Source organism: Liolophura sinensis, chromosome 3 (assembly GCF_032854445.1).
Source record: "Liolophura sinensis isolate JHLJ2023 chromosome 3, CUHK_Ljap_v2, whole genome shotgun sequence".
Taxonomy (NCBI): Eukaryota; Metazoa; Mollusca; class Polyplacophora; order Chitonida; family Chitonidae; genus Liolophura; species Liolophura sinensis.
Genome location: NC_088297.1, coordinates 3,052,916 through 3,282,363, shown reverse-complemented (window position 1 = coordinate 3,282,363; position 229,448 = coordinate 3,052,916). Strand labels below are relative to the sequence as shown.

The 229,448-nt window shown below is 40.1% G+C and overlaps 9 protein-coding genes and 2 long non-coding RNA genes across 18 annotated transcripts; 7 read left to right on the top strand and 4 right to left on the bottom strand.

Moving 5' to 3' along the window:
* Positions 1 to 11,408: 11,408 nt before the first annotated feature.
* LOC135463940 (protein quick-to-court-like) lies at positions 11,409 to 19,295 on the top strand. Its single transcript, XM_064741404.1, has 3 exons — positions 11,409 to 12,203; positions 15,003 to 15,098; positions 17,401 to 19,295. The coding sequence occupies exons 1-3, from the start codon at positions 11,451 to 11,453 to the stop codon at positions 17,719 to 17,721; spliced, it is 1,170 nt and encodes a 389-aa protein (XP_064597474.1). The 5' UTR covers positions 11,409 to 11,450; the 3' UTR covers positions 17,722 to 19,295.
* Positions 19,296 to 38,703: 19,408 nt separating this feature from the next.
* Positions 38,704 to 53,151, top strand: LOC135464184 (uncharacterized). Of its 2 annotated transcripts, none has more exons than XM_064741688.1 (6): positions 38,704 to 38,841; positions 44,239 to 44,311; positions 45,262 to 45,325; positions 46,262 to 46,386; positions 47,838 to 47,862; positions 52,949 to 53,151. In XM_064741688.1, exons 1-6 carry the CDS (start codon positions 38,739 to 38,741, stop codon positions 53,039 to 53,041), a joined length of 483 nt encoding a protein of 160 aa, XP_064597758.1. In that variant the 5' UTR covers positions 38,704 to 38,738; the 3' UTR covers positions 53,042 to 53,151. The 2 variants fall into 2 exon arrangements, with proteins under 2 accessions (XP_064597758.1, XP_064597760.1); XM_064741690.1 differs by lacking the exon at positions 52,949 to 53,151 and adding an exon at positions 48,231 to 48,504.
* A 1,017-nt stretch (positions 53,152 to 54,168) lies between these two features.
* LOC135464212 (uncharacterized) lies at positions 54,169 to 62,680 on the top strand. Its single transcript, XM_064741717.1, has 6 exons — positions 54,169 to 54,379; positions 58,289 to 58,361; positions 60,032 to 60,095; positions 61,612 to 61,733; positions 61,982 to 62,009; positions 62,529 to 62,680. The coding sequence occupies exons 1-6, from the start codon at positions 54,274 to 54,276 to the stop codon at positions 62,628 to 62,630; spliced, it is 495 nt and encodes a 164-aa protein (XP_064597787.1). The 5' UTR covers positions 54,169 to 54,273; the 3' UTR covers positions 62,631 to 62,680.
* A 1,377-nt stretch (positions 62,681 to 64,057) lies between these two features.
* On the bottom strand, positions 64,058 to 82,339 carry LOC135463981 (MRN complex-interacting protein-like). Its single transcript, XM_064741452.1, has 5 exons — positions 82,208 to 82,339; positions 77,379 to 77,514; positions 75,961 to 76,107; positions 72,862 to 73,025; positions 64,058 to 64,910 (listed from the first exon to the last, which is right to left on the bottom strand). Exons 2-5 carry the CDS (start codon positions 77,496 to 77,498, stop codon positions 64,058 to 64,060), a joined length of 1,284 nt encoding a protein of 427 aa, XP_064597522.1. The 5' UTR covers positions 77,499 to 77,514; positions 82,208 to 82,339.
* Positions 82,340 to 82,619: 280 nt separating this feature from the next.
* On the top strand, positions 82,620 to 94,187 carry LOC135463645 (uncharacterized). Of its 4 annotated transcripts, XR_010443569.1 has the most exons (10): positions 82,620 to 82,902; positions 83,563 to 83,800; positions 84,203 to 84,310; positions 84,788 to 84,910; positions 86,144 to 86,224; positions 87,493 to 87,706; positions 91,250 to 91,321; positions 91,690 to 91,752; positions 92,411 to 92,494; positions 93,510 to 94,187. It is a non-coding gene; the product is annotated as an uncharacterized LOC135463645 (long non-coding RNA). The 4 variants fall into 4 exon arrangements; XR_010443571.1 differs by lacking the exon at positions 86,144 to 86,224 and having other exon boundaries at positions 87,493 to 87,649; XR_010443568.1 differs by lacking the exon at positions 86,144 to 86,224.
* A 10,056-nt stretch (positions 94,188 to 104,243) lies between these two features.
* On the bottom strand, positions 104,244 to 111,832 carry LOC135463964 (uncharacterized). Of its 4 annotated transcripts, XR_010443618.1 has the most exons (5): positions 111,747 to 111,773; positions 110,831 to 111,089; positions 107,361 to 107,428; positions 105,685 to 105,770; positions 104,244 to 104,461 (listed from the first exon to the last, which is right to left on the bottom strand). It is a non-coding gene; the product is annotated as an uncharacterized LOC135463964 (long non-coding RNA). The 4 variants fall into 4 exon arrangements; XR_010443616.1 differs by lacking the exon at positions 110,831 to 111,089 and having other exon boundaries at positions 111,747 to 111,832; XR_010443617.1 differs by lacking the exon at positions 110,831 to 111,089 and having other exon boundaries at positions 111,717 to 111,773.
* A 176-nt stretch (positions 111,833 to 112,008) lies between these two features.
* LOC135463980 (uncharacterized) lies at positions 112,009 to 133,901 on the top strand. Its single transcript, XM_064741451.1, has 12 exons — positions 112,009 to 112,103; positions 113,706 to 113,861; positions 116,366 to 116,492; positions 117,779 to 117,886; positions 119,349 to 119,424; positions 120,067 to 120,126; positions 122,151 to 122,329; positions 124,209 to 124,271; positions 124,598 to 124,683; positions 127,159 to 127,269; positions 128,844 to 128,896; positions 130,985 to 133,901. The coding sequence occupies exons 2-12, from the start codon at positions 113,745 to 113,747 to the stop codon at positions 130,995 to 130,997; spliced, it is 993 nt and encodes a 330-aa protein (XP_064597521.1). The 5' UTR covers positions 112,009 to 112,103; positions 113,706 to 113,744; the 3' UTR covers positions 130,998 to 133,901.
* A 2,380-nt stretch (positions 133,902 to 136,281) lies between these two features.
* Positions 136,282 to 148,942, bottom strand: LOC135463978 (sialin-like). Its single transcript, XM_064741450.1, has 11 exons — positions 148,592 to 148,942; positions 147,083 to 147,282; positions 145,737 to 145,970; positions 143,712 to 143,799; positions 143,022 to 143,117; positions 140,563 to 140,690; positions 139,600 to 139,749; positions 138,994 to 139,126; positions 137,962 to 138,117; positions 136,745 to 136,830; positions 136,282 to 136,485 (listed from the first exon to the last, which is right to left on the bottom strand). Exons 1-11 carry the CDS (start codon positions 148,662 to 148,664, stop codon positions 136,282 to 136,284), a joined length of 1,548 nt encoding a protein of 515 aa, XP_064597520.1. The 5' UTR covers positions 148,665 to 148,942.
* Positions 148,943 to 153,987: 5,045 nt separating this feature from the next.
* Positions 153,988 to 172,464, top strand: LOC135463644 (kelch-like protein 17). Its single transcript, XM_064741006.1, is given in 8 exon segments — positions 153,988 to 154,118; positions 157,190 to 157,617; positions 157,619 to 157,856; positions 162,073 to 162,581; positions 164,657 to 164,885; positions 165,963 to 166,103; positions 166,825 to 167,017; positions 168,528 to 172,464. Coding segments are annotated over 7 exon segments (1,695 nt in total). The 5' UTR covers positions 153,988 to 154,118; positions 157,190 to 157,455; the 3' UTR covers positions 168,751 to 172,464.
* A 34,804-nt stretch (positions 172,465 to 207,268) lies between these two features.
* LOC135464096 (uncharacterized) lies at positions 207,269 to 213,212 on the bottom strand. The gene is made up of 3 exons (XM_064741586.1): positions 212,967 to 213,212; positions 210,439 to 210,615; positions 207,269 to 208,880 (listed from the first exon to the last, which is right to left on the bottom strand). Exons 1-3 carry the CDS (start codon positions 213,151 to 213,153, stop codon positions 208,732 to 208,734), a joined length of 513 nt encoding a protein of 170 aa, XP_064597656.1. The 5' UTR covers positions 213,154 to 213,212; the 3' UTR covers positions 207,269 to 208,731.
* Positions 213,213 to 218,884: 5,672 nt separating this feature from the next.
* LOC135463977 (protein suppressor of hairy wing-like) lies at positions 218,885 to 221,284 on the top strand. The gene has a single exon (XM_064741449.1). It carries the CDS (start codon positions 218,973 to 218,975, stop codon positions 220,770 to 220,772), a length of 1,800 nt encoding a protein of 599 aa, XP_064597519.1. The 5' UTR covers positions 218,885 to 218,972; the 3' UTR covers positions 220,773 to 221,284.
* The last annotated feature ends 8,164 nt before the right edge of the window (positions 221,285 to 229,448 follow it).

Here is a 229,448-nt window from a genome sequence, read left to right as displayed (position 1 = left end):
TAACCAAGTGGAATGTTATCTCTTTTAATGTAATTGGACAAGGGCCTCCGTGGTTAGCTTGCCAGCTCGGCGTAATGATCCAGGAGCCTCTCACCAATGTGGTCGCTGTGAGTCTAACTCATCTTTGCTTCCTCTCTGGTCTTACGTGGGAAGGTCTGCGAGTAACGTGTGGATGTAAAACATGACTCCTCTTTGTCATGAACTGAAAAAATTAAGTAGGACATGAAAGGATAAACACACGCTTTTTATACAGGCGATAATGATTAAACAAATACCCTATAGCTACACTCCATTTCCGAAAAAGATGGCTCTCACCAGACTTTTGATTAATAATTTGCATTGTAATTAGTGATATAATTTTTTTTGTAATTCATTTTTGTTCCGATTTGTCTGGGACAAATCGTATGAAGTAGATCTTGTTATATTTCGACGATATTTACACGATAAATGTGACCGTTGAACAATCGTTGAGTTTTAGTTGAAATGTACAAGTCCTACCAAGTTTGGTGCTATTTTTAAGTTCGAATACTGCAAACGCGGCTTTTGCCGTCCATTTCTTTGTCAGTACAGAACGGACAGTATATATGTTTGTGTGTGTATGTATGTATATATATTCTCAGAGGGAATATAACCATTTGTATCTAAACCCATGTTCTCATTCGGTCATGTCCCACAATTTTCAAAATGTATATTGTGTGAAAGAAATGTCCATTCCGAACCAGCTCTCAACAAGGGTTCAACTAACAGCAAACACCACAATTCAGTATTGAAAAAAGAAAAAAAAAAAAAGATCTAAGCTTAGAAAGATAGCTTCCGGAGGATCATCCGTCTTCTCCAGTTTGGTTTCACAAGGCTTGGAAGAGCTTCTGGATGCAAAAAGAGCTGAAATTGAGTGGACAGCATACATTCTAGAAAAGGTAGAGCACAAATCGAGTGGACAGCAGATATATTCTAGAAGAGGTAGAGCACAAATCGATTGGGACAGCAGATATATTCTAGAAAATGAAGAGCTCAGATTGAGTGGACAGCTGGTATATTCTAGAAAGGTAGAGTACAAATCTAATGGACATCAGATCTATTCTAGAAAATTTAGACAGCATTCACATATATTCTAGGAAAGGTAGAGAACAAATCCTGCAGACACTATGCCATTCAACGTATATGTGTGCAAATACTATATGTGAACGATATTAATTTTAATGTATTTAAAGAAAAAATCATCACCGAAACAACGTTTCTTATTTTTGCTCTCGGGATTGACTTGTATTCAAAGAGGGATCATTGGAGTAGATTTTACTTCCAAACTAATACGAGAAAATCCAGTATATAGGGAGCGGGTACATATACTAGGTTAGGTTTGATGGTGAGATAGTGTTCCGTACTATAGTGCTAATGTTTATGTTTGCTGATGTTTCTTTATGTATAATTTTTACAGATGTGTTCCTATATGGTAATAAATGAAACATGGTTTTACGTTTAGTTCATTCGATATGGCTGTCCATTTGATATGGCTGTCCATTTGATATGGCTGTCCATTTTCATTGTATATAGAACATTGCAACTATACATACGTGTATATGTTTATATACATACAAAACAAGATTTTTTTTGGGCTGGAAACCATGGGGTTGTTGTTAGTTTGTTGCCTTCTTTTTTATCACAGTGGTTTTTTTATGTCATACCTAAGAGTCTTCCACTGATGAGCTTTCAGGCAGGTGTGTGTGAAGTAAACCACCAACCTTCGGCAGGTGCGAGAGAAACAGGTTCACCTAAATCCGGGCGTAGGTCGTCTTGCGATCCAAAACAATTGGATCCACCTTTACAGTCAACGTAAGGAAATGTTACTGCATGGGCGTAGAACGCGTAAATTGACGGGAAAAGATACTACTGCATGCTTCGAATCGCAGAGAGGCAGAACATGATTAACTAGGAACAAACCCACGTAGAGGGATTAAAACCAGGGTCCGATCTATGCTTCCTATCGCCAAAATCCCAGCTGCTCGCAGTCGCGCGAGGTGAGTCTGCGCCTGGCTTGAAACCGTCGAAAACGCCACGGGAATTCTAGAACACAATATAATTGGGTCATTTAGGCTAAGGCTACCTGGGTCCGATTTCTGGAATGGACACTGGCCATGACCACCTGGTTAAAGCGCCTGTTTTCAACGGTTTGGTCATACGAGACGTATTGTTCAAGCAACCTTTTTCTCCAGCAAGGAATTCATCAAGCCTTCGTTGTTTCCGGCTCTTTGTGACAATATGGAGTGGACCGCTTCGGTGTTCTTGTAGTTAAAGCAAGGAAAGAAGACTGGTAGGTACGGTGTCAGTATAATGTGACTGACCCGCTGTCATGCCTGGTGTCTCCTGCATTATACTTCAATGGCGGCACCACTTTGGTGACATGGATTTGCCTACTGCAAGAGGACTCAGTATATGTACACATACCTAATGGCGGTCCTTGCCGTCATATGACTGAGAAATTCCTCAGTTCATGCACCACGTAAAAGCTCTTGGATATGAACACACAAGTATAGTGGATGGCCTGTTAGTGCCATTCGAAATTTTCAACATTTTCTATTGATTTACAATGATTTATAGGTTTTTTGTTTTGTTTTGTTTTTTTTCGAAAATTTTAACATTTTCCACAGCTTTACAATAAAAAAAAAACAAGAAAACGTGGATGCTTGGGATATAGAAAATGCATGCATATGAAGTATTATTAGAAACAAATATTGATTTTATTTTTTTTTTTTACATGACTTCCTGCCTCATCAATGCGACCCCAGTGACCTTGACGTTGTGTAATATTTCTGTATAAATTTTCCTGAGCGAACGTTTTGAGAGTGGCGCATGTGCTGTTCCACCGTCTACCGGAAACGGAGTTTTGGAAGACGGCTGGTGTAGGCTTATAAATATGTCTGTTTCGACGCATAGGTCAAACGTTATTTTGGTCATATCACGATGGCGTGTCGGCGAAGGTCCCATCTGCAACGTTGATATATAAATAGTGCTACCTCACTGAAATGCCATGCTGGAAACACCAGGCATGATACCCTATATCAAGTCACAGTGTACAGTATTAGGCTCTACGGGACTTGGGTTTGAACCCGGGATTCTTAATAAAATAACCTGTTATAAAGAATGAGATATGATACTGTCAAAGGCTTGAATTTATACAATTTATACACGCATCAACAATTTTTACACAGTCCGTTTGCTACCTACACAACTATGTACAGGTACCTGTAAGTTGGAGAACTGATGTGCAACGGCGCAAAAAGTCAACCAGTATTCTTCACTCACCAGCCGCACGTTAAACCATATGTCACTACAGGCTCGTGGGTTATTCGTTCATCCAAGCGTCCCGTCAATCTTAAATCCATTCATCCATGACAGAAAAAAAAAACGAAAATTTACCGAATAAAAAAAAATAAAATAAAATGACAATCAGCCCCGGCAGGCAATTACCTGTCTTAAATAACTGAGCCAAACAACGAGCAAATTTATGAATAACCTATTTTTAACTTACTGATCGATACTATGTCAGGATATGCGAAAAGCATAGTACAGGAATTCAGGTTTAGTTTGCTCAGCGAAATTTTTACAGCTTGCCTGAAGACGTAATCACGCATACAATACAAGTTTGTGGATCTGTATAACAGCAGTATGATACAATGGGAACTGTACACCGTACAAAATATTTACTTATTCGTATTTATTGCCAGACTCAACAGTTTATCGTTTATAGATATGACAATCTTCCGACAGCTGGAATCGAACACGCGACCTCGATCACTGGACAAGGGCGTGATGGTCAGAGATAGCCAGCGCCGTAACTATCTGAGCCAGCGAGGGTCCCACTAAACTGTACTGTACGGCTCAAAAATAGCACTGTAACTTTACAGTATACAGTGCTGTTTCTACATAGTATACCGTGTACCTGTACGGTGCAGTATGGCAATGTAGTGCATGTGGAGTTAAGTATGTTGTGCTAAGGATCCACTGGCAGGTACTCCGGTACAGTAGGCCTATTGAACAGCCGTTACACATAACGAACTTCAGTAATTTTTTTTTTTTTTGATCTTAGTGGACAGCATCACGCGATCGTTAAAACTATTACGAATGTAGAGACATACGGTTCATGTCGACCACGGTCCTGCTATGTAATACCATTGTACGACACTCTGGTTAATTTATCAGTAGGTCACACGAACAACACAAATACAGGCTCTAGCCCCAAGCTTGGCGGCATCTGGTGTTTTAAAACCAATGAAATTGTGATCAATATTTAACATACATACACTGCAGCTGCTGCATGTGATATAATTAAGACTCGGCGCATGCGCTTTGCCCTTTGCTCCATCCGTGCATGGCCAGTCACCAGTAACACATGCCTGTAGCGGCCTACCTACCGGGGCTTATCGCCACCGGCCCGCGGCAAGCTGTGGAGAAACTGACAGATAACGTAAAAAACGGTCGCACTACATGTACTGAGAGCATAGACAAAAGCCTGACAGCGATGGTAAGTAAGAAATAACGGTTTTATAGATAAACTATAGAGAACTACCGGTATTATTACTCCAAATGGGTTGTGCTTTTCACTGTGCGATCGATAGACTGTCAGTACATTGTGTTTCAGTCGGTATAGCCCCATTGTGCATGATAAAATCTCGACGTAAAGCCACTGTTTCTCTGGGTAACGTTCTAGGAGTTGATTTGTTAACATGTTTTATACAGTACGTAGGGTCCAAAACTTCAGGGAACAGGTATTCCAATGGTTAGAGATGAATACAATGGAATTAAATATGTTTATTTATTTAAGCCTATTTAAACGTGTTGAATGCTCTCATGTCATCATGTGACAATATCTCATGGTAAACGTGTTGAATGCTCTCATGTCGTCATGAGACAATACTTCATGGTAAACATGTTGAATGCCCTCATGCCATCATGCCATCATATGACAGTACATCATGGTAAACGTGATGAATGCTCTCATGTCGTCGCATGACAATAACTCATGGTAGACATGTTGAATGTCCTCATGCCATCATATGACAATACCTCATGGTAAACGTGTTGAATGCTCTCATGTTGCCACGTGACAATACCTCATGGTAAACGTGATGAATGCTCTCATGTCGTCGTATGACAATAACTCATGGTAAACATTTTGAATGCCCTCATGCCCTCATATGACAATACCTTATGGTAAACGTGTTGAATGCTCTCATGTTGTCATGAAACAATACCTCATGGTAAACGTGTTGAATGCTCTCATGTTGCCACGTGACAATACCTCATGGTAAACGTGTTGAATGCCCTCATGCCCTCCGATGACAATACCTCATGGTAAACGTGTTGAATGCTCTCATGTTGCCACGTGACAATACCTCATGGTAAACGTGATGAATGCTCTCATGTCGTCGTATGACAATAACTCATGGTAAACATGTTGAATGCCCTCATGCCCTCATATGACAATACCTTATGGTAAACGTGATGAATGCTCTCATGTCATCATGTGACAATAACTCATGGTAAACGTGTTGAATGCTCTCATGTTGCCACGTGACAATACCTCATGGTAAACGTGTTGAATGCCCTCATGCCCTCCGATGACAATACCTCATGGTAAACATGTTGAATGCTCTCATGTCGTCATGTGACAGTACTATAATGTGTTAAATGTCCTCATGCCACCATATGACAATACCCATGGTAAACGTGATGAATGCTCTCATGTCGTCGTATGACAATAACTCATGGTAAACATGTTGAATGCCCTCATGCCCTCATATGACAATACCTTATGGTAAACGTGTTGAATGCTCTCATGTTGTCATGAAACAATACCTCATGATAAACGTGTTGAATGCTCTCATGTCGTCGTATGACAATACCTCATGATGAGCATGTTGAATGCCCTCATGCCATCATGTGACAATACCTCATGATGAGCATGTTGAATGCCCTCATGAAATCATATGACAATACCTTATGGTAAACGTGTTGAATGCCCTCATGTCGTCGTATGACAATACTATAACGTGTTGAAGGTTTTTTTTACCGTGTAAACACTAAATTAACATGCATGTGTTTTTTTAAAAGTGTATGTCCATGATAGTTACAATCAGCTTAAACTACAAACACTTTGTGAAGCAACTGGCTCCATCCATGCAGATCATGCTTGCTTCCGTGGAAAACATCCCGTAGGTAAAGGGAAGGGTCACATGGGTGAGTGTGCCGTCATCTGCGACATTCACTATTGATACGGGCCCGTTTCACAAAGTACACGTAAGGTTACGTGCCTCTAACTTCTATGGCGACCAGTACTGCATGTATTATATGTACCTCCCCATGGTAGTTACTTCAACGTAACGCCACGTACTCCCGTAATGCCTACCTTACATTAAAAACTTTTGATTGCGTTTAATTCAGTGAAAGGAAAAAAAGTAAGTAAAGATATTTTCCGACATTTTTCCGTGGTATTTCTACAGGCGTTTATTTCATTCCTTTCCCCTCATTTAATTGAGGCGTTTATTTACCTACACTCGGTAAAGCATCACCAGTGCGTGAAAACTGCATGTATAGCTTACACCGCTGTCACCGATGTGGAAAGTCTTTACACCTACTGTGGGACAGCCTGTACATGTGTGCATCTCGTTGTATACAGGTACATGTGTAAAGGCCTACATGTACCACAAGGGAGCTGGTCTCTTAAGCAGCAAACGGACCTTTTTACACATGTACGTACGTAGATAAAACCATTCTAATCGTACATGTCTTATTGAGCATACTTATGGTAGGAAAAATGAACTTTTGTGGGCAAAATATTTTGGTCATTCAGGGTAAGTACTAACAAAACAACCCAAACTCCATATTCCTAACACTAGCAAAATGTATACGAAAGACCTTTTCGTCCGTTCGTTCATACAGCCATGCAGTTAGGTTTTCCGCTATCCATTTCACCTATTCGATGCGTTCCAATAAGTCAGACTCACATACAGCATGCGTCCCACACACTATGACGTAAGCATAAGGCTTCATAAGACAACCGACAGGATGGTGACGTTACCATGGTGATACTTCAGCAATAAACTGTTATATTTACCTTAGGCACGGAAAAAAACAGAACATAAATCTCGCATATGACAAATCTTAATTTATTCATTATTTCCACAAGGGGCCTCCGTGGCTCAGTCAGTTAGCGCGCTAGCGCGGCTTGATGACGCAGAATCCTCCCACCAGTGTGGTTGCTGTGAGTTCAAGTCCAGCTAATGCTGGTTTCTTTTCCGTGCGTAAGTGTGAAGGTCTACCAGCAACCTGCTGATGGTCGTGGGTTTCCGCCGGTTTCCGCCCACCTTAATACTGGCCGTCGTATAAGTGAAATATTCTTGAGTACAGCGTAAATCACCAATCAAATGAATAAATAAATTATATCCACAAAGGAGGTAACGTTTTTTGCTGTGTGCCGGTTGTCTGTCTGTTCGGGGGCAAATTTAGAACGGAAAAGGTTATGTGCTGATCTTGGACTATGAGCTCAGTTTTGGTGCTAATCCGATTCGGATCCGGGAGTATTGTTCCGTTGTCTGTAGTATGGTATTGCAGGTTTGGGAGTTCGGTGTGTTTCTATATACATGGAACCTGATTTATGTTTAACGTTGTACTGAAGAATTTTTCAGTAATACGCGAAGGCGATAAGGTTTACGTATACAAGAAACCCCGAGTGCCTGGAATAAATCCGCGGACGTCGCCAGGAACCAGGCCAAACCACCTGACTTGAAACTGCGGCGGAACCAGTAGGATATGGGTTAGAACGTGTGATCTCATCGGTCAAAGGTCAAACAGCCACAAAGAGAAGAAAGTTAGCTGACTGACTGACTGAATGAATGAATAAATACTTGGGGTTTAATGTCGTGCTGAAAGATTTTTCAGCCACATGACGACGAGGGGTCACTAGGTGTGTTTAGATATATTGTGTCTCCTTTGGCAGGGCGAATCCATGCCCTCAAAGTGCTGCCTCCACCGAAGTGTCACGCCAAAGACACTACACATGACACCCCACCCAGTCACATGATACTGATAACGGGCCAACCTGTTTCCCAGCTCATGTGATAAATGCATCGCCTATTGTAAGTTAATATATATATATATATATATATATATATATATATATATATATATATATATATATATATATATATGAATAAATATATATATATATATATATATATATATATATATATATATATATATATATATATATATATATAAATATATATATATATATATATATATATATATATATATATATATATATATATATATATATATATATATATATATATATATTATTATTATACACATATAAAACAGAGAATTCATACATAGAGTGAGTTAAACATACAAACAATATCGGTGCGAAATGTCAGTAACATACATCTATACCTACGTCTCTATCCAATCAGTGACCAGCTGTTGCACAGGTATGGTCAGTTAATTTGTTTGGTTAACATCCGTCGAAGTTGAACTACAGACAGCTAACGCTCGACAGACCCACATATTTACAGGAATGTATAGTGCACACACTTTGGCCGACATGGGCTTCGCATGGCTTTTATGACCTGGAAATATTTTGAATAATTTAGTTGACGTTTACCACATTTTGGATATTGGAATGCACTGTAAGTATATCATGAGTAAATCTGCCCTTTGTTTCTCCCCTCTTCTCGTCTCTTATGTGGGTGAAGAACTGCTTTATTTATTTATTTATTTATTTATTGCAAATCACTGTCCATGCAAAATACCCTAAATGCCCATAAATTTCGTCCATGACTAACTTGCCCATTTTTCCTGATTCTGCAAGTTCTAATGTTTTTAGAAAATTGGTTTTGAGGTTTGCTTGGAACATGGGATGATATTCTGGAGGAAATTTGAAAGAGTCAGCGCCAAAAATAATATTTTGTGATATCTATTTGCATCTAAATATGCACTTTGGTAGACAAAATTTTAGATCATTTAGGGTCTTCATTACCATGTAGTGATAGATTACTTGGTTTCACGACAAACCCATTAGAAAACAATACAAACCCGTGGTTTGGTAAGGTTTATATTCCTTTTAAAGGGAAGCACTGTGTGTCTCGAATCCTGGAATTTGGATCGTGGAGCTGCACACATCTGTCGACATCTTGGCAGTCGTTGGAACTTTAACTGTGAGAAGTACGGAAATGTGTCCGAAAATTCCAGTCGTTGACATCTGAACTGGAAATAAAGAGAGAAGAAAATGGGGAACAAGGAGAAAGAAAACATATACTCTTTTAGTTTCAACTTGTATTTATTTAGTTTTTTGACTGTAGTTTTACGCCATACTCAAGAATAGTTCACTCATATCACGGCGGTCATCATCAGGGTGGAAGGAAAGCGGGTAGAGGCCGGGGAGAAGCCCACGGCCATCTGAAGGTCGCTGTCGGACTTCCCCATGCGCGACTAGCGAGGAAGCCTTTACGGGCCAACGTGGTCGAGGGGGGGGGGGGGGGGGGGGAAATAATATACTACATGAAGCAAACTGGTATTTGTATGAAATACTGAGGAAATAAAAAAAAGAGAGATGTATGTGTGTGCTTGGGTGAGTGAAGGGGGTGTGGGTGGGTGGTTAAAGGGTGGGTGGGTTGTGTGGGTGGGTGGTTAAAGGGGGTGTGAGGAGGGGGTTAAATAACAACGTAAATCAAATCAAGAAGATGTATATGTAGGTGAAAGCAACAAGACATAGGTTATTTACTATTCTGTACGTCTTATTTAATTTATTTTATGTAAAACTGATCTGTGAACCAGTGGATTCAGGCTGTTTTTGTCTCTTCAGCAAGACATGTATTGTTACGGAAAAGAAAGCTCTCAAACGATGTTGACTTTTTCTATTGAAGTTTCTGTTGATCGCATCCCTGAATTTTGTTACAAATAACACGGGTGTCACGGTGTTCGACCGAAACACTGCTAATGTAGTCGGACCCTGGTCTCTTTAGTGCCTAGAGTGGATCATCGAACATTCTCTTGCAATGCTTGAGAAATACTTCACTAGTTGATCCACAAAACGTAATCGCAAAGGTAGAAATGAACATTCAACTATTCAGCTTGGACCGAAATTACTTTAGGCGGGAAAGCTTCAACATTCAAATAAATGAATAAATGTTGCATGCCAGAGACATTTTTTTAGATGCCACGGTAATGCATCACTGTAATGACGTCAGCGTCCTGTCAGTTCTGATGACATAGAACAGACTTACGTAGGCTTCAGACCTTTTGAGGTACATTGTGCGTCGGGTTTTTCATGTCTAGTAAGATCATTTCAGAGATGTATATGTGATTATTTATTTCATTGGTGTTTTACGCCGTACTTAAGAATATTTCATCTATATGCCGGCGGCCAGCATTATGGTGGGAGGAAATCGGGCAGAGCCCGGGGGCAACCCACGACCATCCGCGGATTGATGGCAGACCTTAGGACGTACGGCCGGAGAGGGAGCCTCCATGAGATGGACTTGAACTCACAGCGACCGCATTGTTGAGAGGCTCCTGGGTCATTGGGTCGTACTGGCGTGGTTACCCCCCACCCCCTCCCGATATATATGTGAATCACACGAAGAAATGACACACTGAACAGTGACTGTCTGTCTGCATGCACTACATGTCAAATGAATGAACGATAAGATTGTTTAACACTAGTCGTTGTAATAGACATCGTCAACCATAATAGACGTTACGGGTCCATAACCGCAAGATCATTTTCCGAAAGAACGTTCACCACAAACCACCAAAGTACTAAGAAAGAATACAAAGTCAAAAAACTAGGACAGATTCATGCAGAGAAAACAGACAACAGTTTTCACTGCCCTGTCATGCACTATGCAAGTTCATAATCCTTTAATTTATTTATTTATTTGATTGGTGTTTTACACCGTACTCAAGAATATTTCCCTTACACGACGGCGGTCAGCATTACAGGGAGAGGAAACCGGGCAGAGCCCTGGGGGAACCCACGACCATCAGCAGATTTCTGACAGAGTTTCCCCACTTACAGCCGCAGAGGAAGCCAGCATAAACTAGACTTGAACTCACAGTGACCTCATTGGTGAGAGTCTCCTGGATCATTACGCTGCGCTAACGCGCTAACCTACTGAGCCACGGAGACCCCAGTTGGCTTTAATCAAAAATGTATATGTATCCCAGATCTGCCCGGTTTCCTCCCACCATAATGTTAGCCGCCGTCGTATAAGTGAAATATTCTTGAGTATGGCGTAAAACACCAATCAAATAAATGAATAAATAAATAAGTAAATAAATACATAACTGTGCTCATTTTAATCTATCTTACATACAAACAATTCATTTGTTTCGAATTACAGGTATAAGCAAAATCGTTGAAAAACCGGACGGGCAAGTAAAACAACATCAAGATGAGCGCGTGCTGTTCTTCAGATGAAATGGCTTCTTCACATACATCATCAAACAGGGAGTTCATGACAACCGGAAGTGACGTAGAAACACGCAGCCATTGCAGTTTGGCGGACAGTTTGGAATCCGAGGCCCTCGAAGTAAATGGCGAGAAGTCCACTGAGGCTAGTTTGCAACGGAGTTCGTCATCCCGTCTTCCCAGGTTACAGCGGTCTCACACGTTCAACACAAAGAGTCCGGTCAATAAATCCGGCATTTACGTGGACGCGAGAAAAGACGAGAGGAATGCACGTGGCAGATTTTCAATACCACGTGACGATATTTCATGTTTGCCGCACGCAGATTGCGGAGGTACCAACTCCCTGTGTCACTGGAACTCGGACGGCAAGGCGCAAGTCCGGGAAAACACAACGAGTAAACGCCGATTTGAGCTGCAGCATTCTCTGCACGAGCGAGAGGCGGAAACTCCCGAGTACATCACTCCGAGTCAGCGGAAAGACCATCTGATCAAAGACCTGAAAGCACAGGTGCGAGAGCTGAAACAGACCTTGCAACATCGAGACATGGAGGCGGAACAGATGAAACTCGAACTGAAAGAAGAAGCCGCCGGGGAGGTGGAAAAACGAAACGAGGAATTGGAAAATGTTCGAAAAGAGCTGGAAGACATGAAATGCAAATACGAAGACCTGACGAAATCGTACGAAGAGTCAGTAAAGGCGGTGACAACCATGGAACAGACAATGGATGAGCTGAAGGTAAACGTATTGTACTATCTTACTATTCTATTGATTTCACACACTGGGTGTCACACGCTGGTATGGATCATGCAGCCAACGTATTGTACAGTGCGGCCTGTGTGTGTGTGTATATACAGCGGCTGTATAAGGGTGTCATGGGATAAAGCCATATGTATTGTGATATGCGGGTCACTCAGCCTTTACGTAATTTGATTGCTCCATGTGCTACATATATAATAAATAAATGTTGTATATACAATAATGCAATGAAACGCCGCCAGGCTGGGACTCACAGTCGTTTTAGCGCATAGGACAGTTTGCTTTCTGCGTTTATAACTGGGCGCTATAAAGATTCAGACCGCGGATTGCGATCTTATAACAGTTGTCATAATCTATCATTCAAGACGCCCTTTTTACATAAATCACAATCCAGGTTAATCTCTTAACTACTTTATCTAGTCGATAAACTTGTGAGCGCTGGTTCTATGCTGTGGTAGTCCATGTCCATGTTTTGAATATCTTTTTTGTATTGAAGATTGTGGTATTTGAACTCTAGACGGAAATGGCTTTGTGAAAAAGGTCTATGAGTTTAAATTACGTACCTAAGTCATGGACCAGTTTGAGTGAAATATTTCATGAGCGTTTACTAAACATTTAAGGCTAGTGATTGATTATTCCGTACTGGACAAGGTGCGCTAAAGCACTTTCAGCGCTTTTTAACAGTGTCAAACAATGCCAACCATGCCCAATATCCAAACATATGCTCGCAAGCAGATACCGTATTAATGACCCAACAATGTTAACCTTCGTGCACATATTCCCGTGACAGTTACAGTAACGAACCAAAACCGTGTCAGTTTTCATGACAAATATTTGTATATGGTAGATAAAGTATAACGAACAAAATACTGTCCATATCAAAGGGTATATATTCAAGACGGTAATGAACTCACTACCAATTTTTGTACATGCTTATACATGTATTTCCATTGCAGCTAAGGTAAAATAAACCCAACGGGTGTTAATCTTAAAGATAGATTTCCATGGTAGATGCCGTAGCGCACAGAAAATGTGTCAGTGTTTTGAACAGCCTCTGTCACTTCAGCACTGCTCGTATAATTGTTTGTGTAGTTTAACATGAAGTTCAACGCAGATCGGTTGACACTCAGAATATGACAAGTGTGATATTGAGGTGATTCTGCGGGCAAAAATGTGCGCGTAAGTTCTCAAGTTTTTTGCCAAAAGGCGGTTAGTTTACTCCGAGCACTCAGGTTGTATTCACTTATAACGCTTTACCGCACGCCGCGTTGTATTTGTAGAACGGTTTTGTGCGCAGTTTTAGATTGATAAGTCAAAAGACTAATTACGTCACTGTCAACTTACTAATCAACTTATGTCGACAAGACAAATAGTCCCCCAACCTTTTGGAGTATGTAATAAGCCTGATATTAGCCTGATTATAATGATAATATGGCAGCGTATAGTATTTATATATGAAAACTGTAAACTTAACTTATAAACTTGGAAACTGTATAAGTCATAAGCCATAAAACGTTACATGAATTATTTATTTCATTGTTGTTGAACCACATACTTAAAAAAACTTAGCACGTATACCATAGTGGTCCGTGCCTTGAATGCTCAGGGAAAACCACCAACCTTTGGCAAGTCACTGGAGAACTTTCTTACATGTGACTTACAGATGGGCACACCATAGTGGTGGTCGTGAACGAACATAAGATTGCGCAAATAGTCACTGGAGAGCGGGATATTTTACATACATATCAAAAGCACTACAATTGTTGGCCCAGTTGGTACACATACGTGTGTCTTCTACATTTAAGTACATGCGGGTGGCTGTCTATACAAGTAGTCGTTTGTGACAGGCTACCTTTAAGTCCGACATCTAGCTGTCTAAAATCAATATTACAATGCAAACTAAGGCCGAGGACACATCTAAACTTCGATCCGACTGATCTAGGGTACTGTGTTAGCACTCCCTTGATGTCAAATCTGTTTACCTGCAAAGTTAATATTGCACGTACCACTAACACCAGATGACTGAGTCTTTTTAAAGGGCGAAGAGACTTCTGGTGGAGGTTAGGGTTTAATTCTGATTAGAAAGACAAAGGTCCCCAAAGTGTAGAAAAAAGTCTTTGGTAATATAATAACTCCTTGTTTTTTTTTTCTTTCAAAGTAATATTTATTTATTTATAAGATTGGTGTTTTACGTCGTATTTCACTTATGGTGGGAGCAAACTGGGTAGAGGCCGGGGTAAACCCACGATCGTCCGCAGGTTGCTGACGGACCTTCCCGCAGAGAGGAAGCCAGTTCAAATTAATAAAAGTACACTATACCCTCACCTTCACACAGTCTAACTGATGGATTTTTTGAATCGGTAGCCTTATAGGTAGTCGTCGAAATGTACGTGTGGATGTAGTCTCCCGAAATCTGTGTGTGCCGAGTGTCACACTACTGCGGAACGCCGGGCAATGAGGGACAGACGTATGCACCTTACAGCGTATGCATCGCTCCTTTCGCCCACTCCTTACGTGTCTACAAGTTGTCTGTCCAAGATCAGGTTTGAACCCACAGTCCGTGTGTCGTGGTTAGAAATCACGTACCTTAATCTCCGAGCTACATCCCGTTCCCCATTGTAATATTACTGGTTTTACGCTGACTTACTGTGCGCATGACAATTTATCATTCAGCTCTTAGAATACTCCCTTAATATCGCGAATAGTCCTAATAATGCACGTTAACCCAAATATCTATCGGACGTATGGTTGACTTATCCGCCCTCTTATTTTTTACAGACGGCCATGGAGTGTAAGGAGAAGGAACAGGAAAAACTTTATCTGCAGATGTACCGGAAAGGCCGCCAGGTGGCGCAGATTGAGCGCGAGGAAGAGGTGAACATGCGCAAAGTTTTATTGGAACTGTCATAGAAATAGAACCCGATGTTAGTGTACCGATCTGGAGATAGTGCGTGTCCTTTCGCATTTTCAATTTACATTGTTACTATTTCACCCACAACGTTTTACTGCCAAGTTGAGGTTGCCTTATCTGACAGGAAGTGGGAAATGTTCCACTGGAAACAAGTTGGTTCCATGGAACACGATTTGAATTGTGGTTTCACTCAGCCGCCTAGAACATGCCTTGCGTCTTTCCAGCATCAATGAAAGCCTCAGATATCTTCTCTTTGTATCATTCCGCCTTAATTTCGTACTTATATAAACTTTCTTTGTTCTTTGGTGGTTTATGTTAAACGTCGTTTTGGGAATTGTCCTTGCCATTCATGATCTGGAGCGTCCATATTGGTTAACTGCTGGTATACGAATGTCTTTTTCGACGCACAGATTCAATCTGTGTAAGTATTTAAGACTTACAACATAGAGAGTAAAACCAGAGTAGCGATGACGGTGTGACAGTTGGCAAATTGCTACACGCAACCGATAGAATACGACCTCTTGTCAAATTACTTCACATGGGGTTGTATCCCCACTGTTCATGTAAATGCTTAAATTGTAACAAATTGCACGCTCCCTAGCACCATCCCTTAGGAAGAATTAGGTAAAAAAATTGCACCGATGGTCCCTGGTTTAGCATTTCTCAAAATGCATCAGATTTGATATAAAATCACACGAAAACAATGCAAAGGGACGAGTCCTCGTGTATGCTAAAGTTCACCATAAGGATTCAGGTCTAGTCTACTTGCCGAATTGTGTTTTATGCAGGAATACAAAACACGTCATTCGCTGCTGTTGCACTGTAGTGCTTGTGAACTACATTTACGTCATTGGTTTATCAACACAACTACACAGAAACTGTGACGTATTACACGGTCTTGGAAGGGCCTGTTCGCGATGGATGGGTATTTAGGTTTAAACGCTGTAACCAGTCAAATTACTTCATACGTTTTATTTTAAAACTTTCAGAATCTCTAGTACCGTGCTTCACAACTGTGTCTAATTATTTTTCTTTATCCAGGAGACTGTATATTCATCGTGTTATATTAGCTTTATTTCATTGATTTGATCGATGATTTACGCTGTACTCAAGAATATTTCACTTATATCATGGCGGCCTGCATTATGGTGGGTGGAAAGCGGACAGAATCAGGGGGAAATCCACGACCATCCGCAGGTTGCTGGCAGACCATCCCATGGATGGCCAGAGAGGTAGCCAGCATGAGCTGGACTTGAACTCACAGCGACCGCGTTGGTTAACGTCTGATATACGAATGTTTGTTTACAGACATAGATTTTGAATCTCTCTCTGAGGACCTCCATGGCCGCTGTAGTAGTAGTAGCTGTCAATTCATGTCTACCTCATTCTGGCACCCACTCCGGCCGTACGTGGGAAGATCTACTAGCAACCTACCCTCCCACGATTATCCTGACCGCCGTCGTACAAGTGAAATATTCTTAAGTACAGCGTAAAAAAACTCCAATCAAATAAATAAATCTCTCACTCTAGACTCCAAATCCTTAACCATCACGTTCTGAAATTGGAACGTTATCACACTGGTCTACAATCTGTTAACTAACTTCACGTGATAAAATCCATACAAGCCGGTTCAACGTTGTTTAAACAACATGTACCTCTTTGCTTTTCAATATAACTATACATGCAGAAACGATGACATCTTACAAAAATGAACAAAATAGTACATGCCTTGGGCCGGCGTGGTTTATTCAGATATTGCCCACTCTGTATAGACATGTTTCATTGAAAACATATTATTGTGTCTTGAAAGTCACTGTTTCATTGGATATTTGCTTGAAGAAACCAGGTGTATTGTATATTTTCCCTTTGATTCAAAGCTTAAATGCACCTACTAAAGATCCCGGAAGCAATATAAAAATGTTTTATGTAAATAAATAAATAAATAAATAACGGGGAACCACGTGGTTTGGTGGTTAAGGTGCTAGTGTAGCAAAATGAAACAATACTCACCAGTGCTTTCACTGTGAGTTCAAGTCGAACTATTGTTGATTTTCTCTCAGGTCGCCTTTCAGCAACCCGCGAATGGTCGTGGGTTTCCTCGGGCTCTGCCCAATTTCCTCACACAATAGTGCTATCCGCCGTGGTATAAGTGAAATATTGTTGGTAACGGCGTAAAACACCAATCAAGTAAATAAATAAAATAAATGCTAATCTACTCAGCAGTCTACAGCCACGTAATCAAATTCATTTTTCTCTTGTTTTCAGCTTGAGGACATGGTGGGTAAAGGCATAAGGAGTCCCAGCTTCACCATTCGGGAGTTAGTCCGAAAGTTAGCGGTCACCGAGACAGAATTGGCCAAGTGGCAATCTCTGCGGCGGAAAGAGTCCTACGAAGAGGGTGAAAAGCCGGAAAGCGAATCGGAGGCAACCCTCCGCTTTCTTAGGGACTCTTTTTTCCATTATTTGACTGACGCCAAATCTTCGGACGATCACCTTCGAGCGATTATTCGGATTTTTAATTTCGACGAAGAACATCGGAAAAAGATCGCCAAGGCCCTGCTGGACGGGAAGCACTTGAAGAAATAAACTGATTTCACAAGTGAATATGATTTGAAGGACAGGATTCTTGTTTTCAATTTGCAAACCTATACTTGCGGGTCGCAATATTGACGCTTTATGAAAAGGTACCGTGATTTAGAAAGGTTGCCTTTAGGGAAGGAAATAAATCCGAAAAATGTGTCAATCTAACCAGCAAACCAGCATCCCCTGAATTTTCTGAAACATCCAAATATCACAGGATCTGTTTCAAAATTTCGGTTTCATTGCGGATTGATTTGCCGTCGACTTGTTATTTCTGGTGACTCTTAATCTATACAACAGGCAACTATCTTGATTTTCTCAAGATACCACAACATGTTCAACAACAACCAAGCAGACTAACAAAGGAGGAACAATATACCAATATTTTATGCTCATTAGGTCTTCCGAATTTATCTTTCAGATATACAGATTTGTGCTCTTCCACTCACTAATCCGGAATGTGCTGTCCTCAACATATCAAATTTTTACGCCACAAGAACATGTTCCTTTTAACCCTACACTTAGTCTGTCTTAATTTCACCCAATTATTCGTGAATAAGCATAACGTCACAATGGGATACCGGCGGGTTATCTTCTCACAACAGGTGTCGCTAGTGTGAATTAGGACTTGCGCGTCACAAGTCTTTTGTTGCGCGACACGAAACATGTTGCGCCTTGCGGTTCCATCTGTAACGTATTTGGTCTACCCACTGTGACGTATTTGGTCTACCCGCTGTGACGTCATGCTGTTGACGCTGCAGTGGAATGTCCAGCGTGACTGAAATGACATAAAACATCCCACTTCGGACTTTTGCCGGTATCCCATTTGCACAAACGTGTGTTCGCTTACCGCTACCATTTTCAATATTAGTCAGTCCCACCGTACTGGGCATCGTCCGAAAATAAAATCTTGGAACGTTGAGATTGAAAGCAGAAAATTTTTGTTTCAGTAATAAATGGTATTTACTATAAATAACTATTGTCAAAAAAGATGATTTTAATTTTAGAAAGAGCAGCGTAGCAAAGGAGACACGTGATTTGAAAATGGCGGTTTGTGACGTTCAGATGCTGTCCAAGTGGATACATCGATTATATGTGTGTCGTTATAGCCTTCATTATTTCTGTATAATCAGGTGAAATCCATTCAAGATTGCTTTAAGATCACAGGCAACCTGTTTTCGCTTCGCACAGCTTTGGCACTTTGAGCACAGCACAGGCGTAATGACCGAACTTCGGTTTTGGGAATGTACGATGACTCGATTGGCGGTCAGTGTTGACGCTGAGCTGGGTACACGGCCAACCGACCTATGCTACACTCAAAAAAAATAATAATAAATCTGTTAATTTTAAAACAAAGTCTGTTGTCTGAGTGATGCTAGAATGTATTCTGTTATTCCAGCGGATTGTTCTATTAAATATAACACACATATTTTATTAATTCAATTAAGTTAAAAAATGTATGAAATAATTGTTCTATTGTTCTGATTGTTCTATTAAATATAACACACATATTTTATTAATTCAATTAAATTACAAATGTATGAAATAAAGATTCTATTAGACGAACAGAATATATGACACAATATATGACACATCATAAATGGCCATCAAATGTTTCTTATTTCAACATGTGTAGGCCTACAGTGTATATACGGTTGACAGAAGGAATTGGGGTTAAATGAGATGAACTGAGTGCTTATGCCCTTTTCTATGTACATACACAAGTCCTCTTGTACATGGTCAAATTTTCTGAAATTCTGGCAACGCTTATATTTTAGAATAAAATCAAAAATATCCCTTAAATTTTATTATTTGGCACAGTGTCGACACGGAAACGTTTCACTATGATTGTCGGTAGTTGACGAGGTACGAAACCAGGTTCTTTGGTATGGGGTTACATAATAAACACCAAGACGAAGGCGTTAAAGTCTATTCTACTCCCAAACTGAAGTGGAAAAAACGACATATTTTCTTCTGCCGTTCTCTTCTACCCTCTCTGCAGAGGTCATGAATCTCAGACCAATCAACGACAAGCTGAGCAGTTGACCTAGATATTTCAAAGCTATATATGTGTAAATAAAATCGTGTCCTATTATTGCGTGATGTACAAGTGGGAATGAGGGAATGTAAAAGTTTTGAGAAAAGCGTTATCTATTAACTATGTGAAACAACACCATTCTCTTTTAAAAAGAAACAGAATTGAGCCTGATTGGTTTTTGTGAGAGATAGACAAGTCCAGACTATGCCTTGCCTAAATTGAATTTTAAGTATGGTACATTTAATCAAGCGTAAAGGCTGCAGGGTTAACCCAGGAAACCCTTTCTCCACTGTTAGCCAATCAGAGTTGATTCTGTATCCCTTTAAGGAAATCCACATATAAATCATAAAAACATATGTAACACGTAAACAAACTTACATCCACTTATTTCCAAACAGTGTATTATTCGAGGAGGTAAACGTGCCAGCCAGTATGTTACACGACACAGTTCATATTGTTGGACAAGTCTTGTAGATTTAATTATTTTCTTTAGAATGAATGGGACAGAATACAGCTATGTATCTATACGTGTCAAAAGAATGACATAGTTGGAAATGTAAAAAATGTATCTCAGGAGTGAACATAGCCCCAAACAAATATTTCTTGTATAAAATGTTCGTGGCAAATTCGTCCGAATATAATGGTCATCATTTGACCATACAAAAATTTATGCAACTTTTCTTATATTACCCCAACACAAGTCGGCTCCATTTTCAGCGATATATTACACCCCCACACAACTCGTGGTAAATTCAGTATTTTATTGGCACGGCGGTGAGAGTGTCGGTTCTTAAAACAGATTAAGCGTTGGAGGACCTGTACACTATTAGCAATTTGACATTTTGACGAGATTAATTTGATTTGTGTTTTACGAAACACAAGGAAACCGGACTGAGCCTAGTGGAAACCCACAGCCATCCACAGGTTGCCGGAAATCCTTCCCACTTACAGCCGGAGAGGAACCCACCATGAGCTGGACTTGAACTCCCAGCGAACGCATTGGTTCCGCACGGCACCTCAAATCCTATACCTTGCTGGGTAGTGTCTTGATCGCTGTATTTTTGTAAAAGGTGGAATGTAGGGGCCGGTCAAATGAGACTTGTAGCAGACATATAGGCCATTGTAGATTCGACATTCTCCATTTGCAAAACAGTATTTGGTTCGTTTTTAACCTGACCCAACATGGCGCGACAATCTAGCAACTCTCAGACAACAAACTTCCTGTTAAAATTAACATATTTATTTTTTGAGTGTGTAGACCCAATCTTTTCTCAGCCTGAACTCCAGGTTTCACCGCTCACTGGCATAACGAGTGCATGCATTCGATGGTCATATTATATATTGAAAGAAAATTTTAAAAAAGCATTTAGCCCATACCGGCAATACTTTCTTATGGGGAAGTGGCGAGCGAGATTTAGATAGCCTACCGCATACACTACTACAACTATAGTAAAAAACATTAGATTTGATTTAAAAAAAAAGTTAAAGACATAAAGGTGATGTTTTCAGATTACCAAGTAACTCTCTTAGATTTCACAATGACTGCACCTTATAACATGTTTTTGTTTGTTGTCTTCTGATCATATCCGTAGAACGAAAGGTTGATAAATCCATGCATATGTTTTATTTACGAAAACCTTTTCTTCAATCCTTGCACCAGGTTTCCCCCGACGCCAGGAAAAAAGGACAAAAAACAAAATCCAACCCCGGCAATATATTGTTTTATGAAGAAAATCAGATAACAGTACTTTTTCATCTATTCACCTAGTAATCATAGTCAGCAAACATAAAAGACACTTTACTAGTAAATGTAAGGAAATGTGAAACTAGTGAAGGTAGGTCAGTTTATACCAGGAGAACAAGCATACTCTTCACAGCGCATGCGTCGATCATAACTTTCGCTCAAATCACTGTCACCTCTAGTAAATTTTGTACAGAAATATTGAACAACGCCGAGGTCACTGGGGTCAAGGTGATGAGGCAGGGAGTGATGTCAGAAAACACAATAAGTCTCAACCTTTGTTTCTAACAAATTTTATACACATGCATTCTCTTTATCTAGTTTATGTACAACACAATTCTAACCAAAACCTAAAACAGTTTTATTAATGAAGACTGATTTTAAATAGTCCCGCTGAAGAACACACTTGATGAGACAAAGCCTAAACAAGCCTAGATGTATCTCACAGACTCCAAAGGTCAAGCTTGTCTAGAGGTGGCAGTGATGTAAAACGAAAAGTAGAGAGCGATGCATGCGATGTAACAAGACGGTTTATTCATTATTCGAGTGTAAATCACACAGGTGTGAGAAGCTAGCTTCGTCTGTTTAATCAAAATGTAATCTAGATCCAGTTGACTAAATGCGCTGAATTACCAAAAAGGTACTTACATAATGGTGAAAATAAATCATTGCTTTGTAAAACTTGACAATTGTTGGGAACACTTTATATATATGTGATTGAAGTTGATTGTCAGGTCAAACCAGGGTCGGGTCACACCAAATATTTTAAAAATGGTACATCTTGCTTCCTCGCTTGGAGCTCAACACCGAGAGATTAGAGCAGGGAAACAGGGCTGCTTGACCCAGTGTCAGTACAAGAAGATATATGACAGTATATGTGTCTATGCGTTGAAACAGACATTTGTACACCAGCCGCCAACCTGTACACACACCTATAAATGACTCCTCGTTGTCATATGACTGAAGAATTGTTAAGTACGACGTTAAACCCCAAGCAATCATTGTAACTTTTAAATACCATTACATTACATGTGAAAAAATATAAAGCAAAAAAAAAAAAAAAAATCACACAAATCGGGAAAAAAACTTAAACGACCATCTTTACGCATGCATCGATAAAATATCTTTTTTTTTTCAAGTTTTATTTCTCAAAGTCAGCTTAATGGTTCAACGAACTAGTTTTGACAATGGCCATGTTACAAATTCTCAATTCATTCAAATAATGTACACAGATATTCTTATCACAAACAAAAAAAATAAACAAATAATATCGATGTAATGTCAATGTACGTACAAGGTGCACGGTAACAAAAGTAACCATTTGTTTTGCATAAACCGTTCAGACTCTTTAGGAAATGAACAACATGAATTGGAAATATCAGTATGTGTTTTGACGTCAAGATTACTATCCCCAAACAATGAAAGTGTGGCTATTACATCTGTCGCGTGTCTACACGCAAATATTCCACCGAAAAGGCGCTGTTCCTGCTAAAAAAATGAAAACAATATTCACATGTTTCATTACTTTTACCGCATGTGTATTTTGCACCACATGTGTATTTTGCACCACGTATGTATTTTGCACCACATATGTATTTTGCACCACATAGGTATTTTGCACCACATATGTACTTTGCACCACATATGTACTTTGCACCACATGTGTACTTTGCACCACATATGTACTTTGCACCACATATGTATTTTGCACCACATGTGTATTTTCACCACATGTGTATTTTGTACCACATGTGAACTTTGCACCACATGTGTACTTTGCGATGTGTACTTTGTATTTTGGATTGTCTGTTAAACGGTTGTTAAGAAGATCGTAAGTCGAGTTCATTATTTCCAGGTCTCGTATTACAGGAGAAACAGGGAGGTGGTTAGGATACTGTATAATAGGTGTATATCTTCCAGTGGAATGGCTGCGTTCTACATAATTTTTATACTCAGCGGCAAGAAATTCCAGTCACAAGCAGTCGCACGAAAAAAACGTTTCTGAAAGAATTCATTTCTACGTAGAAAAGGTAGAGTGAACTGTTAGTGCCATTCGAAATTTTAAACATTTTCTAATTTTCTACCGTGGTACAAGGTTTTTCGAATGAAGGGTTCTCATTAGGAACAAAGAATTTAAAGTATGTGAAAAAGGGAATTAACTCAAACACAAAAATGTTATTATACTGCAAACTTCGAAACACCGTTGAAAACGTTTTCTCCGCGGTGTAAACGTTTTCTCCGCGGTGAAAATGTTTTCTCAGCCTCGATCCGAGATATTAGACACAGCATATTTCCTTCAGGTCAAATATGGCGAATATCTCAGATCGAGGCTAAATGTCACCTTTCTACGACTGAAAACAATTTACACCGCGCAGAAAACGTTTACACTGCGGAGGAAATGTTCACGCAATGTTTTTAGCTGAAATTATCAATTTTGTGTAAAATGTATTTTGTTCCCTGTTAATTTCATTTTGCATCTGCTTAAATTCTTTGCTCATAATAATAAGTGAAATTGGAAAGTTCCCTGAATTATTGCAAATCAATAGAAAGTATCAAAAATCTGTGAATGGCACCAACGGACCACGGTAATACGTTGTTGATTTGATATCGTAAGTGTTAACGTATACAATGGAGACGTGAGAGCAGGTTGGCTGCGAGCCTAGGTTCGACTCCACCTGGGCAGATCTTTAACGAGAATATACAAATGAGACAAAACGTATGGACATGAACACTCGACATATTGTCACACGGTATGTTAACGGATGATTATATATACAAAGCGACTTTAACGAACCACTCTAAATAAGATACCCGGATACACAGTCGGGAGAGTTGGGTTATTAAGGTTTACTAACATTTTATCATCATTTACCAGGGCGTCTTAATTAGAGCTTGTTATGCGTATAACTTGTAAGAGTCTAAACTACCCATGTATGTCCGTTGTTTGTTACTGACCCTCTTCTCAGATACTCAGTGTCAAAAACATATTCTTCGCGAAAGTGATGCCATATTCTTTATACTTTATATTCTTTATATTCTTTATTTTAACATTTTGCAAACTTAGAGGTGCTAAGCAACGACTCGTCGACCCTGGAGCGGTAGATCCAGGGTCAGTCCTGGGTCAGGTCACACCTTGGACTTTAAAAGAGGAAGTTGTAGCTTCCTTGCTTGGTGTTCGACAGTAAGAGGAATAGTGCAACGACTGGTTGACACGTATCAGTATAATGGCTCGGGCGGTGCCGCTTACCTGCCTTCGGTAAGTCGTCTCAGTGAAGCAGCACTAGATAAAAGAGCTGTGTAAATCCGTCCTACAATAAGGAGGCGCATTACACGCACTCTAAGGATTCCTTCATCGTGGAGTACAGAGCTGTTATCAGACAAACCCAAGTGAGGTCAATAAGAACGACCAGGGGCACGTGACACTGCTTCTGAGCAGAATTTACGCCAAACGAAGCTGTTACCTCATCAACCGCAGTGTTGTTGTCGTTGCACGTCATTTCGGGACAAGAGGAATCTGTTTTCATTTCATCGAACCCTGAAATCGCTTTTGTTTTTACGTTGACAACATGGGCATTTTGACAACAGCTGACATGTATAGTGTTACTCACGTTCGACTCGAAATTAATGGAAAGGACTCGCTGATTAATGACGGAGATGTTACCCACGGGTATGTCGTCGTTTATCAGAAGAGTGATTAAGATTTCTTTTTTGTCTTCTAATGAGTAGGCTTTCGGCATATAAAACTCTACTTCATGTTTGTATTGCTTCAGTTTTTCTTTGATAAACATGGAGACTGGGGGAAATACTAGCCTTGAATTCAAATCAATTATAGCCCGTCTGTCCAGCGAAGAGATATTGGCGACAGTGGTAAATGTAACTCCAACGGAAAACATTCGGTAATACCCACGTACCCGGGTGACTTCTGGAACACATCCTGTTTCAGGACAAGCCATACGCTTCTGTTAAAATAAAAAGGTATAAAGACCATAGCACAGAATCAAAGTCAAATCAGAGCAGCCACGACTGTTTCTTTCATTGTGACAAATGGCCACATGTAACCGGTGAAATCCGACCTCACTTTGGGATTTATTCTAAAACTGCTTATGTAAACGCTTAATAGTAGAAATTTACACCCCAACTAGCACCACGGCTTAAACAGAATTTGGTAAAAAGAAAGCATAAATGTTAATTGCAGTTTATTAGACAACACCGATCTAGGGTTCCCCAAATACCCGACTAGTAGCTCTAGACTTACGGATGTAATGGAACAATAAAGAAAAATATATTATAAAAGATTATCATTAAAAAATAAGCAACCAAATTAAAATCAAATCCTACTATTTGGCATCGATTGAGGATGTCTAAATTGTTCAAAAACTCCAAGAGGATGCAAAAGTCATCAACGTTGCTTGCGGTGTAGAAACCGTTGCACGCAGTGTAATGAATGGCAGAAAAGACAATGCAGATGTGTTCGCGAACACACCAGCATTTGAAGGATAAGTTTACTTACTTGGTCAAATCTCATGTTTAACAGAAGTGACATTGGGTTTTGACGTTGACGAGCTATTTTTGCTGGACGCACATCCTCGATGGACATTTCCGTGGCACACTGAAAGCAGTGGGCATTCCTATACGTGATACCCTGGATCAGAACCGGGTTATAGTAGGCGCGACACATCTTGGAAATGGTCTCTGCAGCAAAGTTAGGATTACATTGGTCAACAACAGCCAAGGAGCATTGGGAAGGCTCAAATCCCGCCCGCGGGGACAGGAAAAACTGTTTACTACGAAGAAATGGACGGCCTGCCCTGTTGTTCATTTTAGCGAAACTATTTGCTAAGGAAAAAGAATATGGGTGAGATGACTGAAAAGTGACTTCCCACAAGGAACTTTCCGAAAGACCGTTGCAATGCAGACAATAGAGGTTTTTATAGGAAAGACGTGTACCTGGTGAGTAGCAGGGGACATAACTCCTTAGATCATTCTCATCTGGATTTTCACACAGTCCTCGGACAATGTCATCTGTCCAGTTAAAGGAACATCGGTTGATAAGGCGACTTGGCGAAGACAGAGTCCACTTTTTGTTTATATCCGAATAACACGAGTATCTCTGAGAATTCTGGGCAGTAGATTCTATGGCAGCTTGAACGTATTCACTGTCATAGCAGCAATTCTCAACGGCCGTACAGGAAGCTGAACAGCCGCAAAGCCTCTCGCCGGTTCCCGAACAGCTTGTGACGAATTGTTCGTAAGAACTGGTCGCCCCAATAGACCTTATGGCCTCCATAACTGAGCCTGCAATGGAGTTGCTTTGAAATAAACTCTGGTCTTGCTCTGCTACCATGTCGGAGGGAGAAGTTGAAGCTGGAATTTGAGCAGATAAAGCATTGTGCTTTATGCTCTGAGCCGAAGTTGACAGCTCCCAAGTTTTTTTTCCTCGTCTTGTCAGCGTTGGGTTGGGATCTTCACCGGCACCGGTTTTGCTCATGTCCTCTGAGTGTTTCGCATCCTCTTGTAAACTTACGGATGAGGTTGTCGTGTTGAATATCTGTATGGTCTGTAGTGCAGGAAAAGACAGGTGTGGCGCAGAAGTCGTAAAGCTTTCGTTTGCTCGAGACACAGGTGCAACTGTTGTCTCTGCAGCCACGTTATCGTCTTCATGGCGTACCTGTGAAACCTTGCCAGCAGTCGGCGTTCCTCTTGTTTCGCTTTTTTGTGAGACAGACAAGGTTATAGCGAAGACCACACAGAGCCGAAAGAGACAAGCAGGTAAACACATCCTGACACAGTTGTAAAATGCCTGTGGTTAGAGGGACGAACGTCAGTTCATATAGAAGTTACCTTGAAGACACCTGTTGGGAGCTAACGCATAAAGCAAGAGTGTGCTTTGAGTCCGAGCGTCAAAGGAGTAACTCTGAAACGTTGATTAACGCGCACCACGGGCAAGACAATGGACAAACCACTGTAAGCCCTGCACGCGCGTCTCGTGCAGTCACTATAAGTGCTCTTGGTTTTCAACCACGGAGGGCTTCCGACATCTGAAATAATTAAGTTGATGAACTGTTGTTAAAGAGTTCCAGGCGATGACACACGTAATGAGGTAACGCCTAAACAAGCCAATGTGCTTTGCACAAGCTCCAAAGGTAAAATCAATAACTTGTGACTTGTCATTCAATACTTCTTTTATACTCTACAGGCTTTGGTAATGAGGCTAGCACGAGCCTCACCTTTCATATTTCATACGTATTGTTCATTGAGATTGGGTCACAATAACAACTGGATGATGGACGAACATAATAATAATAATAATAATCTTTAATATTATTAAAATAAGTACAGCACAGAGACTTAAAAACAGAGCAGCGACGACAGTGTGATAGCTGGCAAATGGTCACATGTAACCGGTGTAAATACGGTCTCTTGTCAATTTACTTCAGTCAGGGTTTTATTCTAACTGTTCGTGTAAATGCACAAAAAGTAGCAATTTACACTCCCCCTAGCACCATGGCTTACGCAGAATTAGGTAAAAAAATTGCAGAGATGTCAATCACAATTTATTAGACTCGCTGGTCTAGAAATACTCAAATTGCTGTCTTGTCATATGTAAGCCGTTTGAACGGGCTACCACTGGTTAAAGACCAATCTGTATGTCACGCGTGACAAAGTTGATCACGTATTGATAATTTACACCGTGTGATTCGTTTTCCTTCGCCCATAAAACTGTGTGATTGGAAAACTGTTGAGATTGGCGTTATGTAATAAACAAGGACAAAATATGGCTTTTCCCTTTCGAACGAATAGAACATATATATTTGCTGCAAAAATTAACGACGAGTATAATTCAAAGAAAAGAAATCCGTCACGTAATACAAGCCTACACATTTGAAGACCCATAGTCCTTGGCTGTGGAAAAATTTGTGCAAATTTGTGAAAAAAAAATGGTTATGAGGTTGAAGAAGTGCATGTCACATAAATAAATTAACCCCATAAATGTTCATTTTTCCGGGCATGACATATCGTTTCCATATGCATCAAGTGTAATATAAATTCCGACATTTTGATTGGTGCCTGTATCTTTTCATTCATCAAATCGACCAATCAAAAGTTATAACTCGGCTGTACAGGCACTACTTTTTTTTTAACAACTTTTTCTTGTAGTCTGCAAATGTAAGGACATGGCCAACTTTCGAAAAGGGGATATTGTAAAAATTGACATAATCGAATCAATGTGGAAATCCTCGGCATTGATTAGGACATAGAGCTATTGCCACGAAGGCTAAGTAAAATCCCCAGAACGGAAAAATCGAGTAGGCCATTATTTTTCTTAACATTATTCTATAGTCCTAAAGCTTGGTGGAGCTCAAATTTTGATATTATCCAGATGAAACCAATTATATCTGCTTTACTTAAATTCTGTTAGAAATCAATACTCTGTAGACTGTTTCGCTTATTCAGCCTTCGTTGAGTTGAAAAATGCATGGCGTGTGCTCCGCGCACGTGAAACTTGTCTATTTTTAGACAGTAACTCTTTCTGTTGTAAAATGTAATATTCTTGTTATAAATATTAACGTATTGAACGATATATTGTATAAAGCAAACTTTTGAATTGTCTGGTGTAAAAAAAAGTCGTTATGTAAATAAATTTTGTCTGTACTATATTATACTCCGCCATGTCCTTGCCACTTACTGATGACGCTTGACTTGACCTGCATATGTGATATCCCTACGCGGTCAGATGTCGGCGCTGTTTCCGAAAAGTTTAAATCATAATGATTTTGTACGCTATAAATTTACAATAATTCATTTATGGGACATATAGGGGAGGGTCGGAACAAAGGAAAACTGCTACTCTCGTTTAATAAATTTGATGTAGAGGGTCAATTATTACATAATCCTGTATAAATATGACACTTCAGCGATATTTGATACGATATTTGTGATAGGTCATCTCGAGGTTATTTTAGAAAGACTTTCAATGTTTAAAATCTTTATACTCAGTTTGTAGGCCTAACTGGCTGACAGCCGATTACAGGTTCTTATTTCATAGCACCACATAGGAAATGTGGATAATTCATTCTTTGTATACAGCGTAAAACACTAATCAAAAAATGACCTAAACACAATATAAATTCTAAACAATTTTTGAGAACCGGTGCATCGGTAGGTCTTATGTTGAGTGTACGAAACTTTCCAAAGGTGAGTGTTTCGCGTGGGCACGTTTTCATTATTCTGCTAGGAATAAGTGTTCAGTCACGATGAAAGATATTTGTGCACTTATGGTACGTTTTGGTAATTTCACTGGAGCGCAGCGGGCCGCTGGAGGCTGTGTGACAGAGTAACGTGTGATAAGTCAAACGACTTGAACGAATGTTCTAGGAAATAACTGATTATTGTACTATTTTTCACTGAGTATGAGAAATGATAGTTTCAAATGACCTCTGTCTGTAGTAAAAACTACATCAAGTCGTAAATATTGTAGAAATGTTGTGCAGATACTTCCTCAGTGAAGTACGACTGTTGTCATGGTAACGGGCATGTAGAGGTCAAATCAGCGTGTACGTCAGGGAATATTAGCTGATGTGGAAAGCTGGAATATCCAAACACAAACTAAATTTGTACACCGGATTAATACCATGTAGTGTAGAAGTAAATGGTGCGTTTGTAAAAACCAAATTACATGTAACTGTATTTCTGTATGTGAACATTGACAATGTTACTTACAATGAATACGCTGTTGTAGCGAGTATTACAAACTAAAAGTGTGTGTGTGTTTGTTTGTTGATAATTATCGTTTATTTACCGTCGATCCTGAAATCGTTTTTATGAACAGGTGGTTCATTGGGCTTGAGAAATAATGTCAGAATTTGGAGAAATAAAGTCCAGTTTTCAGAAATAAAGTATATAATCTGGTAAAAGTGTCGAGGAAAGACAGAGGGAAGTCGAAATTTCGACTTTTTCCCCGAACATTTTTTCACCCTGACTGTCAGACACCTATAGGCATCCATAGGGCGTCTTAATTGAATCGCGCTTAACAAAAATATCTTCTAGGGTGAGCTCGTGACTTCGTTGCATTGGCCAATGCAACATGACTACAAAATGCAGTTCTAAAATAATGGGCTAAGCCACAGATCACATGAACCAGGATTTGCCGATTATAAAAGGCTGATTCTTAAAATCTTTAATTCTTTGCAACCTGGGTTTGCCTTGGCTCTGCCTTTGGTCGTGGCTCTGTCCGGTTTCTTCCCACCATAGTGATGGCCGCCGTCGTTTAAGTGAAATATTGAGTACGGCGTAAAACAACTATCAAATAAATAAATAAATTAATTAATTTTTTCTACTGATTGACAATCAACATATCAATAAAAACATACATGGTTGCATACTGATGTACATAAATTGACGTACACGTAAACTTATGTACACAAACATGACGTGTTGCTTTGTCGTAAGATATGGCTCATTTGGTGATGAATCAATATGGCTTAAGCTTTGTACGTGCGCATTTTAAGCACATTTAACACTGAAAGAAAATAAGGCTTCTCATTTTTCCTGCACCACATAGTCCATTAAGGCGACTTATTCTAGCATTGTACACGATTTGCAAGCTAATTTCACTGTGTCGCCTAGAACATACCATGCGTCTTTCCAACATTAATGAAAACTGTTAACTGCTTCTCTCTGCTTGATTCCGTCCTATTTTCGTATTTCATACACTTTCTTAGTTCTTTGATGGTTTGTGTTATTCATCTTTTTAGGATTTGGCCATGCGATTATCGACCTGGGACGTACTTATTGGTTGACGACTGGTATACGAATGTCTGTTTCGACATATAGATTGCAATGATGTACCCCAATAGATTGCAGAGAAACACTTGATTTATTCCTCTAGGGAAAATCTCTTTAGTCAGCCGTACGTGAGAAGGTCTGTCAGCAACCTGCGGATGGTCGTGGGTTTCCCCCGGGCTCTGCCCGGTTTCCACCCACCATAATGATGGCCGCCGTCGTATAAGTGAAATATTCTTGAGTACGGCGTAAAACACCAATCAAATAAATTAGTCAGTTGTTTTACATGTGATCCGTTCTTAAGCTAATCGGAACAAAGAATGAAAAACGTTGAGAATTAAAATGTTCTAATGAGCATATCGTGGTGAAGCCTGTTGCAAACTCTCATCACTAACAAATGTCACAGTGTTAATTAGGTCGTTCTTAAGTGTCTAATACTCATTAGCACTAAGCTATGGAACCGCGTTTTGATTCAGTTATGGCAACCGTAAAAACTTTGTTTGGTCCTACAGTAAGCAACGAAACTGTCAAATCTTGTCGAAATTGTATATATTTAGAGGTTCGTCAATTCATTGGAAACTGATAAATATAACAGAAATCGAACATTTCTTGTTACCCATATTACGGTACTGTGATCAACGCAACTTTTGCACTCCGGTACTATTTTGAAGACCCCCTCACGGGTTTGGTGACGCAAATTGAAGTCAGCATGCATGAAGGTTCATTGAAACTGGCCTAAATATATATAACATATGGAATCAATTATTAATCTTGACCCGGAGATAATGTGTGTCTTAAGCTACATTTTCTATTGGCTAATACCTGCATTAGCTCATATTTTATATTCAAAAGTTTAGCCAAACTCAGCGGCTAATACAGTTGCCCAAGTCAAGCATATGAGCAGCAGACTTACTTTATAATGTTATGAAACTGTTTTTGTGCTAAACACAAAATTAAACATTTTGTTTCAAGTTAAATCTTGAATTTAGATATTAAGAACTCCAAATCTTCATCAATAAAACTCATGATGGGTATTGATTCCTATATATCTGTATTACGAGCATAACTATATCATCACAAATTGCCTTTGACCAGTGTCAAAAAGAGCAAAATCGTACAACGCCTTGGACGGACTTGTTCTCGATCAGTTTAAAAGTAAACATGTTGTAACCAGTGAAACTGCTTCAAACGTCGTCGATTAAGTCTTAGCTCTACGACATTTATTGCTCTCGCTCTGGTGTGATGGCTGAAAAGCTTTAACCTTCATGCATAAATTGACAATTACATATGTGGCTAGCTATACTTTAAAGAATCAAATGGTTTTCATCTGAGTGAGTAAGTCAGTGAGTGCTTGGGGTTTAACGTCGTACTTAACAACTTTCAGTCATATGACGACGAAGGATTAATCAGAGCGCATGTAATGTGCCTCCTTGTTGTAGGACGGATATCCACGGCTCTTTTATCTAGTGCTGCTTTAATGAAACGCCTTACCGCAGGTAAGTAAACGGCCCCGCCATATATATCATTATACTGATACCGGTCAACCAGTCTTTGCACTATACTCTTCATGCTGAACGCCAAGCGAGGAAGCTGTAACTTCCTCTTTTAAAGTCTCAGGTGTGACTCGACCCAGGAGCTGCCGCTCCCAAACCGGAAGCTCTACCAACTTAGCTATCTGGGCCGGTGTATTGTATGGAGGATGCCTAACAAAATGATATTCATCTCCAATAGAATTATCTCGTGTATGATAGTACTGACAAAGGCGGATAGCTCTCTTGGTATGGCAGGTCTAAGATACGACCTCACGCCCGATTTCTAGTGAAAGGTTACTTATTCTCAGCTTTGTTAAAATGATCCGATGAGGTTGTTAGTACGTTATGCGTCAAACATGTTCTATATATATATATATATATATATATATATATATATATATATATATATATATGTGTGTGTGTGTGTGTGTGTGTGTGTGTTATAAATATATTTTATAAATATATTTTTTTAAACTTGCCTTTTAAGCTTTCTGCGTATATAATTTACGATTAGAAGAGAACGTTTAGTGTGTGGCCAGTCTGGTATAAATTCCTCAACGAGTCAATGATGAAATGTGATATATGTTATAGAACTAATACTGAGATAAAAACCACTGAATTTGTCTGTGTACCTGGAAGAGAGAAGGACATACTGGGCGCCTGAATATGTATTGTTCACTGTCACTATAGACTCTTTCATCTCTACAGAAGCCAGCATTAGATGTATAGAGCCCATTGGACGGACACTATCCCATATCCATGTTGGTTTCATCTAAACATAATCATAATGTAGACTGTTATGAATGCTTCTGAGCAGCTAGGGATTTATTTATTCATTTGATTGTCCTCCAACGCTTAAACAACGCCATATTGGTGAAAGACAATCGGTATTCAACGCAAACGATCAAAGGAGCGTTTACAAGAGTGAGAGTGGAGAAACATACATATTTTCTGCCCAACGAAAGATTGGAACCCACGCTAGGCTTAAGATCGAATCCTCAGTTAGACACACAGCTAGCTTGAAGAAACTTTACATACATGTATTTTCCAATTCAAACAATTGAATAGGGACAGTCCTCCCTGCAGAACAAAAACGAATACAATGGAACGATTGACATGGCATGGATAAAGTTGCGAGTGATGCCTCCTTGGTGTTGCTTGGGACCCATCCCAGCTGCTAGCACAGAAAGGTCCAGATTTTGGCGGCCAACCTACGTCAAGATTTTTATGGTTTCTTTCTCACAGGCTAGTTCAGGTATGCACCAAAGCTTAATGGCCACGAATCTAAGGCCAGCTCGTGGATGAGGGGAAAGGGCTGTAACTCCCACGCAAAATAATCTTATATGGTCGTGTTCTGATTAGACCAACAGAGTTACTCCCCATTCATTCACCCACCCTCATGAGTCGTTTAGTAGGCCTATTATCGTTTAGGCTACAGGTAAGTGCATTGTACGCTTTATCATCACTACTGTTCTACTGTGCCAAGTGGCATACAAAGAAGTTTTCATACACGTTTGATATATTAAGAGAAAGACTTCGTCATGCTTTAGCAGGATTTATCTGTAGTTATATGTGCATAGGTCTGCATAGGTGCATCGTTACATAGGGTGCATCTTTACATGGGGAGCAACGTTACATAGGCGCATCGTTGCATGTGCGCCTCGTTACATAGGCGCCTCGTTACATGGAGCGCATCGTTACATAGGCGCATCGTTATATGGGGCACATAATTACATAGGCGCATCGTTACATGGGCACATGCATAACTATAAACACATTTACGTGTATAGGAACATTATTGACCATTGTATAATCAGTTATAGTGTGTAACTATACACACCTATATATATGACTGAACGTTTCACTGCAGCCTGTATGTTAGAAAACACCATTTATATAACCTGTGTAAGTCGTATATTTAATACCGCTACCAATGCATCGTCTATTCAGTCTATAATCCTCGAGGACGGTCTTATACAAGTGTGTTTACCAGGCATGTTATCTGGGTCACTGTCAGTGGTGCGTATCTCTCAGGTATACAGGGCCTATAGCGCTCAACGTGTCCTAGGGGTTTGTTGACAAAATCAATCAGGGGCCTCTTTGACCTCATATTTGACGAACTCTCTCACCAATGCGGTCACTATGAGCTCCATACCGCGTCGCTCTCCACCTTTCGCTTTATATCACTGTCACCAATAGCAAATTTTGTACAGAAATCTTGAACAATGCCGAGATCACTGGGGTCACGCTGATGAGACGGGAAGTGATGTCAGAAAACAAAAACAATCCGTCTCATCCTTTTTCTGTAATAATATTTTTTTTACACATGCATTCTCTTTATCTAGAGGATGTAAAACATGATTCTAGCCAAAACCTGAAACAATTTCATTGATGAATGCTGATTAAATAGTTCCACAGGGGGAGATAAATGATTAGGATACACCTAAATAAACCCGTGTGTATCTCACAGACTCAAGCTTGTGTATTGGTGGCAGTGATGTAAATCAAAAGGTGGAGAGCGACGCATGCGCTGTAAGGAGTATGTATGAGATTACGTTCAGCTCATGCCGACTTCCTCCGTCCACAGACATTGTTGTGGGTTTTCCCCGCTTTCTCCCCGGTTTCCTCCCACCATAATGCTGGCCACCGTCGTTTAAGTAAAATATTCTTGAGTACGGCGTAAAACATCAATAAATAAATAAATAAATAAATTTTGCCTTTACTAATAAGGGAAGTACATTGGAGTACATTGAAAATTACCGGCCTTTTGATCACTTTCTAGTACTCTCTTATAGCATTATTCCTTACATTTCTGTGATTTTTGTTAATATTTTACCAACGATGTTATGGCGATGTTATTGACGATAAACTATGATGTGACCGACTACGGTTCTCACTGATTTTCTTATGGCCTTCCATCAGGAGATTTGATAAATGTTCTGCGAGGTGATGTATACTTTTCTCTGGGCTCGGCTCGATTTCTTTCGATCAAAAACATGTCTGCCACGCAATCAAAGCTTTCATAATATATTTATTTGACTGTTCTGTAACGCCGTATTCAAGATCTTTTCGCTTAATTACGATTTTAGTCAGTTGTATAGGCGTATAGAAAACCAAAGAGCCCGTGGGGTGAACCAACGAGCTCCTAGAGAGCTTTTTCACGTGTGACCCAAGTTACAAATATGCATCTACACACAGAGGACAACAACTTATCTTCACTGAACATCAGACTGTGCAAACAGCCACACGAGCGTCATTCAACGCAATTAACCGTGGCCGGAATTGAACTCTCGTTTCTTGTACCTGGCGTGGATAGGCCTCGCGCATCAGATCTACCAAACCACGTGACGCTGAAGAAACCTCTCTTGAAAAAAGGTTTTTATTTATTTACTTAAAAAGATTTTTATTTATTTACTGATTTGATTGATGTTTCACGCCGTGTTCAAGAATATTTCTCTTATTAGACGGCGGCCAGTATTATGATGGGAGGAAACCGGGCATAGCCCGGAGGAAACCCATGATCATCCGAAGTTTGCTGGAAGACCTTCCTATGTACGGCCGGAGAGAAAGCCAATAAAAAAGAAGAGCAGAAAGGTTTTGATTTTTTACAAAACCAAATGATATATAGTACAGAGTGCTAGTTCACGTTTTCGGCCTTGTTAATCCCAAAATATCCCTGTCCATGTTTACAGCGATGTTTTGTGTCAATTTCACGTGTCTCCGACAGTTTTCTGTGTCAGAGGTCACAGCTACATGTAGTACTTCATGCAGAAATCTGATCTTCGACATTGATGTGCGAACATGCCACGTGCAGAATTTGATATCTATGTTAACCCCTTCACACTGAAAATTTAGCATAAATTATAAATCTGATGTCGAGGTTCAAAATAAAATGACCCTTTCAATGGCCAAAGCAAATATTTATCGATCACAAATGTTTATAACTAGTCATTTCTCTGAGAATACAGTCCTGTTAGTTTGATTTCATAGGTCGGCTTACTATGGGCACCCGGTTTCCTCCACCAATAAAGTTAATCATGGTAAGCGTATAATCATTATTGATTGTATCGTATAAACAGTGATGGGTGAAGTGTATAAACATTAATGAGGGTAGCGTATAACACTATTGTGTGTAGCGTATAAACATTATTGAGTGTAGCGTATAAACATTATTGAGTGTAGTGTATAACATTATTGAGTGTAGCATAAACACATTATTAAGTGTTGAGTATAAACACTACTGAGTGTAGCGAATAAACATTATTAGGTGTAGCGTATATACATAATGAGTGTAGCGTAAAAAGTATTGAGTGTAACGTATAAACATTATTGAGTATAGCGTATAACAGTATTGAGTGCAGCGTATAAACATTATTGAGCGTAGCGTATAAACATTATTAAGTATAGCTTATAAACATTATTGGGTGTAGCGTAAAAACGTTATTGTGTGTAGCGTATATACATTTTTGGGTGTAGCATATAAACATTATTAAGGGTAGCGTATATACATTATTGAGTGTAGCGTATATACATTATTGAGTGTAGCATATAACATTACTGAGTGTGGCGTATAAACATTATTAAGTGTAGTGTATAAACGTTATTGTGTGGAGCGTAAAAATTGAGGATCGCTTATGAACAGTATTGAGTGTAGCGTATAAACATTATTAAGTATAGCCTTAGCAACAATGGAATAAATAAAAAAAATAAATAAATAAATAAATAAATTGGCTGCATAGAATCTGGTTCACTTTTTCCGCTAAATGCAATCAAAGTGAGCTTTTATAAGAAGACTAGTTCAAGAACTGTACGTGCATTTTATGTCCTGCATATTATGCGATATACACACTGAACTGAGCCACGGCATATGTACTTTTCCCGCTATTGTCTGATTAAAACATGACGAACTCGACTGACTTGATTTAGCTACTGGATGCCAACGTATCTCGACGGTTTTCAACCATGTTTTTTATAATATAATATAATAATAATTTTTTATAACATATAATTTTAATAATATCCATATGTAGATTACGATGAAAGAAAACAAAACTTAAGTTTCTTCGTGAATGATGCGTGCAGTTGCAACTCGTTCATAATTCTCATATCAGAACCCAAGTATGACAATCTCTCCTAGGATCCGTGCACAGATCATGCATTCTTTACAAAGACATCAATTTTTTGGCTAAATTACAAGGCCTTAATCTTCTGCATAAAACAAGCAATTAGAGGCTGAATGCTCTAACTGGGCTGCAATTTTACAACTACAACACATAATCAGTCAAACAGTCAAAATTTATTTGATAAATATATTTAAGAATTTGATTGACTTGGAATAAGTTTAGGCTTAGGTAAGCAGTCGACGATGTATGGCCTTTAGCTGAGTCTAACATTCGTTAATTAAAGACGTCTTCCACCAGTATGGTGTCTATATCTGTACGTCACACGTGAGAAAGTTCGTCGGTAACTTGCAAAAGGTCGGTGGTTTATACCGGGTACTCCGGTATCTTTCATCCATTAATTTAAAATACCCCGTAATCGTATATTTATTTATTTATTTATTTATTTATTTACTTATTTATTTTATTGGTGTTTTACGCCGTATTCAAGAACGTTTCACTTATACGACAGCGGCCAGCATTATGGCGAGAAGAAACAAGGCAGAGCCCGGGGGGAACCCACGATCATCCGGTTGCTGTCAGACCTTTCACGTACGGCTTGACAGGAGCTCCATCCTTCAGTATAGTGTTGAGAAACAGTGAAATAAATTTTAGACCATAGCCTGAAATTATTTTGGGATACAAAGGGTTAAGGTAGACCGGTGCCCTGATTCTTGCGGATCCACTCTGTTGTGCGAGAATATATGAAGTTTGCCTCTGGTTGTAGGCGTTCAGAGTAAAGGGAGCCCTACACACACACACCTGACAAGATGAAATACCTGGCGTTTCTTGCTCTAGTCGCTGCAGCTTCGGCACACCTTTGTATGATCAGTCCCCCCCAGAGAGGCTCTATGAGCGGGCTTAACACAGCAGGTATGTACATGTATGCATGTAAGCTTGGATCTTTACGTCATATTTTTCACGACGAGGAATGCAAGGTGTGTGCATATAAACTCTGTATTTTTTGTGTAAGAGCGAGACTATGCAGCCAGAAAACAAAACCATGAAGTCAGCGCATTTCACTATTTCTTGTATGTATGTTTGTTTTTGTTTGGATTTTCGTATCATACTTAACAATACATACATGTATACTGTGTCCCCTTGTGTCGAACTGGCACTGAAGTAGCTAGATCTGAGATCTCTTTCATTCTTCCCAGCTTAGCTTTCAGAAAGACAGATCTGTACTCTTAAATTAACGCACCTGGAACTGTTTTCCTTCAGTAATTCTTACTTCATATCACCTAGTTATTCGTGAATAATAAAGGCCATCACAATTAACACAAATGTATCCGTTACATCGTCGGCAGGCCAAACTTTGCAACTCGCCATTTTCAATTTGAGTCGGCCGCAATCGGTATTGTGCGGAAAAAGATTCAACCAATAAGATGTACACTATCTAAAGGGCGACTGAAAAAATTGTTTGGGAGTCTTAACTTTAATTTGTGTGTTCATAATAAACGGAAATGATCCATAATCAACTATATTGTGGAAAAAGATTGTCTTAATTTTGGGAAGAGCAGCCGAAACCACCTTAGCAACCGAGTCACGTGATTTGAAAACGGCGGCTTGCGAAGTTCTAATGCTGTCCGAGCGTGTTAGGTTTGTGTTATTTGCGATGATATGGCCTTTGTTATTCCCACATATTGGGATGATATGGTCTTTATTATTCCCACATATTGAGATGATATGGCCTTTAATATTCCCACATATTGAGATGATATGGCCTTTAATGTTCCCACATATTGAGATGATATGGCCTTTATTATTTCCACATAATGAGATGATATGGCCTTTATTATTCCCACATTATGAGATTAGTGAAAGTAACAGTTCAGAGCGGTTAATGTGGAAGTTAAGCAGGGAACATGTCTAACCGATCTAAGAGCTATGAAGTAGCGACACCAGACATGACACTCCACCCAGTCACATTATACTGACGCCGAGCTAACCAGTTTCATTTCATTGCTCTAACCTCTCGGCGCTGAGCGCCAAGCGCGGCAGTAGCAAGTACCGATTTTAAAGTTTTTGTTATGACGCGATCTGAGTTTGATCCCAGGTATCCTGACTTTGAGCTACACAGGTAGACACTCGGGAGAAGCCTCGTGTCGAATTCCAGTGCGTCTTCTCCAGCAGTACACATGTAGGCCTAATTCCTTATCAGCCTGTATAAAGGGGCGTAAAAAAGAGACTTACAGCTTGGATCTCATGTGTTTCTAGGTTAGGAATTACTTATCCTTTTGTGAAGGCGTACAAAACTTACCTGCGACAACTAGTACGTTTGGCATCAAAGAAGTTCGCTTCATACGTAGAAGGCACGCTATTACAAAAAAAAAACAACAAACAAGTCACTGAACTAATCCCGGGTCGCAAGCCAGCTTATGAAATGAACCTGTTATTGTGCCAATTGCCACACAATGAGCTACGAACCTCTCACCAATTTGATCGCTGTGAGTTCAAGTCCCGCTCATACTGCCTTCCTTTTCGGATGTAGGGGAGACGGTTTGTCAGCAATCTGCGGATGGTCGTAGGTTTCCTTCTCATCATAATGCTGATAGACGTCGTCAATATCAGTGAAGTATTCTTGGATACGCCGTAAAGCACTAATCAAATAAATCAATGAATAAGTAAAATAATTAATTTGGTAATTTTTGAATACTGGGTTATTATTTACTGCTGATCTGGCGTAAACCTACAATCATGTACCATGATGTATCGTGGCGATTCCGATGTCATAGCTGGTACAAATCTGTATACTGTCAATTTGTCGTAAGCTGACTGCAATCATTCACACATTAGCTTTGTAAAAATTAATTCATAAGGCCGACATAATATGTCAGAAAACAAATCTGAAATATTTAGAATATACCTAGTAGTCAAAAAATATTAAAGTGAGGAGATGTGGTAAGGAAGGAGGAACTGCACGGAATTAACAATTCTTATTTGATTTAATATGCGTTGAAATATGCGGTCTTGTTAATAAAGGCTTAATCGCGGAGTTATCTTGACATTTCTTTTATAATTCTGATAACACACATTATATAGCAATATCGGGATCTTGACCTAAAAAATAGCCAAGAATTAAGTTATATCTATTAGCAGATTTGCTGTGCCAATTTTAGCCCACAAATTGTTGAAAACAACATATTCGCTCGATGGAACTGCGCAATAACACGGAAAGATGAACAAGGAAAGTTTTTGTTTATTTTAATAACTAGATGCAAAAAAAAAACCCTCAGACGATAAAAAAAAATTCAACGACAAATGTATTAATATCGTAATCTACACATGTGACTACATTTTGTGACAGCTTTGTTCTTCTACGCCTGGGACCAACTTGTTTATGAGGGAAACAGCCTCCAGTATAACGAACTGCGAAGTCACATGGCAAAAACAGAAGAAGAATTTTTTTACAGATAACAAAATAAGTTAATAACAAAATGTCCCCAGGGTGTTGAACAAATTCAGAGGCCCTAGGCGACAGATGTACTCAAAGGAAGACGTGAAAAATTGACCTCAGTTCTCGTGTTTGAAGAAAGCTAAGCATGTCACAGGATTTACGTTTGCTTAAGTCTTTGCTCTTACATGTGGAAGCCGCTAGAGGCAACCATAGTGTCATCATTTCGACTCTGTCATCATGTCTTTGCTTTTTGTCATCGCTTCGTGTTATCGTGTCATCGCTTCGTATCATGTTTTCGCTTCGTGTTATCATGCCTCGTGCCGTGACATGGTTCCATCGCTTCATGCGACGGTGTCATCACATCGTTTCGTTGCTTCATGCCATCGTGCAGTTACATTGTTCCATCATTATATGCTATTGTGCTGTGACAACGTTCCATCACTTCATCGTTCCGTTAAATCTCTGCATCGCTTCATGCAATCGCCGGGCGATACGGCGACGGTACGACGATAGCCTTATCCGGCTTCCGTACTTACAACACAAATAGGCGAATGAATCGCTGACTCTAAACAGAGCGCAAAAGTCCATCCCCAGGTAGTAGGCTAAATACACACAATGCTACGTAAGACAGTTGATAAGGGCTGCCTTATCAAAGGTGTTTGCAGATAGAATGTCAGGACTGACCACTGACCCTGGGACTAAGAACATAAGGTCAAGGGGCAAGTGGTGTCTTATGGCCCGTATCTGGCGCAGGTGTGGAATAATCAGTGAAGGTGTGGCATAAAGCTTAACGTCCAGTCAAACCACAACCACTACCGCCAAGTAGTATTAATTTTCCACATTGATTTGGGAAATTAACGGCTGCTATGAAAACCAAACTTAAATGGCAAAAGGACTGAAATGAATAGTCGATAACGGTTTAAATTAACACTAGTAATTATAGTACAGCTACATGGTGGTTAACCGAGCCAATGGAAAAACTACCCGGGTATATTCTGGTTTGTGTCTTATTTGCCATGCAGTCTACCTGATATAACATGGCCTGTGTCGTTAATGGGAGTAACTTTTCGAAACTCCTAACGAAATTCTGGTCCAAGCTGCGCAGTTTGCTGTTCATTCGGGTGACGATTTGTGGACTAATTACGTATAGTCTATTTCTTTTAGCCAGTCGCCTATGTTCAGCTGTCAGTAAAAGCAGTCATACTCGCTTACAAAATTGCCTTTCGTTAGTGACACGTAACGATATATTGTACGTCTATATTATTGCAAGCAAAATGCAGTTAGACTACTTTTTCTCATTCATAATCTTAAACTTCATTAGCCTGGTTTCTACACCAAGAACTCATTACCTCGGGTGACGTTATAATTATTCAACAGCAACTGGCATGCTGGACAATGGGCCTGATTAATTTGTTTGCACCAGCATACGGTTTGGGCAAACTGCACAGTTTTTTTTATATAACAGATTTTCGTAACATCCAACTCCATTATCCTATTATTATTTATTTGATTGGAGTTTTACTTCGTACTCAAGAATATTTCACTTATACGACGGCGGCCAGCATTATGGCCGCCGTCGTATAATCGTACACGTCGTACACGAACATCCGCAGGGTGCTGCAAGACCTTCCGACTTACGGTCGGAGAGGAAGCCAACCTGAGCTGGACTTGAACTAACAGCGACCGCATTGGTGAGAGACTCCTGGGTCATTACGCTGCGCTAGCGCGCTAACCAACTGAGCCACGGAGGCCCCTCTGTAATATCCTACTGCCATGAGATCTTGTACCACAAGAGATAAAATAAAATCAAGATTATGTTATAATAAAACGTGTGAACAATATCAAATATGGCAGTGTCAGTAACACAGTTTAGATTTAAGTCGATAGCAGTTTATGTAACTGATGTCGTCCTTTGTTTTAAGATGTTGAACTCCACCCAATATCCAGCATGCCACTGTTTTTTTAAATAATTATGACGTCGCCCGAGGCACTAGGCTCTTGCCGTCGAAACCGAGGTGATGCTCTTTAATATTAAGGATTAGAAAAAGTGTTCTCGCTTTTCTGTCCAATAATGTGGACTTCCAATATATCAATGTGCTGAGCCTGTGATGTTACGTGTCACTGACTAAAGGCAATTTTGGTAGCGAGAAAGACTGATTTTACATATTGCCGAATATAGGCGACTGGCTAAAAGAGAGACTTTAGTACTCACGGGTTACAAGAGAACAATGACCAGTCCGGCTTAGACTTTCGAAACCCCATTACGTCCCATTAGTTCCCCATTATTTGGAGATGACTAGAACATGACACGAGTATTCCACTGTACCTCGACTGTTGTCAAGACCTGCTATCCAAAGCACCAAATGGAACATATTTTCTTTTCGTTACTAGCGCCAGTTTCTCTGAGAACAAGAAGCAAAATTCGAAGATCCCCATGGGTATATTTCGGTATTCATGTGGGGCTTTTTTGTTTCATTTGTGTTTATTTATAAAACATCAAGGACGCCTTAGCTGGGATGGTTTCTAATTTGCCCATTTGTCAAGCGATGAGTAATTAGTACCGATAAAGAAATAATAACGAATCAGTTCGTTTCTTCTACGGAATGCGCCTTCTACGAGGCAGTTGCAATTTCCATGACAACATACAGTGAAGAGATTCGCCACGGCATTGCAATAGCTTTGTAGAACGGAGATGACGAAGTAATCGGGAACGGATTAATCCGTTAGATCCACGGAAATGCAATCCGTCATCCATCAGGCAACGGAATTAACGGAAGATTTTTTTTTCGAGCGTACTAAACACACGACTGTACGTGTTACCTGTTGTTCTGACATGCTAACAATCATCCTCTGTGTTTTCTTTTGTCTCCCAGGAAGCTCTGACTGCATTCTATTGAAAGCGCCATGCGGAGGAAGACCGCAATCTGGGGCTGGGCTAAGCATACCGTACGTCTTCATATAACAGTAAATCTACACAAAATAATGTAACAATACAAAAGTCAAGCTGGCCGGGGTCAAGTGGTTAACAGGCGCTTGTCTTTCAGTTTCAAGGATGCACGAGGTGCAGGTTCAAACCCGGCCTTGGGCGGTGAAGGAATTTGTACATTCTCCCCGTGTCACTGGCTGTGGCAATAAGCTGTGAACGGCTCTCATGCATGTTGTCGTTTGCTGTGTAGCCTAATGTTCGTTAAAGACCACTTGCCTTGAGTAAGGCGTCAAACAAAAATCAAATGAATAAATGAATATATAAATAAATAAATAAATACACAAGTGAAAGACTACAAGGTAGAGAGTATATCAGAGCGGCGATGACAGTGTATATTTGGCAAATTTTCACACGTAACCGATGAAATACGTCTTCTTATTGCTTTACTTCAGTCAGGACTTTATTCTAAACGTCCATATAAATGTTTCAATAGCAGTATCTTATATACGCCCTTGCATCCTGATATAGAGCTGAATTAAACAAGAAAAATGTGTTCTTCTACATCTTCCTGCATAACGAGGGTTATCTTATTTGTTCTCTTTTCTTTTAAGACAAACGAATCATTGCCTCAATTCCAGCCTTGGCTCACACGGGATTTTTTTCAAAATTTTTTTTTGATTGGTGTTTTACGCCGTACTCAAGAATATTTCACTTATACGACGGCGGCCAGCATTATGGTGGATGGAAAGCGGGCAGAGCCCGGGGGAAACCCACGACCATCCGCAGGTTGCTGACAGACCTTCCCACTTACGGCAGGAGAGGAATTTGCAAAATTTCAAGCAGTGTCCATCTTTCATCTTGGTAGCCTTATAAACAAAAGAAATCCGGGAATTGTAATGAAACATGCAGTATCTAAGTAACAACCTTATACACAATAAGATATATCTGTGGTATGATTTGTAACTTTCAGAGCGGAGCGTAATTTTACAGTCACCATTCAGAAGAACCTGGATCATTGGCTAGAAGCTTCTCCGGTAGGTATATGCTTTTTTACTCGAAATAAGAAATTGGTAAATGTTAAATATTTAATACAAGTAAATAAAAACCATTAAATGTTGTTTTAACGTGCTTACATATCATACAATTTGGTAATTTCATTTTTTCTATGTCGTACATGGCGGCCAAAATGTGAAATCGTACTTTGAGATTGGATATGTTGTCTGTATATTGTATTACGTATGCAAAAGGAAATATATTTCGTAGTCAAGGAACGGTTACTGGGGAAAAGTTGACGAATGAAACTTTTGGTTCTTTTACAGGTAGGATAGCATGTTATTTGTATACAATATCCTCATACACTTAAACTACTTAATGTAGTTTTCGAACTTTAGCTGTGTTTTTAGCAAGTGTGAAAAACGCCCGCTGATTTTATTCAACTCAATTAGTTATTCGGTTGTAAGCGTTTATAATATCCTTTTTATAACTAAGTGCCAGTTTTTGGGAAAAAAAGACTTTTGAAATGTGAAGTTTGGACTGACTATCTCTGCACTTTTTGTTTATAGCTGGTCACTTTTTGAAACATTTCAATGGTAGCAGACTTATGTCAAAACAAGCCACGAGTTCATTTTCAAAGTGCGACGTACTCCAAGAGAGTAATCAATTTTCATTTCCAAAGTGGTAAATTTTTATTACAAAAATGGCAGGATATTTCCAAAGTGCTCGATGTTTATATCAAAAGTGGCTTTTGTTTCAAAAACAGTCAATTTTTATTTCAAAAGAGATCAATTTTTATTTCAAAAGTGGTCAGTTTTCAATTTAAAAATGGTTGTCCTTTATTTCGAATGGGGTCGATCTTTATTTCAGAAGTGGTCATTTATATCAAAGTGGTAAATTTTCCCAACAAAAGGTCAGAGTTTCTTTCAAAAGTTTATTTCACAAGTGCCACTTTATTTCTAAAACTTTTCCTACAGGGCTACTTCAGCGTGGATATCGCGCTCCCGCCCTTCACTGATTTCAAACAACTGGTGCAGATCCCAGATATGGGGGAACCGTCTCTACATCTTTACTCTGTGAACATCACTGTGCCTGGTAGCATGTGAGTAGAACACTTCCCATCCGTACTTTGTGAACATCACTGTGTCTTGTACCATGTGAGTAGAACACTTCCCATCCGTACTTTGTGAACATCAGTGTACCTGGTACCATGTGAGTAGAACACTTCCCATCCGTACTTTGTGAACATCACTGTGTCTTGTACCATGTGAGTAGAACACTTCCCATCCGTACTTTGTGAACATCGGTGTACCTGGTACGATGGGAGTATAACACTCCCCGTCTGTACTCTGTGAACATCACTGTGTCTTGTACCATGTGAGTAGAACACTTCCCATCCGTACTTTGTGAACATCACTGTGCCTGAACCCATGTGAGTATAACACTCCCCATCTGGTACTTTGTGAACGTCACTATGCCTGGTCCCATGTGAGTATAACACTCCCCGTCTGTACTCTGTGGACATGACTGTGTCTGGTCCCATGTGAGTATAACACTTCCCGTGTGTACTCTGTGGACATGACTGTGTCTGGTCCCATGTGAGTATAACACTTCCCGTGTGTACTCTCTGGACATCACTGTGCCTGGTCCCATGTGAGTATAACACTCCCCGTGTGTACTCTGTGAACATCATTTCCTGGTCCCATGTGAATATAAAATTCCCCATCTGCACTGTATGTCTTGATTATGACGAGTTAGAAATCAAGTTCGGGCTTCAGCCAGTTTTGTGAAAGTTTCCTACAAAATCATGGCAAGTCCTTTCGTTGTATTGAATCAAAACTTAAACTTTTGTGTGAAAGGCGTCATGTAGGTCATAGCACCAAAGAAGGCGACGGGAATTACGCAAACAATTACGAAAGACTGGTTTACGAAGTTTCGCGAAAAAGGCCCTGAAACTTAAAGCTTTGTGCATTGAAAACCTTGGAAGGTTCTTTGTCTCAAATAACACTTTTGTTTTATCTTTCGTGTTTTTCGTCATGGGGTTCTGATTTTTCTTGGGCCTCTGGGCGGTTTCCTCCTGTGTCGTGTGGCTTTCCGCTGGCCCCTGATCGCTTTGCCCTGATCTCTAACAAGTTTCCTCCATTTTCGTGTCGTTTCCTTTCACATATTTTCCTGTTACCAAAAAAATAAACAAGTAATAACAAACCAGAACGTCATTGTCAACTTTCAAGGATTACCTAGCTCAGCTTAAAACACTTAATACTTTCACTTTTAATTTCCATACAGTCCAAAACAAGCATTATGATCATATTCAAATTTTGACAGAAGTCACAACTGGCTTTATGAAATCGCCCCATCGAAAAATTTTTCACTGGGCGTTTTATTTTTTCTTGAATTGACGCCTTTAACATTTAGAATACCTGCATATTCTATATATATATATATATATATATATATATATATATATATATATATATATATATATATATATATATATATATATATATATATATATATATATATATATATTTGTTTGTTTTAATTTGGTTTTAGGACAAATCTTGACGCTGTAATCAGGGTAAGTCTTTGAGAATGGATATAATTTGTGAAATAAGGAAACTACCTGTTTCCAAAGAACTAATACACATCTAATCCGTTACTAACAGCTAATTACTGTTTCTTGTATAACATTATAACGACATAACAAGTGATAAGGGGTAATTTAACTAACATACACGCTATGCTTTCATTTTTCTCCTTGGGTGAAAGACAAGTTTACATGTCACGTGCATTGCTCACGGTTTAACGATGATACGTCACGTAACATGTGGACGAAGAGTACTGTATGAAATTTTCGAATTTGGTTACAAACGAATTAAAAAATTTAGTATAAATAAAAGTATAGAACGCCTTTAGAAATATATTATTGCCGCCATGTTTTTGTAGTCCCAGTACGTGACCAACAACCCAAATGCACCATCAGTGTTCTACCAATGCGCGGACGTCTTTGTGAACTAGGCAAGGTTGACTCGTACCCTGCCTTCATTTCATCGGAAAGGCCCTTGTGGGAAGGACAGTTAGTTTTGCCCAGATGACAAAGTCGGCAAAAGGCATTACGTCAAACTGTTGTGACTGTTTACACGAAAATCATTTCCAGTCTTGATTCTTTCACATTGTAAAGGATACTATTCTCGTTCTGTTCCAAATAAAACTTGTTAAACGCCATAAAAACTTTTTATGGCCCTTTGGCTGGTGTCGTTTAAGTATGTGGTAGGCTTTTACTACAGCTGTGGTTATACGATCATTGATGGTTTGAGGAAGTTGCACGGATATTGAAAGTCGCTGATCGTGACTGACTTTAGGCGGGGAAACTTCATCGTTGTAGCACAGTGTTTGAGCTGACATTCAGTGGAGTCCAGTGGGAACCCATCAAACGCCCGGTAATAGGACCTTGACCTGATTTTATTGACGTCAAACGTTGCTTTCCCAGCTCATCATGATGACGTCTCAATAAAGACAGACCAACGTTACATTAGAAACTAATACATTGTAACATTCTAGACGTTGTGCAATTATCATTTTTTGTGATAACAATAGATGGCGATGTCCTGCTTTACACTGGCACCAACCTTACGGGATTCAAAGATATGCCGCCTTCCCATGTGATCCAGAACAAAGGGAGATTACTCTAAAGATACATACAAATGCTATAAATTAAGTCAGAGCAGGAAAGCCATATATACCGTTAGAGATTGTCGTTGTGCTAAATTAGCAGGATGATCCCAATGGACAATAATGCATAGTATTATGTCAGGCATATGTGTAGGCAAGACGAAGGTAGGGCCTGCTATAGGACGCAGTGATTTTCTTTACTATCCAGCAAATGTAGTAAATTTGTCGACTTCAACCTCAGAAATATAAATCCTTAAACTATGGCGTTGTACAATACAATATCACCACGCGCAGCTTGCATTTTTATCTACAACATATCAAAAAGCCAACCTAGCATAGCCACCATTTTTTGAGCTATGGCTGCTGGAAGTGAAATCATAACATTTTGTTACCTTGGTAACCTCCAGGGATGGATAACAAGTATCAGCGGCAAAACAGTTTTCAGTTCTATCCAAACACAAAACTCTCACATATTATAACGAAGCGCAATCTAACAGTAAAGAAATTTATAGTGCATCAACAACCTAAAATATCTGTATGCCAGTATTACCCAATCACTGCTCCTTCACTTTTTAAGTTCGGTGGTCAATCTTGCACCCAATTGCCTCAACTGCGCATGTGTAGTCTATAATAACACGATCTACGCAAAAGTTCTCAGTGAATGATTTGCTAACGAATTGCACGTGCATCTCCTTGTCTTTCCAGTATAAGCTGGAAACTTTTGACGACTTCTACTTCAAGATAGCAATCTTGCGTTAAAATTATACATATTTTTTACAGATTGGGATGCAAATTTTATTAATTTAGCTGGTATTTGGGAATATAACGTTGGATATTCTTTTACGGGTTGACGGCCCGAGCTTTGATTTAGATACTTCATGCACTATTTCTCTCGTAAAGGTGATTCTATGCTTTGCACATACATGCAGCTTGTTGATGTTTAATTATCAGCATAGTTTTATACATTGCCAACTAACAATATAGTTCTACTCAATCTAACATTGCCAACTAACAATATAGTTTTACACAATCTATCATGGGCAACTAACAATATAGTTCTACTCAATCTAACATTGCCAACTAACAATATAGTTTTACACAATCTATCATGGGCAACTAACAATACAGTTCTACTCAATCTAACATTGCCAACTAACAATATAGTTTTACACAAGCTAACATTGCCAACTAACAATATAGTTTTACACAAGCTAACATTGCCAACTAACAATACAGTTCTACTCAATCTAACATTGCCAACTAACAATATAGTTTTACACAATCTATCATGGGCAACTAACAATATAGTTTTACTCAAGCTAACATTGCCAACAAACAATATACTTTTACACAATCTATCATGGGCAACTAACAATATAGTTTTACACAGGCTAACATTGCCAACTAACAATGTAGTTCTACTCAATCTAACATTGCCAACTAACAATATAGTTTTACACAAGCTAACATTGCCAACTAACAATATAGTTCTACTCAATCTAACATTGCCAACTAACAATATACTTTTACACAATCTATTATTGCCAACTAACAATATAGTTCTACTCAATCTAACATTGCCAACTAACAATATAGTTTTACACAATCTATCATGGGCAACTAACAATATAGTTTTTCTCAAGCTAACATTGCCAACTAACAATATAGTTTTACACAATCTAACATGGGCAACTAACAATATAGTTTTACTCAAGCTAACATTGCCAACTAACAATATACTTTTACACAATCTACCATGGGCAACTAACAATATAGTTTTACACAATCTAACATTGCCAACTAACAATATAGTTTTACACAAGCTAACATTGCCAACTAACAATATAGTTTTACACAATCTAACATGGGCAACTAAAAATAAAGTTTTACTCAAGCTAACATTGCCAACTAACAATATAGTTTACTCAAGCAAACATTGCCAACTAATAATATACCTTTACACAATGTAACATTGCCAACGAACAGATAAAACTCGTTTAAGTGAAAGGGTCTTTAAGTATTGCGTTTAACACCAATGAAATAAGTAAATAAATACACCACAACATGCACAGTAGCATGGTTGAGTGCTCCCGTGACCCAGTTGATTAGCGCGCTAGTGCGGCACAATGACCTCGCTGTATGTCCAAGTCTTGCTCACGCTGGCTTTCTCTCCGGCCGTCAGTGAGAGGGTCTTCCAGCAACGTGCGGATTGTCGTCGGTTTCCTCTCGGCTCTGACCGCTTTCCTCCCACCATAATGCTGTCTGGCGTCGTATATTGCTTGTAAAACAGCTTTAAGTGGAGAGGTTTGTGAGGAACCTGCCAAATTGCGGTAGTTTACTTCCAATACTAATTGTAATAGATCAATTGTCCCCTGAGCACTGATTAAGTAATTAAAGGCTTGAATCCAGCTCTCTCCGAATCGACTGTGGTTTTGGCTTAAAAATTGCTTTAAGCTCAGATGAAAGAGTGCGAAAAGTTCGTCATAAATGTGGTATTCGATATTTTTTTCAATTTCTCTTTAAATAGAAAGAGACACTTGAAAATAATTATTGTATGGTGGGTATATGAGACCACTTCCTGATATATATGGTTTTTGCGAAATAATGTTATAAATGAAGATGTAACACATGTTTACTAAATATATTGGCATTAGAATTTGGTCTGTATCAATCTGGAGTTTGATCATATTTATATTTTCATTATATTCATAACTTTTGTTATTATTTAGGTTAAAGGCATGTGTTTGGATATATACAACAAATTTCTTAGACAAGCATAACATCCTTATTTAGAACATTATTATGCAAAGACGATTTATACCAAGAGATGGCCCCAAATACTCATCATGCAAACTATTTCCAAATACCTTTTTCTCCTCAAAAAAGACCAAAGTTTTCACATTCTTTCATCTGATGTTGGGATAATTTTAGAATTCCTCCTCATTTGAATATATATATATATGTATATATATATATATATATATATATATATATATATATATATATATATATATATATATATATATATATATATATATATATATATATATATATATATATATATATATATATATATATATATATATTAACACCCCCAGGTCACTACTGACCACCGTAGAATCTGATTTTCTGAAACCATCTTAATCGGATGGAAAATTTCTACTCGCAACCCCCCACTCCTCAAACAAAAGAACTACGAACTATATTATTATTTGATATGTACTTCGTTCTAGTGTTTTCTTTGTCGTTAAGACGGAGGGTTTGTCAGGTGCCTATAACGAAGAGCGTTGAGTTACTATGGGCGCTCCGGTTTTCTCCACCTAATTAAGACAAATAAGACAGAACACTGGGATTTTGTTGTAAACCAAGGAGATTGTATTATAGGGTACGGCATTTCTTTGTTTATTAAAACAAAAAAATTTCAGATGGGTTCGGAGAAAACCTCATTCCTCGCCAGGTACCTGAAAGAACTTTAATCGTTATAGAGACTGTAGAACAAGACAGCTGGATTAAACTCGCAGTCGTGGTCAACAAAATCAGAGTGTTCGGAATAAAACAATTGACATTTGCTTCGTACCCGGCAAATACGCCTGACATAAAGCTTCTGCCGGCGGTCAATCGGATGCCCCACACATTGCTTACAAATGTTCAATCTCTCCAACATCACATTTCATCGGAAATGGAATAAAAAGTAATGTTGTCACGAGAAAGGATGTTGGGACATTGAATGTGTTGGATTCATCCATTGGTCAATGGCGTGACAGTTGCAGCGAGATAGGGGCCACTTTCACAAAACTTCGTAAGTTCGTAAGTCACATTCGTAAGTCACATTTACGAGAGAAGTTACGAAAAATTGATTTACGAAGTTTTGTGAAAGAGGGTCAAATGCTTTGGCCAGCATACAATGGCATCTCGCGCGTCGACGTGTAGATAAAAGCATTATCGTAGTAGGCTCCCCAACAGTTAATACGTTGTTGTTGTTTGTCTTTCAGTCCATGTACGTAACCAAGAACCCTAAAGCTCCCGCGGTGTTTTACCAATGCGCCGACATCTTTGTCAGCAGAAAGCTTCAACAGAATCTTTAACGTGACATGGTCGCCCGAAAATTTTGGATTTTTAAATAAATTCTGATTGCGATGTCTTAATGAAAGTTCATCCATGAACTAAATTAGTCACGTTGTAATAAAACATATGTGAACCAACAACGTCTTTTGGGGTTGACAACATTTATTTGAATCAGAGATAGCGACAACCAATGCTATCACAGTGTAACAGTCAAAACAGCTGTGAAAAGTGTAACAGTAGCAAAAGGAAAGTGACTAGGGAATGTTACTGGTCCGTTATCTCTTCATGAGGTCGATAGTCTACAAAAGGCAAATAAAAAAAGACTATAGAGTAACCATGGCAACCATGATACATGCACCCTATCAATTGTGACACCTATATGTTACCTATATTACATATTCGTCCAATATACCATCACAAATGATATCAGCAGTGCGTACAAACTCTACAGTAATTAACTGGGATTCGTTCGATGCACACCTATATGCTGGCTCCGTACGTGGGAAGGTCTTGTCAGCAGCTTGCGGAAGGTTGTGGGTTTCCCCCAGGCTCTGCACTGTTTCCTCCCAATACTTTAAATGAAATATACTTAAGTGCCGGTCCGGCGTAAAAAAATAAAGAAAAAAAAGGAAAGAAACAAATAAATAAATGAATTGACTGGTGTTAGACGCCGCGCTTAAAGGGCTACAGAATCAATTCTGACAGGCTTGTGTGGTATAGACAAGTCCGAGCTATGCCTTTCTTAAGCTGAAATATAGTTACGGTATATATATCCAAGTGTGGCAAAGGTTGTATGATTTAACCCAGGAAACTCTATCTCCGCTGTCAGCCAATCACCGTCCATTCTGTATCAATTTAAGAATTAATCGCTCATTTACATGTATGATGGCTTATGTCTGAAGGAAACCAGAGTGCCTTGGGTGCCCAGATCTATTTTTAACACAGATGAAAGAATTTTGAACATGGGAGCCGCACGCAAAAATTGCCTGTGTTACACGCAAATATTGACTCACACTCTTTATCGGCACACATGCAACTGAAGCAAACGCCGTTTGTCTGTTTCCCAGCGTTATCAGCTGTGTGAGCATGGAATGAGCCTGGAAGTGAACCCAAATTCCGATACCTAATCGTGTATAGGTAACTTTTACCTGTTGCAACAGGAGTATAATAGGTGTTATATTCGTCTCAGATTAAGCTATAAAGGCCGCCGGCGACGTGGAAAAAGCCCCCGAGATTGTCAGTGTTCTTCGCAATGTGGACGATTGCTCTGTTGCTGTGTATGGTGGGGCTAAGCCATACCCATCACTGCCTCCTCTCCCCGCCCCAGAGGACACCACTGGTGGGAATCAACAAAATGAGTGAGATTATACTTTTATACTTTAACTGCTCCTTTCATACTTTGCGAAAATGAGCCCGTTATATCAGACGAATGACGAGCAAAACAACTGAGTTGTGCTTTATCTACCTTTCTTACTTATCTCAGGACGCGAACCTGGGATTAAGAAAAACATGTGTACTAATTAGACGCGCTCTCTGGGTTCAATCCCGACCTTTGACATGCGTTTGTAGATTTACCCACGTTCCTGCTGTTCGTAGGGGCCTAGATAAGTGACAATAAGCTGTCGACGTGTGGCCATTTGTGCAGCCTGATGTACGTTTAAAAAGACCTGTCATTTACCAGTATGACGTGCAAGTTTGTACTTCACGCGACGGAAAGTTTGTCAGGAACTCGTCAAAGGTCGGTGGTTTACTACCGGAACTACTATTTCCTCCACCCTTAGAACTGACAACCACCGTACACGTGAGAAACGTATATACGCGTTGGAAGGTTTGTCACTAATTTGTCAAAGGTCGGTGGTTTCTTCCATAACCCATGAAACTGACCACCATTGTACACATTCGTGAGTATGGGGTTAAACGACGGTCAATCCATCAATCAATCCATCAATCAATCCATCAGTCTTATTAGAAGCTTAGAAGGTGCATACTGCGCTTGGCACCATATCCATGCAGACATATACCGTGTATACAGTGAAGACGCAGCTGCGTTTTTTACACTGCAGCGTCCTCGGAAAAACCCGATAACGAAACTGCATCTGTCGTAATTTCCACATCACAACATACAGCGAAGAGATACGTCAGCATGGTGAACGTGCTTGATTCAGCGTTGTGACAGCTTTGTATGACGGACCTCTGAAGTTCGTTTCATGAAACGATAACTAGCTCCATCTTGCGTAACTTCCATAGCAACATAGAGTGAAGAGGATCGTCACCATGGCAGTTGCACTTGACGTGGTGTTGCGACGGCTTTGCTTTAATGTGATTGTATGTTAAATGTGATTGATACGTCATTCTGAGGAATTGTAGACCAGTGACGTCTAATAAATTACAACTGGCGTCACTGAATACTTTTTAAACCTAATTCTAAGCCATGGTGCTAGGGGGCATGTAAATTGATACTGTTTATGCATTTATATGAACAGTTAGAATTAAACCTTACGTGTGACCATTTGCCAGTTATCACACTGTCGTTGCTGCCCTGGACTTACTCTCCATGCTGTACGTCTTTAATTATACCGGTTACATATGACCATTTGCCAGTTATCACACCGTCGTCGCTGCTCTGGTCTTACTCTCTATACTGTACGTCTTTAATTATACCGCTTACATATGACCATTTGCCAGTTATCACACCGTCGTCGCTGCTCTAATCTTACTCTCTATGCTGTACGTCTTTAATTATACCGCTTACATATGACCATTTGCCAGTTATCACACTGTCGTTGCTACTCTGGTCTTACTCTCTATGCTGTACGTCTTTAATTATACCGGTTACATATGACCATTTGCCAGTTTTCACACTGTCGTCGCTACTCTGGTCTTACTCTCTATGCTGTACGTCTTTAATTATACCGGTTACATATGACCATTTGCCAGTTATCACACTGTCGTTGCTGCTCTGGTCTTACTCTCTATCCTGTACGTCTTTAATTATACCGGTTACATATGACCATTTGCCAGTTATCACACCGTCGTCGCTGCTCTGGTCTTACTCTCTTTGCTGTACGCCTTTAATTATACCGGTTACATATGACCATTTGCCAGTTATCACACAGTCGTCGCTGCTCTGGTCTTACTCTCTATGCTGTACGCCTTTAATTATACCGGTTACATATGACCATTTGCCAGTTATCACACTGTCGTTGCTGCCCTGGTCTTACTCTCTATGCTGTACGTCTTTAATTATTCTGGCTACATATGACCATTTGCCAGTTATCATACTGTCGTTGCTGCTCTGGGCTTACTCTCTATGCTGTACGTCTTTAATTATACCGGCTACATATGACCATTTGCCAGTTATCACACAGTCGTCGCTTCTCTGGTCTTACTCTCTATGCTGTACGCATTTAATTATACCGGTTACATATGACCATTTGCCAGTTATCACACTGTCGTCGCTACTCTGGTCTTACTCTCTATGCTGTACGTCTTTAATTATACCGGTTACATATGACCATTTGCCAGTTATCACACTGTCGTTGCTGCTCTGGTCTTACTCTCTATGCCGCACGCCTTTAATTATACCGGTTACATATGACCATTTGCCAGTTATCACACTGTCGTCGCTGCTCTGGCCTTACTCTCTATGCTGCACATCTTTAATTATACCGGTTATTGCACATCTTTTAACTATACCGGTTAGATATGACAATTTGCGTCGTTGCTCTAGTCTTACTCTCTATACTGTACGTCTTTAATTATACCGGTTACATATGACCATTTGCGTCGTTGCTCTGGTCTTACTCTCCATGTTGTACGTCTTAATTATATTGTAAAACGGTAGCATAAAGTCGCTGTGTTATCTTTGTGAAATCACAACAGATGAGAAGGAAGTATAGCACATTTATCTTCTTATAGCTCGAAAGTCTTTGGCGTTTTTGTAAGTTCCACACTTTTATCCCAAAAATCAAAAGAGGTACGGATCCGTGGAAACACGACGTGAGTCAATGTAGATTCAGCGATTCTTTTGACATAACTTGTGACTAATTAAGTTACTTAAAAATGTTAGTCATTAACACCTTGGGTCCACTGATCCAAGTCATCGTCTAAATTGGCACAACAATAAATTGCATTATATCCATATAACATATATCCACATATAAAATTTAATATTATAAAATTTAATATTTTGAAATTTATGAAATTTTTCTACTGACAGTCCAGGAAACTGATTATCTAATCACATCTAGTAAATTGCAATTAGAATCACTGCATTTTTTACGTAGTCTCGCTAAAGTAATGGAATGGGAGTGGGGGGGGGGCGTGTAATTTGCTACTGTTCACATGAACAGTTAGAATAAAACCCTGATTGCTGTAAATTGACAAGAGGCTGTATTTCCCGGTTACGAGTGACCACTGGCCACCTATCACACTCACATCACCGCTCTACGCTGTACGTCTTTAATAATATCTGACTGAAGTATAGACATATGGTACATGCATACATACACTCAAGCGATGACGTGAATAAATTCATAAACATTATTACTGACTGCTATTTTCGCTGTAACCGCCCTCCTGTACTGTGCAGAGTGCAGATTTTTTTGAGAAAAGGAATCGCGCTAATGCGACGATGAACCTCAATCAATGAATCATTTATTTATTTATTTATTGATTCGATAATTATACATGTACCTCAATATTAAACCGCGTTAAACCCCAAGCACTCACTCACTCACTCACTCACTCATTCACTCACTCAATATTAAACCTCAGATGTTTCACCCAAGATAGATTTGGTGTTCATTATCAATGGCCAAAGGACACGATCGGACTCTGATCAATGGGGTCGCAAGCTCGAATCCATCTTTCGTCCGTTGGGTTGCGGCTTTCAATCAGAGGAGCCTATGTTTAGCAGTTGCCTGACCTGAAGCGATGGTTTCCTATGTGTTTCTCAGTTTCCTGCACTCATAAACTCGAGGGGCCTCCGTGGCTCACTTGGTTAGTGCGCTAGCGGAGGGCAATGACCCAGGAGCCTCACAGCGATGCGTTGAGTTCATGTCCAGCTCATGCTGGCTTCCTCTCCGGCCGTACGTGGAAAGGTCTGTCAACAACCTGCGGATAGTCGTGGGTTTCCCCAGGTTTCCTCCCATAAATAAATAAATAAATAACATAAACTCGATCTATCTATATCGGAATGATATCTTGATACTGCCTTTGATAGAAATGATACATCAAACTGCTGAACTGTTTCTGTACAACCACAGTGGCACCAGCTTGCTACCAGAACACGGCTCCATGTGGGAACACCACGGCGTCCACCCCAAACCTCGAAGTCAGGTCGGTATTTTGTCAAAAGGGAGTTTCGAATTCGACCTCTTTTATCGCAGAAGGTAAAAAAGTCCAACCGTACCATGTTACCTGACGAACAAACTGGGCTTCTGCTCTTGAACATATTCCATTAGCGACGGTGTTAACGTTTAGTGCTGTAGCTCAGTCCCAAACATTCCGTGGCCAATAAGCTTTGGTGCATATCTGGCCCATCCTGTGAGAAAGCGGCCATAAAAATCTTAACATAGGTTGACCGTCAAAATCTGAACCTTTCTATGCCAACTGGTCGGAAGGAACCTCAACAAAACCATGTCTCCTTGTGTCCAACTCGCCCAGAATTTCAAACTTTCATCATTAAAACTCATACCTGCCCAAAGTTTAGACGATTTCCATCATTTTGATACTAAGCAGTCATCTGTACACTAAAAATGGTAGGCTGCCAGCGAAAGAAGACTACATCCTAAAATACAGAGAATTATATTCGTAAGGCACAGATTCCATTTAGTATAACATCTTTCAGCTATCATAGCATTGGCTTCTGAAAAATGTTTCACAAAACGGTATTTAGATTAGACAAACGATGGGGATGAGCGCCTGAATTGGTGATTGGTAAATTATTGCCTAACATTTGCCTCGTGCAGTGTGACTCTTTTTTACCTTTACAGACGAAAGAGTGCGAACTCAGAACTCTCCTATTCTGAATATTGACCTCGTTGGCTCAGATGGCTCACTGCGACAATAACGACCTTTCAGCAATGAGGTCGCAAGTTCGAATCTAGCGAGGACTTACTCGTTGTTTCAGCTGCTGCTTTGAGTCAAGATGTTTTCAGGCTCGAAGGTTTTCTTCGAGAATTCTTCGAAGCTTTTTCAAGAATTCTGTAACGTAATGTTAAACGCCATTGAAATAAATCAACCGAGTGTCTACCCTTTGCGAAAGACGTTGCAAATTCAAATATGATACACGAAAGACGTTCACAGATGAAGACAAAAAAAATCATTGCCGAAATATAAGTTTATATTTAGTCACTGAAACCGAAACTGCAACATACATTTTACAAAGTATATTGATATCTATCATTATATTGTACAGGTGAGAATCAGGTAACACAGTGTTCATCTGCACATTCAGCATCAAATACTCGTCCAGAAATACTCATTGGCTAAGTTGTCAAAGTGGCCAAAATATATACCTAATGCACTTTTGCCTAGCGGCTATCGCTGGCTCATTCGTTTAAAACGTTGCTCTCATTGCAGTTGTTACCACATTGGCAATTGAGGTATCGTGCACGAAAAAAATACTTTCGTCTCCAACTCTGGTACAGAGTAGATTTTCTTATGACAATGTCACCAACGTTGCTGAGATGTTGGTTAAAGCGCTGGCTCGCTAAGTCTATACAAACGCCAATGACCAATGAGGTCACGAGTTCGAACTGTTCCCACTATACCCTAAATCTGACCTTAGTCATCATAGTTAAAATTTCTTAAACACGCCGTTTAACAAGCAATGAAATAAATAAATTATTTAATTATTCAAACATTCACTGATATACTACTGATATCTTACTCAATAGTTGAGTGTCTTTGATAATTATTTAGGCCAGTATAAAGCATGCAATAACATGGACTCAACCATATACATGTAGTTTGGGCAAATATATTCACACTTCTGCATTTTCCAGGGCTGGTGGCATTACTCGGGTCGTCTTTGAGAAAAACATGGCGCATTTCAACAAAGATAATCCGGTAAAACTTTTCTTATTGTCATAATTATATAACTTATATAACATAATTATTATATCATTGTGTCGCAAATATTCGTTGTCACTCGAAAGTCAACTCTTGCGTTTCTTGCGAGATACCCTTGGACGAACTTTATAAAATTTAAATCATTATTTGATTGTCAGCGCGCCTTAATGACACAGGAGCCTCTTAACAATACAATCGCTGTGACTTCAAGTACCGTGTAAAACACTAATCAATATATATTTAAATAAATAAATATTTCATATTGGAAGAAACTTATGACCATGCATGGGTTGTTGCCTGGACAAACTTTAGAAACGTTAGGCAAATTTAGATAGTATTAAAGCATGGGTAGTGGACTACTTTTGCGTTGTTGGTATGTGTCAGATGGACATGTATATATATATATATATATATATACCGATATATATACCGATTACTTTGCAGAAAATATGACGACGCCAAGGAAATGGGCATCTTCGCGTGAAAAGCTTCAAAGTTTTGAAAATAATTTTAATGACGTAATGGATTCAGGTAGCCTTAATTACGTCCAACATAGAAGCTCAAGTCCTTGTTGGTCAGTTTGCAAAATCATCTTAGATGCATTAGGAGGTCAAACTTCCGGCGATTCACCGTCGTAAACTGTTCATTATTAAATACGGCCTACTGTTATAGCTAGGGATTTTCAACAAAAATCAACCAGCTGATGAATAAAATATACTTCTGAGGAAATTTTAAAGAAAGATTATAGAAAAAGACAACCGGTTTCACGCGTGCTTCGATTTCTTTTTTCATTACATTTAATTATTTGATTGGTGTTTTACGCCGTACTCAAGAATATTTCACTTATACAACATTATGGTGAGCGGAAACCGTGCAGAGCCCGTGGGAAACCCAAGACCATCCGCAGCCTGCTGGCAGACCTTCCCACGTACGGCCGGACAGTAAGCCAGTATGTTGTTGATAATAGGATAATGGGGCATCTATTCTTCCACTAATACAACTATTATTATTTTTTTGGAAAATAGATGGCCACATTGATGTATTTAAACTAATCATATTACCTCAACTTACTATCTTCCGCATGAGGGGCCTCTGTTGCTAGCGTAGCGCAATGACACCAAATTGGGCGCTGTAAGTTCAAGTCCATCTCATGCTAGCTTCCTCTCCTGTCGCACGGGGCGTGGTCTCTCAGCAATCACCAGATGGTCGTGGGTTGCCTGGTTTGCTCTCACCGTAATGCTGGCCGCTGTCGTATTTAAGTGAAATATCCTTGAGTGCGGCGTAAAAATGCGCCAATCAAATACATAAATAAAAAAATAAATATGTTTCCATGAAAGTTTACTGTTAGTTACATGGAAGAAGAAACAGTCAACGGGCTTTGTAATAATGACTGAAAGACATACAGTTACATGTACATATGCAATAAGCAGTACGTTTCGCCCAGTCATCTACACTGTCGTCGATCTTGCACATGCAACTGGAGATTCACTTGCGTATTCATCCGTGTATTCAGGGGTATTACACCATTAGTATTGGTAAGGAGGATGGCTCGCTGACTGAACTGAAGAGATTCACGGATCCCGGGGACCCCGCCATATTCATCTACTCCGTGGACGTGACAATACCGGCCACGCTGTGAGTTATCCAATCAGAATCACGGTCACTGTGTACTGTTTCTGTAGATGATTGTGCCCCAGTTAGGGCTGATTTGTGCATGGCGTACGCAAGAAGCGTAAATCGTAAAAATAATAAATAAGAAAAGTGTTTGCATGTTAATCAATAGGCCGAAAATACTGGAAAACGAAAAAAAAAAAAAAGGTGAAATTTACCAAAAATCGTTTGATTCTACTTAACATGTATGTGCATGTGTTTCATCATTTCAGAGATGCCTCTCAGAATTATATACTTCAGGTAAGTCTTTGTGCCATTTACTTTCATCACAGATGACAACAGTTTGCCAACCCGAATACGGGAATGTTCTGGCGAAAGTATTATTATCAATGCGATAAGCTCGCTTTTCGCCTGAAGCGACGGTCATGACTGACTCGTTTTATTCATTTATTTGATTGGTGTTTTACGCCGTACCCAAAAATATTTCACCCATGTATGGTTCGTTAACTACATACCACTGTTGTCGCTACTCTAGTTTTACTCTCAATGGTGTAGTCTTTTATATTTACTTATTTATTTATTTATTTCATTAGTCCGGCCGTACTCAAGAATATTTCACTTATACGACGGCGGCCAGCATTATGGTGGGAGGACACCTGGGACCCCGCGACGATCCGCAGGTTGTTAGAAGACCTTTCCACTTTCGACCGGAGAGGAAGCCAGCATGAACTCACTGCGACGGCATTGGTAGTCTTTTGTAATGCATCCCACTAACGAATGGTCTGAGTTCAAGAAAACAGCTTTTCTTTTTCCCATCAGGTAAAGCACACGAAGAACACAGGAACGGGGTCGCCATATTTGTACCAGTGTGCTGATATCGGAGTGTTTGGTGGATCATCGGTCCAGCCTATCGGAAAGTAGGACAACACAGCTATGATGGCTGGAAGTGTACCATGTATATGCGCGAATGCCGCGAGTTGCGCTCGTGAAAATGTAGGCTGTAACGAAATCTATTCACGTATAGTATCATGAAGAAATATCGGTTTTTCAGAATTCCGCTGACATGCAAACGACTTGAATAAAGAGATCGTAAATGAACCTTGCCCATCGCAATACTGTTCCATGCTTGAAATAAATAACACAAAGACCGTCCTAAACGTTTGATTTGACTGTCGTTTAATACGTCATTCTCAAACACATATTTGATTACTGTGACCGATTGAATAACTACGTCGCAAAAGAAAGGTAGAACCATATTCTTGCATTAGAGCGACACTAATCGTCATAATGTTGAATCCCCTTTTTTTTAAAATTTATAATAGTGTTACTTACCGGTTATACTGGAAAACTTTAGCATGTGTAAAGAAAGTGGAAAGAATTCTCAACCAAGACCGTGAGATCGAGGGTAACTTACGACAGCAGGGTTTAACACCACTTCAGAAGTGTTGCACCATATCGCGGTGATCAGCTTTGAAGTAATGATCATGGTTTCACACTGCACATCATTTCAGAAGTATTGCAGCCACATCGCGGTGATCAGCTTTGAAGTAATGATCATGGTTTCACACTGCACACCATTTCAGAAGTATTGCAGCCACATCGCGGTGATCAGCTTTGAAATTGTTTGTGTACTAAATTAACTAATATCTGTTTTGATTTATAAATCTATGTATTTATTTATTTTATTACGCCGTACACAAGAACATTTCACTTACACGACGTCGGCCAACATTATGGTGGGAGGAAACCTGGCAGAGCCAGGGGGAAACCCACGACGATCCCCAGGTTAATGTCCGTGACGCCTAGATTCAAGAATTTTCACTTGTATGACGGCAGTCCGGTTAATCAGTGGTAACCAGTGTCCGGAGTAAACGACATCCTTCGGGCGGATAAAGGCAAACCTCCTGATTCAAAGCCGCGAGAGGTGGATTTCAACACGCAATCACATTGATGGAGGCCCTGACGGCCACACCGAGCCAACTCTTTAACCGTCTGACGGAGCGGGGGCCGTGAAAGTAATTTATTTTTAATTTTTTTTAATTAAAGTAATTATTTATTTAATTAGCGTTGTATGCTGTATTCAACAATATTTCCAACTACCGAGGCCAGCATTATGGTGGGAGGAAACCGGACAGAAGCAGCCCATGACCATCTGCAGGTTGCTGTTATGACCGGCATGCGACCGGCTAGGAAACCAGGATGAGCTTTAACTCACAGCTACCGCATTGGTGAGAGGCTCTTGAGTTCTTGTGCTACACTCAACCACGGAGGAACCCCTGACAACAAATACAAGCTTTTAGAGGGACGCTCGGAAAACCAACAATCTGAGGGCCGATAACAGACTGTTTTCAAATATTAAAAGTGAAATCATCATCATCTGAAGTCTCACCCAAAGAAAATATAGAAGCCGAGTTACCGGTTGGATTTCTTGCTACAGGAAGTGTGCTGCAAGAACTATCTGGAATCACAACATCGCTGCACGTTCTCTTACCGGAAACAGAATCAATTCCAGGTGGTTCACGTGACCGTATGTGACCAACTGATGGGAAACATCCCTTCCTGTGGTCCCTCTGTTCTGAAAAATTAATATTATTCGCGAAAGTTCCATTTTCACTGCTTGCTTCAAACAGAGGGATGTTTTCCTGGTTGTCTGAGTGTAAATCTGGACTGTGCTCTTGCAATGTTTCAACTTCTGTATGCTTGTAGCTGTTGATATTAAGGATTACCGTCTTTGCTTTTTCAACATAGTTACCGTTTTGTTCTTCTGAACTATCACTGTCTCCTGCTTCTGGCGCCAGAAACTTTCCCCATTTCGACTGCTGATTGTTAGCCATGGAAGCCACTGGTTTGGGCAAGTTTTTCTTCCTATCTGAGCCAATTTCAGGCCTTTGTAAGACATTTTTAACTGGCTTGTCATGATGATAGCCAGACATATCCTCAGTCTGGGCTGAGTTTGTACAAGCTTCCCTAAGGGTGTGTACTCCGCTACCACCTGGAAATAAATTCCTCCCACTTCTGACACCAAATCTTTCATGAAGCTGAGCACGAAGTGGGTAGCTCCTTGGAATATTGTCTTCTGCATCACCTTTCCTTATGGTAGAACTCCCTTCGAAGTCTGTCTTCTCATAACTACGATGTGTCTCCTTGTAATCAGTTGTTCTTTGCCTTTTCCTTTGCATTTTTGACTCACACTTCTCATTCCTGTTGTTTCAAATAAATGCACGATATGAGCTTGTTTTTTTTTCCATACCGTCTGTATATTACATGTATCTGTTATTTATGTGATTGGCAATTTATGCCTACGTTGGAATATTTCACTTATAGAACATTGTGCATCATTACGATGGAAGATCCATGCGTCGAAACAGACATTCGTATACCAGCCGTGAATCAATAAGAATGTACGAGGTTAATAATCGAATTAAGGCCAATTCCCAAACACGACGTATAACACAAACCACCAAAGTACTAAGTATACAGTACAACAAAAGTAAGTTCCCCCCAAAATGTTGTTTGATCTCTTCTGTGGTATGTACCAGATCGCAATGAAATTCTGCACACACTATCCCACTAATCCGGTGGACGTGGTATATCAAGGATTAATGAGCAGGTGCAGTTGTGCGCTGATGGGCATGCGCAAACTGAAAATTGGTCGATTTTGAAAATTTCATAAAAGGAGTCAACCAGGTTTTTCAACGACAATTCTTTATTTTATCACAGAATTCCATCATTTTCACTCGATGACCAGTAATTATCAATATCATGTGTAGCCGCCACCAGACTGTAACGTAATGTTAAACGCCATTGAAATAAATCAACCGAGTGTCTACCCTTTGCGAAAGACGTTGCAAATTCAAATATGATACACGAAAGACGTTCACAGATGAAGACAAAAAAAATCATTGCCGAAATATAAGTTTATATTTAGTCACTGAAACCGAAACTGCAACATACATTTTACAAAGTATATTGATATCTATCATTATATTGTACAGGTGAGAATCAGGTAACACAGTGTTCATCTGCACATTCAGCATCAAATACTCGTCCAGAAATACTCATTGGCTAAGTTGTCAAAGTGGCCAAAATATATACCTAATGCACTTTTGCCTAGCGGCTATCGCTGGCTCATTCGTTTAAAACGTTGCTCTCATTGCAGTTGTTACCACATTGGCAATTGAGGTATCGTGCACGAAAAAAATACTTTCGTCTCCAACTCTGGTACAGAGTAGATTTTCTTATGACAATGTCACCAACGTTGCTGAGATGTTGGTTAAAGCGCTGGCTCGCTAAGTCTATACAAACGCCAATGACCAATGAGGTCACGAGTTCGAACTGTTCCCACTATACCCTAAATCTGACCTTAGTCATCATAGTTAAAATTTCTTAAACACGCCGTTTAACAAGCAATGAAATAAATAAATTATTTAATTATTCAAACATTCACTGATATACTACTGATATCTTACTCAATAGTTGAGTGTCTTTGATAATTATTTAGGCCAGTATAAAGCATGCAATAACATGGACTCAACCATATACATGTAGTTTGGGCAAATATATTCACACTTCTGCATTTTCCAGGGCTGGTGGCATTACTCGGGTCGTCTTTGAGAAAAACATGGCGCATTTCAACAAAGATAATCCGGTAAAACTTTTCTTATTGTCATAATTATATAACTTATATAACATAATTATTATATCATTGTGTCGCAAATATTCGTTGTCACTCGAAAGTCAACTCTTGCGTTTCTTGCGAGATACCCTTGGACGAACTTTATAAAATTTAAATCATTATTTGATTGTCAGCGCGCCTTAATGACACAGGAGCCTCTTAACAATACAATCGCTGTGACTTCAAGTACCGTGTAAAACACTAATCAATATATATTTAAATAAATAAATATTTCATATTGGAAGAAACTTATGACCATGCATGGGTTGTTGCCTGGACAAACTTTAGAAACGTTAGGCAAATTTAGATAGTATTAAAGCATGGGTAGTGGACTACTTTTGCGTTGTTGGTATGTGTCAGATGGACATGTATATATATATATATATATATATATATATATATATATATATATATATATATATATATATATATATATATATATATATATACCGATTACTTTGCAGAAAATATGACGACGCCAAGGAAATGGGCATCTTCGCGTGAAAAGCTTCAAAGTTTTGAAAATAATTTTAATGACGTAATGGATTCAGGTAGCCTTAATTACGTCCAACATAGAAGCTCAAGTCCTTGTTGGTCAGTTTGCAAAATCATCTTAGATGCATTAGGAGGTCAAACTTCCGGCGATTCACCGTCGTAAACTGTTCATTATTAAATACGGCCTACTGTTATAGCTAGGGATTTTCAACAAAAATCAACCAGCTGATGAATAAAATATACTTCTGAGGAAATTTTAAAGAAAGATTATAGAAAAAGACAACCGGTTTCACGCGTGCTTCGATTTCTTTTTTCATTACATTTAATTATTTGATTGATGTTTTACGCCGTACTCAAGAATATTTCACTTATAAAACGGCGGCCAGCATTATGGTGAGCGGAAACCGTGCAGAGCCCGTGGGAAACCCAAGACCATCCGCAGCCTGCTGGCAGACCTTCCCACGTACGGCCGGGCAGGAAGCCAATGTTGTTGATAATAGGATAATGGGGCATCTATTCTTCCACTAATACAACTATTATTATTTTTTTGGAAAATAGATGGCCACATTGTTGTATTTAAACTAATCATATTACCTCAACTTACTATCTTCCGCATGAGGGGCCTCTGTTACTAGCGTAGCGCAATGACACCAAATTGGGCGCTGTGAGTTCAAGTCCATCTCATGCTAGCTTCCTCTCCTGTCGTACGGGGGCGTGGTCTCTCAGCAATCACCAGATGGTCGTGGGTTGCCTGGTTTGCTCTCACCGTAATGCTGGCCGCCGTCGTATTTAAGTGAAATATCCTTGAGTGCGGCGTAAAAATGCGCCAATCAAATACATAAATAAATAAAAAAATAAATATGTTTCCATGAAGGTTTACTGTTAGTTACATGGAAGAAGAAACAGTCAACGGGCTTTGTAATAATGACTGAAAGTTACATGTACATATGCAAAAAGCACTACGTTTCGCCCAGTCATCTACACTGTCGTCGATCTTGCACATGCAACTTGAGATTCACTTGCGTATTCATCCGTGTATTCAGGGGTATTACACCATTAGTATTGGTAAGGAGGATGGCTCGCTGACTGAACTGAAGAGATTCACGGATCCCGGGGACCCCGCCATATTCATCTACTCCGTGGACGTGACAATACCGGCCACGCTGTGAGTTATCCAATCAGAATCACGGTCACTGTGTACTGTTTCTGTAGATGATTGTGCCCCAGTTAGGTCTGATTTGTGCATGGCGTAAGCAAGAAGCGTAAATCGTAACAATAATAAATAAGAAAAAGTGTTTGCATGTTAATCAATAGGCCGAAAATACTGGAAAACGAAAAAAAAAAAAGGTGAAATTTACCAAAAATCGTTTGATTCTACGTAACATGTATGTGCATGTGTTTCATCATTTCAGAGATGCCTCTCAGAATTATATACTTCAGGTAAGTCTTTGTGCCATTTACTTTCATCACAAATGACAACAGTTTGCCAACCCGAATACGGGAATGTTCTGGCGAAAGTATTATTATCAGTAGGATAAGCTCGCTTTTCGCCTGAAGCGACGGTCATGACTGACTCGTTTTATTCATTTATTTGATTGGTGTTTTACGCCGTACTCAAGAATATTTCACTTGCACGACGGCGGCCAGCATTATGTGGGTGGATGCCGGACACAGCCTGGGGGAAACCCACGACCATCCGGAGGTTGCTGACAGACCTTCCCACGTACGGCCGGGCTCATGACACTTTGTGTTCCGGTTGTGACTTCGCTGTTACGTGGCATACTGACGAAACCTCAATGGATGACCTGTAAGCTTATCTTCTTTCTCCTTACGAATTGAGTGTAATGCACAACTGTACACTCGGTAATCGGCATACGAAAACATTAATTATAAGAACGCTGGAGCACACATGTACATGAAGGTTTCGATGCGAGAACTACTCCTGGCCGGAGGCATTTCCCTGTGCCGCAGTCAGCTGCCACAAGCAGCACAGGCACTGTCTGCCTGTCCGTTTGTCAGTCAAGTTTGTGACATCCTAATTGTTTACATAGGCCGGACGATCAAATTTGTGACATCCTGTTTACTTGGGCCGGACGATCAAATTTTAATATACAGGTGTTATGTTTTAACTAAGGTCAAAAAACTAAAAAGTTCCAGAGGCCCAATTACTTGCATTACTTCCATGTGATCGCTTATTTATGTATTTATTTGATGGGTGTTTTACGCCGTACTGAAGAATATTTCACCCATATATGGTTCGTTAACTACAAACCACTGTTGTCGCTACTCTAGTTTTGCTCTCAATGGTGTAGTCTTTCATATTTATTTGTTTATTTATTTCATTAGTCCGGCCGTACTCAAGAATATTTCACTTATACGACGGCGGCCAGCATTATGGTGGGTGGACACCTGGCAGAGCCCCGGGGGACCCCAAGACGATCCGCAGGTTGTTAGCAGACCTTTCCACTTTCGACCGGAGAGGAAGCCAGCATGAACTCACTGCGACGGCATTGGTAGTCTGTTGTAATGCATCCCACTAACGAATGGTCTGAGTTCAAGAAAACAGCTTTTCTTTTTCCCATCAGGTAAAGCACACGAAGAACACAGGAACGGGGTCGCCATATTTGTACCAGTGTGCTGATATCGGAGTGTTTGGTGGATCATCGGTCCAGCCTATCGGAAAGTAGGACAATATAGCTATGATGGCTGGAAGTGTACCATGTATATGCGCGAATGCCGCGAGTTGCGCTCGTGAAACTGTAGACTGTAACGGTATCTATTCACGTACAGTATCATGAAGAAATATCGGTTTTTCAGAATTCCACTGACATGCAAACGACTTGAATAAAGAGATCGTAAATGAACCTTGCCCATCGCAATACTGTTCCATGCTTGAAATAAATAACACAAAGACCGTCCTAAACGTTTGATTTGACTGTCGTTTAATACGTCATGCTCAAACACATATTTGATTACTGTGACCGATTGAATAACTACGTCGCAAAAGAAAGGTAGAACTATATTCCTGCATTAGAGCGACACTAATCGTCATAATGTTGAAGCCACTTTTTAAAAAAATTATAATAGTGTTACTTACCGGTTATACTGGAAAACTTTAGCATGTGTAAAGAAAGTGGAAAGAATTCTGAACCAAGACCGTGAGATCGAGGGTAACTTACAGCAACATGGTTTAACACCACTTCAGAAGTGTTGCACCATATCGCGGTGATCAGCTTTGAAGTAATGATCATGGTTTCACACTGCACACCATTTCAGAAGTACTGCAGCCACATCGCGGTGATCAGCTTTGAAGTAATGATCATGGTTTCACACTGCACACCATTTCAGAAGTATTGCAGCCACATCGCGGTGATCAGCTTTGAAGTAATGATCATGGTTTCACACTGCACACCATTTCAGAAGTATTGCAGCCACATCGCGGTGATCAGCTTTGAAATTGTTTGTGTACTAAATTAACTAATATCTGTTTTGATTTATAAATCTATGTATTTATTTATTTTATTACGCCGTACACAAGAACATTTCACTTACACGACGTCGGCCAACATTATGGTGGGAGGAAACCTGGCAGAGCCAGGGGGAAACCCACGACGATCCCCAGGTTAATGTCCGTGACGCCTAGATTCAAGAATTTTCACTTGTATGACGGCAGTCCGGTTAATCAGTGGTAACCAGTGTCCGGAGTAAACGACATCCTTCGGGCGGATAAAGGCAAACCTCCTGATTCAAAGCCGCGAGAGGTGGATTTCAACACGCAATCACATTGATGGAGGCCCTGACGGCCACACCGAGCCAACTCTTTAACCGTCTGACGGAGCGGGGGCCGTGAAAGTAATTTATTTTTAATTTTTTTTAATTAAAGTAATTATTTATTTAATTAGCGTTGTATGCTGTATTCAACAATATTTCCAACTACCGAGGCCAGCATTATGGTGGGAGGAAACCGGACAGAAGCAGCCCATGACCATCTGCAGGTTGCTGTTATGACCGGCATGCGACCGGCTAGGAAACCAGGATGAGCTTTAACTCACAGCTACCGCATTGGTGAGAGGCTCTTGAGTTCTTGTGCTACACTCAACCACGGAGGAACCCCTGACAACAAATACAAGCTTTTAGAGGGACGCTCGGAAAACCAACAATCTGAGGGCCGATAACAGACTGTTTTCAAATATTAAAAGTGAAATCATCATCATCTGAAGTCTCACCCAAAGAAAATATAGAAGCCGAGTTAATGGTTGGATTTCTTGCTACAGGAAGTGTGCTGCAAGAACTATCTGGAATCACAACATCGCTGCACGTTCTCTTACCGGAAACAGAATCAATTCCAGGTGGTTCACGTGACCGTATGTGACCAACTGATGGGAAACATCCCTTCCTGTGGTCCCTCTGTTCTGAAAAATTAATATTATTCGCGAAAGTTCCATTTTCACTGCTTGCTTCAAACAGAGGGATGTTTTCCTGGTTGGCTGAGTGTAAATCTGGACTGTGCTCTTGCAATGTTTCAACTTCTGTATGCTTGTAGCTGTTGATATTAAGGATTACCGTCTTTGCTTTTTCAACATAGTTACCGTTTTGTTCTTCTGAACTATCACTGTCTCCTGCTTCTGGCGCCAGAAACTTTCCCCATTTCGACTGCTGATTGTTAGCCATGGAAGCCACTGGTTTGGGCAAGTTTTTCTTCCTATCTGAGCCAATTTCAGGCCTTTGTAAGACATTTTTAACTGGCTTGTCATGATGATAGCCAGACATATCCTCAGTCTGGGCTGAGTTTGTACAAGCTTCCCTAAGGGCGTGTACTCCGCTACCACCTGGAAATAAATTCCTCCCACTTCTGACACCAAATCTTTCATGAAGCTGAGCACCAAGTGGGTAGCTCCTTGGAATATTGTCTTCTGCATCACCTTTCCTTATGGCAGAACTCACTTCGAAGTCTGTCTTCTCATAACTACGATGTGTCTCCCTGTAATCAGTTGTTCTTTGCCTTTTCCTTTGCATCTTTGACTCATACTTCTCATTCCTGTTGTTTCAAATAAATGCACGATATGAGCTTGTTTTTTTTTTCCCATACCTTCTGTATATCACATGTATCTGTTATTTATTTGATTGGCAATTTATGCCTACGTTGGAATATTTCACTTATACGACATTGTGCATCATTACGATGGAAGATCCATGCGTCGAAACAGACATTCGTATACCAGCCGTGAATCAATAAGAAAGTACGAGGTTCATAATCGTAAGGCCAATTCCCAAACACGACGTAAAACACAAACCACCAAAGTACTAAGAAAGTATACAGTACAACAAAAGTAAGTTCCCCCAAAAATGTTGTTTGATCTCTTCTGTGGTATGTACCAGATCGCAATGAAATTCTGCACACACTATCCCAGTAATCCGGCGGACGTTGTATATCGAGGATTAACGTGCAGGTGCAGTTGTGCGCTGATGGGCATGCGCAAACTGAAAATCGGTCGATTTTGAAAATTTCATAAAAGGAGTCAACCAGGTTTTTCAACGACAATTCTTTATTTTATCACAACAACGTTTTGGGGGGAACTTACTTTTGTTGCACTGTTTATATAAAGTATGAAAATAGAGACGGAATCATGCAAAGAGAAGCAGTCAACAGTTTTCAATGATATTGAGAGCCATGACCATCGGCGGGTTAATACTTGCATGCAGATCTGTCCACGTATGTCTTTTTACCTGAACAAAAGGTGAATCTTTCTGAGGGAGAGCATAAATTACTCACAAGGTAATCATTTTGCCTGATCCTGGGATTTCTACAGACCACATACATGTTTAAAAAGCATTCTGAGATTTGTTTCCAGGTAGGATGGTATTTTAGTGGGAAAATACAAAAAGTAACATTATATGTTTTTTTTAATTTGCCATTAAAAATGCACTTATTTGAGCAAAACATTAGGGAAAAGTACAATAATTCTGCGACTGAGACCTAACCTGAATGATTTCTTGGATGATCTGTATTCCCTCCAGTCTGTGGTGTACATATCGTCTCCTGTCTTTGTGTCCAGCTCGTCCTCCTCTACCTCAGCATCAAGATACAGGGACCAGCGACTACGGGAGCTCTCCTGTATTTCTGGGTCCATAAAGTCATAGTCATCCTGGAAATACATGTTTATTCATGAGGTTGTTTCAAAGTACACTGTAAAGGCATACAGAATCGATTCTGATTGGCTGATGTGAGAGATCCAGGCAAGTCCAGGCTATGCCTTGCCTGAGCTTAATTTAAGGTATGGTACATTTATTCAAATGTGACCAAGGCTGAAAGATTTAACCTAGGAAATCCTATCTCAACTGTCAGCCAATCAGAGTCAAAGCTGTATCCCTTTAACACAAGGTTCTCAAATGGCAGACTGGATGCTCCTGTGTAATTTATGGGCTATCTTTTCAAATTTCTGTGTAATTTGTTTTATTTATACCATCTGTTCCAACTGGGAGTCAATCAAACCATCCATCTGACATATTTTTCAGGCTCCAAGGGTTGTCGGACTAAAATAATATAACGTAACTTAAAAGGTGTTTAAAATATTTGGTCATTCACTCATTTTTTAAGACCTTAAAATGAAAATGATGACCTCAAATTAAGCCCAGTTCATCAAAATGATTACTTTCTACCATGCAAACATTCATACACTATCAGACAGATAAAAGATTGCTTGTTGTATTTCATCTACTTTCTTTGAGTTTTACAATGATATTAATCAAATCAAATACATATACATTTGAAATCTTTAAATAATATTGGATGATCTCAATTTTTGTTGAGGTCATCACTATGCACAGCTCGAAACATCAAACATTTTGAGCCTTAAAGGTCACAAATCCAATGTGCAATGTAGTTACTTGAACTGACTGATGTTTAACAAATTGTTTGTTTGTTTGTTTGATTGGTGTTTTACGCCGTACTCAAGAACATTTCACTTATACGACGGCGGCCAGCATTACGGTGGGAGGAAACCGGGCAGAGCCCGGGGGAAACCCACGACCATCCGCAGGTTGCTGCCAGACCTTCCCACTTACGGCCGTGTTTAACAAAATAATTTGCTCAAGAATTTTTATATATCATGGCACCATGTTCAGATTTTTGGATGGAAGAAACTGGGATGCATGAATAAATAGCCCACCATCGCCAGTTACATGGACTTGAGCTGGGTTTGAACACACTACCGTTTTGGCCAAGCCCTGCTCTGAGTCAGTGATTTAACCCAATCACCAAGGAGGCCCCACAATGTAATCAAGCCTCAAAGCAAAGTTAGTCAAATTCAGGCGCAGCACATAGTCTGGAGATACCAATCCGGTTAATGTCTACTACAATATCGAAACAGCGACGAACTAACAAAATAGCAGACAAAATACACAAGCGGATCAGTTCTCATCATCTAGCTTCAAACCAATTCCCGGAGTTATCCCATGGACAAAGCAGGGTGTGGCAGAAATACGGACTTTAAACATGCCAAACATATCAAAACTGTTTAAAAAAAAAAAAAAGTTTATTTTTTTCATATGAAGACAAACATTAACCAAAACGAAACTTTGACAACACGTAGAAATACACACGTGAAACTTTCAGTAAAGATATTTTTCTGGTTAACATTGATCTTCATACTGTAAATCAAAGTCTCTCGCTTGTACGAAAAATGGCGTTTTTGCTCAAGAGTGTATTTTTGGCGAGTGATTACGAAGTAACCATCCATTCTATGGCCACATAACTTTTACAGGGGATTTGACCAAGTTTTGTACTTTTGATTTTGAAATTTACAGAACTGTGCTGAGATTCTGAAAAATCTGCAGTGTCTTATTGTACCTCTCTGGGGCCAATTCTCTGCCTTACCATACCAGGTCCATTTTGCACCTAGTTAAGTTTTGTCTGTGTTGGACAGAATTAAAAATATCAGAGGCTACCATAGCAAAGCTATGTTAGATCTAGGGCCTTTCTGTGTCCGTATAACAGATGCTTTAAAAAATCAAAGGAATGATTTTTAAAAAAAAAAAAACTAAGCACCTCTTTTCAAACAATCAAAGGAAATTACTTAAACTTGAACTAGAGGGCTTTATCTTTAGTAATCATCAATCACTGAGTTCGCCATTCCTCACCAGCCAAGGGGAGGTAACTTCAGAATAACAAGAAGGCTGAAAATCTCCTCACCTAAGAAATAATGTGTACAGATTGGCGAAAACTACTGATGGCAGGTGGTCATAACAGATTGTGGTTTTGTTCCTGTCTTTGGGGTTGTGCCACCAAAACTAAGACAAACCACTCAAATTCATCCAAAAATTAAATGCACTGCAAAGCTTAATATTATTAAGATGAAGTCTTTCATCCGCCAAGGGTCTGGGTGGATTTTGGAGCCTGGGCCTCTCTGTGCTTGGTTATTGTTTTTTCAGAATGCGGACATAACTTTCTGATTCTTGATATAACCCTGCCAGGGTAACAAATGCTATGACTTTACTTCCAGCAACCACAGCTAAAAACTTAGAAATGGTAGTAACGCTACCCAAGAGATTGTCTGTATGAGACACATGAATGCAAAACTTCAGCTCAATGCATAACAAACTGAAATTGTAAATTTGTTCATTTCCGGTACTTAATACGCTCACAAGGCATCAAGAGCATTCCTCTCTGCCATTGTGCTTTATATGTATGTAAAACTTCAAGTCAATACATACAACATCTTTTAAGATACCTACCCTAACATTTTGTTATACATTACGTCAATATGCACACATCGATGGAATATCCCCCTTGTGCTATTGGGCTCTACATGCGAGCAAGTCTTGAGCTAACCCTGCGACCCTTTTAAAGATACCACCCCTAACATTTTGTTTAACACTGCTTTCCCTTTTATTGGACAATGATGCTCAGAGTGCAACATAAGCTACACCTGTATTTTAGACAGGTGAGCAAAAAAATGGTGGTTATGCTAGGTTTATTTTTTGTTGTTGATATTTTGAGGTGGAAAATGCAAGCTGCATGTGGTGGTATGGCATGGTACCAGTGGACAAATTTACTACACAAATATAACATTAAATCAAAACCTGTTTGACAGATTCCTCACAAGTCTGAGCCCCAGCCTTGTGACCCTCCTCCTGCTGGACAGTCCCCCACTCCCGAGCCTCTCCCTGTACCATGTTCAGCTTCTGCGTGTGCCGCCGACATTCAGCCCCGGTGCCTTGACCAAACACCTAATTAAACCAAACAAATTGTACGAGGAAAAATTTCAATCATCGTTAGTGACTACAACACAAGTTAAGGAGATCGCCACGATATGGTAAAGATATTGCCGATGTGGCGTTAAGCCATAAACATTCATTCATTCATTCAAGTTAAGGAGACATAATCAGCGACAATACTTAACTGGCTCAAGTGAGACTTGAACTCACGACTTAAGGTGTCTATCCCCACTGCTGTACAAACTGAGCAGTGCATGCAACTTGACTGGAGTGGCTCGATGTATTCCCTGAGGATGACTACAAATTGCTTTTGGAACACTGAGTCGATTCTCCATAGTAAATTGTCCCATAGTAACAGTACTAAAGATGTTCTACGTATGTGAAAAATTATCCACTGCACATAACTGGATACTAACAAGCGAGAAGTGCCAGATCTCTAAACCTCCATGTAAGTATTTAATACACTCACAACGCATCAGTGAAAGAGCATTCCTCTATGCCATTGTGCTTTATATGTATGTAAAACTTCAAGTCAATACATACAATATCTTTTAAGATACCTACCCTAACATTTTGTTATACATTACGTCAGGAATTTAGTAATTTACATTACTTAATATGCACATATCGATGGAATATCCCCCTTGTGCTATTGTACTCTACATGCGAGCAAGTCTTGAGCTAACCCTGCGACCCTTTTAAAGATACCACCCCTAACATTTTGCTTAACACTGCTTTCCCTTTTATTGGACAATGATGCTCAGGGTACAACATGAGCTACACCTGTATTTTAGACAGGTGAGCTAAAAATGGTGGTTATGCTAGGTTTATTTCTTTTTTGTTGATATTTTGTAAAAATATTGATGCCGACAGCATGAAAAATATGCAATTTTTTTATGGAAATTGGTGAGTTGTGTGCACAAAATCATGTCTACAGACAGACTGCTTCCAGAAAAGATTTATTTATTTATCTGATTGGTGATTCACGCCGTACTCAAGAATATTTCACTTATATACGAAGGCAGCCAGCGTTATGGTGGGTGGAAACCGGGCAGAGCCCAGGGGAAACCCACGACCATCCGCAGGTTCCTGGCACACCTTCCCAAATACAGCCGGAGAGGAAGCCAGCATGAGCTGGACTTGAACTCACGTCGACCGCATTAGTGAGAGACTCCTGGGTCATTACGCTGCGCTAGCGTGCTAACCAACTCCAGAAAAGGAAATGTTAACAGACATACAAGGATATAAGTAATGTCACATATGGTCACGTAGTCTCCACTCACCTTTATCAAAGACTGCTTCTCACCACAAACTTTGCAGTTCCATTTCTTGGCCTTTTTCACCTGATGTACTTGAAAAGTGTCACAAGAATAACAGCGTAAAACTTGAAACTCCTGTGGCATTATGGGTAAATCAAGCCTGAAATAAACACATGAGCAAAAAATTAAACGAATATTCACAAAAAGAAATGGAATATGTCCTCACCCAACATTAGACTGCACAAATGTCCACACATGCACTAATGACCCCTTATGGTCAACACAGCCTGATGAACACTGTGTGCTGGCGAATCCACCAATTTCCTGCCCAAGGCTGGCTTTGAACCCACAACCAATGTGTCCTAATTAAAGACAAACAAGCATTTAGATGCTACAAGAATGTTTTATTATTAATCACCCTAAATTACTGTCCCCCATTTGCCTATGCATGTTCATAAGCCTGGCATCAGAATAGCAAAGCTGTCATAGACTTACATGTATTTCAGCTTTAGTCTTAAATTGTGGTATTATTTCTGGACTTACATTTCCACTTAAATGCTAATTTTCATTTTTTTTATCATGTAGGTCTAAGAAACTTAAGTTGCATCACAATTTTAAGAATCACTTAAGATTCTGAAGTTTCATCACAATTTTAGCCCAGTGAGCTGTTTTGAAGTTAAGACTACATGTAGGTCTGACATAAGTCTAAATATGGCTGCTAGAAATAACAGAAGCTTCTTGCACTTGCAACCTTAAATGTGATGACAGTGCATGATCAGAGCCGTTAGCGATGACGGGGTTCTATACGGTGTCATTTCCGGTGACCTTAATGGGTGCCCATGTATACATGTAGATACATAACCAACTTAATTAGAAAGCCTACATTCTTCGTAGTCATTCGTGTGTTGTAAGTACATTGTATATCATATGTATGTGGATGTGCCGAACGGAGTAAATCGACCACGAAATATGGTGGAAATTGCATTTATTGTAATCTGCAGCAAAACTATACGTTCACAGGAAAGAAATTTATTTGATTCAAGTTTTACGCTGTACTCAAGAATATTTCACTTATACAACGGCGGCCAGCATTATGGTGGATGGAAACCGGGCAGAGCCCGGGAGAAACCCACGGCCAACCGCAGGTTGCTGACAAACCTTCCCATGTATGGCCGGAGAGGAAGCCAGCATGAGCTGGAGTTGAACTCACAGCGACCGCATTGGTGAGAGACTCCTGGGTCATTATGCTGCGCTAGCGCGCTAACCAACTGAGCCACGGAGGCCCCCAGGAAAGAAATAAGACCAGATTCATGATCAGGACATCAGATTACATGAGGTAGCATGCTTACAATATCTGTATATTCATCCTGGATATAAATGCATTAAAAACGTAAAAGTGCTGATACAGTAGATCACCCTTTGGATAATCACTGCAACTCACCAGTTATTAAGACACTTCAACGATTTTCTGCACACATACAGTACACATATTGCCCTTTGCACTCAGCCATTTTCAGCTTTTCAGCTATAGTGGTTCTGTGTCATGCGACCTCCAAATGTGGGGGAAATTGCACTTTTTCGGACTTTTATGACAATTCACAACAAAACTTTGCATCATCGAAAAGAAAAAAGACCAGATTCGTGATCAGAACATCAAACTATGCCACACAGCATACTTAGAATATTTAAATTCAGAAAATTTTAATCACGTGACAAATTTGGTAAGCTGGGATCGAAGTCTGACATGACTGACTAGCGTGAGTAAAACAAGCCAGGTGCAATCTGCCACATGTCAATTTCCCCGACAGCAACAATCTTCACCGTTCAACTGCCTGAGACACATCTGCATCATACCACACGGCGGGTAAGTGGGTAGACAAAGTTAACCAATCACAAGACAATCAAGAAACCATACACACGATATATGTCTCCAGGAAAAATCAATGGGTTTCATTCAACCTGTATCATTTGAATTGGGTACTTTTGGATGGATTCGTTTACATGGATTTAGCGAGGAAACTATTGATCATAGCTCAAATCTGTTGCCATGCCAATGAAAGAGCATGTCTTGGGCTATAATTTGGCAAAAGTTTCACACTTCCAGCTCCAATAGTTCTCGAGTTATAGCTCATTAAATTACATGACTATATTCTAGTTCTAATTCCAGAAAAAAACCTGACATTTCAAAACTAGTTCACAAATTCAACCAGTGGCCAGTCTGCAAAGCTTTTGATGAATGTCCAGTATGTGGGAAGGTCTGCCAGCAACCTGCAGATGGTCGTGGGTTTCCCCCAGGGCTCTGCCAGGTTTCCACCCACCATAATGCTGGCCGCCATCGTACAAGTGATATATTCTTGAGTACAGCATAAAACACCCATCAAACAAATAAATAACTAAATAAATGAATGTCCAAGATTTTTTCAAACTTGCTTTAACTGGGTAACTGGGATCACTCTAAACGTATGTCAAATGTCAAAAGAATCTGTTGTTGGTTCTTGAGAAGAAAATTTTTAAAGGGTTTGATCAAAATCCAAGATGGCTTACATGTCACATAATCAAAAACGGCCAAAATTTACATCCTAACAAATTTCAACGTCTAAGGAAAGCTTTTCCTCTTACAGCTATTTAAACATTCCAAAGGCTTTCAGCAAACCATAAGAAAAATCCAGCATGCTGAATTAGATATGATTATACTCCTTGATTATGAAAATCGCATAAAATTTAATACATGCCCACATTTTCAAGAAAACAGCCATAAGTATTTTGCAAATGGATTTCAAATTTGTTCTCGAACTTTAATGCACTGTCTATGGGCTTCGTTGTATCAAAATTTCTGAGTAATTCATTGAGCGCTTTTTCATCTTCAGATGTTTGAAGCATTTTTACGTTTTCAAAATGGCCGTCATGTCACGTGACTTCCGGAAATGACCTTCACATATACCATAGACCATACATTTGTCTATTGCACAGAATTATCTCTGTAGCCTAATTTGCATATTTAAGCACATTTAAAATTCCCAATTTTCATCCACAACTAGTATTGAGCTTTTCTAACATGAGCAATACCCTCAAGTTAAAGCTGACATACATATGCCAACGCCTTTCATATGGCGAAATTTCAGCTTTCTATCAGAATGATACATGTGTTTCCCGGCCTAGAACATTAGAAATACTGCAGCATATATCTTTACCATGGCTCATGTGACTTAAATGGGGCATTTCTAGGGTTGTTTTTTCCTCATTATACAGAAAACTATTTCATCTAGGAAAATACTAAGCACATATTCGTGTACAGCATGGGAAATAACATATGACTACACACCTTGCTCATTTAAATCAGATTAAGTTTAATGCATTCTCTTATGTGGCATTTTTTAAGATGGCCACCGGAAGTAATTTGGAAATGAATTTCAATTATGTTCTCAAATTTTATCGCTATCCATGGGCTATATTGTATCAAAATTGTTCGATACTTTTTTGATATTTTTGAGTCAATTATTTGCGCTTTATCACGTTAAGACGTTCACAGCGATCTCACGTGTTTTCAAAATGGCCGCCATGTCACGTGACTTCTGGAAGCAAACTTCACAAACTTCATACACCAAGATATGCCATACATTTGTCTACTGTACGAAACAAAAACAAACGCTTTTAATGCTGGTGTTATCTATGTATCCTAAAAATGCATGATTGTAGAATGGTACGCCAATGGACAACATTCAGTAAAAATTGGAAGCAAATTGGTCCAGCCGTTCTCCAGAAGAAGATTTTTAAAGCAGGGTCGGGTTTTTGGACAAAATCCAATATGGCTGCCATGTCACGTGACCAATCGTCACCAAAAGTTACAGCGCACAGGTTTAAGCCTTGGCCCATCATGTGTTAAAATTTCAGCTTTCTAGCTCTTACCAATTTTTCTACAACTCAGATACAAAATCGCGAGGAATAATAAAAATCATAAAAAAGGGCTTTTCGTCACGAGGCTTCAACCCCTAATTATGACTGATTCGTGTTCCTGGGGCCTTGTCCTTCATTCAAACATCTGTCAACATATTTAATCTAGAGACATGTAGTAATCTAGACAGCATGGTACAAAAGAATTTGTCCTCCTACAATGTTACAGCAATGAGCAAGAGGTGATAACATAGAAACGTGCTAAGCAGAGAGCTAAATGGGTCAAATGCTGAGTTTTTGCAGGTTCTTAAAGTTTTAGGCTGTGCAGGATACTAGAAACTGTCATATTTGCAGGTAGTCCTCAAGCCAACCTCAGAGCGAGCTCCATTTACAAACCTGATGCAGTTACCATGGCGGTGTGTAATAATGTTTGAAAAAAAAATTATCTATCAAATATGTGTCCTAGGTCACATGGGTCTGAGATTCCTTGGTGATATGCTCAAAGCGAATGGTTATACTGACAGTCTCGGCATGTTTGACAAGGGCAGGTAACTGCATCAGGTTTTTAAATGGAGTGTGCTCTGACGTTGGATTGGGGCCATCCTTGGCAGAACAAAATTTTGGAAATCCTAACATTAGAACAATCTCGGACTATGTACCTTCAAATATAACAGTTTCAATTGCCCTGCACATAGTACCTGGCCAAAAGCTTTATGAAGCGGCAAAAATCACCATTTCACCCATTTAGCTATCTATTTATCATTCACTTCTACTATATCACCTCCTGCTCACTGCGAGGAACCTGGATATTCGACACTTATAAACTGGGCTACGTCGTTTATTTACACACAGCAATGTATACAGACTACAAACTGCTGTGTATGTGTTGTTGTTGTTAACTGACTTTCATGTACGTAAGACAGTTAGTCATTACTTTAACTTACACTGAAAGCTCTACTTACTTTTGTTAAAAGCTTCGCTTTCGTCATGACATTAATTTCTGATCACAAATTTTAGCCTGCAACAATGTAACCGCCACAAAACCAACTTTTCCTATTCCCGCCAAAATGACTCATACTCTGCATTCTAAAAATACGAGAAAAGAGGAGTAGCACTGGGCAGCCTACATCCATGAGCAAGAACGTCCACGAGGAGAACGGACATCCATGAGCAGAACGGAACATGTAACTTGTTCGTTTACGAATAATTGGGCAAGGTACGAGACTATGTCCCACTACTTTACATTTCAGTATGGATTGACCGCAAATTGTTGGACTCAATCAGATCACATCTTACAAACAAAGCATGGCAGGGCGTCATTCGACCAATCAAATGCCACAATACAAAGCCCAAATTCACAGCGAAGTAGAAAATGGTGAAACAACAACCACGTGTGTATTATTTACACATACGTACAGCTATAGATTAGGTACCTGTGTGCAGTACCGGTATGGTACCGAGCATTTATAGTTTAATAATAACATATTTTTATTAATGCATGTACCTTATAGCATGAAAAAATCATTTAATCGCATTTGGTTCGCCTTTAAACGTGTGAATTTTAAACCTTGAAATTCCGACTGGGGATCAGGATTCATATATAGTTTCGAGCACCCGGGATCCTGGCAGTGACCAGTACGTCATAAGTAACAGAGAGGTAAATGGACCTAAATGCTGATTTTTCTGGTGCAGCAATTACTTTAGTTTCCCATTTTGCCACTAGGGGGCGTTATCTGGTAACTCCTGTTCGTCCCCCAATTTTATCAGTGGGTGCAGTATTACAAGACAGTGTAATTGCAAGACACCGTGGGGTCGCTGAGTTAAATTATGATTTAATTATAATTATATAATTACAATTTAACTTAGTTATAATTCATGTACAACGCACAGAGCATATTCCTGCAATCACTGCCCTTCACAGCTATACTTCAACTTCAGTTTGGCTTTCAATACTTGTTTGCAACGTAAAACACGAATCAAATGAATAATATAATCAACACATGTTTGCGTACATGTATGTTGGCACGGTAACTTACAAATCTTGTAGGTAAGGTGCATTAGTCAGGGGCTTTAGGTCACCGGGTGTTGTTCTGAGTGGCTGTGTAAACAAACATATGTTTCATTGACAACTGGGTTCCACGGCAGTGTATATGTGTAACTGGAGCAGCTTTCCAGTGCTTATACTAGCAGTAGTTAGCAGGAATTGCCCGTTAGCTCAGTTGGTAGAGCGCTGGACATCAGCTGCAGAAACCCGAGTTTGAATGTGACCGACGTAGTGAAATCTTTCAACCATTCCACTGGTACCTTGACCCAACAGGTTCTAAGAAGCGTGGAGCTCTGGGCCAGTGATCTTGGGTGTGTTTTGGGAGAGAGGGGAGGATTTAAGTGGGGAGGAGTGTAACAGGAGCAGCTTTCCAGTGCTTATACTAGCAGTAGCTAGTGGAAATTTCCCTTTAGCTCCGTTGGTAGAGCGCTGGACGTCGGCTGCGGAGACCCAAGTTCGAATCCTTGTGTCACCCACGTAGGGAAATTCTTCAGCGATTACATAAGTACATGTAAGCAAATTGTACACTCATTCCAAGTTGGTAATTCTTAACTTGATGTATTGTTATCATACATTACATTCAGGCTACCATATTTTATCCTGGCCAAACGAAAACTTTCTGTGTATTTCACACTTGTACCTGTAATCTCAATTCGCTGGAAACTACCTCAGCATTCTGCAAATAAGTATGAAGTTATGTTACAAAATTACCACTACACATTTCTTTCAAATTCAGTTTCATAAAGGTCAAAGGGGAAATGACAGCCATTTTGCAATAATCACTTCTCATTTCTCATTTTGTTATGTGCATGGGCAGTTATCTGCTGTAAATTTCACTCACAAATATTAAAATTTACCCTCAAGTTCCTTTATATCAAGCTTTCTGTGATATTCATATTGTTCTCTGTTTCAGTGTGCATGAAGTAGGACCATACAATGTGCACTCTCATCAAATGCGCTGTGAAGTTCACGCTGTCAACTCTAAAGTCACATCGATGCACCTTGTCAAAAACTCAGGCTTGTTTGTACTCTTTATTTTTTTTTGTGTGTATAATTTAAACGTAGTAGTTGAACTATGTCTAGTTATGTTAAGCATTTAAATACTGTGTATTCCATCGCTGTTTTCTTTCCTGCCTATAACCTAGAGTTCCTCTTCAGCCGTAAGTGGGAAGGTCTGTCAGCAACCAGCGGATTGTCATGGATTTCCCCCGGGCTCGGCCCAGTTTCCACCCACCATAATGCTGACCGCCGTCGTATAAGTGAAATATTCTTGGGTACGGCATAAAACACCAATCAAATAAAATAAAGAAATAAATATAACCTAGAGTGTTACTTTACATACTACTAACGCTAATAATCAGTTTATTACACACATATTTTCTTTTCTACCATTTCATCATTTGTTTTGTATGCACGTGTAATTCAGCTGCCAATATCATTTTAATGTCTAAACAGTGTTTCAAATTCTTGGGTGACAAAATAATTACTCTTGTTACAGGTTATCCCCTTCATATGGAGCCCACCAATTCTCTAAGCTGATGTGTCTAACTACTCAGTGCTCACAAGTGGTGGAGCTGTGCAAGCTTGTTCTTGGAGAGTTCAACATTGACTGATACAGGGGGTAGTCACTTAATTGGTTTTCACCTATTCATTCATATTGTTTGTGCTTCATTTTTACATATTACTTAGTTTGTAAGGTTGTTTGTCTTGTAAGTACATCTGTAATCAATACTCATCTTAACAATTTAGGTTTAAAAATTTTTGGCTATCAGTATTTGTCATACAAGTGTGCCATTTAATGTATTTGCTTTCAGTATACATATTAATAACTGGGTCATACCTAGTATCTTCACATTTCTTTGGGGTATTATAATCCATTTAAATGTTTTTTGCTAATGTAATTTTCTGTTCATACACTCCCCTCAAAATTTTCTTATCTGCATCAGTGGGGAACTCGTTCACGCATGAATGAAAACATTCCCAAACATGAACTCCTTTATTTTTTGTTCTTTCCTTTATTAAAACACAGTTGTCAGGGACAGAAGAAAACAGTGCATTTTAGTGTCATTGAGAGCTTGTGTGTAGCTCATCCTCAAGTCTCCCATAAAAGTGTATGTTGCTCAGGCCTAAGCATTTCACAATGGCCTTTGTGGCAGAGGGTTTAGCTCTGTCTGTTTTCCTCCCTTCCAGGCAGCTGTGTGTTCTCTCTTCAAAATTTTGAGAGAAAAGTTTGTTTTTGGGAACTCATTTAATGATGGCCAGGTTAAAAGCCTCTGCCTTGTTAGTACTCAGCAAGTGGCTTGTTTTACTCAGAGCAGATTGTCCAAGGCTAAAAGCCATACGTTGCCTGATTGTATAGTCAGTCTAAGGGCTAGCAACAAGTTCAAAATTGTCACTCACTAAACACTGTTTTTAATGCAGTTATCTCCTTTGGTTCCTCCCCACACATATTAATAATATGATAGTAGGGTAGTGGAAGACGCCCCATTATCGACCCTTTTCTGCCCTCATGCTGGCTGGAACCCTGAAACGCATATACAGAGAACAAGCCAAATGAGTGGAAGATTGCCCCTTTAGAAATAATTAGAAATAATAAAATTGTTCTTTAGAAATAATGGTAGATCATTTATGTATAGTATAAAAAGTAAAGGCTGCAATATGGAGCCAGCCTTGCAAGACACTGGCTTTAATATCCTTAGCATTATACATTTCTCCTCCACAAACAACCATTTGTTGTGTGTTAGATAGGTATCACTGGAAGAATGTAAGAGCAGTTGAGTGAATTTGTATGCTTTAAGTTTTTTAAGTAATATATTGTGATTAACAGTATCAAATGCCTGCTTGAAGTCTACAGGTACAGTTCCAATAACTTCAGTGTTATCTGTCGCCGTAAACCAGTGTTCAACCATTTTCAGCAATACAGTTCCACAAGAGCGTAAGAGGGGCAAAAACCACATTTATTTTTGCTCAATAATTTAAAATTTGAGAGATACTCGTATAAACAGTTATGTAAATGTCGTTCAGTGATTTTTGAAAAACTGAGTAGGACAGATATTGGATGATAGTTTTCAACTTTGAACCCCTTTTGTGAAGAGGGATAACCATGTCTGGTCATAACACATTTGTTTATTAGCATGGTAAAAGATTTTGCAATAATAGGGGCAGATGATGAAAGAAATTTAGAATTGACATTGTCCAGATCACTAGCCTTATCTTTATCAAGCCTTAAAAGGTATTGTAAAACAGAAACATACAACATATTTGGTATGGAGTAAAAAGTATCATGAAGAACTTTTCCCTCAACTTGTTCCCTGAGTTTTTCAAGACTTTGAACAAAATTGTCCTTGTTTATATTATTAATATCTATTAAAGAATGGGGACAGTTGAGAAGAAAGTATTGAAAATATGGAAAATTTTAGCTGGATCATCTATTAAATTGCCATCCTTCTCAGTCATAGCCAAATACTGCTTGCACAAACAGTGATCTCCCTGATAACACAGGACAATGGCATCTGTTACGCAAGTCAGGTTTCTACATATGAAGTCCTGTATGTCACTTGGAGTCTGTCAGTAGGCCTCTGTACACTCACTGTTTCACCTAGATGCAAAGTCGTCCACAAAGCCAGTTTCCTGTCTTTCTTTCACTCCGCTGTCCTTGTGGGGAACACATTGTCACAGAATGCCATCACTTTCACCCTGCTGCAATGGCTTTTCCCCAAGTGGTGTGTCCAGATGGTGCACTGACTCAGTGGTCCATGGCTACTGCGTATAATGAACTGTCCGCATCGGTTGTTATGTGTTTCACCTTATCTGTACTATTGATGCCTCATTGTGCTTGACTAGACTGTCTCAAACTACATTGCAATGAGTGCAACAAACGGCATGCAAGTTCAGCATGTTCAGTAACTGACCCATTTTCATTGCTAGTGTGGGTTCATTCCAACTAGCAGACATTTTCATTGTCTTTGCCTGCTTGGGGTCGCTGTGAGTTCAAGTCCAGCTCATGCTGGCTTCCTCTCTGGCCGTAAGTGGGAAGGTCTGTCTGTCTTCCCCAAGGTTCTGCCCAGTTTCCACCCACCATAATGCTGGCTGTCATCGTATAAGTGATGTATTCTTGAGTACTGCGTAAAACATCAATCAGATAAATTAAATAAATAAATTTTTGCCTGATAGTATCTCCATGGTACAACTTTCTACTTTTAGAAGAGAAGCCGCACTCAGCACAGGCAAACCTCTCTGTGACGCACACACCCCAAGGCACCTCGCTGTTCAAATCTCAGTTCAGCCCTTCAGGACAGTATGATGTTGTGGTCCAGTGGTAGGCAAATGCGGTATTCTACAGCTCGGCGGTCTTTCCCAGGTGCAGCAGTCTGTAGGTGTTTTACTCAGCTTTTGATCTCTGGCATTCAGCCTGCTGGTAAGAGTCCATGACAGTGGGAGCGAATGGGCCAGTACACCAACATCATAGGGCTGTAGATCGCAGTCCAACAAGTTCACACATTCAATTTTTGTCCAATCCATGCAATCTCACACAGCTGCTGTTGCTCATATGTACATATGTTTTTGGCACATTCCTACCAGCCTGAGTGTTGCTTTATTGCCTCTGATTGAATAGTTTTTTTCTTTTCCTAAACCTTGACACCTGTCTCTTTCTCTGTCCTTTTGCCATGGCAAACACTGTGTTTCTCAAAAAGTACAAAATCTCATATCTAATGTGAGCTCCACTGAATAATTTTATTCTGCCAGGCATATCCAGTTTCAGAGTTTATATGCACCAAAAGCACTTACCTGTTATGTATCCCCGACATCCATTGACACCTTCAGAACCTATCACTTATGCACCACTTGACAGTTAAACATTTACATTTAAAACCTCAAGTTTTCCTTTTTGACAGTTTTATTTGATTGGTGCTTCCTTGTGCTAAAGCAGCATAAGTTTCAGTCAAGTCAGTCAGTTCAACCATAAAATTAAGGTTCAGTCTTACAACAAATCACAGGAATCTGGGAAGATGTCAAAGTGACACGTCAGTAGTCACTGTTGTCTGCAGCACCCGTCACACTATACAAACTAGCCTCTATTATGATTAGTCAATGTCTCTTAATATCATTGGCTCTTTTCATATATTCCCACTGAAAAAATTAATAAAAAAAAACAATCTGAATGTAGTGCCTGTAACATGGACTTGACCAATCACAGGATTGCAATTGCCACAAACAGTACACGGATTGCCAAATGCAGTTCACCATGTGTATACAAATACCACAGTCCACAGTGGCATCTTTTACAACCACAACGATTTACAAATCTATAACATAAGAAGTCACTGCTCTGCATTCTTTCCGGGTTGATTCCCTCTTGTGTTCGTTAAGATTATTTGTCTTTATTATTATTCTCACCAAAATTGTGCCGCGTTTCTGGTGAAAATGGTTATTCTGAAGTTTATGAAATTTTAACATGTTTGTCTGTAGGACTTGAACGAATGAATGATTATGGCATAAAGCTGCATTGGCAATATTTCAGGCATATTGTGGGGGACTGTAGGACTTGAAGTTGTGCATCCTAACTTTTAGGTAGATTTTGTCATGTGACTTGGCAGCCATCTTGGATTTTGATGAAAACCTGAAAAAAATCTTCTTCTCCAGAACGGCTGATGTGACTGAGCAGAAATTTCAACTGAATGTGTACAAAGCCTAGGCTTGTTAAGTTTGAGAATGAGAACTTTCTTGGTTGAAAATTGTACAAGCTTGCTATTGGGTTAAATTGTCTTGTAACCCCAAATTTCGTTTTTTGCTAATAATGTCTACACTTGTTCAGGTGATTTTCTGCAAATAGTCCTGTCATATGCAGTTTTTGACGCTGATTCCGAAAATGCAATTTTTGCAAAACCGGAAGTGACATTATCAAAACCAGAAGTGGGTATACCTCCTTAACCAGTGAAGCTAGAGATGCAATCATCCCAAGGCAGGCAGACAAATTTTACATTACCGGAAGTGACGTCAACAACCCGAAAGTAGTACATGCCAAAAAATTTGCAGTTTTTTCATTCTCAAAATTGAAAAACTTCTAAGCGAAAGAGGCTTGACAGAAATGCGTGAAACTTAGATAGGTGACAGACTTGGAGATGTGCTCTTTTGAGTAAAGATTTGGGTGTCCTCAAGTCATGTGATGTGGCGGCCATATACATTTGACATGAAAATGTTTGAGAGTCATTTTCTCCAGAACCCTGGCTGATTGTCTTGAAATTTAGCACACGTAACAAGCGTTCCCTGGAGACTGTTTGGAAGAAAGAATGCAATGTTTATGCAAATTAGGTTTTACATGATACAGAGGAAGTGATATCACGTTTTTTTGTGTGTGTGTGTTTTTTGGAATTTCAAGATTCTAAATATGCTATCTGACATAATTTGATGTCCAGATCACGAATTTGTTCTTATTTTTTCCCTGTAAGATGTAGTTATGTTGCAAATTGTGATCAGAAATTTGCAATTTCCCCATATTTGTAGGTCTTGTGACAGAAAACTGATACACCTGTAGAGTTCAAGATTGCTGATTGAAAGGGACTATATATGTACTGTATGTATGCTGAAAATGTTTGAGTTGTCTTAAGGCAGGATATACAGGGCTTCAAAATTTGATAAAAGGTCGATTTACGATTTTTTGGCACATTTACAAGACATGTTACATAATGCATGTACAATCTGTTTGTGTCTAGAATGAATGTAGAAATATTGTAAGTATGCCACCCAACATAGTTTGATGTTCTTATCTCGAACCCGGTCTTATTTTTTTTCTTGATGTGTATACTTTTGACCTAAATTGTGATTAAGCTGTGAAAAATCGCAATTATCCCAGTATTTGCTGGACACTAGACAGAAAACTGCTATAGTTGTAAGCTGAAAATGACTGTATAATAAGGGCTATGTATGTTCTGTAAGTATGCTGAAAATCCTTGAGCTGTGTGGAAAAGAAGAGGACATACACGCCTTTAAACATTGCCCACAGGTTGATTGACTACATTTGACACATTTATATGTACATATTATGTAGTGTATGTACAGTGCATTGATGGTTACGAAGAATATGTGCTTTCTATCAATGCATAGACACCATTCAATTAATGTACTGTTTCTGCAATATTACGATTGACAGAAAGTGTTTATGTGTCATTTTCTTGACAAGGTTTAATGCGATTAAGCTGAAATTTAAAATGCAGATAGAGCATGTTCGAACAAATGAAGGGTGCAGAAATTAGTTGTTTATCTTGAAAACTGTGGAAATGCGCTGATCACTGAATTTGTCACAGAATCAATATTTTCTGAATTTAAATATTTTCTGTATTCTACTTTATGTAGTTTGATGACCTGACCACAAAGCTGCTCTGAAACCTATATCTGCTATGTATATAATAAACAGTCATATTTCTGACAGTACATAATAATTTTGGCCTTTTTTTTAAATTTAATTCCGACATCTTAGTACTATCTAATGTATGAATGACATGTGTATGTGTCTGTGTCATTCTGCTGTATTTTGGTTTAGAGGACAGGATTTGAACATATCTCGCTGAACATTATACAGTTTTATGAACTGCTCAGTCAGGAGAGCTACAGGTGTTCACTGACTGCCTTGTTTGCCATTAATCACATTCTTCAAAATCAGCAACAGACATTAATTTTGATTTGTCATTCTGTCTGCTCACCCGTACTCTGTCCACCTATCTGTCACACAGGTCTCATTGTGTCATTCTCATAAAATTTTGTGTGCATGTGTTCATTTTGTGTAACCTCACATCAAGTTTGAAATCCAGCTTACTCCATGAATAATTGTTGCATATTTCGTGTGTCGTATTAATCTTAATTTGCCATAATTATGACCTTGAAGGGTGCTTTACTTTTCAACTTCATGCATATCATTGATTCTGTTAACTTTATTCTTAATGTTATATTCGTATCCTTGAAGGTCTGCCAGCAAGCTGAAGATGGTCGTGAGTTTTCCCCAAGCTTTGCCCGGTTTAATACTGGCTATCATCATGTAAGTCAAATATTTTTGAATACTGTATAAAGCTCCAGTTATATAAATAAATAATGGTAATGTTATAAATAGTCTTTAACGTCACGCCAACTTGCTTTTTTAAAAAGGTTTTTCCCTCGCTCACAGCTTGGGGCACATTGGTAACAGTAAGCATTTGACAACATATGGGTTTTCTCCAGCTTCCTCCACCCATAAAAGTTACTGCCATCACATTAGTATGTCATTAAACAACAGTTAAGTTAGTAAAGAAATAAATACACAAGGTTAAAAAAGAAAGTTACATAATAAAAGCTACAGAATACACAAATAATAACAAAGCATGTTCATTTTTACATTCATTTTTCGTTTTTTTTGCTTTTTTTTTGTAGTAGCTGTCTGGTTGAATAACAAATATTCATGAATTTCATCATATTTGGCCACTGTCCTAACAGGTTTGTTTATTAATTCCATTCATATAATTTACCCCTAAAGGGTACATTTATCGTACATATACCTCGCCCATCCAAGCTTACTCAACAAAGCTCTGTGAGTGTAGATAATGTAAATACTTCAGCGTTCCACATTTCATGCACACTAATTACTTTGATGAGCAATTGTATTGAAATCTTTATTTATTTAGGGGACAAGTTTCTCTTTTTTTTTCCTATTCTCACATTGTATTGTTCTTTTGCTTTTCTTCGATCTACAATACTTACAATTGTAGTTTACAAACAAATTTGAAGGTTTATTATACTTTCTTTGCTTCAGTCTGTGTCAGCTACCGGTGTATAAACCCTTTGTTTGCTTAGTTTCAAAAGATCCATTTTCAATTATTTTCATTGCATTTTTTCCACTTGTAGTAAAATAAAATTGCTAACTTCTGGTGACTTGCAATCAGCATCTCAAAGTTCATCAGATAGCATAGTTTTTATGTAATGTTTTCTAATAACTGGCTGCAAAAAACATAAAAAGGATTTCACAATTTCCAAATTTTAGTGACTTATATAGACTAGCATGCTATTAAAGGTTTTGCACTAAATTCAACATGGCCACCAAGTCACATTACCCAGTTTGCTGATGGACATATTGCATTTTTTTTCCTCCAAATAGCATCAGCTGATGGGATGTTACATGTGCTAAATATAGGAGTATAAGGAGATATACCCACTTCTGGTTTCAAGGATGTCACTTCAGGTTATGTGTTTGTATATTTACAATCATTGTCCAAAACTGCTACACATACAATTATTTTGCAGAAAGTGCAAGTTGTTTGTTTGTTTTTTTTCTATGTCCTACTTTTGGTTTGCAAAGGTAAAATTTGTGTCTTTGCATTGGCATTATGCTGGGACATCATTTGTTAAGGAGATGTACCCACCTCCAGCTTTTAGGATGTCAATTTCAGTTTTATACAAATTGCCAGAACTAAATCAGACAGTGTAGAAACTATGGCACAAAGGCTACACAAAAGGCAAAACTGTCCAGTGTGGCAAAATAGTTACAACACACTAAAATAAAGAGTGTTAGTTTATCTACATGCTTACCACTTTTTAGCCTCACTGTAGCAATGGGTCCTGGTTGTGTGACTTTTAAGAATGAGAAAAACAGCAGATTTTTAGTGTTATCTGCTGTTCTCTGGGCATCACAGAAAAAAATGGAACGATATTTAAGTTCATCAGGCAAAACTTCAATCTAACTGTGTACAGGTTATGTTTGATGTCACATGACTGAGTTTTTTTATTTTATTTGATTGGTGTTTTATGTCATGCTCAAGAATATTTCACTTATATGATGGCAGTCAGTGTTATGATGAGAGGAAACCGGACTGAGGGAAACCACAACCTTCTCTTACTTTAAGAGGAATACCACATTCCAGTTGTAAATGCCATAAATGTTACCAAAAAGTATACTTTTTGTGAACCAAAGCAGTCATGTTTTCTTAATTTCTCCTGATTATGGGTATTAATTCAGTGAGAGGCATTACCTGCTGTCAGTAGACATGATGTGGACACTTTCAACACCAAGTGCACAGCATGTCTTCAAACTGGCATTCTGGTTTGCGTAAACAAGGATTTGCATTCAGTGTGTATGAAACATATATGGGTGTATCATTTTCCTTCTAGTGTTTGATTTGCCTGATGAAAAATGTTTTCTTCATGCAGCTCTGCCAAATATATATTTTCTCATTAACATCTGTGATATTTATTGGCAGATTGACAACTCCATTTTCTGATATGGTGGAACAGTTTGCACTGTCATCGTTGTCTTCATCTCATTGAACTTCAAGCAAAATGCAAGCCATCAATCCAGGACCTCCTACAGAAATGCATCCTACACCTTTCACAGACCTAAATGTACTGTGTGCAGTAATGCTCGAATGACTATACTCGGGAACTTCCAAATATGGAGAAGAGTAAACATTAATAACATATTTGTAATAATCAGCTCATTACATATTATTCTTGCTGATAGTATGAGTACATCAATGCAGAAATTGCAAAGTTCTTGCCCACTTGTTAAAGTGAAGGTAGAAAGTGATAATATTTAAATTGTGTAATATATATTACATATAGGTGAATGACTTAAAATTTTACCCCAAAAGTTCATTTTTAGAGGCAAATAAATGTTGTCAGATATACTTTTGGTGCGATAACTTTCCTATTCCTTAGGATATCGTCCTACTTTCCAAACAAACCCCAAAACACCTTTATAACATTAATAGAACTCTCAGAATAAGACACAAGGTACAATTTTTGTGATGGTCCAAATTTAAGGTCATATACCATGAATTTCCAAAGTACTTTAACTGCCTTATCGGTGTAAATGTTCAAATAATATGTCTTTGTCCATGTTCATTTGTAATATTTTTTGGTTAAATAAGTATAAATAAAGGGTTCAAAGTTTATTTGTGTTGTGATCAAATTAATTTATTTCTTCATGAGTGTGCATGCTCAGTTGACAACAGTATCCTTTCATCCCTTTCACAATGGTGTCAGAACAGATAAGGTAAACTGATAAGGCCTCCGTGGCCGAGATTGTTAGCGGCACAATGACCCAGGAGCCTCACACCAATGAGGTCGGTGTGAGTTCAAGTTTAGCTCATGCTGGCTTCCTGTCCGACCATATGTGGGAAGATCTTCCAGCAACTTGCAGAGGCCAGTTGGTTTCTCCAGGCTCAGGCTCTGCTCATTTTCCTACCACCAAATAAATAAATATAAACTGCATATGTATATCATACCTGCACATATATATCATACCTCACAATATGTATATTGTGAGGATTGTGCTCATTCAGGCACTTCTTCCCAGTGACTACTGTATCCTGTTTGGTGTGTATGTGTGGTCTATACTTCAGCAAATATATACTGAAACTTAGCATATTAAATGCATGTCATTTTATCTGTAGTTCAATGCCTTCACAATATTTCAACTTGGTCAATGGAAATGGGACCAATGGAAACAAGACAAGGAAGCTGTTTGAATAAAGGCCTTACCACTCCCTGTGTTTTCGGTGTTTAATGTTACGCCATACATATACTTAGGCATAAGTAGTCATTAAAACTAACTGTATTTCAGTGTGGTTGTAACAAGCTGTAAAAATAAAAACTAGGAAATAATTTAAAAGAATTGTAAGGCTGATGTATTCACTATTTCTCCATTATTTGGTGTTCAGAGGCCGGTCACCCCAGTGAAGAAACTGTTTAGCAGAAAATCTGCCACCTGAATCACAAACTTTTAAAATTTACATCATGTACATCCGATGTGTAACAACGCCATTCCAGTGTAATAAATAATTACTGTATCATTAATTACTAACTAATACTGTTAAAAGTTTCGAATTCAAAGTTTTAATCTGCAAAAAGAGAACTATATCCCCATTATTTGTGCATACCATAAACCAGGCTTTTCTCTCTAAGTTTTATGCAACCTTTGACCGTGTGAAATCGAAACAAATAAAGAATATCAAGAAGAAGTACGTCAAGTTTCATACAATTTTCTGCGCTCACTCTGTTGGCTTATATTCGTGTTTTCAATGAAGAAATGTTTTCATGTCAAAGTAAAGGCTGAAATCATTTACAAGAAACGCTGTCCAGCAAAATAGGTCCATGGATTTTTTACCTGATATATTCTTCATGTTAATGTTCCTTCGTCCTTAACGGTTCTGTGAAGTGGTGATGTTGCGAGTCCAAATTCACTTCAAACCAAAACATAACCAAATCGAAATTTATTTGTCAATATGCGCTATTTCTCTGACACTGTGCCTGATTATATATTTATTTATTTGAATTGTGTTTTACGCCGCACTCAAGAATATTTCGCTTGTAGGGCGGCGGCAAGTGTTATGGTGGGAGGACACGGGGCATATCCCAGTCGAAACCCACGACCATTCGCAGGTTGCTGCAGACCTTCCAAAGGAATATATAGTATGTTATCTACAGCAAGAAAATGGATGAAAGTACGTGTGATACAGAATTTGTTTAATTTGAGCCCTGCTTATAATGTGAGGTAGGGCTGATATTTATACACTGGTTTTCACTCAGATAGCAGTGCGCATATGTCTAGGTTAGGTAAATCTACCTTTTCCTGTTTCCAAAACTATATTCATATAAAATCAAGAAAATACACAACTTATTCTGCCTACGTATATGAAGAATGGACTCGGTAACAAGTGGCTGAGGAGCCCGAAGTGCCAGTTCATCACTCAAATAGCAGGTGTCTCTGTCCAGGGTTAGGCTAGGGTTAGGCTAGGGTTAGGTGAATGCTACCTTTTTTCCTATTGAAATGCGATGTTTTATTCAAATTAAGAAAAGGTGTGACATACTGTGTCCACATTACTTACATAAAGTATAAATTCAGCAGCACTAGCACGAGTCAGCAGTGGCAGCTTATAACTCAGTTCGCAGTGCGTATATATGGGTTAGGGTTGGGTCATTGTTAGCCTGTTATATTTGAAATTCGACATACCGGTGAAATTAAAGAAATACACGGCATATGCAATATATTAATTGGATAAACAATCCATATAGAGCAGCACGTGGCTTAGTACCACTGAGGACCGCTAGCTCATCTCTCGGAATGCCCTTGAGATCTCCAATGTTAGCTAGTGCAGCATTATTATCCAAGAGCCCTCTCACCAGTGTTGATAGCTGTGAGTTCGAGTCTAGCTTTTGGTGTCTTTCTCTCCAACTTTAATTCGGAAGACCTGGGACCACCCTGAGGACTGTCGTAGGTTTCTCCCGGGCTCTCATCATAATCCTGGCCCCTGTGGTATAAGTGATATATTCTTGAGTACAATGTAAACTTCCAAAGAGATAAATAGCTATGTATGCATCTATGCTTGCGGTTTAACGTCGTACTTCACAATTTTTTAGATAAATAACTAAATTTGCCAACGAAGTGCTATAACATATGAACGTTGTACGTGGTGTTTTCCTCAGAAAATAATTGATGACAGATATTATATATGCAATTTGACGCAAATATTTACGACTTTAACGTGTAAAGAATCAGTATCTATATTTGGTACCTCTTGTTTTGAAATGCGCAGATCAATGTTACATACTCTAACGTTTTAGGCATATATATATATTTATATATATCACTATTCAAACTAACTGCATTCACTGTCATCTTCAGACGGGTAAAATGTTGATTCTCCTTTCTGGATGTTCGCGAAGGAAAAAGACCACCAAGCAACGTTTGTAACGTGGCAAAACTGCTTAAATATGACGCTAAATAGCAATCAGTCAATAAAGCGGCTTACTACAGCATGTCCTGCCATGAGACCCCTAAATTAACATCAACCAATGTTTATCAGATATTCAATCATTTATTTATTTATTTATTTGATTGGTGTTTTAGGCCGTACTCAAGAATATTTCACTTATACGACGGTGGCCAGCATTATGATGGGAGGAAACCGGGCAAAGCCAGGGGGAAACCCACGACCATCCGCAGGTTGGTGGGAGACATCCCATGTACGTCCGGAGAGAAAGCCAGCATGAGCTGTGCTTGAACAGCTTAAGAGGCTCCTGGGTCATTACGCTGCGCTAGCGCGCTATCCAACTGAGCCAAGGAGGCCCCGATATTCAGTGCGCCGTGTTTTCGTTTATAATATCCATTGCTATGACATATTAAACAAAACCAGACATTTCAAAACACCAGAGCAGTTAGTAATTGCATGTTTATTACACATCAATAACATTAATCTAACCACGTTGTACAAAAAGCTCTGAAATAAATATGTAAACAAGGAATACAAAGTCCATGATAAATTTTATAAACATTCTTGTCCTATTTCACTGAGAGCTTGCAGTCTTACAATATAGTCAGTCTCAGTATGCTGATAAAAGTACAACAGAATGATATAGTGTATATCAAGTAGGCCTATGTCACAGCTAGTGTGGGTCTTGCCACAATGAATAATCCACAGTAATATGCACCGTGAGATGTAAGCAACATAGATTTCTAAGTAATCTGCATAAATCCAGTATAGCCTACATGATGACACAAACATGTTCCTTTATTAAACATTTATCAAACAATATGAAGATATTGGATATGAAGGTTTTTGCGTCTACATTTGTACACAGCATAAAAGTGTACAAAAGCTAAAACAAAACTTTTTCACCTGTATAACTCAGCTGCAGTCTGGGATACGACTCAGTTGTGAGCCGCATAAGTTACAGACAAGTTTAATAAGGCATTCAGGGAACACCGACTGCTCGCGTGATTGAACAATTCGTAAAACGCATGATGTTTAAGTGAGGTGATACAATCAAATACTGTCTAAACCAAAATAAAAGAGAATGACATCATCATACACAGATATCATTCTCTCATTAGATAGTGCTATAAGAATTTGTCATTGATTCAACAACAAACGGCAAAATTATAATACTATCATAATTATAACTGTTTATGGTATGCTTAAGATGGCAGAGCAGCCACTTGTAATCCGTTGAGGTGGAAAACGACACCAATGTGGGAAGTTGGTAATGGTCTTTGATATGCATATGTTGAGCTATGATAGTAAAAAAAATTCCTTGTAAGGAGTTCCAAAGTCGACTCGCAGGAGTAATTTATAATATGCAAATCTCTACGCATGATTGGCTATCCGTGTCCTATGGGTGGCCACCGCAAGCCTATGATTAGCTGTACATGACAACAGTCACTGACTGTGTGAATGGTTTAAATATTCGGTCGAGGTATAGGTATGGGCTAGTGTAACAGGCTCCTAGTAATAATACAGGTGTGGACAGCTTTGACACTCCACAAATGTGGTAAAGTTGCTAGAGAGACAGTGAGCTTCTCTAGTTTGGTGTTTGTCTGAGAAACTGTAACCATACTTGGATGGTTTATAGAAATATTTGTTTACAGTCCACAAAACAGAAAAATGCCAGGGAATCATGGCTGTCAATATCGTTCTTGGTAGGTCAGTGCACAAAAATTGTAGATATAAGTGTAAGTTTTTGTGATTCAAAGAAATAGGTAAGCACAGACAGGGAGTCACTGAGCATATATCTCTGTTGCTATCCACTGGTACACAGTTTATACGCACAGACAGGGAGTCACTGAGCATGCATGATCATTTGTGGATTGTGATATTGTGGGATAAGACAATTTGAACCTATATACTGTCCGCACCAGTGAGGGCTACGTTGACTCTACAACTAAAAATATTTGTCTTCCTTTCATTCCAGATATAAATCATGAGTTGCAGAAAGAATCAGAAATGAGACTGGCTGAGGTGAGCTCGTATGTATTTTATGCATTGGAGAAAGGAGTTGAACTGTTCACTTTTCTCAGTATTTACCCCTTGCAATGTGGTTATGTGAGATGACCTGTAATTGTTTCCTAATTTGTGAGAAAATTCATGAAAGAGATCATGACCATAGGACTAAACCACAGGAACAAGTGGGACCAGCCTACTCAAGACACCTTGGTACAGCGCTTCTCACACTTCTGGTCATCCGATGGAGAAGTCATAGTTTTGCTTCATGCCAATGGTGTAGGATGGCAGCTGTCGTACATGATTTCCATGTGTGCTGAAATAATACGCCACTCCATCTTCAGCATTGTACAGACTATGTTTATTATACAGACCTGGGTGGGCTGTGGAAGGTGGGTTGTATAATGTTTATGGTATAGACCCAGATGGACTGTGGAAGGTAGGTTGTTGAGTGTTTATTACACAGACCTGGGTGGGATATGAAAGGTGGGATGTACTGTGTTTATTATACAGACCTGGGTGGGCTGTGGAAGGTGGGTTGTAGAGTGTTTACTGTATGGACCTGGGTGGGCTGTGGAAGGTGGGTTGTAGTGTGTTTATGGTACAGACCCAGATGGACTGTGGAAGGTAGGTTGTTGAGTGTTTATTATACAGACCTGGGTGGGATATGAAAGGTGGGTTGTAGTGTGTTTATGGTACAGACCCAGATGGACTGTGGAAGGTAGGTTGTTGAGTGTTTATTATACAGACCTGGGTGGACTATGAAAGGTGGGTTGTAGTGTGTTTATTATACAGAACTGGGTGGGCTATGGAAGGTAGGTTGTTGAGTGTTTATGGTATAGAACTGGGTGGGCTGTGGAAGGTGGGTTGTTGAGTGTTTATTATACAGACCTGGGTGGGATATGGAAGGTGGGTTGTAGTGTGTTTATGGTACAGACCCAGATGGACTGTGGAAGGTAGGTTGTTGAGTGTTTATTACACAGACCTGGGTGGGATATGAAAGGTGGGTTGTAGTGTGTTTATTATACAGAACTGGGTGGGTTGTGGAAGGTAGGTTGTTGAGTGTTTATGGTACAGAACTGGGTGGGCTGTGGAAGGTGGGTTGTTGAGTGTTTATTATACAGACCTGGGTGGGATATGAAAGGTGGGTTGTAGTGTGTTTATGGTACAGACCCAGATGGACTGTGGAAGGTAGGTTGTTGAGTGTTTATTACACAGACCTGGGTGGGATATGAAAGGTGGGTTGTTGAGTGTTTATTATACAGACCTGGGTGGGCTGTGGAAGGTGGGTTGTAGTGTGTTTATGGTACAGACCCAGATGGACTGTGGAAGGTAGGTTGTTGAGTGTTTGTTACACAGTCCTGGGTGGGATATGAAAGGTGGGTTGTAGTGTGTTTACTGTATGGACCTGGGTGGGCTGTGGAAGGTGGGTTGTAGTGTGTTTATGGTACAGACCCAGATGGACTGTGGAAGGTAGGTTGTTGAGTGTTTATTACACAGACCTGGGTGGGATATGAAAGGTGGGTTGTAGTGTGTTTATTATACAGAACTGGGTGGTTTGTGGAAGGTAGGTTGTTGAGTGTTTATGGTACAGAACTGGGTGGGCTGTGGAAGGTGGGTTGTTGAGTGTTTATTACACAGACCTGGGTGGGATATGAAAGGTGGGTTGTTGAGTGTTTATTATACAGACCTGGGTGGGCTGTGGAAGGTGGGTTGTAGTGTGTTTATGGTACAGACCCAGATGGACTGTGGAAGGTAGGTTGTTGAGTGTTTGTTACACAGTCCTGGGTGGGATATGAAAGGTGGGTTGTAGTGTGTTTACTGTATGGACCTGGGTGGGCTGTGGAAGGTGGGTTGTAGTGTGTTTATGGTACAGACCCAGATGGACTGTGGGAGGTAGGTTGTTGAGTGTTTGTTACACAGTCCTGGGTGGGCTATGAAAGGTGGGTTGTAGTGTGTTTATTGTACTGAGACCTGGGTGGGCTGTGGAAGGGCAGTTGTCGAGTGTTTATTAAACAGACCTGGGTGGGATATGAAAGGTGGGTTGTACAGTGTTTATCATACAGACCTGGGTGGGCTGTGGAAGGTGGGTTGTAGTGTGTTTATTATACCGACCTGAGTGGGCTGTGGAAGGGCAGTTGTAGTGTGTTTGTTACACAGACCTGGGTGGGCTGTGGAGGGGAAGTTGTAGTGTGTTTATTATACAGACCTGGGTGGGCTGTGGAAGGGCAGTTGTAGTGTGTTTATTATACTTAACTGGGTGGGCTGTGGAATGGCAGTTGTAGTGTGTTTATTATACAGACCTGGGTGGGCTGTGGAAGGGCAGTTGTAGTGTGTTTATTAAACAGACCTGGGTCGGCTGTGAAAGGTGGGTTGTAGTGCGCTAATTATACAGGCCTGGGTCGACTGTGGAAAGTAGGTTGTCAAGTGTTTGTTACACAGACCTGGGTGGGCTGTGGAAGGTGGGTTGGAGTGTGTTTATTATACATACCTGGGGTGGGCTGTGAAAAGGTGGGTTGTAGTGTGTGTAGAGGGACCAGGGTGGGTTATGGGCAGTGGGTTGTAGTGTCTGTACACTGTTGAATGGGATATGGAAGTAGGTGTGTAGTGACCTGGGTGGGCTAAAGAGTGTGCATTGTGCGAATATTTGGATGAGCTACGGAAGGTGGGTTTAATATGTGAAGTGTGTTGATTGTACAGAGAACTGGGTGGGATTTGAAAGGTCTGGTGTAGTGTGTGCATTATACAGAGAGAATATTGAGTAGACGGTGTGTAAAATGGCATGTGATGGCAGCAGATGATTCTCCATAGAGAGGAGAGCTGTGTTTTGATGAGAAAACACGGCAGACTGCTTCAGCATCTTCTCAACATTCCACTCAAGCTCAATGGCTCCATCAACTTGGTCCAGTTGTTTGGGATAAACAGTTTCTATAAAATGGAACAATACACTACTTCTTGTATCCTGTGAATATTGTTAGTAAGGATGGCACAGACTAAAGCCATTGTAAGCATGACTGTAGTGCAGTGGGACACTTTGAATGGGACTATGGCTTCACAATAAACATATGTAACGATTAGTGTGTACTTACAGTTGGTATACAGCGTCATAGTGCTCTACACTAACTGACTTGCACAATTGCACAGTATTACATGGCAAACTGCACTTGGTCACATAAATAACAATGCCATTGTTTATATGCACACATTATATTTAATACTACTTATAATAAGGCATAAAATTATAGTTGTGTTAATTTGTTTTAGCAGTACTGGACACATGTTTAATATTTTACTCTTTTATATATTAATAGAAAATAAAAGCTTTTTAATAAATATATTGAGAGAATGATACCCAGGGACTGTCTGGAAACATAGTCATGTAATGCTGTTCTACAACAAGTACCAAGCTCAGGTCAGAGAGAATGCTCCCCACGGGTATCCTACATTTGGTACAACAGTTAACCATTGGGGCTGGTTTGAAAGCTTGCCCTGATAATACATGTAATTTAACATGTAAAGGTAACATGAGAAAAAAAATGTACAGTGTGACAATTGTTTGTTTGGGATTTGAAATTATGAAAGAGTTTCCTGCCTATTGAACTTGAGCTCAACACGTAAAGTACTGAGGTCGTGAATTTGGTAATTTACGGTACTTAATACACTTACAAAGCACAAAGGATATGAACTTAAACAAGTGTCTCCTTAAAAGAGGAAGTTGTAACTTTTAGCATGAAGGGGATAGTGCAACTACTGATTGACCCGTATCAGTATGATGGCTCGGGCGGGGTGCCTTACTTCCCTTCAGTAAAGCGACTCAGTGAAGCAGCACTAGATAAAAGAGCGGTGGAATTCCGTCCTGCAACAAGGAGGCACAGTACCTACACGCTAAGCATTCCCTCATCGTCATATGACTGTAAAATTGTTAAATATGACTTTAAGCCCCAAGCCACTCACTCACATGGCTATACCATCTAACGAACAACATATCTTTACTTTTCCAAAAAGCCAGGAAAGAAATTTAATATTATGCTTTCAGCACTTATAATAAATGTCCCAAAAATTACAAGAATTTGGGTAGCTAAAATGTTAACAGAGCATGAGCTATGGAACATGTCTTTGTGTTGTGTTCCCCATGTGAGTAAAACCTGAGCTTAGTACATGCCGTACATATGCCTGCATGTTGACTAATAAACTAACGCAATGGCACCGAGTTTTGTAGTTCGAGGAAACTGTCCAGGGTAAACCACCAGCCTTGGGCATGTTTATATTATGTTAGAATGCAAGGCACAGGGTATTGAATGAATGAAAGACTGCCCAACAGCACCCTGAGATACTGCATACCGTGACCTATACCAAGTGCCTATGATGTTTGGGAAAGCAGAGATTGCCTGCGAGCACCGGGATTGAACCTACACTTTGTTTGTCTGTGAGTTAGAGACAAGCTGCTAACCATGCTTCATGTAGCTGTGTGCTATTACAAGACAACTTGAGGCATCCATCTGTGGGTACGTTGTAGTTGCACCACCCACAACTGTCCCCATTGATGCTTGCCATATGTATGAAGGATGATGACTGAATGGTATGTGTTGACCACAGAAATGAAGAGTACCTGATTAAGTATACTAGTACATGTACCTGGAATGTAAGGATACAGCAATTATATTTATGCTTTACAGGTGAGCCAACAATAAAGGTTGAAAGATGGAACAAAAATAAACTTGAAAATTAACCATTTTATTTTGTGATTTTCCTGTTTTTGAAGGCTTTTGGATAACATAAATATGTCTTAAACAATTACTGGGACAATCCACATGTGCCACAAATTAGATGATTTTTGAGTTTTATATTTGCACTGCCTTAAAACATTAGAAAAAAAAGAAGATTTTGCCCGTAAAACAGAAATATTAATTGATGAGGCCTAAAGACTCAAAAGTATTGTACATCTGGATACAGTTCAGAGACCTCCAAGTTGCTCCAAAGATGTACAGGAGAAACAGACGGCAGAAATAGTTAACTGTTGTATTTCTAATTTGATAATATAAAAGAATACCAGTAAGTTAATGACCATGCAACCTGATGAAGAACTGAGTAATGATTTGTTCACTCAAGACAACAAAATTGAATATTATATTCGATTATTATTTTAAATAAAATGACAAACTTTATTCGAATGAAGTGATGATTTACAAGAAAACTGATGGATTGCATTGCATGCACCAAGATTAAAACCAATTGAGACAACAAGCCTCAACAGAGGTGATTTAGACTACCTGTGCAGAAACAAGGTTTGCGTCACAAATGGTGAAAATATAAAATGAAGTGTGAAGTGTTCATCAAAGATGGCAGGATTAATTGCAGATGATGGATTTATCTGTCTCTAGTCACCCCAAAATGTTGTCTTCTGTTGTACTCATGGGAGGAATGGAGAGGATCTGAAAAGAAGAATAGATGGTGCTTTAAAGCATAATAACCAAGCAGAATTTGTTGCATGAACAGCATTTATATCTAAAACCATCTGGCATTGGGCTGATGTGAACAGGTATCAAAAATAAATAAGAACACATAATGTGGGTAGTGTGTGCACTACATAAAAACAACTAGCTCTAGAGGAATGCACTTAACTGAAGCTAATGAGGCAATCATGAGCACTGACCCAGGAGATGAAGAGTCAGTTGTGCAGTACATAATTTAATTTGGCTTTTAGGATTTGCAAGTAAATTGCATGTTTTGTTGAATTTGGCAGAATGCTTCTAATTTATTTATCTGATAGTTTGTTAATGCTGTACCGAAGACTTGTTGACTCGTATAATGTTCATGAGTATTATGGGTTAATGAAATGGGAGTGCCCATGGAAAACCACAATTTATTTATTTGGTGTTTTACGCCATACTGAAGAATATTTCACTTATACGACAGCGGTCAGCATTATGGTGGAAGGAAACTGGGCTCAAAACCCACAACCATCTGCCAGTTGTTACCAAACCTTGCCACCTAGGACCGCAGAGGACATGAACTGACTGCGACTGCATTGGTGACAGGCGAATAGCTCTGAATACAGGCAGCCGACTAGGGCCATACATGAACTCTGTTATACCTCTGTGTACATATACTTTGTACAGTAATGTACAGTATTACAGTACAGATATTGTGTTGTGTATATTGTAGCTGAGAGGAGATCGAGATGGGTGAGTATTATGATGCTGCTAGTTTATTTACTTATTTGATTGGTGTTTTGCAATGGACTGAGGAATATTTTACGTATTTAACAGCAGAAAGCATTATGGTGGAAACCAGTGAGAGTACAAAGGGAACTTAGTTCACAAATATAAGCCAATTATTTGATGACAAGTTTTGACTGAACAGACACACAGATGAACAAACTGTTTCACAGACCAAATATACGCACCATCTGCAAGTGCAATTTAAAGACACCAATTTTGTTCGCATCTGCAAACAATAACACTGATGGCTGCTGTGGTTTTACTGTCTATACTGTAAATGCATTGGCAACCATTACACTTTATACTCTATGGCTTGCAATAATGGGTTAAATGCTAAACTGTAACAGATTAAAGCAACTGTGTCACACTTTTATTACAAGAATGACATTTGGAAGTACCGGTGGTGGGATAATTTATTTACATAACTCACTCACATGTACTTGTGTTTTACGAAAGGTGAATGTCAGCACTTGGCTTGCATCATGGTTGACAAGGATCTTGAAGATGCCTTTGAATGAATCTGGAATATAATAAAGTTGGAGGTAAGATAACTATGTACAACAATTTTTTTGGCAAATGGAATAATATTATGTAGTGCATATATATATACATCAGAAAAGACATGATAAGCTTAAGTCAAAAGATCGCTTTGGTGTATTTATGTATTTGTTAGCTTGATTACACATATATTTTGTAAAAGTGTTGCCTACATGATTTACATACATTATGCTAAGGGAGGGCATGAGATGACCGCTGATGCTGCAAATGGTTGTGCCTTGAATAATATTTAATGTGTTACCATTACAAAAATGTAACTACATGCACAGTTAACCACATATTTTGAAAGGATTTTATTTAAATTAACTGGTTTGGTTTGAGAATTGGCAGTAAACAAGAACTATTGTTACTAATTAACTGAAACACCTGCAGCTACACAGTGCATGTACATGTAGCAACAAGGAACATAAAATTGTGAGGAGGAAATCAGTGCAAAGAGATAAGTTAACAAAATGGGTTACTAATACACAGTTTCTTTGATCTACATATACACATTTAACCAAATTGACCCAATTTTATGATTGATAAGAAGAACCATGACGAAGTTGCACTGATGGAGAGGCAATATGATAAACAGTGAAACAATGATATACATATGAAAGTGACCTTATTTGATTTTGGTTTGAAGCAATACCGAAGGCCATGTGTAGAAAAAACTAGAAGGTTGTGATGCCAAACATTAAAAATAACATTTTATGAAATGCAACTAAAATTCATGCTTGGGAGTTTTGGAGTGTGTGAATGAGAGAAATTGGTATGAAAACAAAAGCTTTTTATTGGTAAACTGTGATATTTTTGCTCAGTATGTCAGCTAGTTTTAATAACAGTTTGATTAGTTTGGGTGTGCAACAGTTTCAGAGACAAACTGTTTTGTGGACATTAAATGGCTCTACATATGGCCTTGATACTGCATAATATTTAATTATTTGTGCATTTCACTGAGACCATGGCTGTGCCCAAAAAAAAACAAAAAAACATAGGCCTTTGGTCAGCAGCTGGTGAGCTTTGCCACATGCAACACACAGGTTTTGACTGGCAGTGCTAGACAAGTGCATTCTGTGTTGTGTGAATTTTACTTCTGAAACCAACTTCTTTGATGACGACCACACAAGCATGGTCGACGGATTATTGTCATGCTTAAGGAGCCATAAAAATTAAGAGCGGGATGTGTACAATTGCCTTCCAAACTGGGGTGGCTATATGTATCTTGTGTATCTTAACCACTGGGCCACTGCCTGCAAACTACAATATACTGGATGAAGGCAAATGTTTTGAAACCAACCTTAGGTATTACCTCAGCACCAGGAGTGGTGTAGACCACTTGTTGCAACTTTGAGTGCAATTGGGAAGTGCCTTTGTTTGCAAAACTAGTAGCATATACAGACATTGTAGCACACTTGTTGACTGTGGCCATGTTTACATGTTGCTATGTATTTTACAATGATTTGCAACAGCATAACGAAGAACATAAACAGATAATGTAACAGGAGTTTAAGGTTGAAATGGCAAAATAGGTGGCTGTTGATAAACTTGAAAGATGATGTGTCCTTACCAATGTTGCATAAAAGGTGAAAAGATTGGCCTACCCCATATTGACAAGAATGCTGAGGATAAGTAAACCTGAAATTTAAAAAAGGTACATGTAAATTATGCTTTTTTTCACTGAACACATACTACATGTATGATAAAAGGAAACTCAAGTAATGTTATAAGAGATTTGTGTTTAAGATAAACTTTACATCATTTAATCAATGTGATAACAATGAAGTATGCAACGATTAGTTGCATACTTTAGATTAGTTAGGAAAATGACCAAGCCTCTGGTCATAAAACAATTGGCACACTATCGATATATTATGAGAGAAGGCTTTAATCAAGAGCATGTATGAGCAACACAAACAGTATGAGGCTTAGAGAAAAAGTGTAATGGTGTAAGAATGCAATAAAAACAAATGAACAACAACATGTTATGCTAAACTTATAATTGCTACCAAAGGGCTCGCCTGTATGAGACACATGAAAGCAAAACTTCGGCCCAATGCATAAAGAACTGAAATCGTGAATTTGGTAATTTACAGTAATTAATATGCTCAAGGAGATTTATATGTATGTAAAACTTCAGGTCAATACATGACATACTTTGTAAGATACCAACCCTATACTGTGCTCTACAAGTGGGCAAACCCTGAGCTCAATACCCGCAGTACTTTTTAAGATACCACCTCCTAACATTTTGTTTAACATCGTTTTCTCCATTATCAGATGCAGATGCTGACGCCCGGGGTACGACATAAGCTACAAAGTTTAACCATAGAGGCTGCTGATAACAGAAGCTGCAATACATGAGCATACTGATGCCAGAGAGCAACAAAAGCCATTTTAGGGGGGAAAAAAATAACAAAAATTCAACATGTAAAAGATGTACATATATACAGCTATGCACAAGCCACAGATGTGTGAACATGAAAACAAAATATGTTTAGAACCTGGAAATTTTGTATGATTTTAATACAGCCATGAGATTGAAATAATACACAAATACTAACAGAACTGAGGAAAAACAACTGAAGCAGTATGTTGATTAGAATCTGCATTGGTAACACATGACAAGTTTATAGCCATATGATGGCCTAGTTAATGGTTTGGGAACCAGAATAATATAGTTTCTGTACAAAGAGTTAAGCTTAGCATAGATTTTCTGGACATAGTTTACATGTATAAAACTTAAACACAAAAGTGGCACAGGCGTAAAATAGACATTCATGTAACATGATCTAAAGGAATATACAAGTGTGATGGAAACACAAACACATCTGAGATTAAAATATTGAGGAATAAGACGGAATGTTCAAGCAGTTGAACTTGGAACACAAGGGATTACTGTAAAGTCCTTATTATTCTCTGGAATTTATTTTTGTGGGTTTTCTCCAAAACTATGTTTGCTGGAATTAATTTTTGTGTATTTAAGAGAATACTGAAAGACAAATCTTAAATTTTCCAAGATATGGCCCAAATTATTCAAGCACGTCAAACCTGAATCATCATGGGTGGCTTTAATTCTCCTTTGTTTCCTGCAGTGTCACTAATCCTTGTGATCTGGATCATAGATTAAAACAATGGTGGATGCTTTAACACTACGTAAGAAGATTATCTTCGCACCTACTGTGAGCAGTACTCAAACAGGTGTCACTTCTTTTTGATTCACTGATGAGTACTTTTAAAGTACTCATCAACTTCTGGCAAAGTGACCTGTCACCTTTTGAGCAGTTTACTTCAAAACATGTGAATTCACCATTATCGGCGCCAATCACTCATTCTTTATCAAGCAACACGGTAAGTTTTGCACTGTTTTCAGTTTTAATCGTCCCCTGTAGCAGGTTAGAAACCGCAAACATTGCTGTAGCTGTCAAACGGCCATTGTGTTATACACACTCCACAGTTTGTTAGAACTTATTGGATCACAAGAGAGACACAGCTAATGACATAGCGCTTATCACAGCGACATTCATTAGAAGCCAGCACATGCTAGAATGTACTTTTCTTTCACTTTACTGGCACAGTGAAGACTAATCTAACTACAGACGAATGAACTCCCACTTTGTTTTATACCAACAAAGCCTTAGCATCAGAGTTTGTACATATTTAAACCATAATTTACCTTCGACCTGTAGCACATCATTCAATATTGGATATTTTTCGCTGAAATTATTTTTTGCGGTAAATTATTGATACGAAAATTAGTTCTATGCAAAAATTAAGTACTTCACAGCATTCTGTTTTTGCTAACCATACACAAAAACACAATTAGAGGTTTTACACAAATGCATTTTTGAGACAGTGTGAAGCCGAGAATGGCATAACATAAACATGCATTAGGGGAATGTTATGGGAGCTTGATGCACGCAACATTTAAAGAAGGGAACAAGTGCATGCTGGAAATGGTGCATGTTGTTGGCATACTGTATAAATGATAAATTTATTTATTTCATTGGTGTTTGATGCTCAAGAGCATTCCAGTACAGCATTATGGTGGGAGGAAACTGGGCAGAGTGAGGAGGAAACCCACAACCATGCGCAGGTTGCTGGAAGACCTGCTCATGTACGGCCAGAGAGGAAGCCAGCATGAACTAGAGTTGATCTCTTAGCGACTGGGTCACATGGCAGCACTGGCGTGCTAACTCCCTAACTCCCTCAGACAAGAAGGCCAATCTTGTTTCAATGGTATTAAAAAAAGGATATGTGACATATGCAATGGCTGTAGGTTTGATGGGTTGCACAAACAGAAATTTAACATGCATGTAAAGAAGTACTTCCGAGTGATTATACTGAAATTTGAAACATGGTGCATGAATGGCAGATGATGCCAGTAGGTGATGTACACATAGAAGTAAGGGTGCAGTGCATACTTCCAAAACGTAGCATATCACTAAACTGACATACATCGGTCGCAGAAAAGGACAGGCATTACGAGCAACCACATCATACACTGGGCCTACTGCGAACTAGGCAAGGATCTCGGCTGTGATCTTTTAATATGGGGTTAGGCATAGATCACAGCCGAGGAGTCATCCAGGTTAAAACAGTGGTATGTAAAAATAGCCAAGCGCGGAGAAACTACGTGCAACAAAAATCTGTGCAAAATGTACCAGTACATGCATTAACAGGACAAAACTCCAATGAATTATGTTCACCGAGTCATCCTCTGCCAAGTTTTCCAACATTCTGTACCCTTTACGGCCAGTAAATCTAAGATAATTCACAGTTGTGACTTACGCTCACATGCCGTGTTGACATTTTGACCTACAAAACCATGTTACTGCTACCCGCCCATGTGCATTCATGGTTGACCTTTCATTACGTCACTATGTTTTGAGCTGGCTGTCAGTTCTGACAGGCACAAAGCCATGTGACTGAGGAGATTCAAATTTGACAGAAGCCTATGGCACAAAATGACAGACCTCACAGTTTGTGCAAACTATCAGATTAAAATTATTTTTTTAGCAAATGAAAAACGGGGGTTACCTTCGACATCCGCTTCATTCAAAATTGGGTACCATAGGCATTACGGTGCGTGAAGGCCTTGATAGTTTTTTGCCAAAGGATGTGGCAGGTACGTCAGAAAAGACAAAACGCTCCCTGACTGTTACCATTTGCTGTTGACAGCAACAGCTGGCAAGTCGTCAGAATTTCAATTTCCGGAAATTTTCCGGAAAGGTTATCCACTGCTGCGCAAGCGTGCCTCGCTAACCCAGATTTTAAAAACATGCCAGCGCATGGCGACCTGCCAAATATAACCATATTTTTGACTTCAGCTAAGATTTACAGGAGAGTGGGGATGTAAAGTCGAGTAGCGGCTGTGGCAAGATGTGCGTAAATATTTTAGCTTTCAGAATAGCCGTGCTTTATGTGTATTCAGGACGAATCTAAAACGCATGCATTTGAATTGAATGAGGTTGTAGCTCTTTGTAAGCAATATTCCGAAATCGGGTGCAGACAACTCTCGGGCTAAGGATGGCTAGCGGTCCACTATATATAAGCCACTCTTAGACCGAGGTCTCGGGCTAACTGTGGACAACACCAGTGTGTTGAAGATAGCACACTGAGAACCAAAGAGTGCTGGGAAAGTAAATGCTTACATATATTTCTGCACAAACCTAGCCACATAGAGCTACCACCAACTTTACGTTTGCAACTACTAAGTTGGACTTATTAAATACTGAGGATGAGTACGTCATGCACTAACATTGCTAAAATAAAGAGCACAACAACAACTTTGACAGTTTGCGCTGTTGTAACTAGCCTACAAGTACATTATACACTGATGAACTCAAATGGCACAGAATGGCAAGCGTAATTCATAGATTGGCGAGCACTGTTTGGATTAATTATGATGCGTATAAAATTTTACCTAAAAAATAGTAAAAATAAGTGAGCTTACATCAGCTGAGGTAGCAACACCTTCCATTGAACTGAAGTTACATGTGCCAATGATCGACCCGAGTGCCTGAGTAAGAACTGCTGTGATTGGACGAAACAGCCAGGTTTGTAAGATACGATCTGATTGAGTCCAACAATTTGCGGTCAAGCCATGGTGCATTTCGCGCCATATGTGTGGTCATGCGCACTACACCGTCCTCGTGATGGATGTCCGTTTTCCTGGTGGATGTACTTCCGTTCCCCTCGTGGATGTAGGCTGACGAAAACTGTTGGCCTCACCTATAATCAACAGTGATCGTGGTTTTCACATACCCCAGATTTCGTAGTGATCATTGAGTCACAACTACGCGGTGAAAAGGTAATTTTCCAGTTTAACTGTATACGAAATAGCTAGCGTTCCCTCGTTAACGTAAAGTACGCATCTGAGACGATTTAAGTGAGGGACTAAACCAAGTTTTGTGCTGAAAGTGTCCCAATATGCCAGCCTATAGTAACAACGTAATACGCACATGTATGTCCTGGTCATGATCGTGGTTTGTTTTGTTTGCTACCAACCCAAGTGTCACCAATTTCTCTCAGCTTCGAAACAAGTGGAGTTGGCGGCCTGTGTCAGAATGTTGACGTACACCCATGTGTTTCATTTAAACTGGGTATTTAAGCGTGATAGTCTGGAAATGATTTATAAACTTGTGCAGGACACGGTAATCATGCTAATGCTATGGGAAGTCTTCAGCTATTCACTTAGTTACAAAAGTTACAAAAGTTACACTGTTATTTACTGGGAGTTTTGGCCAATTCCAGATCGTTGACTGATGTCAAAATACTATCTTTTCCTGTTGCTCAGCGCAAAAAGTTACCGGTAAAATCTCTCTCTTCCCCCCTCCACCATGTCACTTTGTGGACATGTGGGATGGGGGGAAGAGAGATATTTTACAGGTATCATTGACTGTGGCTGTTACAACCTGAAGTAGGCTTCCTGTTTGGCTGCATTCAGATATTACAGATCCTTACCGCTCATCGTCGAAAATTAGATTGGACGCTTTGGCACTGCCAGCCAATCCCATATTCAGGAGCCTTTACACGTGCGTAAAGATACAGAATTTCATGTGACAAGCTTCTATGTACATCTTTTACAGTAATAAGTATATGTGAAAATAGAATGAAATTGGACATTTAGAAGCGGTGTCTTTCCCATCTTGTCTTCTCCTCCCCCTAGTTTAGAAATATGAATGAGAGGATGCCAGAATCAAAGATGGCAAACTATTCTAGGGACCGTATGTTCTTATTGCTGTTTGTCTTTATTTTACAGCTATGAGTGTAATGGATGTTATTTTATTTTTGGTGAAATATGCATGGTCCCTTGATTGATTTTTCTGTTTCGATTATGTAACTTTGTTTTCACCATACACGGACTACAAGGCCTGTCCCAACAAAGGAAGAAACCGTAGGAATTAAATCTGGACACCGAGAGCAGGATTTAAATATTTTGCTGTAATGCCTACTGTATGTGGGAAGGTCTGTCAACATGCTGGCCACCGTGGTATACATGAAATATTCTTGAGTACGGCATAAAACATTACTGAAATAAATGAACATCATGGTCTGTTAGATGTATATGCAGTACTATGCTTGAGGCTCTGTTGATGCTTTGGTCCTTGATTGGATGCCATGGTCATATCTAGAGAAGAAAATTGATCATTCTGATCCCGAGCTTTAAAGACGACATTGTGACAATACAACTCAAAAAGAAGCGTTCGGAGAACTTTTAGGTCTGTGAATAAAAGACTTTGTATGTAAACTAACTTGATATTGATAACCATAGTGTTCTTGTTTATTGTACATGTCAGTTATAATACAGCTGTATGTATGGCCCTTGATTTGGCCGTGCATACTTGTGTCCCTTGCTGTTTTTACTGCTTTTTGTGCAACATTATGACATTATTTTCCTTCACCTCTACAGAAGTATCCTGTGAAGAGTATTAAAAGAGAGAGACTGAAGATGGATGCATTATCATACGCAGTCCCTGCACCAGATGACATAGTTATCTGCCCTTACAACAAGTCACATGCAATAGAAGTGAAGAGGATGCCTTATCATCTGATGAAATGCAGACGGGTAGGTAGAATGGTAGAGTTATCTGCCCGTACATCAGGTCACATGCAATAGAGGTGAAGAGGATGCCTTATCATCTGATGAAATGCAGACGGGTAGGCAGAATGGTAGAGTTATCTGCCCTTACAACAGGTCACATGCAATAGAGGTGAAGAGGATGCCTTATCATCTGATGAAATGCAGACGGGTAGGTAGAATGGTAGAGTTATCTGCCCTTACAACAGGTCACATGCAATAGAGGTGAAGAGGATGCCTTATCATCTGGCCTCAGACCCCCATTAATTTACCATAAGCGACAGTGTTAACGTCTAGCGCTGTAGCTCAGTCCCAAACATTCCGTGGCCAATAAGCTTTGGCCCAGCTTGTGAGAAACAAGCCATAAAAATCTTGACATAGTTTGACCGTCAAAATCTGGACCTTTCCATGCCAGCAGCTGGGAGGCGTACCTAGTAACGCCAAGGGGACGTCACTCGCAGCCTCATCACTACCTCACACCTTGCGTCCTCTTGCCCAGAATTTCAAACTTTCATCAGTAAAGCTCATACCTCCTCAAAGTTTAGACAGTTTCCAGCATTTTAATACCAAGCATGCACCTGTACACCAAAAATGGCTGCCTGTAAGCAAAAAAAGACTTTATACCCTAAAATACACAGAATTACATTTGTCCCTACCGAAAAACGGAAGTTGTAATGGGTGTCTGTGTCCATAGAGGTGAAGAGGATGCCATATCATTTGATGAAATGCAGACAGGTAGGTAGAATGGCAGAGTTATCTTCCCTTAGAACAGTTCACATGCAACGGGGCATGGATTCGTAAAAGTCCAAATTTTACAGACCAAAATGGAAATGTGAATAGTCCAGTTTGGAATATGAATCGAGTTAATATTTATTTTTGCATGAACCAAGGCAAATTTGACAAATATGCCGCAGAAATTTTCTCAATTCTAATTATCTAATTATTGCAGATGTGGTTGATAATCTTTCCAGTATTAGACAACTCTAATATCTACCCTAAATGACCTGAAATTTCTCCCACGAAATTGCATTTTTAGATGTATATAAGCATCACAAAATATGATTTTGGATTCTGAAAAATTTACAATTTTCCAGTAGAATATCATCCCATGTTCCAAGGAAACCTCAAAACACTTTTTCTAAAATCAATAGAGCTCTCGGAATCAGAAAAAAATGCTCAGGTTAGTCATGGACGAAATGTATGGTCATGTATGGGTATTTGAAGTTAATTTAATCCAACCAAATAAAGGTATGTGTTAATGGATCATATAAGTAGGATATGAGCCTCAAGCGGTCTCTTGACAGCTGTGAGTCACAGACTGCCTTTTAAAATAAATATTCAGTTTTGACCTGTATTCTGAAAGGTGAGAGAAAAAAGTTTGCCATGCTGTTTGAAAATTCAGTTTTTGCCACCAGAATTGAGTATAGTTGTTTGCGGTGTAAAATTTTTTCTTTGCTGAAAATATTCATTTCCCAGTTACAAATTCAGTTTTAAACTCAGTTTTACGAACTGAATATCATATATCTATTAAGAAGAATTTGACTGTAATACGAGGAAACTTTGAAACAAGTTTGAAAAACAAAAAAAAGAAAGATTTCTAATATTTTGACATATGAAAACTGGAGTTCAAGTCCAGCTCATGCTAGCTTCCTCTCCAGACTTAAGTGGGAAGGTCGCCCAGCAACCTTTGGATGGTCCTGGCTTTCCGCTGGGCTCTGCTCGCTTCCTCCAACCATACTACTGCCTGCTCATCTGTAGGTGAAATATTCTTTTCACCTATCAAATAAATAAATAAATCATATAAAAAGTCGAAATATCAGCGTAGCCATGAGAACACACAGACTATTAAAAATCCTGGATACTCTTCATTTTCTGCATGTGCAGATAAGTCATATTCACTGTGGGATGATCACTCTGCTGTCCTAACTTCATTTTCTTGACTTTTATCAGGACATCCTTAAAAAAATGTTTTAAGTAACTCAGTCCTTGGTGGGGGGAAAAAAGGGTGGGTGAATTTTGATTTTTTCTGACTCAATAAAACTAATTGAGTAGGTCCCTCTTTGATGGGTAGGTAGGGTTATGGGAAACAAATATACCCTACTTCTTCAACCGTTTCACATGTGAAAGAGTAACATTCATAGCATCTTGTGCACCATTTTTAATTTGATATTGGAGACAAAACTACATTTATTGGACTGGCAGGGCTGGCATTGGAATTTCTGGGCTTCACAAAAAGTATAACTTTATCAGTCAACACAGAATAATGCCTTCAGAATGTGCGTGAATAAACAGCTTGCAAACATGCGAAAAGGTTGAAGAATTACAGTATTTTTGAAGAATCACAGTATGTTTGAAGAATCACAGTATTTCTGAAGAATTACAGTATTTTTGAAGAATCACAGTATTTTTGAAGAATCAGTATTTTTGAAGAATTACAGTATTTTTGAAGAATCACAGTATTTTGAAGAGGTATTGTTTATTGGTTTTCACAGCAACACATTGGCCAAGACTTTGTGACGTGTCCATTCAATGCCAATCATGAAATGCCTAAGCCAGAACTACGTTATCACGTCAGCACCTGTGAGGATCGAGGAAGGATAGCCGCAGATTTATTGTATGGTGAGTGTGACAAAGTACTTTGAAGGACCAAGAAATTCATCACTGATTTGGTCCAGTTTGAGATAGGTCTCAAACTGGTTGACCCGCATCAATATGATGGCTCGGGCAGGGCGGCTTACTTGCCTTGGGTAAGGCGTCTCAGAGAAGAAGCACTGGTTAAAAGAGCAGTGGCAATCCATCCTGCAACAAGGAGTCACATCACATGCACTCTAAGGTCGTCATATGACTGAAAATTGTTAAGTACAACGTTAAACCCCAAGCACTCATTCTCTCACTCACTCGTTATCCAGCAAAGTATTTGTCAGCTTGAAGTGGCAAAGGGTTTATACATCTTGAAATTTTCTGATATATCCGTGAAGTGCAGTGTATAACTGAAAGCCGTTAAGCTCACTGGGGGCCAACATGAGGAGATGATTAAACACTTAAGGAACGTTTTGAGTATGACGGGAAATCAGCAGCAAAAAAAAATGTCATTGTTTCTGCCGTGTATGTCCACATTCACATAGAGGCAGATTGTGTTATCAGATTTTACCCACTGATTTTCACTTATGCCTCATTGCTGTTGTGTCATCCTTGCTGTCAGTCATTCGGGAATCCTCTATTTGATTGGATACTGTATTTTCATTAATATTCATCAGCTGTTGAGTGGGATGGATTGGCTATTTCTTCCTGTTGGATCAAGGCAAGGCAGTAAGCATAGCTATATGCAAAATGGCTGACTGAATAAAGTGAAGATGACAGATAACATGCTCTCAGACAAATGCATTCAGATTGACTTTGTACCTATGACTGTATGACCTTGACAGGGCCACTGAAGGCTCAGATGGTTAGGCCACACAGTGACGTGGCATGTTTAAATCCAGCTGTTATGGTCTGTATCTTTTATATAAAGAGCCGCATATACATGACCGTGGCTGAACGCATGCTACCAGGGCCATGGCTAGAGTGACTTTGCTTCTGGAAAACATGTGGGCTCCCAAACTGTTGGTCATCAAAACTAAATAAGCTGTATTAAACCCAGCAAGTAAATTAAACAAACATATGAAGGTTTACCAACAGAAAGTTAAGTGTTCATACAAATCTCTTTCATTCACAGGCTTAAAAGCTCTTAGAAAGCATCATTTGGAGTTGCGTTTTTAAAGTTTCTTTATGCACAGTCACAATGTCACCATTAAAGTTTGGGATAAGAACCCTTTAGTGTTTTTGCTAGATATGGCCTTGACCTCAAATAGTTGTCTTTGAGACTTTCACGCCTTGCTATTTTATTGTGGTTTGTGTTGTTACAGAGCAGAAAAAAAACAACAGCAAATCACAAGTGTTAAAAGGATGTACAGACGTCCCTAGCTATGAGTATGACTTTAAGATTCCAGAACCCACAGAAGATTGGGAATCAGGTAGGTGGAGGAGCAAATTATTTATTTATTTATTTATTTGATTGGTGTTTTACGCCTTACTCAAGAATATTTCACTTATACGACGGCGGCCAGCGTTATGGTGGGAGGAAACCGGGCAAAGCCCGGGAAGAACCCATGACCAACCACAGGTTGCTGACAGACCTTCCCATTTACAGCCGGAGAGGAAGCCAGCATGAGCTGGACTTGAACTCATAGCGACCGCATTGGTGAGAGACTCCTGGGTCATTACGCTGTGCTAGCGCACTAACCAACTGAGTAGGAGCAAATTAGGGCTCAGGCCATATTTATTAAAGTAACCCAATTTTGGGTTTTTTTTTTTCATTATTACTGTAATTTTTCAACATTTTCACAAGTTTGTAAGGTGTTTATTAAAGCATATTCTGAAGGCATTTTTCTGTATACTGATAAAATTCTATATTTTGTGAAGCCCTGAAGTTGACTCACCCAACCAATGTAGTTTTGTCTCCAAAATCAAATTTAAAGGGTGCATAGGTCAACCTGAAAGTTGCTCTTTCATGTGTGAAAAGGCAGAGGAATTATGTCTAATGAATGATTTATTTATTTATTTGTTTATTTTATTGGCGTTTTACTGTGGATGGTTGTGGGTTTCCCCTGGGCTCTGTTCGGTTTCCTCCCACCATAATCCTGGCCGCCGTCATACAAGTGAAGTATTCTTGAGTACGGCCTAAAACACCAATCAGATAAATAACAAAATACATGTACTATGATGATTTTAAAGGATGATGGTCACATGTACAGTAGGAATATAAAATTAATCTGTTATGGTATAAAAATATCACCTCTTCAGCCTCAGGTGATAGATCTCATTGACTATAAAGTTTGTGGTTGTTTTAGCAGAGACTCTGTCTTCAGCCTCAGGTGATAGATCTCATTGACTATAAAGTTTGTGGTTGTTTTTGCAGAGACTGTCTTCAGCCTCAGGTGATAGATCTCGTTGACTATAAAGTTTGTGGTTGTTTTTGCAGAGACTCTGTCTTCAGCCTCAGGTGATAGATCTCGTTGACTATAAAGTTTGTGGTTGTTTTTGCAGAGACTCTGTCTTCAGACTCAGGTGATAGATCTCATTGACTATAAAGTTTGTGGTTGTTTTTGCAGAGACTCTGTCTTCAGCCTCAGGTGATAGATCTCGTTGACTATAAAGTTTGTGGTTGTTTTTGCAGAGACTCTGTCTTCAGCCTCAGGTGATAGATCTCATTGACTATAAAGTTTGTGGTTGTTTTTGCAGAGACTCTGTCTTCAGCCTCAGGTGATAGACCTCGTTGACTATAAAGTTTGTGGTTGTTTTTGCAGAGACTCTGTCTTCAGCCTCAGGTGATAGATCTCGTTGACTATAAAGTTTGTGGTTGTTTTTGCAGAGACTCTGTCTTCAGCCTCAGGTGATAGATCTCATTGACTATAAAGTTTGCGGTTGTTTTTGCAGAGACTCTGGAATATCCTCGGGTTGGTGTACATCCGTCTGTATGGAAGAATCCTAACATCATTAGGAATACAGTTGGGTAAGACTGGGATAGAAACACACACTAAGTAGTATCTGAAGGATCTCACTTATGTAGTTACAGTCCCTTAGCCGTACCAAGCGAGATCATAGAGTTACACCTCGTAACGTCTGTCAGTCCCTCATAAACCTGTCCTCCAGACGGTTTTCAAAGCAGTTCATTGTAATGAAGTGTATATATATTTGGTTGGTGTTTTACGCCATACTCAAGAATATTTCACTTATACAACAGCGGCCAGCATTATTGTGGAAGGAAACTGGGCAAAGCCCGGGGAAAACCCACGACAGTCCGCTGGTTGCTGGCAGACCTTACCACATATGGCCGGAGAGGAAGCCAGCATGAGCTGGACTTGAACTCAGAACGACTGCTCTCAAGAGAGGCTCCTGGGTCATTATGCTAGGCTAGCACGGTTGTGGTGAAGTGAAACTTGATAAATGGCTTAACCATGGCAAGTTACATATCATCTTGAAGCTTCAGGATGCGTCCTCCATTTTCAACAAGCTACAGTGTAAGATAAATGTTTATGTAATGGGTTAGCTGTTTTAGCAAATTCCCTGTATGCTGTGTATACTGTTCTCATAGTTCATTTAAACCTGATTTTGTTTTGACGGGAAATGTAAATTTCTTTCCTTTTCATTTCAGACTGACAAAATCAGAGAAAAAAGAATTTCATAAATTCCTGTTTCAAGCAAGCAAAAACGGGCAAGTTAGCATTAACGGAGTGTGCAAAAGACTGTCACAGTGGCGTTGACACATATATATATCATGTTGAGTGTGCCAAAGACTGTCACAGTGGCGTTGACACATGTATATGTCATGTTGAGTGTGCAAAAGACTGTCACAGTGGTGTTCACATATACATATATGTCATGTTGAGTGTGCAAAAGATTGCCACAGTGGTGTTCACAAGTGTATGTCATGTTGAGTGTGCAAAAGACTGTCACAGTGGTGTTCACAAGTGTATGTCATGTTGAGTGTGCAAAAGACTGTCACATTGGTGTTCCCAAATGTATGTTATGTTGAGTGTGCAAAAGACTGTCTCAGTGATCTTCCCAAATGTATGTCATGTTGAGTGTGCAAAAGACTGCCACAGTGGTGTTCACAAGTGCATGTCATGAGGAGTGTGCAAAAGACTGCCACAGTGGTGTTCACAAGTGCATGTCATGAGGAGTGTGCAAAAGACTGCCGCAGTGGTGTTCACAAGTGCATGTCATGAGGAGTGTGCAAAAGACTGCCACAGTGGTGTTCACAAATGTATGTCATGTTGAGTGTGCAAAGGACAAGTGTTCAGAGAATACATGTTTTTGTGTGAAGTGTGCAAATTACTGCTGTTTAGAAATACATGTATATGTTTTGTATGACAGTGCAAATAAACACTGCTATTTAAAGAATGCATTTTTTATGTAGAGGGTGCAAGTGACAGTGCTTTTTAAAGAATTCAAATTTTTTTGTGGAGTGTGCAAACAACTGTGCTTTTTGAAGAAACACCTGTGCAAATCACTGTTCTGTGAAGACTACAAGTACTCTACTTTCTCAATCTTTTTGCAAATGCAAGAGTAACTTTAAGTGTAATTTATGCACATTTTTAATTTGATTTTGGAGACAATGGTTGGATTGGCCAGTTTCATGGCTTTACAAAAATTATAATTTTATCAGTCAAGACTTATTTGGAGCATGCACATTTTCTGTTTTGTATTTTGGGACTTTACTTCCTGTGATGTCGAAAACGCTGGCTCAGTCTGACTGTCAGGCCCTTGATCAATCAAACTCTTGCATCCAGCTATCATTGCCTCACCCGTGGCTTTATGTCAAAGGGTTTGTCATATACTTGGTGAAGGTCTATGGTTTACTTTGGGCTCTACAGTTTCTTCTATCCATAAACCAAACCACCGTCCTATAAGTGAAAATTCAAACCTGTGTGCAGGGTCATGCTTAAAGTCGCTTTGGTTCTGGAAAACATTGGGGTTCCTAAACTGTTCCCAAACTAAATAAACTGTATTAAAACTAACAAGTAAATTAGACAAACTATTATTAAAAAGCTACTAAAGTTCTTTACTCAGTGGAATTTGTGGGTACAGTTATTTTTAACATGATGCTTAAGGCGGGGTGTCCGTGTCGTTAAAGATACAAACTTCATAAAACTGCAAATTATTTCTTAATTCTTGCATAGTTCTCTTAGAATATTTCAAAATATTGGTGGTAGAGGGGGATGAAAAAGGTTGAAAAATGAGGGTCAATTTCTTTCATTCACAGACTTAAAAACTCTTATAAAGCATCATTGTGAGTTGAATTATTTAAAATGTCACCATCGAAATTAGGCTATCAGCAACCTGCGGATGGTCGTGGGTTTCCCCCGGGTTAGAAGTCATATAAGTGAAATATTCTTGAGTACGGCGTAAAACACCAATCAAAATAAAAATAAATAAATTAAAATTTGGGATCAGAACCTTTAATGTTTTTCTAGACGTGACCCAGGCATGTGATGTAAGCGATTTCGTGTCACCTGGCATGCAGGCCTGGCATTAAATGAATGTACAGAGGAATACACAGCCTTAATGACTAACCCCATCAATGCTCATTATCTTATAGTGAATTAAATTGTCTGTGGTTTGGAATCCATTAAATCAAAACCAATTCAAATTAGCAGCTGACTGATAAAGGTGGCTACGTTTAATAATTAATTAAATTAAAAATAATTATTTTTATATTCGATGTATTTTTTCCAGGGGAGAGATGCCGTTAGAGGAGGAGCCCCCTAAGCCTGAGGTAGTGGTTGCTGAGCGACTCTGTGCCCCGCCGAGCAGACCTCCCGCCCTCCGGCAGGGCCTGGCCAGGGCTGGAGTGGGCAGAGGGATCGGTATACCTGGAGGGGGGCTGGATGCTCTCCGTAAACAAGTCAGACCTGGTAGGGTTACCTCCCCTTTCACACATCACATGACTATCCCCTGACGACCAGTTGCAGTTTAGTATTTGAAATACATGCCTTTTGGGACATGCTACATGTATAAGTATTTTTTTAAAATAAAATTTTACACCTAGAGTTCAAATCCCCATGTGCCCTTCTCAGCACAAGCATCAAACCCCCAAATGCCACTCTCAGCACAAGCATCAAAACCCCATGTGCCCTGCTCAGCACAAGCATCAAATCCCCAAATGCCCTTTTCAGCACAAGCATTAAACCTCCAAATGTTCTTCTTAGCATAAGCATCAAACCCCCAAATGCCACTCTCAGCACAAGCATCAAATCCCCATGTGCCCTTCTCAGCACAAGCATCAAACTCCCAAATGCCCTTCTCAGCACAAGCATCAAATCCCCAAATGCCCTTTTCAGCACAAGCATTAAACCTCCAAATGTTGTTCTTAGCATAAGCATCAAACCCCCAAATGCCACTCTCAGCACAAGCATCAAATCCCCAAATGCCCTTCTCAGCACAAGCATCAAATCCCCATGTGCCCTTCTCAGCATAAGCGTCAAACCCCCAAATGCCCTTTTCAGCACAAGCATCAAACCCCCATATGCCCTTCTCAGCACAAGCATCAAACCCCCATGTGCCCTTCTCAACACAAGCATCAAATCCCCATGTCCCATTCTCAGCACAAGCATCAAACCCCCAAATGCCACTCTCAGCACAAGCATCAAATCCCCATGTGCCCTTCTCAGCACAAGCATCAAACTCCCAAATGCCACTCTCAGCACAAGCATCAAATCCCCATGTGCCCTTCTCAGCACAAGCATCAAACTCCCAAATGCCCTTCTCAGCACAAGCATCAAATCCCCATGTGCCCTTCTCAGCATAAGCGTCAAACCCCCAAATGCCCTTTTCAGCACAAGCATCAAACCCCCATATGCCCTTCTCAGCACAAGCATCAAACCCCCATGTGCCCTTCTCAACACAAGCATCAAATCCCCATGTCCCATTCTCAGCACAAGCATCAAACCCCCAAATGCCACTCTCAGCACAAGCATCAAATCCCCAAATGCCCTTCTCAGCATAAGCATCAAATTCCCATGTGCCCTTCTCAACACAAGCATCAAATCCCCATGTCCCATTCTCAGCACAAGCACCAAATCCCCAAATGCCCTTCTCAGCACAAGCATCAAATCCCCAAATGCCCTTCTCAGCACAAGCATCAAATCCCCATATGCCCTTCTCAGCACAAGCATCAAATCCACATATGCCCTTCTCAGCACAAGCATCAGATCCCCATGTGCCCTTCTCAGCACAAGCATAAAATACATGTACACAGCCATTCTCATGTATTTGTAGGCTGAGCTAAGGAATATCATGCCAGATAGTATGGTATGTGTGATGTCATTGAGAAAAATGACATCAGTATCTGCAGAAATTAAAATTATTTACATTTTTTTTTGTCCTGTACCAAACAGTTGGCTTTTGACAAATACTGTTTGATGCAGGACATTGTCCTTGCCTTGCTCTTTGTTTTCAGGTTTGTCTTAGTGGTGTACCCTAACTGACCATACAATTTATACATGACCAACCCGCCCATTTTTCCTGGTTTCGAGAATTCTTTAGAGTTTTAGAAAGATGTTTTGAGGTTTTCTTGGAACCTGGGATGATATTCTGCTGAAAAATTTATTATTAAGTTTCAGCTCCAAAAGTGATACTAGTGTTTTGTGACATTTATTTGTCTCTAAAAATGCACTTTTGTTGCCGAAATTTTGGGTTATTTAAGGTATACGGTACTAGTATGTACTACAGGCTGTAAGCTCGAATCAGATAAGTAAATAAACTGGTTGCTGTCATGCTTTGTTACATATTCAGGTACGAGTGGGGCTGACCTGTTGATAGGCTTAGCCCGGGGGAAGCAAAGCGGTGGTCTCTCAGGTACAGTACCCACATCTGTTGCTTTATCCAGATACCTTAAATTCGCAACAAATTTGACCACTGCGGTTTGACAACCTAATTCATACAATATTGGATACATGTTTTAAATGTATCGAGTTTGTTGAGAATTTGGGGAAATTTATTTATTCATCAACCTGCATGTCATATAATAATGGACTGAACTTTACACTTGACCCAAGTAACAGTGGTCCAGTATTATGTAACTTACACAGTAAGGGTCGCACCACTTTTCTCCAAAGGGGTGTTAGGAAGCGAATGGCATGCACCTATTTCCAGACTTGGTTTTGAGGTAACTTTTGTTTCAGCTCCTCTGCCTCAGCACTTGGTGAGCAGCAGTACAGCATCGTCTTCCACAGAGAGCCAGGATGAAACATCAGGAGCGGAGAATGGGGCAAGTCTTGTAGTTTGTGTTACTTAGAACTGTCGTTAAAAGTATGGTCGTTGGGTGTGATTAGACTCACCCTCCAAAGTAGAGTTTTAATTTAAATTTAATTTAGTTTTAATCAGGATTTTGATGGACTTTTTTGCTGTTAATTTTTGTACGTTCATTTCTTCTAAAATCCTTTTCTTTCTGGATAAAAATAAGAAAACAATGCTATAGTTTTTCCTTTAAGAGTTGGTTTATGCCCAGCAAAGATTTTTTTAGAAATGGCGTGGAGAATCGGTCATCTTAATGTCTGTAGAGGTCTTGGAGGTCCGTGTCATCTTAACGCCTGTAGAGGTCTTGGAGGTCCGTGTCATCTTAACGCCTGTAGAGGTCTTGGAGGTCCGTGTCATCTTAACGCCTGTAGAGGTCTTGGAGGTCCGTGTCATCTTAACGCCTGTAGAGGTCTTGGAGGTCCGTGTCATCTTAACGCCTGTAGAGGTCTTGGAGGTCCGTGTCATCTTAACGCCTGTAGAGGTCTTGGAGGTCCGTGTCATCTTAACGCCTGTAGAGGTCTTGGAGGTCCGTGTCATCTTAACGTCTGTAGAGGTCTTGGAGGTCCGTGTCATCTTAATGTCTGTAGAGGTCTTGGAGGTCCGTGTCATCTTAATGCCTGTAGAGGTCTTGGAGGTCCGTGTCATCTTAATGCCTGTAGAGTTCTTGGAGGTCCGTGTCATCTTAATGCCTGTAGAGGTCTTGGAGGTCCGTGTCATCTTAATGCCTGTAGAGGTCTTGGAGGTCCGTGTCATCTTAATGCGTGTAGAGGTCTTGGAGGTCCGTGTATTTCAGTGCTGACATGATATTACCTTCGGATTTCTCATGTACAAGTCGTATTTGCTAAATCTGGCTATAAGAGATAGTGTTTACAAGGAAGTAGTGCTTACAAGGAGGTAGTGCTTACAAGGGGATAGTGTTTTCAAGGAAATAGTGCTTACAAGGAGGTAGTGCTTATAAGGGGATAGTGTTTACAAGGAAATAGTGCTTACAAGGAGGTAGTGCTTACAAGGAGATAGTGTTTACAAGGAGATAGTGCTTACAAGGAGATAGTGTTTATGAGGAGATGGTGTTTACAAGGAGATAGTGCTTACAAGGAGATAGTGTTTACAAGGAAATAGTGCTTACAAGGAGGTAGTGCTTACAAGGGGATAGTGTTTACAAGGAAATAGTGCTTACAAGGAGATAGTGTTTACAAGGAGATAGTGCTTACAAGGAGATAATGTTTACAAGGAAGTAGTGCTTACAAGGAGGTAGTGCTTACAAGGGGATAGTGCTTACAAGGAAATAGTGTTTATGAGGAGATGGTGTTTACAAGGAGATAGTGCTTACAAGGAAATAGTGCTTACAAGGAGGTAGTGCTTACAAGGGGATAGTGTTTACAAGAAAATAGTGCTTACAAGGAGATAGTGTTTACAAGGAGATAGTGCTTACAAGGAGATAATGTTTACAAGGAAGTAGTGCTTACAAGGAGGTAGTGCTTACAAGGGGATAGTGTTTACAAGGAAATAGTGCTTACAAGGAGATAGTGTTTACAAGGAGATAGTGTTTACAAGGAGATAGTGTTTATGAGGAGATGGTGTTTACAAGGAGATAGTGCTTACAAGGAAATAGTGCTTACAAGGAGATAGTGTTTATGAGGAGATGGTGTTTACAAGGGGATAGTGATTACAAGGGGATTGTGCTTACAAGGAAATAGTGCTTACAAGGAGATAGTGTTTATGAGGAGATGGTGTTTACAAGGAGATAGTGCTTACAAGGAGATAGTGTTTACAAGGAGATAGTGTTTACAAGGAAATAGTGCTTACAAGGAGATAGTGTTTATGAGGAGATGGTGTTTACAAGGGGATAGTGATTACAAGGGGATTGTGCTTACAAGGAGATAGTGTTTACAAGGAAATAGTGCTTACAAGGAGATAGTGTTTATGAGGAGATGGTGTTTACATGGAGATAGTGCTTACAAGGAGATAGTGTTTACAAGGAGATAGTGTTTACAAGGAGATAGTGCTTACAAGGAGATAGTGTTTATGAGGAGATGGTGTTTACAAGGGGATAGTGATTACAAGGGGATTGTGCTTACAAGGAGATAATGTTTACAAGGAGACAGTGTTTATCGCACACCAGAGCCTAACGACTTTGAAAAAGTAGGCGAAGGGTGAGAGATAATTGTAGGGATATTCTGGATACTAGGCTGTGGTATTAAGTCAGAAGGCTTGTCAGGTATGTGACAAAGGTCGGTGGTTTTCTACCACCTACAAACCTGACTGCCGTCATCATCATGTGGGAAAAGTTTTTGAGAATGCATGACATGTATTTTACCTGTGAACTGATCCTAAACATCTCCTGTAATTGCGAGGTGTCGCACAAAAGTTTTCTAAAACTTGTGTATAATTTTCTGTAGTTATCATGCACGTGTCAACTAATGTGAACTTGTGTTCATTTCAACAGCACTCTGTAGCTGATACGAAGAAGCAACAGAAGAAGTTACAGAAAAAACTACGTCAAATCCAGGCCTTGGAGGACAAGCAAGATAGAGGAGAGGAGCTCACCGCTGCAGAGGTAAGGCAGGGCCCCGGTACACAGGTGCTCTTGTTTCCTCCACCCATAACACTGGCCACTAGCGTATAAGTGAAGAATTCATGAGAATGAGTGTGGCATTGAACAGTGAAGTGTATAAACTAGAAAGGAACTTCTAGAGTGTAAAACTCCACCAGAGCCAAATGCATAAATTCCATCAGTATAATCAAAGGGAAAATACTGTCCTATAAACTCATTTGGACTGCTTCGGTGGCCTAGTGGTTAAAGTGTTTGCCTCGTAGTCGGGACACCCGGGATCAAACCCAGGTCAGGTCATACCAAAGACTTTAAAAATAGTACTTGTTGCGTGCTGAGAGGTTAGAGCACGAAAACAGGACTGGTTGGCGCGGTGTTAGTATAATGTGACTGGATGGGGTGTCATGTCTGGAGTCTCCGGCATGATGCTTCAGTGGGACTGCACTTTGGCGGCATGGACTTTTCCTGCCACAAGAAAACATGCTTACTGTACACACACCTAATGATTCTTCATTGTCACCGGACTGAAAAATTGGTATTAAGTTTGACGTGAAACCCCAGGCATTTACTCGTTATCAAATCATTTAAAAATTTCTGGATACAGATTTTTAATGGATTTGTTCTAATCCCCAGGCCATGCTGTGCACAAATTTTGATCCGAGTCTGTGTATAACTTTTACTGATAAAATGCTGAAAGACACACAGAGAGACATAGCAAATGAATCCTCGTAAAAGTATGATTTAAAAATGTGCCTTCTTTGTTATGTTACCGGCCCCAATAGCATAGTTGGTAAAACGTCCGCTTCAAAAGGTGGTAGATCCAGGGTCAATCCTGGGTCAGGTCATACCTAAGACCTTAAAAGAGGAAGTTGTAACTTCAGCATTTTGGGGATAGTGCAACAACTGGTTGACCCGTATTATGATAATGGCTCGGGCGGGGCGGCTTACTTGCCTTTGGTAAGTCGTCATAGTGAAGCAGCACTAGATAAAAGAGCTTGGAAACAAGGAGGCACATTACATGCACTCTAAGGATTCCTTCGTCGTCATATGACTGAAAAATTGTTAAGTATGACGTTAAACCCCAAGCACTCACTCACTCACTCACTCTCTGTCATCTTTGTGCAGGTAATACATTTTAAGTTTCCAAGCATTTTTTAAGCGTACTGATATGACTGATGTAATGTAATTGTAATATAGTACATCAGTTTTTCTTCACTGCGCATTCTCACTCACCTGCTTAGGACTCAATTTGTAAGTGAGCAGAACCAATTTTACTTGTATTTTGTGTTTTATGGATGAGCTGACTCTTAAAATATCCAAAATTGGAATGAAAATAAAACTAAGAATTTGCGTTTTTATTTTGTCTGATCCTCCCATGTTTTTATGATTTTCCTGTTTTTCTAGACTTTTCAATTATGTAAACATATTATACATGAACAGTAAAAACCTTTTTACTGTCATACCCTCTTTTGACATTGAAAAAAAAAGATTTATTCTGCAACAACAACAACAACAGTTAGGATTGGTGAGAAACTGTCAAATGGTTTTATAAATGCCCTAAAATCTTCTTTCTGTTTCAGATTGAGAAAACATCCAGGAGAGAAGAAATTGAGAAAGCCTTGGAGGTTCTCAAGTAAGTTTGTTGGGGGGAAATGTAAGAAATGTTAAATCATGCTCTGTACAGCGTACATTTGGATTAATCGGATGTTTAAGCCCAATTTCCAATATTTGCCACGCCGCATTATCCTTGCAGCACACTGCAATGTCATGCTGCATTGGCTATTTACACTGCCGGCCACGCTGCACGTCTGATGTTTGTTGAACGTGCTCAGTGACAAACCTACAGGTTAGCACAGTTTGTAGAGCGTCCGCTTTGGGAGCAGTAGATCCAGGATCAGTCCTGGGTCGAGTCACACCTAAGACTTTAAAAGAGGAATTTGTAACTTCAACGCTTGGCGTTCAGTATGAAGGGGATAGTGCAATGACTGGTTGACCTGTATCAGTATAATGGCTCGGGCAGGGCGGCTTACATGCCTTTGGTAAGTTGTCTCAGTGAAGCAGTACTAGATAAAAGAGCAGCGGAAATCCGTTCTGCGACAAGGAGGCAGATTATATACACCATAAGGATTCCTTCGTCATCATATGACTGAAAAATTGTTAAGTATGACATTAAACCCCAAGCACTCACTCACTTACATCATTGTAATTGTCAGTGGCTTTGTTAAATAAAACTGTACGTTCAGAAACAAGGATTAAGTTTTTCTGAGAAAGAACGGGTTCGGTCCAAGATGGAGAAACCTTCTTGGAAACAGACAATTGATTGTACTGGCAAATTATTGGCTTAAAATGATGCCACAGAGCTTGGAAAAAGAAACAAAATGACTGCGCTACACCCGACCCGCGCCGAGCACAGTGGGAATGGTTATTCATAACCAGTGGTGTTTGACTCTATGACATTGTGGCACGTGACGTGCAGGGTGCAGCACCGTGTGCTGTGGAAATTGGCCTTTAGTGTGCTGTGGAAATTGGCCTTTAGTGTGCTGTGGAAATAGGCCTTTAGTGTGCTGTGGAAATAGGCCTTTAGTGTGCTGTGGAAATAGGCCTTTAGTGTGCTGGCTGGTAACTAATAATGTATGAAATTTTTATTTTTTTCTGAAATTTCTCATACAATGTTTGGCCATTATCTTGTCGCAGGAGATTACACCATGACCAGTACGGCTGCAGGTTCAAATCCGGCTAGGGGCCTTCGGTAGTTAACATGCCAGCACGACACATTGACCCAAGATCCTCTCACCAATGGGGTAACCGTGAATTCAAGTCCAGCTCATGCTAGCTTCCTCTCCAGCTGTATGCGGGAAGATTTGTCAACAACCTGTGTGGATTGTCATGGTTTTTGCATCCAGGTTTCCTACCACCGTAATGCTAGCGTCCGTGGTATAACTAAAATGTTCTTGAGTACGGCGTAAAACATCAATCATACAGATAAACCAAATCCAGCCGTCACTGCAAGAGAGCTGCAGTATGACAGAAGTGGCGTTGGGCCATTATGATTCATTAAAATCCAGCTCTTTCTCGATTATCGATCAAGATTTTTATCAGATGCTTGCCAAAGAAAGTGGGATACTGCAGGCACTGTGGTATCTTCTACTCTTCAACTCTTATTACCATAGTTTATTTATTTGATTGGTGTTTTACTCCGTACTCAAGCATGTTTGTCTTTTGGGAAGAAATTGGGCCAAGCCCAGGGGAACCCATGACCATGCGTAGGCTGCTCGCGAACCTACCCATGTACGACCGGACTTGAACTGATACCAATCACATTGGTGATAAACTCTTGGGTTGTTGTGCTGCCTCAGCACATTAACCACTAGGCCATGGAGTCCCTACCCTGGTATAGCTGACGATGCTGACGCTTGGGTGTGATATTCATAAACACCAGTAAATCATATTTTCATTTACAAATCTGAAGGTACCTGCAGTTTATTGTATATTTTACCTATGATTCTCAGGTGTCTATGAACAGAATAGGGAGAACTAAGAAACTATGAATTTCTAGGCTTCACCTGGCCCCCGTGTGAATACATTTATTGTGTTAATTTCCCTGCCATCAGGAGAGGTATCTACTGTAAATGATGTATTAATTCAATAATGAAATAACTATGAATATATCAGTTGAACACTCCTATCTGGCAAAATATTAATTATTGTGTTTCTTTTACAGCTTGGACGAATGACTGTGATACAAGATTGGGATTGGTGCAGTATATTATAGAAGTGTACAATGTACAGGCATGGAAGTGTACAATGTACAGGCATGGAAGTGTACAATGTACAGGCATGGAAGTATACAGGCAAAGAAGTGTACAATATACAGGCAAAGAAGTGTACAATATACAGGCAAGAAGTGTACAATGTACAGGCATGGAAGCATACAGGCAGAGAAGTGTACAGTGTACTGGCATGGAAGTATACAGGCAAAGAAGTGTACAGTATACAGGCAAAGAAGTGTACAGTATACAGGCAAAGAAGTGTACAGGCAGGTATGGAAGTATGGAAGTGTACAGGCAGAGAAGTGTACAATATACAGGCAGAGAAGTGTACAATATACAGGCAAGAAGTGTACAATATACAGGCAAAGAAGTGTACAATATACAGGCAAGAAGTGTGCGATGCAAGTACATGGAAAATCATGCTCCTATACATCCTGACATATTATACCTACTTTGTAACTGTTTTTGCTTTGGATTCACCCCAGAGAAACTGGCGTCTTGGTTAAGCTCTTATAGGGTCAAACCTTGGAAATTCTCTTTTAATTGAGGCAAAAAAAAAGCAGTTTTCAGCTGCAGGTAAGGAAATTCATGTTGTACAATCAGGCAACAAAAAAAAGACAAAACAAAGCAAAAGTTTTCAAGCTCAGAAATACCTTCATGAATAACCCTATTATGGAACACTGGTGGATTATGGAAGCCGTGTGCCTTGGAACAATTCTTACGTGAGCAAAGGCTTGTAGAGATGTCAACATTCAGGCCTTCAGATATGCGCTTTTTGTAAAGTAACAGTTCATTTAACTGTTATTTTATCATTTAGTATGTGTACATATATACAGGTCTCATTCTTGCTAAAAAATTTCAATATTTTTCCCTTTTTACCCAGTTACTGTTGTTATTCACCACTGATCGAAAATGATTGCACTCTAGTTTGGGACTGTTTTTTTCATATTAAATTGCAAGATTTTATTTTCTAAAGCAGGTTTTAGTTTTTGTTTGTATAATATTTAAAAAAAAAAAAACAAAAAACAAAACAATAAGATTGAAGATTTTAAGTTTCCATTCAATCCTCTGAACAGCAGTTTTGATGTTTTGTATATCTTCCATTTATTACTAATGATCTGAGTTAACATTGTTGAAGTCTACTGCCCCCCCCCCCCCCCCCCAAGGCTTGTGTATTGATTTCAAACTCTTTTGGTATCATTGTGTCAAGATGTGCAAACAATGCATAGTTTTGCAGCGATGTCATAGCTGATCTGAGTCAATCATGAAAACGATCTTTGGTCACGTCACTAAATGATTGGAGGTGAAAACAAAACGAATTTAATCAAGATGATATAGGCATTGAAGATGCTTTCTGCATAAAATATGAAAAAAATATGGCTTTTAGGAGAGTTTTTTTCTGGAAAAGTAATAAGAATACGATGGAGTCTTTGTTCTGTGGTACTTTAAATTTTAGGAATCTTCAAAAATAAGCGTTTCGCCCATTTAGCTCCACGCTATTTATCACCCCCTGGTTCTTGCCAGGAACCCGGGTGTTAAAAACTATGAATACGGGTTGAAAATAGTGTACGCGTGCTCCGTGTAACTCTTCTGTCTCTGAAGGTATAAAATGTTTCTATTTTTGCTATATGTCGTCTGGTTGGTTGGAGGCATCTGTATTTTAAGGATAATACTTGTTCGGTGTACAATGTGCTAAGGGGAATTTTGTAATAAGGGTAGTTCAGAAGGAAATCATGACGTCACTTGTGAGCAAATGAGTTGGATGCAAGAGCTATAATATTTCCCAACTGTTGTAAATGGACATTGATGTTAGCGACCTCAGGAAAAACCTATATCGCTCAGTGCTCGTATATGTAGCTTTAGTAAGGGAATGGTGATCATGTAAGCTAGTTGTTAGAGGTAATTGCAGTCTATTCTTATATGTACATTTTACCTTATGGCTTTCAAAATGAGAACCTAAACCAATCCCCAACCGCTGAATTGCCAGTCCGCGGCGAAACTTCGATTTTTATGGTCATGTACATTATGTAAAATGTGCCGAGTATGTATGATGGTGTCTTATTTTTTTCTCTCATTGTTCAATTGTTTTGTTTTGTTTTACCTTTCCACATGGTAGACATACTTTCTTTAAAATCACATGGCAGTCACATTCCACGATGTTTGCCGGTTTCTTTTAATGCTGCATGGGTTGTTGCTAGTATATAACTGTGATATACAATGATCTTCTTCAGTAGGCGAGGGCTTCCATGGCCAAGGGGGTTAGCTCGCCAGCACGGCGCAAAGACCCAAGAGCCTCTTACCAATGAGGTCGCTGCGAGTTCAAGTCCAGCTCATGCTGGCTGCCTCTCCGGTCGTATGTGGGAATGTCTGCCTACATCGTGTGCAACCTGCAGATGGTAGTGAGTTTCCCCCTGGCTCTACCCGGCTTCCTCCCACCATAAGTGAAGTATTCTTTGAGTTTGGCGTAATCAAATGACTTAATGTATTGAGACCACAACTAGTCATATTCCTGAACAGTGTTACACCACTGATTAGGAATCACCCCTGCTTATCGTCGTCTTATAACGACATCCAACCAACCTCGCGGCGTTTAAGCACATAGCTGTGGTATTATCGTAAAATAATGATGATCAAAAATGAAACGTTTCCGCCACGTGCACCACGTTTTTAAAATATTCGGACGGGAAACAAGAAATCAGGTGTGTTGTCTTCCATTCGTGGTTTGCAATTTAACTGTGGGGATTGCACTTTTTGCCATGCTCTCTATTTTGATATACCCTGCTCACATATCGTAGGTTTTACATTTTAGACTGTGAATATGACACTTTGTTGATGAATACATATTTTTGATTTTAACCTGTAACCTTGTATATTTTTTTTTATCTTCCGTTTATGTGTATACTAATTGGTCAGATTCATGATAGATTACTTATATGTATATGACTATAAGCCAGTTGAGTATCTCAGCCTCCTGCATGAAGGACATAGTGCCAGCAGTTTCGTTTCCCTCCCTCTGCAAAATTTGCAAAAATGCTTACTCGGGGTAATTTAGCGTGAGCCAGTGTTCCTAAATTTGCTCTCTCGAAAGGATATCGGACGAAAAAAATGTGATTTTGAAGTATGTATTGCCGTGGGGAACGTGCATTCTACAGATCTTGCTGAAAAAAACTGAAGACATGTCAAAAACTTCTTGTTTTTATTCACAGATTTCTTCACAGATTTCCTTCCTGTAATTCTCCTCTATTTTGTTAATGGACTCTGGTGTACGAAGGAGTGTATTGCCTGGCCCCGGGATCACGAAGCGATCTAATTAAGTCAAAATTTCAAATCACATTAAAGTTCTTGTTTCTTATGTTACAAGGTCAGAATTTTGCTTGGCAAAATAAATCCTGGGTTAGTTATTGTAAAACAAATTTCTGGTAAAATAACGGAAAGGGACATATAAAATTTAATGATTGAAATTTTGACTTAAATCTAAGATCGCTTCTCAGGACCTTCAGCCTCCAATCTCGTCTGAGGTTCTCACCTGGCTTATACCAGTGAGTCATATACATGTACATGTGTGGGTCAGGACAACCCATGTTGGCTCAACCATGTTTGGTCAGCTCCTGAGATTGCTGCTTTTGCCATATATAATTTTTGGTGTTGATAATTTTGCGTTTTTTATGAAAGAATTTAGGAACCAGATGTTGATTTTCCGTTTTTAAAATGTATGCCATGTTATTTTCCAGTCTTGTTGCACACTAAAAATTAATCTGTTAATTTTAACAGAAAGTCTGCTGTCTGAGTGACACTAGAATGTATTTTGTTGTTACAGCAGATTGTTCTGTTAAATATAACACACATATTCTACTAATTCAACATGAAGATTCTATTAGACTAACAGGATATTGTGTTGAATATGAGAGAATATTGTTATAATAACAGAATACATTCTATCATCACTCAGACAACAGGTATTCTGTTAGAATTATCAGATTATTGTTTTGAGTGTACTTGAACAAGTATTTAAGTGTTTGATGCTTTACGTGGCAAAGAGATCTCTCAGTTGTGGACGATCGGAAGGTCACATTTTAGATTTGATTCAGTGCTTATCCATGCTACAACGTTCAATAAATAAAAAAAAAAAATCCAGTGACCATGTTACTATTATGGTGTGTTCTTGTCCCTTATGTTGTTACTTTGTTTTGGTTGTTAAGAAACTTCCACGCAAACATTACCAGTGTTAAAGAGCGTGCTCGGGTAGAGTGATTGGAGGTTGCTTGCCTTTCAGTCAGGAGGACAGACGAGGTGGGGGTTCAAACCTGACCTTAGGCAGCGGTTTTGTGTATTCCGCTTGCTCTCAGCGCGTAAGGCATTCGTTACGATTAGCGATTCACAACGTTGTGTGGTCGTTTGCACAGTCTAATGTTTATTGAAGATCACTTGTAAAACCGGAGATTTATTTATTTGATTGGTGTACGCTGTACTCAAGAATATTTCACGTATATGACGGCGGCCAGCATTATGGTGGGAGGAGACCTTGCATGGCCCGGGAGAAACCCACGACTCTCGGCAGGTTGATGGCTGACTTTCCCACGTACGGAGGCAGAGAGGAAGCCAGTATGAGTAAAACCAGAGAGGCTGTTTTAGCAGCCCGAGAATGGGGTAAGCGCGGTTAATCGATGAAATATCTCAGAAGAAGACTTCCAAGGCTGTGTTTTGTTAGCAGATATGGCTTAGAAAACCAGAACTAGAATTTCGACAGTAAATTGAAGACGTGGATTTCTCTGATAATGGTAATGATGACCATATGAGGATATTACCGACCGATGATGATGCACGGGCGTGTGGAGACTGATGGTGTAAGTATGAGGGTTATGCTTGTAATGATGACTGATGGTAGTAATGACTGATTTAATTATGGTCGGTGACCTCCGTTTTCCGAGAGGTTAGCATGCCAGCACGGCGCAGTGACCCAGGAGCCTACCACCAATACGGTCGCTTATGTTAGCTTCCTCTGCGGTCGTGCGTGGGAAGGTCAAACAGCAACCTGCGGATAGTCGTGGATTTCCCCCGGGCTCTACCCGATTTCCTCCCACCATAATGCTGGCCACCGTCATATAAGTGAAATACTCTTGAGTACAGCGTAAAACTCCAATCAAGTAATTAAATCATGTGAATTAATTATAGTCTTCTCCACGAGGTTTAAAACATTTAAAATAAGTTTAGCATATTGAACACATCATTTTATAATAATTTTATTCGATTATCCCTGTATAGTAGTACTGCCGGACCAGAGCTGTTTCTGAGAGCTGGCCTCACTGTACTCGTCTGTGGTCACTTCGATTTCTGTGACAGGCGCTGACCATGGTTGGACGTCTCCGGAGGCGAATATCAGGAAGAAAACGGCGTCAAAAACAAGCACGCCAGCGGCGATGTAAAACACCTTAGACCATTCCTCCTTAGTCTCCTGCAATTGGAAACAAAGGCAGCCAACGTAACCAACGTAACAGAAAGTCAAAATGTAATATAAAGAACCAATAATTAATATCACAGTGCAATATGTTAATATCTTAATATCGGTGCTGTTTCACCTGCTAACTGAGTGAGCAGTAGGCCCACAACCACGCTCGGTAGTTCCATTGATACATTATTTATCGTTGTCCTGTTTATTTATCTTTATCCCGCCCACTACCCACTCCACCCAAGCTGGAAGCGGTCTTACCTACCCCATCGTTGACGAGCACGCCGGCGAGGTAAGGGGAGACAATTCCTGTCAGCGTGGCGAACGTGTTGCACACGGACTTGATTAATCCTGTGTAATAATGGAACATATACGACAGTGTTATGGCGATGTGGAGTGAAATAAAATACGTATTGGCCAACTAACCCACACAACCTAGTCAAAAATAGATTTAGTTATCACAAATCAACAAATTCATATCGTTGTTGCTCTAGTAATTCTAACCGATCAAGTCTATTTTTTTTATTCTTTGGTGTTGTAGAATAGTCTTCAAGGACTTTGCATGTATTTGTCCCTGGCCAGATTTAAGTTTGGAGGACACCGAAGTAATTCGCGTAGGAATGTAGCCGAATCTTCAAAACAGACCGATTCTAGTCATAACAACTGTCAGGCGTCATGTCGGGAGGGGTGTAATGTCTTGCGGGACATCGTGTCGGGTGAGGCGTCATGTCGGGTGTGAGGCGTCATGTCATGTGTGAGGCGTCATGTCGGGTGTGAGGCGTCATGTCGGGTGTAAGGCGTCATGTCGGGTGTGAGGCGTCATGTCGGCTGTGAGGCGTCATGTCGGCTGTGAGGCCAAGCGACGGGTATGGCGTCACGACATGATACGGCGTCATGGCATGTGGGGCATAACGTTTGGTGGAACGTCACGTCGGGTGTGGCGCCGTGTCGGGGGGGGGGGGGGCATGTAGGGGGGAGGGGCCTCATGTAGGATGGAGCGTCATGTCGGGTGGACGACATCATGTAGGGTGGGGCGTCAGGTCAGGTGGGACGCCATGTTGGGTGGGGCGCCATGTTGGGTGGGGCCGGGACGTCACGTCGGTTGGGTCGTCATGTCGGTTGGGCCGTCATGTCTGATGTGGCGTCATGTCGGATGGGCTTAATGTGGGATAAGACCTCATGTAGGATGGGCCGTGATTTCTTGTCTTGTGGGGTGTCATGTCGGGTGGGGCATCGCATCGGGCGGGTTGTTGTGTCGGGTGAGGCGTCATGTCGGGTGGAGTGTCATGTTGGGTGTCACATATATGTCGGAAACATAACTTGGAGAAATCTTCGTGATAACATGTTAAGCGCCGATGCGGCATGAATTAAAACACCAATTGAACAAGTCAAAACTTCCAAGTTTAAACTTATACTAATATAAATTGGTGTTTAAGATGACGAATCTCTGCGCTGAACGGTGCAGACAGCGGTGTCTGTTACCTGCCAAGTGGGGCGCCATGTCAATCATGACTGCGTTGGATCCCGCGGCATCGGCTACCTGAAAGCAAGTAGCCCCGGTGATCATTCCAGCCACCACGTACTGGTTACAACCCACAAAACTGGACAGTACGAGAAACGCGGCGGGACACAGCGCCGCTGAAATATATATGAGGAAACTATTACATTTTTATTTCACACTTTGGAAACAAAAATTAATTCTTCGCAGTCTTTATTCGTAAATCAAGTCTGTTTATGACGATATTACGAGAAATATCAGTTACGAAGTTTTCTGAAAATGACCCTTGGATTACCACTTTTTTTTGACCGACAGATGGAATAATTTCCTGCAATAATCAGATTAAATGTATTCTACAATGTCTCCGTTTGAACGACTCCTGTAAATGAAAATTATGCGAGGCGCAAACAGTTTTCTTTATAAAAGACAGCTCAAAACAAAACTTGAAAATAAGAAACAAAACGGAAAGAAACGTTTCAAATATGATAAGTGTTCATAGGATAGCATTAGGGATCTTTGAGAGGGGAGATGTACAGTCACATTCACAACTCTTCCACATATTTATTTTATCCTTTATTTATTATTTATTTATTTATTTATTCTTATTGTTAAGTAAACGCCACTCTCAACAATATTTCACTTATACGATGGCGGTCAGTTTCTTGGACGGAGGCAACCGAAGTTTCTGGCGTAAATCAGCGACCTTCAGCAAGACACTGACGATCGCATGTGGTATAGGGGCCTACAGATAAGCACGCCATATTAGTGGCAAATAGGTGATGTTCAACGAGCATCAAACTGCGAAAACAGACCAGTGTCTTCATCCAGTTAGTTTTAGCAAGGAACTGCGAACAGAGAGAGCGGGTTATTACCGGTGAATTTACATGTATGGATCCCCAGGCCAAGGCCAGGTTCGAACCTGCACCTCGTGTGTCTAAGAGATTGAGTGGCATACACCTCTACACCACTAGACCGCGGCCCGCCCCTTTCCTTCCACACGGAGTAGTGTTACTCACCTATCGTATTCATGAGTTTTCGGATTTTGGTAACGCTAAGGTATTCTTTTTTCCTGAGGAAGTCGGCTAAATTTGCCCACATGAGTGTGAAGACGATGGACACAGCGTAGGGTAAGGCTGACAGCAAGCCACTCTGAGAAGGAAAACAGGGCCCTCACCCATTTAGTATGTGTTATACATTTACCTATGTGTGCCTGGGTACTAAATTCCCTTAACCCTGATTAACTGACTCTGGACTTTTAGAATGATTTGGAATGACTTTTGCTATTTCTTAGAAAAACATAAAACAAAAGAAAAAAAAGGTAATTTGCCGTAATTAGTACATCTGTACTAATGTGGCGTTTCCTGTCACCATAATGCTGGTTACCGTAGTGTAAATGAAATATTCTTGAGTACGGTGTAAAGCACCAATCAAATTAATAAATAACTCTGTATGGGTGGGGTCCTGTAGATGAAATTAATAAATTTATAGCCGAGTAAATTAACTTATTTATAACGGATAAAGTATTTAATTTATAAACTAATAAAAGGGTTAATATGTACATTAAAACAATTTCTGCACTTTTAACCAAATAAAGAAATTAGAATTCCAAAAGAAGAGAGTACCTGAGATACGTTGACTCCGATGACCGCCTTCATGAAGGAGGGGAGTTCCGTCATCAAAGTGTAAGATCCCCACGCGCTGCACGTGAATGCCACACAGACCGCCCAGAACGGCGCACACGTCAACATGGCTACCCACGGAACCGGCTTTTTCTGAAAGATTGATTTGATTTATTAACTGATCGGTCTCAAACGACACGAGGAAGATCTTTGGCCTACATGGGTGGAAGGAATCGGAGTACTCAAAGTAAACCACCGATCTTGATTTGTTTGGGTTTAATATGTTCACTGGATTATTTGAACAAAGCCAAAAATGCAGTAAATAAAGGTGGCATGCAAGAGCATAAACTCTCAAGATAATAATGAAATATATGAAGTAACATCCGGCGGGATGAAAACCCCATGTTCGTCACGTACCTGATAACCTTTCCAAAGCACCAACGGAAAGAGCGAGAGCTGGATTCGAACACACGACCTCATTGACGACTCCATGGCAGCTGCTTTGAATTTGTGTTTGTTAGAAAATAACTTTTGGGTCAAGTCAAAAATCCACCGCAGGCTGTAACAGGCTTTTTGAAAATTCAACGTTCATGTCACGTTCGGTGCTTTTGAGTTTTTGCCCACAGCCTGACCCACCCTTGGATATAGAAGTTTGGACTGCGGAGAGTTTGCTGGGGGCTAAGCTCTGCCGTCCAACATGAATATAGGTTAATGTATAACAAGCCGAGTCAGCATTTCATGAGCCCCGCGAGTTCAAAGACAAGATTGGGTGGGGACAATCGCAAAATAACGCAGCCAAAAGGCGAGAGTTTACGGTACTTGCTAAAATGAATACACATCTCGCATAGCCGGATCTGTCGCGCAGCTGCCGTAAAATCACGCCAGAGAGCCTGCCCTGTCTCGTCCTAACCTGCGTGAATTCGCGAGATTCCCGAAATGCCGACTCGTCTTTACCCGTATACCTACCTCGTAGATATTCTCGCCGATAGAAGATGTTATCATGTGTAACTCTCGTTTGGAAATTCGCGGATGCTTGGATGGTGAGCTGTGCACGATGAACATCCAGAATAAGAACCAAACACACCCCACACAACCTGCAAATGTGGAGTTCGTCAAGAAGAAATTTATTTACTTTTTTGATTGGTGTTTTACACCGTACTCAAACATATTTCACTTATATGACTGCGGCCAGCATTATGGTGGGAGGAAACCGGGCGTAGACCAGTGGAAACCCATGCCCATCCGCAGGTTGTTGCCAGACCTTCCCACCTAAGGCCGGAGAGGAAGCCAGCATGAGCTGGAACTCACGGCAATCGCATTGGAAATCGATAGTCCCATGGGTCATTGCGCCCCGTTGGCGTGCTAATCACCTCGGCCATGAAGGCCCCGTCATGATGAAATCAAATTTAATCCATTGATGATTTCACGATTAAAGCTCTTCCAAAACAATATAGTCCTACTTCACGAAGCCGAACAATTACATACATGGATGAAACCGCAGCGCCCGAAGTTATAAACCACCCACGTTTGGCAAGTAAAGGACGTACTTTCACATCTATAAACAGCGAAATGAACGACCTCCAAAACACCTCTAAGCTCAAAAAATTAATACAGAGTGATGCTAGAACATATTCTGTTATTGCAACAGATTATTCTGTTAAATATAACACACATATTCTATTACTTCATCATAACCATTCAGGATGTTCTGTTGACTATGACACCATAATACACAGTACATTCTAGCATCACTCAGACAACAGACTTTCTACTCATTTTTGGAGCGTAATCACCTTCTAACAGTCCCATTATATAGAGCTATCCATGGTTTATTGTCTACATTCAATACCCCGGGCACATGTTTTATAATATATATATATATATATATATATATATATATATATATATATATATATATAACCTTTAACTTAGTGAACTGGCATGAACTCTTAAAGTACAGATCGATACGATCTTCTCTTCTCTCAAATACAATAATGAGTGACTGCACTTTTTTTTTATTTACATATCGTATAAGTATATTCCTCTACTATGGTATCCGTTAACAATGCTTACAGCGTGTTTCACGTAGATACATTCTTGGTTGCGTAGTTAGGATATGTTAGCAAACAGAGTTTTAAACAACGCTTAATTGTCTTGTAAATCAAAGTGAAAGAATTTGTACATTTTTCCAGCCAGCCCTTCAATGTATCAAATTACAAAATCTAGCTAGACAATATGTTATATGTAGATTAGGATCGAGCTTAGCCTGAAGATAAACTCATGCGGCAAAAAGATCTCCAATAAAACAATGAACCAAGCCTCAAAGATTTCACGACTTCCCTTTCTATTTCTCTTTCTGCATCCGGTACCCTCTACACATTAATCTGTTAGTTTTAGCAGAAAGCATGTGATCTGAGCGATGCTAGAATGTATTCAGTTATTGCAGCAGATGATTCTGTTAATACGAAAGACACACATTCTATTAATTTAACAAAAATATTGAATTAGACTAACGGGATATTATGTTGAATATGACATTGTATTACGCTATAACTTTTTGAGTGTACCGATGCAAGTGGGTTTTATCCATTCCATTCGTAAAATGAAATGTTCCGTTGTCTGGTGTACTTATATCGAGTTGGTGGGAGGGGGGGGGGGGGGTGGCCGAGGTAATTAGCATGCCAACACGGCGCAATGACCCAGGAGCCTCTCATCAATGCTGTCTCTAAGAGTTCAATTCCAGCTCATGCTGGCTTCCTCTCTGCTCGTTAGCGACCCCGGGTTTTAGTTTTCCCCGGGGTTCTGCCCGGGTTCCCCCACCATAATGCTGTCCACCGTCGTATATGTGAAATATTCTTGAATATGGCGTAAAACACCAGTCAAATAAATAAAAAAAACACTTGTATATGCCCGCTGATTATAATCAGACTCTCGTATTTAAACACATATCTGTTACAGTTTAGAATTGATACAAAAATCTGTTTAGTAACCAAGGAGGTGTGTTCATTAGAGTAAACATATCAAATATGTTCATGATAATGTGCTGGATTTGAAAATAAAAACAAATAGTCTAGAAAACATGACGTTGTGTTTTAGGGTGAAAAAGGTGATAAACATGTGAAAGATGTAGTTTAATAAACATGTCACATGTTTAAACAGTAAATGTGACACGTTTACTGTACTAAACACGTGTATACCTTAAACGGCATTTTACACTGAATATAAACACAAAGTCACGTTTACTGGACCATTTGCTTTTACTGAAGATACCCAATACATTACTATGCAAACATTTCACGTTTACTTTAATAAACACATCTCTTCATTTACTAAACATTCTTTTGTTATGAGGGCGCATTTCTAAACTGTAATAAAAATGTACTAAAAAGAAACACCTTTTTAGTGTTTATATTTTCACTACTCACCGGGAATGTAAAAGGCAGATGGCCAGCCTCCTAAGAAAGGTTGGTCACACAACCAGCCAGCACCAAAAAATGCGGACACCACCCCGAGGTATGGCCCTGGAAAGATGAAGAGATGGGTTATTGAAGCCCCATGTCTCGTTGTTAAAAAAATCCTAAAAATAGGCTTGTCTTAGCAATTCTGCAAATATCAATGTAAGTGGATCTGACGCCTCTTCGGCAGTGTTCCAGACTTAAAGGATACTAGTGCATGAAAAGGACTTCTAAGGTGAAGATTGCGGTATTAATGGAATTTTCATCACTGACGTCATTGACGAAATAATGTCATTGTCGAAATGACGTCATCGTTATCTATGCAAGACGTCAAGCTTGGGAAATCTAGGTCACACTCGTAATACATTTTTGAGTCTGTATTTGGAGATTTAATCTAGGCTATTTGAATGTGAATGTGAATGTGAAATAGGAAGGAAAAAGATCTACTCGCGAAGCATTAGTCTAACGTAGGTATCGAGTTTTATTTTCAAAATTTAGAAATTAAGCCCCAAAAACTTAATTTGTCAATTGCACGTTTTTTTGCATATGTGTCAGTGTGTGCGTGTGCCGCAATTTTCAAGCTCAACCCATGCTGTAGACATGCAAACAGAGTCTAGCTATGCGTTATTCTTGGTATATCTCATCGGTAACTTTTCTTACCTAGGCCAATGTACGCGATGATCTTGCTCCTTTCGTTGACTGGCGCCCATCGGCCTACCATCGTGTGGACGGACGGAAACAGCGCCCCCTACACAGGCGGAAACAGAACCATTTGCTTACGAAACCGTCGTAACTTGAATGCTTAAAGGTATAAATGAAAAGAAACTCTAGAGCAAAGAATATATTCTTAAAGGAAATTAAGAAAATTACGTAAAAAATAGGCATATTATCTCTTATGAACCTATCTATTTAATGCATATTTTTTGTCTTTTTGGAAACTTTTCAGAAATGGCGTCATCGGTGAAGTTACGGGGAACCTGGGACCAACTTAGCACCCGCCCCTTCACACTCTTTCCAAAGAGTTTTTTGGGCAGCTATCAGTGTTGGCCTTTGGACAAATTGTGTTAAAGCTATTATTACGCTCCATGAAGATAGGTGGGACGCCTTTTTTGACTTTTATATGTTAGGACACATCTTAAAATGCATGCATGTTAAGAAATACAAACCAATCATTTCATGTGTCCTTAATTCAATTTATTCTGTTGAGCCTTAATAAATTTCACAATAAAGTGGGAAAAACTGAGCACTGAGAAGAAGTATAAAATTTTGACTTAAGTAACAAATGGCTTTGTGGAATCTGCCCTAGGGAGTGTCACATAGACGCCAATCAGCAAGCGCACTTCGTACCCCCTCCAAGTACGTGAGTGAGTGAGTGTTTGGGGTTTAACGTCGCACTCAACAATTTTTCAGTCATATGACGACGAAGGAATCCTTAGGGAGTATGTACATGTAATGTGCCTCCTAGTTGTAGGACGGATTTCCACCGCTCTTTTATTTAGTGCCGCCCCGCCAGAGCCATTATACTGATACGGGTCAATGCCAAGCGAGGAAGTTACAACTTCTTCTTTTAAAGTCTTAGGTGTGGCTCGATCAAGGATTGATCCTGGATCTACCGAAGCGGACGCTCTATACCAACTGTGCTATCCGGGCCGGTCTCCAAGTACGTAATGAGCGCACGAGCTATACTAGAATGAAAATTGATATTACTACAGACTAGTTAAGTCATCAAGAATAATCGTGTAGGTACACATCATATATCCGTGTTAAACACCACTAATACCATAGCATTACATCAAACATGTGGAAAAATGCAACTTTTGAAATTTAACCGTTTATTTTTAGGCAAATTCATTGATTTCATTTTGGGTTGGGTACAAAATTTTGGCAGCCGTAAATGTACTCATTATTTCAATGAATCTAAACTATCGCGATTTCCTTAATAGACAAGGCAAACATTGGGTAACATTACCCGCCTATAAGGTCCAAGCGGTGTAATCTTTTGTTGCTTTCCAAACATGACGTCACATTTTCTGAATAGTCTTACTTGTAACGCAAGTTGTAGTTCACAATCACTATACAACGTAACAGCAGAGAAGGCTGTGTAATGCCACAGCCTCGATCCGACTTGTTCATGTGAAAAACGTTTGAAATTCTCGTGGAGAGAGTGCAAGCTATATATACATGTCCGTGTGGCTTAGTGTGCCGTGTCCCCGAAATTTAACAACTGCTGGCATTGGAAGGTTCACATTTTGATATTATATTGCTGAGATATTGCCGATGTGGCGTTAAGCCATAATCATTCATTCATTCATTCATTTTGACATTCAACCTGTAAGGGAATCTAATGATCATAGTGTTTGTCAGTGATTCGCTATAGGTCGGTGGTTAAACCTAGTTTCATTCCCAGTAAAACAGAAAACGAAAGTACTGTATAAGTGAAAAATTCTTGAGTATGGAGTTAACATGCAAATGAATGGAATAAATAAATGTCTTTTTTTTCCTGAAAAGATGCGTGTATGAAGATAAAATTTACGACAAACTGTTCACATCAACTTCACATGCATTGATAGGAAGATTGCACATATGAAGATTTTCTAATACATTCTCCTTCTCTAAATTGTTTAGTTGTGTTTCCCTTTAAATTATCTTAAATTAAACTCTAACGGAAGTGCACATTATACCTACCCCCGCTAAGCCTTCCACAGCCCTGACGGCTATCATCAGCCCGATGTGGGTCCTAGCCGCCACGGGGGTGAGTAGAGCCAGCAGGGACTGGATGAGTATACTCAAGCCGACGATGAGCTTAGCGCCGTATCGGGTCGACACCCAACCACCGGGGATCTGCATGACACAATAGCCGTAGAAAAACGAGCTGAGGATCAGGCCCTGCGTCTTCGGATTCCACTCGAACTCTCCTGTCTAGGAGGCGAGAAAAACAAATAAAAGACCTGATTGATTAATTGATTTATTTATTGTTCGTTTCGCCGATTCATAGAGTGATGACTAGTCGATCATGGTTTTTTTATATTAAGTGATTATTTTTTCACCTAGATGACGGCTGCCAGGTTTACGGGTTGAGGAAACCGAAGTGTCCGGAGACGACCACCGGCCTTCCCATTGTACTTGGCAAACCTCCTTACCATAGGTTCAAACACGCAACATCATTAATTGGTCAAAAGCTTTTGTATTTCGTCAATATGATGTGCATATCTGTATGGCAGATCACATGTGGGAAAGTTTGTCAGTAAGCTAATTATACAGGTGGTTGTCTGTTGCTCCGTTTTCCTCCACCCATATAACTGATCGCCATCTTGTGAGAAAATGTCCTGATTCTGACACTGAGCAATCTTGTATTAGTTGGGTTTTTATAATTTTCAGCTTTCCAGATAGTTTGAGTATTTCTGCAGAGCTTTGTTGTTTGGTACAACTAGGCCTTACAGGTCGCTTGCGAAGTGGCAAAATTTGAATTTTTCTCCAGTGCTTTAACATTAAGCGGCCACTTTGTTTTAGACAGGAAAGGGTGGTCACGTGACCTCCAACTGCCGACCCGCCTTACAGAATAATATAATACACTGTAGAACTCTTTAACAGATTAATTTTTTGAGTATACATCACTGGCATCACTAAACAAGCTTGAGTCTGTGAGACGCAGGTAGCCTTGTCTAGTTGTAGCCTCATCACTGATGTCCTCGCGCCGAACTATTTAACCATTATTCATCGATAAATAGCTTCAGCTCTTGGTTACAATCATATTTTGCATACTTCGGAAAAAGAGAATATAAAGTGTCATAAAGAAACACGGAGTTGTGATTTCTGACATCACTTCCTGCCTCATCACCGTGACCAAGGCGACCCTCGGTGTTGTTCAAGGTTTTTGAACAAAATTTAATTGCTACCTGTGGCTGGGATGTAAAGTGAACGTAGAGATAGGCTCATGCGCTGTAAGAAGCATGGCGGTGGCGGGGATGCAATGCGAACGTACAGAGCAGTGTATGCGCTGTAAGAAGTATGAGTCAAGTCTATATAATTACGTTTGGGATTGTTGTGTTGTCACTGGAGACGTTAGGTCGGGGGCACTCTTTGGAGTGTGAACTCATATTGGCTGAACCGACGGGAATCGAGGATCCGGTTACCATAGCAACCATGGCTACGCTGAGGTTGAACCGGAGGAAGTAGGCGATGCCCAATCCAATAGAACATAGCAGGGCGAATGTGTGGCGTGAGGTACAACCTAAACAACAGGGAATAAAGCAAAAGTTTAAATGGAATCGACGGAAACAATCCCCCCTTCCCCCCCCCCCCCCCCCCCCACCCACCCAACCAACCAAGATAGAAAGGAATGACAAGGTAAATGAACTAGCAATATTAAAATTTGGCTGTTTCATATCACCAAAAAAAGAAATTCATTGGAAGTGATAATATGTGGTATCATAACATGATTTAAATGAGTAACAAACTTAACACATGCGCAGTAGAAATCACGATTGTACTCTTCAGAAGAATTGGCTCTTCAACCTCTGGTTCACTGCGACTGTCAGGCCTTTATTTATGATTGGCGTTTTAAGCTGTACTCGAGGACATTTCACTTATTCGACGGCGCCCAGCACTATGATTTGTGGCGTTAGCCCCAATCCGGGGAACGGTGGTTGTTTATTAAACAAAGCTTTTTTTTTCCGGAATTTGGTAGCTCTAAGAAATTCACGCGTAGGTCTACAGGATTAAGTGCTTGAAAAGAAAAGGTGCAAAAATCTTACCAAGATGAGTGGCCAGGAGAACATGACAAACTTTTAAAGCTATACCACGACCTGACACCAAGATACAGGCACAGGTATGTAGGGGTCACAACAGTTGATGCAAACTATCCCCCATGGAACACTCAAAAAATTAACCTGTTAATTTTAACAGAAAGTCTGTTGTCTGAGCGATAATAGAATGTGTTATGTTATTATAGCACAATCTTGTGTCATGTTCAACATAATATCTTGTTAGCCTAATAGAATCTTTTTGCTGAATTACGTGTAACAGAATATGCGAGTTATATTTAACAGAATAATTTGCTACAATAACAGAATATGCGAGTTATATTTAACAGAATAATTTGCTACAATAACAGAATACATTCTACATTACACAGCGGACTTTTTGTTAAAATTAACAGATTGTTCTTTTGAGAGTATATAGTAACGCAGCATTCTTATAGCTCTCGTTTTGACTGCAAGGAGTGTGGTGGTGGTGGTGGGGGTGGGGGGGGGGTGGGGGGTGGAGAGTACACATATATGAATGTATATGCAGTATAATAGTCTAAACCATGGCCTGTATAGACAAACCGAATCTACAGTAATGATACTTGTTATGACACGATCTATAACCTCTAACGCCCTCCTCTTTTATCTCGTTTTCCCCAGTCGCTGTCTATCATGTTGCCTGTATACTGTTATTCCAAACGTCTCCGTTATAACAGCGGAACTTCTTTAACCATCTGTGAACTCAGTTTAGATATAGGATAAGTAAATAAGTATATATAAGTAAAGAAAACTCACATTCGCACTTTTCTTCTTCGAGATCTTTAGACACAGCGGATTGAGGTGGATTAACAGTCTTCATGGCTATCATATGCTACAGACAATTCACGGAGGATTGATTATATTTCACTCCGCGTGGTGTGAGATCGAATCCGGCCGGCTTCTTTTTTTTTTTCTTCTTATAAAAGCCGATGTTTCATCTGAATTCTTCATTTGAGCGTCATATTCTCAGTGCACGTATCAAGGACGAAAATGAGTCGTTCGTTACCTTAAAAAAGGTAAGGTTCATTCTTTATACAAGACTGATGCAAACCTCAGTATAGCTTTCTCCAGGCATAGACTTACAATGATGACTCTAACAGAGGAGAACCCGTGAGTACAGGGAAGCCAGTATTCATCATACGATTCTTTGCAGACACGGGACTGATATCTAAGTCACATGTCTGACAGATTACCTACAAGGATAGCTATAGCCTACATATACAGTTCTTCATATCTTTATCAGTATATTTTAGATCGCTCATTATATAGATTAGTATAAACTTGTGGGCTAACAACACAGGTTATTGTCCCCATATGATATAATTATTAACCACTTTATTGCAAAGTTTCTAAAGTGGCTTAACCATTATCATATATTCATTCTGGGTTCTACCCTGTTACATCGGCCCCTATAGCACAGTTGGTAGAGCGTCCGCTTCGGGAGACGTTAGATCTAGGGGTCAATTCTGGGTCGGGCCACACCTAAGACCTTAAAAGAGGAAGTTGTAACGCTTGGCGTTTAGCATGAATAAATCCAGGAATTGTTATCCATAAGTAATGCCTCTGTCAATCTATACCATCCCAATTCCTAAATGCCACTGAAAGAAGTTCAGCATGAAGTGGGTAGCAGCAGTATAATGTAATCGACTTACTTGCATTCGTTAAGTCGTCTCAGTGAAGCAGCACTAGATAGAAGAGCGACAAGGAGGCACTTCACATGCACTCTGAGGACTACTTTGTCATAATATGACTGAAAACTTGTTGAGTACGACCTTAAAACTCAAGCGCTCACTCGTTCTACCCGGTTTTCCTCCCACCATAAAGCATTAATAAATGAATCTATTCATTCACGTGCGTTATTTATTTATTTTATTTGTTGATTTTATTTATTTATGTTAATCTATTTATATTTAATTATTTTATTTGTTGATTTTATTTATTTATGTTCATTTATTTATATTTATTTAATTTATTGATTTATTTATTTTATGGGGGCCTCCGTGGCTCAGTTGGTTAGCGCGTTAGCGCAGTGTAATGACCCAGGAGTCTCTCACCAATGCGGTCGCTGTGAGTTCAAGTCCAGCTCATGCTGGCTTCCTCTCGTGGGAAGGTGTGGCAGCAACCTGCCGATTGTCATGGGTTTCCAGCCCGGTTTTCTCCCACCGTAATGCTGGCCGCCGTCATATGAAATATTCTTATGTACGGCGTAACACCAATGAAATAAATAAATATTTATTTTATTGATTTATTTATTTACCTATTTATTTAATGGGTTTATAGCGCCGCATATATACAATTTTTCACTTATAAAAATGGAGACTGCCTGGGTTATGGGTGGCCGAAACCTCAGTGCCAAGCCCATCAACCAAGACTACTTTACGTACAGCACGGTGCCCCTTAATTCCTGTGTCGTTCATGCAGCAAGAACATTTCAATTACCTGTGCCACTCGAACCTGTACTTATGACTGGTGAACACCGAACCACCAAGTCATCAAGGTTTTAAAGATGTAAATCTCTGACTTCTAACAAACTGATTTCTAATAAGAATCCAGCCGTTAAAATTTTGAATCGAATTATCCACCATGTTTTATATTGGAACCTCCTGCAGTCAAGGTATGTGTCTCCTGTTTGGGAGGTTAGCTGTTGACAAAAACAAAACACAATGATTAGAATACCTTTAATTATATTTTAAGAGGATTTTTTCCCCATGACAACATTCCGAATCGACCCTGTTCCCGTTGTTCAAGGCTGTTATCCACTATCTAACGGTGTTTAATTAAATCTCCGAACTGTCTACGGTTTAATGTTTTACCCAGTCGCAACTTCAAACGTCTAAGCGATGCCTAAATTAACTTAACGGGAAATTGGCCTCGAACAAAGGACCAATGATTCAGGTGGTTTAAATGACTTACTCTTTTCTGTCTTCACATTATCCACGATTTTGGTGGATTTTTTTTTGGCATATTAACTTCACTGCATTGTAGACAAATATATGATTTTTTTATTATATATAAATTATATAAAAAAAATTGTTTATACATACAAGTGCATTTTAAACATGATAAATGTATTAACTTCACAGTGAAAGGGCGTTTAGGAGAATCTTTATATAGTTGGCATAAAAATACTAGTCCAACAGTGTTATGAATATCTCGTAGAGGAAAGATTGCAGACGTGAATAGGAAATAAATATACCTTCTAGTGATTTTTGTAAAACATCCCTTCTACATGGAGGCATAAGCAACCTATTGCATATATTCATCTCCAGGTGTACCCTGGGACTCTCATGCATAAATACAACCAATCATGCAATGTGCAATGTAGCATGTAGATGGGGATAATATATGAAACCAATAGCTCAGTATTCTTTTTTGTATATTTATAGACTCCGGATAATGTATAATCAACTTTCTATATGTGTTTGTAATGTTATTTTATCTTTCCGAACTGGAAGTAGGCCGATATATAGGTATATATAGTATCAGTAACAATGTATTATGCCATCAGTTCATTTATGATAAAATTCCAGGACTTCAGTTGATCAGAAAAGTCGATTATGGAAGCCGGTTATGGCCGTAACCTTATGTATACCATTGTTTCATGTTTCCAAAGCGATGGTGACACGAAGCGGTGGCATACGAAGCGACGGCACGTGTATGTACCGCCATGGCATGATGGCATGAAGCGATGGCACGTGGTATGGTGGCACGTTGGCACGAAGGGACAGCCCGTGGTATGATGGCAAGATGGCATGTAGGGACGGCACATGGTGCAACGGTATGATGGCATGAAGAGACGGCATGCGGTATTATGGCACGATGGCATGAAACGACGGCACGTGGTATGACGGCACAATAGTACGAAGCGACGGCACGAGGTATTACGGCACGATGGCACGAAGCGACGGCACTACACTTGCACGACGACATGGAGTGACGGCACGTTGTATGATGGCATGATACAAGGAAAAGAACATATACACATAATAAAAATTGTGGAAGAAAACAACCCGCTGACCCTAACATGCGGATTCCCCGCCACCCGAAAGAGATTCAAGGAACCGACAAAGCTGTACAAATATGCAAGGGTTATATATAGAGGATGTGGAACGCACTTCACTGTGTTTAAATCCTAATTAAATCCAAATCCTTGGGTTTTGTGGAAGAGTCTGGCTTAGTGCCACTTTTATTGATGTATGAGAAATGCCATGCAGTCCAAAATTACCAACAAGTGGCGAAGATGTTCACTGATGATTTTCACACTACGTCAAACACCGACAAACACCTGTAATTGCATGTATCCTGGAAACTATTCAAGACAACTTAATCACTCATGTAAACTTTTTTTAGCTGTCGCGAGATTTCTTAGAGGTATAGATGTCCCCATTTTCTGGGAATCTGACAACATTTTAGGTGAACTGGATGAGCCGATGGTCGTACAATTCCATTAACAGTGATATTTAATGTTTCATTGATCATCAGGTGAATTTCCTGTGAAGTTTAAACAAGCCATTTCATGCACTACCAGCGTGGAACACAGACAACAAGCAAAATGTATTAAATTGCAGACCGATTTAATTCATTTGTTTCAGCAACCTGCAGATGGTCGTGGGTTTCCCCCGGGCTCTGGCCGGTTTCCTCCCACCATAATGCTGGCCTCCGTCGTATAAGTGAAATATTCTTGGGTATGGCGTAAAACACCAATCAAATAAATAAATTGTGTAACAAATCATTTGTGTTTATTTAGAAAACTGTTTCAAAAATCTAAATGTGAAACTTTCTATCGGCATGTAAGCAATATGCCTGAATACGGAGTTGAAAAAAAAAAACAAACAAACAAAAAAAACCCCAGAAAGACATACATGTATATACTATCAAATCTAATTGGTTATGTTGACTTTATCACAAACGCCAACAAAGACCAGGTGGAGTTCTATTTATCTGGAGTTGTGCAAAGGATTTGACGCAGTGTCCCATAATTTACTAACTCACAAATTATAAATATTACATGGGTTTAGAGTAAATCTGTTTTAATAGATGAAATCATACCTTGAAAACATAACACAGACATTCACATTCTTCTTGGAAAACGAGCAGTCTTGTCGTGCGCCACAGAAGGGTCCCTTATTTGGCGTCATCTTCTTTCATTTATGTAAATGATGTATCTACATGTAAATGTATATCGTCTCCGGTGTTATCTCTTTTAATATTCTTTAAAAACTGACGCACTAAGAAGTAAAACAGAAATGACCTGGATAATTTGGTAAAATGTTATGGTAACTGGAAGTTTTATAGTCTAAATGTCGCTAAATGCTACACTGTAGGCTATCGTTCATCAATAAACATAATCAGATTGTAGCGAACCTTGCAGGTATATGGTAACTGATGGTTAAACCGTATTCAAATCTGATTTTCAAATCGCATATCTACGACAGAATGGAATAATTTCTTGAACACATAAATTTACAATTTTCTGTTCAAAGCTGTTATTAAATAATTATTCTGTACGTATTGCTTTCTTGCACGACCCAGGTTGAAATAATTACACTTTCTGCCTGGTTTCCTCCCACCGTAATTCTGGTCGCCGTCGTACGAAAAATAGGCCTACCATTAGTACTTTAACCTCATCATACTCGAAAGCAAGCAAACATTTTGGGTAGAACTTTGCTGATTTTAAGCAAGTATACAACGAGGAAGAATTTCATATAGAGTTCTCCCCTTCACCTTGTACGCTGAAGCAAATTGTATTTCTAGGTCAGTTTTTTTACCTACGGCCCACGGCCTAACAACTGAAATATTCTTGATTACGGCGTAAACCGCCAATCAAATAAATCAAACAATCGTTGCTGTACGTGTAAACCCAATACAGCTGCGCTTCATGCATGATGTTTAGCTTTCCATAAGCAAATCAAACATTACATGAAGTTAAATATAAATATTCGCTCAGCAATCTTAATAAAATCTTGCTCGTATTGTCCTGTACATCAGTGATCATTTCATAATTGTTATTTTTTTGTATCAGCTGCTCACTGACTTTACATCGAACGTAGCCAAACCAGACTCACGCACAGCTGTTCGATTTGGTCAGCATGCGGAAATATCGAACACCGAATACTGGCGGAAAAGGCCGAGAGATTGAGGAGTCACGTGACCAGAGGGCCATTTGTGCCACAACAAAAAAAGCGTGGCGAGTGTTTTGAACTTTCAGTAACATTTAAGTTCGATTGCTGCAAGAGACACAGTTAAGAGAGAAGTTCGTGAAGACTGGAGCAGTTGTCAGAAGGTAAGGATAGATAGACGTGCCTTGTCTTTGTCCGAAGGTTTTGTCTACAGCGCATCAGTTTACGTCACTGACATATCACTGCAACAACAACAACGTAGTACTGTCAACTTTCTGACATTTGATATATTGAAACGTTTGATGAGTCGACTAGAGAATATTTATCAGTTACCAGCGATGGTGAACTGAGTAGCATTAAAACTGTGGTTAGAAGTAAACAGAAAAATAGCGCGGTTTGCTGCGTTTTATAAGGTAGCCTTCGTGTTGGGAAAATGAGGAAATAAGTACGTGTGAATTAGTTCAAGTACACTTGAATGCATGGACGGATTTAGCCCTAGGTGGCTACTTCAACTCCTGTCTTTATATTTTACTGGCGGGGTATCGTAGCCACAGGGGCAACCAATGGTAAACCCTACACTGATTAACGCCAAGTCCTTACCAAACAATGGCTGCAGTCCAAAAGTGGTGTCAACACGCAACATCCAAGGTATATTCCATTCAGTAATGGCACGCCAGCCCAGTATTCACGACACGGCAAACCAGTTCTATACAAGGCGGCCATTAGGGTCGTCTTTTCAGGTTTAACGCGCATATACCATCTACGAACGATAACTGTTTCAAGACCCATAACTTTGGTGAACGCAAAATGGCTGCTCCTGTAGCGATGCCTGTGAGGTGAATTCGGGACTCATGCGTCCTTACCAAGTCAACTATATGCGAGATGTTGTGTGTGCGGGTGATTTAAGAGGCAAGTGCTGGGGTGTCGTAGTGGGACTAGGACAGATTGATGATTTTTGAAACACTTTAACCAATAGAAGACTTTTCCTTCTTTATCACTAAGCATTTCTGTAATGTTGTCAAGGTGTATGCGAAGGCTTTTGCTACACATTTGTTACCTTGTGAAAAAATGAATAATTTACCTTGACTGAGCATGAGACATGAGACTAATTTAAGGGTATCCTGATGTGGCATTTGTCAGAAAATCTGCATATCTGTGTTTGACTGTATTTTTGTCCCTGTTTTAAACAGCACAACAACCAACCCATCAAAGTGGTCCTCAGAACACATTTATTCAAACGTACTTCAAGATGTAACCCAGGAAACCCTATCTCCACTGTCAGCCAATCAGTGTCGATTCTGTATCCCTTTAAGCAGCTTCATGGTTGCGTATACACCTTGTTTATTCCTTGGAAGGTATCCAATACCTTGCTGACATGTACATGTGTGGTGAGCTGGAGTGAGCGGCCAGGAACTACTTTGCGTGTACATCTTGTTTATTACTTGGCAGGTATCCAATACTTTGCTGACATGTACATGTGTGGTGAGCTGGAGTGAGCGGCCAGGAACTACATTACGTGTACATCTTGTTTATTACTTGACAGGTATCCATTATTTTGCTGACATGTACATGTGTGGTGAGCTGGAGCGAGCGTCCAAGAACTACATGTACATTGCATACACATCTTGTTTATTACTTGGCAGGTATCAAATACTGATGCTGACATGTACATGTGTGGTGAGCTGGAGCTAGCGGCCAGGAACTACATTACGTGTACATCTTGTTTATTACTTGGCAGGTATCCAATACTTTGCTGACATGTACATGTGTGGTGAGCTGGAGCTAGCGGCCAGGAACTACATTGTGTGTACATCTTGTTTATTACTTGGCAGGTATCCAATACTTTGCTGACATGTACATGTGTGGTGAGCTGGAGCTAGCGGCCAGGAACTACATTGCGTGTACATCTTGTTTATTACTTGGCAGGTATCCAATACTTTGCTGACGTGTACATGTGTGGTGAGCTGGAGTGAGCGGCCAGGAACTACATTGCGTATACATCTTGTTTATTACTTGGCAGGTATCCAATACTTTGCTGACATGTACATGTGTGGTGAGCTGGAGCTAGCGGCCAGGAACTACATTTTCCAGAACTTTCGCGACGTGACCATATCAAGACGTGATCATATCAAGACAATACATTAATTAAATCCTGTCTAACTATAAAGCATTATTTTATAAGACAATGGCATCAGCAGCAACATGCAAACCTTCACAAATTTTAAACTTAATGTCACAGACCATGACACAAAACAAGCCTGGTACATCCCTCTAGGGCACCCTACCCACAGTTTTGAAAACTTCCGACGACTGTGTCAAATTATTCAGACAAAGTTTTGGGATTATGACGATTTCATTTCTTTAGCTGTTTAATAATATAAAATAAGATATTTTCAAAATGCACAGGTGGGTGGCCTACGCTAAAACATGAGAGCTGTTTTACATGAGAGCTGTTTAACATGAGAGCTATTTTACATGAGAGCTGTTTTTACATGAGAGCTGTTTTTACATGAGAGCTGTTTTACATGAGAGCTGTTTTTACATGAGAGCTGTTTTTACATGAGAGCTGTTTTTACATGAGAGCTGTTTTTACATGAGAGCTGTTTTACATGAGAGCTTTTTACATGAGAGCTGTTTTTACATGAGAGCTGTTTTACATGAGAGCTGTTTTTACATGAGAGCTGTTTTTACATGAGAGCTGTTTTACATGAGAGCTGTTTTTACATGAGAGCTGTTTTACATGAGAGCTGTTTTTACATGAGAGCTATTTTACATGAGAGCTGTTTAACATGAGAGCTGTTTTACATGAGAGCTGTTTTTACATGAGAGCTGTTTTTACATGAGAGCTGTTTTACATGAGAGCTGTTTTTAGTCATGTACCTGTATATGAGAAATACAGATATGCACATTTTAATCTGTGTTCTTGTCTTTGAACATGATTAGATTTATCTTAATCGCCGGTGGTTTTGTGTATGTTACATGTATATACATATTCACTGTTTGATAATTAATATTGTGAGTCTTTTATTGTTGTGCTATGTTTAGTATAAACTAGGATATAGTCGAAAGCAAATTTGTTGATATCTGACATTAGGACACCCTGAACTACACCTGTTTCTTAAATTTGACAGAATAAGTCATTCCTTGTACAGATGAGCTCTTTGTAGTATAATTTCAGTTGTCACAAATCTTATTTTATGTCAGTTTTTGATGTTTATTTATTTTTTTTTTCCAGTGTGTCTACATAGGCCTACATGTTAGAGTACAACAAATCTGCTCTGAAGATGGGACTTGCTGTTTTGTGGAAAATGAGTGTGTGTACAATGTGAAGTTCAACGATGGAGTTATTGTTAACATGGGAGTACCCATAAGGAAACTGAACACTTCGTACTATATATCAGTTGAGGCCTACATGGAGTGGCACTGGTATATGTAGCTGTAAATAGGCTCTGATCCTTGTCTTCCTGCTGGAGTAACCTCCCCTGTGGAGCTCTTCACACCATGAAGGAATCTCGCTTTGTTAATGTGGAGCTCCATTCCCGTTATGCTTTCCAGGTTATGCAAGAGCTGCGAGTCCGCGAAGAACTGTGCGATGTGGTACTGTGCATCAATGGCGCCAAGTTCAAAGCCCACAAGATTGTGTTGGCAGGCTGCAGCCCCTACCCTGAGAGCCATGTTCACCAATGGCATGTTGGAAACTGAGAAAAACTTGATAGAAATTCACGGCATTGAGAACGGGACGATGGAGCTGCTGCTCGAGTTCATGTACACTGGAGCCATCGAGTTGACAGTGGAGAATGTACAGAACATTTTACAGGGGGCCAGTTTACTGGGGCTTCTCAGCCTTCGGAACCTGGCTGCGCAGTTTCTCCAATCTCAGCTTGAGCCCTCGAACTGCCTGGGTGGGTACTACTTCACATATGCTCGTGTATATCCAGTGAATCATCTATTATCTTATTGTCTTGTGAAAGTTTTATTATGATGACAAATCATCGTGAAATTTTATGTGAATCGTATACTGTAAATCGTGCGTATTTTTAACTGCGTATGATTTTGACCAGCACATGAATGTATGATGACAAATCACGCTAGTTGCCATACCTTCTTTTTCCAGAAGTTCGTATTGCATTTTTATGTCTGATGCCTGTTTTCATGAACATATGGACTGGGGTTCTTTTAGTAACGACCGGCCCGGATAGCACAGTTGTTAGATCGTCTTCTTCGGGAGCGGTAGATCCAGGATCAATTCTGGGTCGAGTCACACCTAAGACTTTAAAAGAGGAAGTTGTAACTTCCTTGCTTGGCGTTAAGCATGAAGGGGATAGGGAAATGACTGGTTGACCCGTATCACTATAATGGGTCGGGCGAGGCAGCTTACTTGCCTTCGGTGAGTCGTCTCAGTGATGCAGCATTAGATAAAAGAGCAGTGGAAATCCGTCCTACAACAAGGAGGCACACTACATACACCCTAAGGATTCCTTTGTCGTCATATGACTGAAAAATTGTTGAGTACAACGTTAAACCCTAAGCACTAACTCACTCTTTTAGTAACATCTAGCCTTTCAGTCAGCCCTGGACAGGGAATTGACATGTTGCCCCTCCCTCACTGTCCTCCTCAGGTGTACCTCACATACGTGTATTCTGAGCCAGACTTAGGGCATTTTTGAACACTGAAGTACTAAAGGTCTTGGTTGTCAGAAGGTTGGATGATAAAAATGTGAAATTGAGACGTTTATTATCATTCAAAGGGGTGCCAAACTATCAGACTAGATTAACCCATGACACGGGGTTCGTGAGTAAGTGGTTACCAGCAGCCTGCTACTTTTGTATATAAAGTAGACCTATCCTATTTTGACCAAAAGTGATTTTTGACTTCATTTTTCTGTCTGCGGTTGGTGTGAGTTCAAGTCCAGCTCATGCTGGCTTCCTCTCCAGCCGTATGTGGGAAGGTCTGCCAGAGACCTGCGGATGGTCGTGGGTTTCCCCCGAGCTATGTTCGGTTTCCACCCACCATAATGCTGGTCGCCGTCGTATAAGTGATATATTCTTGAGTACAGCATAAAACACCAATCAGATAAATTAATAAATAAATCAAAGGGCCAATGTGGTAATTTTAACATGGGGTGGTATATAGAATATAGAGAACAAATTGAAAGGATTACACTGATCTTCTGAATTGTGTTCAGGGGTGAAATTGTGTTCCCAATATTGCACAAAAAATGATGATCTGTCGATGCTTTGATCTAAACACGATCACTGCCATGTTAAAAGATAGGCAAGTAGCCTTACTGTGCCGTGAAGTGGCGATGTTATTTTTGCACCTGGACGTCATTCTTTTGTCGTAATCGCACAACTCGAAAACGGCATATTAGGTGGTGAAAACTTCGATGACGTACAGTGTATAGGTGATAAACTGATTATAAAATGTACAACAACGCTGGTACTCATTATTATTGTAGCCTCTAGTACATGTAATCTTGTATTTTTTCTTCTCACCTGACCCCTATTTTATAGTCCTATTATGTCCTATTATACATCTGACAAGTCTTTTGGGAACTTTTTGCATATATGTATTTGTGAAGTCTTTCACCACTAAGTCAGTTTCCTGTTTCAGACAGCTGCCGTTGTGAGTGTTGCAAGGTCTTGCGGTACACTGGGTGCTAATTTTCAATCAACAGTCTATGCTTTAACCTAGCAGCAGTATGCTTACTACATTAAATATTCTACAGTGGAAATTGCGTCCACATTGGCAGTAACATATAGCAAAAACAATGGAGAAATTGAAAATGCCAAGTAGAAAGTGTTATTTTGAAATGTTGCTGTTGTATTGGCCGCGAAAAGCAGCTGCAAGCTCAAACTTTAAAGGCCCCTGTCTTCGACTGGATGTTAAATCGACCACAGCTGCTCTGTGGTGGCGTACATCCTGAATTGTGAATGTGGCTTATAAGGAATTCAAGTGTGTATCTCACACATGGAATGGTTCTCCAGTAACTTGCTTGAATAAGCTACGTATTATTGTAGACATGCAAACTTCTGCCATGTTACGTCTGGTCATACCAAAGGCTTTAAAAATGGTACTTGGTGCTGTTGTGATTGGGGCTCATCACTGAGAGGTTAGAGCATGGAAACACGACTTGTTGGCACAGTGTCAGTGTAATGTGATTGGGTAGGGTGTCATGTCTGGTGTCTGCGGCATGATATCTTGATACGTCAGTGGCGGCAGCACTTTGGTTGCATGCACTCGCCCTGCCACAAGAAGGCACAGTATATGTACACGTGCCTAATGACACCTCAAGGTCATATAACTGAAAAATTGTTAAGTACAACGTTAAACCCCAAATATTTATTCACTCACCCTGTCATGTTACACTTTGCAGGCTTATATTTTATCTTCTGACAGTAGTCCTGTAAATTTTAATTCTTTAAAAAATAATAATCAAAAGATAATATGGCTGTACCAAATAGGATTCTATGATAGCATTACAATAGTTTCAGAGATGAAAAAAGGGATGAGGATATGGACTTTCAGAATGTAATACAATCAAAACTTTGTGTAAGCTGGTTGTCTCCTCTTTATGTCCACGACATATTCTGCAAAGAGTGAGTGAGTGAGTGCTTGGGGTTTAACGTCGTTCTCAACAATTTTTCAGTCATATGACGACGAAGGAATCATTAGGGTGCATGTACGTGTAATGTGCCTCCTTGTTGCAGGACGGATTTTCACCGCTCTTTTATTTAGTGCTGCCTCACTGAGACGACTTACCGAAGGCAAGCAAGCCGCCCCGCCCGAGCCATTATACTGATACGGGTCAACCAGTCGTTGCACTATCCCCTTCATGCTGAACGCCAAGCGAGGAAGTTACAACTTCCTCTTTTAAAGTCTTAGGTGTGACTCGATCAAGGATTGATCCTGGATCTACCGCTCCCGAAGTGGACGCTCTACCAACTGTGCTATCCGGGCCGGTCTATTCTGCAAAGAGAAATACACACTGTACTCTCAGTGTTTAAAACTACTGTTACTCAGTGCAGTTTGTCTTCCCAAGTTGTCAAGTAAAATTTGGGCAAAATGTAATTCAGCCTGATATTTTTTCGACTAAATCAAGTGACAGTCTACAAATTTCACTTTTGTTGTATTGTGCAAGTCTGAATTTTAGCGTTGGTCAAGATGTAACCCAAGAAAGCCATTCTCCACTGTCAGCCAATCAGTGTCGATTCTGTATCCTTTTAAGCATGTTCATGGTTTCGTATACACCTTGTTTATTACTTGGAAGGTATCCAATACCTTGCTGACATGTACATGTGTGGTGAGCTGGAGCTAGCGGCCAGGAACTACATTGTGTGTACATCTTGTTTATTACTTGGCAGGTATCCAATACTTTGCTGACATGTACATGTGTGGTGAGCTGGAGCTAGCGGCCAGGAACTACATTGTGTGTACATCTTGTTTATTACTTGGCAGGTATCCAATACTTTGCTGACATGTACATGTGTGGTGAGCTGGAGCTAGCGGCCAGGAACTACATTGTGTGTACATCTTGTTTATTACTTGGCAGGTATCCAATACTTTGCTGACATGTACATGTGTGGTGAGCTGGAGCTAGCGGCCAGGAACTACATTGTGTATACATCGTGTTTATTACTTGGCAGATATCCAATACTTTGCTGACATGTACATGTGTGGTGAGCTGGAGCTAGCGGCCAGGAACTACATTGCGTGTACATCTTGTTTATTACTTGGCAGGTATCCAATACTTTGCTGACATGTACATGTGTGGTGAGCTGGAGCGAGCGGCCAGGAACTACATTGCGTGTACATCTTGTTTATTACTTGGCAGGTATCCAATACTTTGCTGACATGTACATGTGTGGTGACCTGGAGCGAGCGGCCAGGAACTACATTGTGTGTACATCTTTGTTTATTACTTGGCAGGTATCCAATACTTTGCTGACATGTACATGTGTGGTGAGCTGGAGGGAGCGTTCAGGAACTACATTGCGTGTACATCTTGTTTATTACTTGGCAGGTATCCAATACTTAGCTGACATGTACATGTGTGGTGAGCTGGAGCTAGCGGCCAGGAACTACATTGTGTGTACATCTTGTTTATTACTTGACAGGTATCCAATACTTTGCTGACATGTACATGTGTGGTGAGCTGGAGCGAGCGGCCAGGAACTACATTTACCAGAACTTCCGTGATGTGATACGGACGGACGAATTCTTACAGCTCTCCGAGGAGAGAATGTTTACCTTGTTAAAAAGTGATAAACTGCGTGTGACGAGTGAGCACCAGGTTTTGGAGGCGGCGTTGTCATGGATACAGTGGGATCCCTTCAGCAGGACTGAGAGTGCCTGTCAGCTTCTGGAACACATCAAACTAGCGCTGTTAGAGGACTCTTACCTAGAGGATGTTGTGCTGCAGTCTGAATTTGTGCGGAACTGCCCAAAGTGTCAGTTTCTGATCAGTAAAGCCATAGTGACCAAACAGGACGATATGACATTGTCCTTAGTGACCCCTAGACCACAGCCCCCATCAATTTATGTGGTCGGGGGTCGAAATGACACACATTGCCAGCTAAAGACAATGGAGAGGTACGACTTTCTTCATGACAAGTGGGAAACTGTGGTAAGTTGGTAAACTGGTGATGAATTGTGGTTACATGGGAATAACCTGTGGTGAGTTGGTAAACTGGTGATGAATTGTGGTTACATAATAATAACCTGTGGTGAGTTTGTAAACAGGTGATGAATTGTGGTTACATGGGAATAACCGGTGGTGAGTTTGTAAACAGGTGATGAATTGTGGTTACATGGGAATAACCGGTGGTGAGTTGGGAAACTGGTGATGAATTGTGGTTACATGGGAATAACCTGTGGTGAGTTGGTAAACTGGTGATGAATTATGGTTACATGGGAATAACCGGTGGTGAGTTGGTAAACTGATGATGAATTGTGGTTACATAGGAATAACCTGTGGTGAGTTGGTAAACTGGTGATGAATTGTGGTTACATGTGAATAACCTGTGGTGAGTTTGTAAACAGGTGATGAATTGTGGTTACATGGGAATAGCCGGTGGTGAGTTTGTACACAGGTGATGAATTGTGGTTACATGGGAATAACCTGTGGTGAGTTGGTAAACTGATGATGAATTGTGGTTACATAGGAATAACCAGTGGTGAGCTGGTAAACTGTTGATGGATTGTGGTTACATGCGAATAACCTGTGGTGAGTTTGTAAACTGGTGATGAATTGTGGTTACATGACAATAACTTATGATGAGTTGGTAAACTGGTGATGAATTGTGGTTACATGGGAATAACCTGTGGTGAGTTTGTAAACAGGTGATGAATTGTGGTTACATGACAATAACTTATTGTGAGTTGGTAAACTGGTGATGAATTGTGGTTACATGACAATAACTTATGGTGAGTTGGTAAACAGGTGATGAATTGTGGTTACATGTGAATAACTGTGGGAAGTTGGTAAACTGGTAATAAATTGTGGGTGCACAGCATTAAACAGTGGTAAATGTACATGTAGTCACACAACATTAAACATTAACTGGTAACTTGTTAAACTTGTATTAATTTGTAATAGCATCTGCATATATATATATATATATGATAAAGGGAGATAACTTCAGGGATAACTTTTGTGGCCTTTTTTCGTATTTTACCTACCACTTGTGAAATTTACCATTTGGTGGCAGCCCCAGGTAGTTTTTTCTTCTAAAATCTATTAATTAAGATAAAATGTGATAAGTGTGTAAGAATCTGGTCACAGCGGTGATTAAACACAGTGCTAACCTCATTGGTAGTATTGGTTATTTAGACCAGTAAGTAGATTTTAGTTACAATAAAACCCTAACTGAGGTAACCTGACAAGAGGCCGTATTTCACCGGTTACATGTGACCATTTGCGGGCAAGCACAATGTCATCACTGCTCTGGTCTCACCTTCTATGTTGTACATGTATGTCTGTAACTATATTAGTAGTTACACAGTTCTGGGAGGAATCATATATGTTTACAGTTTTTGTAACTTGTTACAGTGGAACTTACAGTGTAACTACTAATGAGTTGGTTATTAAGTTCAGGTCAGTTCTTATCTACGTCAGTTGTACATGGATTGGAATACATGAACATCACATCTCTTTCTATAATCACTCAAGATATTAAATTCCATCCACGTCTACTGTGAAAGAAAAAACCTGATAAGTTATGTAGTTTGATCAGGGTGTGCAAACTTACAAATGTGTATGTACATGTACATCCAAGAAGAAAATGTCAAATTTATGGCTAAGGGCAGATATTGATGAACATGGGCTGCTAATAGAGCAGTGTAGTGACAGGAGTTACTACTGGTACGACTGAAAAAATTTATTTATTTATTTGATAGGTGTTTTACGCCGTACTCAAGGATATTTCACTATATACGATGGCGGCCAGCATTATGGCGGGAGGAAAGCGGGCAGAGCGAGGGGTAAACCCACGACCATCCGCAGGTTGCTGACAGACCTTACCACGTACGGCCGGAGAGGAAGCCAGCATGAGCTGGACTTGAACTCACAGCGACCACATTGGTGAGAGACTCCTGGGTCATTTCGCTGCGCTAGCGTGCTAACCAACTGAGCCACGGAGGCCAGCCACGGAGGCCATGTTTACCAATGAAATAAAACCGTGTATTTTGTTTTTGTGACAGGCCTTGATGAATATAGCTCGTACTGCCGTAGGGACGACGAACTTGGACGGCTTGCTGTACTGTGTAGGAGGGGAATGCGCCTTAGTGGACATGCAGGAACACACGCTCTACCTGCGCTCTATGGAGGTGTACGACCCCACCCTCAGGGACTGGATCCCCATGGCGGAGATGAAGGTTGCCAGGTCGTTCATTGCGGTGGTGGCGGTAGGCAGAATACTGTATGCGATAGGTAAGACAGAGATCTCTGTATGCTAAAAAGTAAGACAGGGAAACCCTGACAAAAGTAAGACAAAGATTCCTGTATGCCAAAAGTAAGGCAGAGGTTCTTGTAAGTCAACATGAAACAAAGGTTCTTGTATTATACAAGTAAAATAGAGGTTCCTGCACGGCACTGATAAGACAAATGCACCTGTATCCTTAAATTATAAAGACAAATGTTCTTGTATGCCAAAACGATGACAAAGGTTCCCGCATACCAAAAGTAAGACAAGATTCTGTAGGCCAAGATTTAGACAAAGGTTCCTGTATGCCAAAAGTAAGACAAGATTCTGTAGGCCAAAAGTAAGACAAATGTTCCTGTATGCCAAAAGTAAGACAAATGTTCCTGTATGACAAAAGTAAAATGCAGTTTCCTATATGCCACTTGTAAGACAAAGGTTCCTGAATGCCACAAGTAAGACAATGGTTTCTGTATATAGTACATGTAAGTTGGAAGTAAGGGTTTTTTTAAGTATTGTTTTTCTGGAGGTTGAGGTGTACATGTGGTTTTTCAGTAAGGGCACTGAGGAACTTCGCAGAAATTTTTTTTGAATTTGTCCAGGTCATAGAACATTTCTTCAATTTGCCAAGGCGGGCACAGTTTCTCTGTCCGAATTTGTTGAGAATTTAGGTTACATACATATATTAAAATAGTTGATGATTCTGATGTGAAGCATATCGATAGACATACATGTACTCAAGGGAAAAAAAAAATCTCAGTTACACGAATGTTTGTTCGTGATTGTTTCTTTCTTCCATGTATATATATATAGGCTGTGTTTCACCTAATGTTTGATATTTGAAGATGCGCTTTCAGAAGCCGTAAAATAACTCTTCTGATGGCAGCATTAATGTTTTTCTGATAAGAAATTAAACTTCATCAAAACTCTTTAGTGGCTATATAAGGGGCATGAATCAGAATCTAACAAAATAGGTGCCTTGAAAATGCTCAGACTTACCTGAAATACAGTGTATTGTACAGATTTCTCTTTATGCTATGGTTTCTGCGTTTGTTTGCCCCTCGCTGTTGCGGTGTTTCTACCGATAGGAGGAGAAGACAGGTCGTGCAGTTTTGACCTTGTGGAGAGATACGACCCTCGCACCCAGACCTGGAGTGTGGCACCCAGCATGAGACGCAGGAGATCAGGCGCTGGCGTCGCGCTTTGTGATAACAAGATCTACGTGGCAGGTAGTAACAGTCGTACGTGCCTTTACGTGTAGAAAGTTACTTATTTGGTTGGTCTTTTTACTCCACAGTCAAGAATATTTCACTTATATATTCACACAGACCTTGGAGGGGTGGCGGGGTAGGGGTTGGTTTGGGTGTTGACCCACGACCATCTGCTAGTTGTTGACAGACATACGCACGACCGTTATAGTTAAGACAGAAGGTTAGTTAGAAGGTTAGAAGCTGGAGGATGGCACTGTAAAAATTGTTGTGTGACATGGCGTTAAGAATTTTGCTAGTTGTTGGCAGACATACACACGACCGTTATAGTTAAGACAGAAGGTTAGTTAGAAAGTTAGAAGCTGGAGGATGACACTGTAAAAATTGTTGTGTGACATGGCGTTAAGAATTTTGCTAGTTGTTGGCAGACATACGCACGACGGTTATAGTTAAGACAGAAGGTTAGTTAGAAGGTTAGAAGCTGGAGGATGGCACTGTAAAAATTGTTGTGTGACATGGCGTTAATAATTTTGTTAGTTGTTGGCAGACATACGCACGAGGGTTATAGTTAAGACAGAATGTTAGAAGGTTAGAAGCTGGAGGATGGCACTGTAAAAATTGTCGTGTGACATGGCGTTAATAATTTTGGTGTGTTAGATTAGAAGTACGGGTTTGATTTTTGTGTTGAAATGCGTAAGATATGCTGGGAGATCTAACTTTCCCAACAACTTGTGTCCGCCAGGTGGCTATGACAAGACGCTGCACACTGACCGGGCCAGTGTGGAGTGTTTCGACCTCGAGGTTCAGGAATGGTCATTTGTGGCAGAAATGGAGAAGGCACGCTCCGGGCTCTCGCTTGTCGCTGTTGATCAGCATCTCTACGCATTTGGGGGGAGGTTTCGGCACACAGAGCAGTATTTCGACTTAGTTGAAAGGTAAGTATTTATTTATTTATTTATTTATTTGATTAAAGTTTTACGACCTGCTCAGAAATTTTTCAGTTATAGGACGGCCGCCCGCCATACCGACCTTAGTTAGGTCATGGTTTTTGAAATTTGGCATTTTGTTTTAAATAAAATTTTGACATACGTGGCACAAATAGAGTTATAAACCTGAAGGAAATATTGTTTTCATGACACGGAATGGAAGATGTTGAACTTTATAACAAACGTTGTTTGCGGTCTACGGTTTGGTAGATAACTTTGGTTGAGCTGTACACATGATACAACGGTCACCTCGTTCAGTGTCCGCAATTTTCCATCAACTTGATGATGCGAGATTGCGCAGAAAAATACTTATCATGTCAACATTTATACAAAGGTCAAAGGTGGGGTATTAACCATCATTGGCAAGGCTAAGCCATTTGTCATCACCTGCCGAGACATCCCAGCCGGGTTATGTCACTAACAGTGGTGAGAATTTGAGATGTTACCACATCTCTCTCAGACGCACCTGTTTGTGGTGACAAGGGGTATATAAAGAACATCAGTCCAGTCATAAGCCCTGGAGTTATTTAGTCAACGTGCGTTACACCTATACGGAAAGGAAAATTTAGTCAACGTGCTTTACACTTATACAGAAAGGACAAAATAGTATACCGCTTGGACTGACTTGCTTTCGGCAGGTTATGTTCCTTATTCACGTTTATATATTGTTATACGAAATGGCATACACCCTTGACAGAACTTGATTTATTGATTGGTTTGTTTATTTGATTGGTGTTTTACGCCGTACTCAAGAATATTTCACTTATACGACGGCGACCAGTATTATGGTAGGAGGAAGCCGGGCAGAGCCCGGTGGAAACCCCCGACCACCCGCAGGTAGCTGTCAGACCGCCCCACGTACGGCCGGAGAGGAAGCCAGCATGAGCTGGACTTGAACCTACATCGACCGCATTGGGAGAGGCTTCTGGGTCATTTCGCTGCGCTAGCGCGCTGACCAACTTCATTCATTGATGCTAAATATTATATTGCGTTATGTTCAAAATGGACCATAAAAAATATACCGTAATAATATCCAATAATTTCCACATGATTTTATTTATTCATCTGATTGGTGTTTTACGAATAGAATATTTCACCTACACAACGGCTGCAAATCGCCACATGATTTGTAATTAACTGTGAATGGCCCACAGTTGTAAGAGAACATAAAACATTAAACCCTGGAAAGGTGTGGTAAAACATTTTCCTTGAACATTTAGTAATCGCCGTCGTATAAGTGAAATATTCTTGAGTAGGGCGTGAAACACCAATCAAATAAATACATTGAACATTTAATGTAAATTCTGTGCCCGGTTTTCAATCACCATAATGCTGCCCGCAGTCGTATGATTGAAGTATTCTTGAATACGACGTAAAACACTTGTTAGATAAATAAAGAAGTACATTCTGTGAATATGCTTGTTGATTTTTTACAGCCTGGTGTTTTCTCTTCCGTCAGGTACAACACCATGTCTCAACAGTGGACCACCATCACCTCTATGAACACACCCCGCGCCTGGCCGGGTGTGGCCAAATTTGAGGGACGGATCTACGTGATCGGCGGCTTTGACGGTTCTAACCGCTTGCGCAGCGTGGAGGTGTACGACCCAGAGACAAACAAGTGGACGTACATCAGCAGTATGCTGGTGGGTCGGGCAGGGTGTGGGGCAGCGGCTATATGAGAGAGGCCACAATACACGTGGCAGGGTAGTTAGTCATTCTGGGGCCCGTTCGACAAACTATGCGCAAATCTTCGCCAGCGTAACTTTCATGGTAACACATACAAAAGTGATGCGTTGCCACACTATAGTTGTGCCAGTCGCTCAGTAAATGGTTGCTTTGCTTCTGAGCCAGTTCTGAGAGGATTTACATATAACCAGAGGGCAATCTCAGAGAGCGACCTCATCCACAGTACATTCACATAGTTTCCCTACTACAGACCAAAGGGCAATACTCTGCATTTCTATTGTACACGTAACTGAGCATAGAAAAAGAATCTTTCAAGATATTATTGCACCCGTATACCCACTCGGATTATCACCAAGACGTGCTGGATTGCTCTTAAGTCCAAGGTCAGCCTCTGCACGAAACTTTATCCAAATCGTTTTAAAAATATTTTCAAAACTTCGGACGGAGGGCTCTTCTAGACAGATGTAATAATGGAATCTCTCTCAAAGGTTTACAACCATGATCAATTTTGATAGTGCGTATCTTAAAGCTTTACTTGTATATATTTGGTATTTGTATTGTATTCTAATTTTGTATCAGAAAGGAATGTTCCCTTTTGCATATGATCATGCGATACTATTTTATTTATTTGATTGGTGTTTTCCGCCCTACTCAAGAATATTTCACTTACACAACGGCGGCCAGCATTATGGTGGGAAGAAACCGGGCAAAGTCTGGGATACCCACGACCATCCACAGATTGGTGGAAGAACTTCCCTCTTATGGCGCCCGCCCCCCCCCCCCCCCTCCCCCGGCCATAAAGGCCCCCGGGTGTGATACTAAACCCATAGATTGAAAAACATGTTTTTGCCAAAGAATGGTTTCTTTTGCAGAGGGTGATTGTCCTTTCTTTTGTTTTTTAAACAGTTTTCATAAACATATACCGGGTATTTTTTTTTGGCAGTAAATGTTTATTTTTGTAATGGCATTTCACAGTATGGACAAAAGTGTACAGTTTGTTCAGACTTATGGTTGCATTAGATACCTTTTCCTGTGCATAAGTGGCTCGGGTCCAAGTTGGATTGGTCTTTGTTCCCTAGTAATATGTGAGTATCGGGTTAATCAGTTTGCCCAGAAATTCGCCTTACAATGATGAAGGAACGATGGACTGCAGAACATTTGTCCGAATGATCGAACAGTGTATAGACTGGAATGGTACCTTATTTACATACATCTTTCGTTCAGATTGACACGTGTATGCTTTTTGAACCACATACAGTAATATTGATGACACAGCATTTTCCTTCACCCTAAGGCTGAATGTTACTTGATGAGGGATTATGGCACTTACGTGCACAAGCACACTTTTATGCAGTAGTAAACTTGTCGTGCCTGGCACCAGAACCCTGCTAAAGCAAAAGAACCCGTGACGTGGTGGCTGACTGCAAAAAGCACTTTCTATAGCCATTGACTGATTTGGATTTGTATAGTGTGAGAGATCGTGTTGGTATTGTTTTGTTTTGAGTAAAACAAGTAGGTCTCCCGTATGTTCCGTGCGAAATCAAAACTGAAGAATGGTACTTTTCTGGCATTTTTTCGATAGAAGTTTTTTAAAAGCGCTTACATGTGGATCGGCCTTTTTTTTTGTTGATCTCTTTGAGTATGTTGTGATTACAAATGTAAAATGAGTACCTGTAAGGGGACTTTCTTTAGCACATTATGTGTCAAATGTAAGATATAATCGAAGAAGATCAAGAAATTAGCATGGAGCAGAGTAAGATTACCACACGCCACGTGGCCATGATAAAAAATGATAGTGCTTGTTTCTGTGGAGTACTAGGTTGTCATGTACCCTATATCTCCACCAAATTCGTGCACGGGCATAATACGGGGTTTATTTTACAAGAGGAGAATGTTGTCTGACCTGGACAGGTTATTTTGATAATTTCTCTGAGCTGATAACGTTCCCCAACCTGAACAATACATTTTAGTCCTCGAAATCCTATCAATTATGTTTCCAAATTTTGCATTTAGAGTTACACTTGACTGGTCGAATTTGTTGATGATTTAGGGTACGTTGCAACCCCTCCTTCCCCGTCAATCCCACCCAGCTTCCCTTTATTGCACGCCTTGTTAACCAGGATATTAACTGGTTGTTTGGTTGTGACTATTAAATCATGAATCGAAACCAGTTTAAAAGAGAGCTGAGATCAGCATTTATTTCCTCTGTTGCTACGTTAAATCTGTGTTTCTATATCTTATCAATTGCCTTTTAACATGTTTAATTAGTGGTCTATACTTGTTCTATTTTTCAGTCCAAATCTACATATTGACGGTTTCTCTGAGATACATCACTCCTGCTCATGTGGGGTGTTCCTCATTATACGATTATGTGTTCGTATGCAACTCACTTGCTGTATGTGTTTTTACTCCACATTATATGGGTGGGGTTTTTGCGTGCTTTGATCTATGTTTAATCTTTCTTTTTATCCCACGTTTCTCGCAAAGGTATAGGAATAATAGTTTATGTCAATCTGTCTCTTCGTCTCCTCACTCTGATTTCCGTAAGAGAACTTCATACATTGTTCCATTTTGGTAAATTGTGTGTCTAGACTGATGCTTCTGGGATCTTCCGTGCAATAACAGTGACCAGGTATTGTGTTTGTTTTTTTTTTCTCACTCACTCACTCACTCACTCACATTGCTGCTGTGTTTCTTTCTCTTTTTTTGTTGCTGTTATTTTGGTTACCGTAACGTTTTCATTTTAGGCGTTGTAACACTTCAGACCTGCAGTGTATATCTTTATTCAGAGTTATGGACAAAGGTACCTTACAAAAAGGACCAAGGCGACGTGTATTATTGGTATATTTTCGTCAAGCTCCATGTGCTTAGAAGTAAACACTAAGTAAGTTCTCACTAGTGCTCCTAAACGAAGGCTTTGACAGCTCTTTCTTATGTAATTATCTTCCAGCTTGTCATGGAAGCTGTGGTCGGAAGTTGTATGCCAGTGGTTGTGTGTTGTTGAAACACTACTGACAGTTTTCATAACGTTGTGTATTTATGTTCATATAAAGATGACCTCAAGGTCATATGGTCAAACGGCCTTGGAGATCCATGGCACACTTTCTACATCGCATGCGTCGCCCTCTACGCTGGATTTACGTCACTGCCACCACGATGCAGTCTAGACATTTGCAGCCAGTTCAGCCCACGTAGACATGTTTAGGCTTAGCCTCACCACTTGTGTCATCGCAGGAACTCATCTGTACACATTCTGCTAGTGGTGGCAGTGATGTAAAGCGATCGCAGAGAGCAGTGCATGGGCTGTAAGGAACATGGATCTATGGGTCATAGAATGAATGAATGATTATGTTTCAACCAAATCGTTGCGATGGATTATGCAAAATAAATGTATATACATACAGTAGCCTATAGTGAGCACACCGTATACGTACATGTATATATAAGTGTAACATTTACAAGGTTGACAAGACTATATGTCTCACAGCTTTTGAACTATATTTTGCTACCGGACAAATCTACCTTTATACTGTAATCCATACTTAATATGACTTCCGTTTGACTCTAAACCCGTATTCTGCACCATTGGCTATCATGATTTGTATGTTACTGACTTGTTTTGGCATCTGATCACTTTATTCGAGTATGGAAGCTGGCTACGGCCATGTAAGCAATGCGTTTATATCGGTTATGCTAACGTTTAAGCGCGATTTGTATCCCAATGCGTGTGGTTATTGATTCAGTTAAACGTTGGCCTTGTTGCTTTACGGGTGCAAGGGATATCGTGCCATATATAAAAAAACCATTATTGGCATAAGTAACGATATGCTTATTTTGTATGCCTAACAAGCCAGACATGTATACATGTGTACAGTTGTGCTAATTGTTCCTTAATAAATGACGGAATAAAATCAAGTTTGGTTGTCGTGCGTTCATGTACCGACGGGGTTAGCACACCAGCACGGCGCAATGACCCAGAAGCCCCTCATCAGTGCGGTCGCTGTGAGTTGCAAGTCCAGCTCATGCTGGCTTCCTCTCCGGCTTTATGGGGGTAGATCTGCCAACGACCTGCGGATGGTCGTGGGTTTTCCTCGGGCTCTGCCATTTCCTCCCACCACAATGCTCGCCGCCGTCATACAAGTGAAGTATGCTTGTGTACGGCGTAAAACTTGAATGAAATAAATACATAACACAAGACACAAGACACAGCCCATTGATTCGATGCTTGAACTGTCTCTGAACAATTAAGCTTTGATTTCCTGGTCTCCAGGATAACGAAACGTAATTTTAAGTTGTATTATTCGCGTATTTATCCTTGAACTTAAGCTATAATTTACAATTTTGCCAAAAACATCTATACATGTGTATTAGAGTAAAATTGCTGACGGTAAGACACAATTTTAGCACAGTAGACTGTTTTGAAGTGAAGACAATCTGTAAGAATTAACCCTAAAACAACTTCGTGATCCTGGACACGTTCATATCGTTCGTAGAGACATTGTGACCGAAATAATCGAACGCTTGTGCAACGTTTTACGTTCGTTGAAGACCATTTTCCTCTGTGCCAGTGTGGTGTACATGGATGTATTTCTGCTTGACACGTGGGATAGTTCGTTAGTAGCCTGCCAAAGGTCGGTGTTTTCTTCCACCCATAAAACCGAAAGCCATTCATTAATTGAACAATGAAATGAAATAAATACATCCACTTGATCAAAATAGCAAGAAGTGGCTTTACTGTTTGTTTAATCATCGCTGGGCAGGTATGTGTGGCGTATAATCGTGGAAGAAGAAAACCATTGGCCCGCCAGTGCAGTAAATGCGTTTGAACTGATGCAGCTGACTTTAGCCGATGCTGTTTGCAGTTCATGCGTGGGTGTCTTGGTCCCAGTCTCAGTCTTGTCTGATAACATCCCATCATACATCAGTACACGCACGTGGATGCGTAGGTATCGGAATTTACCAATTCAGTTATCGAAGACCTAAACGGTAATCTCTAATCTCAAATGTACTGTTCTTGACCATCTATCCATTCCAAGCTGAATAGACCCACTATTAACTGTGTGGATCGTTTCGAATTGTGTCTGGTACTTCGTCCGCTTGGTAATAGTGTGACATTTTACAGTTTCAGACTAAGGTACATAAATACATCTTCTGATGTAGGGCAACGTGGCCGAATGGTTCAGCTAGGGCGCTCGAGGTGAATGTTCAGTTCTTGCCTCATTGATTCCTGCTCTCAAGAACTTTCAGTTGCGCTTTGGTGACAATAATAGGTCGACCACATTTGGGTAATAGTTTTGCACAAGCAAGTTTTTGCGTCCGTTGAAAAATGAGCAGAGCAAGGTCGAACAACGACCATCCGCAGGCTGCTGAAAGACCTTTCTAAGTACCACCGGAGTTACAACCAGCATGGGGTGGACTTACACTGCATTGGTGAGAGGCTCCTGCGGCACTTGTCCTGTGACTGCAGGCTAACCACTCGGTCACGGGGGCCATAGATATTTGAACCAGGAACCGTGGTAGCTGAAGACCACCAGTATCTGTAAGCCAAAAGTGGTTAAACTTTTTAGTAACTTGCCAATGATCGGTGGTTTATTGCAGGTTTTCTTGTTCTGGTTCAACTTTATCAAATAAATAAATGTAATGGAGACATGGAGTCGGGTAGTTTTCAAATGAAGCACCATTCCGATCGAACGTTGTTTTACTATTATTTTCTTTTCGCTAACAGTAAATAATCTTGGTCAAACCATCATTGTCAAACCACATTCTTATTTTGGACATTAACCCTTGATACACCTCCAGCCCAACTGCATGGAGTTCTGTGAACAAAGTACATGTTCCCAAGGGTGCCAGAAGGTTAGTGAACAGTGAATACATTAAACAACCTGTAAATCATTCATTATGTATAATTTTGTATAGAAATTATCAGAGCAGTTTGGCTACAAACGATTTTTACCCTACCGTGTTTTGAAAAAAGGGGACATTTCTATATTCTATGCCTTATGCAGAGTATTTAGTTTCATAGACCGTTCATGACCAACACCGTCTACACCTTCAGAAATCTTGGTTCTTCAGAGAACCGAGTGGTTGTTTGCTCTCATTGGTTCTCCATGGAACCTGTTGGCAGATGTGTAATATAATCCAAAATATTTGATTGCAACTACATGGGTAAGCAATAAACGTCTCTGGAAAAGGTTTGAAATCTAACCGTTAGTGTTGGCCATAGGTACTTTCGCGGTCATTGCGAGGCTCTGGTTCAACCTTAACGGCGCTCTGGGGGTGTGGGTCGAGAAGAACAGTGCCGAAAGTACAGTGCAGGCCAGTGACGATTCACTTAATTGGTCTGTCGACCGTGTTTGCACATTGTTGCAGGTCGAAGAACTCGGTGCAGCGAAAAGAAGATATACATTTGGTTCTTTGTTCGGTTCTAACTTTGGTTTCACCTGTGTGGCATACAAAAGACCTTAGTCGGGTGCCTTGAAGAACCAACCATTCTTAGAGTGTAGATTGTCACCCGTTTTGGAGAAATTCCTTTCTTTATATGACCATTCATTAAGAATATATTTTTAGAATAATGTCACAAAACTGGTAAATTTCACAATGGGCTTTCCGCCAGACAATATATGTGGGAAGGTCTTTTAGCAATTTGCGGATGGTCGTGGGTTTCCCCCGGACTCTGTCCGGTTTCCTCTCACCATGACGCTGGTCGCCGCCGTCAAAGTGAAATATTCTTGAATACGGCGTAAAACACCAATCAATTAAATAAATGAAAGACATAATAAGCATTAACGACAATAAATGATTTGCTAAACTTTATTTACAATATTACAATATTTCTTTTTTGTACAAAATTGGTATAAACATTCTGGCAACATCGGTTGCATACACGCACTGTAGTGCAGGGAAAAGTCACATGACTCATCTACTTTTTTCCTTTAATTTTATGCTGTTTTAAGTTTCACATACAGGGTTTCGGTTGTGGTCTTGATTGACTATCTTTATCAACATAATTTATCAGCTTATGATCTTATGGGCTGTATGTGGCTTCCGGAGTTCCGCGGGGGTCGACGTTTCTAAATCAGGGTTCCATCTGTTTTCCGGTTTTAGATCAATCGCTTGTACACCATAGCATCATCCGGAACACCGGGCTCTGAAACACAGAAACAGAATTTTGACACTGTTAAAACTCATTTTACCACTGTACTTTTCATTTTGATTACATATGTAGCAACTGTAAGGTTTTTGTACGGTGTTGTTCTGGATTAATCATTGTTGTCGACTCAACTCACACCGGAAGTCACAAGAATCTGTTTTAGCTTCGCAAGGCTGTTAAGCACAGATGTTATTATTATTCCAGCCATGTTTGTATGTCTGACAGTTGTTATCAAATAAGATTCACATTTAATATAAGAGATTCCACATGTATTTAGCCGTTCCATTATTTCAACTAAGGCTGGAACTAAACACCATCACCAAGCTATACGCAAACCAGCATGGGCATGTATATGATTGAATTTTTAAGTTCATGCTTCTTCTTTAATGAAAGACGCAGATTAAGGCGACCGTTGTGCCACGTTTGACGCCGCAGAAGTTCAAAGGGTGATAACTCTTACCTGGGAGTTTATACATGGCGAATCTGAGTGCACGAGACTGTTCGACCATCTTGTTCATGAGACGAATTGAGCCGACTAACGCCTTTGTGATGGCTGCCAGAACCTCGTCCCGGCTGCTTCCTTCTGTTACAGTAAAACACATCAACAGTTAAACAACTCTTTAAAGCTGATGAAGGATAGACTGAGTCCATATGAGGCAGTGAACATAAACAACGTACGTAAAATCTTCAGGCGTCTATTTCATATACGGTCTCACAACAGCTGGAGTCTGCATCCTTGACATTGGACCAGTCGAATTAGCATTTCTGAGGACAGGATAAGTTTTACAAGAACAAAACAGAAAAGACTTGATGATACTGAAGGTGTCCACCTCATCAGCACAGCCATGCCACCGGAAGCTCTGACGAGGCAGGGTATGTTTGTTACGTCATGTGTAAGGACCACAGTTACTCACAAAATGCGACGTAACAGAAGAGAGAAACAGAGAGCAAAAACTTACAGGGATAGAGAATCGACGCTGATTGGTTAGCAATAGGAACTCCTAGGTTAAAGCATATTGCCTTGTCATACCGCTGAGGAAATCTTCCATACCTAAAATTCAGCTTAGACTAGGCATAGCCTGACCTTGCCTATATGTATAACAACAGCAAATCAGAGACCATTTTCTATCCCTTTCACTGGCCGGTTGTCTACAGAGGTGGCAAGAGCGTTCCTCTTGCCAGCAACAGTGTCTTTAACTCACCATCAAGTTCCTGAAGCATGGCCAGATCAGTCTTGAACAGAGCGTTGTCTGTTGCCATGCAACTTACGGACATGAGATACTGCTGGAGGAATTCGGCGTGGAATGTTTCAGGAAGTTCACCTGAAAGCAAAAAAGGATCGATGTTACTGGTTGGGATTTCTTCTACCTTGTCCACGTCGGGTCTAAATACTTTTTGGCATATACGTGGTATGGTGTTTGCATGCCATGGGTATAATTCAAATTACCGTATATGACCAAAAAGTTTGTCCATTTCATATTTCGCCTGATTCTGAGAGTTCCATTGATCTTTAAAAGATATTTTGAGGTTTTGTTTTTTTTTGGAAGGCACAAAAGGATGATATCCTGCCGGGATAATGCGATATATAATATATTTTGACCATCAACGGGCTTTAAAATCCATTTTTAAAACGATTTTTAAGGCAAATTATTTTGACGAATTACAGAGGTGTAGTCTTTAAAGCATGTCCTTGTTCAAATATAGCCCTGTTTATATTGCTTCTATAACGGTTTACCAGCTAAGTTAATGTGTCAAGGAATCTGAACATAAAACGGATAAAAAACAACTACCCATGACAAAGAATTCCTTCCTGTGAAGCCAACATCCCGATACAATGGCGCCCCCTTACGCAAGGTCTTTTTAAGCGTACGTAAATGTTGTGACGTGTGCCTGTACAATATGTCACCAACGTTGACACTCAAAATCTCGCTGATGTCCAAACAGAATCATTAAGGGAAGAGCTGGAGATCTGAGTGCGGCGTGGTCAGCAACAGCTGTATAATGAGAATTGGAATGCACTTACCAGACTCGGGGACCATTTTCCTCAGATCCTTACGGAAATCATCACAGCTTGGGTCTTTTTCGTAGCCTAAAAGTAAGGAGGGCGTGATGAAATAGACAGTTTTATTAGCATACAGGGAAATTAGCATACGATTGGTGTATATTCATTTATTTATTTGATTGTTGTTTAAAGCCATAGGTCATACTTTCACTTATGCCATGTTTGGAGAAAACCGATGTGCTTGGCGTAAACCACCGTCTGTTGGCAAGTTACTGGCGAACTTTCCCACGTGTGAGGTACAGGTATGCACGCCATATTGGTGGAAGACAAGTGGTCTTCAGCGAAGGTTAGTCTGGCATAGACGGTCCGACGCGCATGCGTATATCGACAGCTTATTGTCACAAACCGCCCACGAGGAGTAACATCGGGGAGATTGTGGTATATAAGTCTGTTTGGCTTACCTAGGAACAACCTGGTCATCATTCTTTGTGCGCTTTTGATCATCTTCCTGAAGTCTTGGATAGGTAATTGGAATTGGCTAGCTTCGTTATGCAAGAACAGAGCCAGGTCTTGGGCTGTAGACAAAACAATGATTTACTTATTTATTTATTTGATTGATGTTTTACGCCACACGACGGTGGTAAGTCAGAAAACAGACGGAGCGCGGGGGAAACCCATGGCCATCCACATAACACATAAAGAAGTAGCTGGACTTAAACTTACATAAAGCAATTATGTCTTAAGGTGTATAGGTGATATCGAAATAGCAAAATACTTCTGTTTGTTTCCATCAGCTTGAGCATTATTGTCATCAACCATGTTCATGTATCACGAAACGATCAAATGCGCAGTCGCGTCACAAGGCATAGTGTCATGTGACATCCTGAGAAATGGCAAACACTGTTAAGTGTAGCGTTGCGAAAAATAACATTTATAATTTTATAATTAGTCAAATAATATCTAAAATCTAAACGTCATGTCCGACGTTAGTGTACCATTCTGAGACCATGGTAATCTTAGGACTCAATGATATGTAAGGCAGAAGTGGTAAGATGTAAGGCAGAAGTGGTAAGATGTAAGGGAGAAGTTAGAAAGATGTAAGGGAGAAGCTGGCAAGATGTAAAGGAAAGTTAGTAAGATGTAAGGGAGAAGCTGGTAAGATGTAAGGCAGAAGTGGTAAGATGTAAGGCAGAAGTGGTAAAATGTAAGGCAGAAGTTAGTAAGATGTAAGGGAGAAGCTGGTAAGATGTAAGGGAGAAGCTGGTAAGCTGTAAAGGAAAGTTAGTAAGATGTAAGGGAGAAGCTGGCAAGATGTAAGGCAGAATGCTGGTAAGATGTAAGCCAGAAGTGGTAAGATGTAAGGGAGAAGCTGGTAATATGTAAGGCAGAAGTGGTAAGATGTAAGGCAGAAGTGGTAAGATGTAAGGGAGAAGCTGGTAATATGTAAGGCAGAAGTGGTAAGATGTAAGGCAGAAGTGGTAAGATGTAAGGCAGGAGCTGGTAAGATGTAAGCCAGAAGCTGGCAAGATGTAAGGCAGAAGTGGTAAGATGTAAGGCAGAAGCCGGTAAGATGTAAGGCAGAAGCAGTCATCAGTTTTCAAAGATGCATGGAAGACAATATTCAAGGCATAAACATCCACTTCAAATTTCAAACTCGTGGTCCGTGGATAATTTTGAGGTTGAAAAAAGTTTGAAAATGTTGAAAAATGGTGCTCGTAATGCACAAATCGCTCGTTTTCTTTGTATGACTAAATAGACGAATGAACTTACCATCCTTAATATGCGACATTTTGTCTACTAGATCAGACTTGATAGCTTCCAGTGGCACATCGACTTTCTCGGCGAGAGCGGCGATATCTCCGAGAAGCATCTTCACTTCGTCCGTTGTCACAGCTGTAAGCAGAAGAGCAAAACGGCTTAGAGTTATGCAGAGCCGTAGTAGCCGTGAGCACAAGTTGATCAAAGATTTTGTGAAAACGTACCATAAAACGATGAGAAAGGTTTTAAGAAAAATGAACAGAGATTTTCCAACAGTGAGAATTTTTTTCTGATTTTTATAGCGTATTTTATATTTCGTAATAACCTTTATATTTATGCATATTTTCCGTCTGAAAACGCATTTTTATTTATGCATTTATTAGTTTTAATGAGATTTTTTTACTCTTCACGTATATTTCAGTTGAATAAAAGAGATCATGATTATGTCGCGAGGAAATTCGTAAGAAAAATAATACATTTTCTGACACAATATTTCATACCCAGAGAATTGTTCAAGTTGAAGGACAATTGTAGATCCTATTTCAAGAAATTCAAAATTAAACCAAGATATTAAGACAGTTATATAAAATTTTCATGTTCCGCTATACCAAAAAGTAAGCTTTCGAAGAATTTTGAGTTAATTCACAAAAAAGGCTTTTTGTATCCCCCCCACCCCCACCCCCCACCTCCACGCAGGCAGGAATGTCTAACATGACTATATACCTCACATTAATATGAAGCTACCTGTCTTGTTTCTTGGTCCGTTGAACATGTCATCTATATCTCCGCTGCCAAGCTCCTCTTCTTCATCGTCTTTATCGTCTTGTTTCTCTGCTTTGTCCTTCTTCCTATCTCGCAGTTTCTTCATCAACAAATCCATGCGGCCTCTCAATTTGCCACTAGCTTCACTGGACGATTTCATGGCATCCCTGATCTTGTCCCCAGCGGCTCCAGACAGATGCTCCAAACGTTCCTTGAGTTGGTTTATCATGTCATCGAGGGCTCTTTCCTCCATCGTCATAGCTCCGTCCCTACCATTCTGGGGATTCTGTGATCCCCCCTGAGGAGGATTTTGCGATCCCTGTTGTTCAGAATTACCTGCTCCTTGCTGTTGGGTTTTTCCTGACTCTTGCTGCTGGGTATTCCCTGTTCCTTGCTGTTGGGGGTTTCCTGACTCTTGCTGTTGGGGTTTTCCTGACTCTTGCTGCTGGGAATTGTTTTCTCCATTTTGCTGGGAATCCTGTTTTAGAGCATGACCTGGCCCATGTTTACCGTGACTTTTCTGAAAATTGGAAATTTAGAGTCTTTACTAACATTCCCCTTTACTATAAGTCACATTACTACACGACCCAATGCTACACTTCCCATTACCACATTCCCCTTTACTATAAGTCACATTGCTACACGACCCAATGCTACACTTCCCACTACCACACTTTCCTTTACTATAAGTCACATTGCTACACGACCCAATGCTACACTTCCCATTACCACACTTTCCTTTACTATAAGTCACATTACTACACGACCCAATGCTACACTTCCCATTACCACATTCCCCTTTACTATAAGTCACATTACTACACGCCCCAATGCTACACTTCCCCTTACCACATTCCCCTTTACTATAAGTCACACTACTACACACCCCAATGCTACACTTCCCATTACCACACTTTCCTTTACTATAAGTCACATTACTACACACCCCAATGCTACACTTCCCATTACCACACTTCCCTTTACTATAAGTCACATTACTACAAGCCCTAATGCTACACTTCCTATTACCACATTAAATAACTACATTTGTGTCATTTTTCAAACTGTGATCGAAACAATAAAAATCAGAAACGATACTTATTTTGTCAATATTGCAATAATCATTTTTCTACTTTTTTCGCCACAATGTGGGCTAAAATATTGCCAACATTGCCATAATCATTCATTCAAATTTCTGCGTCTTTCGCCACGACATGACTAATATATTGTCTATAATACCACAATGATTCATTCAGTCCTCTGTTTGACTCATATTCCACCGCACGTTATAGTCCAGAAATAAGCAGAATTCAACGGAATGAACTTGGAATGTTACCTTATGTCCTTCTGTGAGGCCAATGGTCAGCAGGGCCAGGCAGACAAGCAGGTTTAGAGCGACTCTCATGATGGCGGCGGTGGTGGTGCTGGTGGAACTCGGAAAGTTCTGTATCGAGGTGTTGACACGGTCGAGGTTATATAGGCCTGTTACAGCGGACGTGACTGAACTTGGCAAAGGCTTTGACGTGATCCAAACACTGGGCTACTAAGGTGATAATAAGCTTATTCTTCTTGCGGGGCTGATTTGGGTTGGAGGGTGGGTATGGCTATTCAATAGCACCGATAACAACTGGATTATAAGCTAAAGATTAAGTTATAGTGGCTCTTAACGGGTTAATACTGTAACCGTGCAAAGTTTATGACGTGTTCCTGGTGTCCATGGCTCGATTTTGCTTACACTTCGTAAGATGTTTGTCACGATAAGTTTAGTGGAGCTTGTTTTGGCGGGGAAGTTGTAAGAATAACAGTTTGTATTCGTATTGTATTTGCCGGTCCATGTGATGTAATACAGTGGTATGGGTTTGTAGTTATGATAGGTATTGAACAAAAGTCTTTTGGTCATGTAACCTGGACAAGTACCGTTGATGAGCGACAGTCGCATGTATAATACGAAACACTGTAGGCTGTACACGCTGGCTCTGTGCATACACGAGTGAAGGACTTACCACCCTACGTTTTCTGAGCTGACCACGAAACATAAACTTTATTTCAGATTTTAAATACGACTCGACAATATATGCTAAAAGATTTCACAAGAAAAGAAATCATGTCGCTGAGCATGGCATGAAGTTTTCTTTAAGAAATGATCAAATAATCATGAATGAACTAATTCTTGATCAAGGTACGCTGATTTGGGCATCGTTTCAGACCTTCGGAGACGCACGCGGTTGTATCCGGCGTTGAACCGGTTCATTTGAAATGCTTTGTTTATTTAGTTATTTGATTGGTGTTTTACGCCGTGCTCAAGAATATTTCACTTGTACGACGGCGACCAGCATTATGGTGGGAGGAAAACGGGTGCATCCCAGCGGAAACCCACGACAATCCGCAGGTTGCTGTAGACCTTCCCACTTACGGCCGGGGAGGAAGCCAGTGTTATGCTTTGAGTATGCTATTGTTTGTTTTGATCCAATGGTACAGGGTTGTGTTCCGGATTGCAAGAAGAAGTCAAACAAGTTTTCAGTATGCATCGCGTTTAATTTGGTGTTACAGGTATAACTACGATACTCTTCTGTTATTCTTTTTATCCTATCGCCTACATTTAGTTACATCTGTAAAATCGATCATAGCCAGTACCAAAATTTGTGGGTATTTACCTGTCATTTGGATGGACTTATCCACAGTTACCGTTCGGCACTGTTGCTCACTGTTATATCTATATACAGAAAAACAACACCTTCGGTCAACACATATTTTTAGTTGTAACTTTTGTTTTTCTTTTGACAATCAGTGGGACTGGGTGGCAAATTCCCTCACTTATATGGATGATACACTCTTGTAGTTTTTATAACAACAGTTAAAGACAAGTGTTTGCATTCTTGTTTTAATGTGATTGCGTGTTAAATGGGATGGCAACATGGCATTTTAAGTAATTCTAAGTTATGCAATTCAGTAAGTCATGGTGCTATGGCCAGACGTGTAAACTACTACCATTTTAGAAGAAAACCCTAACTGAGGTAAACTTAGAAGAGGTCGTATTTCACCGGTAACGTGTGACCATTTGCCAACAATTATCACACCCTTGTCGCTGCTCTGGATTTGCTTTCTATGCTGTACGTCTTCAGTGATATCATAAACTGATTGTCAGCTGTCTATGAAATTCAAGGTTTACAATATACAGTCATTAAGACAGTATTCTCTGTAACCTTAATATGTAACGTTATGTTAGTGTAGAATATGTGTTTATCTGTGTTGAAGATTTGTTTAATAGATTAAGTCACGAATCATATAGTTATTAATCTTTTTTCTCTGGTTAAGACATATACAGCGACTGAATGTCAAAACGTTGGTGGCGACAGCACGCTGGGCAGTACAACGACGACCATTCATACACTCACGTGCAGAAGCTGTTACTCGTCCTGAACACGGACAACTACCCAGACCCGTTTGGACGTGTTCCATAATAGTAGCACCCCAAAGCGACCTGGACATGCCACCTGCTAACTGGTCAGTATATATATTCTTCCGTCCTGGAAGCTAATAAAACTACATATGCTGACCAGTAACCTGAGTTTGTCTGTGTTCAGTTACAGCAAAATTATTTTTAGTGACATTGTCCGCGTGGAAGTCTATACGTCCAAAGCTGGGCGTTACGGGAGGGACGTGCAGCTTAGCTTTGGGCAATGCATGTAAAAAAAAAAAAAAGAGTTCTCTAGGAGGGGTTATGTGAGCGATATTACCACAGGCTAATTATGACTTTCCCTACCAAATAATTTGTGATATATGGACAACTAGTAAGTCATATCAGTTCTGGTGTAGCTGATTGGTGTTTTACGGCGCACTAAAGAATATTTCACTTATACAACGGCGGTGGGAGGAAACCGGGCAGAGCCCGGGGAAACCCATGACCATCAGTAGATAGGACAGGAGAGGAAACCAACATAAAATGGACATAAACTCACAGTAACCACTTTGGTGAGAGGCTCGTGAGTTGTTGTGCTGGGATAGCACGCTAACCCATCGGCCACTGCTAAGTGTTACTGATAACATCGTGGGCTGTCCGTTGCACATGCGTAATTATGCATGTTTTCGCTACTTCCTGTAAGCGTTATGTACAGATTCGCTTACAATAAAGGATATATTTTAACAGATACTTGTATACACCAGCATTCTTGATTAGACTGTGAGGGGGTTTTGCCGTCCATTTCGTATTGTCCTTTTTCTCGTTTTATTGCCTTCCGAAATCCCTTTCCACTTCTTGTGACGTCAGAGTACCTTCAAACTGGCGAAATGGTTATTCTATTTATGTATTTGATGGGTGTTTGACGCCATTCTCGAAAATATTTCACTTATACGGCGGTGGCCAGCATTATGGTGACAGGATATGATCAATAAAACCCATCATAAAATTTTAACTGTCTTAAAAAAATCTATAAAATATGTGACTCAAAGTATTTTACGCACAGTTCTCAGTTATCCACATTTATTCATCATCACTCTTCTGGTTTGACCAACAGCACTTCGTTTTTTTTACGGTGTAGAAAACCCTGAGTAAAGGCGAAGAAGAGCGACATTACTATAGTCAACCCAGAAAAGACGAGGAATGTGATAGGTGCGCCGTAAAGTTGTGTTAGTCGACCACCAATCAGGGATCCCAATCCAATGCCAAGGCAGATGACGGCAGAAAAACACGCTCTGCATAGTCGCGGCTTCTGCTTTTGTTGACACTCTTCCGCAAAATGTCATCTGGCAGGTTTTAATCAAGCTGTAATTAATTCCTGGAAACCAAAGAAAAAAACACTTGATTTGCAATGATTAATGCTGACATATTTCTTTGTTAGATTTCAGTTTCAGATTTTATTTATTTATTCATTTATTTTATTCATTTCATTGCTGTTTAACGATTTATTCAGGAATTTTCCACCCATGTCATGGAGTTCTGCTTGGCGGGATATGCGGAGGCAGGAAATAAGCACGTTCCACAACACCGAAGACACCTGACAAACTTTTGAAACTAGGAGTTAGTTAAAAACAAAAATGACATAGTTTAGGACCTCACTGGTCAGCGATTGGAAATGTATAGAGAACTCATGACCTCACCGGTCAGGGATTACAAATGTGTAGAGGACTCAGGACCTCACCAGTCAGGGATTACAAATGTGTAGAGAACTCAGGACCTCACCGGTCAGGGATTACAAATGTGTAGAGAACTCATGACCTCACCGGTCAGGGATTACAAATGTGTAGAGAACTCAGGACCTCACCGGTCAGGGATTACAAATGTGTAGAGAACTCATGACCTCACCGGTCAGGGATTAGAAATGTGTAGAGAACTCAGGACCTCACCAGTCAGGGATTACAAATGTGTAGAGAACTCAGAGCCTCACCGGTCAGGGATTACAAATGTGTAGAGAACTCAGGACCTCACCGGTCCGGGATTAGAAATGTGTAAAGAGCTCAGGGCCTCACCGGTCAGGAATTAGAAATGTGTAAGGAACTCAGGGCCTCACTAGTCAGGGATTGGAAAATTGTAGAGAACTCAGGACCTCACTGGTCAGGGTTTGGGAATGTAATGAGAATTCAGAACCTGAATGGTGAGGAATTAAAATTGTGTAGAGAACTCAGGACCCCAATTGCCAGGGATGGGAAATATATAGAGATTTCATGACTTCACTGGTCAGGGATTAGAAATGTGTAGAGAATGGGCTATTAAAAGGCGATCGAAGAAGCAGAAAAATGCAAATCATAATTCACCAATCCGTCTCAAAAGTACACAACTAAACAAACGTATATACGTATTCTGTTCTTCAACCGTATGAGATAACTAAACCCTTTATTCTGCCATACATCCCCTGTAAGATCATTAAACGCGTTGTACAACCCATGTAAGATCATTAAAACCTGTCGTACAACCAATGTAAGACAACTAAGCCCTTTATTCTGTCCTACAACCCCCTATAAGACCATTAAATTAATTGTCGAACAGCAGTTACAGCATTAAACCCTGTCGTACAACCCATGTAAGATCATTAAACCTTGTCGTGCAACCCCTGTAAGACAACTAAGCCCTTTATTTTGTTGTACAACACCTGTAAGACCATCAAACCTTGTCTAACAACAACCGTAAGATCATTAAACTTTGCCGAACAACAACTCTAAGGTCATGAAAGCCTGTCGTATAACCCCTGTAAGACCATTAAACCTTGTCGAACAACTACTGTAAGACCATTAAACCTTGTCGAACAACAACTGTAAGACCACTAAACTTGTCGAACAACAACTCTAAGGTCATTAAACCCTGTCGTATAACCCCTGTAAGACCATTAAACCGTGTCGAACAACTGTAAGATTAAACCTTGTCGAACAACAACTGTAAGACCATTAAACCTTGCCGAACAACAACTGCAAGACCATTAAACTTGTCGAACAACAACTGTAAGATCATTAAACCTTGTCGAACAACAATTGTAAGATCATTAAACCCTTTATCCTGTACAACGTCTAGTGCAAGATACACTAAAAAATAATCTGCTAGCTTTAACAGAAACTGTGTTGTCTGAGTGATACTAGAATATGTTCTGTTATTATAAAACAACAGTATATAGTATACAACAGAATATTCTGTTAGTCTAATAGAATCCTTATGTTGAGTTAATAGGAGAGCTATGCTGTGTTTAACAGAATAACCCGCTGCAATGACATAATACATTCAAGTATCACTCATACAACAGACATTCTGTTAAAATTAACAGATTAATTCTCTGAGTGTACGACAGAGCTTAGGTTGCGCGTAGAAGGTAGAGGAAATTGCACTGCATGGCAACAACAGAACGCTGTGTATGACATTTGAAGATCACAGAATGCCTCCTGTCCTCTACACAACAGGTGGCGCTACGAGGGGAGGTAAATCAGCAAAAAAAGTCCATCCTCGACCATGTGTCTAAATATAGTTACTTGAGTAAGTGGATGAGAAAAGAATATTTTTTGAGAGTAATAAAAACGCTTTATCCAAATGAGTCCTCATTGGTCATCATTAGGCAACAAACAAATATCCGCTCTCCATCAACCTTACCATCAATAGCCTGTATGGTTAGGACGAGCTCCGGCAACCGAACCATGGCGTACAGCATCATCCTGTCTGCTTCACTGGCCAGACACAGCCCTATCACAGTGGCGTAGACCAGCAGGCCCAGGGCCTTGGGACTGAGGTGAAACGTGACATCTTCGGCCAGTATCTTCACCGCCACCGACGTGCCAATCAGGAGCGGTGAAGCACCTACGACAGGGAGAAAAAAGGAAAAAAAACCAAAAAACAATGCAATGAGGACTTTCTGTATATAAAAAAGAAAAAAGAACTAATTTAAAAAGTCTGAATAAGAAGTTTCAGATAAGAAGTGGCCAAAAATCAATTTGAAATGAACTACCGAACGATGCGCGCATGGCTAATTCATTCAGCCAAATGAAGTCTATACTCAAAACGTGGGTCAGACGCTAACGTAAGTACCGTATGTGAATAACTCTTTAAAGTTCCTTATCGATGAACTAACTTCAAATATATTCTTTATATAAAATAACTGCATAAAAATAATACAACTATGTATTATTTGTAGTCTGTTTCTTTTTAACCAGTCGTCTACATTCAGCTATATGTAATATCAGTCATACTCGACAGCAAAATTGCGTTTAGTCAGTGACACGTAACAACACAAGCTTTGCACATGGATATTTTAGAAGTCCATATTCTTGCAAAGAAAATGAAGTTAGAACATTTTGTCTTGTTCATTATGTTAAACTGCATAAGCTCGGTTTCGATGACAAGAACTCATTTTATGGTGACGTCATAATTCTTAAAAAATAACAGTGGCATTCTGGGTGTTGGGTGGAGTTCAGTATGTATTGATGGAGGGCGACATCAGTTACCTAAACTGCTATCAGCTTTAATTTAAACCCTGTTTCTGACATTGCCATATTTGAAATTTTTCACACGCTTTAGTATAAGATAACTTTAATAAATGAATTTTATTTTATCATTTCTAGTCTATAATTTCACCGAAGTATGATTTTAGAGTTGGATGTTAGGAATTTCTGTTATAAAAGCAATGTAGCCTATTCGCTGAGACAGTATTGTAACCTGCGCTAATGCGTGGAGTTTGTTCTAATCGCATGCTGGTGCAAACAAATTAATCTCCACCCCCATTGTCCTACATGCCGCATGCTTCTAAATGGTTACGGTGTCACCCGAGGCAATGAGTTCTTGGTGTTGAAACCAGACTTTAACCAGAGTTTAGCATTATGACTTAGAAAAGGAATTCTAACTGCATTTTCCTTGAAATAATGCAGACGTTTAAGACATCAATGTGTTGAGCTTTTGGTGTTACGTGCACCAAAGAATTAGGCAATTTTGGTAGCGAGGAAAATGTACTCTTATCCTACCATCTGACCTCTGACCTCTGACCTCAGACATTTGTTTCCTTGTTGTGAATCAGTTTCACACAGCAGTCGCTGTGAATATCTGTATGTCTTAAATTCACATTATATAGCTTGCTTTGTGGCTGACTTATGACATTTCCAGACACCAGATTTTTTAAAATTTAAACTCTAAAAACTTATCTTTTACAATCGACAAATTACTGTGTTTTCTGAACGTTGGCAGAATACGTCCTGTCATTGAAACAAGTTTTTATGTAATATAAGGCAACACCTGTTCTGTTATTCGAACAGAACACTTCTGTTAGTGCAACAGGGTATTATGTTGCCAATAATATAACATACTTTATAGTAGCATAAGCTATTGAACAATCAGCCAGAACATATATTGTACTATTATGTGGATATATCGCCCGCGGATTCCAGTCAATTTGTCATTAATATTTTATCTGGAGATTAATTATTTATTTATTTACTATTACCTTATTTTTTAGTTTTCACATATGCTACCAATTATAACATACAATCAGCGTATGTTACATTACACGTATGGATCCCAGCAACGCTGTCGCTGTGAGTTCAAGTCCAGCTCATGCTGACACGTCTCGGGAAGTACTTGGGAAGGTCTGGCAGCAATCTGATGATCGTGGACTACTTCAGGGCTCCGCCCGGTTTCCTCATAGCATAATGCTAACCACTGAATGAATGATCACGGCTTTACGCCACCTCGGCAATATTTAAGCCATATCGTGGCGATCCTGGCTGTTGTCGTGTGAGTGAAATATATTTTTGAGTACGGCGTAAAATAAAAGAAAACAGTCAAATAAATAAATAAATAAATAAATAAATAAATAAATAAATAAATAAATAAATAAATAAATAAATAAATAAATAAATAAATACCTATGGATCCTAGCTCCCACTGCTTGTGGAACATTGGTGATAATAATGGTTAGGCGACGCTCCTGTGGACAGGTGTAATGTTCGTGAATTATACGTTATACATGGAAAAGTTCATCAGTTACTTGCCAAAGGTCGTTTGCTCTCTACCCAAGACTCTACCCTACCCCAACCCCCGGGAACTCCGCTTTCCTTCATCTGTAAAAGTGGCTACTATATCGTATAAGTGAAACACTCTCGAATATGACGCTAAAAGGAGAAACAATTAAATATATGTAAATCGTACAATGCATGTGGAAAGGTACATGACCGAATGTCGTGGAGTTTACCTAAGTTTTCCATATGCCAGAACAAGTAACCTTGCTCACACCATACACACTGGACAAGGCGACGGTCACAAGTAGCCAGGTGACTATGTCAACATTGAGTAAGTAGGCGTAGTCTCGTGTCGACTTTGTTTTGAAGATGGGCCCAGCGTAGGTAGGCGTAGTCTCGTGTCGACTTTGTTTTGAAGATGGGCCCAGCGTCTACCGGTTCTTCAACCTTTTACTGAAAATACACTGATTAGATTTCAAAAGAATGTATTGTTACAGTAGCATTAGGCAGTAATGTGGATTGTACCTACAATGTGAATGGCACATGATTTATTTATTTATTTATTTGATTGGTTTTTAACGCCGTACTCAAGAATATTATGGTGGGAGGAAACCGGGCACAGCCCGGAAGAAACCTACTACCATCGGCAGGTTGCCGGGAGATCTTCCCACGTACGGCCGGAGAGGAAGCCAGCATGGGAATAGTACGTGATAATGCTTCCTGAAAATGCAAAGCGAGGTAAATGGAAGTCTCAGTGTTCGAAAGTTGTCGAGGGTTGACCAAAAAAAAAAGTACTGTGAAGGAGTACATGTATATAGCGTCAAAAAGTTTCCCTGTGACCAAACATTGCAAGTTGTTGATGTGAAAACTAAGGAAAAAATGATTTAAAAAAATCAATGCAAAGTAGCAGGCTTCCTCCCTGGGTTGTTCCTGTCCAGTGAATAGGCGATGGTTTACCCCAGGTACCTCCGATCCCTTCTATACCCATCAACCTGACCGCCGTCAGGAAAGTGAGAAGTACTTCAGCTGGGCGTTAAACAACAATCAAATGAACAAATAAATAATGACGAACACTTAAAAAATCAGTACCATATAATTTTTTTTTTAAGTTTGATGAATCATTTTTTAAAAATATTTTAGTTGCGAATAATACAGACTCTCCCACGTAGTTAGTTACTTGTTGAAAGCAGCGATGGCATATATCTCGTGTCAACCTGAAGTCGTTAGTTAATGATACGACAGGCGATTAAAACAATAAACACCAGTGCACTCAACAATTATTATTTGTCAGTGGGATTTTGATCATTCGTCCTCCTTTCCTGTGATTGTTTGGAAGTTTCTGATGAGTTTTAAAGTCTAAGAATACACAGGCAGATAAGCTTTGAAATAATAATAATCACAGTCTTGGCCGAGGTGGTAAGCGCGCCAGCGCGGCGCAATGACCTAGGGACATTTATTTATTTATTTATTTATTTATTTGATTGGTGTTTTAGGCCGTACTCAAGAATATTTCACTTATACGACGGCGGCCAGCATTATGGTTGGAAGAAACCGGGCTGAGCCCGGGGGGAACCCACGACCATCCGCAGGTTGCTGTCAGACCTTTCCACATACGGTGGAGCATGAGCCAGCATGAGCTGGACTTGAACTCACAGCGACCACATTGGTGAGAGACTCCAGGGTCATTATGCTGTGCTAACGCGCTAACCAACTAAGCCACGGAGGCGCCTTGACCTAGGAACATCTCACCAGTGCTTTTGCTGTGGGTTCAAGTCAAGCCCATTCTGCTTACGATTCAAACGTAAACACGATTCATAAACAAGTAGGATTCCAAAACAAGTACGTTTCAAAGACGAATACCCGAGTCAAAAAACAAGTAGGATCCTAAACCGAGTACGACTCTAAAACAGCCTCTCAACAATCGCTCCCCGACGACCCGTCCCTTGTTTCAATGTAAACCCAATATCCGCCATAAGGGACATGCATACCTGGAATAAAATATGTTCATTTCGTACCAGAGGGGTGGGGGGGGGGGGTGGGGTGTGGGGTGTGGGGGGGGGGGGGGGGTGAGGGGCTTCAGAGGCCGAGGGTGTTAACACGACAGCGCCGCACACTGACCCAGGAACCTCTCATCAATGCGCTCGCTGTGAGTTCAAGTCCAGCTCATCCTTCCCCTGCGATCCTGCGTGAGAAGGTCTGCCAGTAACCTGCGGATTAAATAAATAAATAAATACATAAATGTCGTACCAGAGAAGTGATAATCGTGAGTAATGTGAGCTTCGGGAATACGCAGAATACCAGATGATAGTTGATGACTACCCCCAGCGTTCCGCAGGTGAGAACTGTCCAGGTGGATTTCGTTATCAAGGTACCGTAAAATACGGAACTGAAATGATATACGGACAGGCCAACCGCTAAATAAATAAATAACCGATTTAAAACGGGCTATTTGACCTCTGTAATTATTAGTCTTTTTATTGACTAATTATCATGTCAACATGATGCTGGCCGCCGTCGTATAAGTGAAATATTCTTGAGTTCGGCGTAATAGATACAGAAATTAATATATTCGAAGAAATATCGCGCGCGCAAATACAATTCATTATAAATTATTATCGTTATAAATCATTAATTATACGCCTCACCCAAGAATATGCAATTTATATTATAGCAAATGTTATAACAAAAGTTACTAGAAGTTCTAATAGTCAGTAAAATCGGCTTCTCTTCGTGTTGATTTTAGTGGCTGATAAAAACCGGTTTCTCGTCGTATGATCTGTAATTATCAGTTGGTTTCTCTTCATATGATATCTATTTGTCAGTTGGTTTCTTTCCATATGATATCTAGTTATCAGCTGGTTTCTCTGCATGTGATGTCTGGTTATCAGTAGGTTTCTCTTCATTTAAATATCCGGTTATCAGCTGATCTCAGTTTACGTGATGTCTAGTTATTAGTTGGTTTCTCTTAATATGATATCTATTTGTCAGTTGATTTCTCGTCATGTCATGTTTAGTTATCAGTTGGTTTCTCTTCATCTGATGTTTATTTATTGGTTAGTTTGTCTTCATATGATGTCTGGTTATCAGCTAGTTTCTCGTCATACGATATCTGATTATCAGTTGGTTTGTCTTCATGTGATGTCTAGTTGTCAGTTGGTTTCTCTCCATATGATATCGAGTTATCAGTTGGTTTCACCGCATGTGATATCTAGTTATCAGTTGGTTTCTCTGCATGCCATTTCTGGCTATCTACTGGTTTCTCGTCATATGACATCTGCTTAGCAGTTGGTTTTTCTGCATGTGACCTCTAGCTATCAGTTGGTTTCTTATCATGTCATCTGGAGTTATCAGCTGGTTTCTCGTCATGTAATGTCTAGTTATCAGCTGGTTTCTCTGTATGTGATGTCAGATCTGATGTTTATTTATCAGTTAGTTTGTCCTCATATGATGTCTGGTTATCAGCTAGGGTTTCTGATTATCGGCTGCTTTCTCGTCAAATGATATCTCGTTATCAGTTGGTTTCTCTTCATGGGATGCCTGGTAACCAGTTGATTTCTTTTGATGTATGATGTCTAGTTATCGGTTGGTTTCTCTTTGCTTGACATCTAGTTATCAGTTGGTTTCTCTTCATGTGGTGTCCAGTTATCATTTGGTTTCTCTGCATGTCATGTCTTTCATAAGGATATTTCATTTATGAGAAAGCGGCCAACTGGTAACTCTATACACTGCACATGGATAAGCCGGTTTCACTTCAGTTATGCCGATGTGGCGTTAAGCCATAATCATGCATTCACTTCACTTATGCCGATGTGGCGTTAAGCCATAATCATTCATTCACTTCACTTATGCCGATGTGGCGTTAAGCCATAATCATGCATTCACTTCACATATGCCGATGTGGCGTTAAGCCATAATCATTCATTCACTTCAGTTATGCCGATGTGGCGTTAAGCCATAATCATTCATTGACTTCAGTCATGCCGATGTGGCGTTAAGCCATAATCATGCATTCACTTCAGTTATGCCAATGTGGCGTTAAGCCATAATCATTCATTCACTTCAGTCATGCCGATGTGGCGTTAAGCCATAATCATTCATTGACTTCAGTCATGCCGATGTGGCGTTAAGCCATAAACATTCATTCATTTCAGTTATGCCGATGTGGCGTTAAGTCATAATCATGCATTCACTTCAATTATGCCTATGTGGCGTTAAGCCATAATCATTCATTCACTTCAGTTATGCCGATGTGGCGTTAAGCCATAAGCATTCATTCATTTCAGTTACGTGATCTCTATAAAAGGTGGGTTCAAACGCTCTGTCTGTCTTTTTGACCACTGCATATCTGAAGATATAAAGTAGGCAGAAAAAAGCGGGGAGAATCGCCCTCAGCAATTTACGTTATGACATTACAAATTTCACATTCCCAGCATGAAAATTCATGAATCTGGACGAAGCGGCCAGAAAAAATCATGGCCATAGATGATATGGTTGCTTGGTAGTAACTCGCTATGTAAAATGGCTATTTCGAGCCAAAAAAAATGATATGTTTTGGTTAAAAATAAGGCGCTGTGAGCTTAAGCTTTCACATATGTAGTTCTGCCCGTTGTAGGCTCGTTCCATTTTGGTTAATGCTTATTTGAAAAAAGAACTTCATTATGTATACAGTGTTTTACCATTTTAGGCAGGTTTAAAGTCTATATTTTTTTGGCAAGGTTGAGAAAGCGTCCTTTGTGGTGCAGCGAGTGAACGATGTGACTGTGGAGAATATAGGTGGTACTTTGAGAGTTCGGATTCTTCTCTGGTCATATTGTGTTGGTCACATAATTTGCGTAAGTCAAGATACAGACTTCCTTGTATTTAATAAGTGTTATACAATATTATAAAGAGTTAATATGCGTGACAACTATACGAAGCTCACATGTAAATCTTGCTTAAGAGCGCGTTTGGTCATCTATACCGTGTATTTGCCATGTAATGTGTAACATAAATTGCGGAGTTATAAAATTAAAGGTCACATTTGTGGTACAGCGATTTCCCTATACATCTGTAGTGCTTAATACGCACAGAACATACTTCACTCTCACTAGAATCTCGTCTTTCGTTGTAACACATGACTTACCACAGATATGCACCCGTTCCAGTGCATGTTTGGAGCTCACAGTATACCATGACATACCATAGGTATAAAAGAAATGCTGGCGGAAGCGGTTAAGGCACTGGTTCGCAGCGATTATCAGGTCCTGTGCCATGAGGTCGCGGGTTCAAATCCAGTACTCGCTGATCCCACTGTGGGTATATGTCGGGAGGCTTGTCAAGTATCTGCCCAAAATCGGTGGTTTATTCTGGGGAGTCCGGTTTCTCCATCGCCCTCGTCCACGTCAGAAAATTCTGCATACACAGCGTTCAACATCAATCACTCAATCAATCGAGGCAAAGTGATTGTTTTTAACTCTCCGATGAAACGATCGCAATTTTGTCAGCAAGTATTGCTAGGTCAATTATTAAATGGTTCCACATTTTCTTTGTTTCCTCCTATCATAAAGTTGGCCGCCGTCGTATCCGTGAAATTTTTTGAAAAACGTATCGCGTAAAACACAAAATAAACGAATATATGAATAAATCATTATTACAGCCAAACTTTGCCTCATGTCGATATGATATATTCTAAAGCATACTTACAAAAAGCCGTGAGAAATGGTTCCCCAATTTCTTTGTTTTCCGTATTCGTTGCGGCGGGTATCTCCTAGTGCGGCGAGTGTCATGGAATCCAAGGGGCCGTGATTTCCGGCATACACGAGACTCAGTACACAGGATAAGGTCGTCAGTACTGCCACATTCCTATCCACCTCTCCGGAGTCAAAAATCCACGACTTTTCCACATGTGCGCGTCCAGACACATTGCCATATAAACCCGCATCGGCAGTGCAGTTTTCGATTCCGTCAGAGAGTTGGGGAGTTGGGACGAATCCTATCAAGGCCCCTTTGCGCAACTTGCTCATAATGGCCAAGGTGAAGGCGGAGGTCGGCGTGAGATATCGCAACACTAGAAATACCCAAAATATACCACCGACGAAGCCCACTAGAGACATTGGAAACAAGATTATTCCGATTTGAGTGGGACTGCAGCCGATCTCACGTAAGTATACTGCCAAATACGCCGGTATGGCGGCATGAGAACCGTTGAAGAACACTGAAGTTAATTTATAAGGCAGTAGCCGTTTGGCCAGTTGAATTCGTTCTGATTTCTGCTCAGTCATGTCTGCAATGCGTCATGTGAATCAGCTCTGAGATTCTCTGGTGACAGATTATACACTGATAGGCTATCAAACACCAGCTAGGAAAAGAGTTCGCACATATTAGCCTATGTATAGCTGTCACACTCTGACTGAGACCGTGTATATATATACGTGTATATACGTGTATACATACGTGTAAAATCCAGGAAATCTGTCAGTTTATACCGTACGAGTATATTCGCTATACAATGAAATAAGAAAATACATAGGTTTAACTTAATAAACTGGGAAAAATATATTATGGTTACATATTTACACCTCTCCCGTTCTACGCGGGAAGATCTGCCAGTAACCTATGGATGACTTCCTCCCAGAAGTAAAATATTCTTGAGAACGACGTAAAACATAATTCAAATAAAAAATATATATATTTACAGGTTCAACGGCATCATGTTGCAATCAAGGCATAATGTAGGTTTATGTTATGATGTTTACTTGGTGCCCAGAACGCAAACACGCCGCCGTCATATACAGGGAAACATCCTGATTGCTTCTGTGAGTTAATGACAAATATATATATAAAAAGATTTATTTGTTTATTTGATTGGTATTATACGCAATACTCAAAAATATTTCACTTATACGACGGCGGCCAGTATTACTGTGGAAGGAAACCCACGACCATCCGCAGGTTGCGGCAAGACCTTCCCACTTACGGCCGGAAAGGAAGCCAGCATGAGCTGGACTTGAACTCACAATGACCGCATTGGTGAGAGAGGCTTTTGGGTTATTACGCTGCGGTAGCGCGCTAACCAAGTGAGAAAAGAAAAAGATAAATGAAATTCGCATAATAAATGTTCATAAAGTTATAAAGTTTCCACCATGTTTTATGATTCCTGTTTGTGTCCATTTGTCCTGTTGCCACGTATGTTTATATGTGACACACTGTAATATTATTACCACACTATATGTATTCTTTATTATATAAGACTCTACTTTCCATGGAATAAAACAAGCTCTTGTTAGCTTTATTCCCGCCAAATGTATTTCACATGCATACCTATGTACTTAATTTAATGTTTTTGGTAAATAAATATGAAGAAAAATAATTCTTGAACACAGCTATGAGAACGGTTATAGGCATTTTCCAAACGTCACCTCCATATTAAAAACCGATGTTAATCGTTATATTTACGCACGCGGAAAACGCTTCGAGTGAGTGTGTTGTGGCTCCTTGTTGCAGGACAGACTTTCACCACTCTTCTGTAAAGTGCTACTTCACTGAGACGACTTACAAAAGGCAAGTAAGGCACCTCACCCAAGCTCTTTCACTGATACCGGTCAACCAGTTGTTGCACTATCCCCTTACCATAGGCAGGAAGGTCCCGATGTGTGACCCAAGCCATGATTGACCTTGGGTCTAATGCGGGAACACGTCTTGAACCTGTTGTCCCCAGGTGTAACGTTTTAATTCCAATGGGTTATTTCAGAATATATATATATATATATATATATATATATATATATATATATATATATATATATATATATGTACGGTACGGTATTTCAATACGGTACGAATTGTATCGCCTATTTATCGTTTATTTCTCTATGCTCTTATGAGATGAGCCCTACACCCGGATCATCAGCAACTGGGTCAAATTCGCGTGTTATATTACAGGTTGTTATATTACAGGTTGTTATATTACAGGTTGTTATATTACAGGTTGTTATATTACAGGTTGTTTATGACTATGTTGTTCATTGCACGCTTGATCATAATTTGTCTGTTCTTTACACATTTGTGTGTCTTTATACTTCCCGTCACTTAAATCACGTGACTTGATTGATGGAGCTCTCTGATCAGTGAAGGTAGATTTAGAAGATCGGGTTGTGCCAGGTTCGCGGGAAGAAATGGTAATGCTTTGTGAATCTGTTGGAAATACAAGTTTAAAACTGTACATGCGTCTTTGTTTGTGCACGCAAGTATGCAATATGGTTGTGAACCTCAAAAGATTCTGGCGGTGAGCTGTCATATTGATTACCATTCTGGTTTTTGGATGGACGAATGTTGCTTCGTATTGTGTGCCGAACTTCGTTGTCAGATGCCGAACTTTATGACATTTCCCCACGACGCACTTGCACAGGGGTGGTTGTGCTAAACTTTTCTCAATGCCGAACTGTGCGACAATTTCTGAGTTCGATGCCAGTCCAGTGCTATGGAGCCGTCGAGCTTATCAGAGCAGATGTCGGCTGATCAACAAAGCTTCACCCCTCTGACCAGTGTGGATGTGTTTATCAATCAGTCGATTACAGGTGACAGTTCTATTGTACATGAGCTTTGTCCATTCCCTGCTTCTCACGTGTTTTCCACTCCCCGTCTACAGCCTACACAACCTATTATCAGCATCATGTCAAATTACATCAAAGTGGACATCACCAAGTTTGGTGGTCCCGGTCACGAGAATGCAGAGAAATTTCTTCAAGAATTTCATTCTTTTGCCACCTGCATCTCCAAGGTCCCGCCTTGATATGGTTCAATTCTGTGCCAAGCGAAGATAAACTGTTGTGGTCCACCTTAGAACGATTGTTTCGTCTCCGCTAAACACATGGTGATGCTCAGAGTAATCCACAGTTACTAGTTGAAGCTGAACTGTTTATTCATCTGACATTAAAACCACATCAGTCATTAAATGAATATCACGGCATAATTCTTGAAAAGGGACTAAAATTGTCAAAAAAACCTAAAAGAGACTTATTGGTGAAGTTTATTGAGGGTATCCCATCTCAAGTGGCTTTTTTTGTTCGAGCGAGTAATCCTTCAACACATCTTGAGGCTCTCACCTCGGCAAAGATGGGAGAAGCGTACGGTTATCGGACACAACCACTTGTCGGACACGTGGGGATACCAAATGCGCCATCACCCCAGCAATCAGTGTAACCGGACGGGCCGCGGACAACCAGACCAAAATGTCATATGTCAAATTTGTAAACAGTTCGGTCACACAGCAGACTGTTGTCGGCTTGTTTCACTGCAGCATCCTGGTAGCCCCATCATACAATCAGCAGGTCAGGGAAACTACCAGAGCTCGGTGGACACATAGCGCGTTCCCTCGGGAGGACCACAGAGCGATGCTGGAGGAGGAACCCCTCCCCCCAGCGTTCAGCAGCAGTGAGTACAATTAGCTGCACTGACACAGAAACAAACTCCTACTCTAGCAGCAGTGACACAGATAATGATAGTGATGTTAAGCCACACGAGCAGTTTGTGTACATGCCTGTACATATTGGTAATTTACAGATATCTACTTTGCTTGATTCGGGTAGTTCAGTCAATCCCATGTCGGAGGAATTGTACAATTTATTGACAGTACATGTGAAGTCAAGTATTACTGCTTTTTCTTTTTCAAACATTGTGTTAGCAAATGATCAACATGTTGATGTTCTTGGCACAGCTAAAGTCAAAGTCAAACTGCCAGAAGGTCAGGATCACTGTTCACATATTACGGCAGACGTCGCAGATTTTGATATTGGGAACTACATTCGTTAGCCGTCAAGGTCTCAGTTTAGATTTCAATCAGTCGAAATATAAGTGGAAAAACCAAAAGTGAGTTGCAGGAAATGTGTCACGTTGCCGCCACGTACTGAAACAGTAATAACGGCTTCTGTTCCGAGCATATTTTGTATGGGCTTGCAGGGAATCTGTGCTCAGGATAACCGTGTATTAACACTCAACATTCTAGTTTCCAAGGCTGTGGTTGTTGTTTCAAGGTCCCATACTGTACCTGTAAAGGTGTACAATCCTATTGCAGAATCAGTTGTTCTCCCTAGACGTACGGTATTGTCAGAGTTTACTTTGCTTGACTCTGACTACAAAGTTTCACAAGTAAATAGTACATGTTTTGACGGGTCTGATGTTGTAAACCAGGTATCTGTGTATACTTCACAGGGGGATGTTGCTCTTTCTCATGTTTCAAATGTTAAAAATGTTGATATTGTTAACAATGTCTCTAAAGCTGAAAAGTTGAATAATGTTGCAAATGTATCGGTTTTTGACACGCAGCCGGAGACCAGTGTTATGCCTCCTGAATTTTTGTCACCTTTTTATTTTTCTAATTGTAATTTGTCAAATGAAAATCGTGAGCAGCTTCAGAAAGTGTTGTATAACAATAAGGATGTTTTTGTTAACAGTGATAATCCCGGTTTACGGTTAACACATGTAGTAGAACACAATATTGTTTTAAAATCTGGCGCCAAGCCAGAATATCAAAGGCCATATCTGTTGTCACCTGATAAAAGGGAAGTGTTGAGGCATGAGTTGGATGAATTATTGGCGCAGGGTGTTATAGCTCCAGTAAATGAAACTGAGGACTTGCCTATCACCAGCCCAATTGTACTTGTGACTAAACGAAATCCAAAACAATATCTTATTCCTGGATCTATGCAAGGCGCTTCATCCATGTACCGTTTTTGTTGCGTTTTCCGTTACTTCAGCAGTCAGACATTGGATTTTCGATATGCCATACCGGATTTGCAGGAATTAACTGAGGCTGTGTCCACAAAAACGCCAAACTTTATCAGTTCATTTGATCAAAGTTCTGTTTTCTTCCAGATAGGAATTAGTCCTGAATCGTCCAAGTACACTGCGTTTAATGCGTGTTTTGGAACTTATAAGTTCACACGTCTTCCAATGACCCCGGAAGGTCACCAAATAGCTTCCAGCTTCTCATGGACAAGATCCTTCATGGTCTGAAATTTCAGTCAGTTTGTGTTATATAGACGATGTGTTGGTTCTGTCAGAAACGTTTCAGGGACACCTTGCTGAGGTTAACCGGGTTTTTGGTCGATTACATAACGCTGGCCTCAAGCTTGGACCTAGAAAGTGTTCCTTCGCTCATTCCTCTGCTATATTTCTGGGACATGAAATATCAGCTGATGGTATTGCACCCCCCCCCCCCCCCCCCCGCCCACCGGGGAGTACAAGACTTTCCCGAGCCTACATCTGTGCGTGAGCTTCGTAGAGTCATGGGACTGCATAATTGGTTCAGAAAGTTTATACCCAACTTTGCTGCTACTGCCTTTCCCTTGAATAATTTGTTGAAAAAGAATGTGCCGTTTGTGTGGACACGTGAACATTCACAAGCGTTTGCGGTATTAAAACGAGCTCTTGTGAGTTCTGACGCATTGGCGTTTTCCAGATATGATTTACCTTTTTTTTCTGACTGTGGATACTCCAAGTCGTGGAATTGGATACATGCTGTATCAACGCTATACAGATAAGGAAACTGTTCATGTTATACAGTTTGGCTCAAAGGCTTTTACGCGATGGCAGCGCTCATACCGACCAACGAAACTTGAACTTCTCGGCATGGTTACATCTATTACTGATTGTGCTTCATATGTGCGAGGCCGCCAGTTTGTGTTAGAATGTGATCACCAGGCTTTGAAACTTCTGTTTCAGAAGAAATTTCGCGGCGCCATCTACGAACGCTGGATGACAATTCTTCAACAGTTCAATTTCAAGATTGAATACAAGCCAGATGCAGATGCCTGACGCACTGTCGCGCTGTCACCCGAACGCCGAATTTGGATCCGCGGGACCCAGCACTGATGAAGAGGACCCGTATTTTCCATATGTACCAGGGGAGATTTCTCAGCCGATTCTCATGCCGGAAGGGTGTCAACTACAGGATTTAATTCAGTGGGATGACACCTCAGTGGATGAAAACTTGCCATCCGTTACATTGCAACCCGAGATTGTAGCAAACTGTTCAGCTCAACCACAGATGTGTAAATTGCTCGCATGAGGTTAAAGCTGATGTGTATGATGCCGACACTGAAGCCGGAATTCCCATAGTGACGGTGCCAGGAATTCATGACCAGAACGTCACGAGCTTGCTCTTTTTCCAAGAGACAGATTTTAGCGTTAAAAGCATAGCTAAAATGCAAGCTGTCGATAACGACATTAGCCCTATATTGAACTATTTGCAATTTGGACTGCTTCCAGAATCCCAGAAAGAAGCGCGTCGGATTATTCTGGAATCATCTGATTTTATTGTTGTGCAAAATGTTTTGTTTCATTCTAGGATTGCCAAATCGAAAAGGACTAAGGACTTCAAGCATTATCGTATTTTGGGCCGTCGAAAAAAAAAAGAGAATAAAAAAACTATTCTGCTGACACAAAAGTATTTTCCCTCGACTTAACCAACCAGTCAAAATGCTGATATTTGAAATACTATTTCGTACTTTGCCCCGAGTTAGCTGATTTAATTTCTTTATTCTCGTTTTTTCTGACGCCCCCCCCCCCCCACCTCCAAAAAAAAATTATTTACTACAATTTTTTTGACCAGGCTCTCTTCCTCGGTACCGTCTGTATTAAAATAAAATGAGTGAGTGAGTACTTGAGGTTAACGTCGTACTTAGAATTTTCCAGTCATATGACGACGAAGGAGAGTGCATGTACGTGTAATGTGCCTCCTTGTTGCATGATGGATTTTCACTGCTCTTGTATCTAGTGCTGTTTTACTGAGACGACTTATCGAAGGGAAGTAACCCGCCCCGACCGAGCCATTATGCTGATACGGTTCAACCGGTACTTGCACTGTCCCCTTAATGCTGAACGCCATGCGAGGAAGTTACAACTTCCGTTTTAGGTCTTTTTTTTTTGATTGGTGTGTTACGCCGTACTCAAGAGTATTTCACTTATACGACGGCGGCCAGCATTGTGGTGGGTGGAAACCGCGCAGGACCTGGGGAAAACCCACGACCATCCGCAGGTTGCTGGCAGACCTTCCCACTTACGGCCGGAGAGGAAGCCAGCATGAGCTGGACTTGAGCTCACAGCGACCGCATTGGTGAGAGACTCTTGGGTCATTACGCCGCGCTAGCGCACTAACCAACTGAGCCACGGAGCCCCCACTTCCGTTTTAGAAGTCCTTGGTGTGACACGACTCAGAATTGACCCTGGATTTACCGCCCTCGAATATCAAAACAGAGAGCGAGACCTAAAATTCATAAAATACCACAAATTAAATAGCACATATAGTATAGTCTACGCTTCTGCTGTGTTTTCTTGCGCGGAATCATTTGCAGCATCGGGAATTCGGTCAGTAATATAGTTACGTCATATAAAACTGGGGGTACTGCAAGTACACAATCGATCGTTGTAATAAAAAAAAGACTTTTAAACTGATTTGGTTTTGTGCATAATTGAGCCACAGAAAATCACAATTAGCTATAAAGTAAATATGAGCAAACGGTTTAAACATTGTGGCATCCATATGTCTCCAAGAACTCTCCAGCGACACTGAAAACCAAATATTTTTGTTCAGTATACAGGTATATATGAATCCGACACGTTTCCTATGGACATTTATTTATTTAGTAATTTATTGATTTATCGGGTTGTTGTTTTGCAGATAACACAAGAATATTTCATTCAATATTGGCTAAACAAGAAAGCCATGTACAATGTTAAGGTAGCTCCATCAAGGCAATTGCCCAAGGCAGTGGTGACAATCGTTCTTGACATGGAGAGTTTAGAATGAAAGAATGAATGCTTGGGATTTCATGTTGTAATATGACGAGGAGTCATTGGGAATATGTAGATATATTTTGTCATTTTGTGGCAAAGTGAGTCCATGCCGCCACTGAAGCATCATGCCGAAGACACCAAACACACCCAGTCACATCATACTGACACCAGGCCAACCAGTCCTGTTTCTTTGTTTACCTCTCACTGCTGAGAACCAAGTGAAACAGTATAACAAGCACTATTTTTAGGTATGATCTTGGATCTCCAGACTTCGAGAAGGACAGAGTGTTTAGAGGGGATTTTATTCATTTGTTTGATTGTCGTTCAATGCAGTTCTAAAAACAAAATGGCTTATATGAAAGCCGTCAGATTTATGGATGGAGGAAACCGGAGTGACTGGAGTAAACCACGCATTGACCTTCGCTTGATACCTGCCAAAACCCCGTGACTTACAGCCACAGCCAAATCAGCGACAGCTGGCTTCGAACAAATGACCCACACTGGTCAAGCATCTATTCGCACAGAACCAGCACTGAAACACCCAAGCCATCGAAGTCCCCCGTTTTGAGAGGAAGTACAAAAACTTCCTCCCATGCGATAACGAAGTCCACATCCATCACAGAGCCGATTACTCAATACAAGTGAAGAGGAAACTTTTCACAACTGATTGGCTATGGTTAATGTTTTCAACCAATCATATACAGGCTTCAACTCCAAAGAACTTATTACTGAAGATATGCCGGGCGGAGCCAATGAAACCTAGCAACAGTGCACTTGCTGATTTGACAGATTAACAATTTGCTGACCAATCAGGAGACAAGAGGGTGTGTCGTCCACAGGAGCCAATCAGCAATCGAAGTCGGATCGAGCCCATTATGAAAAATCTTTGCCTCGCCCCGCCCAGTTACAATCGCAAATATTTTTGCGTGATAAACTTCATCCTACACCTTGGGACCACTTTTAAGAGAAAAGAAGTAATTCAAAAAATAAAAAGTGTGAAGGTACATCCAATTGGAGAAATCAGAAAATTGAAACTTTATTCATACACAAATGTATAATTGTTCCAGTTTAAAAAATTGACGTACTAAAACAATAAATGAGATGTAGTATAATAATAAAGCAAGCCTATATATATATATATATATATATATATATATATATATATATATATATATATATATATGTAACAAGGTAACATTTTGAGTTAAAACAAAGATCAAAAAGGCAGGTCAAAACAGATAACGATTTCAAAAATGTAAAATTCCATAAAAGTTTATAGTATGCTCAAAAATTGCATCACAGGTCAAAACCATTAGCTACAAGCTATTCACGCCAAAACATTACAAGAATGACCATAAGGGCAAAGAAAAAATGTTGTGTTTCTGGCAACATTAGTTACAAAAAAGAAAGTTTGCTAATATGAGTCCCCAGAGTAAACCAGGCATCGACCTTCACTTGATATCTGCCAAAACCCTCTGACTTACAGCCACAGCCGAAGCAGCGAGAGGTAGGGATTTAAGAAAGAAAAAAGTTAAAGATCGATTGACAAATATGAACTCCCCGAACTTCCTTCTTTAACTTTAGGATGTAAGTGGCTCCAAAATAGCGAAATCCTTTAAATCCTTCAGGCTTGTCACATGAATAGAATGTAGTTTACTTTTCCTTGTTTAACATCATTTAACATCATCCCGCCAATGTCATTTCCATATTCTTTTGTAAATTTCTTGTAACCTGACATCTAATGTATGACTTTGTTGATAAGTTAGGGTACATGAATTAAAGAATTGAGATGGAACAAAACTGTATTGTAATATTTTATGTCCTCAATGGCAGATATTTCTAAGCACAACAATTAGGATAAAGTACTTTAATCATGCTAATAATGAAGTTAAGTTTTCCAAAGGGTAACACCAGTGTCCTAAAGTCCTATTCAAAGGATAGGTCACCTTCAATTGCAATTAACAGAAACAGTAATAGACAGAAAGTTAAAATCAAATGCAGACAAAAAAGGAGGAAGTAGTGAGACACATGTGCTCAAATTTACAAACATAGCCAATTGTACACAAAGGACAACAGGGTTTTGGATTTTGGCACAATGTACACATGTTAGTTTGTAAACTTTTGCCAGACAATAAGCCTACATTTATTACTTTGTAAATCTTCAAAAAACATCAAGAGTACATTCACGGAGCAAAAATAATGTAAAGTGAGACACACCTCTTTCCATACATATTACATGTATATATATATATATATATATATATATATATATATATATATATATATACTGAACATTCTAATCTCTAATCTCAACATTCTGGAAAATGCTTTGCATAGAAGTACTAAAATAATCTACTACAGGTGCATGAAAAATACCAAAAAAGACAGAAAAGGAAAAAAAAAAGCAAAAACACTGAAATATAAAATCAGAGGAAATAAGGTCATTTTCACAGGCAGATACAGGCATGATAGGGTACCGTCAAGGTCAGCAACATTTGTGTGCTTACATGGAGGTAGTCTACATTCATTGTACACATACTACACAAGGTTTACAACAACTATTGTCTGATGCAAATAAAACAGGATAAAAAAAAAAAACACAAGAAAAACATCAACAAACACAATCAAATGTCAAACTAATATGGTTCCAGTGAAAATTGGCCTGGAAAAAACAGACTACCATTTTTGTCATAATCTTACTGGTATGGTACTTAAACATCAGTAGTTTAGGCCGTAAAAAATTAATTAAATATTTCTCAGATTTTATTTGATTTGATTGCTGTTTCACGGTGTACTCAAGAATATTTCACTTATACGACTGCGGCCACCATTATGGTGGAAGGAAAACGGGGGGAAACCCTTCCCTCATACGCTGTTTCTCAGACACTTTAGAAAAAAAAACGGGAGGGTGGGTGGGTGGGCGTTATTTCAATTATTTGTTTGGGGGGCAGAACTGTACATGACAAGGGGCAGTCTGAAGACTGATACAAAGCAGTATGAATGATGCAATGCTAAGATAATTTGACGTAGGCCACAACACATGTCAAAATTAGCGTCTTTCTGTCTTCAGCCCTGTCAAACTGTCAGTGACAGGAAGATATGACAACTGATTTTAGGCCAACTGCAAACTGGCTTACCACAGATTTTACAAATGTATTATTTTTTACATTAACGAGGTCAGTCTTTTTGAAAGAAAATACTCGAAGTCTTTTTTCACTTCATCATCTGCAAAAGATATCTATCTTGTGAAAAAATAAAATAACAAAGAACAGATAACCGATATTTATTCATTTTATAATCCACTTCCACTTATTGAATGATTCAGGTTTTATGTTTATGAAGCACTGCGCCTCATAAACAGGAAGTGTAGCTACTGAGAAACGTGCTTTGTGAAAAAAGGGGGCAGAGCTGCACCTTTGGTGAATTCACATTGACAAGTTTATGCAAACGATGAAAGAATCTCTTTATTTTTGGCTCATTCAGGAGATTTATATAATTTTTAGGCAGGTACAGACAAAAAGTCATGTGCTGGTCGAGAAATGAGCGGTATATAAGTTTTTTGATTTCTTCGGGCGAGGGGTGAAATGACCAGGCTGTGTCTGAGAAACATTAAATCAATTTTTTATGGCCTTCATATACACATTATATATACATTTTCTTAAATATACACACATGTGATATTAGTTTAATAGCTACGCTTGTACTGCTATGAGCAAATCTATCCAAAACCTACAACAGTGTATGAGACTAGACAAAAACACTTCTCTCCAGCTGTCTCAACCAATCGCTGATCAGACCACTGCAGATGTAAGCCACTACAGAGAGAATGAGTAATAACCATGTAGGTGATTTAGCCATAAAACTGTAGCTGCTAATACACTTTTGAACAACTGGGCCCCAGAGGATTTGCGAACATCCCAAGAGCACTTTAGTTGACAAGCTTTTCTATAGATACAATTTAACAGTAGTGTTTTAACAGATCAATGTAGAATGAATGAATGAATGAATGAATGCTTGAGGTTTTACGTCATACTTAACAATTTTTCAGTCAAATGACGACGAGGAGTCATTAGGTGTGTGTACATATAATGTGTCATCTTAGTGCAGGGCGATGACATGCTGCCAAAGTGTGCCATCACTGAAGTATCATGCCGTAAGTCAATGTAAGTAGATGTCTACAAAGCTAAGATACATAAACAGTAGACTGTGTGATGACAGGGAATCTGGGGTCAGTTGTTCATATGTGTCAAAAAAACAAAACAAAGACTTAAATCTTAATACCAGTCACGACAAAATACGGAAGAAATGGCACGTCAGTCCAGATCAAAGTTAATACCAGGCTTTAATGCTAATATGCTTTTGAAAGACTGGGCCCTGAGCATCACAGGCCCCTCACTGTCACCACAGTCCCTTCACAGTGCCAACGGGGGACTCTACAAATTCACAGTCCAATGTCGGGTTTGAACCCGCACCCTTTGTGTTCCAGTGATTCAAATGAAAGCACCTTTAACCACTAGACTATGGCTTACTCCTACCACAGAAAATACAGCCGTACATTAGGCTTAGGTAAGATAAATCTGTAACTCAGTAACAAAATAAGACAGGGATCTGTCACCTAGGTACATATTCGATAAAGGAAATGGAAAACTAATCAATTAAGCAATCCTTAAAAAAATTCTTTTTTGAGCAGAACTCAACCTTATCAGAAAAAAAAATAGGTTTGGTCCTTAGACATTTATTATTATTTTTTTTTCCAGCTATATATGAAAAAGACGGTGATTTAATACAAAAAATCAAACAGAAAAAACTAAACAAAAAAACTCTCATCAACACCAAAACAAAAACTTCAGAGTTGTGCCCTTTTCTGCAAGGGAGGACAGTTTAAGTCACATCTTTATTGACAGCCTTACCAATGATCTCTTATCAATGCGATATCTCGGGAAATCATCACGTCACAGAAAATGAAATCTTCATTTTCAACCTCATTTTTGTACTACATTTTTATTGGCTGCCTTAATAACGGATGATGTAACCCAAGAAATCGTTCTATTCGCCAAATCGGATCACTGTGACAAAATCAGATCTGTGCAATACCTCACGACATCCTGTTTACTTGTTTGTGTTGAGATCAATGATGGCCGTACCAGATAGTCCAGCGGCTGCCAAGAAGAGTACCCCAGCAGTGCCAGACAAATAACAAGCTATGTGAAGTCTGTGCCATACCATAAGGATGATAATTCCAATGAAGATGACCAACCCTGGAATACAGTCAATCAAACAGCCCAATAAAATACTGGTATGCTTTTATAAATACCGTGTACCCCAAATGACCTACAATTTTCGCCCACAAAAGTGCAGTTTTAGACGCTAATAAATGTCGCAAAATATTATTTTTGGTGCTGAAACTTACAGTTTTCCAGTAGGGTATAATCGTTCCAAGAAAACCTCAAAACACTTTTCTAAAACTCTCAGAATCAGGAAAAAAAGATACTCATGGATGAAATTTATGGCCATTTAGGAATTTGGTATACGACTCAGAGTTTCGTACCAAAAATTGCATTATTAAAGGCAAAATAAATGTCATAAACTGTCATTTTTGTTACTGAAATTGACTATTTTCTGTAGGATACCACCCTGCCTTACAAACAAACTTCAGAAAGCCTTTGTAAGACCAATGGTACTGTCAGAATCAGGTAACATGTGCTGATAGGTCATGGGGGAAATTTTAGGCCTGTTACCTTAACTCCTCAGCCTTTTCAACCTTCTCTACAAGAAATATTTTGAAACGCTCTGTGAGAACTATGGAATACAGATTTATTTATTTGATTGTTGTTTAACGCCGTACTCAAGAATATTTCACTTATACAACGGCGGCCAGAATTATGGTGGGAGGAAACTGGGCAGAACTCAGGTGGAAAAACCACTACCATCCGCAGGTTGCTACCAGACATTCCCACTTACTAAAATATGGAGAAATAATTTGCACAGTTTTATGAAATATGCATCTTTGATGGCACATACACATATTTAAGCGTCATTTTTATAATAACTGCATGCATAAATTCCACTGAAAAAAATTCTTTAGAGTTTCAAAAAGGACGAAGATCTACAGTACATGTAGATTCTCTCTCTTATGTCCGTCAATACTTCATGCATACCCTAAATCCTCAAGCTTTTCTCACAGAAGTGATACTTTCACTGCAATTTATGCACAATTTTAATTTGTTGTTGGAGATAAATCTATATTGGTTGGATTAGCCAGTTGGACAAGTAGGTTCTCTGGAGGGTGGGAGATTTTTATGGAAACCGCCCTGCTGGCTTCCTCTCTGGCCATTTGTGGAAAGGTCTGTCAGCAACCTGCTCTGCCCAGTTTCGTCCCAAAATAATCCTGGCCACCACCGTATAAGTGAAATATTCTTGAGTACGACACAAAACTCTAATCAAATAAATAAATCATTGATAACTGTGTAGTAGTCATATGAGGAGACATATATGGAGTCACAGGATGTACATGTATTTATTTTTATTGGATTGGTGTTTTACGCCGTACTCAGGAATATTTCACTTATACGACGGCAGCCAGAATTATGGTGGGAGGAAACCGGAGAGAGCCTGAGGGAAACCCATGACCATCCACACATCGCTGAAGGCCTTCCTACGTAGAGGCCACAGAGGAAGCCAGCATGAGCTGGACTTGAACTCACAGCGACCACATAGGTGAGAGGCTCCTAGGTCATTGCGTAGTGCTGGGGTGTGAAGGCCTCAGTCTACATAGAATAAAACATGCTAAACGTGGTGAACCTACAGAATACCTACCGGCTGCAAAAAGTAATGACATGAAAAGAAAAAGCAAGACGTTGACAGCCCTCTCAACTGGTGTGCCTGAATGTTGAATGGAAGAACTTTTAACGAGAATAATGATGAAGAGAACCACGGCGAGTAGAGATATCAGAAAACCAAAAATTTCCATCGCTCGAGTAGCATTCAACCAGTCTGAAAAAAAAAAGAAAAAAAAAAGAGACTTACGATCACGTTCATAAAACAGACCAGAATTCTGCGCAAATTTAGTGAATAACTGTGTTTAGTGATAACAAGTTTATCAATGTGTGCTTATCAATATAATTGGAAAATTACGAAACTTGATAACTTTTTTGGATTTAGTCTTAACAAATTTCTCACTCTTAACCGTCAATGTTTTGCCTATACTGTTTTACGCCATACTGAAGAATATTTCACTTATAGGTTGGCGACCAGTACGATTATGGGCAGAGACCAGACAAGTTGCTGGAAGATCTTTCCACTTTATATGCTACGAGCTGGACTTGAAGTACGACCTACAGGCTCCTGTGTCATTGTGCTGTGCTAGCAATCTAAGCACTTGGCCACAGGTTCCCTCTCCCAACCCTAGCTATACAGCTGTATGGAGAAGTGTGTTCAATGGAATAGCCTGAGATCTCTGTGGACTTGCTTAAGCCAAAATTCAAATTAAAAAATCTGGGGTAACAATTGGTTGCGCAGGTATACTGTAGATCCAGGACTATTTGTTGTGGGCTTTTCTGATCACTGTTTTTTTTTCTTCTCTTTTTGAAGAATGGGTTATACATGAAACATACGAAAGTTATTCTAGCAATTAAAGAATTTTCCTCTGAATATATGATTTTCACATTTTGACTCTCCATTTTTACCATTATTCACCATAAATTTGATAAAAAAAAATAGTCATGAACCAATTCAGTCATGTCTTCTTAGTACCCACTGATCAGGGGGCGTTAACTCAGTGAAAGGAATTACCTGCTGTGAATACAAATGCCTGCGCTAAATGTTAAATGCCCCATTCTGACATTTAAATGTATGTATTAGCTACAAGCTGTATGCCACTGTTTGTGTACATCTCTGCCCGTGTAGGTGGTGTGGACCAAAACAGTCTAGCCATGATCACCTCATCTGGCAGAATCCACATAGCCAAAGTTTGACATACAATCTGAAAGCTTGTTTTGTTCCCCTCATCAATGTTGTCTTAAGACAAATGTGTCAAAACTTCTACTTCCAGAACCAAAAACTATGCATCGTACAGAGTTTTTAAATTTTGACTGAAGTCTGGACGGGCTTTGTAGAATCAGCCCAAGAGATCACAAAGCGATTAAAGTTCTAAGGACAAAAATTATTCTTTCTTATAAGATGAAAATATTGCTTAACAGAATAAATTCTGGGCAAGTCGTAAAACAAATTTCTGCTAAAACAACAGAAAGGAACATATACAGATTAAGTATTGTAATTTTGACTACAGTTTATAATCGCTTCATGATCCCGATGCTATGTTTCCCTCTGGAGGTTACATTTGTAAAAGCACTCCACCAAGTTTGGCTCAAAACAGTTATTAAATTTAAAAAGACCCATTTACACTCCTGCACAGGACAATATAATTTTAAACTATTACATTTATATCCATGCTGACTCATATTTTGGCTAGAAAAGGAATAATTTTTTATTAGAATTTATATGCAGATAAAGACATGCTTAATGATGAAAAATTAATTTGAATTTAAATACCTTATATTTGACAAAAAGTATAACTGGTGAACAAAGACAGTCATGCTTTTTCACTGTCCCTAATTAAGGTGATTAGCCAAGATGGGATTACTTTCTGTCCACAGATTTCTGGTAAATTCCTCCTGGTAAAATTTTGTCTATGCTTTACATAGACAAAAACAAACAAGCTTTAATCACCACACCCAGGGGCCAATTTTTTTTTACTACAAACATTAGATTTATTTATTTATTTGATTGATGTTTTACGCCATACTTAAGCCTATTTCACTTATACAACGGCCAGATAAACATTAGATAAATTTTCAGAGTATTTATGAAAACGACTGTCTTTGTTTACAAACTATTTACATACACATGCAACTATTTGATCAATGTTTTGGGCTAAACAGCAAAATACTCAACATCTGCTAAACAATACCCCCCCTGAAAGAAACAGTAAGGGAAATGTCTCCAAACAAAAAAAAAAATCATGACAAGTTGATGATTTAGTTAAAAAAAAAAAAGAATGATTGGGTATCATTGGGTAATAATTAGGGTTACCATAAACGAACAGCTTTTAAACCTTATTCATACCACATACGTCACAGTAGGTCTTTACTTCACTAAACGTATACAAGCATGTCCATATATATGTACGGTACATACACATGTACTATATTAGACATGCCTTGAGCACGTATTTCAGACAACCATGCACTGTGGCAGGGGCCTCATGCTGTAGTGCAACTTGACATGGAAATAATTGCTTCGGTATAATTACTTAATTACCCAACGCAGAGCTGCAAATAACTTACCGGGTCCAGACGAGTCAATGAGGGAATAGTCCCATAGCGAGGTCAGGCCAGAGAAACCAAGCCAATTGGGCAGGAAAACTGCCACAGCATGCACTAAAAATCCCAAACACAAGCCCACTCCCGAAATAATTAGGGATATAAAGTTGGGAGTCAGCGTTCTTGAGTTGTTGTAGCTCTCTGGCACCATAGTGACTTTCTGAGACAAAATTTCAACAAGAAAGAGTTTACAAACTATTATCAACAAACTTTCCTTCCGCCACGAACAAACTCTCCCCGGTTTTCAGATTCAGGTCGATCAGCGACATCTAGCGAGAACGAGAAAAGTTATGTCCCTTCTAAAGTGGATCTCGACGTGAACCTTACACCAATGTAATAACTTTTATTTTAAATGCATTTCTAAAATACTTAAATAAATTTTAAAAATAAAATAAAAAAGCAGTAACCTTTAGATTTAACAGGATTTCAACTAGATACATCTGAGAGATGAAAATGCTAATGTTGATAAAAACCTTGAGGAATGGAAAACATTTAAGTCATCTGTAGAAAGACCATTGAAATGTTTCTAAACATATCAGGTACTTGATGAAATAGCGTAAATTAACCGATGTAGAAAACAAAAGAGTATCTTTCCTTTTCGTTTCATATAGGCCTACCTGTCAGGAATTTTCGACACTGGAAAATATCAACTTTTTTTTTAGCTACGGGTACCTACCTAAACATACGTGTACATATAACTACGGTTAATTAATAGCACGTGTGCAGGAATATATATTTGTTGATGTCAGCATGTGGAATGCAAATCGACAGGCTTTGAATTTGTCTTTGCTCGACGTCCTGCGGCCGAAGGGAGATAATCATGAATGACACAAAGCACTCTTTAGCGGCTGAGGAAAGAAATGGCATAGGCTCGATGAAAGATGTCATCTGCTAGAAGTGACAGATGTGTGTGCAATACGTTATACGATGACAGGCTTATCAAAAACTTCTACTGACGGTATTTCACCACTGTTAATCTTTCGGTCGATGTAGATTTGACGCAGAAAAGATTGAAGAGCTTATGGCATTATTGTGTATGTGGTACTCGGTCTTCATGTGATTTGCCTTGAGCATTAATTTACTTTAAGCGCCAGCGACCTGTCTCTAGATATATAGTGTCTGTAGGCACAGCGACGGAATGATAAAAAAAGTCTCCCTTGTTCTATACCGTTGGATCAGAGTTTCAGCCATAGGGGCTTGGGAAACTGAATGTACAATCAGTACTGTCATATAGTGTACAGTCAGGACTGTCATATAGTGTACAATCAGGGCTGCCATATAGTGTGTAGTCAGCGCTGTCGTATAGTGTACAGTGTACAGTCAGGACTGTCATGTAGTGTACAGTCAGGACTGTCATATAGCGTACAATCAGGGCTGCCATATATTGTACAGTCAGGACTGTCATGTAGTGTACAGTCAGGACTGTCATATAGTGTACAGTCAGGGCTGTCATATAGTGTACAGTAAGAACTGTCATATAGTGTATAGTCAGGACTGTCATATAGTGTACAATCACAACTCTCATATAGTGTACACTCAGGACTGTCATTAAGTGTGCAGTCAGGGCTGACATAGTGTACAGTCAGGGCTGTCATAGTGTACAGTCAGGGCTGTCATAGTGTACAGTCAGGGCCATCATATAGTGTACACTCGAGACTGTCATATAGTGTACAGTTAGGGCTGTCACATTGTGTACAATCTATTTTATATGGGCTGTATATTGTGTATGTAGTTTACAGTGTACAGTTACAGTCTACAGCCATGGGCTGTATCAATTTTGTGCAAAGGGCTGTATATTGTGTATGTAGTTTACAGTGTACAGTTACAGTCTACAGCCATGGGCATGGACTGTACCAATTTTGTGCAAAGGGAAATAATTTGCTACATAAAGCATGTATGAAGGAAACAGCTACGTTTTTACTATTATTATTATTATTTATTTTTTAGCTGTGTAAACAACCACTCTTTCAACTTGGAGATTTTTTCTTTACACTACTATGAAAAGGAAGTGTGAGTGAGGACTGGCATGAAATGATTCAGGTGAGCATGTGTGTTGTTGTAACAAGGTAATGTGAACTTTGGACTCAAAAGTTAAATAATCTGAAATTTTGCTCAAATTTGATCAAAGCCGTTGTAAGTTAAAATCATTGTTATATTGATCAGATGATATAATCAGAAGTTGCATGACAAATGAAATAAATTGAAAGGTTGTTCGCAGGATAAAGCATGTATAAGTAGATTTGGAGACATTTACCCGTGATTTAATCATTATGCAGTTATATTTGGTTTGTCTCTGCTTCGACCAGCAGGCTCTCGCTGGTTGCTTGTTCATTTTAGGACAGATATTTCAGTCATCATCTACCTGGAGATGTGGCATGGTTGCAATTAAGCAAGGTTTGCTTTGGTTTCCTTCTCCCATAAACAGCACAGGGCTTCTGTAATGGGAGAAAAATATTTCTGAGTGAGGGTCATTTAAAACACGGTGATGCGAATGGCGCATTGGAGATATGAAAAGTAACTCGAAATTAAAAGCAATTAGTCTACGAAAATTAAAATTAATAGCGTGGAAAAGCCAGCTTTTTTTGTACATGGCCATGGAAAAGTCTTGAAAAGTCTTGAAATTAATAACCAGTTTTACCTGAACCTGAACAACTGCATACAGTATGCTGACACTCCTTTGTGTTAATGCATCTTTAACGTAACTGTTACTGGTTTACAAATTTTTTAAATTCTGATAAACTCAGTACATAATTCAGTATGTAAAACTGTTGTGTTAGATATTCATTAAAAAAAAAAAAAAAGCTGTGCTTTTTTTTTCCTATGTTTTTTTTTTTAGTTTGGCGAGGTGAGGAACTCTGTGATGAAAATGGCCTCCATCAAGCAAAAACTGGTTCCATATGTACAGATTAAATGTCTGAGAATGTGATAGCAGTACAAAGTGTGTTCTGGCGAGAAACCGTGGTGCAGTACAAAGTGAGTACTGGCGAGAAACAGTGATAGCAGTACAAAGTGAGTACTGGCGAGGAACAGTGGTGCAGTACAAAGTGAGTACTGGCGAGGAACAGTGGTGCAGTACAAAGTGAGTACTGGCGAGGAACAGTGGTGCAGTACAAAGTGAGTACTGGCGAGAAACCGTGGTGCAGTACAAAGTGAGTACTGGCGAGAAACCGTGGTGCAGTACAAAGTGAGTACTGGCGAGAAACAGTGGTGCAGTACAAAGTGTGTTCTGGCGAGAAACCGTGGTGCAGTACAAAGTGAGTACTGGCGAGAAACCGTGGTGCAGTACAAAGTGAGTACTGGCGAGAAACAGTGGTGCAGTACAAAGTGAGTACTGGCGAGAAACAGTGGGACAGTACAAAGGGAGTACTGGCGAGAAACAGTGGTGCAGTACAAAGTGAGTACTGGCGAGAAACCGTGGTGCAGTACAAAGTGTGTTCTGGCGAGAAACCGTGGTGCAGTACAAAGTGAGTACTGGCGAGAAACCGTGGTGCAGTACAAAGTGAGTACTGGCGAGAAACGGTGGTGCAGTACAAAGTGTGTTCTGGCGAGAAACAGTGGTGCAGTACAAAGTGAGTACTGGCGAGAAACAGTGGTACAGTACAAAGGGAGTAATGGCGAGAAACGATGGTGCAGTACAAAGTGAGTATTGGCGAGAAACAGTGGTGCAGTACAAAGTGAGTACTGGCGAGAAACAGTGATAGCAGTACAAAGTGAGTACTGGCGAGGAACAGTGGTGCAGTACAAAGTGAGTACTGGTGAGAAACAGTGGTACAGCACAAAGTGAGTACTGGCGAGAAGCAGTGGTGCAACACAAAGTGAGTACTGGCGAGAAACCGTGGTGCAACACAAAGTGAGTACTGGCGAGAAACAGTGGTGCAGTACAAAGTGTGTTCTGGCGAGAAACCGTGGTGCAGTACAAAGTGAGTACTGGCGAGAAACAGTGGTGCAGTACAAAGTGAGTACCCACCAGAAAAGGTGGTGCAGTACACACTGAGTACTGGCGAGAAGCATTGGTGTAATAGAAAGTGAGTACTGGCGAGAACCAGTGGGACAGTACAAAGTGTGTTCTGGCGAGAAACCGTGGTGCAGTACAAAGTGAGTACTGGCGAGAAACAGTGGTGCAGTACAAAGTGAGTACTGGCGAGAAACAGTGGTGCAGTACAAAGTGAGTACTGACCAGAAAAGGTGGTGCAGTACACACTGAGTACTGGCAAGAAGCAGTGGTGTAATAGAAAGTGAGTACTGGCGAGAACCAGTGGGACAGTACAAAGTGTGTTCTGGCGAGAAACCGTGGTGCAGAACAAAGTGAGTACTGGCGAGAAACAGTGGGACAGTACAAAGTGAGTACTGGGAAGAAACGGTGGTGCAGTACACACTGAGTACTGGCGAGAAGCAGTAGTGTAATAGAAAGTGAGTACTGGCGAGAACCAGTGGGACAGTACAAAGTGTGTTCTGGCGAGAAACCGTGGTGCAGTACAAAGTGAGTACTGGCGAGAAACAGTGGTGCAGTACAAAGTGAGTACTGGCGAGAAACAGTGGGACAGTACAAAGGGAGTACTGGCGAGAAACGGTGGTGCAGTACAAAGTGAGTACTGGCGCGAAACAGTGGCACAGTACAAAGTGAGTACTCACCAGAAAAGGTGGTGCAGTACACACTGAGTACTGGCGAGAAGCAGTGGTGTAATAGAAAGTGAGTACTGGCGAGAACCAGTGGGACAGTACAAAGTCTGTTCTGGCGAGAAAGGGTGGTGCAGTACAAAGTGAGTACTGGGAAGAAACGGTGGTGCAGTACAAAGTGAGTACTGGGAAGAAACGGTGGTGCAGTACAAAGTGAGTACTGGCGAGAAACAGTGGTGCAATACAAAGTGAGTACTGGCGAGAAATGGTCGTGGAGTATATAAAACGAAATATACATTGAAGATTGAGTCTATAATTTTACCTTATAATCTGGTCAACCTGATCACGTGTTTTATATCTAAAACTGAAACTGAAAGCACATGAAATCTTGAAAAAGAAAATCATGCATATGCGACTGTGGGCATGTTCAGGTGCATGTGTATTTTTAAGGGTGGAAGGTAATGTCCTTCGTGAACAGCAGAAAAAGTTAATTCTTTAAAAATTAGCCTTTGAGAGAGTCATATCTTCCGAGGTGTCACCAGAAGGGACTTAGCTATTAACGAGACACGTGCCCTTTTGAAAGTCACGGTCAATGCCAATAGCGGGTTATAGGTGCACCCTTACAGGTGTAATACATATCTTTTGTACGTGTATAACGATAATTTATGTGGAATGAACCTGCATGATAATGAGTCGAAAGGACAGGTGAGATGATAAAAAGATATCATCTTTTTTTGGACATATATCTACAGGTGAATTATAAACGCCCTAGATGATCAGTGACGTACATGATATCTAACCAATCTGTTCAAGGCTGTAGGACATTGCCTTGTTGCTCATATCTGAAGAATGTTTAGTGAATCTCAGTTGTTAAGAGCAGATTTCTTCAGAAGACACTTTATGAAAAGTCGCTGGCTTGTCCAAGATCATTTTAACAGTAAAAGGGTAGAAATATGTGACCAGCAATGGATGATATCATGTTGCCAAAGTTTGTTTTTTTTTGACAAGAAACACTGTAGCAGAAGTTACTTTTAAGTCCGTGTATATGTAGAACCAGCAACGGTAGAAAGCACGTGATCAAAATCTTCCTCAAAGAAAAGTATATTATGAAGTCATTCGACTGGAGTTTTTCTCTAAATGACACTCCAATAAACATTATTGTCAAACCTTTGAAAATATGAAAATGTCATATGACCAAAGATTTCTTTTAAAGACACGCTGTTAAAGGTCATTGTCAAACCCATGGAGAACCGAAGAACCATCAATAGATAACATCATTTGACCAGAAAACCCACTATATTCCAAGTCATTAAGTTGTTCATATCACGTAAAATTAGATCCGAAGTATCCACAATGGATGAGGCCGTACGGCCAAACTACACGGTGCAGATGAAGACTGAGTACATGTGTAGCTTCTGTGGAGAAATGTTCACAAATCTGCCAGAGATGCAGCTTCACGTGTCCACGCACACGAGAGGAATGGCGAGTAGCAGCTCGTGTAATGTCTGCGGCAAGTCGTACAACACCGCGTCCAAGCTGCGGCGCCACGTGCGCACTCACAGCGGCGAGAAGCCCTACCCTTGCGGGATCTGCGGCAGGTGTTTCGGACGCTCTGATCATCTTAAGCAGCATATGAAGGTGCACTTCATGGCGTCCAAGAGGCAGAAGAATCTCTGTAGACTGTGTGGGATGATGTTTCTAAAGATAGAAACCCTGTTGTCTCATTTGAGCGAGCATGGCGTGGTGTCGGCACACAACTGCGCGTATTGCGGAGAAATGTTCGGGAGCGCGGAGAAACTGGAACTGCACGAGAGAGAGCATGTGAAAACTCAAACTGGGCCCGTTGAGAACGTCGGCGAGTTGAAGCTGGAAGCCCCGGACATTGCTGGTGATGTCCAGGAAACATTGACAAGGTTTCCTCCTGGTGAAGGTGTCGCGCAGGACACGACGTTCCCAGAGATAATGCTAGGTGTTGCCAGGCGGTCTGCACAAGGCAATAATGGAACCACTGACCACAATGCATGCAGCGAGAGCAGTACTAAAGCTGTGCCCTTATCTTTGATATCCATGTCGAATTTACAGCCACGTATTGCAGCTTTCCCGAGAACTTTTACGCATGAATTCGATGTTGTAAGCGCGCAGGCAACAGCAAATTTTGACAATCAATCTGAACTTGCTAGAAACCTAAGTTCGTGCTCCCCATTTCATATTTTCCCCGCGACTGCTACAGGGAAGCCTGAAGGTATGGTAGACGGCGAAGTCGGCTTTTCTTCTAGTAGCGGTCAGATCTCTGTGTCTTCGGAGCAAGATGCTGTACCCGCTGCAGACGACGCCGACACCGGACCGGAAGTGAGGGACGCACCCGAGCCGAAGCGCCACTGCCGCAGAAAACACCGTACGCCAAGGAAGTGCGAAGTGCGCGACTTGGTGAGCGATGAGGATCAGCGAGACGAAGTTAAGTTGAACGATAACTGTGGACTTGTGCCGTCGGAAGATGGGTCAATACATGTAGAAGGTATTGGAGTTGGTGTAGGAGCTGGAACCTTCCAGCCGATTTCATGCGAACGTGGGCTTCTCCCAAGAGGCTGCTCTGAGAAGGCAAAGGAAATGTCGACGCTAGAACCTAACAGAGCTTTCAAACCCTCCACTAACGACAGCAGGCAGTCATTTGACTTGTGTTGCCAAGATTCGACAGGTAGCGAGGTGGACAGGCTGCATTGTAGTACAGATTGCAGCTCAGTGGATCGGTCTCCTATGCCAAGCCATCACATAGCCGCGAATGCTTACCGCAGCAGTCTCCTGATGCACGGATCAGATTTCCGGTCCCGGATGCGTGCATCTCGCTTGTGCTTGGCGAAAGCTCCTGACACACCTGGACATTGCTCTCCCCCTCGCTCTCCCATCCTTCCTGTGGGGTCATGGGAAGCACCTGCATCTGAACCAGACGCTCCAGGGCTTCAGAGAACGTTCCGATGCGAACCTTGTAGGACTTTGTTTGAGGACTATTCCATGTATTTGTTGCATAATAGCTTACATGTCCGGGGAGGACAAACGCCATTCGCTTGTCTGCGCTGTGGAAAAAGACTCGGGAATCGACTGGAGTTCACCGCTCATCTTGTCTGGCATCTTTCCCCAAATATGGACAGGTTGTAGTGATACCAATCTGCACACGAGAGTAATGCCGTGCAACAGTTCGTGTAGCGTGTGCGGCATGACCTCCAACACGGCGCCCAAGTGGTGAGAAGACCTACCCCTCGGGAGTCTGCGGCAGGTTTTTCTGTTCTAAGAACACTGATAAGTGGAGAATTCAAGAACGAGGGTATATATTCCATATGAAAAGTAAGCCATAGTAATCAAAATTCAGTAGATAAACAATTTGTTTATAACATTGAGGTATCTTATGTATAGCAATAGGAGCCTACGTGACCGAGGTGGTTGGCGCACCAGCGTGGCGCAATGACCCAGGAACCTTTCACCAAATACGGTCGCTGTGAGTTCAAGTCCAGCTCATGCTAGCTTCCTTTCTGGTCGTACGTAAGAAGATTCAGGTGTTTTCATTTATACTTATACCCTTTACTTCTTGTGAATGGTTATGCATGGTGTTTTACATATGTCTTGGGCTGCTGTAGACAGCAGTGAATACAACATTTCTGGAAACGATTTTGACGCTGTGCAAAATTTTGCCTAATACACGAATAGGCTAAACATATAAAAACTTTGTGAACGTTTTAAAAATGATTTATTTATTTATTTGTTTATTTATTTATTTCATCGATATTTTACGCCCTACTCAAGAATATTTCACTTATACGATTTCGCCCAGCATTATGGTGGGAGGAAACCGGGAAACCCACGACCCACGAGAGTTTTAAAAGCAAAGCATATTTTAAGTTGTTGTGACTTGCTAATTACTACAACTTTTATATTGTGTTAATGTCGTACTTTATGATCGCCTTATTGTATCTGTCAAAACAAAAATTCCACGCCCTTTGTGATATTTTAACACGATATGTGTATTTTATGATGTTAAAGTTGTACCTGATTATACAGTGATTCTTTTTTTTTTCATTATCGCAATTCCAGTGTTCAGTATTTTAAGTTGTAGGACTGGTCCCTTTTCATTGCTTTCATGCAAGGCTTTATAAAGTATAATGGCAGCGCACCATATTGAGTGTTTCTAGACCAGTGAGTTCTAAGAAATTGCGAGTAACATCAGTGCATGTTTTATCTAACACTGCCATGATGTAACGGAGCGTGCAAGTTGCTGCCTTTTAACGATTTAAATGAACAGGACAAAACCCAGACTGAGGTGAATTTTAGGCCGCATTTCACCGGTTACGTACGACTGTGTGCCAATTATCACATTGTTGTCGCTGCTCTGATTTTTGTATCCCTCTATGCTGTAGCCGCATTTCACCGGTTACATACGACTGTGTGCCAACTATCACATTGTTGTCGCTGCTCTGATTTTTGTATCCCTCTATGCTGTAGCCGCATTTCACCGGTTACATACGACTGTGTGCCAACTATCACATTGTTGTGCCTGCTCTGATTTTTGTTTCCCTCTATGCTGTAGCCGCATTTCACCGGTTACGTACGACTGTGTGCCAACTATCACATTGTTGTCGCTGCTCTGATTGTTACCCTCTATGGTGTAGCCGCATTTCACCGGTTACGTACGACTGTGCGCCAGCTATCACATTGTTGTGCCTGCTCTGATTTTTGTATCCCTCTATGCTGTAGCCGCATTTCACCGGTTACGTACGACTGTGTGCCAACTATCACATTGTTGTCGCTGCTCTGATTTTACCCTCTATGATGTAATCTTTTTATATTTCTCTGTATGAAAAGTCGTATACATTATATGGTGGTAAGCCTTCCAAATGTTTTCTTTTCACATTATTGCAACCTTATAACATAATATATATTTACCAATTCTTTTTGTTTATGTTATTTATGTTTTTCATGTTATTCCTTTTTTATTTATTTTTTTATTTGATGTTTACGCCGTACTTATGGTGGGTGGAAACCGGGCACAGTCCGGGGGAAACTGACGACCATCCGCAGATTGCTGCAGACCTTTCCACGTACGGCCAGTATTCCTTTTTTTTGGTTGTACTATATTTAACAGCTGTAGTATTTGAATTGCCATTGGTAAAGTGTCTTTGGAAAAACTAAAAAAATTAGTCTTTTATGAATATAATCTGATAAAGGCATATGTTTACACACCCAGTCAAAACTGCTTTTTTGGAGACGTACATGTATATCTCTCCTGTGATTTTAGTGGCGCCCCCTGGTGCCACCAGCCAGTAAACCTGACCGCAGTCGCTTTTGCCCAGACTGCGTAGAATGCATGAAGAACAAAATAAGTAACGGTAGATATAAATAATATATAGGCTAAACTGATGATAGTAATTTGTTTTAGATACTCGCTACCAATATTGCCTTTAGTCATTGATACGTAACAACACAAGTTGTACACATGGATATGTTGGAAGTCCTTACTTTGGAAATCAGAACACTTTCTAATTTATATTCATTGTGTACAGCTTATGTTGTTACGTGCCTCTGGTTTATTTGTTTTAGTGTAAAAACTGTGCTATTTGACATATTTGAGATATAGTTTTTCTAATGTGGTCTTCCCTGTTTTTAAGTCAAACTAGTCAAGTGGATTGTTACGTTACCTGTATCCTATTTACTGTTGTTTGTTGAACCATTATGTTTTTTTTTCTATACTTAATTAAACGATGCTGTGATTGTGATGTGAATGTGTCGACCTTGTTTTGATTTAGGTCCTATCTGGTCACAACATGACCCACTTGTCAAAAGTATGACCAAGCAGTTTTCTGTGACGAAAGACCAACGAAACGATTTAGTACACTAAAAAAAAAAATAAATGAAAAAGAAAGTCCGTTGAATTTAACAGAAAGTCTTATCTAGTAATGCTAGGATGTAGTCTGCTATTGCAGCTGATTGTTCTGTCGAAATAACATATTTACACACGTATTCAATTAATTCAGCGTAGAGATTCTATTATACTAACAGAATATTATGTAGAATATGACAGAATGTTCTGTTGTAATAACAGAATGCATTTTAGCGTCACCCAGACAACAGACTTTCTGTGAAAATGAACAGATTAATTTGCAAATCGAAAAAGAACTCAATGGAGGATAGATCTGCAGTGGTTATTATCACTGAGAGTGACCTCCCTTTCTCTAAATTTTCAGAATGTGTTCACTAATGTTCCACACTAGTGTCTGGAGCCTTGTATAACGTCTGTCCACACTAGTGTCTGGAGCCTTGTATAATGTCCGTCCACACTAGTGTCTGGAGCCTTGTATAACGTCCGTCCACACTAGTGTCTGGAGTCTTACTTAACGTCCGTCCACACTAGTGTCTGGAGCCTTGTATAACGTCCGTTCACACTAGTGTCTGGAGTCTTACTTAACGTCCGTCCACACTATTGTCCGGAGTCTTACTTAACGTCCGTCCACACTAGTGTCTGGAGCCTTGTATAACGTCCGTCCTCATTAGTGTCTGGAGTCTTACATTACGTCCGTCCACACTAGTGTCTGGAGTCTTACATTACGTCCGTCCACACTAGTCTGGAGCCTTGTATAACGTCCGTCCACACTAGTGTCTGGAGTCTTACTTAACGTCCGTCCACACTAGTGTCTGGAGTCTTGCATTACGTCCGTCCACACTAGTGTACGGAGTCTAACATAACGTCTGTCCACACTAGTGTCTGGAGTCTTACATTACGTCCGTCCACACTAGTGTCTGGAGTCTTACTTAACGTCCGTCCACACTAGTGTCTGGAGTCTTACTTAACGTCCGTCCACACTAGTGTCTGGAGCCTTGTATAACGTCCATCCACACTAGTGTCTGGAGTCTTACATTACGTCCCTGCACATTAGTGTCTGGAGTTTTGCATAACGTCCGTCCACACTAGTGTCTGGAGTCTTACTTAACGTCCGTCCACACTAGTGTCTGGAGTCTTACTTAACGTCCGTCCACACTAGTGTCTGAAGCCTTGTATAACGTCCGTCCTCATTAGTGTCTGGAGTCTTACATTACGTCCGTCCACACTAGTGTCTGGAGTCGTACATTACGTCCGTCCACACTAGTGTCTGGAGCCTTGTATAACGTCCGTCCACACTAGTGCCTGGAGTCTTACTTAACGTCCGTCCACACTAGTGTCTGGAGTCTTGCATTACGTCCGTCCACACTAGTGTCTGGAGTCTAACATAACGTCTGTCCACACTAGTATCTGGAGTCTTACATTACGTCCGTCCACACTAGTGTCTGGAGTCTTACTTAACGTCCGTCCACACTAGTGTCTGGAGTCTTACTTAACGTCCGTCCACACTAGTGTCTGGAGCCTTGTATAACGTCCGTCCACACTAGTGTTTGGAGTCTTACATTACGTCCCTCCTCATTAGTGTCTGGAGTTTTGCATAACGTCCGTCCACACTAGTGTCCGGAGTCTTACATAACGTCTGTCCACACTAGTGTCTGGAGTCTTACATTACGCCTGTCTACACTAGTGTTTGGAGTCTTACATAACGCCTGTCCACACTAGTGTCTGGAGTCTTACATAACGCCTGTCTACACTAGTGTCTGGAGTCTTACATGACGTCTGTCCACACTAGTGTCTGGAGCCTTATATAACGACCGTCCAAAGTGTAGTATCAGGAACCTTCTATAATGACGATTCAAACTGTAGTGTCTTGAGCCTTATATAACGATTGTTGTGTCTCAAGTCTTGACCATCCAGTCTGTTGTCTTAAACCTTGACCGTTCTGAAACTGTTGTGCCCAGGCTGTAGTGTCTCGAGTCTTGACCGCCCAAACCGTAGCATCTCAGAGTTTTAATCGCCTAAACTATGTTGTCTGGAGTCTTGACCGTCCAAACCGTAGTGTCTCGAGTTTTGACCGTCCAAACCGTAGTGTCTCGAGTCTTGAAGGTCCAAACCGTAGAGTCTCAAGTCTTGACCGTCCAAACCGTGGTGTCTCGTATCTTTCCCGTCCAAACCATGATGTCTCAAATCTTGGTGTCTCGAGCCTTGATCGCTCAGATCGTAATGTCTCGAGTCTTGATCACCCAGCAACTACAAAGAGTATTTGTTTCGTGTTTGAGCTCAACAAACCTCTAAAACAATCCCTTGACTTGAGTACTTCGCTAGCATAAGGTAAAATATCTCAAGTATTCTAGTCATTTAATCTGTAGGCTTATCTTATAGCTGAGTGTCGTAGTAAATTTAATTGTAATGAACAGTCTGGAATAGTACAAAAGAAAACCAGTTAAACGTGTTGCTACTAATGCTTTCGCCAGGAAATTCCCCTGTGTGCGTTGGGGACCTTAGCGACCAGCGCTCAATAAAGTGGCTCAAAGAACTTAAATATTCAAATAAAGGTATTTTCTTTGATGATTTTGATCTTTGATCCTTAAAGCCGACAGCAATGATAAACCCACTCCAAAGAAACGAATATATGACGAAAAAAAAAAAAATAAATGAAAAAGAAAGTCCGTTGAATTTAACAGAAAGTCTTATCTAGTAATGCTAGGATGTATTCTGCTATTGCAGCAGATTGTTCTGTTGAAATAACATATTTACACACGTATTCAATTAATTCAGCGTAGAGATTCTATTATACTAACAGAATATTATGTAGAATAGGACAGAATGTTCTGTTGTAATAACAGAATGCATTTTAGCGTCACCCAGACAACAGACTTTCTGTGAAAATGAACAGATTAATTTGCAAATCGAAAAAGAACTCAATGGAGGATAGATCTGCAGTGGTCATTATCACTGAGAGTGACCTCCCTTTCTCTAAATGTTTCAGAATGTGTTCATTAATGTTCCACACTAGTGTCTGGAGCCTTGTATAACGTCCGTCCACGCTAGTGTCTGGAGTCTTGTATAACGTCCGTCCACACTAGTGTCTGGAGCCTTGTATAACGTCCGTCCACACTAGTGCCTGGAGTCTTACTTAACGTCCGTCCACACTAGTGTCTGGAGTCTTGTATAACGTCTGTTCACACTAGTGTCTGGAGTCTTACTTAACGTCCGTCCACACTAGTGTCCGGAGTCTTACTTAACGTCCGTCCACACTAGTGTCTGAAGCCTTGTATAACGTCCGTCCACACTAGTGTCTGGAGCCTTGTATAACGTCCGTCCACACTAGTGTCTGGAGTCTTACATTACGTCCCTCCACATTAGTGTCTGGAGTTTTGCATAACGTCCGTCCACACTAGTGTCCGGAGTCTTAAATAATGTCTGTCCACACTAGTGTCTGGAGTCTTACATAACGCCTGTCTACACTAGTGTCTGGAGTCTTACATAACGTCTGTCCACACTAGCGTCTGGAGTCTTACATAACGCCTGTCTACACTAGTGTCTGGAGCCTTATATAACGACTGTCCACACAAGTGTCTGGAGTCTTACATAACGCCTGTCTACACTAGTGTCTGGAGTCTTATATGACGTCTGTCCACACTAGTGTCTGGAGCCTTATATAACGACCGTCCAAAGTGTAGTATCTGGAACCTTCTATAACGACAATTCAAACTGTAGTGTCTTGAGCCTTATATAACGATTGTTGTGTCTCAAGTCTTGACCATCCAGTCTGTTGTCTTAAACATTGACCGTTCAAACTGTTGTGCCCAGGCTGTAGTGTCTCGAGTCTTGACCGCCCAAACCATAGCATCTCAGAGTTTTAATCGCCTAAACCATGTTGTCTGGAGTCTTGACCGTCCAAACCGTAGTGTCTCGAGTTTTGACCGTTCAAACCGTAGTGTTTCGAGTCTCGATCGTCCAAACCATAGTGTCTCGAGTCTTGACCTTCCAAACCCTAGTGTCTCGAACTTTGACTGTCCAAACCGTAGTGTCTCGAGTCTTGACCGTCCAAACCGTAGAGTCTCGAGTCTTGACCGTCCAAACCGTGGTGTCTCGTGTCTTTCCCGTCCAAACCATGATGTCTCAAATCTTGGTGTCTCGAGCCTTGATCGCTCAGATCGTAATGTCTCGAGTCGATCACCCATCAACTACAAAGAGTGTTTCGTGTTTGAGCTCAACAAACCTCTAAAACAATCCCTTGACTTGTGTACTTGGCTAGCATAAGGTAAAATATCTCAAGTATGCTAGTCATTTAATCTGTAGGCTTATCTTATAGCTGAGTGTCGTAGTAAATTTGATGTCAGTGTCAAAGAAAGACAAGTTCCAGTTAGCTGATCTCCCTGATGGCTGTGTAATCTCTCTTGATGGCTGTCTGATATCCCTGATGGCTGTCTGATCTCCCTAATGGCTGTATGATCTCTCTGATGGCTGTATGATATCCCTGATGGCTTTCTGATCTCCCTAATGGCTGTATGATCTCTCTGATGGCTGTATGATATCCCTGATGGCTTTCTGATCTCCCTAATGGCTGGCTGATCTCTCTGATGGCTGTATGATCTCCCTGATGGCTGTGTGATCTCCCTGATGGCTGTATGATCTCCCTGATGGCTGTCTGATCTCCCCAATGGCTGTATGATCTCTCTGATGGCTGTCTGCTCTCCTTGATGGCTGTGTGATCTCCCTGATGGCTGTATGATCTCTCTGATGGCTGTCTGATCTCCCTAATGGCTGTATGATCTCTCTGATGGCTGTATGATCTCTCTGATGGCTGTATGATCTCCCTGATGGCTGTATGGTCTCCCTGATGGCTGTCTGATCTCCCTAATGGCTGTCTGCTCTCCCTGATGGCTGTCTGATCTCCCTAATGGCTGTCTGATCTCTCTGATGGCTGTATGATCTCTGGCGCTATAACTACATCTGAAGAAAACCTACTCTCAGTCGTCGACTGATGGTCAGTTTTCCCTAGACTCTAAAGCTTTGACTCTCCCTGTAGCCTTTACAACTTGAGCCCAGTGTATCACAACGATGGACTACGCTTATCATGCGCCATTCATGACTATCGCTGTAGCATTGATGACAAACAGCACTCAAGCGACGAAACTTGAACTTCCGCATGCGCATTTTCGACCTACAATGTGATCTCTAGTGATTGGGGCTCTTTGGTCTACCTCAGACTGTCTTATCGTGGAGAGTGACGATTTATACATTGTAAACATGAATGTCCTACAAATGTCGTCCTGCATCACAGCACCCCTTGCAGACGAATGTTTTGACTCGTAGAGGCTTATACACGCTCGGTAAAATCTCCCTCATTTTTGAGGTGCATTCTTTGAGATGCGAGACATTTCACAGAGAAGCTAGATTGTGGGCTTCCATGTCAACATGCTTTCACTGAACAAGCCAATTAAGTCGACTTTACTGTTCAACCAATCACGCTCCATGTCACTGTCTAGTGTCTGGAATAGTACAAAAGAAAACCAGTTAAACGTGTTGCTACTAATGCTTTCGCCAGGAAATTCCCCTGTGTGCGTTGGGGACCTTAGCGACCAGCGCTCAATAAAGTGGCTCAAAGAACTTAAATATTCAAATAAAGGTATTTTCTTTGATGATTTTGATCTTTGATCCTTAAAGCCGACAGCGATGATAAACCCACTCCAAAGAAACGAATATATCGCCCTATATCGCCATGAAAATGTCGTTTCCTTGAAAAGAAATTGCGAAATATTGAAAAGCTTGATTCATCTAAGATACGTGTATTGCCGTTCTTATATGAGGTCTCGCGTGATCTGTACATTTAAGTGTGAGTATTGTGTCATTGCATTAATGGCAGCTGCTATCACTTAATATCCGGTGCTTCTAGGGAAAGAACTGGCTTTGTAAATATACAGGCCCACAGGCCTATATTACATGTACCTAGCACTTTG

What these genes read in the sequence shown, in the direction of transcription:
- LOC135463980 (XM_064741451.1), top strand. Translation starts at nt 113,745, where the DNA reads ATGGATGCATTATCATACGCAGTCCCTGCACCAGATGACATAGTTATC. An exon ending in CACAGAAGATTGGGAATCAG is followed by an intron (nt 117,887 to 119,348) that starts GTAGGTGGAGGA and finishes TTGTTTTTGCAG; the next exon opens with AGACTCTGGAATATCCTCGG. An exon ending in CATCAGGAGCGGAGAATGGG is followed by an intron (nt 124,684 to 127,158) that starts GCAAGTCTTGTA and finishes TCATTTCAACAG; the next exon opens with CACTCTGTAGCTGATACGAA.
- LOC135463981 (XM_064741452.1), bottom strand. Translation starts at nt 77,498, where the DNA reads ATGCCACAGGAGTTTCAAGTTTTACGCTGTTATTCTTGTGACACTTTT. An exon ending in AGAAGCAGTCTTTGATAAAG is followed by an intron (nt 76,108 to 77,378) that starts GTGAGTGGAGAC and finishes TGGTTTAATTAG; the next exon opens with GTGTTTGGTCAAGGCACCGG. An exon ending in TCATCCAAGAAATCATTCAG is followed by an intron (nt 64,911 to 72,861) that starts GTTAGGTCTCAG and finishes TTGAAACAACAG; the next exon opens with GAATGAGAAGTGTGAGTCAA.
- LOC135464212 (XM_064741717.1), top strand. Translation starts at nt 54,274, where the DNA reads ATGTGGACGATTGCTCTGTTGCTGTGTATGGTGGGGCTAAGCCATACC. An exon ending in GGTGGGAATCAACAAAATGA is followed by an intron (nt 54,380 to 58,288) that starts GTGAGATTATAC and finishes GTACAACCACAG; the next exon opens with TGGCACCAGCTTGCTACCAG. An exon ending in GTGACAATACCGGCCACGCT is followed by an intron (nt 61,734 to 61,981) that starts GTGAGTTATCCA and finishes TCATCATTTCAG; the next exon opens with AGATGCCTCTCAGAATTATA.
- LOC135463978 (XM_064741450.1), bottom strand. Translation starts at nt 148,664, where the DNA reads ATGATAGCCATGAAGACTGTTAATCCACCTCAATCCGCTGTGTCTAAA. An exon ending in CATCGCGTACATTGGCCTAG is followed by an intron (nt 143,118 to 143,711) that starts GTAAGAAAAGTT and finishes TCATCTTTCCAG; the next exon opens with GGCCATACCTCGGGGTGGTG. An exon ending in GCGTGCTCGTCAACGATGGG is followed by an intron (nt 136,486 to 136,744) that starts GTAGGTAAGACC and finishes TTCCAATTGCAG; the next exon opens with GAGACTAAGGAGGAATGGTC.
- LOC135463940 (XM_064741404.1), top strand. Translation starts at nt 11,451, where the DNA reads ATGAGCGCGTGCTGTTCTTCAGATGAAATGGCTTCTTCACATACATCA. An exon ending in AGACAATGGATGAGCTGAAG is followed by an intron (nt 12,204 to 15,002) that starts GTAAACGTATTG and finishes TATTTTTTACAG; the next exon opens with ACGGCCATGGAGTGTAAGGA. An exon ending in AGATTGAGCGCGAGGAAGAG is followed by an intron (nt 15,099 to 17,400) that starts GTGAACATGCGC and finishes TCTTGTTTTCAG; the next exon opens with CTTGAGGACATGGTGGGTAA.
- LOC135464096 (XM_064741586.1), bottom strand. Translation starts at nt 213,153, where the DNA reads ATGGTGCCAGAGAGCTACAACAACTCAAGAACGCTGACTCCCAACTTT. An exon ending in CATTGACTCGTCTGGACCCG is followed by an intron (nt 210,616 to 212,966) that starts GTAAGTTATTTG and finishes TTTTTTTTTCAG; the next exon opens with ACTGGTTGAATGCTACTCGA. An exon ending in GTCATTACTTTTTGCAGCCG is followed by an intron (nt 208,881 to 210,438) that starts GTAGGTATTCTG and finishes ACTGTATTCCAG; the next exon opens with GGTTGGTCATCTTCATTGGA.
- LOC135464184 (XM_064741688.1), top strand. Translation starts at nt 38,739, where the DNA reads ATGAAATACCTGGCGTTTCTTGCTCTAGTCGCTGCAGCTTCGGCACAC. An exon ending in GGGGCTGGGCTAAGCATACC is followed by an intron (nt 44,312 to 45,261) that starts GTACGTCTTCAT and finishes TGTAACTTTCAG; the next exon opens with AGCGGAGCGTAATTTTACAG. An exon ending in ATCTTGACGCTGTAATCAGG is followed by an intron (nt 47,863 to 52,948) that starts GTAAGTCTTTGA and finishes TTTGTCTTTCAG; the next exon opens with TCCATGTACGTAACCAAGAA.
- LOC135463977 (XM_064741449.1), top strand. Translation starts at nt 218,973, where the DNA reads ATGGATGAGGCCGTACGGCCAAACTACACGGTGCAGATGAAGACTGAG.